Source organism: Anolis carolinensis, chromosome 6, assembly GCF_035594765.1.
Source record: "Anolis carolinensis isolate JA03-04 chromosome 6, rAnoCar3.1.pri, whole genome shotgun sequence".
NCBI classification, from domain to species: domain Eukaryota; kingdom Metazoa; phylum Chordata; class Lepidosauria; order Squamata; family Dactyloidae; genus Anolis; species Anolis carolinensis.
The window spans coordinates 14,275,462-14,496,308 of record NC_085846.1 but is presented as its reverse complement, the minus strand read 5'-3'; the positions used below and the strand labels follow the sequence as shown (position 1 = coordinate 14,496,308).

The following is a 220,847-nucleotide window of genomic DNA, read 5'->3' as shown; positions in this document are numbered from 1 at the left end:
AGGAAATGGAGATGGCACTGCTCGCCGTAAGTCAGAAACAATTTACAGGCATGTAGCAACAACAATCACTTCATATATCAGAGGGCAAAGCGTTAGACCAAGCAGCAACTTGAGAAAGAGTGGGGCCATGGGTGACAACTCTCATGCTTCAAAAGTAATTTAATGCTGGAGCCATGCTGTTATCCCCCGATCAAAATGCTGAGGGTGATATTAAGCTGCAGGATGAATCAGGGTTGTCCACGGGAGAAAGGTGTTGTAATAATAGGGGATGGGACCCACCCTCGCATCGACAAGGTATATAAGGCATGTTACAATCATTACGGAGCTCACATAAAGGGCTAATCTAGAATACATGGTCCCAGTGCTGTCCAAAGGGCAGTAATGGAATCCTAAATGTTGTTGTCAGAGGTTGCAAAGCAAGATGTAGGTGTTCTTGTTGAACCAAGTAGAAACAGTCACCTCCAATGTGCTCAGATTTAATGTACATTTTGAGGGGGGAAAGGTGAGAGAACCTGACATGATCACATTGGAAAGGAAGAATGGGTAGAAGTGAAGCTGGAATGGGACATTAAGGAGGTCTGCACTCTCCAAGCTGCTGAACTTGTAACCAAAAGGTCAGCAGTTTGAATCTGGGGAGCGAGGTGAGCTCTTGCTGTTAGACCCAGCTTCTGCCAACCTAGCAGTTCGAAAACATACAAATGTGAGTAGATCAATAAGTACCACTCCATCAGGAAGGTAACGATGGTCCATGCAGTCATGCCGGCCACATGATCTTGGTGGTGTCTACGGACAACGCCGGCTCTTCGGCTTAGAAATGGAGATGATCACCAACCCCCAAAGGCAGATACGACTAAATGTCAGGGAAACTTTTACCTACTACTTTAAACTTTCCAAAATGTAGGCAGGTTACTCAATATCAAAAATAAGATGCTGCCTTGGAATGTTTACTGCTGGTCAGGAAGTACAGGATGAAGTTCAATAGACTGTATTTCATGACTTTCTTAATCTGTAGGTATGTTGTGGGAATGCAACAAATCCCTATTACTGAATGCTCACCTAGAATCATAGTATCATAGAGTTGGAAGAGACCTCGTGAGCCATCCAGTCCAACCTCCTGCCAAGAAGCAGGAAAACCACATTCAAAGCACCCCTGACAGATGGCCATCCAGCCTCTGCCTAAAAGCCTCCAAAGAAAGAGCCTCCACCACATTCCCAGTACAGAGAGTTCCACTGCTGAACAGCTCTCTCAGTTAGAAAGTTCTTCCTAATGTTCAGGTGGAATCTCCTTTCCTGTAGTTTGAAGCCATTGTTCCGTATCCTAGTCTCTTGGGCTGCAGAAAACAAGCTTGATCCCTCCTCCCTAAGACTTCCCCTCACATATTTATTCATGGCCTTCTGATCTGCATTGGGCATTCCTGTTGTGCTCTGATATTACCAACTCGGTGTCCACATGAACACAAGGGAGTACTCAAATGCCCATCAGTACCCACTGTATATCAGACCATAATGCATCATTCACCCCATTGCCTACCTTTGAGCAATGAACGGCCATATACCGTGTATGTCATAGTAACCCTTTGGCGAATACTCAGTTTAGTTCTGTGCACATATAAGGCTATGTGTGAAAATGCAAAACCCAACCAGAAATCCCCACTGACATCCTCAGCATGGTTAAGAAGAAACACCCATTTAGGTGTAATAGAAGATAAGGAACCCTCGTCCTTGGGGAACTGGAGCTGTTTCCAAACAAGGAAAAGAAAAATAAACGCAAAGGATAATGCAAAAAGAGGGTGTGAGGGTTTGTTTTTAAAGAAAAGGACTTTAGAAGTATGCTGTGAATATCAAGAGCAACAATAAAGCATTCTTTATGTACATCATAAGAAAGGAAATAACCATGTATCACAATGGAGTAAAAGAAGGAAAGTGTGCAGCAAGTAAACATATTATCTTATTTTGTGTAAACCTCTTGCTGTGCTACAGCTTCAAAAACGTTACTTGTTGGCTTACCAGAAACCTCCAGCCCATGGGGCCATGTGGACAGGGCGACTCTGGGAGTTATAATCAAAAAGGTAACCTTTCTCTCCTTTGGGCATCTATTATAATCTCATTTCAAGCTTTAGCACAGCAGGTTAAACCACTATAGAATCACAGAATCATAGAGTTGGAAGAGAACTCATGGGCCATCCAGTCCAACCTCCTGCCAAGAAGCAGGAAAATCGCATTCAAAGCACCCCTGACAGATGGCCATCCAGTCTCTGCTTAAAAGCCTCCAAAGAAGGAGCCTCCACCACATTCCCAGTGCAGAGAGTTCCACTCTCTCACAGTGAGGAAGTTCTTCCTCATGTTCAGGTGGAATCTCCTTTCCTGTAGTTTGAAGCCATTGTTCCACATCCTAGTCTCCAGGGCAGCAGAAAACAAGCTTACTCCCTCCTCCCTATGACTTCCCCTCACATATTTATACATGGCCCTCATCATGTCTCCTCTCTTGCAGGCTAAATATGCCCAGTGCTTTAAGCCACTCCTCATAGGGCCAGTTCTCCAGGCCCTTGATCATTTTAGTCTCCCTCCTCTGGACACATTCCAGCTTGTCAACATCTTCCCTAAATAGCAGTGCCCAGAACTGGACACAGAATTCCAGGTGTGGTCTGACCAAGGCAGAATACAGCGATAGCATGACTTCCCTGGATCTAGACACTAGACCCCTATTTATGCAGACCAAAATCCCATTGGCTTTTTCAGCTGTCGCATCACATTGTTGACTCATACTTAACTTGTTGTCCACAAGGACTTCAAGATCTTTTTTACATGTACTGCTATCGAGCCAGGCATCTCCCATTCAGCATCTTTGTATTTCATTTTTTCTGCCTAAGTGAACTACCTTGCATTTGTCCCTGTTGAACTTCATTTTGTTAGTTTTGGCCCATCTCTCTAATCTGTTAAGATCATTTTGAATTCTGCTCCTGTCTTCGTGGGTATTAGCTATCCCTCCCAATTTAGTGGCATCTGCAAACTTGATGATCATGCCTTCTAACCCTTCATCTAAGCCATTAATAAAGATGCTTAAGTGGTTGAGGGGGGAAAGGAAGGGGCCCGAGGCTGTTAGGAATTGTGGGAGTTGAAGTCCAAAACACCTGGAGGGCTGACATTTGCCCATGCTTGTCTTAGATGTTCTCCAGCATGACTATGGATGAGGAAGAATATACCAAGCTGGGAGATAATACAACATACTGGGATGGGAAATATTTGGTCTCCTCTTCACCTTTCCCATGGCCAGCTGAGTCAGTTGAATGCAAACTACTATTGCATTTTGAGTTTGCAACAACTGAAGTAAGCTATGGACAAAGGAGGAAAGTTGGAAAGCAGCTGGCAAAATGGGATAACAGAGGATTCAATAGCCAAATGGAGATAGTTGGGGATAATATCTGTTTTTGACCCATCCCCTCGACCCTATCCCGAAGTTCCCCCCTTGGCTGGTGGCATTTTGGTATTCAAGCACTGGAAAAGTCCACAGTAGCTGCTAGCCAGCATTACAAAGAGGCAGCACATACAGATTTGAGATCTCCGGGACAGAAATAGATGGTCAGAGTGACCTTATCAAACACAGCTCCCTTGGGGATAGCCTTTCCCAGTACAAAAGCCTGGAACACAGAAACTGGGGCATCAGAAATAATTATAAAGTGCAAAGTTGTTACCATGTAGACGTAATTACCTGCAAAGGGGAAGGAGGGAGCAGGAAGTGTGAATAGACTTCGCATTCAGCCCAGCAGGTGCCGAAGCAAAAGAGGTCCAACTGCCCCCTGGCGGAAACCTTCCTTTAACTGGGCCTCAATAATTGAATCCAGCTCCGGCAGCAGGAGGCAAAGATGCTCAGTGGAGGGAGGGAGGAAGGAGGAGAAGGCAAATGTTACTCAGCCCCATTTTCATGGGAAGGGCTTCTCTTGCGGAGAATGGGTCCTGCCGTTCTGAAGCTGATCCATACCTCCCAAGGCCACAGCGCTTCAACAGGATTATTCACTCATTCCCCATTCACTCCCTCGTCTCTTTCTGCTTCAGTGTGGAAGCTGGAAACTTATGGAGGACTACAACTCACAGTACCCTCTATTTTAAGTCGGGGGTTTTGGGAGCTGTAACTTTTCTGAGCGCTTCCAGTCACCAAATCAAAGTATACAGGAATCCAATCCAGCAGATTATGGAGCATTTGATTCTCCCACAATCCCTTATCATCACACCACCTAACATTTCAGACGAAAAAAACAGGATATATGCATTAGTCTTGTGCATTTGTATAGAATTGCTATCTATTTCTGTTTGTTTCATTTGTAAGGTCCCGTTTTAGTTTTCGAGCACCGCTCCTGAAAATGGATGCCTTTCCAAATGAGCCTTTTCATTCCGCATTTGAAAATACAAATATTTTTGTCCTATTGGCGGCAATGGGCGGGCTTCCCAGGCTCCCCTTCCCAGCGTGCGCTTTAAGGAGGCTTTTTATCGGGGTTTGCCTCACCTTCATCTGGGGAGTCAAAGGGCTCCCTGGCTGGGACTGAAGACACCTCCAAGACAGAGATAGAAGAGAGAAGAGGGATGGCACTCAGGGTGAAAAACTAGCCAGCTCTGCTGCCATTTCTCACTCCCATTTCCCCCCTTCAATCGCGAAACCTACCTTGCGCCACTGCTGAGGTCTCTTCATCGGAGCTACAGGCGGACCCACAGCCTGCCAGGGCCTGCAGCCGAGCGCCTAAAACAAGGTGACCCAATGGCTACCATTCCCACTTTCCTTTCATTTCACTATTATTTTTGTAGTGGAAAGGGTTTACCATATTATGCCATCTGAACGAAACAAACTATATGAAAACATGAATTAAACGGGGGGAAAGGGTACCATGCACATGACTAGTATGCATCCATTAATACCAGAGTGTGGTCAAGACAGCAAAAGATAAAAAAGAAAAAAGAAAGAACACAGCTGCAGCAGTATTTTTGCCTGAACCTATTGGGAAAGGCAAGATTTGATTTAGATATGTGATATAATTGTATACATATGTGAGGCATTGAATTTTGCCATTTATTATGGTGTAAACCGCTTTGAGTCCCCCCAGGGGTGAGAAAAGTAATATAGAAATGCAGTTAATAAATTAATTAATTAATAAATTTGACTCCCTCCCCTCCTTTTTTGAGTTGAGTACAAACTAATTTTGCATTGTGAACTCAGTTTGCAGCAACTGAAGTAGTCAGAGGAAATAACAGGAGGAAAGAAAAACCAGGACAATTTAATAGCAGCTGAAAAAGTGGGATAACAGTGGATTGACCAGAAGTGTCGCTGCCAAATTGAAACAGTTGGAGGCTATGCCAGAAGCAATTCTACCTGGGGTTTTTGGGATTGAAGTCCAAATCAGCCTTGGTTCACAAGCCCCATGTCCTCCCACCTCCTGTGCCATAGGAATGGTTTCCTGTCGGGCAGAACCAATAGACATGCCCATTTACTTCAGTGTTGTTCAGTATTGGCATCATGGCAATGAGAAAAAAGAAATGATTTTCACTGAATTCAGGGGGAACAGGAACTAGGTTCACTAAAAGAGCTAGCTTCAAACATTAATGGAATAACGAGAGTTACTCCAATATCAATTTATATATTTGTAAAGCACTGAATAATTTGTTAGTATTAATGTTTATTACATTTACACCCCATCTCTCTTCTTGTCATAGAACTGCAGATGACAGCAGAAGACTGCAGTCTTCTGTCCAGATACTGGCCACATATAGGCTGCTGAAACAATGTCTGAGACCTTTACGGCTTCAGAGCTATAGTTCCGACACCTTTGGAATTCAACACACCATTCCAAGCCAGGACCCCTGGTCTCCTGTTCTTCTACCCATGCTTCTCCCAAGGCTGGCTCCTTCCTCACTCAGCCCAGATGTTCCCTCTAATCTACAAGGTGTTTTACTAGACAATTAGTATCACGATGAATCATTAATCACAAAGGAAAGGAATCAGTACAGAGAAAGACAGCTTCATTCTTTGTCCCATGGAAATGTAACGCTTAAGTCTTGCAAACGCTCCTGATAGATCCGGTCAAAACATTCACTCTGAACAGGGGTGAGATGGTTCTTCCAGTCCCCAGAGATCCCTGGAAATCAATGGGAAAAATAATAGCCCATTAGATGTGGGACAGATGTGGTGGAAGACTTTTTATGACCAACAGCCATATTGGCAAGAAAACTTGAATATTATTGGGATTTTAACTGTAAAATATGACCCCTATATCCATAGGGCTGGTATTCGCAGTTTCATTTATCCACATCTAATAAAATAAGTCCTGGGTTGCTGTGAGTTTCCCAGCTGTATGGCTATGTTCCAGAGGCATTCTCTCCTGATGTTTCACCCAGATCTATGACATGCATCCTCAGAGGTTGTGAGGTCTGTTGGAAACTAGACGAGTGGGGTTTATATATCTGTGGAATGTTCAGGGTGGGAGAAAGAACTCTTGTCTGCCTGAGCAAGTGTGGATGTGCAATTGGCCAGCTTGATTAGCATTGAATAGCCTTGTAGCTTTGAAGCCTGACTGCTTCCTAAAATCAAGACAGTAAATAAAGATCAACATTCAGAAAACAGGGGAATTCCAGACAAGAAACAATCAGGGCCAGTGAACACCTCCCAATAAAGGATTTCCCCAGGCAGGAAGCAGCCAGGCTTTGAAACTGCAAGGCCATTCAATGCTAATCAAGCTGGCCAGTCTACCTCAGGCAGACAAGTCTTTTCTCCCACCCTGAACATTCCACAGATCTATAAACCCCACTTGCCTAGTTTCCAACAGACCTCACAACCTCTGAGGATGCCTGCCATAGATGTGGAAGAAATGTCAGGAGAGAATGCTTCTAGGACATGGTCATACAGCTCGGAAAATTCACAGCAACCCAATAATTCCGGCCATGAAAGTCTTCAACAACACAAAGTAAGTCCTATTTAGGCATTTTCTGGGTCCTCCAGTATGACTTTTGGGCCATTTTGTGTATTGACACGAAGTCAGGGAATGCATGCTAAGGTTGTTGTGAGTCAAAGCAACAACAATGTGTCTGCCTATCAGATGCTGGAGGAAATAAGGTTGGATTTCTTGTTAAGAACCCTTAAGAACAATTTTCTTGGTTGGCTATAATGTAGGATTTCAGGGAAGTTCAGTCTGGCTGTGCATGCATTATTACCATGCATTGCAAGCCACCCTGAGGATCATTTGTTTGAAACATAAGATACAGATGTTATAAACAATTAATAAACCAATTTATCTCTAGCACGGAGAGAAAGCAATGCATGTTCTTGCCAGAGCCTATTGCTAAGAGCATAAATCTCCCCACTCCTCTCTTTTCTTTTTTGGCTGAGTCAATGAAGTGTAAACTATTTTTGTAGGTCGGTTTGCAGCAAGTGACGTACACTGAGGACCAAAGGAGAAGTGAAATAAAGAGGACAAAGAGAATCTTTTAAAGCCTCTGAAATCTGGGATGACAGAGGATTAATCCATGGCAAATCAGGACAAACAGAAGGGTAGGATAGTATTGAAAGCACAAATGGGATGTTGGACATACAAGCTCTGAGCATTGAGACCCAGAGAAGATTCCTCCCTCCCTGCTCTTCTCCACATTCACCTTTGCGGAGGAAAGCACTTTTCTTCTGGTTCATGAGGAAGCGGGGCGAGAGTGAGAAGTTTGACATCTTATTGCTTTTCATGGCCTCGAAGGAGGCATTTGCCACTACGGAGTCAATGGCAGCATCGTCTAAGTCCTTGCCAAGGAACTGGCAAATGCGGGCGACGCTCCCCCGCAGGTCCTGGGAGAAGAGAAGGTGATGAAACAGAGAGGATGTGTAAGTGGACACACAGCTTAAGAGGAATGCTCTCAGGCACCTTTATGCTTCAAACAGAAACCACTTCAAATCTAGTTTAGCAGACATGGCTCTTCCGAAGTAACATATATTCCCAGATCGCTTTCTGGCACAGTAGTTCCAGGCAGACATGGCATTCCCAATCAAATGAAAATCTGTAGCTATTCTGTCTTTCTATCCTTAACAAATTATTTTGCAATGTTGTTGAAAATTTTGATGGCAGGCAGTGAGACACTGTATACTTCACCCATAAGAGTTTGCAGATGAGGAAGGCACATTAAAAGCCTCACCCCTGCTTTCCTTTGGTTTTTTGCCACAATTATAATTTCCAAATAGGAACCATGTTCAGTGTTCCTTTTTGAGAAGAGTATCATGGCACTTTAAGTGATTTAGAACTTGGTTGGATTTGTGTTGTTCCCTTACACCTCCATATTTTCCTTCCATTTAAAGTAAACCTTGAGTTTTTAGTTGGCTGTAATTTAGAACTAATGCAGTTTGTCGCCAACTACCAAAGAGTGCTGCTGCCTCACCAAATTACTAACCCCATGATTGTTGGTGCTTAGTGAGTCCCTAGTATCATTTCTTCCCATTAGACCAGTGGTTCCCAACCTTTGGGCCTTCAGGTGTTTTGGACTGCAACTCCCAGAAATCCCAGCCAGCTTACCAGCTGCTAGGAACTGTGGGAGCTGAAGTCCAAAACACCTGGAAGCCCACAGGTTGGGAACCACTGCATTAGAAACTAGAGTCAGGAGATCCAAACTACAGCTTTATTTCTGATCAGAGCAAAACTGAGGGTGATCAGCAAAGAAACATTTGTGCCATGAGGCTGAGATGCAACTCGGGCCAACTTAGTGAGCATGTGCAAAGTTAAGTGAACTTTTCCCTTCCTTTCGCTCTCTCTTATCAGCAGGAACAAGGATTTTTCAGCAGCTTGCATTCCTTCTCAGTAGCTTACATTCCCCTTCTAAGATGGGCAGTTAATAGTTTTCTAAGATCTACAGAAGTACTTGTAGGAACACCTCAGCAAGCAAGAGTCCAAAGGTGGCAGTCTAAAACCCGGAACCTCAATCAGTGGCTGACGCCAGATGAGAAACTCCCTTCTGGGCGACTTGGAAGGCGCTGAACAGTCTATGTTCTGGCACCATGAGATGCAGGTCCAACCTTAAGAAATGGGGCTACAAAGTGGAGTCCACGACATGCGAGTGATTATGGAAAAGCGCAAACCACAGACCACCTACTACAATACAGCCTGAGTGCTGCCACATGCACAATGGAGGAACTTCTTGTAGCAACACCAGAGGCACTCCACATGGTTAGCTACTGGTAAAAGGACATTTAGTATAATGTCAAGGTTTGTTAAAACTTTGTGTTTTCAAATACATTACAACTTGTACTCTTGGTTCTCTTCTGACACGATAAATAAATTCCCCTTCTCTCTCCCCCTTCCTACATAACTCTCAGTTTTCAGCCAGTATTTTTCCCTCCAAGGCCCTCATCCTTTTAGGTCAACAGATCCTCCTACCAGCTGTTAGGAATTGTAGGAGTTGAAGTCCAAAACACCTGGAGGGCCGAAGTTTGCCCATGCCTGATCTAATCTCTTCGGGGAAAATCTTGGGTTCCGGTCCTTTGTTCCTCCCACCACCTTGATTTGGGCAAGACTATTCCTCTCAATTGAAATCCACCATTAACAGCTTTTGGTGAAGCTAAATAATTAGAGATTGTAAATAATTTCATTGAAAATCACACTAAATGTGAAGTAAAGAAGTATTGGTATCGTCACGGCAGACTATACTTTCCAGATTACCCCATTCATATCAGTTGGTGGATTCTGGCAATTGTTATCCGATGGGTAACATTCCCAAGCTCTGAATACAAGCGCAGGAAGAAAATGATGTCTCTGTGTACAGAGAGACAATTACTAGAAAAATCTTTAAACTGATATACCAGTAATTATGTTTGCTTGAAAGAAAGGAATGTCTAACTCATAAGCAGAGCTAGAAAACAGCAAGTTAGACCATTTGTAAAAGAGAGAAAGAGACAGAAAGAGCGAGACAAAAGGTATTTGAAGTTCATATTTACCACATTTGAACCTTGGAGGCAAAAAAATGTGCCAGACTAAAATACAAATATGAAACCGCAACAACGACGCATCCTGCATGCCATAGAAAGGAATAGTGAGAAAATTCCCACGTTTTTAATGACCTTCAGGCTGTTTGTGCCAGAAAACATAGATACATTCTGCTTCCATATCCCTCCTTGCAAAACGCAAACGCTGTGTTAACTAGCAAAATAACATAATAACCACCTCTTGCAGCTCCTCGTATGTGATGAAGAAGATATTTTCCTTGTCCTTCAGGTTCATCCAGCCTTTAACGTGGTCAAACCAGGATCCAAAAGGCACTGCAACCACAAGTAGCATTAGGCAAAAAAAAAAAAAAAAGAGGCTCATAGAAAATATGGTGTAGGGAGGAAAGGAGAAGGAATGGCCCTCTGTCCCAAAGAACATGACTTATTTTCCGATGCATTTACTTACCATCTCCCTTTAGAAAGACATCGAGAAACTGGTCCAAGGTGCCAGGGTCTTTATAGGGGCGAAACATGGAGGCAAAATGATAGAGGGATACCAGGACATCTTTGGGGTTCCTCACTGTGTAGATGATCTGGGGACAGAAGGAAGAAGGACGTTTGTGGAAAATGGGGCCCAATGTCAGAGAATGGCAGGAGGAACAACCCTTCCTATGACAGCATGCCTGTTATTTGAGACTTGCCAGGAAGGGCCTTCTCATTACATTGAGTTATCCTCATATAGGAGCCCCCCAATGGCACCGCTGAGCTGCTGAGCTTGCTGACCAAAAGGCTGGCGGTTCGAATACGGGGAGTGGAGTGAGCTCCCGCTATTAGCCTCAGCTTCTGCCAACCTGGCAATTCAAAAACATGCAATGTGAATAGATCAATAGGTACCGCTTCTGTGGGAAGGTAACGGTGCTCCATGCAGTCATGCTGGCCACATGACCTAGGTGGTGTCTATAGGCAATTCTGGCTCTTCAGCTTAGAAATAGAGATGAGCACTAACCCCCAGAGTTGGACATGATTAGACTTGATGGCAGGGGAAACCTTTACCTAGGAAGCCAGAGAAGGGACTTCTTTATTGTGGCACCATATTTATGGAGCATGGAGATGTGGCTAGCACAAACTTTCAATCAGATTAGGACATTTCAGTTTGCTCATATATTTTAAGCTGCTATTCTACCTTATAATTTCTTGAAAATTGTCTTTTATTGATTTCATTCTAGTTTGTGGTTATATGGTTTCTTTGCTATTACTGTTATTATGATCTGGATTGCAGCGAGTTTTCTAGGCTGTATGGCTATGTTCCAGAAGTATTCTCTCCTGACGTTTCACCCACATCTATGGCAGAAATCCTCAGAGGTTGTGAGGTCTCTTTCAGAATGCATGCCATAGATGTAGGCGAAACGTCAGGAGAGAATGCTGCTGGGACATGGCCATACAGCAACCCAGCTATTCCGGCCATAAATGCCTTCAACAATAAATTATTATTGTTGCTACATTTACTGTTCTCTGTCTGACATCTTTGGGTTCAGCAATTTATAAACTGGCTGGTTAATTGATGGATTGTCTGATTGTGCAATCAATGATTGATTATTCAGTGGCATTCTCCCTTCCCTACATCCTTTTCCATCATCCTCAGAACTGCATAGATAATACTGCTCATGTTCTGCAGTGGTTTGAGCTCTGGACTATGACTCTGAAGATCACAGTTCAAATTCTTACTTTATTGTTAAACCCACTGAGTGACCTTAGGCAAGTCACACTCTCTCAGCCTCTGAGGAAGTCAAAAGCAACCCCCTTCTGAGCAAATTCTGCCATGAAAACTCCATGGTAGAGTTGTCTTAAGGTCACCACAACTCAGTAATGTATTGAAGTTATATTTCGACAACAAAACCTTTAAACGCAATTGTGCTACAATCCTGAATTTCAACTAAGATCTTCTTGGGTTCTGCCCAAGCTGGATCCTGGCATTGAAATCGATTTCTAAGACTAATCAGGCCTTGGCAGAATTTAGGGGAGACTGCAAAACCAAAGAATTACATTTATCCGGAAGAAAATGCAACATTGAAACAAAGCAATAATAACAATTGCAAAATAAGCCCAGTAAGGGATAATGTTACTTTCTAATATTCTGATAAAAAACATCAGTTTTTGCATAACAAATCATTAGTCTATCATGGTGTATGTGTTGGAAATAGCAACCTTCTTCAAACCTCCACTAGTGATTTGTTTGTATATGATCCTGTATGCTTACTGTATTGTATATGTATGTTTTGATATGCAGCTTTCCCTTTACTCTATGTTTCTTGAGGTTGTGGGAGGGCCTGCAGACCACATGATCCGATCTGGGACTGCTCTAAACTGAGACTCTATTTTAGAGCAGAGATGCCTTTACACTTCAGACTCTATGAGGTGCCGTGAAATTTTGGACTGTTAAGATTATAAGGAAGATGCCCTGTGTTATCTGCACAGAGAAACTACTTCAAATCTATATGTAACCAGATTGACAAGTTATGTACTTGAATACATGAAGGTTGTGAGTAAACCAGATATGTTACTCTTAACGAAGTCTACTTTATTTTGTGTCTTGAGAGCATGATATAGAAACAAGATGTTTTATGAGAGAGTAGATGTTTTGGGGCACTGAAAAGAACACTTCTGAAACTCTGCTGATTTTGTGCATTTGCATAATCTCTGTTTCTAACAGATCAGAAACAACCAGGTTATCAGTCTAACAACTGAAAACCAAATTGCCTTGCATACATACATGTGGATATATACCACTGAAGAGAAGATTTTACTCAAACGAGTTTGTGATTTTTAAATGGTTGTGAATGCCGTTTTCTCCATAAGGTTATGGAGATTCTGATTTTCCCAAAAGTTACGATCTCTAAAAGGTCATGCCTTTCCAAAAGTATGTTACATAACTTTTTCTATACTTAACTATACAGCAGAGGGGATAAGAAAGCCTGTTAATGAATTGGAAGATGTGTAAAAGGATACTGACAAGAGTAAATCATTGTGTATCAAGCTCTATCGATGCACATTGGCACTCTCTAACCAGTGTCCCAAAATGCAAAATGTGTCTGATTACACAGCAAGATGGATACACAACAGGACCAAGATCCAGTGAGACAAAGGGCACTGGTTACTTTGTCCAGTAACTTACATAACAACGTCACAGCGGCCTTATATTAGATATGGACTGAACTGCCCACTTCTAATTTATGGATACATAAGTCCACTTATGAAGATGTAACTCCTATACAGAACTCCAGATGATGTTTCATAATTACTGTATTTCATTGATTCTAAGATGTACTTTTCCCCCATATAAACGTCTCTAAAAATAGGATGTATCTTAGAATTGAGAGTGTTTATATATCTATATCTATCTCTATCTCTCTCTATGTATATAATATATATACATACTTTTTCCTATTGTTGGTACAGAAATTATGGTGTGTCTTAGGATCAAAGAAATACGTCATTGCCAATTTGACTGATTCAAAAATAATGCATTAATAACATATGTTATTCCCAATTTAAACTCCTCATTTTAAAAGCTACCGTCGGCAGTGATGTATTATTAATGCACCGTGTTACTTGCAATTGAAACTTGTCACTTCAAAATGACAACCTTGACAGCAACATATGAATAACCCTGTTATATTACTCACACATATAGAAATGAATGACAAACAAGTAACACATTACTTTTTCAAGTACTCTCTCCAAGGCCTGATAGCACACACCACATAAAATACCACTGAATAACAAGAATAATACGCAGAGATGAAAATCTAATGAACTGAATGTGTTCCAACCCTACGGCTATAATTCAACAGTAAGGAGACTCTCCGGTAGATATGTAGGACACGGTGTACGTAATTAGTACAGATTCTGCTTGCAGCCAGATTTCAGTGTTGTTCTGCAAAGCCCTTCACTTTAGGATGAAATGGTGAATTTGGGAGGAACACAGTGACATTTGGCCCGGAGGCATAAAGCATCCAGAGCTGCTCTTCCCTGGAAGATCAAGCACCCCACTTCTTCCCCAAAGGTTCTTGCAGCATCTAAATCAGGAACCCCGTGTAAAATTATGGGATGGCCTGGTAGAAAAGGTTGCCTACAGCAGTCTGTAAAAAGAGGTGACATTTCAGAAGGTGGAGCTTGTCGAACTGGCTACACCTGGCGAAATGGCCTTTCCTTGCAAATATTAAAAGTGCAGAAAGGCTGATCTGTTCTATATCGAGCTATTTTAAACATAGCCAGAATACAGACAGTCCCTGAGTTACAAATATCTGACTTACAAACAACTCATAGTTAAGACCAGGGGTGAGACAACAGGGAGAGAGAGAAATCTACCCATCGGAAGGGAAATTCACTCACGAAAGAGTTTTCATGGGGAAAAGGTGCCTCAACTCAAGCTTTCTCAGCAATCCTTATTTCCACAACAAGCCAAATATTTCAAAATTCAATTATCACAGGGACAGAAAGGGGTGGATCATCTGAACAGGGCACACATCAAAACAAATACCACAGGAGTGTTAACTCTTCCTTATGCTATGCAATTTATAGAGCAAATGAATATGCCTATTATATATATATTCGTTTGCTCTATAAATTAATATGATTTTGCTCAATTGCTAGATCCTATTTGATAAAACTAAACAAACCCATAGCTGAATGCTAAACCACGGCTGTATAAATTCCATCGATTCCATAGGGGTATTCTCCTCAGGGCCAGCAATTGGATCAAGGCATTTTAAAGTCATTTTTTCACTGCTGTGTAATTTAGGCTTCACTCCAGGAAAGCAGATATCGATCCTGCCTAGGTTCACTGTTAGAAAGGAGGATGACGAAAGCCACATTAAGGAGAGGTGTATCTCAGCAACAGCGTCTCTTACCTTGGCTTTTGATTTGGAAAAGGACTTTGCAAAGAGCTGCACTGGAAGGTGAGAGCTAATAATACGTGGTGACTTGTTGGTCTGAGCTATCCGGTATCCCAGCACCGTCTCAAACCAGGGCCCCCGGTCCCAGTTGGGGACTGTTCGGCACCAGTTGGGGTCACCGTTGTTTCGGATCAGACTTAAAATCTCCAGCATCCACACAGTACCTAAAGAAGAGGGCACAAAGCCATCCCAGAAAGCAGAATTAAGTTTACATATACAGTATATATATACACACACACACTCACGTACATACAAGGAATATTTGCATCCTTCATCAAACCCACTAAAGAAAAGAAGCACAGCTTCAATATTTTGGCACATCAGAACGTTGCTCTGGGGAACTGATGTGTACAAAAAGACACATGCTTTTTCTGTGCAGAAAATTTATTTATTTACCCTGCTCTATCTCACCCCTAAGGGGACTCAGATCAGCTTCCAATTTTGGCAAGTATTCAATGCCACAGTCATACAATAATTAAACAATACATAACACAATAACCATTAAATAGAAACATTTAAATTACAACTTCAATTAAAACATGAAAAATATAGCACTAATCCTGAAATTGTCATCCATTTTGCTTCTAATGTTGGTTCCATGAAGATCTATTGCACTTTAATTTCTACTCACCAAACGTCCACTTCCACAGCCAGGATTTCACTTTTTTACAGAAGACTGGGAGGGAGAAGGCCAATCTGATGTCACTGGGGAAGGAGTTCCACCACCGAGAAGGCCCTGTCTCTCGTCCCCACCAACCGCGCTTGTGAAGGGGGTGGGACCAAGAGCAGGGCCTCCCCGGCAGATCTTAATGCTCAAACTGGTTCATAGAGTTCAGACAGGTAAGCTGGGCTGGAGCCATGCATGATTTTATAGGCTAAAGCCAGCACTTTGAATTGTGCTTGGTAGCAAACTGGCAGCTAGTGGAGTTGATGCAACAAGGGAGTTGTTTTTTATAATACAAATATAATATGCAAAATCCACTAATGTGCAAAATCATTATTTTTGTGCAGGAAACATGACTTCTCTGCAGTAATTGGTGTATTTAAGCAGTATGTACATTTTATGCCTTTTGAACAAAGACACCAATTCCTTTGCAAAATCAGGAATCCAGAAATAATTGTACAAAATAGTCTGTGTTCTATACCCTCTAACTGCCCTGATTTGGCAGATTTTTTTTCTGTGTCAGGAGCGACTTGAGAAACAGCAAATCGCTTCTGGTGTGAGAGAATTGGCCGTCTGCAAGGACATTGCCCAGGGGATACTGGATAGGGTTTTTTTTTTTTTTGGATGTTTTACCATCCTTGTGGGAGGCTTCTCTGATGTCTCCGCATGGGGAGCTGGAGCTGACAGAGGGACCTCATCCGCACTCTCCCCAGATTTGAACAGGCAACTTTCAGGTCAGCAACCAAACCTTCAAGTCAGCAGTCCTGCCAGCACAAGAGTTTAACCCATTGCACCACCAGGGTCTCTGGGCAGGTGCAATCACAATTAATCCTCCGGCCCCATATTTTTAAATGAATTTATAATGGGATGAAACTTAAAATAGGGGGAAAGTAGAAACTGAGGGTGAAATAGATTTTCAGAAAATAGGCATACCCAAAGAGTGATCAATTTCCCATCCAACAAAATAATTTCCTCAGATATGAATCCTAGAGCAATCAAACTTGCAAATTAAACCTCTTTATTTATCTTCTAATAATGACTAATCACAAAACAAAGAGCACAAAATGCAAAGCAGGGGAAAGCATGAACTATGGCTAACAGACATCTTTCACTATTGTTATAAGAATTGACTATAGTCTGAGCCCAAGGGAAACCAGAACTAACAGGTTTGTTATGTACAATCTACCCAAGAAATCTGAATTTATTTTAATCTACCCAACCCATGCAGCTTCAGGAATCATCTACCTGATTTCTGGTAGGTAACATTGAAAATATCATCATCTCGGACTTGAAAATTGTTTTCCACCATCTGCAGCACCTGTTCAGAGTAGATTATTTGAGGGAAGCTGATGCCCTTATATTGGAAATATTCCTTGAACATCCTGGAAACCAGCAGGTAATGGGAAGGGCATTAACTGACGGTTGAAAAGTTGGACCCAAATAAATGCCTTCTGTGTTGGGGAAATGCGAACGGATCCTCTGAAAAGCAGAAAAGATTAAGCAAATGATTAAATGTGACTGTAAGAAAATACACCACTCTGGGGCTGTAATGGATTTAGACTGCATAAATGAGGATTAGAATCCTAATCATACAGATTACATTCACTTACCTACTACAACACATTTGGTTTTCTATTTCTCCTTTGTATAAACCTTGTCAAGGAAAACCCTACAATTTGTGTATCTTTATGTCAGGATCAGCGTAAAGGCCCTTAACAAGAGTAACAAACACTATTTTGCTGAATTTTGAACCACAAGGAAGGAGCCAGCGTTTTAGAAATTGTAAAATTAACGACAATTGAAGGTTTTTAAGATCAAGTGCTGTGGTTTTTAGTTTTAGTTTTTATGGATTTTAACTGATTTTTACATACCAATGAGATTTAATTATGTTTTAATGTTTGTATATTTATAGATTTTACATTGTATTGAAATGCTTTCACTGTAAGTCGCTTTGAGTTTCCTTGTGGAGAAAAAATGCAAGGTATAAATAAATAAATATCGTAATCTATATATATAAAAGAGTGATGGCATCACGGCGACCCACAAAACAACAAAACTACAGGCCCCCCAACCTCGAAATTTGACAAGACAACCCATCATCCACGCCTCTAGGTTGATACAACAAAAAGAAAAGAAAAATAAAGTCCTAATTAGAGAGAGAGGAATAATTGCTTTTATCCAATTGCTGCCGGTTAGAAGGCTAAGCTCCTCCAATTTGGTCTCCTAGCAACCCAATAAAAAATAATAAAAAACACTAAAAAATAATTAAAAACACTAAAAAATTAATAAAATAAAATACTATAATAACAGAAAATAACTAAAAATAATACAAGAAAATAATAAAATATAATAAATAAAAATATAACTTACAATAAAATTAATTTAAAAAATACAAATAACGTCAAATAAAAATTACACAACACTTTTTAACCAATACCACCACCACTTTGCCACAGCAACGCGTGGCCGGGCACAGCTAGTAATATATATTTTAAAAATGGATTCAGAAATTTAACTGTAAATACAGTCGGTTTACCGGATCCATTAATCCATTAATTGCCATTTTATATAAAGTAGGGGCTGCGGTGAATACAAAGGGTTAAACTGCCGGCTACAGAAAGTCTTGCTGACCAAAAGGTCAGCAGTTCAAGCTGTGGGTCGGGGTGAGCTCTTGCCATCAGCCCCAGCTTTTGCTTAACTGGCAGTTCGAAAACAGCAATGTGAGTAGATAAATAGATACCGCTTTGGCGGGGAGGCAAAAAAACACCTTGAAGGCATGATCAGGAAGGCATCTATGGACAACAGGCTCCTCGGTGTGGAAAAATGGAACAGCAGCACCTCCCCATGGCTGAGTCGAGCACAGCCTCCAGATGCCGGAGATGGAAAAAGAGGAAAGCCTTGCCTCTGTCTATGTACTTGCTGTCTTTGTTGTTAATTGTATAATGGTATATGTATTCTGTAATCCACTCTGAGTCCCCTCGGGGAGACAGAGTGGAATATAAATAAAGTATATTATTATTATTATTATTATTATTATTATTATTATTAATTACACCAGTGCATATAATGGGACTTGCGCGTCCATGGATTTTGGTATCCACAGAGGGTCCTAGGTTGGATCTATACTGCCATATAATCCATTTTAGAAATCCAGATTATCTGCTTTGAACTGGGTGATGAGTCTACACTGCCAGTTCAAAGCAGATAATCTGGATTCAAGAACTGGATTATATGGCAGTGTAAATGGGGCCCTAAAACCAAATCCCAGTGGATACCAAAGGCCAACTGTAATTGCATTTCGCTCTGCTCTTAGCAAGGAAAACTGTTATTGGTAATATCCCATCACCCAAGAGAAGCCAGCAATGCCATCGGACCTGACCAGACACCTCCTCTTACACACCGACACAAACAATACATCAGAATATTGAATGCCACTGTATTATACATCAGCATTTCCTGGGATGCCAAGGAAAGCCAGCATGCCCAGATAAAACTCTTCATACACTACAATAAATCATTCCATCAATGAATCCAAAAGCAGCTATCACAGAAGAGTAAAGCCTACTGTGTCCCGGTATTATGTATTGATTTGACCTGGTTAGTTTCTGCTGCTGGTGTATGTGTATATTCATGCACACCTGCGCTTTTCCTATATTTCCTGTATTTATGCAATTATAGGATTAATTCCAAAGATTGGGGAAGGTACCTTTTTGGAACTTGAGAATCTATAAAAGGGGCATAACTGTCAGATTTATTTCCATTGAGCTCTTCATAAAACAAAACTCTGGGAGCCATACAATTTTCTGTCCCTTCATCAAATCCCATTAAATTCTCAGAACAACCCTATAAAGTGGTTTAAGCTTAGTAAGTGAGAGTTTAGGCTGTAGGTAATTTCTCTCATTTGGAGAACTGAAAGAGGGGGACTCAGGAGCATTTAACACAAATTAGTTGCTGTTTTGCAACCAGAACTAACCAAAAGGATTTCACAAAGGTCATCCAGTCCAACCCACTGTCAACCTGCCATCACAGCCGGATTGCATTTGTGCATTGGTTTTCCACACGCCAGTAAAAGTAATTGCCCTTGTCTATTTCTCTTGGCCTCAACAACCATGAGATGTCCTCAAATTAGCAGTACAACGCTCACCATAACAAGGGAATAACATTACCACTTGCTTTCCTTTGCAGCACTAAGTTACTGATTAAAAATAGAGCTAACTGCATTGAACTGCATGATACGAATCTACACTGACCATATAATGCAGTTTTAAACTGCATTATATGATAGTGTAGATGGGGCCCCAGGCTGGATCTACACTGCCATATAACCCAGATTCCAGATGTTTTCAAGCATGAACTTGGGAAGCCCTGGCAAAGCAGAGACCGGCCAGAACCAAAAAAAAGGATTCGGGAATCCTGGTAAGAGAGCAAACACCCAATGGAATTTGTCTGTAATCTTTCCAAATAAAAATCTCACCAGGTTGAAAGAAAACCACCGAGATGTTTATTTCATTCCAGCTGGAACAGATGACAACCGCAATTATTTTCCCAGGAGCCGACATAACTCAATGGGCGAAGAAACACAATATTTATAGGAAAATACAGAGCTGTCAAATTCAAATTTCCCCCATGACAGCTTTGCGCTGATTGATGGAAGGCATCAGCTGTGGGCGGTAGTGCTCTGTCCAATCAGAGTGCTTGCCTCGCTTTGGCTCCTCAGCCAATGGGAAGGGAGGAGGCGGGCCAGGCGGGAAACAATGAATGGAATGTAACGATGATAAGGTTAACGTGACCAATGTTTGCCCAAAGATTCAATGATAGCTTAGGCTCTCAAGCTGAATCTAAGTTATTGTCTTAGTCTTTTGAATCAGCATCTTTGTCTAGCCCCGAGGCTAGGTCCTTTTGTTTGTCTTGCTATAATATGGAGTTCATTGTTGGGAGTAGGAGCTTGGTTTCGGATCAGGATGTGACACAGCAGGGAGGCGATGGCAAAGTCCCTGGTTCCTCGCAGATAGAGAATTGCCCTTTGTGTTGAGTGATCCAAAATATCCATAGGCCCTATCATTCCAGATGGCCTGGCTTTCAGCCCTCCGAGGTCTGGTCTGATAAGAGCCATTTACAGTAGAGTTCCAGTTATCCGACTTCTGGTTATCCGATGCTCCGTGTTATCCAAGGTGCCAGGCCAGGCCACGTGGTCCACGGTGCTTGCTGTAGGGACGAGATGCGGCTGGTGCAGACTTTCCCTCCCGGCAAGCACCCAGCACCCAGCACCCAGCACTTTAGAGAAGCCTCAGTGCATGTTGCTAAGCAGCACACACCGGGGCTTCTCTAAACCGGATCTCCCAATTATCCGACAGTTCCAGTTATCCGACATTCGGCCTGTCCGTTTAAGTTGGATAACTGGAATTCTACTGTACTTATTGTCCATGCAAATGGGCTTGGTGAAATCCTTTGTTAGGGAATTATTGGCTCAGGAAGTTTGGAAACTCCAAGAGCCATGAGTTGTTGGCTTTTATGAAACAGGCTGCTTTCCTTCATATTTTTCATATAGGCATATATAAACATAGGCAATAAGGAATGGGACAGGGGAGCATACACAGAGTTCATAGGAAGAGGGGGAATCATGCAGTGTCTAAGGGGAAGTCACGTCAGTTTCCCCCCCCCCCCCCCCAAAAAAGTCCATAAAAGTTCATAAAGTTTGGCAAGAGTTTATAAAAGTTCCTATAAAGTTCATGAAAGTTCATGGAAAGTCCATAAAAGTTCATCAGTGTTCATGTGGGTGCATAAAAGACCCTAGGAGCACTGAGTAGCTGGAGTACATTCATAAAACAGGAGTTTCATTTAAAAAAGGAATCCAATTAATAAATCCTTGGCAAAACTATGAATTCCCTGATTTTGAACTATCAGGGAGGGGGCGATCACCTCCGATCGAACAGATTACCTGGTTTGAACAGGATTATATGAGTCTATGTTGCCATATAATCCAGTTCAAAACAGGAAATCTGAATTTTATATGGCAGTGTTGATGGGGCCTCCGTTAAGCAGCTTTTTTCATGTCTGTGGTGACTTGAAAAACTGCAAGTCACTTCTGGTGTGAGAGAATTTGCTGTCTGCAAGGACGTTGCCCAGCTCAAAAGTTGGCAGCCTTACTAGCATGAGCCTTTCAATGGGATTTCCAAATGTGAGCCCTTCCCCAACAGGAAGTGCTTACTGCATGACTGGTATCCTGAGATTTCAACCCATGACTATGCAAGCAAGCCACCACTCATTCCATGTGTGATTGTTAGTTTTAATCTCACATGCTTTGTATATGAAAAACAAACACACACATTAAAATAGCATTAGCCAAAGTAAACAATTGTACAAACACAATTTATGTTACCAAAACATGACTCTAGCACAGGCATGGGCAAACTTTGGCCCCTGTTTTGGACTTCAACTCCCATAATTCTTAACAGCCTCAGGTCCTTTCCTTTTCCATTAAAGACAAGTAATTCTGTTGCCAAGGCACCGATTGGGAACAAGTTAACTTGGCCACATCCCCAATGGGAAAATTATCCCTAGAGGAATTTTCCACATCTTCAGCTAAACATACTGGGATCACACCTGGAATCTACCAAAGCTGTTACCTTGACCCCATCCATTGAGCCTGGGAACAAAACCTCCCGTGACAATACCGGCATATGTGTCCCTCTTGTCCACATGGAATTCATAACATGGAATTACAGTACTAGCTTCCCCCTCCTGGTTATTCTGGGTCCCTGGAACATGTATTGGAGTCCCATGCAATCCACAGCCTTTTTCCAGCATCTAGTTGGGATAAGGTGGATAATCGTTGTTCTTTCACACCTCTTGTTGACCTTTTGTTGACTGTCTCCTTGTGTCTTTAGCACAGCTGATTATTCACCAGCTGCAATAAATCTTATCAATCAAAAGGTTGGCAGTTCGAAGCCTGGGACGGGGTGAGTGTCCGACCTTCCAGCCCAGTGCACTGCCCACCCAGCAGTTTAAAAACTGCTTTGAGTAGATAAATTAGGTACTGCTTAAATGGGGAGGTATTTTATGGCATCATAAAAAGGAAATATCAGAAAATGACAGTGATCAAAGGAAAGGAGGAAGTCTGTGATCAGGACTCTTCGACATGGAGGATGGAGCGACAGCACCTCCCTGTGGCCGGAATCAATCCAAACCTCCAGGACGCCAAAGATGGGAAAATGCCTGTATATATACCTCTATCTGTTGTATGTCCTGTCTGTATAATGGCATTGCATGTTTGCCGTATATGTGCTCTGTGATCCGCCCTGAGTTACCTCCGAGATGAGAAGGGTGGAATGTAAATGCTGTAAAATAATAATAATAATGTCTGTTTGCCGTCAGGATGCATCAGGCTGATGGTGTTGGCTCTCAGCTTCTTCTGCCCCAACAAAAGCTTCAATCAACCCCACCGTGGCCTCCAGTGTCTCTGACTCATGAGATCTTATCCAACAGTCAGCTTCCAAAGATAAAATGTTTATATATTTTTCCAGCATTATTTGTCCAGCCACCTGCACGGCATTCCTAACAGCTGGCTTCAGCCATCTCAGTCCATTCGCTTTCAATTTCCGAGCCACAACCCCTGAATGCATGCCTAGCTGATATGGTACTTCCCTAAAACATCAATGATATGTCTCATTCGACACATTCATGGTGCTCAAAATTCCTTCCTTCACCTTCCCATATTAATCAGCAGCCTCAGTTAGTGTCAAAGATCTGAACAGTTTCCTGAGGTCCAACTAAACAGGGAGTTAATATAAGCATCCCTTGTGAATATGGCTACAGTGGCCACACTTTCAAAGGTATTTATAAAAGCCTCAGGATCATCATCCTTACTCACCCTATTTAGTTTAATTGGGGGAGGAGTGTGGAACAAAGGCTTCTCAACTTGGTGACTTCTACTGGGATACATAGCTGCCAGCTGCTGCATCAATTAACATGAGACCCATGCTGAGCCCTTATTATAGCAATCTGGGTTGCTGCATTCCTAATAGGTGCAAGAGCTCTTTTGCTGCTCTGCCAGCCACAAAAACACCTGCTGTGTAGGGTTTTGACCCCTTGTAACAGCCCCACATTGGGGCTTTTTTCCCTCTTCCCTTGACAGAGTCACAGCAAAAGCTTGAGAATGCCTGTTTCAAGAAGCTTTGCATCTATCGTAAACACAAGATAAGGGCTGGCAAGCTGATAAGGTACTCACAAGAATCCTTTATTCGCTTCACACAATAGTCACATCTTCTGTTCCGAAGCACTCTTTTAGCCAACATCTCCTTTCCCTCCTACTTTAAAGGAACAGACTCCTTCCAATGCCTTCACACTCTCCATCTTACAAACAACTAAGGGGAAAAATCAATACTCGTGGGTGTTTGGAAGTGACGGAGCATTTGACAATGCTCAGGATGTCTTAATCCATCTTTGGGAAAACACACGCCTATTTAAATTATAGAAGTTAGATGTAAATTTGCATTCTATGTACAGCCCTGTGTCATTAGTGGAGTGAATGAAGTGACTGGCCTCAGGCAGCAGCTGCTGGGGGGTGGCAGAAACAGCCTCCTGAACCTCTTGGCTGTTCACTTCTGTCTGAGGACACAGCTGTGTGTTTTATGTGACTTGCCCTATGCCCCCTAGGCTAACACCTTCTCCAGAGCTTGGAAACGTTACTTTCTTGACTTATAATTCAGAGAATCTCACAGGTTTTCCATAATTACTGCTAGTGTTATATTTAGATCCAACAGTCAAGTCTAGCAAGATTCTGGAATGGGGAGGGAGAACACCTTTTATGTTTGCCTTAGGCAGCAAAATATATTTAGCTTTTTAAAAAATTGTGTCAGAAGCAACTTCAGAACATAACATTGTGGTGGTGCAGGGTTAAACCCTTGTGCCAGCTGGACTGCTGATCTGAAGGTTGGGTTGCTGACCTGAGGGTTGCCAGTTAGAATCCACTAGATGGGGTGAGATCCCATCTGTCAGCTCTAGCTTGCGGGGACATGAGAGAAGTCTCCCAATAGGATGGTAACATATCCGGACGTCCCCTGGGCAATATCTCTGTAGACAGCCAATTCTCTCACACCAGAGGTAATATATTTAGCTAATACTGTTTGTTTGGAGTAAGGAGTAAGTGTGGTGTACTGCAGAGATTTCCAAATTTTTCATGCTTGTTAGACATGCAACCTTTAACACAGTGGTTCTCAAGCTGGAAGGTCCCCAAGTGTTTTGGCCTACAACTCCCAGAAATCCCATCCAGTTTACCAGCTGTTAGGATTTCTGGGAGTTGAAAACAAAAAAATATGGGAACCCACAGGTTAAGAACCACTGTTTTAACAATGTTTTACTAGCAAACCAGGGGTTAAACCAAGCCTTATAAGAATTTCCTACAATTATAAATTATGTATTACAGTATATATATATGTTTCATATTTTCTTTACTGTATAAACAAGGTTTGGAATTCTTTCCTTTACAGTTTTTATGTACTACACTTTTTTTTAATATGTTTTTTATTGTAGATACCAGCGAAACAACAACAAAATCCATCAACATAGACATCCAATCACATATTCTCGGTAACATTACACTTGTTAGTTCCACTTTTATCTCCCATTTATGTCCAGTAGTTTTTCGCCCCTCCCCCCTCCCCCTCCCCCCCTCCCCCTCCCTCTGGGAACAGTACCTTCTTCCATTCAGATATTATTTTAATTGATCAATCGTAAGTAGAGAATGATTCAATTCTTTATATTTTCTTTGTCCTTTGACTTTATCTATCAATCTTCCCCAATTTTTATGTACTACACTTGATTCTTATTTCATTTCCTCTATAGCTGCTTCATGTAGTACATTGCAAACATCGTTGTCAACCGATTTTATTTTCTTGATTATAAACTTATCCTTTTTCTTGGTAATTACTAAAACTCTTTTACAAGAGAAAAAGCAGCATAAAAATATGCTGCGGCAGGAAGCAGACAGGTTTAGAAGCTACATGGCTATTCAATGATAATCAAGCTGGCCAATTGCAACATTCACGCTTGCCTCAGGCAGACAAGAGTCCTTTCTCCCACCCTGGACATTATTCCACAAATATATAAACCCCACTTGACTAGTTTCCAACAGACCTCAAAACCTCTGAAAATGCCTGCCATAGATGTGGGTGAGGGATAGCTAACACTCCAGAAGACAGGAGCAGAATTCAAAACGATCTTGACAGACTAGAGAGATGGGCCAAAACTAACAAAATGAAGTTCAACAGGGACAAATGCAAGATACTTCACTTCGGCAGAAAAAATGGAAATCAAAGATACAGAATGGGGGACGCCTGGCTTGACAGCAGTGTGTGCGAAAAAGACCTTGGAGTCCTCGTGGACAACAAGTTAAACATGAGCCAACAATGTGATGCGGCTGCTAAAAAAGCCAATGGGATTCTGGCCTGCATCAATAGGGGAATAGCGTCTAGATCCAGGGAAGTTATGCTCCCCCTCTATTCTGCCTTGGTCAGACCACACCTGGAATACTGTGTCCAATTTTGGGCACCACAGTTGAAGGGAGATGTTGACAAGCTGGAAAGCGTCCAGAGGAGGGCGACTAAAATGATTAAGGGTCTGGAGAACAAGCCCTATGAGGAGCGGCTTAAAGAGCTGGGCATGTTTAGCCTGCAGAAGAGAAGGCTGAGAGGAGACATGATAGCCATGTACAAATATGTGAAGGGAAGTCATAGGGAAGAGGGAGCAAGCTTGTTTTCTGCTGCCCTGCAGACTAGGACACGGAACAATGGCTTCAAACTACAGGAAAGGAGATTCCACCTGAACATCAGGAAGAACTTCCTCACTGTGAGAGCTGTTCGACAGTGGAACTCTCTCCCCGGGGCCGTGGTGGAGGCTCCTTCCTTGGAGGCTTTTAAGCAGAGGCTGGATGGCCATCTGTCGGGGGTGCTTTGAATGCGATTTCCTGCTTCTTAGCAGGGGGTTGGACTAGATGGCCCATGTGGTCTCTTCCAACTCTACTATTCTATGATTCTATGATTCTATGATTCTATGAAACGGCAGGAGAGAATGCTTCTGGAACATGGCCAGACAGCCCGGAAAACTTACAGCAACCCAGCATAAAAATAAATACACTATCACCCTCATTATAATAATCACCATCTAATTTTGACCAAGATCTTACACACTTCGAATCTAGCCTAAATATACACTGGTATTGTTACACTATATTCCACAGGTGTGCAATGAGTGCTAAAACAGGATTAGCAAAAAGATGGACAGATTTCTGTATCAGCAACCTATCAAAATATACTTATATAAGTAACCTCTCCTGGCCTGCTTCCTTAATCCTAATGGAAATGTCATTCATCCATATTCTTATCATCGGAAGAACTGACACTCGACTCCTCCATGCATCCGTTGCCTGGTAAAGCAAGTTGGGGTAGAGTTACAATAATGGCAATAGTGTCAAAATCATGCCTAAGTAGTGATCACAAATACAAAACAGTTGTACTAAATTGAGGTAACTGTTTTGTATTCATAATCACTTTGCTACGTACAGTATCTTCAAGTCATTTCTGATTTATGGCCTGTGTGCATCTACACTGTGAAATTAATGCAGTTTGATACCACTTTAACAGCTGTGACTCAATACTATGGAATCAAGGGAGCTGTAGTTTTACAAGGTCCTTAGCCTTCTCTGCCAATGAGCACTAGGACCTTACCAAACTCCAAATCCCATGATTCCATAGCATTGATGCATGACATTTTGAGTGGTGTCAAACTGCATTAATTCTACCATGTAGACCAGGCATGGGCAAACTTGGGCCATCCAGGTGTTTTGGACTACAACTCCCACAATTCCTAATAGCCTACCAGCTGTTAGGAATTGTGAGAGTTGTAGTCCAAACACCTGGAGGGCCGAAGTTTGCCCATGCCTGATGTAGATGCATCCCTTCTTTGGGGGGTAGGGGAGTTCCTTTGCCTTCCCCTGAGGCTGAAAGAGTGTGACTTGCCCAGTGTTACCCTGTAGCTATCCATGGCTGAACAGGGATTCGAATCCTGGTCTCCAGAGTTGTAGCCCGACACTCAAACCACTATAGCACATTGACAATTTTGACACAATTGCCTTGACCACGAGAAATTACTTGCCATGGTTAAATAAACTTTACTACGTAGCCAACACATAATTGCTTCACACTACTGATCTCTATATAACACTCATTTAAGTAGCTCTAGTATACAAGATGTTATAATTGCTACCTGACATATTCCTCACCTTTGTTGTATTTAAATAACAACAATTACATGGAGTATTTAGCAATATTTAATGATAGCAATGCAAACAGGAGCAGAAATATTCGCTCTGAAAAAGAGGGCATGTCTGGGAAAAGGAGGACACACGATAACTCTAGATAAGGTCATGAGGTCACCACTTGTGCAACCATCAAAGCGTTTCCCAATAACCCTGTCAAATGTGGACAACACATCATAAACACAATGAGTTGCAGTAAGCATTGTGGGTACCTCTGGGAAATTGCAACCACTTGCCCAATGGCTTCTGCCATTGATCCAGTGTGAATTAGGACTTCTGGACTGGGAATGTCTTATGTCTGCACCTGTATCCCAGGAACAGCATCAAGACAACAGGAGTAGCCTATTGAGATCCATCTATTAGTATATACAAAGATGTTGTGGTTATTATTATCAGCCCTGCAAAATCCGTGGAGTTAGCGTCACAAGTGAGAGAAAACACACACACACAAAAAGAAATTGCTACTTTTTAGCAAAAGAGAATAGTTGTCCAGGAATTTCTGGATCTTCCAGTATGATCAACTTTTGCTGGAAGATGACCACAGAATCACACCGTGAGACCGAGATATTCCAAGAGAGGTGATCGCTCTAAAAGCCTCTGGGTCCTCCTGCATGACTGGAGGAAGGTGACTCTAGAGCCTAACTGGGGGAAATAGCACCCCTTCTACACTGCCATATAATCCAGTTTATCAAAGCAGATCATCCTATCTGCTTTGAACTGGATTATATGGGTCTACACTGCTATATAATCCAAGTGAAAGCAGATAATCTGAATTTTATATGGCAGCGTAGATGGGACCCTAGACACTACTAAAATGTTTTAACTCAAATCCATGGGTTTGTGCCTCTGAGGGCACATACATTCATGTCTGTGTACCTTTTCAACTGAAAGGAGATGTGCCCATCATTATTGTTGTTGTTGCTGTTGTTGATGTTAGATACACAACAAGATTAGTACACAGCAAACAACATCACTATGCTGGCTGTTGTATTGGAGCACACATCTGACACTTCCCAAGTCTAGGACTGTGTGATGTACTGGCAATTATTATTATTATTAGTAGTAGTAGTAGTAGTAGTAGTAGTATATTAAATCTTTTTTAAAATAAGAAACCACAATTGGTTATTGTATTCTTTTTACAATGTAATCTAAACCAGATTAAATGGCACAGCCTCATTATCACATGTAAGCTCCTCCATACCATACCTTTTGTTTTCACAGAATGTTCACAAACATTCAACAGGGAAGGATCAATCATGGAAATGGAGAAGTGCTATAGGAAGGCAACTCAAAGGAGTTGTGTTAGGAAACACCTTGTTAGAACTTTGTGGTTGTTATGTGCATTCAAGTTGTTTCTGATTTATGGTGACTCCATCACAAGGTTTTTCTGAGGCTGAGAGGACGTGAGTTTCCCAAGACTGAGCAGGGAATCAAACCCTGGTTGCCAAAGTCATTCAAACCAATACAACACACTGGTTCTCTGATGAGAACTACCAACATTGAAAATGGGATAGGAATCTATGCATCAGAGCTTGGAAACATTGCTTCTTTGGACTTCAGCGCTCCCTTAGCAAGCATGGTCATTGGCACTGGTGGGATTCTGCAAGCTGTACCTCTCAAGAAGTAACTTTTTATATCTCACACATAAGCATGCAATGGGCCGACTCTAAACAAGCTGTATTAATTCTACAGTGTGGATGCACCTATCATCATCTTCTTAATTTCACAATCTACCGGATGTTCACTGACTGGAGTTTTGGATTATCAGCATTCAGAATCTGCATAAGAATCTAGGGATTAGTGAAGGGTCATCAGATAAAGCTGCACATTGTTAGTAGTGTCAGTTGTAATAATGGTGCTATTGGAATCCTCCTTATGAGAATGTAATTGACTTGTTTTGTAGTCTATTTAGAATTGTGCCCAGAGTATCTCTGACCCTTGGAACTTCACCTCTCTCCAACATCCGTTGCACTTATTCGCCATTTCATATAATGCAGTGGTTCTCATCCAGTGGGTCCCCAGATGTTTTGACCTTCAACTCCCTGAAATCCTAACAGCTGGTAAACTGGCTGGGATTTCTGGAAGTTGTAGGCCAAAACACCTGGGGACTCACAGGTTGAGAATCATTGATAATGGATGTCATTATATTACGCCATTATATACAGATTTTGATATCCATCGTGGGTCCTGGAACCAAACCAAGCCCCAGTAGACCAACTCCAAATAGATCAGAAATTAATGTAGATATATAAAATGATAGCCACAATATTCTATTTCAACTACGCAGTAAAATGGAGAATACTGGCCATAATTTATACACATATATTAATTTCTGTTCTATTTGCATGAATATTTCCCAGTAATATACATTAGAATTTTATAATGTTGATTGGTCTGTGCATGCCCTTGATGAAGGTGAGATTTCTTTTACTATGGACTTAGGGATTTACAGAAATCTCCTCTTTGGGGAAAAGGAAGGTTTCTCAAGACAAAGTCATTGCCTTCTCCAATTATAAAGTGCAGCACAGCTAAAGCAACCAGGCAACTTGCCCTCTTGCTGCTGCTGCTACTATTCCCTGGAGAAATTAGGAGCTAACCTACAGTAGTCAAAATAAACACACCACACACCACCGGCTCTATTTTTATCTTTGCAGCTCCCGAGCACACAAATGTTTGCTAACATCTGCCTAACTTACTCGCTTGACGAAAAAGACACTTCCACCTGTGCAGGCAGCCGGGTGCCACGGTTTGCTTCAAAGGGAGTAATACAGTTACAAAAGCAGATGAATACCAACACACCAACAATAATGACTTTTGTTAAAGTAGGTCCCTATTCCGCATCACCCAAATAGGAAAACAGGGACTCAGAGAGAGACAACATACCAAAAAGATTGCACATAGGATGTTGTGGAAGACAACCTGTTGTGGTTGATGCTCCACCCAATAATGACGGCAGTCAGCAAACCCAAGCTCACAACTCAGACGCACTATCTATAGGTAGCTGGGTTTAAACAAGGCTCCTGATTAATGATTTAGAGCAGAGATGAGCCAGGTATCATTCTGGGTCCTCATGCAAACACCAAGTTTGTTTCTGAAGCTCCTGACTGCCCTGATTTCCACAAACTTAAAAAAATCACACAAAAAAGAGTTGGGCTGCCTCTCCTGGAGATGTCTTTTACCTTTTTGGTGTAAGCCTGTTCAAAGATGTTTACAAAATAGTTCAAAAGCACAAGTGGGCTTCTATCCAGTCCTGTCACGGTAAACTGTGAACCCCCTAAACACCCCCAAGACAAATAAATTGACCCCTAAACCAATCACTGAACAAGATGTTAAGTGGCAGTAGTAGCATGCAAAGCTTTGAGGGAGGGAATACTTCTTGGGACTATAACTTAATTCCCTGAGATGACTTTTCAAATCTCTCTCACCCCTCTTCCTCCATTAACTGAGGTAGAAGTTATCTATGAACAGAATTTGGATATATTCATTTTTCAGAATCTGAGATTTTCCCAACCAGAATGGACAGTGGTCAAACCGGCTGGTGGAAATTAAACTCCCAAAAAAATACACACACACCTCAAGTCCTACAAACTAACTATGTGTTGTTGAAGGCTTTCATGGCCGGAATCACTGGGTTGCTATAAGTTTTCCGGGCTGTATGGCCATGTTCCAGAAGCATTCTCTCCTGACTTTTTACCCACATCTATGGCAGGCATCCCCAGTGGTTGTGAGGTCTGTTGGAAACTAGGCAAATAAGGTTTATATATCTGTGGAAAAGTCCAGGTTGAGAGAAAGAACTCTTCTCTGCTTAAAGCAAGTGTGAATGTTGCAACTGGCCACCTTGATTAGCACTGAATGACCTTTCGGCTTCAAAGCCTGGCTGCTTCCTGCCTGGGGAAATCCTTAGTTAGGAGGTGTTAGCTGGCCCTGCTTGTTTCATGCCTGCAATTCCCGTCTCCTGAGTGTTATTCTTTATTTACTGTCCTGATTTTAGAGTTTTTTAAATACTTGTAGCCAGATTTTATTCATTTTTATGGTTTCTTCCTTTCTGTTAAAATTGTCCACATGCTTGTGGATTTCAATGGCTTCTTTGTGTAGTTTGACATGATGGTGGTTGGAGTGGTCCAGCACTCAGAAGACAGGGGAATTTCAGGCGTGAATCAATCATATCTGTGGCCATCCTACAGATATATAAACCCTGTTGGCCTAGTTTCCAACAGAGCTCACAACCTCTGAGGAGGCCTGTCATAAATGTGGGTGAAATGTCACGAGAGAATGCTTCTAGAACATGGCCATGCAGCCCAGAAAACTCACAACAACCCAAACTATGGTTTCTCTCTATTTCACTCTTTAAACCCTCCTCCTCTTTCCCCACCTTTCCCCTGGAGTGAGTATGGCATAGTAGTTTGAGAGTTCAGCTAAGACCCTGAAGATCATGGTTTGAATTTTGCTTGAACCAAATAGCAAAACAACAAGTTGTCAACTGTTATACACAATAGTGTTATACAGTACTTAGACATATGAGTCAATTTAACCAAGAAATGAGTAGCTGAACAAAGATATATAACGGTACAATACCCAATAATGCAGGGGTTTTTTCTAGCAGAGATTTCTCATATGATCAGAGTTTTTGTATTCACTCGTACGTGTAGTACAGTATTTTGAATATAAATCCCGTTGCTAATTTGTATACTCCTTGTGGAGGTAGTTCAAACTGTCAGAGTTATATCTTCACTCTTCCGTATTGTCTATTAATTGGTTGATAAACAATGAAAAAGAAAGTTTTTTGAAAAGTCTCTGTGGTAATGAGTAAGCCACTTCAGATGTTCTTGGGAAAGTATCAGCAAAGGTCCCTGAGTTTGTAAATCCTTGTTTCGGGGAACTCCCTTCTTCAGGATTCTACGGTATCTTCATGAGTGTTATTTAACTCAATAAATTCCTAAATAAGTGATAACAGACGACGTAATAGATATGCCAGAGGCTAGTTTTAACCTTTCCTGCCTAGAAATCACGCATCAGCTGTATTCTGCAACAAGCCCGAGCCATAAATACTTTCCTTTTTAAGATTAGTTTGCTCACTTCTGAATGTTTACTATATCTGTAGAGCCATTCCTCATTAGAGACGTGTAAGTAATAACATGCATGCAACCCTGTCTGTTGAAATATGTATAATTACTTTATTGTCATTTTGTGTTATCGGGTGCCACTGGCATTACTATTATGTTGTCTGCTATCATTTATTTAGGAATTTATTGAGTCAAATAACACTCATGAAGATACCGTAGAATCCTGAAGAAGGGAGTTCCCCGAAACAAGGATTTACAAACCCAGGGATCTTTGCTGATACTTTCCCAAGGATATCTCAAGTGTTTTACTCATTACTACAGAAACTTTTCAAAAATCTCATTTTCATTGTTTATCAACCAATTAATAGACAATACGGAAGAGTGAAGATATAACTCTGACAGTTTGAGCTACCTCCACAAGGAGTATACAAATTACCAACGGGACTTACTGTATATACTCGAGTATAAGCCTAGTTTTTCAGCCCTTTTTTTAAGACTGAAAAAGCCTCCCTCGGCTTATACTCGGGTGAGGGTCCTGGTTGGCTTATATTTGGGTCAGCTTATACTCGAGAATATATGGTACATTTATTATTTTTCTCTATTATTATTGGTATTATTACATTTATTATTTTTCTCTATTATTGCTACTATTACATTTATTTTACCCTATTTTTTATTATTATTAATACATTTACTCAATTTATTATTACTTGTATTATTTTCCTGTATTTATTATTATTATTATTATTATTATTATTATTATTACATGTATTATTTTACTCAATTATTATTAAAAGGATACATAAGCACATTTACATTGAAAATGAGAATAATGATTTGATCAGAGTTGGACAGTCTTATCTTAAATTTGAACTTTATGTAAATATTCAAAAACATTTAACCAACTGATGCCTCAATTAATGTAATTTTATTGGTATCTATTTTTATTTCTGAAATTTAGCGCCCTCGGTTTATACTGGAGTCAATGTTTTCCCAGGTTTTTTGGGGGGGGGGGGGGGGTTTGTGGTAAAATTAGGTGCCTCGGCTTATATTCGGATCGGCTTATACTCGAGTATATATGATATATTCAAAATACTACACATACGAGTGAATACAAAAACTCTGATCATATGAGTAATCTCTGCTAGAAAAACACTGCATTATTGAGTATTGTACCATTGTATATCTTTGTTCAGCTACTAATTTCTTGATTAAATTGACTCATATGTCTAAGTACTATATAACACTATTGTGTATAATGGTTTGACAAGTTGTTTTGCTATTTGGTATTTGTTATAGATATCTGTGTTTCTTGGATATTGAATTCTGCTTGGCCATAGAAACTCATTGGACGATCATGGATAAGTGAGCCTTAGAAAACCCAGGCTTTTGGTCACCATAAGTCAGAGACAACTTGGAGGCACACAACATCATCATCATCATCATCATCATCATCATCATCATCATCATCATCATCATCATCCTTTCTCTTAACTTCATTTTCTCAACTTTCTTTTCCCTCCCCTTCCTTCTTCTTGCTCTGTACCCTCTTTTCTATTTTCTATTTTAAATTGACCAGCGAGAGAGAGGGGGGGGGGGAATGAGATAAAAGCTGGATCTATACTACCATATGGCTCTAGTTTAGAAATAAGTGACTGACTTATACAAGTTGGTTCAGGAGACTTGGTAAGGAAGCATGCTGATGGTGGTACTTCTGCCCAATGTTGCTTCTCCTCCTCCTTTGACCCCCATCCACACTGCCGTATAATCCCAGTTATCTGCTTTGAACTGGATCCCAGTTATCTGCTTTGAACTGGATTATATGAGTCTACACTGCCAATTTGCACAACTCGTGCATTTATTTCTAAACCAGACCCTGGATGCTGCATAGCCCATACCCATATATCCCATCTATCCATCGCTTGCCAAATCGTACCTTTGCAAGATCCAGCCTTTTGCCCCTTCCTACAGATATGCACCGGTTGCTCTGTTCTGTATGTCTTCCTAAGAAACACAGGGCTTTCTCTCTTTGTATTCTTCTGAGGCGCTGGCAAACTTGTCTTTCCCCATCACAGGCATATACACACAGAAGCACACCTGGGTATCTCTTACCTGGATTTCTCACAACTGTTCCTCCAGCTGATCTCTAGAGTTATCACAGTCCAAGGATTTTCCCCTAAAGTGATGCAGTCGGATGACTCACCCGAGAGGGTGTTGCACTACAAGGCGGATGCAGGGTTGGGCATCTTAGCATCTTGGGACAGAGATCAGAACGCCACTTCCCACGTCAGGCGACACACCGGCTGAGAAGACACACAAAGGCACTCTGAGCCGCATCCCACACTCCTGAATCCAGCTCCAGGGAAATTGGAGTGGCTATGGATAACTTTTTAAAAAACATTAAAATAAATTAACCTCCCATTGTTAGTGAAATTAAGAGGAACAATTTTTTCCACAGGGAATCATTCTGGATGGCTTGTAATTACATTACATGTAAGTCAAATAATACTATACCTTGAAAAAGCTTGGCTCCCAGCCTTTTCCATTCGGATAAAACTGGAGCAACAGTTGACTGAAATGTGTTACCTTCCAATCTCCAAACTGTTTTGGGGGATTAATAAGATCCTCATTTCAAATCACCTCAACACCACTATATTTATTATTAGCTTGGACGCCTGGCGTTGCCTGGGTCATTTTTTATTTTACATAAAGTTGTGGATGTACTACAACTCACATCATGACAGATTAGCCCCCTGAAACTCTATCTTAAAGTTTGTCATGTTGGTCAAATGCCCTCTAGATGCATCATCGGTAGGGTTCAGTGTGCTCTCCAACTGCAGGATGAATTACAACTCCCAACACAGTGGATTAGTCCCGTCAAATTCCTTCAGTACATTCAGTTGGTCATGGGAATTCTGTCTGCCAAGTTAGGTCCAGGTCCATCATTGGTGGGGTTCAAAGTACTCTTTGACTGCAGGTGAACTATAAATCCCAGTACCTACAACTAACAAATGTCAAGGCCAAATCCATCCCATATCCACCAGTATTCAAATTTTGGCATATTGGGTTTTTGATTTCATACTCATTGCGATCCTTAGTTATTAAAGACAGTGTATTTAATACATCAAGTTGCAAGACAATTGACAGAAAGCCAAATGACTGTAGAAATATAGCCTACAACTGCCCTCATTTGGCAAGGACTCTCGCAATTAATCCTTAGCCCCTTCTACACTGTCTTATATCCCAAGATCTGATCCCAGGTTATCTGCTTTGAACTGGATTATATGAGGACCCTTTCACACAGCTGTATAAAATCCCACATTTTCTGCTTTGAACTGGGTTATATGGCAGTGTAGACTCAGATAACCCAGTTCAAAATTGATATTATGGATTATCTGCTTTGATGTGGTCCGCCCTTGTTTTTCATTGTTTCCTTGATTTATTTTGTAATGGATATTATTATTTATTGTATTGCTTATTGTGTTGTGATGTGTTGTTCTTTTATATGCTGTTTATATTGTATTGTTTTGGGCATGGCCCCATGTAAGCCACCCCGAGTCCCCGTTGGGGAGATGGTGGCGGGGTATAAATAAAGTATTATTATTATTATTATTATTATTATTATTATTATTATTATTATTATGTTCTGGTTTATTGTTCTTGTTCTTCCTGAGACCGTGGTGGAGGTCCTTGGGGCTGTGAGGGCAACCACGTCGGCTCTGGACCCTTGCCCCTCTTGGCTAATTAAATCGGCCAGGGAGGGGCTGGTTGATTGGTTTGTGTTGATCATTAATGCATCGTTGGAGCAGGGGGGTTTTCCATCTTACCTGAAACAAGCTGTGGTTCGTCCACTCCTTAAAAAGGTTTCCCTTGACTCCACGGTGCTGAACAATTTCAGACCAATCTCCAACCTCCCTTTCTTGGGTAAGGTGCTGGAGGAGGTGGTTGCCTCCCAGCTCCAGGGCTTTCTAGATGACATCAACTACCTAGATCAGTCACAGTCTGGTTTCAGGCCTGGTCACGGCACCGAGACAGCCTTGGTCGCCTTGGTGGATGACCTCCGTAGAGAGCTGGACAGGGGGAGTGTGACCCTGTTGGTTCTCTTGGACATCTCAGCGGCTTTTGATACCATCGATCATGGTATCCTTCTGGGACGACTCTCTGGGATGGGTCTTGGGGGCACGGTTTTGTCGTGGCTCCGATCCTTCCTGGAGGGTCGATCGCAGATGGTGAAGCTGGGAGACGCCTGCTCGGACCCCTGGCCTTTGAGCTGTGGGGTCCCGCAAGGCTCTACTCTGTCTCCCATGCTCTTTAACATCTACATGAAACCGCTGGAAGAGGTCATCCGGAGTTTTGGAGTTGGGTGTCACCTCTATGCAGATGACGCACAACTCTACTACTCTTTTCCACCTAATTCCAAGGAGGCCTCTCGGGTGCTGGACGAGTGCCTGGCCGCTGTGTCTATCTGGATGAGGAGGAACAAGCTGAAGATCAATCCCGACAAGACAGAGGTCCTCCTGGTCGATCGTAAACCTGACCGGGGTATAGGGTGGCAACCTGTGCTGGACGGGGTTACACTCCCCCTGAAGCCACAGGTTCGCAGTCTGGGAGTCCTCTTGGATTCATCGCTTACGCTCGAAGCTCAGGCGTCGGCGGTATCTGGGAGGGCCTTCGCACAATTGAGACTCGTGTGCCAACTGCGACCGTACCTCGCGAAGGCTGATCTGGCCAGGGTGGTCAATGCCTTGGTCACCTCCAGACCGGACTACTGTAATGCGCTCTACGTGGGGCTGCCCTTGAAAACGGCTCGGAAGTTCCAACTGGTCCAACGATCGGCAGCCAGGATGTTAACTGGGGCCCCTTACAGAGGGAGGTCAACCCTCCTGTTCAAGGAGCTCCACTGGCTGCCATTTATTTTCCGAGCCCAATTTAAGGTGCAGGTGCTTACCTACAAAGCCCTGAACGGTTTGGGACCATCCTACCTCCGTGACCGCATCTCCGTCTACGAACCCACACGTTCACTTCGGTCATCTGGAGAGGCCCTGCTCGTGATCCCGCCTGCGTCGCAAGCACGATTGGTGGGGACACAAGACAGGGCCTTCTCTGTGGTGGCCCCCCGACTCTGGAACACCCTCCCCAAGGATCTCAGACAGGCCCCTACATTGGCAGTCTTCAGAAAGAACTTGAAGACCTGGCTGTTCCAATGTGCCTTCCCAGATTAATAGGAAATCTCCAATACCAAGTCCCATAAGCACTTTATTAGAATTAAGATCGCATATCACACTCTGCACTTGCCCTATAAGCCTTATATATCACCTGTCACATCAGCACTTTTAATCTTGTACCCATTACTCTGGCCCGGCCCAGTTCTATTGTGTTTTAGCGTATTGTTATTGCTTGTTGTTTATACTGTTTTAATTGTTTTTAATTTGCTTTTTGTTTTGTATTGTTATATTGTGTATTGAGGCCTTGGCCTTTGTAAGCCGCATCGAGTCCTTCGGGAGATGTTAGCGGGGTACAAATAAAGTTTAATAATAATAATAATAATAATAATAATAATAATAATAATAATATATGGCTGTGTGGAAGGGCCCCGAGTGAATACTGCCATATAATCTAGGATAAGAAGATAATCTGGGATCATATCCTGGGATATAAGGATAGTGTGGCACAGGTATGGGCAAACTTTGGCCCTCCGGGTGTTTTGGACTTCAACTCCCACAATTCCTAACAGCCTACCGCCTGTTAGGAATTGTGGGAGTTGAAGTCCAAAATACCCGGAGGGCCAAAGTTTGCCCATGCCTGGTATAAAAGGAGCCTCAATTATCTCATAGTTAGTTTGCATTCAATTAACACAATAGGAAAGGCAGTAGGCTCCTGCAAAAGCAAACTTCTGCAACTTTTCCTGCTTGTGTGTTGTTCTAATTACTGTAATACTTTTTTTGCTATCATCACATTCTTTCGGTATGCCATTGTCACCATGGCAGAGTGTTGCTTTTGCAAAGCTCTCAAAGATCTCAGAAGAGTGTTTGTGAATGACACATTTAGCATTGTGTCTACTTTGACCCTGTTATGAGATTCCACTCCATGGAGGAAGCATGTCCTACAAACTGCAGGCACATAACCAAAACAACAACAAATTCTGAGTGAGACAGCAAAAGCAAAGGAATAAAGCTGGATCTACACTGATTTATATTGCAAGATCTGATCCCAGATTATCTGCTTTGAACTGAATTATAATGAGTCTCCACTGTCAAATAATCTGGGATAAGGAGAAAATCTGGGGTCAGATCCTGGTATATATGGCAGTTTAGATCCAAGCGGAGAGGGGTAAGGAAACTAAGGCCCCTTCTACATTGTATTGTAAAATCTAGATTATCTGCTTTGAACTTGGTTATATAGCAGTGTAGACTCACACAATCCATCAAATAATCTGGATTATCTGTTTTGATAATTGGATTATATGGAAGTGTAGAAGGGGCCTGAGGGACTGCATGTTCAAAGGCTCCTCTTCTTCAAAGATAATGTAATTTTGCAGTGCTAAATATCTTTAGACACATGCAAATAAATCAGGGAAGAAATATATGGATCTAGGGACAACTGTGGCCCCATTTACACTGCCATATAAAATCCTGATTATTTTATTTGAACCGGATTATATGGCAGTACAGACTCATATCATCCAGGAAGGCCACTACTAGGGGAAAAATGATCTTCAGTCCAGTTCACAAATAGGAACGAGCACAGCACACCTAACACTTCTAAATGCTAGCTTTTGTAAGGAATCCCCATTAATTTCTGATCTCAGATCTATTTGTGGTGATACCTGGTATAATACTACAATCCTGCTTTATCTCTCAGTTGAGTCAATCTGGATGACAGGCAGACAAAACCCAACTCCATAATGGCTTCAGTTATTACCTGCATCCCCCATAATATTCACTTTCATCCACTTTGAACATGGATGGTTGAAGCCGGAATTGTCATAAGGTTAGTATACTGTGAAATTAAGTCTTCTTTAAAATTGCCCAATTGTATAAAAGACTCACCTTTAGTTCAGACCATAATGCGCACAGCCTTTTATCACCATTTTCCCAAAGTATCTTGGCTCAAACCTCTTCATAAAAATACAGACCAGTTGAAAGTCAGGGATGGCTGAAAACGCTCGAACCTGCGTGGAAAGGCACCCAAAATCCTTGAGCCTTCATAAAACACAATTGCTACCGCTCTTTGCAGAACGACCAGGCCAGTCTCTCAGCAAAACCGTGCAAATGAGCACAAATGGCAACATTCAGAAACGTTTCAGTCTCCAAGGACATTCTCTTACGGAGGTGAAAGTTGCCATTATTCCAGGAAGAATGCTGAAAGAGATTCCAAGGTGAAATTGCTGAACAATAATGTATACTGTGGTTTGGCGTCATTCATTTAGGACCAAACTGAGGCCCCATCTACATTGACATATAAAATCCAGATACAATAGAGTCTCACTTATCCAACCTTCGCTCATTCAACGTTCTGTATTATCCAACGCAGTCTGCCTTTTAGTAATCAATGTTTTCAATAAACTGCAATGTTTTGGTGCTAAATTTGTAAATACAGTAATTGCTACATAACATTACCGTGTATTGAACTGCTTTTCTGTTGTATAACATGATGTTTTGGTGCTTAATTTGTAAAGTCATAACGTAATCTGACGTCTAATAGGCTTTTCCTCAATCCCTCCTTATTATCCAACATTTTCACTTATCCAACATTCTGCCGGCCCGTTTATGTTGGATAAGCGAGACTCTATTGTAATTTGAATTGAATTATATGGCAGTGTAGACTTGTATAATCCAGTTCAAAGAAGATAACATGTCGTGTATTATCTCCTTTGATAATCTGGATTATATGGCAGTGTAGAAGGGTCCTGAGGCCCCATCTATGCTATCATATAATCCAGTTTGAGAATGCAGATTAACTGCATTGAACCAGGTTATATGGCCATGTGGACACTGGCTGGATCTACACTACCATATAATCCAGATTATCAAAGTAGATAATTCAAGTAGTGTTGACTCATATAATCAAGTTCAATGCAGGCCCCACCTACATTGCTATATAATCCGGTTCAATGCAGGCCCCACCTACATTGCTATATAATCCGGTTCAATGTGGGCCCCATCTACATTGCCATAGAATCCGGTTCAATGAAGGTCCCATTTACATAGCTATATAATCCAGTTCAATGCAGGCCCAATCTACATAGCTATATAATCCAGTTCAATGCAGGCCCCATCTACATAGCTATATAATCCAGTTCAATGCAGGCCCCATCTACATAGCTATATAATCCAGTTCAATGCAGGCCCAATCTACAGAGCTATATAATCCAGTTCAATGCAGGCCCCATCTACATAGCTATATAATCAAGTTCAATGCAGGCCCCATGTACATTGCTATATAATCCTGTTAATTGCAGGCCCCATCTACATAGCTACATAATCCAGTTCAATACAGGCCTCATAGTAAAGGTAAAAGTTTTCCCCTGATGTTAAGTCCAGTCGTGTCCGACTCTGGGGGTTGGTGCTCATCTCCATTTCTAAGCCGAAGAGTCGGCGTTGTCCTTAGACACCTCCAAGGTCATGTGGCCGGCATGACTGCATGGAGCGCCGTTACCTTCCCGCCAGAGCGGTATGAAATGTAAGGGGCCTAGAGGTGTCCCTTCGCTGCTCCTGCATTCATTGGCGCTTTGGCGAGTGAATAGAAAGAGTTCCGGTAAAGTGAAAAATACAAGCCTTTATTTTTGCCAGGCAAAAAAGTGAGCAGTCTCAAATCTGCGATCTGCCACCCCCTGCCCTAAGCGGACCACCTTTTTATACACTTGAACAAACAAGTTATACAGGTTACACGTCATAAGAAAAGAGTAAAAAAAAAGTTCTAGCAGTGAAAAGCTCAACAACGATTAGGCAACCTGGCTCTTCCCTCTCGCTGTACCAGTTACCTGCCTGTCTCCTTATCTTGTCTATACCCAGCTTGTGCTAGAAACTTCTAGTTAGATCACATTTAGTCCAGCAGTGGGGGTTATACTGAGTTAAGCAGTTGAGCAATGCCACATAGCTTTTATTCACCTATTCACCACCTGAGTTATCTAGGAGAGGTACCTATAAATTCCATTTTAAAATTCCGTTCCCATTAACTATTGATCAACGCATATTTGCATATTTTTGAACTGCTATGTTGGCAGAAGCTGGGGCTAACAGCGGGAACTCACCCCGCTCCCTGGATCCGAACCACCGACCTTTCGGTTAGCAAGTTCAGCAGCTCATTGGTTTAACCCACTGTGCCAATGAAAGAAGGCAATGGCAAACCTCCTCCAAACAGGTTCACCATAAGTCATAATGAGCTTCAAGTTGCATGACAGCAACATAAAAAGGTACCATGTACTTACATACTCATAACAATAAGCAGTATAAATTTGTTCCAGCAAAACAACTTTTGTCAATCTGGGTATAAGACAAATCTAGAGGAAAAAGTGTTTGGCACTCCAAAATATATATATAAAAATAAGAGCTTTCCATTCTTCAAGAATCATTGGATCTTCTCAGGATATGCTTTTCAAAACTGTAATCGTATCACCATCAGGATGCTCCAAATAAATTACAAAGCATCTTAGGTAATTGCTCTTGCCACTCAAGAGGCCTGAAAGGAATTTGCTAGTCTTCCAAAAGTGCAAACCAAGCCTTGAATATTTAGTATTAAAATAAATTTGAGGAGGCTTTGGAGTTTGATCAACTTTTCTTTTTGTTGCTTGGGGAATTGACACACAGATAATAAGAGTATTTTTGTAAGATTATTTGCAAAGCATCTGGACTTTTTGGCAGTGAAAGTGTGTTTTTGGAAAGGCTATCTTAAGAATACCCCCCCCAAAAAAAACATACGCATAAAATATCAAGGTTGCAGTGCTTCTTTTATAAGGGGCAAAATATCATAAAAGAATAAGAAAAAATACAAAAAAATAATAAAATTGATAGGAGACACACATGGGATTCACTCTGGGGGAGGAACACGAGATCCAGCATCCCCATGTGTGGGGAGACAGACGCAGTCAGTCCCATGAGGCATTCAAAGGGCTTCGATCTCCTTTGCGTTTCTCATAGGGGAAAAATAAGAGGGAATCCCAGAGGTTCTCCATTAGCCCAGGCAGGAAAAAGGGCTTTTCGGGGTTCCCCTGGAACTAGGAAATGGCGCAAAGATTACACAGGGTTCATGCAGGAAAAGGGGTCCCTGATGCTTGGCTAACTCAGATGGAAAAAGACAAATAACTTTTGTGACATGGTTTCCAGTAGTAAGTTGGCTACCTTCTGCTATAAATATTTGAAATATAGGACATAAAACCTTGATTAAATGTACACACTTTCTAACATGGGAAAGGTCCTTGTTGTTGTTGTTAGTGTCTTTGCAAATTGATCAAGACTTAATTCTTATTATCCAGCCTGATGTCCTTGTCCTTAACAAAACTATAAGTTACTATATAGTTTTATTTGGGGGGGGGGGGGGTCACCTTCGACTTCATGCCCTCACTGTGGAAGAACATGCAGGTCAAGAATAGGACTCTGAAATTACCTACATACCCACCGCCAAGATACTACACTTGGAGGGCCATCATACTCAGACAACAAAGGATCACCTAAATACAGTAAATACATGGGCATCACCAGAAGGGACTCGGGTGGCTTTAGAATAGTAGAAAGGAACAGACAGAGATTTTTTTTAAGCTATCTGAATGATCCGCTCACCTCTGCGGGAGCCTACCATATACCATGCAGCTGTGAACAAGTCTACATAAGGACCACCAAATGCAGTGTTGCCCAAACACGAATCAAGGAACATGAAAGGCACTGCAGACTAATTCAACCAGAGAGGTCAGCCATAAGCAGAACACTTGATGAACCAACCTGGACACAGTATATTATTGGAGAACACAGAAATGCTGCATCACTCTCACAACCACCATGTCAGACTACACAGAGAAGCTGTTGAAATCCACAGGCATGTGGACAATTTCAGCAGAAAGAAGGAGGAAACCATGAAAATGAACAATATTCTAAAATCAGGACAGTAAATAAAAAACAACACTCAGAAAACAGGAATTCCAGACAAGAAACAATCAGGGCCAGCTAACACCTCCCAACAAAGGATCCCTCCAGGCAAGAAGCAGCCAGGCTTTGAAGCTGCAAGGCCATTCAATGTTAATCAAGGTGGCCAGTTGCAACATTCACACTTGCCTCCAACAGACAAGTGTTCTTTCTCCCACCCTGAACATTTCACAGATAGATGAACCCCACTTGTTTAGTTTACAACAGACCTCACAACCTCTGAGGATGCCTGCCATAGATGTGGGCGAAACGTCAGGAGAGAATGCTTCTGGAACATGCCGATACAGCCCGGAAAACTCACAGCAACCCAGTGATTCTGGCCATGAAAGCCTTTGACAACATATGTGAATGATGTTGGCTGTTATACATCTGGGAACAGCCAGTGCAACCAGGTAATGGTTGTATGTTAAATGTTTTGAAATAAGAAAATAATAATAAAAGATGGGAAAATGAGGGAAATCAAACAATTAGTACTTCACGAAAAGAGAGTTCACAAAAAGATTGGCCCTTTTCCTGATGGTCTAGTTTTCAGGATAACATATAGGGTGCAACTACATCAGGCATGGGCAAACTTCAGCCCTACAGGTGTTTTGGACTTCAACTCCCATAATTCCTAACAGCTGGTCGAAGTTTGCCCATGACTGATCTACATTATTGAATTAATGCAGTTTGTTATCTCTTTTAACTGCTTAATGCTCTGGAATTATGAGAGTTGTAATGTTACAAGATCTTTAGCCTTCTCAATGAAAGAGTGCTGGTACACCACCAAACTACAACTCCCAGGATTCCATGGCATTGAGCCATGGCAGTTAAAGTGATGTCAAACTGTATTAATTATATAGTGTGGAGATACAAGTTACATTAGTGTAACTGAAAATAAAAAAGAAGTAACATTAGTGTAAGTAGGTACAGATTTGAGTATCTCTTACCTCCTAAAATTGGGGCCAGAATTGTTCTGTGTTTTGAATTTTTCCGATTTTGCAATACTTGCCTATATAGGATGAGATATCTTGGAGATGGGACCCAACTCTAAACATAACATTTATCTGATTTTCACACATAGTGTGTGTACTGGCAATAGGTAAAAAAAATACATCCTGGAAGCTTTACCGGATTCTTCACCAGACAAAGATGTTAAAAAATCACACAGGGCAGATTGCTTTTTGGATTTTTTAAATATATATATTTTCAAACTAGATGGTTGAATCCATGGATGCAGAATACGTAGATAGGGTGGGCCGAATGTGCTAAGCGAATTTAGTTTACGCAGCAGCAAGGACCCAACTTCTGGCAGAAATGCACTCTTTGCCTCCCACCCGGGCTGCATTGAAAGCTACGGTCCTGCCATCTTGGTTGAGGGCAGACTGCCGCTGGCTCTCATTCAGCCGTGTTTATAGCGAGAGATAGGGCAGATTCAAAGCGGCGGCCATATTGGATTGGGGACGAGGCTGTAATGGAGAGCAATGGCTGTTCCTGGCAGGTAATGAGCTTTGGCAGGAAGGGCTGAGCCAACCTGCCCTAGATACCGATTATTATCTCTCTGTATATCTAGTCCGCCTTAATCATTATCTCCTCCCAATTTGGACAGCAGGTCATCCTGGCCCAAATAATAGTCATACCATATAATATATGTGTGTGTGAGTGTGTGTATACATATACAGTAGAGTCTCACTTATCCAAGCCTCTGGATTATCCAAGCCATTTTTGTAGTCAAAGTTTTCAATATATCGTGATATTTTGGTGCTAAATTTGTAAATACAGTAATAACAACATAACATTACCGTGTATTGAATTACTTTTTCTGTCAAATTTGTTGTATAACATGATGTTTTGGTGCTTAATTTGTAAAATCATAACCTATTTTGATGTTTAATAGGCGTTTCCTTAATCCCTCCTTATTATCCAAGATATTCACTTATCCAAGCTTCTGCCAGCCCGTTTAGCTTGGATAAGTGAGACTCTACTGTGTGACACACACACACACTTTTAAGTCTGTATACATTTTGGGACAACATATATATATGAATGAGATATATAATATAACATACATATACATATACATATATATATATATATATATATATATATATATATATATATATGGAAGTTATATTATATATCTCATTCATATATGTGTGTGTGTTGTCCCAAAAATGCATACAGGCTTAAAAATTATAATTATGGATTATTATTATTATTTATGTGTTTAAAAATAAAAATGTTTATAGTCTATAATTCTGGATTTTTTTCTCATTTAAAAAATAATAATATACCTTTAAAGCAGGCATGGGCAAACTTGGGCTTGGGAACAGCCTGAAGCTGTTAGGAATGGTGGGAGTTGAAGTCCAAAACACCCGGAGGGCCAAAGTTTGCCCATGCCTGCTTTACAGTGTGTACCCAAAACTACATATATACTCTTTGACAGACTCAAAAGACTCAAGTTCCAGCTTGACTTTGTAGAAGTTTAGGAGTCGGTGCCTGTAAATTGTTTCTTCCAGTATTAAGTTCACGGTGTGCAATCTGCCGTATTAATCAATCTCTAATCCTACCAGGAATCACCCTGATGGTTCCTTTCCTTTATCAGCCTCCATGAAATGGTGCCACCTAAGAACAGCAGATTTCACACCGAGATTCTCCTCTTCGACAGTGAGAAAACATGTGGATTTGCTGCCCACTACTGTCTGCTAAGAAGAAAGGAGGAAAACACTTGCTTGCTAACACAATAATCACCTGCTTGCTGATATAGGTGGAGTATCTCTTATCTGAAATGTTTGGGTTCAGAAGTATATGGATTTTTTTTAGATTTTGGAATACCTGTATCTGCTTATACATATATAATTATATTTTGAAGATGGGACCCAAACCTAAATATGAAATTCATTTCATCTATATCTTATATACAGAGCTTGAAGGTAATTGCGCTTTGGTTGTAGCATATCAAACAAACTTTGTATATGTTGTCAAAGGCTTTCATGGCCGGAATCACTGTTTTGCTGTGAGCTTTCCGGGCTGTACGGCCATGTTCCAGAAGCATTCACTCCTGACGTTTCGCCCACATCTTTGTCAGACATCCTCCGAGGTTGTGAGGTGTTGGAAACTAAAGTGGGGTTTACATATCTGTAGAATGTTCAGGGTGGGAGAAATTACTCTTGTCTGCCTGAGGCCTGTGTAAATGTTGCAACTGGCCAGTTTGATTCGCACTGAATAGCCTGGCAGCTTAAAAGCCTAACTGTTTCCTGCCTGGGGGAACTTTGTATGCACCGAACCATCATAGAATCGTAGAGTTGGAAGAGGCCCCATGGGCTTTCTAGTCCGACCTCATTCTGCCATGTAGGAACACACAATCAAAGCACTCCTGGCAGCTTCTGTTTGAAAACTTCCAGAGGCCCCACCATACTTTGAGGCAGCATATTCCACTGCAAACAGGTCTTGCTATCAAGAAGTTCTTCTTAATGTTGGTGGAATATATTTCCTGCAATTTTAATCCATTGCTCTGCCAAAATCAGAAATTAAAGGTGTCACTATCTCAGCCATCTATGTTGACATTTTTATATTGCAGAATATTTTAGATTTCCCCATAAGGCAGTGGTTAGGGTCCCTAGATGCTTTGACCTTCAACTCCCAGAAATCCTAACAGCTGTATCTGCCTTTCTGACACCTCCACGAGGACTAGTGACACACATTTATTTTACATTCAGGCTCCCATTTTGGCCCTAGATTGAATAAGGTTTCTAAGATTAATTCAGCACTCTAACGATGCAGCTGAAACACCTAGGCTTCTCTCTCTGCAGTAGAAAGCACAATTGCTCTGGGTGACCTGGTCTTGGTGATTCCCAAATGGCTGTTCTACATGATCACAATGCGTATTGTATACCCGAGGAACCAGCCGCACTGAAGGTTCTTGTCACAGATCTGAAAGACACTGTACACCACCAGAGTTAGCTTCTCCATAAACTACAGGGAGGAAAAAAAGCCAGGCAGAAAGAACGTCAGAAACTACAGGTGAGGGGTAAACACAGATGGCATGGAGAGGGGCTTGGGATGGAGATATAACCCATGCAAACGTCAGTTTTCCTTCTCACACAGGAAAAGGCAGATGAGAAAAACTGGGCCCTTCTCTCTGAACTCAGAGAACGCATCTCACAGCTTGAGGCAGAGAACTGTAACCTGCACTTTGAGAAGAACCAGCTGGAGTCCACAAGCCAACGCTTTCGAAAGGAGTTGGATGCCCATGGTGTCACTGTTCTGTCGCTGAGCAGGCAATTGAGAGGGCAGCAGGAGGCTGAGGCCCACCATGGGGCCTTCTCTCTCGAAAGCGTCAAGGGCAGTGCCAAGTGACTGAGGTTCTACATGGGTTGCGATGGGTACCCCCGCCTCATAGCCTTTATGGACTTCCTTCTCGATAGTGAAGGGGAGCAGGCCAGCCAAGACAATAGCCTCCGCAGTGCCCTCAGCCCTGAAAATCAGCTGTTCTTGGTCCTTGTCCGCTTACGCCTGGGACTACTTCTCCAGGACCTGGCCTTCCGTTTCCACATCTCTGAATCCACAGCCTCCCGCTATTGGCTCAGCTGGATAGAGATCATGGAGAAGAGGATGAGACAGGTAAGTAGTCAGTGATTCTTTTATTTTTTACATACCGTTCCTTTAAGCATAGCTGGTGAACCCTTGTCTTACGATTCATATTTGTGAAGCATCCAGAGACATAAGGTACATTAGGTCACCTTAAGTCAGAAACTGCATGAAGACACAGCTACAGTGTCACAGTCATCCAGTCAGTGGCACTGGACTTCAGATATTAACCGATCCACATCTTTTGAAGGAAAAGCACAATTGTTTTCCACAACATCTTGGAAGTTACTGTGTCAAGGTTTGGGAAATAGCTCTCTGGATGATGGGAGGATTGTTAACCCCAGCTAATGAGGATCAACATTGAAGTCCAAGAACTGGAGAGCTACATAGCCCCATGTAAGACTTAATAGGCAGTTTGGGCCTCAACTCCCAGAAATCCTAGCCAGCTTGTTCAGTCAGAAATTCTGGGAGTTGGATGCCCAGACAGCTGGAGGGCTGGTGTTTGAGGATGCCTGGAATATATTGGCTCCGCATATCAAGTCTTGCATGGGGCTATGTTGAGGATACCCAGATTATTCTGTGCCGTCCTGGCCTCCTGTTGTATCGTGTGCCTTTTCATTTTTGCCCCTGAAGAGCATCAACAGATTTGCAATCTGGCAGTATAGTCTGCTCACCTCTACAAGGTTTGACCAGGAAGGTGTCTCTGTTCACAATATCAAGTAGAATATAGCACTCCATCTCTTCTTGTTTTTTAGTCATTTGATCAAGCAGTGCTTTAACATCTCTTTCTGTGAAGGCTCAAACTGACCTTTGGTGGATCAGGGCTTAGTGTACAATTAATAGTACACACTCCACTTTGGACAGAAAAAGACCTTTGGTGAGAGTACATGTGTTGCTCCTGCTCTTTTTTATTTGATTGCTCCTTTACTGAGACACAGTGGCAAGTACCTTACTCTGAAATGAGATTCAGCCCTCCTCATTCTTTGTCATCAGCCAAGGCAAATTCTAAAGCAAATTAATATTTCTCTCACACTTACAGATTCCAATTGCCTACAGCCAGCATTACGTAGACACTTTGAAGCCACAGCGGATACTCAGCAATCAAGACATGCCCTTGGTGGCTCTGGATTGTGCAGAGCTCCTTTTTGAAGCCCAAGGAAGAAAACAAGGCGAAAGTTATGGTCCCCGGGGTCCTAGGATCCGCTACTCTGTATGTGGGTATGCTCTGGCTGCTCCCAGTGGCTTTCTAACCTTTGGTGCTGGAGCAGGTGAGGGGCTACCCACCTTGCCTCCATTCCTGCAGGCAAGACCTGTGGAGCTGACAGCCCAGCAGGAGACGGCCAAGAGACAAGTCCTGAGCTTACGCAGCCTAACAGACAAGGCATTCAGCTTCCGTGTTCTAAGTGTTATCCATCCGCAGAATATGGAGGAACAAATGTGTAAGGCATGGACCATTTCCTGTTACCTGGCTTGCCTCATCCATGAACCCATGGGGCTTAGCTAAGAAACAGTTCTAACCCTCTCATGGTTTTCTATTAAATTCTATACTTTTATTAACGCTGCTACCCCAGTTCTGCTACAATGCAATTTTATCACTGGGATGTTGAGTTCTCCAAATTTAAATTAATATACCTTCAAAATCATACACTTTTTTGGCCTGGATACAAGATGAACCACCTGCATGAAATTCAGACCACACTACCAAACATTTAGCAAATAAATCACAAAAAGTTCACTGATTCTGGCAAGTGGGTAATCCATATACCATCAGCAAAGCCGTTTCTGAAAGATCTTAGGGCATCTCTCTTCATCATCTCTGCCCTTTTTAAGGCAGATAGTTTTAACAAGACATTTCTACTACCAGGTTAGTACCTTACACATTTTAACATTGGCAGCTTTGCAGTAAAATTGACTAACATATTGGAGGCTGACAGAAGATATTTGGCCCTCTGTATCCATGGATTCTGTACCCACAGATTCAACCATCCAGAGCTTGATTCTTATTTTTAAAAAATCAAAATGGCCTTGCCATTTTATATAAGAGGTGCCATTTTATTGTGCCACTATATATAATGGGACTTGAGCATCCAGATTTTTGTATCCACGTGGATAGTAGTGTACTGGAACCAAACCCTAGCAGATATCAAGGACCACTGTGCTGTGCAGTACAAAAATGTCCCATTCTTTCACGCACAACTCCAAAAGCATGTTTATATGCAGTTTCAGCTAATCAATGACTACCAGGTTAGTACGTAACTAAAAGATTAAGTTACCAGTTCCTGATAAAAACCTTCCATCAAGCTGTTAAATCATTTGAAATTTAAACCTTTCAGATGGTACAATTCCCTCTGGAAATAGAAAAAAAATCCCCAAATATTTTACATTTCTAGCTATCACTTCTTTTCCAAATTAACATATTCGACCTTTGCTTTCATTTCCCCAACCCTTTAGGTTTAAAGCACTATTCCAAATGTGCCTGTTAAAAATTTAGCTTCCAATTGTAATAAGTACATCCTCACACTAATCTGAGCTGTTTCTCTGCCTGACGCTACCTTGTGCTCGGAAAAGTACTACAATTTCCAAAATCCTTTCCCTAGTGTGAAAGACAGAAACCATATCTCGGAAGGAAGTTATCTGAGCAAACATGCATTGTTGGTAAACAGCAGGCCTTTATACAGCCTTCCCACCACTGGATTGCTGAGCAAATAACAGTGTCATGGTGTTTATTTATATTCAGAATGGTAACTTTAATCTCATACATCTGAGCTCTCAAATATTTTGTAACCAATCTAGTTTTTGTAGCCTCGACTGGCACGGCGACCTCGAGCCCGTTCAAACTTACGGCCCTTGGATCGGACGTATGGCCTAGAAAGTGAAAAATGGAAGAGCTGTCAGTGGGATAAACAGAAGTATATTAATACACAGACAGACCATTGTGGGAAAGAGATATATACCCAACAGCCCTGGAATGCAAAAGAGATACTGAACCCAAGGATGGTGTACCTCCCAATCTCTTTCTTCAACCTACTATCTGTATAGGTCCAAACTAATTGCTTCTCTAACTCTAGCTCCTTCCACACAGCCATATAACCCAGAATATCAAGACAAATAATCTACAATATCTGCTTTGATCTGGGTTATCTGAGTTCACACTGCCATATAACCCGGTTCAATGTTGATTTTATACAGCTGTGTGGAAAAGGGCCTCAGATATTCCAGTGCAAAGCAAATATTGTGGGATATTCTGCCTTGATATTCTGGGTTATGTGGCTGTATGGAAGGGCCCTCTGGCGTTTTACCATTTCTCTAATTGAAACTCAGGGGTGAGAAATGCCATAGCAAACACTTTCCACATTCCCACCTCATACCACCTTGGAAGTTTTGGAAGCACAGAATAAAATTTGGAAAATACCCAATACATGCTTCTAAGCCAAAATTCAGCTCCCTGTTCCTAGAACTCAGAAGATGCAAATTGTGTCAATGACCAGGATTTTATACTATTCAAATTCTTCCTGCAGCAGAGTTTGCAAAACCTCTGCTCCATATGCTATGTAAGATTATGTTTAACCCTTTCACAATTAATGTTAACCAATTCAACGCCTTTCTAATATAAACAAATGAAATAGTTGTGGAAAAAGTGCCACAGGGTTAAATTTCAACTTTCCAAAGGAGATGAAAGAATTCACTTTGGAAGAACTTAGAAATAAATGATTAAGAGATGCTGTATATAAAAACCAAGAGGAAATGCACACAAGCATACTGAGCTGCCTTATATCAAGTTCAGACACTGGTCAATCTGGTTTAGCACTAATCAGTAGCTGCTCTATGAGATTAAATAAACATAATAAATATTTCAGGCAGGAATCTTGAGGTCTTTTATTGAATCTTGGACTCTTTTCAGATTGTGCTAAGTGAAGTATTTCCTCCAAGCCTAATCCTATAAATACTTACTCAGAAATCTTAAAGAGTTCAAGCTTACTCCCAGGGAAATGGAAGAAGCAGTACTTGGACCTTTTTCAAGCATCAAAAAAGGTTCCTGGTTTCTATTTCAAGAGCAAGTAACTGCATGCCAAAATTTGTTGAAGAACAGCACTGTAAATGTGTAGTGCTTTCAAGATGTTTAGGTCTCAATTAAGAAAATCTGCATGACATTCAAGTCCTTTGGAATAAACTTCAGCACCTGCACCAAAGACTCCTTATCTCCTATACAAAGGCTCTAATTGGTCCCAGCTTTCCACTTCACCATTTAAGGAGTGGAAATGCTCATCAATAACAAGCATTATTCTATAGAGAAGTATTTGAATGTAAAATCACTAACTCTTTCTCTCAGTAGTAGCTCTGAGTATCCCCAAAGGATCCAGGATGGCATAACAACAGATGCAAGTTTCTATGTTCCCTGTCCCCCTGAGCAGAGAGAATTGTCTAGAATGCCCTTTTCAAATGCCATCTTTTTCCAGGGGCCTTTAAAGTGCTGTTTGCTGAGCAAGGGAGGTTTATATATCTGTGCAAGGAACCTTCCACAGATATATAAACCTCCCTTGCTTAGTTTTTCCAATATACCTCACAACCTCTGAGGATGCCTGCCACAGATATGGGTGAAACGTCAGGAGAGAATGCTTCTGGAACGTGGCCATACAGCCCAGAAAACTCATAACAACCCCGTGATTCCAGCCATGAAAACCTTCGACAACACAAAGGCTGGGTAACCATCTGTCTCAGATGCTCTGGTTGTGTATTTCCTGCATGGCAGAATGGGGTCGGACTGGATGGCCCTTGTGGTCTCTTTCAAGCTACTCTTTTAAGTAGCCACAACTCTATGAATGTTTTTGACTTACAACTGCCAACAGCCCTAGCCAGCATAGCCAACAGAGGATTATGGGAGCTGAAATCAAAAAGCAATTTGCTCCACAGATATAAACTCCTAGATTCACCAAATATTAATGAAAGCAAAACAAGAAAGAAAGGAGAAAGAAGATACTCACTTAGTATGGCTGTGTGGGGTGCCAGGAGCCTTGCCAAAATGCCGGTAGACTTCCCGGGCTTTCCTGGGTCCTGTAGAAGGGAAAGCCAGGAGACACACTTTAGGCACACTGAAATATTGGGAGCGGATGAAGATCAATGAAAGCACCACTGGTTTGAAAGTAACATAGTTCTTTTGACTCACCAGAAAGCAATACCGTTCCCTGGCCTTTAGGGGCAGCCATAGCTAACTGGTCAAATGTCATGATCTGGCCTCCAGATTTCAGGATTCGGGTGCGAGCTCCCTTTGTCACTCTAAGGGCGCAAATCTTGGGAGGCAAAAGAAAACAGGTTTCAGGTCATGAATTCCCAAAAAAACTGTCAGTCAGTAAGTCAGTATTTTTAAAAATCAGTATTATTTGCATTTAACCTATAATTATTATGTGTCGTATGTAACAATTGATTAACTGGTTCAACCAAAATTATAATGAATAAAGGTAACTCATGATCAATCAGGTAGCACATATTTGAAACAAACTGATAGTATTATAGACACAAAACAATGAAAGAGGAAATGTGTCTTCAAATATATTTTTGGATAACATAATCTAAAACAACCGAGCTTCTTTCCCTTTCAGAAAGTGTCAAGTGCAATTTATGTCAGCTTCCTAAATGCTATAGTTTAAAAAAAAACCAAACAGGTGCCATTCCTATTTGTAATCTGTGATTAAGTGCCCACATAAATGCCACCCACTGTGCAGTTGATTACTGCTTAATATTTATTAATTAAATGTATTATACACAATCCAACTGGCATACAAATACCAGTTGCCACGCACTCACATGCAACCTGTCATGCATTCCTGAACTTTTCAGACTGGCACTAATTACAAATCCCTAATAGCCACCTCCTTGCTCTCTGCCTGTTGACCTTCAACCCCTCCCATCTGGATAACTTTGCTAAAAGCAGCTGAACTACCTTCAGTTTGGGGATCTCCTGGATGCGGACATCATCTGTGACTGTACCCACCACAACAGCAGTTTTGTTTTCCCGCCCTGGAAGCTTCATCTTCCGGATCTGGAAAGGGAGGAAGAGGAATCTGAATGATTGTGCTTGAAGTAATCATAAAATAATCATTTACCTTTTTATTATTAAAGGCAAGCACCTTTTTTGCATGCCAACTGGGTGTCTGTGGACTGGACCAAAAGCAGTGTGGATATGTTGTCCCTATCCATTTCCACAATGTCACATGGAAGTTCTGTGTCTCACTAGGTTCACAGATTCTATATTACTAGAACCATCTACTGCTTTTAGAAAAAGGTGAATTACCACTGCTTGTTCTCTTGGGGAAGAATATGAGTCATAGAGGCAGAAAGTCCTATTCCTTTCCTTCCACATCATGCCTTGCCACACTGCCAGCAAAGTCAGATCAGGGTGGATTTGTTCAGTCCATCATTTCGGACAAGAGAGGTTATGTAATGATGTAGCTTAAGACCATTTGCCACCTGAGGCTCAGGATGATAATTAATATAGATGGACATTTGTGGTACTGGGGAGGAATCGAGAAAGGGAGTGTGGAGACAATCTCCACTTACCAAGCGGGACACCGACAGTGGAGGCCGGTTGGTGCGGCTCATGAACAGTCGCTTGAGTATCACCTTGTTGAACTTGGCATTGGTCCGACGAGCAAGAAATCTGTAGAGCTGAGGAGATAGTGAATGGGTTTAGAGGATATTCCCAACTCCTATTAGTTCTTTCATTCCTCATTAAAGCCACTAAACTGCCGCTACCCCAAGGTTGACACCACAAACCAACTTCCATTATAATAACCACCTCTAAGTACAATCCATTCATATTTCCCCCTCAAAATAGACCGTCTCTGATTCATTAGAATCAAAGAACATCTGAGCCTGAAGAGGCGCCGAAGGTCTTCTTAATGAAGAAATATTCAAATTTTAAGATCCCTGTAGTCTTCCAGATGTTTGGGAGCTGCAACTTCCACAAACTCACTTCAGTCTACATTAAAGCAGCGACCACCATTTCCTAATGCAGTTTCTCTCACTGTCAAACAGAGGTTTCAACCAGTGTTCAGCTAAAACGATCTCTTGTGATTCACGGCCACTACCTCTAGAACTACCTTCTGGGGGGGAAAACAAAATGTTTTTGGGTTCACCTTCCAGATCATAGTCTTTTATCAACATTTCAAGAAAACATGTCCCCATTTCTCCAGGCTGGACCCAGCCAGCTCCCTATACCACTCTCAAAGTTATCCTTTGTGTCATTCTGTTTTCCCTTCTTCACACATGCTTGTTTGTAAATGTCATTACAAAAACACTGAGTACAGAACCAGATGTTGGTTGAGATCCTATACACTTTTAGTACACTAAATATATGTTGACATAGTTACGTTGTATCCCACAATTATGCAAAAAGACAATCACCTTGAGTTCACCAGGTGTAAAACAATCAATTTGCTCCCTTCCTACCAACCCTAAAATGAGAGTTCAGTGTGTGTATGCCTTAGGAATGAATGGCTTCCCTAGTGACTGCATTTAAGTAACTTCTGAGAAGCACAGTTCATTGCCTGAGGATTGTTATGCTGATTCTGACCTTCGTATTCCAGATGTGGCCTTGCTAGTACATGATAATTAGAAACTATTAGTTGTTATGGTCTTTGCATCTCCACATCATGGGCATGATACGCCATTACATTTCCAAAAACACACAGAGAACCACAGATACGAGTGCAAATTCAGCTTGCCATTGTGCATTTTCTCCACACACAGTTGGCAAGTCAGACTTCCCTCTAGGTAGATAAATATGACTTTGTCTTTATTGTAAGTTACAATGGATTCCAGAATCCCATCACACAACTAAATTCAGCAGATGGCAGGGGAAGGTTTCCACCAAATATTCTGGCTCTTAACCATCCCTGGAAACTACAGACCCCACTTCTCACCTTGACCAGGAGACGAAGGTAAATATCTTGGCTCTTGGGCTCCTTACGCCGAACCTTCCGGTCTTTGTTGTGACGAATGTCGACTCCCTGGCAACAAAAAAATGAGAAGGGTTTAAATTCATGGGAATATATCAGGCAAGTATGAATTGTATGCTAAATAATGGACTTTCTCGCTTGTTTTTATATATCTAGGCAACACAAGCATTGCATTTGCATGAAGGCCTCATGCCAGTTAAGAAGCCTTTGGAAAAAGGAAAGGGGCAGCATTTTGGGAGGCTATTTTTAAACACAGAAAGATCAATTTGTATAGAATACAAGAGTATTGACTGGAAATGGGCACTACTGTCAGACAACAACCATGTATCACCTCCACTGGTTTCCAATCTGCTTCCAGATTAATATCAAGATTGCAACCATGTATCACCTCCACTGGTTTCCAATCTGCTTTCAGAATAACATCAAAGTGATGGCTATGATCTATGAAGCCTCCCCTGGTTTGAGACTACAATTATTTAAGGCCACTTCTTTCTATGTATGTGTACTTTTCTCCTGCATTCTGAGCATCAAAAGTCGCTGTGTGTTTTTATAGACTAATTATATTCTATATTTTATATAAGATGTGCTACATTTTTAAAAAAATGATCAGAATTATGAAACCAGCAACTTTTCCATACTCAGGTCTTTCCCAAGACACGCAAACAAGGCTACAGGCTGCAAACTTCCCAAAAAAAACCCTTACAAATAAAATGCACTAAACGTTTTCACCTCAATTTTACTCACAGACACATTTCTTAGAAAATGGGCCAAATAATGACTTCTCCCATAGAAGGATTGGGAAAACAATAAAAGATGATGCACGTTGTATAACAGTTATGCCATTATAAACCAATTGAAAAATATGCCAAATGCAGGAAAACATTATATATATAGTGTAGTCGGATACAAGGAATAGTCTGACTTTGAAAACAGGCTATTTATCATCTTGTTGCATAACATGCTTTCTACTGTACTTCATGTTACTGGGGAGGTGCTGTCTGCCATTCAATTAAGAGTATCCAAATCCACACATTCTATTTCAAGCTCCCAGTCTTTGCCCACAAGTGCACTGCATCCCAGTTATACTTTCCAAACAGCACATGCCAATCACTTTACTGCTCAAAACACAACCATTTTGGCCTGAATCAATCTTCAAATGGATCTTATAGAATCTGAGACTGAAGCCCCATCTACATGTAATCTGCCATATAATCCAGTTTTTGAATCCAATAATAATAATAATAATAATAATAAAAATTTTTATTTCTAACCCACCCTCTCTCCTGGGAGGGACTCAGGGCGGGTTACACTTACAAAAGGCAAATATTCAATGCCATATACAATAATAAAAACAGAAGAAAATATACATCAAAACATAACACGATAAAATACAGATCATAATTAAAAGTGCATATAAAATAAGCTGTATGGGAGTCAGTGTAGACTCATCCATTCAAAGCAAATAATCTAGATTCATAAACTGATATATGGGAGTGTAGATACAGCCTGAGAGAGAACTTTGTAGAAAACTTAGTATGCTCTACACCAGGGGTCCTCAAACTTTTAAAGCAGAGGGCCGATCCACAATCCTTCAGACTGTGGAGGGGCCAAATTATCATTTGGAAAAAAAAAAACGAACAAATTCCTATGCACGCTGTACATGTCTTATTTGTAGTGCAAAACAACAACAACAATGAAAGAACAATACAATATTTAAAAATGAAAACAACTGTAACCAGCATAAACCTATCAGGATTTCAATGGGAAGTGTGGGCCTGCTTCTGGCCAATGAGATAGTCAAGTTAATTAGGATTGTTGTTGTTGTGTGCCTTCAAGTCATTTCAGACTTTGGGCGAGCCTAAGTCTAAAATTATTTATTTATTCATTTACTACATTTATTTATTACATTTATATCCCGCCCTTCTCACCCTGAAGGGGACTCAGAGCAGCTGTATGTACATACAATATATTATATTATTAGCATAGCACAATATTAGCATTATATATTTCTATATTGAACTATACCACTATACTGTAATATTATATGTAATATATAACATATAATTAATATTATTATATGGTATTATTATCAATATTATATGTATATACAATATATTATATTATTAAAATGATATAAAAATATTATATTATAAAACTGAGGGCGGAGGCCAGGTAAATGACCTTGGAGGGCCACATCGGGCCCCCGGGCCTTAGTTTGGGGACCCCTGCTCTACACAATGTACTTAATACAGTTTGATACCACTGCCATGGCTCAATGCTATGGATTCATGGGAACCGTAGTTTTAAAAGACCTGTAGCCTTCAGTACCGAAGAATAATGGGGCCTCACCAAATCAAGTCCTAGGATTTCTTCCACAGCACCAAGCCATGGTTAAAATTTGTCTCAAATTGTATTAATTCTACAATGTAAATGCATCCTTTGCCCTCCCAGTCGACTGTCTAGCCCACCTTCCTATACACAGCACATAAAGTCCAAAGTTTCTCAGAGTAAAACAGTAGCTGTGGTTTTTTTTCTTTACTTCATCATTGAGAACTTCTGCTCTCTTGTCTTCCTACATGGTTTGAATTAAATCCTGATGTTGCTTGAGCCACGTGTCACTAGGTTTTCATCTATGAGATGCTGGAGTGTATATAGTTAATGCTCATAGAAATTAGAACTGAGGAATTAATAATTTAAAAAAAACTTTATACCCCACCACCATCTCCCAGAGGGACTCGGGGCAGCTTACAAAACACTGAAAGGTGCAAACACACAAAATACAAAAATTACAGACACAATAACATAAAACAATACCCAACATAAATATCTCACTGGTTAAAATCAGTAAAATACAGCAATAGCTGCAGGTATAAAACAACAATAATCAATCTCAGTCACGTAAGTTGCTTAGTGAATCTATGGGTCCTTAATAAAATTACATTTTATTAAAATATGCTTAATTAATGTTCTGTGAAGTGCAGCATTTTGGCACCTCTATGGCAATAATACAATGAAAGCAGTTCTGGGTGCATCTACACTGTACAATTAATGCAGTTTGACATCACTTTCACTGCTATGGTCAATGCTTCGAAATCACTCATGCTGTAGTTTAACAAGGCCTTTAGCCTTCTCTGACAAATGTTACTTGGAAACTTCAGGTGCATCTACACTGTGGATTTTATGCAGTCTGAATTCACTTTAACTTCCATGGCTTACAGACGTGGGCAAACTTGGGCCCTCCAGGTGTTTTAGACTCCAACTCCCACAATTCCTAACAGCCAGGAATTGTGGGAGTTGGAGTCCAAAACACCCGGAGGGCTCAAGTTTGCCCATGCCTAGTAATCCTACGAAATGATGTTGTCCAAAGAATGCTTGTACCTCACCGAACTACAACTCCCAGGATTCCATAGAATTGAGCCATAACATTTGAACCGCATTAATTCTACAGTGTAGCTACACCCTATTTGGATCCTAGCGTGATTTCGGATGAAGCCACAATTAGAAGCCTTAATCTGGCTTTGCTCGTTGCCAACTAGTAAAACCATGGCGATGAGAAGAAAAAGGACCCTTTCCATCCCATGTTGCGTGAAAAGGTGTCCACACGGGCACAGGCTTCGTTCCTGTCCCACTACGAGCTCCTCCAACGCTTTCTCTCTCCTAGGCCTAAACTACTGTCATGCCAACGCTTCCACGACGGCCCACTCATGCCTCCCGAACCTCGGTATAAACCGCCAATACTAAGCCCCCCGGAAGCTCTGGGCCCTTCCCCACGCAGTCGCCACACTAAACGGTGTGTCCGAGGCCTCTCCGCGGAGGATGGGATACGATTCATAAACCCCTTCCTCTCAGTCTCCGGACTCACCATGGCGGCGTCGGCGGCGCCCCGAAAAGAAAGGAAGTGGCCGCGGCCGTGCGAAGAACGATGGGAAGGAGGCGGCGGAAGAGGCGTGGCCTTGAGGATTCTGAAGTCGAAGGAGGACCGGAATTGTTTGCAGAATGGTTTTTCTCTTTGTCCTGGTTATTTTCATTGTAGAATGAATGCAGTTTGACACCTCTTTCATTCGGCCATGGTTCCGTACTGTGGAGTTGCAGTATGTGCTCTTTTGACAGAGAAGACTATAAAGGTCTTGTAAAACTACAATAATACATGGCTGTTAAAGTTATTGCAAACTGCATTAAGTCCACAGTGTTGATACAACACAAGGTTCGAAGTACAGTAGTCTCACTTATCCAACGTAAACGGGCCGGCAGAACGTTGGATAAGCTAATATGTTGGATAATAAGGAGGGATTAAGGAAAAGCTTATTAAACATCAAATTAGGTTATGATTTTACAAATTATGCATCAAAACATCATGTTATACAACAAATGTGACAGAAATAGTAGTTCAATACGCAGTAATGTTATGTTGTAATTACTGTATTTACGAATTTAGCACCAAAATATCATGATATATTGAAAACATTGACTACAAAAAGGAGTTGGATAAACCAGAATGTTGGATAAGCGAGTGTTGAATAAGTGAGACTCTACTTAACACTAGATCATATTCTATATAGAATTAATGCAATCTGGCAGGACTTTAATAGCCATAGGTCAAGGCTCTGGAACCTTGGAAACTGTAGTTTAGTCAGTCACCAACATTCTTTGGCAGAGAAGGGTAAAGACCTTGTGAAACTACAAATCCCATTGTTCCATAGCATTGAACGATGGCAATTAATGTGGCATCAGATGCACTTGTAAAAAGCAATGGAGAAGCCGAAGAAGGCCTGATGATGGGTCGCTGTGAGTTTTCCAGGCTGTATGGCCATGTTCCAGAAGCATTATCTCCTGACGTTTCACCCACATCCTCAGAGGTTGTGAGGTCTGTTGGAAACTAGGCAAGTGGGGTTTATATATCTCTGGAATGTCCAGGGTGGCAGAAAGAACTCTTGTCTGTTTGAGGCAAGTGTGAATGTTGCAATTGGCCACCTTGATTAGCATTGAAAAGCCTTGCAGCTTCAAAGCCTGGCTGCTTCCTGCCTGGGGGAATCCTTTGTTGGGAGGTGTTAAACAGCCCTGATTGTTTCCTGTCTGGAATTCCCCAGTTTTCTGAGTGTTGTTCTTTATTTACTGGACATTTACTTTCTCTCACCCTGGACATTCCACAGATATATAAACCTCCCTTGCTTAGTTTCCAACAGACCTCACAACCTCTGGGGATGCCTTGCATAGATGCAAGCAAAAAGTCACGCAAGAATGCTTCTAGACAATGGCCATACAGCTCGGAAAACTCACAATAACCAAGTGATTCTGGCCATGAAAGCCTTTAACAACACAAGTCCTAATGATAAATGTTTCAGAGGGGCATCATGTGATTATTTTCACTCTTATCACCAAGCCAACAAATGTGAAAACAAAGATGCATCTTCTCGGTAGAGTTAATGCAGTTTGACACCACCTTTACTGCCATGGCTCAATCCTATGCAATCATGGAAGCTGTAGTTTTACCAGGTGTCTAGGGGCTCTTCCACACAGCCCTATATCCCAGAATACAGTAGAGTCTCGCTTATCCAACACTCACTTATCCAACGTTCTGGATTATCCAACACATTTTTGTAGTCAATGTTTTCAATACATAGTGATATTTTGGTGCTACATTCATAAATACAGTAATTACTGCAAAGCATTACTGAGTATTGAACTACTTTTTCTGTCAAATTTGTTGTATAACATGATGTTTTGGTGCTTAATTTGTAAAATCTTAACCTAATTTGATTTTTAATAGGCTTTTCATTAATCTCTCCTTATTATCCAACATATTCACTTATCCAACGTTCAGCCGGCCCATTTACGTTGGATAAGTGAGACTCTACTGTATTAAGGCAGAAAATCCCACATTATCTGAGGGTGGGCCAGTTCAAAGCAGATATTGTGGGATTTTCTACCTTGATATTCTGGGATATAGGGCCGTGTGGAAGGGCCCTAGGCTTCTCTGCCAAAGTGCTGGCACCTCACCAAACTACAACTCCCAGGGTCCCTTAGCACTGAGCCATGGCAGTTAAAGCCGTGTAAAGCTGCATTAATTTAAGAGAGTTAGTGCACCCCAAGATAGATTTGCATAACATTTCCTGCTATGTGTAGAGGAATTTGAATTATCTGGGAATTTATCTTGTCCCTTTACAGCAGGTAGGGGCAAACTTGGACCCTCCTGGTGTTTTGGACTTCAACTCCCACCATTCCTAACAGCCTCAGGCCCCTTCCTTTTCCCCCTCAGCCGCTTAAGCGGCTGAGGGGGAAAAGGAAAGGGCCTGAGGCTGTTAGGAATGGTGGGAGTTGAAGTCCAAAACACCGGGAGGGCCCAAATTTGCCCACACTTGCTTTACAGTGTGTACCCAAAATACATATATACTCTTTGACAGCTGATAGCCTAATACGTTTTGAATAATACATTTTACAATAATGATATAGTCACTTACAAATGTTATTTCACATTGCAAATTCGTTTCAGGAGGTCAAACCGTTGCTACTTGTACTGTGCATCATCAGATATAAATACCCTCAAGGCACTGGATGCAGTCTAATTTTGGCAGCTAAGCAGGGCCAGCCCTGGCTAGTCCTTGGATGGGAGACTACCAATGGAAACCAGGTGGTGTTGGCTACATTTCAGAGCTACCTCTGAGGCTCCTTCTACACTGCCACATAATCCAGATTATCAAAGCAAATAATCAACTTTATCTGCTTTGAACTTGATTATGTGTGTCTACACTGCCATATAATCCAGTTCAAAGCAGATCGTCTGGATTTTGTATGGCAGTGTAGATGGGGCCTGGATTTCCCCTGCCATAATAATCCAGTTTCTGAATCCAGATTATCTGCGTTGAACTTGGTTATGTGTCTACACTGCCATATAATCCAGCTCAAAGCAGATATCCTGGATTCAGAAACTGGCAGTGTAGATGGGGCCTTGCCTAAGGAAACTTTTTACAATTCATGGGTCGCCTTAAATATGTGATGTGATTTTGAGCAAGTCACACTGTCTCAGTCTCAGAGGAAGGCCAAGCCCCTCTGAACAAAACTTGCCAAGAAACCCCGTGTAAGATTTTAATTAGCTTGTCCATTAATGACTTGGAAGCAAACAACAAGAGAACAATAAAGAGAAAACAAGCTGTGCTTCCTCCTCGTGCAGGGCCCTTTCGGTTGCCATGGCAACAACCGCGGCCCCATAACAAAGATGGCTGCCAGCTTTAGGCAAACTGGGCTCAATTTCCACGCCTTCCCCATACTCAAAATGACTCCAAATGCACACGGCCTACCGAGGTTTCCCGTTTCCCTCACTTAAGATGGCCGCCCAAGCAATTGGGTGAAGGGAATAGAAAGTCTTAACAATGTCGCCCGAGTCCAAAATGGCGGCTGCGCCTTCATTCCTCCGTTCGTTCTGACAGGATTCATAGTCCTTTCACTGACTAAATATGGTTGACTCTCCTCAGGGAGGGAGCATGAAGTCTTTCTCTCGTTTGACCTTGCCCTCACTTCACATCCTTTAACCTTCCCAAAAGTAGAGACACTGCAAAAGCTAACTTATTAAAAAAAAGAAATGTGTTGCATCAGAATAGACTTAGTTAAGGCTATAATAATATTGTTAAAATCAGTGGGGAAGCTTTCGCCTTCTTGTGCCCTTAAATAAAATGGCCGCATAGCTTGCTCCTCCTCATCTTTGCCCTCACCAAACATGGTCGTCTTTGCCGCCAATGCCCAGCCTTTGTCTCTGTGGTGGGAAGGGAAGGACATTGCTGATTGGCAGAGCCTTGAAGTTTGCCGCTGTCCGATTGGCTAAGAGGGACCTGACCCCGCCCCTTTTGATTCCTTCACTTTCCTCCCCAGGTAGAAAAATAGAACACTTCCTGGATTAGCTTGAGAGAGGGACAGGGAGATTGTGGAGCTGGGATAGAAGAGAAAAGCAACGGGAGGGAAGGAGGAGCGAAGGCATGGGGTAGAAAAGGAAGGAGAGATGCAAGAGATTGCCGGGTTTCCAAGTGTGGAGATGTCATAGAGAGTCATAGGACCTGCGAATTCTTTTTTACCTCTCTCCTTTTCCATCTCAGAGATTGTAAGCAGTTCTATGAGGTTTCCTGCTATTTGGATGAATGTGCCTGATTTTGGGGAGGGTTTGTGTGTGTTAAGTTGGGTCCTTTCTTTTTGCGGGCATTGCTTCTGATCACTCTGAAATTGCATTACATTTTAGAATAATTTTAAAAGTCCTCCCCATCTTTACCTATTTTAAGGGGTGTGAGGTCATTTCTTTTGGAGGGGATTTAGCCCTCACTAAAAAAATATGAATTAAATATTAACATAATTCCGAAAAGCCTTCTCAATTCCTCTAAATTTCTTTTATGAGCCTGATATGAACATTATTTAAGAATACTTACCCTATCCTTTAAAGAAATAGTGATGTTTTGTATGCTGATGAGAAATTGGGACGAAACCTAAAACCCTAAATGCATTTGAAGCCTGGCAGTAATGTTGAATGAAGCTGCCAGAGTATGTTAGAATTTGGTTTATTTGGATGACTGGTGTATAGGATCTGTGTCCTCGATGCGTGCCAGATCCCAAATAATAGTTCCACACTTTCACCAGCATCACCTCCTTCCTCCGCATTTTTGTCCCCTTGGTGAACTTGTTTGTTTTTGTTTCCCTGACTCCTACATTTCAGGACAAAAAAAATGCCTAGAAAAGGTGGGAGGGATTACTTCTTCTGTGAGTCATCTGTTCTGATGGAAAACATATAATCCGTACAACTTCCTTGGTAAATGTCTAAACTCCTTGCCCGAAGGTGAGATTATGCTGATTAAAATACCAGATTATCGAGCTCTGCATCTCAGGAAGCGCCGGTTTGTGAGGCATTTTCAACATATTTGATCTGTGTTGGCTTTTATCTCCCCTCCTTTCCTTTCTCTTGTTCCTAATCTGTATAGTCTCGCTCAGACAGGTCAGTGTTCATTCCTTTGGCCTGATCTTGATAGATACTGTACTGTTCTTTTTTTTGTGAAAAAGGAAAGGTGCAGGTGGGGGGAAAGCTGTGTATTTTTGCATTTGAACCTAGCAATACAGAGATTCGTGTTCGATGAAGGGAGACTCTGGGAAACAGTTGAGAACTTTGTGCTTTGGAAGAAGTTCTCTCGGTTAAAGTGACCTGCCGGCCTTTCAGAAGATTAAGAAAACTATGTGGAAGTGAAAAGATCTTAAATCCTGTTCTTCAAATCCGGTGTTCTGGGGGAAGAGGGTGAAAGGGGAAACAGTTAGGTTTTAGAAACCGGCTCTTTGCCAGGCTTTGTAAGCAAGTGGAAAGCAAACCGCAAAGCTGGGGCTCCGAGGCGAGATGAACTTACTTCTGGGGGCATGTGGGGAAGGCTCCGAGACACTCCTCCACGGGGAATTTGGGGCCTATCCTCCCAAAGGGACGCGTTATGCCCTGAGCCTCACACGGACGGAGTTGCACATCCAGCGCCTGGTGCCCAAGCCAGACACAGACCACCGGACTGTGGTGCGACTGGTAGATGTGGTGGGATGCCACACCATGCGCAGCCACACCGTGGCAAACAGCTCGGCCTTCTTCTGTGTCTACTCTTATCCCCTGAAGAAAAAGAAGGTGGCGGTGGGCTCTGGCCGGGCCCGGCAACGCGTGGCGAAGACCTTTCAGGTGGACAGCTCTGACCGCTATGAGGATAACCTCCACATCGCGGAGAAATGGGCAGCTGCAATCAAGTGCCTGGTGCTGGGGATTTCTGTCTCAAGTGAAACAGGTAAGAGGGGTGCTTCCTGGATAACTCTTTGTTAGGTCCCATCTACACTGACCATTTGATGCAGTTCAAAGCTAGCTTCCAACCACAACGGCCAGACAACAAATGCTCACAAAAGCATGCGAAGGGAATCCCTTAATAGGCATCAGTGCTCTGTAGTTTTGTGTCATCACCAGCCAGACCTCAAAACTGGTTCCAGAATTTCACCTTCACAGTGAAACCACTTTTTTTCAATACTGATTTGAAACTGCATTAAATGGGCAGGGTAGAATTGCTCTGAAACCCCGTGAGCCCTGACTGTTTAGGGACAGCGAAGCATTCCTAAAGTCTGTTGCTCCAGGGCTTCATGACATTAATAAAAACTATGCTTGTGGACAGTTAGAACTTCAGGGAAAGAGTTTAAAGTCAGCCCTTTTCCTGATGGTATAACATGTAAGGTGCATCCATACTGAAGAGTTGATGCAATTTGATATCACTTTACTTGCCATAGTTTAATTTAATGGAATCCTGGGATCTGTAGTTGGGTAGGGCCCCAGCACTCTTTCGCAGAGGAGGCCAAAGACTTAGTAAAACTACATCTCTCAGGATTTAATTGCATGGAACCATGGCAGTTGAAGTGGTGTCTAATTGCATTAATTCTATACTGTAGATATACCCATAGGGAGACTATTTAAACAAGATACTGTATGTGTGTGTGTGTGTGTGTGTATATATATAAAGTTCTCTGCTTTGTGATTTTGCGAAGCAGCCGCCTACTGTGCCCTGTTGCATGCTGCCTTCCAATCTTTTTTTTTTTTAATGACAAATCTCATTTATCTCTTTGGCCCTTAACCCAATCTCTTGCCCCAACTGATCTCTGTTATCTCTCTAAAGCATATTGCCTTCTGGCATTCTCTTGCCTAACCCAGTATGTCCTACTACACCCTGGGTAGACTTTGTTGGAGTGCTGGTTTTATGAGAATGCCTTTCTACGAACTCATTAAATAAGATATTTAGGAAATGATCCAGCTTATCGTGCATTTTCAAGGACAAAATATTATTTTTTTCAGCACAAAGGTAGAAGAATGATGGTGCTGAACTCATAAATGGTTAAGGTGGCAGTTTCCTAATACTCTTTGTGTCCTGGTTCAGCTGCCACTATTGGCTTTAAAGTACTGATGTGTCAGGTGTCCCTAAGACCATTTGGTACAGGCCTGCTCTGAAATAAGCTCCTTAGCGTCCCTTTGAAGGAACTATTTGTGTCCCTAGATCAATATTTCTCAAACTGTGCTCCTCCAGATGTTTTGGACTTCAGCTTCCAGAAATCCCAGCCAGTTTACCAGCTGTTAGGAATTGTGAGAGATGAAGTCCAAAACATCTGGTGGAGCACAGTTTGAGAGAAACTGCTCTAGATCATTGATGGGGAATTCTACACCAGGGTGGGAATTGTGTCCCCCACATGTAGCTGTACTGCAGTTTCCAGCATTCCTCAACATTAACTGTGCCTTCTAGGGCTACGGAAATTGAAGCCCAACATCATCTAGAAACGTATTTACTGTAATTCTTGTCCATGTTCTCCCCATTTGGATAGAGTTGATCCCATAGAGATTATTTATTTTGATGTCCAAAAGCTTTTGATAAAGGTCTACATCAGAACAGTTTTGTGAAAAGTCCCCATGAAGATAAAGGTTAAAGAACAGGAATTAGATAATAAAAATAAACAGACAGCCCTTACAATGGAAGGATGTGAGCAATAGAACCCTACATGGATCTGTAATGAGATCCAAGCTTTTTAACTTCTTCATGTAGTAATGCCTACCACATTGGGGGATTTTAGAAAGGAACTGGATATGTTTGTGGAAGATGAGGCTATCAAATTTTATTAGACAGGGTGGTTGTAAATCATCTCCAATTTCAGGGAAAGTATCAGCAAAGGATATCGAATGCTGGGGAACATAGGAATAAATGTGCTGTGCTCTTGTTAGTCATGAACTGCTGAAAGGCCATCCATTCTGTGGGTGCACTTGGGGACATCACTGTGGATGATAGAGAGTAGGACACCAGTATGAAGAATGGGGATGATGTAGGCCTCTTCCACACAGCTGTATAAAATCCACATTGATCTGTATTATATGGCAGTCTGGACTCAGATAATCCAGTTCAAAGCAGATATTGTGGATTATCTGCCTTGATATTCTAGGTTATATGGCTGTGTGAAAGGGTCCCTAAAGCATAGAACTTGGTCTCCCTTCCTAGGTTTTGTCAAACATAAGCCTTTAGAAAATGTATAAAGATATCAAAACAGTACCTTATTTTCTCATCCTGTGTAGATTTGAAATCATTACCTGGATTTATTCATTTTATATACACTGTGTGCTTGTATATTTGCCCTGGGTGTTCATTACATGTACGTATTTGACTTGGAGTGCGTCTACATTGTAGAATTAGTGCAGTTTGACACCACTTTAACTGCCATGGCTCAGTACTGTAGACTCATGAAAGCTGTAGTTTGACAAGATATTTAGTCTTCTCTGCAAAAGAGTGCTAGTACCTTACCAAACTATGACTCCCAAAGCATAGCACTGAGACATGGCAATTAAATTATTGTTGTATTATTATTATTATTATTATTTCCCTCCTGAAGGGGACTCAAAACAGCTTAACAGAAAAGCATTAATACACAATTTAAAATATACAAATATACAAACATTAAAACAGAATTAAATATAAGCAGTATTAAAATTCACATTTAGAAACAATTCAGCATATTCTATGTGTATTCAAGTTAAAACCACAGCACCTCCTGACTTGATCTTAAAAACCTTCATCTTTAAAAACCTGCCTGACTAAAAAGGTTTTAGCCTGCCGCCGAAAGGACAACAGGGAGGGGGCCATTCTGGCTTCCCTGGGCAGGGAGCTCCAAAGTTCCAGTATGTGAAACTATAATGCTTTAGTGCTGACATTCTATAAGGAAATTTAAAGCTGAAAGACAGTGCCAACTTAGCTGACCTGTACTTGTTCAAAGCGGTTTGCCTCTTAGCAATTTCCAGTGCCCTATAAACATGCCTTCAGGGACCTTTGGACTTAAGAAAAGCAGGTTTTTCTTCACTTCCTTGTATTGCACATTGTTTTCTAATGTCTAAATGCCTAGCTGATTGATTGCCCCCTGTGAAACGTTTTACTAAGACCTGAGTGTGCATTCCTTAGAAAAGTTCCCCTTTAATTAAAGTGTATGGGTGGAGAGGGAAACTGAGTTCTAGTCCTCATAACACTTGCCCGCTAATTTCTCTCCATTTATTCTGAACAATTGACATGTTGATGTGGGAAATTAGTCTTCACATACCCACAAGCTCTCAATACATGGAAGTGGAAGCCATGATCTTCCAGCTGTTGTTGGATTTCAACTCCCATTCATCCCTAAATGTGACTCATGGGAGATGGAGTGCAGTGGCTTTGTAAAAGCCAAATATTTTACTATGCTTTTGTATTTAATATGATTTGAGTATCTTTCTATGGTTTTCACTACTTATGTGGAGTCCTGGAACCAAGCCACAGCTGATACTTGAGAACCCACTGTTTATATAACCTTGCCCTTGTTTATTCCTTCTAGTTATGTGGGATAATAATGTAACCATTACAATTAAAAAGATATAGGAATGAGTCAGATCTGGATCTTCATACAGATGTGTGGGGTGAGTCTTGGTAGATTGGCACAGATTTCTGACACAGTTATTTCAGAGTAGGACCAACCCAGTTGCGTCAGTGCTACTTTGATCTTAAATTATACCAGGGACATGAAGCCCATATCGAGCAACTTTTAAAGGAAAATATTTTTGTATGGGATGGTATATATATATTTATTAAATTCATACCTTGCCCTCTTCAAGGAGATGAATCCGTTTTAGAGTAAAAGCTGATGCCATTGAAAACAGTTGTAGTACAGTAAGTAGAGAGTTAAGGTTTGATGTATGCCTTGCCTTGTGTTTTCTGACTCTAGTGAAAATTCCAGTCTTCCTCTAGAGTGGAGCTAATCTACTGGTAATGAATACAAACCATTTCCACATTTCTGCATCATGGTTTTCAAGTGATAGAACCTGGGACATCTTTGGGTGCATCTACACTGTCGAATTAATGCAGTTTGACTCCACTGTAACTGCCATGGCTCAATACTATGGCGCCATGTGAGTTATAGTTTGGTGAAGGCAAAAGAGTTCGTTAGCCTACAACTCCATTGGCATAGCAATTAAAGTGGAGTCAAAATGCATTAATTCAACAGTGCAGATTTCACCCTTTTGTCTGGGGCAAGAAATCCAAAATTAGAATGTTAGCTAAGACATGTTCTTTGTCCCTAATGGATGGAATTCATCTGTGTTCTAAAACACATTTACATGTGGCAAGTGACTAAAAATTAAGGGGATTTTAAATAATTCTTTGGGGTCAATCTTGTAGAATTAATTGTAGATCTAGCTCTGTGTGGATTGTACCAACAAAAAATTGAATCTGAAGAATCTAGTACATGAGGAATAGTTCTCTTATATTTCATTTTTGCATCAGGCTTTTGTTAGGTGATCTTCCTAACAAAACATAATAGATTACGGATAACTGTCCCTGGTTTAGCTCTACTTTGACAGGTATTTTTTAAAGAGCAGGTCTGTTCAAACATTCCATTCCCCAGCCCTTTTATATGGGATTGCACAATATATATGCATGAGTTGCAAAATATTTAGATCATAGATGGAGAATCTGAGCCCCCTTTTACACTGCCATATAATCCAGATTATCAAAGCAGATAATCTAGATTTTATATGGCAGTAAAGAAGTGGCCTTAGTCCCACAGGCGCTTTGGAGATGTGCCCCCCGCGCCCAGTTTCTTGCCTTGTTGGTTTGGACTGATGAGAATTTTAGGCTGGAAATTCATTTGAAGGACCAAAGGTAGAATGTATTGGGCTTTTGTGTTTGAAACTGCTGTCACATCTAAATTTCTCTATAACTACATAACTCCTACTTTTCCCCAAACATGTGTGCAAGGAAACTGATATTCACTTCCATGCTGAGTCATATATTATACACAGATCATTCTGCTTTCATCCGCTCCATTGAAAAGACTTCTAAAGAGCCTGCAAATTTCCTTAGAAGCACTGGTGTAGTGCAACTATTTTTTCATAAGACTGAAACCAGGGGACTTTTTGATAAATGGAGGTGATGATGTTATCAGCCACTACCACCCTCTTTGACTGCCCTATTCTCTCAGGGTTTAGCTGAAATTCCTACAATGGCTTCTAAAGGGAATGGATTTTCCCCAAAATACTGCATTATATTGAGGTACCCATGCTGTGATACTAAACATTTGGGGTGGATTGGTTTTAAGTGAGAAGGACCCATTAGTTTTGCAAAAGACCCTGTTTCTGGTAGATATGAAATCAGAACAGATACATTTTAAAGTGTTACTCCAACCAAAAATAGATATTTTTGCTTTGGCTAGCATAGGGAAGGGTTAATACCCCATGTGGTGTTTGTTTTGCTGACTATGCCCCTGTTCAGAAGATTTCACCTCATTTTATGTCCCTGTGATCATGGGATTTTGAAAGAACTGCATGTTGTGGAAACAAGGTTTGGTGATAAATCTTCAGTGGAAACACCTTTTGCCCATGATAACCCTTCCAGAAGTGAATTTCCCTTCCTAGGGATAGATTTGTCACTTGTTGTCTTACCCTGTTCTTAACTATGAGTCGCTTGTAAATCAGATGTTTATAACTCGGGGGCTGCCTATATCGATAAATGAATCAGAATACATGCCTGCGGTTGTGGACTCTCCAAGTGGATGTTGCTATAGAGACTGGACTGAAGAAGACCTGCACTTCAAATAGTTCTCTCTGCATCATTACATAACGGGTTAGATGGATCAGGTGTAGAGATTGTAAAAGTTACTTTTTGAAACTTCAGCATCTGAATCCCCAGGTCAGCATGACCTTTAGTTATGGTGGGCCCTTCTTACCCTTTGCTTTGGGTAGGTTAAGAACTTGGAAAGGTTACCCTTTACACTACAATTCCCAGAATCCCTTGGCCTGCATGAGGTAGAAAAGATACATTTCTCAAACTGTGGTTCAAGGCCAGCAACTTTTTCTACCATCTTTCTACCATTATTTAGGAGCAGATTTCTCAAGGCCCAAGAAAGGGAGGCTGAGATGGACAAGGCATCTATTTAGGCTCTAGGCACATGTCAAACTCAAGGCTCACCATGTCATTTTATGTGGCCATTCAGATGCTGGACTACAGCTCCTGTATTCGTCATCATTAGACAGTGTGATACAGTAACATCTGGAAGGCTGCAGTTCTTTTATGTTTAGTCAGGACAGTGGGGTTTTAATTTAGATACAAAGCTTGTGGCATATGATGTCTGACTTTAAAACGTCTTTTAGCCTTTGCCACAAATACTGTTGGGTTGCAATTTCCATTATTCCCATTCGCTTTGGTGGATACTAAAAAGTGATGGGAATTGTCACCCTGGGGACCCAAACTGGGTAAAAACTAAAAATCCATGGATTCAACAGCTCTTTGAAGGCAACCCTAAAACTGATGTGGCCCTCAATTAAAATGAGTTTGGCACCCCTGGCATAGGGCAAGAAAAGAAGGAAGATGAAGGAGGGGCAGTCAATCCTGGTGAGATACTATCAAACCCAGTAGCAGCGTAAGTGTGGGCCACAGGCTATATACATTCCCCAGGCCCACACTATGAAGATTCAGTACATATATGCAAGCCAGATACAAGTGGGCTTACTTATTTATTGGATATCAAAATAACTTGGGTCCTACACAGTTTGAAAATGTTATTTTTCACCCTGCTTTCCAAACAGGATGCCCAGTGGCATTCTTGGAAACCGTAGAACTAATTTGCTTTTTTACAAACTACTTGTCCTATATATTGTGACATGGGCAGGACAGTTTTCTGCCTTGCTTCAGTCTTGGCTGGCAGCCCTAGAGACATCAACGCATAGTTTGCCTTCAAACCCTTAATTAGGGTGCAATTAACCTGGCCTGGATTTTACCTCTGCCCTGCATGATAACAACCCCAGGAGTGATATGCTTACTGTAGCTTCTTTCAGCAGTGTCCCAGATTGCAATGCAGACCATTCTGATTCAAGAGGAGACATGGAGAAGATGGAACCAGATCTGCATAATCCTAGATAGTTGCCCAGATTTACCCCGGATGGGATTTCTTCAGTGTAACTTTCAGAGCCAAAGGAGTGAATATTGTAGCATCGATGTGTGTCTTGTTGGCATTCCTGTCCCATTTGGTTTGTAAAGTTGGCTGCTTTGTATGTGCTTTTTTCTGATTCTTAAAAACCGCACAAGGAAAGACACGTCTCTAAGTTACACCATTTTGTTTTGCTTTGAGCAGTGTTTGGCTCACTTCTGGTGCTGGAATCAGGTTGTGAGGAAAGGTACCATAAGCCAGCCTTTGCTGATAGCTGTGCTGCTGGGGAGGATGGGAAATATAATCCAACATAGGTTCTGGAAGCCTGATGGAAAGTGACAGACACGGAAGGTGATTTTGTATCCCCTTTCTCATTTCATCTGGTTGCTCCACAGTAATTACAGCACTTTATTCCACTTGAATTCTACTTGTAATCCTGGGATTTGTAGTTTAGAGAAAGGTACTGTATTTACAATTCTAATCCAGACAGCTCTAATGCTGGAATTGTTTTTAAAAACCATGATTCCATGAAATATGGCCATGGCAGTTAAAGTGGAATCACGCTGTTATAACTGCACAATTGGAAAGGGATCCAGGGATGATTGGTGGACAGTCTCCATCAACTTGAGCCCAGAAAGCTTTTGTGTGGATCAGGGCTCTGTTGTACAGCCTTGGAAGCTGTTGCATTGGGGCTTCCTCCTGAGTAGGCGCACACAAATTTCAGCTGCACTTTGGTAGGAGAATGGCCAAGGTAAAAATTATGTGGCCTTTCAACATGCTTCTCAAATTAGAATTTGTCCTCTGGGCTGAAAAGGTTCACTCACCTATGGGGTAAAGAACAGACTTCTCCAATTTTGCTTTACTGTACATATATGAGGACATTGTGTAGGAGAGCCAAGCAGTGGAGCATCTCTTCTTGCCTTGGGGTCTTCAGATTTGTGTCCTGTTGTGTTATTGTTTCACCACCTGCTGAATAATTATTTGTTTAGGCAGGCATTTTATTTTGGCTAGATGCTTAATGGCTATATTATTTGAAGTGTTTCCTCCTCCTTGTACATTATTTTTATTGGCAACTGTTTTAACAGACTGTTGTGTTAGCTTTATGCAGTATTCATGGGTCTGCAAATTAAAAAACCAATAACTGCCTTCAGCAATTTATAGTGGAAAGCCAGGACACTAACCCTTTTTGTTTTGAAAGTTTGAAAGTTTTGTTTTGAAAGTTCCTTTTTGAAGATTCCTATATTTCCTCCACTCACATGTTCATGGATAGTAGGGACTCTGGGGGTTCTTCTAATTCCCGAAATTGATATGTATATTTTTCTGAATATTCACCGCTATGGGGGAAGGGAATAATCCACCTCTGTCAGACCACAGAAAACTATTTCTCTATCAAGCTGCTTTACTACATGCAGAGATCATAAGCGAAGAAGGTATATGTAAAAGATGATATGCCCCATCTGCTGTGGTAATCACTAATTCTTCCACAAATCTGTTTTTATTACAACAACAAGCCTTTGCTTGGACTTTTCCCTTTGGTAAGGACCTCAACATATAATAGCAGTCTTGCAATCCTTACAATCTCAACCGGCACAACTGTGAGACACTGCCATATAATTCAGATTATCAAAGCAGATAATCCACATTATCTGCTTTGAACTGGATTAGATGAGTCTAAACTGCCATATAATCCAGTTCAAAACACATAATTTGGATTTTATATGGCTATGTAGAAGGGGCCAGAGCTTTGCTACCTCCACGATCTATAGGATGGTGATCATACTATAACTTTGGAAAGACAAAACAGAGGACGTTTTGGCAAGAGGCAGTCAGATGTAATGAAGTCATGTACAGTTGTCCAAGTTCCGTGAGTCTAAAGTAAACATTGGATGGTACAGTGAGTGCCTCAGTAATTAGTCACACAATTACGCCCATCGGTTAATTATAGTTTAGTATGAGAAATGTCTAGGATTGTGACCATACTACGATTTTGGAAACAGAACCTGAGAAAAAAAGGATTAGTAAGGAGAGGTCAGATGTAATTAAATAATGAACACTGTATATTTTCCAAGTTAAATGAGTCTAAACTAGCGGTTCCCAAACTTTTTGGTTCAGAAGACTGTCTCATCCCCGTGGAATCCTAACTCTGTCCCTGATTTTCCCAAGGAACCCACAAAGTTCTTTCTTCTTTCATCTACTCCTAATGCCTGAGTGTTTTGTATAATGTAGTAGGTTTGGAAATAAAGCGAAAACATTTTAAATAAAACCACAAACCTTTATTTTTGTACAACAACATGCCAGTTTCATGCCTAAAGCGATAAATGAAATCGTTCAATTTTTGTACTTAAAATAGTTTTGAAATTACCCAGCAGCTGAATCTGGGGCAGCATCCAACTTCCTCCTAAATTGTTTTTGGTGTAAGCAGAAACTAAAAAAGCCTGATTTCCATCAATAGATGGACATGAAAGGGAGTATTGTTCTGATAGCCTTTCAGGCTACTGACAGGTATATGTCTATCAGTCCTCCTAATAGTCATTCAGTGGCACAGGTTCAAATTTTGTTTTTAAAGTAGAGGTACATTGAATTTCAATAAGATCTTCATACTCGGGCACAAACTTAAAAAAAGATTTTAAGGATTTTTCATGGAACTGTAGAGTTCTACAGAACACAGTTTAGGAACCGCTGGTCTAAACCTTGGATGGTAGTGCCCCAATAATTGGTGCATGCTATTACACCCTTCCGTTAATTACAATTTAATATGAGGGGTATCCATAATTGTGATCATACCACAATTAGGAAACAGAACCTGAGAAAAAAGAGGAAGCTTTGGCAAGAGGAGGTTAGATATAATTAAATAATACACCATGTATGTTTTCCAAGTTACACAAGCCTAAGTATCAGATGATACAATAAATACCTCACTAATTGGTGTTTCTATTAATTACAATTAAGAGAGTTCGGTCCTAAACATGAATGGCAAGTTTCTAGCTCCCATAAAAACCAGCTGGTACATATTGCATTAAACTATGCACAGTTCTGCTCAACATGCAGTTTCTGTCTGAATTACAATAGAAATCCAAAGCAGGGAGCACTACACCACCCATTCTTGCATGAAGTTTGTGTTTGTTTATAAATGAGTGATTATATCCCAGCCTCTTCTGCGTGGGTGTGTCTTTAATGGTACTTCATGACAACTGTAATGGGTTAGAGTGAAAAAAAAGCACAAAAGTAATGAAACAAAAGTAAGTAAATAAATGAAATGCTAGGGATGGTGCCACTCCTAGCATCATTCCCTAGTAACCTTTGTTCTCATTCTCAAGCAAAGATTTGTCAAATAGATACTTCAGATTGTTCATTATCAAAGATGTATCAAAGGCTTTGCATTGCCTATTTTAGTGAGGCTAGAAATAGTCAAAACTGGCTGGGGTGGGGGGATAAATAATTGATCAGTAAGGATTTGATTAAACAAAATATAGGTGGTAGCCCTATCAGCAAACGTATCAGATAAGAGAAGCAAAAGAAGACATAAAAGAAGACTAATTTGATATTACATGGAAACTGTTCATCAGTTATATGAGTCAAAACAATGGAAAATTTAAACCTCCAAGTGTTCAAGCAAAAATTTGGATCGCGAAAAAGATACTCAAAGAGATTTGAGATTGTATTTTTAAAGTGTATTGTGAATTGGGGAGGGATGAGAGTTGGGATGAAGGAGGCAAGAAATAATTATTCCCCTGTAGCCCATCCAATCATGTTCTCAATGGTAAAACTATTTAATTAAAGTATCTAGGGCTAGTATTGTTGAAGGTGCTGCCCTAAAGAGCTTTCAGGACTCTTTGAATCGTGAGCAAAGCCATTTAAAGTCCCAGGGCATATGTGAATTCAGATGAACTAAGAATGAGTTGTTGTTTATAACACAAGCCATCCGTTATTGGGAGCCTCTTGCTGTGGCCTCTTTGCTTGATACTGACTATTCCTTCCTTCTTTGCGGAGGATGTGCTGAGCATCTTTTTATCATTCCTATGAAATGCCAGCAGCAGGAAGCTTGTGGCATGGAAATTCTCAGTCATCGCCCTGTGGTGCAACCTGTCCCTGTTTTGGGATGACTTTGCAAGGGGGTGACTTTTGGGAACGTTTATCTCCAGGGTTCAGGGTTCAGGAACCTGAGGCCTTATAGATACTGATGGATTCTAACTCCCATTTATTTTCGTCCTCATGGTTATAGGGGATAATATTACTCCCAACAGTACGTGAAAGGCTACAGACCCCCTGCTTCTGCAATAGTTAGTATGATCTAAACTTGGAAATGTTACCCCCGATACCTGAATCCAGCATCTAGTAAAATACACATACTGTATTTCATAGAATCATGGTATCATAGAGTTGGAAGAGACCACAAGGGCTATCCAGTCCAACCCCCTGCCATGCAGGAAAGCATAATCAAATCACCCCTGACAGATGGCCATTCAGCCTTTGCTTAAAAACATCCAGAGGAGGAGACTCCACTGAACAATTCTTACCATCAAGATGTTCTCCCTCATGTTTACGTGAAATATTTTTTCCTGCCACTTGAATCTCTGCTCCATGTCCTTGTCTCCAGGACAGCAAAAAACAAGCTTGTCCCCTCCTCAATAAGACATTCTTTTAAATATTTAAATATGGCTATCATCTTTCCTCTCAGCTTTTCATGCACCTCCCCCCAAATATAAACATCCCTTAAAACAGGGTGCATCAGAAGCTTTTTTTTCTGTTGGTGGAACTGAAATTGTGTCTTATACAGTATATATAATTTCCCTATATTCTGGGTAAGAAGTTGAAGCATCTATACAAAGATGGAAAGGGGTGATACTTCCTCCCATTCCTATTTATGCTATTCACCCACGTTTTATATAATGTATCATTTCTTTATGTTGTCTCATTTATTTATGTTTTGGTTGAGAGCTTGCTCCCTCCCCCTTTCTTATTTAAAGTGCTGTAAGGGCTTTCGGGGAGCCCCGGTGGTGAAGTGTGTTAAAGCACCGAGCTGCTGAACTTGTGGACCGAAAAGTCCCAGGTTCAAGCCCTGGGAGCGGCGGAAGCGGCCGCTGTTAGCTCCAGCTCCTGCCAACCTAGCAGTTCGAAAACATGCCAATGTGAGTAGATCAATAGGTACCGCTCCGGCGGGAAGGTAACGGTGCTCCATGCAGTCATGCCGGCCACATGACCTTGGAGGTGTCTACGGACAACGCCGGCTCTTTGGCTTAGAAATGGAGATGAGCACCAACCCCCAGAGTCAGACATGACTGGACTTAACGTCAGGGTAAACCTTTACCTTTACCTTAAGGGCTCTCAACTCATTTTCACAACCCACAACAGAAGGAGTTCAATGTGTTGTCAAAGGCTTTCATGGCCAGAATCACTGGGTTGCTGTGAGTCTTCTGGGCTGTATGGCCATGTTCCAGAAGCATTATCTCCTGATGTTTCGCCCACATCTATGGCAGGCCTATGAGGATGCCTGACATTGACGTAGGTGAAATGTCAGGAAGGAATGTTTCTGGAACATGGCTATACAGCCGGAAAACTCACAGCAATGACAGGAGTGTCTACCACAAGTTACAGCTATCAGTTGTAACTTCATTAACTCTCACAATGGCTTGCATGTCTTTCTTTCTGGGATCAGGTGCCTCTTTAAGCTGCATAAGGAATCTCTTCAGAAATGGACCCTTTGTGTGTGTCATGATGAGGAGGATTTGCCAAATCTTTTGGTGCAAATCTGTAACACGGGACACATATCAATGGGGACCTCAGAAAATTGAGTTAAAAGTGTCTCCAACATATTACTCATGGACTATAAATCCCAGGGTTCTGGAAATTGTCATGCAAAAAGAAGTAATGTTTTCAAGCTTTGCTGTGCAAGTAATTCAGTTTTGCACCAAGCTGGAGATCCAGCTACTGACTGCTCCAGAGATTTCAGCCTTCTTTGCTCACTTCTTTACTTCCTTTGCTTCTTTTCCCCACCTGACAGAGATCAGCAGAAGCCTCCTGCCCCGTCCTCGTCGCTTGCTCCTTCTGCTAAACCCCTTTGGCGGCAAAGGCAATGCCCTCCAGTGGTGCCAGAATCACATCCTGCCCATGATTACAGAGGCCGATGTCAGCTTCAACTTGATCCAAACAGGTAAGACTGTGACAGAAGGAAGGTGGCCTTAAGTGGGCATCACTGGAGTATGTCTTGGGCATTGAATTATCCATGGCTTTGTTTGTAAATGAAGAACTGCAGTGAAGATGACTAATCTAACCATGGCTTCACTTCTCAATTCCTGGGTTGTTTCTCCTCTGCTCCTTTTGTTAGGTCCTGTTTTAACACAGGCAGGACAAAAACAGTCTGGGAAAAGCCATAGTTCTGGATATAGATGTAGCAGCAACCTGTTTTAAACCAACCAGAATTGTTAAGCCAATAAAATGCATGGGTTCAGATTATGACTTACACTAACAGAGGCAAGCTTGCCTCTCAAAACAAGCCAGACTTTAACAAACCACATCCTAGTTTGTCAGGAATTAAGAAATTGGTTTTAGTGGGTTGCTTTCGTGTTTTTATTCTGGGACTTCCTGAATGGACTTCCTTAATTGTTGTTGGCTCTTTGACCACATTGGTCTTTGGAACAACTAAGCTATTCTCAGTTTTTCGGTGAAACCCAAACAGAAAATGTAGCCATAATATTTGAGAACAGGAACTGCCAAACAATGTGCCAAACGATGTGGAGGTTATAACAAAATCTAGCATCCTGCAGTCCCATGTGTATTGAAGTTTCCAGACATACTGAGACAAAAGTAGCTTTCTCTCAACTTCAGTCTTTCTACCTCATGATCTGAGGAATGAGGATAATGATGGCAGTTGTAAGAATTTCATGAAATGATGTTCAAGAAGTATTGCATTGCTGTTCAACTGCATTGAATTTTCTTTGTTTTTTCTCTACCCCAGAGAGGCAGAACCATGCCCGGGAGCTGGTACAGAGCATCAGTTTAGCTGAATGGGATGGCATTGTAGCCATTTCAGGAGATGGACTTCTTTATGAGGTACTGGTTAAGAAATTCAGTCAACAATGGTCCCATACACTTCCAGATGCCACTGGTTAACTTCCTCTGGCCTGGTCTCTTAGAACTAGAGCATGCAAGACTCATGCCCCTCTCAGAATCATGGCTCCAGCTGAACCTTTGTGTGTCACATGGGATTCAAAAATGTGTGTGTGTGGGGGGGGGGTTCAAATGAGGGCTTGCCCAAGATAGTTGAGTAGGTGGTAGCATCCTATGCTTGCAAAAGACAAGGTACATAGTAGGTAAAGCAGGAGTGAGGAGTGTTCATTCTATGGACTGCATGCAGCTCCTGAACCCCACCTTTGAAATCCTTCAGAAGAACCTTGGCAACTCTCCACAGTCCCCTGAATCCACTACCTGAAATTTTATTTTATTTCATTTCGCCCATGTTTAAACATATTTTCCTCCTGAAAATGTTATAATACTTGCCTGTAAATGTGATGCCTTGGCCTTTCCACTCTCCCAACACATGTATTGGGCTGGAAACTAACCGAAAATGGCAACTGGAAGTACCCTGACATCACTTCTTGTGTGTCACTACCTATGGGAAACAATCCCTCCATAGTTGCCCATCTCTGAACAAAACAAAACAAAATGAATAGAGCAGAAAATCCCACAAATATTTGGCTCTTCCCCACTCCCCACACCAATTTTGGTATTTTAAAGAAAAAATACAGAGATAATGAATTGTATAACTGGCAATCTCTTGTTGGAAGTGGTTGCCTCAATCTGTCTAACAAGAGGGCAAACCTTGGCACATGATCATCGAATCCATGTTGGAAAGGCTTGGAGTGAGTTACTACACACCAACTAAAACTTGATCTATAATGGAAGTTTTTAAAAGTAATTTGTCACATTTTCAGTCTTTTGGGGGATAAATTCAGGGTTCAGTTTTAAAAATAATACTAATTTTTACACCCTGCTCCTTCAACCTCCCTTTGCTTCACCAGCGCTTGAAAACCTTACTATTTGGACTGCCACAAACAAAATCTGCCAACCAGCATGGCCATGCTAGTTGGCACGTTCTGGGACTCACAACCCCAAAATGTGGCTTTTCCAAGTTTAGATAAGTGTCTACAAGTATTGAACATTTACCTGTTTCTTCTTTCCTTCCAGGTCATTAATGGTTTGATGGAGCGTCCAGACTGGGAAGAAGCCATAAAAATGCCCCTTGGGATTCTCCCCTGTGGGTCTGGAAATGCAGTCGCTGCCGCAATTAACTTTAATGCTGGGTAATACTGTATTAAAAAGCTTGATATCTCTTTTTCTCTGGGAAGTGAGAGTGTGGTATCCCATGTGGCAATCCCAAGGCATAAGGAGGATCAATAATCTATTCTGTTAAGGCTTGCACCATTACTATATGGAGCTCTGGTACACAATGGTAGTTTAGAGCTTGCATAGCGTTACTCCTTAACAATGATGGCTAGTACGCACATATCCAGAATTCATTGTTTCCAAGGCTAAAGTGTGTGTCTTCAAAGTAGACTGCCTGTTTGCCTGTACAATAGCCATATTCTCCTGAACAACTTTGTTTTGGTCCACTGCATATGGTAAGATAACTATCATACATCATCATTAAGATAATTTATTAAATAGGTATCCTGCCATTTCACCCCACCTTTGTAAAAATCCTGTGAAACGGGTTAGAGTTCAGTGAGTTTTATGGTCAGGCGAGCACCATTGCGAATCCAGCAGCCTGACCAATGCACCACATTATCATGCATCATCCATCTTGTTTTGCAGTAACCATGGGTTTATGTGTCAGAGCTTAGAAGACTTATTTTTTAAATTATATTTTCCAGAATCCCCCTGGAAAGCAGGGAAAAACAGAAGTATCTGGCTGTGCCCCATACTCACACATCATGTTAGTTGATGATGTAATTATTTCATGTCTGGTTACAAGGACATAGTCAGATGTCTCTCTGATGTCTCCTAATTTTCCACTAGATGTGGAATAGAGCAAGTGGTTGCAGACTTAATGTCCTAGAATGTGTGTTCTCTCTGCTTGGCTGGCTCTGCAGCGCTCTATGCCCTCTAGGAGGGACAGAGTAGTAGTAATAATAATAATACAAAATCCATCATATATATCTCGTTTGCTGTGTAATACTATGTCTTTGTGTCAATAAAACAACAACAACAACTTTATTCTTGTATCCCGCCACCATCTCCCTGAAGGGACTTGGGGCAGCTTACACATGGCATTAAATGCCTAAAAACAGAACATAAAATAAAACACAATTGAAAATACAATTGAATAAAACATATTGGGATATAAAACAATTTAAAACTCAATTAAAACAGTGCTCATCAACCAATGGCGGTAAGCTGTGAACATGGCCAGGCTGTAAACAATCGGACAGGGAATGGGATAAGTGGAAAGCTGTAACCATAGGAAGAGGACATGGGATGAAGTGCTAGGCTGCATAACAATTGCGTAGCTCAACTAAGGACTAGGCATTCTCAAAAGCTTGTTTGAACAGCCAGTTATGAGCTTCCACAACCCTGATGCCTTTCTTTTATCTCTCGGGCAGGTTTGATCAGACCTTGGGCCAGGAACTGTTGACGAATTGCACCCTCCTGCTTTGCCACGGGGCAGTATCCCCCCTGGACCTGGTCTCCATCACCACCTCCTCAGGCTCCCGCTCCTTCTCCTTCCTCAGCGTGGCCTGGGGCTTCATCTCCGACGTGGACATTGAGAGTGAGAAGTACCGCCACATGGGGTCGGCCCGCTTCACCTTGGGGACCATGGTCCGTCTGGCCTCCCTGAACACCTACCGGGGGCGCCTCTCGTACCTTCCCGCCCCAGACTCCACAGGCCACCGTCCTATTTTGCGCAGCATCACAATGGCAGCCAACGGGAGCCTCCCCTTCCAGAGGATGCCTCTCCACCGCACCGTTTCTGACATGGGTCTCTGTGAGGAGCGCCGCACCTTCTGCTACCGGGGGCTGGAGTCTGCTGATGAGCCTGCCCCTTCGCCTAATTCTCCACCTCCTTCTTCCGGCTTCCCTACCTCCGCCTTCAGCTTTGAGACCCTGTCGGAGCAGCTGGTAGCCGACGGCCTGGGAGCCCAGGAGGTGGCAGCCCCCACCTCCTTGCCCTCTTCCACCCGGCAAATGCGTGGCCCCCCAGACAACTTCTTGGCTCCCCTTGACCAGCCAGTGCCCAAATCTTGGGTGACGGTAGAGGATGATTTTGTGCTGGTGTTGGCCATCTACCAGACTCACCTGGGGGCTGACCTGTTTGCGGCTCCCTTTGCCTGCTTCAATGACGGCCTCATTCACCTGGCCTACGTCAAGGCAGGCATTTCCCGGGCAGCCCTGATCCGCCTCTTCTTGGCCATGGAGAAAGGCACTCACTTCGAGCAAGGCTGCCCCCACGTCACCAACATCCCCGTTCGGGCCTTCCGCATCGAACCCCTCACCCACAAGGGCATCATCACTGTGGATGGTGAGAGGGTGGAGTACGGCCCCATCCAGGGACAAATCCACCATGGGGTGGCCAACCTCATCACAGGGATCAGCCCAGTGAAGATTACGAAGTTCTGAGCCAGTTCCAGGCCCACCTCCCCTTGCAGGAACATGTAGCAGATCTGGTGTGACATGCATTCACTCTTCTCCGACCTTGTTTCAAGAAAGGGTATAAAATGACAGAGGAATGGGAGTATGGGGAGAGGAAAAATGGTTTCTAAAATGCAGTGGCCTCCTCCAATCTTAGTGGGCAATCTGCTGGAAACCTATTGCAACATCATAAATCCCCTCTGTGAGCCAACATCAATGGCCACTCCCCTGTGATCCTCTGCTGCTATCTTAGTTATGCAAAGGTTTGAAGGGTGACTTTTCCCCCACCCCATTGGCCTAATTTTTCAGGTCTGGTCTACATTTCCCATCAAAAATAAGCAATTTGACCCTAGGGCTCCCTTTTTTGTTAATTTGATGGATAGAAAGGTGATATTCCTCCATACACTACCTTTTTCTGACAAGGAATAGCACTTCTGGCCATCCCACTGACCTAGTTTCTTGGAAATGCTGCTTAGAAGTTCTTTTTAATCCACTTTTCCAACTTCTCCATGGCTCTTGCTCCAGGGACTGCCAGCAGCTTAGCTCCAGCCCTTATAGAATCTATGGGACAAACTAAAAGAGTTTCTAAGCTGACATTCCCAGCCTGGTGCCCTCCAGACACATTGGACTGTTCCCCAGATCATTTCCAGGCAGAATGGGCACTTCTCAAACCTGCCACCTATCCAGATACAACTCCCATCACCCCCTGCCAGCCTACTGACGCACATCCAGATAGGTGACAGATTTGGGGGACATTCCCCTAATGTCATTCTTGTTTCAAAACTTGGTGGTGAATGGTCATATGGACCTGTTTGCACATGAGCAGCACTGACCTTTCCTGGGCCTTTCAGTCCATGGGGCTAATTTTAATTGCCCTTGTCCCTTCAGTGATGATCTTTTCCCCCTTCCCATTGTTCCCTAGTTACCTTCTCTTATGCCTTCAAGCTGAGCCAGACACCCCTTTTGTGTGAATAGAAATCTTTTGGTCCACTTCCTTGGAAGACCAAGCCAACACCCTCACATTTTGCCACATTTGGCAAAGACAAAAGGATGGGAACCACAAGGCTTCATTTGCTGATCCTTGCCAGTCCAATTATTTACTCAGAAGTGTATGCTTCTGTGTACACCTATAAAACTGGGTGCGCCTCCCTAAGATGTTGCTGAGCTGCAACTTCTGTCCTCCTTGATGAGAGTTGGAGTACAGTAACATTTCAAAGTTTATCCGTTCTTCAAACTGACATAAATAATAGAAAGTCTCTGAAGTTCAGAACTGGACATATGAAGTAGCTTCTGAAACACTACCACTCTCTCTCTTTCCCCCTCCCTTTTAAGCCCCTAAAATAATCGATGTTGCGCATTTTCCACCTTCCTGTTTGACCTATATTTGGTCCTGCCTTCTCTTCTATAGAGTGGTGACCAGTGACTTTTTAGGGAAGGAAGGAAACATTCTGTCTTGATCCTGTTCTGGCTTCGTTTTAGCCAGCTGGAGATGCATTAAAAAAAAGGTGGGATCAACCTTCTTTCTCTGTCACATCAATGACCTCTAATCTGGCTTTCTAGAAACACACTGGATGAATGTAACTGGATTTTTTTTTCTTTTGGGAGGGGTTTGATTTTGGGGGATATCTTTATTTTTTTCCTCCCCACCATGTGGGGGCTAACAAAGCAATTAAAATGATCTAATACTGTAATAGAACATGTGTCTCTATATGAAATGATGTTTACTCTATACATACTGTCTGTCTCTCTTTAACAGATGCTAAACCAGCAGATCAATTTGGTAAATGTCCCACTTTGCAGAACTTTCCACACCTCTTTTATGAAACAGATCTTGGAAAAGTTACTTGGGCAATGAAAACCCAGAATTCCCCCAGCCAGCTTAGCCACTATCCAAAAAGCAATATTATAAAAGTCCAGATTATAAAGTGACGTATCTGGTGAATTGGCTAGTCTAGATGTGTCACACAGTTTCTTGGGGAGGGGGGGGGTGTTATTTTGTTTCTTCTGAAAAATTAAAATAATAATGGTAGATCAGACCAACATAGTCGAGTACCTACCAGTCAACAGTGGCCAGCTGACTTCCTCTAGAACAGCAATGCCCAAATGTTGATCTTCCCATGTGTTTTGAAGACCAGCTCCTAAAAGTCCTAGTTGACCTGGCCAAGACCTGGGCGCTGAAATCTAAAACATTTGGATACCATCATTTGGAAACCACTGCTTTAGAACAAAGGTGGCTCTTCAGGTGTCCTTACGAGCATTGGATTTTAAAGGCTATTTTGAGACGTGGGCCTTTTGGTGCCTTTGAGATGTAGGTTGAGTTGCCCCAATGGCTTGCTGGCTGGGTCATGATGGGAATTATAGTCAAAACATATCTCAATAACAAGATGTTGGGACACCTGGAGTTGGGCAGAGCTTAGTATGACACTGATGGCACAACTAAGGAATGTGTGGCCTCTCAGATACTGTTGAATTCTAATTCCCTTCAGCCCTGGTTGCCTTGTCATAGTTGGCAGATCATAGGGGATGGAGTCAAACAATATGTAGAAAACTACAGCTATCTCTCCATGTTGCTCTGGGGTTGGGTGTTCAGGATTCCCATGAAAATGGGAAAACTATGAAGGTCCTCCATTGTGATTCAGTGGTTGACATCTGTAGGAAGTTGACCACAGAGTTCTTCTGGAACACATAGAGATTGCTAGAGAGATTTTCTTTCTAAGAATCTCTAGGTCCTCCAGAACAACACTGTGGTCAATCTCCAGCAGAAGTTGAGCATACAGTCGCATTAGAGGACCTAGAGATTCCAAAAGGGACCCTATTAAATAAATCCATAAAAAAGCAAATCCGCAAAGGTAAATCCTGCAAATGTGGAAGTCTTAACTGTAAGCATTCCTCTTTCTAAGGACTAGAGAAATAAATATAGCAAGGATCTGGGATGCACTGGATTTCCATGGGAGGGTTTATGCTGCTGCCATTTGAGAAGGTAAATGTGGAGTAACAAGGCCCTTAGTTTGGGGTCATTCTCTTCACTATTTATGTTTGCTTTATCTACAAAGAGCGAAGGATCCTGCTTCCATCCTTTCCTTTACCCAGAGGTCGGCTCAAGCAAGAGAGGTTAGCAAATGCAGCCATAAGGATTGCTGGTCTCTCTGGCTTCTGGGAATAGTGTGAAAAAAAGGATGGCAGGTGTTTGGGCTGATAGCAGTAGAAGGCATAGATCCAGACAGAGCTTGGAAAACAACTGACTTTTAATAGGATTGCCAGAGTGGAAACTGGAGGGAGTTGTCATACCTTGAATGATTGTATAGGATTTCACCCAGGTAGCAAGGAACACTTGTTGAAATTCCTACATCTATAAAGACACATCTATAAAGTGTAGGAGCATTTTCCAGTTTTCACTTTGATAACCCTACGCTTGAACTATTGCTCCCAGAATCTCCCATGCAGTGTAAGAGACTGGGAATTATAGTCCAAAAGAAAATGCAGACTCCAATCTGTGGGAGAGAAAGGATATCTCTTCAGTATATTACACTGTCTAAAACCAGAGCTTGGAAGTAACACAGCTGAAGCTCTTTCTTATAATACAATATTTTACATGTCATGAGTCTACAACAGCATTCCTTTTGAAAAAGAAGTTTTCTTGGGATATCTGAGGGAGTTTGAATTCTAGATTATTTCCCAACTTTCATAAATTGTTTTTTCCCCTCAAGAAGCAGCTAGTAACAGATTGTCCTCGTTGCTCATTTTTTTCAGGGATAGAGTCCACAAAGTAGGGTGTGTGGGTTGAAATCTTCCTAAAGAATCATATTCTGAATTTATTTTTAAAAAATAACAAGTTCTGGTATTGACCTAGGTTGGAAGAATCATAAATTGTATAATTCTGCTAATGCTGGCCTTTCCAGATACTGTTTTGCCACCTCTTTGGGTTTGTAGAAGGTGGAAATCATGCCCCAGCCCCAAGTATCTCTCATTCCTTTCACTTTAATATATATCTATATATTTGTGGCTTACCTCATGGGCAGTGTGTTAGAAAATATCGCTGCTCTTACGTTTGCTTCTTGTTGCACTTTGAAAAACCAACAACAGATATTTCAAACAGCGCTATGCAGCCTAAACCTTTGTGGTCTGTAGCTTTAATGCTCGTTCTTCTGTCGCCAAGTAAACTAGGTTTAGAATACTGTCAGGGATATCCAGTCAACTCTTGCTCAAAATGACAGCCCTGATCCAGGAGAGAACAGGACATTCCCCTTTCCCAACAAGGGACCAAAGAGCCGTCAAGACGAGAGCATCAATAGCATGACTTTTGTTTACAATCCCTTTGTAACCTTGCCTGTCCTCTTTTCTTCAAATGCCTAAGCTGTATTTCTGAATGCTCAGATGAAATTAGAAATGTGTGGATTGAAGGAAAATTTAATGAGGAGGAAGCAGAATTCTTCCTCCACAAACTATACCTCGGTTCTGTTCTTTTTGGAATATTTTCTGCCTTGGCAGGACAGAATACCAGCAAGAGGGGAAGCAGGGTTTACTTTTCTGGATCAGAGCTTTTACTTGCAATTCTTTGATGAACAGTATTAAATAGTTGCCCTCACTCTCCTAAAAGACCCTTAAATGACATTTTAATTAAAAACACACACACAATTCTACCACAATACTAGATGTCGCCTCGCCTAACAGTTAACATGTGCAGCTTGGGTTTTTGTATATGCAGGGAGGGAGATATATGCATAATGCACACGCAGGCAGTTACTGGGCTGTGTACTGCTCTTAATTTATTCTGGAGCCTGTAGAGCTGCTGCTTTAATTTGTTCCTAATACATATGCAAGAAATCTGCTTGTATACTGATGACTTGCCCTGACCTACTAATGAATGTTGCTGAGATGTTGAAGGTGGAGAAAATATGCCTTTCCCTCCCTTCCTTCTTCCCTTCCTTCATCTCTTTCTCCTCTCATTCCTTTTCCCACCCTCTCAGTCTCATTGTCTCCGCTGCTAATGATCATCCTTGCTGTGTACAAATGCTGAGGTCAGAATGAAGGAGACAGACTCACAGGGCTGGATGTCTTAACCCGGAACCTGGTGCATGTTTTGGCTTGCTGAGAATTCCAGGTTGCATTTTTTAAAAAGCCATGTCTTTTTTTAACCATGAGGGATTTGTTGGCTTTGGGGGCCAATGAGGCATGAGGGTCTGAGGCCAATGTTGAATGGGATCTGAATAATAAATGTTGAGAACCTGACACCCTTTTCCTTTCTTCTCTATCCTCACCTCCAGTCAGTGGCGATATTGGCTGGGTGATTCTGGGAGTTGTCATATTTTTAAAAATTGTAAGCTCTAAACCATGGAGAACTTGCTTTGTGGTTGGCAATTGGCCATTTGGTCCTGGAAATCATACCCACCTGGGTTTGTGAATGTTTGGACCTCAGTTGGTTCATGCATTACATCTTCTTAAGAAATGTTGTGGTACTTCTTGTTTTGGAGGAAGCAGTGGTGAGGTCACTTTTGAAGAAAACATGTGTTGTCGTCCCCCTTAGCAATTATTGTGCATATATGTGCCTTCAAGTCTACCAACATATTACTTTCTAATTTGCCATTCCCAAAAAAAGTCAGTATTATTTGTGGTGACTTCTTGACTTCAGACAGTTCTAGATGAAATGCTTGGCATTGAGATGGAAATGGGTTTGGTTGTCCTGGGATGACATAGGCTGCGTGATGCTGGGAGGAAAAACTGGGTTTTGTTCAGAGCTCAGAAAAGTTATTCTCTAGGACAGGCATGGGAAGGCATGGGCAAACCTAGGCCCTCCAGATGTTTTGGACTTCAATTCCCACAATTCCTAACAGCCTAACAGCTGTTAGGAATTTTGGGAATTGAAGTCCAAAACACCTGGAGGCCAAAGTTTGCCCATGCCTGCCCTTGGGCTATAAAACTCCACAAATTTCCCCGCCAGGACAAGTAGCCAGGTTCTGATCCTCTCGCAACTCTAAATGATTTTTAATATTGTTGCCTCCAGAAATTGGAAAAGAGTTGTTCTTGGATTACTGCCCGTAAAGTCTCGAATTCCGGAGGGTTTTAGGAGTGGTAGTTCTGCCTTGACCATGGTTGCCATCTGGATTGCTTGTTTCATTTGGGCATCATTGGTCCAATGTTGCACTGGTTTCAGACCTTCCTGGAAGTGCAGGCTGAGATGGTGGTTTAACCACATATCCATGGGCTGGAGGACATTTTCTTCCAGCTTTTTTTCGACTACATTCCCATCATAGAGATTGGGGATTGCATCTGGAGTGGCACCAGTATAAAATGGCTGTGTCTTGTTTTCATCTATACCTCATAGAGAAGTAGAAATTGAGCAGGTTTCTAAAGGCATTTTGAGGCAGACAACAATAAAGAAATTTTATCTTAACAGGATAGAGGTAGTATAGACAAAGAAATAACTTGCTGTAGATGGAGGTTTACATCAGTCCTCTGAAATCTGAAAAATGCAATTTCGCCTTCCTTTCAGGAAGCCCTCTCATTATACATTTTTGGGAACAGGCTCATATATTCTGCGTGGCTTTCTTATAAAAAAGAGACATTATTGGGCTTCTGTTTATTGCTTTATCTTTGTTTACTGGCTTTAGCATTTGTTGGGAACATGTAGATTAAAATGGCCTTTAGCACTGTTTTTTATTAGTATTTCATGGAATTGCATTTTTTGGTTATTTTCTAAAGCCAGGAAGCAAGCAGATACAAAACCTATCCCGGCAGAGTAGAAACAAAAAGTGCATGTCCTCTAACCTTTGCTAGATGAAAAGTGGAACATATACAGCCAAGCAGTGGCAGACTGTTTTCAAGCGGGCAAAATGTATGAATGAGCAAGTATACATAAGCTAGAAGAGACTGCAGCTGGTTGCTTTTGCCTGGCTTTTTTGGGAAGGGAAAGACACTGCCTGCTTTCTTCATCACTAAGTTTCCGGAGTACAAACTACTTTCATACTTTGAACTCAGTTTGCATCAATTAAGGACAATGGGGGAAAGTGAGAGGAAGAGAGAGATAGGGACATTTTGAAAAAGCAATAAAAAAAAGGGATAATAGGATTATATGTCCCAACTTCATGCATCCCTATAATCTGTTCCCCTTTCTTCTCTGTTTCTTGTCCTCAATTTATGACATTCTCCATAAATTATTATTTACTTTGCTGTGTAGAACTGGGCTTTCTAATCTGTTCTGGAAAAATGATTTTTTTTTTGGTCTTCAACTCCCAGAACATTCCCTCCCCATTTCAATTCAAAACAGCCTCCTTTTCCATCTCTGTCAAGAAGACTGCCAGCCTTGTGTATGAAGTCTATTTATTCTGGTGTCAGCTCTCCTTCTCTGCCTCCCATTTGATTCTCCGAATGTATCCGTTCCATGTTCCTTTTGCTTTCTCTCCACTTGCCACGTTCTGTGGGGAATGGGACCTGCAGCTCTGGACCCCTTTTCCTTGCCATATTACGACTGGAATTGAATGCAGGCCTTGTTCAGGCTGTCTCTTTATGTCTGTCTGAAACGCTGTACTGGTTAACCTTCTTTTGTCTGCCTCCTGTTGTGCTGCCTATCAACACGATAGCATTTAAACTTTTTTAAAAATCAAAAACTCCAAAAAACTATGCAATAAAAGCAATAGCATGGAATCCAAATGTTGTCTTTGATTTTCCTGCACTGGGGGATAAATAGGAGCAGGGATGCGGTTGTGTCACATTCAGTGAAAGGTGGGAAAAAAACAACTGAGGGTTTTTCTTGATCCAATTTGTAACTTCAGAATGTGATAAGCAATTATTGCCCTGCAATGTAAGGTAAAGATAAAGGTAAAGGTTGTCTCCTGACATTAAGTCTAGTTGTGTCCGACTCTGGGAGTTGGTGCTCATCTCCATCTCTAAGCCAAAGAGCCGGCATTGTCCATAGACACCTCCAAGGTCATGTGACTGCATGGAGCACTGTTAGCTTCCTGCCGGAGCGGTACCTATTGATCTACTCACACTTGCATGTTTTCAAACTGCTAGGTTGGCAGAAGCTAGGGCTAACAGCAGGAGCTCACCCCGCTCCCTGGATTCAAACCGCTGACCTTTCGGTCAGCAAGCTCAGCAGCTCAGTGATTTAATCCACTGCGCCACTGGGGGCTCCTGCCCTGCAATGTACTGTTAATGAAATGGGATTGTGGAAACTGCACTCCAAAATGTAGATATGTCTTACAGATGCTATCGAATTTCATTGCCCTTCCAGATCTGATAAACCTTTAGATTCCATCTCCAACTTATGAAGACCCTGTCCCAGGGTTTTCTTTGTTCAGGGTTTGTTTAGGTTTCCTTGAGCCTGAATACAACTTGCCAAAGGTCACGCAGCAGGACATTCTCCTTTTTTTACTGCCTTCGACTTTTTTCAGCCTTATAATCTTTTCTGGTGAGTCATGTCATCTCACAATACACACAAAGTTTGGTAATTTTGTCTTCCAAGGAGAGTATGGTATGTTTTTTGTAGTTGTGTGCCTTCAAATTATTTCCAATATACGGCAAGCATAAGGCAAAGCTGCCATAGGTTTTTCTTGGTGAGATTTATTCAGAGGGATTTGTCCTTGCCTTCATTTGAGGCAGAGAAAGTGAGAATTGTCCCAGGTCACCTCATGTGTTATCATGGCTTAGTGGGATCTTAGATCCTGTCTACAGAGTCTATTAAACTTCTAAAGCTCTCTTTGAAACCCAAATTCTTCAGCTGTTCCTCATAGGACTTTTTCTCCAAGTCCTCAACATCTTTTATCACTCTCCTCTGGACATATTCTAGCATGTTGACATCTTTTTTGAAATCACAGAGCCCCAAAAGGGACACGACACTGTAATTAGTGAGGTCAGACTAATGGAGAAAACAATGGTGCCGTAGTACATTTTGTGATCTGAACTCATCCATTGAGGAAACTTGGAACTGGGTTGCTGTGAGTTTTCCGGACTGTATGGCCATGTTCCAGAAGCATTCTCTCCTGATGTTTCACCCACATCTATGGCTGGCATCCTCACAACCTCTGAGGATGCCTGCCATAGATGTGGGTGAAATGTCAAGAGAGAATGTTTTCTGGGCTGTATGGCCATGTTCTAGAAGTATTCTCTCCTGACGTTTTGCCCCCATCTATGGCAGGCATCCTCAGAGGTTGTGAGGCCATACAGCCTAGAACATGGCCATACAGCCCGGAAAACATACAACAATCCTGTGATCCTGGCCATGAAAGCCTTCGACAACTCAAGAGAGAATGCTTCTCGATCATGGCCATACAGCCTGGAAAATTCATAGCAACCCAGTGATTCTGGCCATGAAAGCCTTTGACAACACAACTTGGAACAGTTTGCAGATTTTCATTCTCAAAACTCACTAATGGCTCATATTTTGTTTGCTGCCTATTAAAACTTTTTTTTGAGGAGCAGGGAACCTTTGGTCAACCTGTCTGATGTCTTGGACTAGTCTATTCTCAGTTAAACACAGCATGAAACCAAACACTCTTTTAAGATAATTTTGTTTTTTTTCAACCGTGGTACATTCGTCCAGAAGAAAAGAAGGCAATCTCCTAGATGTCCAGTTTGGGAGTAGGATGGGTCCTTGTTAGTTTACAACTTCCTGTTTTGTCCCAAATGTTTTAAAGAAGTCTGGTGGCTTGGGGGGAAAAATATTATATGTGCAATACCTGACTTTGGACACGAGGTGGCAGTCATCGAACGAGGATGAGTCCCTTTAAGAGACCCAAAGGAGTGCTCTAGGAATGGAGTGTGAGCTTTTGCAGGAATTCTGGATGTACTGCAAGGGAGGGGGGGGCTGTGTGTATGTGTGCACGTGCGTACCGACACGTGCAACTAAGACCAAAAAAAAGAGAGGCTTGCCTATTTTTACTCCCAACAAGAATCCTATGTACCCTGCTCTCTTTCTGCAGTTGTAGTTCAGGGAAGGTGCAGGGGTGACCATTCTGAATAGGTTGAAATGTGACTAGATTTGTGTGAACAACAGAGTCAACCTTGGAAACCTATAGACATCCCCATCACTGCATAAAAAGCTCTCTTTTTTGGACTAACGCCCCATCCCGCATGACTGTAGGCCATGCTAGATGGGGAGGCTGGGAGCCATAGTTCAGGAAAGTAACAAATGTGAATTCCTCATTACAGACCTCCCAGCTGTACCTTCTTGCAGATATATATATGTGTTCTCATTCTAGGCTGCATCCCAGCCATCCTAGCTACTCCTTATCTCAGTTCTCAACCTTCCTGATGCCATGACCCCTTAATACAGATCCTCATGTCATGGTGACTCCCAACCATAAAATTATTTTCATTGCCACTTCATAACTGTAATTTTGCTACTGTTGTGTATCGTAATGTCAATATCGGATATGCAGGATGTATTTTCATTCACTGGACCACATTTGGCACAAATACCGGATATGCCCAAATTTGAATACTGGTGGCATTAAGGGGGGATTGGTTTTGTCATTTGGGAGTTGTAGTTGCTGGGATTGATCATAAACCTACAATCAAAGAACATTCTGAACACCACCAAGGATGGAATTGAACCAAACTTGTCACACACAATTCCCATGACCAACACAAAATACTGGAACAGTTTGGTGGGCACTGACCATGAGTTTTGGAGTTGTAGTTCACCTACATCCAGAGAGTACTGCAGACAATTATGGATCTTGACCAAACTTGGCACCAATACACAATATGCCCAAATGTGAACACTAGTGGAGTTTGGGGAAAATAGACCTTGACATTTGTGAGTTGTAGTTGAACCCTACCAACGACAGAATTGGGCAAATTGAGCTTTTGGTGGGAGGATTTGCCATCTCTTTCCAAAAAGGAAGAGGACAGGCAGATATTCAGCTTTCTCTGCCAAAGGGGTTCCTAAGACCATCAGAAACATGTTTAAGCGGCTGAGGGGAAAAAGGAAAGGGGCCGAGGCTGTTAGGGATGGTGGGAGTTGAAGTCCAAAACACCTGGAGGGCCCAAGTTTGCCCAGGCCTGATCTAGAGTTTCTGGGACTTGTAATCCAACATCTGGATGGCTGCATGTTATAGAAAAAGTCACCTTTTGGCTCAGGATAAATTATGTAAATTAGGCTAGAATGGATCAAATTGGTACATGTTGCTCAAGAGAGATAAAGAATCTGTAGTTCTTCAGATCCAGGAATTCTGATTGTGAAGTGAATTAACCCCCCAATTTGTCGCTCTCCAGTTATGCCAGACTACAACTACCATCACCCACAACTAGTTCAAGACTGGGTCGGGGTGGGCCCCTGGCCTTTAGCCCAACTTCTGCCCACCTAGCAGTTCGAAAGAAAAACATTAGTGGATAAATAGGTACTGCTTTAAAAAGCGGGGAGGTATTAAGGCACCCATAAGGAAATGCCAGAAAAATGCCGGCGATTCAGTCAAGGAGGAAGTTTATGAACAAAGCTCTCTGGCAGGGAGATGGAGTGACAGCACCCCCCCCCCCTCCCATGGCCAGAACCAAGCACAAGCCTCCAAGATGCTGAAAATGGGAAAAGCCTATATCTATGTACAATTGTCTGTCTTGTCAATGTATAAACGGCATTGACTGTTTGCTGTGTGTTCTGTGATCCACCCCAAGTCCCCTTCGAAGTGAGAAGGGCAGAATATAAATACTGTAAATAAATCAATAAATGTTATTTTTTTCAACTGCAGTAAAAGATCGCAAAGTAACAGGGAAATTGGCATAATTCATAATCAGGCATGGATCAGAAATAAGTCCAAATCCAAGGAAGTGTCAAGGTATAAATAAAGCAATTGATCGGACCTACAAACCCATTTGCTCAATAAGGACATGGCAAGTCAATCATGTGCATTTCTTTGTTTCAATGTTTATCCAGCCCAAGAATTAAATTCCAAAGTATATCAACACAGGCACACAAGTACAAAAATACAAGAGGATCTTTTGTTTAAATCCTGTCTTTCTTTATTCCTCATTGTATACAATTGTAAACATCCTTTTGAAAAAAATCTCCCATCGAGCCCATTGTCCATTTTTTCTCAAAAGTTCGCAGCAATACTTATTACATGGAAAATTAAAAAGACCAGGAACCTCTCCAAAAGAGATAACGATAATTTTCTCCCATTCCCTTTCTGTACGAAAGAACCATTCTTTCCCCTATAGAAGAACAAAGTTTAATCTCTCAAAGTCTCTCCTGGAGCCTCTCTCTCTATATATAGTTTTGTTTTTTACCAAAAAGAGAAGAAAAATCATATATATTTATATATATTTCTGTTCATATTTATGGAGGGTCACCAATGAGGTTTTGTGTTCTGAGTTTCTGTACATATGATGACATCAGACAGTGCGGGAGACAAAACACGAGGAAGGCAAGGAAAACAGAAACCATCACTTGCGTTTGAACTCTTTTTTAAAAAAACAAACAGGTATCATAGTAAGAAAACTGGAATAGTCAAACTAATAGCCCCCTAACACCTGCCTTCTGACACAAAGCCCATTTCATCCAATTGTGGGGAAAAAATATACGTGTGCAACCCGTTTGGTGTTATAAATTTTGGCATTTCGTAGGCAGAAGAGATTGGATGGCATCAAAAGGAGCGGCTCCTCCTGTCCTCCAATCCAGGGTGCCAGGACTCCTGGGTTCTCTGGTAAAGGGCATTGCGGAACGTCATGGTTCAACGGGGTGAGACCGGAACCCAGAACACCGGGTCCCAAAATCCACGTTGGGTAGACTGCAAACCCCAAATCCTCAAGTGCCGTCGCCTCTCTCAAGGAGTTAAGGGGGGGGGGGGGAAGGAGGAAGGGATGGGTCAGTTGTGTGCAAACATCTGCTGTAAAAAAAAGGATGCACCAGCTGTCAAAGAGGCAGCAAGAAAGAGAACGAACCCAGCCGTCCTGACACGCCAGACACTTCGCGGAGCCCAAATGCCACGTACGACAGAAGCGAACGGATGTGGAAGTCTGCAGTGGAATTCTGCCCTTTCGGATCAAAAAGTCTGCCAACAAGCCAAACGCTAGTATGTGTGTGTATGTGTGTTAGTGTGCATGTGTGTATGTGTGTGTGCAAGACATCTTCCAGCGTGCTACAGAGCCCTTGTGTTGTTGTTGTTGGTTCTTTTTATATTTTTTTGCGGTGTGTTTTCCGTGTGCCTACGATGCCCAAGTTCAACGTCTCGAAGTCACTGCCCTCGTCTTGGCAAAGGGTCAGCGCATGCCAACCCTACGAAGTCTTATCCCTTCTGTCCTGCACCCGGACCACGGTAGTCCCCGCACGGGGGAATGCCCCCGCTTCGGACCGTTTCCCCCTCGTTCCAAACATCTGTTGTTTGATTATTTGTTTGCCCGGTTCGGGAAGACGGGGGTCAGGGTTGAAAAACCAGGGTGGCCCCACCACCTCCTCAATGGTGGGACGGTAGAGAAAATCAGCAGCATCCTCGCCATGGGTTTTACAAGGTGCCGTGCTGGGATTCATACTTGGAGAGGATGCTGCGGTAGCGGGTCAGTTCCTGGCGGATATTGGCCACTTCCTGGCGCAAGACGGCGTTCTCCTTCTCCAGGAAGGCCGCCCGCACCGTGATCTGGTTCTCTTTCAGGCGGCGGGCGTCTCGGGAGCGTTTCGCCGCCTCGTTGTTCTTGTACCGCCGGTTCCAGTATTTTTCATCCTGGACAGAAGAAAAAAGGAGACAAAAAAGGGGAGATTGTGAGGGGAGGGTGTCAGCAGAATACATACGGCATACATTACAATATGTCACATCTCATTTCTTTGGACATGAGCCATACACCACAACTCTGAAACACTTGTGAACAGAACGGTTTAGAAGCCAAGGCCTATGAGAAGCGGTTGAGGGAGCTAGGTATGCTTAGTTTTGACTGTGTGTTCCAGCACAGCAGAAGGTTGAACTGGATGGCCCTTGTGGCATCTTCCAGGTCTATGATTCTATGAGAACTCCACTATGAAAATGCTGATGTACCATAAAAGACTGTTTCAGTACAATCATCCTTCAACTAGAGCTGCATTGGCGCAATGGGTTAAACCCTTGTGCCAGCTGTAATGCTGACCTGAAGGTTGGGTTGCTGACATGAAGGTTGGTGGTTAGAATCCATGAGATGGGGTGAGCTCCTGTCTGTCAGCTCTAGCTTGTAGGGACATGAGAGAAGCCTTCCAGCAGGATGGTAACACATCCGGGAGTCCCCTGGGCAACATCTCTGTAGACGGCCAATTTGCTCACACCAGAAGCCACTTGCAGTATGTTTTAAAGTTGCTTCTGACACGATTAAAAAGAAATAATTCAACTGAGGCATTTTTAAACTCATGACAAATGAGCACAGGACATTGAGAGTTGGAAGGGATTACATGGCCATCTAGTCCAAGCCCCTGCCATATAGGCATTCACAAATAAAAGTTCTTCTGAGATATAGTCACCCAACCTTAAAGACCTCCAAGAAAAGGAACCATAAAATCACAGAGTTGGAAGAGATCTCATGGGTAATTGGGTCCAGCCCTATTTAATGTAGGATCTCCAGCAAAAACACTCCACCTCTGTGTCTGAGACATGCCCATCCAATTTGCTGAAAAGACATTCAAGAAAGAGGACCATAATATCACTGAGTTGGAAGGGGTCTCATGGGTTATTGGGCCCAGACCAGGCATGGGCAAACCTGGGCCCTCCAGGTGTTTTGGACTTCAAGTCCCACAATTTCTAACAGCTGGTTGAAGTCCAAAACACCTGAAGGACCGAAGTTTGCACATGCCTGCTGTAGAGCCTCAATAGTTTGGGTTGAGTGAAATCAGGCTAAATGGTCACAGAAACCCGGTACAATATTGGCATCCCTATGTTGTCAAGGTTTTTTTTAACAGAGTTTTGGGGGAAAGTTACTACTTTGGACTATTAATTCAGAGGATCTTATAGCTGGCCTAGCCTGAGGACCTTTTTCCAAAGTTCAAGGTTTTAAACAGTCCTGTCTCTTGAAAACCATGAAGTTGATTCATGTATGTTGCATTCATTTATTTTGCACTTGCTTATTTAAGCTGCAGATATTTATTTATTAGGCTATAATTGGGTTATCTTTTAAAATGTATTCTAATTTATTGCTGTTGATGGATTTCTGTTGTATTAAATATCCATACACAGTTGTCAACAAAATACAATTTTGCCATTTAGGATATTGTCTTTTTAGTTAGTCTTACTGACACTGAATCAATGGGAAAGTGGCAGAAAAACGAGAAATAAACTAATCATCAGTTCAATTCCCAAAGGGATCAATTAAAATTTCTCAGCCTTTTGAGACCAATTGGTTTTTGGATGTCAAAGCACTGTTCTGAGACAGTTGGGGTTCTGAAATTGTTAAGCTCGCAGGGATGCATCTACACTGTGAAATTAATGCAGTTTGATAACACTTTAGCTGCCATGGCTGAATGCTACAGAATCTTGGGATGCGTGGTTTGGTTGAGGCACCAGCCCTCTTTGGCAGAGAAAGCTAAGGACGTATTTTACAATGTCTTTAGCTTTCTCTGTCAAAGAGAGAACTGGCTGTCTATAGAGATGTTGCCCAGGGGACACCCAGATGTGTTACCATCCTGTGGGAGGCTTCTCTCATGCTCTGTAAGATGTGGATAAAGTTTAGGGAGAAATTGATAACCACATGCCTGAGTTTTTTGGAAGAAAAGTGGGGGATACATAGGGTTTTTTTCCATGTCAGGAGTGACTTGAGAAACTGCAAGTCATTTCTGGTTTGAGATAATTGGAGTCTGCAAGAACATTGCCCAGGGGATGCCCTGATGTCTGATGTTTTACCATCCTGTGGGAGGCTTCTCTCATATCCTCGCATAGGAAAGCTGGAGCTGACAGACGAGAGCTCACCCTGCTCACCAGATACAAACCGCCAACCTTTTGGTCAGCAGTCCTGCTGGTACAAGTGTTTAACCCATTGCGCCACTAGGGACCACACTGATATATAGGTAAACATAACATATTTTTAATTGAGCGTTTGTTTTAATATTTTAATGGAATAATTTTTTTTAATACGATAAAAGGATATAAAAGCTGAAATGAAATAAACCCATACCTGAACTACTTGCATTACAATTTGCAGAAGCAGCCAAACAGTGGTTGGGGGATTCATTGAACCACAATAATTTTGTCAAATTTGCCACCAATGCTCTGGCTGCAACTTTTGAATCAAAGGTACTGACAACAACCCTGCAGTGGGGGGCTGGGAGCATTGGGATTGTACAGTTCTCTTGTTCTCACCTTCTGCTCATCCGGAACCTGTATTTTCCGCGCTTTTTTCATGATGGGCTGCGGTTTCAGCTCTTCTTCGGAGAACCGATGTTTCCGTGGGTCGAAGGTCTCGTGTCCTGGGATGCTGGACAGCGCCAGGTCCGCGGGGTCTGGATCAAAGTTCATGAGGACCTCCACGGCTTCGGGGTCCACCGGGCTGGGCGTGCTTCGGGACACAGGTGTGATGGGACCTGAGGCAGGTGAGAGAAATCCAGGTGAGCAGAAGAGCCACCAGAGGGCAGCAACAGGGCTTCAGGTGTGTTTATCTGCAGTGCAGCAGGACGGGTCTGCTCTGTCCTAAAACTCTTTTTGAGTGTGACCCTGAGTCCTTTGCAAGCACATCGTCCCGTTAAAAGGCGGAGGGAGGACGCTGCGGATGTGTGTCTTGACAACTAGGACATGGGAATTGGGAACACACACACTGCTTTGCACTACCCAGCCATGCACACATCACAAGGATTAAAGGCACACACAGAACGGGGGTGGCAAATTTCGGAGGATTAAACAGCATCGTGGAATCTGTTTTGGGAATGGCACCGCCCTGTAGGCAGTGTCCAGCTGGCCGGCCACGTGGGCCAAAAGGATCCGTTCAATACTGAACAGATGGGGGGGCATTTGCGTTTTCGAAGGCCTCTGTTTGCCCTATGTGGGAGCCGCTTAAGAGAGCGGACTTATCACGTGAACAGAGTATGTGCAGCAGGGGTCGCTCAAGTTCTATTTTGGGGAACTACAGCTCCCAGAAACCAAGATCATCCCATTGCAAAGCACTCGGGGATGGCGAGAAAAGGATCCCAGAGTGGGAAGAGACCACAAGGATCATCCAGTCCAATCCTCTCATAGGATGGAACACACAATCAAAGTACTCCCAACAGATGGCCATCCTGCCTCTGATGTAAAAACTTCAGCGACTGAGAATCCATTGCCCTTCAAGACCGCATACACCACTGCCGAACAGCTCTGACCACAATTTTTCCTAATGATTAGGTGGAATATCTTTTCCTACCATTGGAATCCATTGCCATGTCCTCTCAACGTGACATCCTTTCAAATATTTAAACATGTTAGTTTTTCGGGCTGTATGGCTATGTTCCAGAAGCATTCTTTCCTGACATTTCGCCTGCATCTATGGCAGGCATCCTTAAAAGTTGTGAGGTTTGTTGGAAACTAGGCAAGTGGGGTTTACATATAATGTCCCTTCTTGGCCTTCTATTCTTCAAGCTAAACATACTGGGATGCAAGCCGTGTGATCCTACAAGTATAGTGAATTAAGTAAGGACACACACATACTGCTTTATGGTATTCAGCCAGCTGGTTAGGGGATTCTGGGTGTTGCAGTCCACCCAAGAAAGAGAAAAGCTGACCACACTCTTTTTAGTATATACTGTAGAATTAGTCCAGTTTGACATCACTTTAATGGCCACTGCACAATGGCCTTCTAATCATGGGATCTGTAGTCTGTGAGGCACCACATCAGCATTCTTTGGCAACAGAGGCTAAAGACTTTGCAAACCTGCAACTCCCATGATTCCACAACATTGAGCCATAGCAGTTAAAGTGATGTCAAACTGCATTCATTCTACAGTGTAGCTGCACCATAACTAATTAAGTAAGGCTGGCAACTCTTACAAGAAATATCCCTGATGTTTTAACCCAGGCATGGGCAAACTTGGACCCTCTGGGTGTTTTGGACTTCAACTCCCACAATTCCTAACAGCCGGTAGGCTGTTAGGAATTGTGGGAGTTGAAGTCCAAAACACCCGGAGGGCCCGAGTTTGCCCATACCTGTTTTAACCTCCTTTCCTCCCCAAATAGCCAGAAACAGGACTCAATATCTAATTTTTATTCTTGGGTTGCCATCACTCAGCTCTGCCTTCCAGATAACTCAATGACTGTGGAGCTTGTAGTTTAAAAACGGATTTCCCCCCTCAAGTTTTGCAGGGAATTCATAATCTAGCCAGCTTTCCTTCAACTGGATCCCTCACAGACCCCAAGGATCTCGTTCTACATATATTGCAAAACTAGATCAGCCCCTTTTTCAACTAGCCTTCCCCTGCTATGGCCCCACACAAGAGTGTCCTGCTGGAAATCCCTTTGTGTCACATTCCCATTTAATGCTTTTCCCATTGCATGAAATAATGCCCACTCACACACAAACATTACTAGGCTCTTTCCCCTTTTGAAACCCTGCACAATCCGGGTCTTCCTCAACTCTTTCCACCAATGATGCAAACAACAACAGACCTCACAACCTCTGAGGATGCCTGCTATAGATGTGGGTGAAACGTCAGGAAAGAATGCTTCTGGAACATGGCCATACAGCCCGGAAAACTCACAACAACCCAGTGATTCCAGCCATGAAAGCCTTTGACAAAACAACGATACAATTTCTTACAGCATATTACTGTTGTGGATTACAATTGATGGTGTATTATTATAAATTGGGTGTCACAACTTAGAAAAGTTACTTTTCGTATGAAAAAAAGAATACCCATCTGACAAGACTATGGGCATGTTGGCCAGGAATTTAGAGAATAGTACTGGTTGAATATCTCTTATCCAAAATGCTTGGGATCAGAAATGTTTTGGAGTTTGGAATGCCTGTATTTGCATATATGTACATAATGAGTGATCTTTTTTCATGCCTCCTCCCACAAGGATTGTAAAAACATCAAAACATCTGGCATGCCCTGGGCAACGTCCTTGCAGATGGCCAATTCTCTCACACCAGAAGTGACTTGCAGTTTCTCAAGTTGCTCCTGTCATGGAAAAAAATGAGTGATCCTATAGATGGGACGCAAGTCTAAACACAAATTGTTTTATATGCACCTTATGCACATAGCCTTAAGGTCACTTTATATACAATCATTTAATTAATTTTGTGCATAAGATGTTTGGGTTGCTGCGAGTTCTCCAGGCTGTATGGCCATGTTCCAGAAGCATTCTCTCCTTACGTTTTGCCTAGATCTATGGCAGAGGTTGTGAGGTCTGTTGGAAACTAGGCAAGTGGGGTTTATATATTTGTGGAAGGCCAGGGTGGGAGAAAGAACTCTTGTCTGTTGAGGGAAAGTATGAACGTTGCAATTAATCACCTTGATTAACATTGAATAGCCTTGTAGCTTCAAAGCCTTGCTTTTTCCTGCCTGGGGGAATCCTCTGATGGGAGGTGTCAGGTGGCCCTGACTGTTTTGTGTCTGAAATTCCTCTCTTTTCTTAGTGTTCTTTATTTACTGCCCTGATTTTAGAGGTTTTTTAAAATACAGAAAACAGAAGAATTCCAGACATGAAACAATCAGGACAAGTTAACCCCTCGCAACGAAGGATTCCCCTAGGTAGGTAGCAGCCAGGCTCTGAAGCTGTGAGGCCATTCAATGCTAATCAAGCTGGCCAATTGCAACATTCACACTTGCCTCAAACAGACAAGAGTTCTTTCTTCCACCCTGGAAATTTCAGATACAGCAGAATCTCACTTATCCAAGCCTCGCTTATCCAAGTTTCTGGATTATCCAAGACATTTTTGTAGTCAATGTTCGAAATATATCGTGATATTTTGGTGCTAAATTCATAAATACAGTAATTACAACATAACATTACTGCATATTGAACTACTTTTTCTGTCAAATTTGTTGTATAACATGATGTTTTGGTGCATAATTTGTAAAATCATAACCTAATTTGATGATTAATAGGCTTTTCCTTAATCCCTCCTTATTATCCAAGATATTCGCTTATCCAAGCTTCTGCCGGCCCGTTTAGCTTGGATAAGTGAGACTCTACTGTATATAAACCCCACTTGACTAGTTCCCAACACCTCACAACCTCCGTTGAATCCTGCCATAGATGTGGGCGAAACATCAGGAGAGAATGCTTCTGAAAACATGGCTATACAGCCTGGAAAACTCACCGCCTTCTTGGGCGTCTTGATACATTTCTACAGCACCAGTGCGATTAAACTTGGGCTCTCCGGGTGTTTTGGACTCCAACTCCCGCCATTCCTAACCGCCTCAGGCCCCTTCCTTTTCCCCCTCAGCCGCTTAAGCGGCTGAGGGGGAAAAGGAAGGGGCCTGAGGCGGTTAGGAATGGCGGGAGTTGGAGTCCAAAACACTTGGGAGGGCCCAACTTGGCCCCAAACCTGATATAGATGCCATTTTCCTTGCCTAAGAATGCCTCTTTCTGTCTTCTTCTTCTCCTCCTGGTGATCCCAGGCGTCCGGGCAGCCCAACCTGCTGCAAGGGAAGGCAAGCAGGAAGGTAGCAAAGCAGGCCTGGGAGGAGGAGGAGGAGGAGGAAAGCCATGCGCGCGGGCACGCGGGGGGAAAGCCCGGGGCTCACACCGCCTCCCCACGTGCGCCTGCCTCTCTCCATCTCCCCGCCCCGCGCCCGGCCCAGGATCCGCCTGCCTGCCAGCTGCCGAGGCCCCGCGACATGTGCGCCACGAAGCAGGGCCAGGCACGTGAGAGGAGGAGAGAGAGAGGGAGAGAACGCGAGCGAGCCAGGGAGGCTCCGTGCGCAGACACGAGACCCGGCCGGCGCCTCCCCAAAGCGGGCCCCACACAGCAAGGGAGAAAGAGAGAGAGCAAAAGCGCCCGCCCGAGCGGGGTTTCCGCGCCCCGCCGGGCAACGACAACCACAACAACAAGAGGATTGCCAAAAAGAACACAGAGAGAAGGTTCTGTGCAAAGCAGGGGGGAAAAAGGGGGGGAGGTTGTTAACCACGGGGATGCCCTCTTACTGTTGTTATTGTTGTTGGGTTTCTCCTTGGAGGGTGCATCTACACTGCAGAATTGATGCGCTTTGACACCACTTGGGGTCCACCAGACCCTTGCCATACAATGCACTTTAAAACTGCATTATGTTCTCATGATGATGAAACTGTATTATATGCGCACAATAATGATAATAATAATAGATTTTTCTTGTTGTTGGGTTCCTCCTTGGAGGGTGCATCTACACTGCAGAATTGATGCGCTTTGACACTGCTTGGGGTCCACCAGACCCTTGCCATCCATTGCACTTATATTATTATTACATTATTATATGATAATAATAATAATAATAGTTTTCTTGTTGTAGGTCCACCAGATCCTTGCCATACATTGCACTTTGAAACTGCATTATATGCTCATAATAATAGAGTTCTCTTGTTGTTAGAGGTCCACCAGACCCTTGCCAAACATTGCACTTTGAAACTGCATTATATGCTAATAATAATACTAATAATAATAATAGTTTTCTTCTCGTTGGAGATCCACCAGACCCTTGCCATACAATGCACTTTGAAACTGCATTAGATGCTCATAATAATGATAATAATAATAGATTTTTCTTGTTGTTGGGTTTCTCCTTGGAGGGTGCATCTACACTGCAGAATTGATGCGCTTTGACACCACTTGGGGTCCACCAGACCCTTGCCATACAATGCACTTTGAAACTGCATTATATTCTCATAATAATAATAATAATGAAACTATTATATGCTCATAATAATGATAATAATGATAAAAGCAGGATATAAATGTAGTAAATGTAGTAATAATAATAATAATAGAGTTTTCTTGTTGTTGGGTTCCTCCTTGGAGGGTGCATCTACACTGCAGAATTGATGCGCTTTGATGCTGTTTGGGGCCCATCAGACCCTTGCCATACATTGCACTTTGAAACTGCATTATATTCTCATCATCATCATAATAAGAGTTTTCTTGTTGTTAGAGGTCCACCAGATCCTTACCGTACATTGCACTTTGAAACTGCATTATATGCTGCTAATAATAATAATAATAATAATAATAATAATAATAATAATAATAAGAGTTTTCTTGTTGTTGCAGGTCCACCAGACCTTTACCATACATTGCACTTTGAAACTGCATTATATGCTCATGATAATGATAGATTTTTCTTCTTGTTGTTGGGTTCCTTCTTTGAGAGTGCATCTACACTGCAAAAGTGACGCGCTTTGACACCACTTGGGGCTATTCAGACCCTTGCCATACAATGCACTTTGAAACTGCATTATATTCTCATAATAATGATGATGATGATGAAACTGTAATATATGCTCATAATAATGATAATAATAATAATAGATTTTTCTCGTTGTTGTTGGGTTCCTCCTTGGAGGGTGCATCTACACTGCAGAACTGATGCGATTCTTTTGGACACCACTTGGGGTCCAGCAGACCCTTGCTATACATTGCACTTTGAAACTGCATTATATGCTCATAATAATAATACATTTATTATAATATATAATAATAATAATATATACATATAATATATATAATAATGTAATATAATATAATATAATACCAATAATACTATGTAAAGGTAAAGGTTTTCCCTTGACATTAAGTCTAATTCAGTCTGACGGGGCGGTTGGCGCTCATCTCCATTTCTAAGATGAAAAGCTGCTGTTGACACCTAGGTCATGTGGCCGGCATGATTGCACAGAGCACTGCTACCTTCCCGCTGGAGCGGTACCTATTGATATACTCACATTTGCATGTTTTTAAACTGCAAGGTTGGCAGAAGCTGGGGCTAAGAGCGGAAGCATACCCTGCTCCCCGGATTTGAACCACTGACCCTTTGGACAGCAAGTTCAGCGGAGGCTCCACATAATATATAATACTAATATTGTTCTATGCTAATAATATAATATATATACATATAATATTGATAATAATATTATAATGTAATACAATATAATACTAATAATACAATATAATTGTATAAAATAATTATATATAATAATATTGTGCTATGTGAATAATATAATACATATTATATACAGTACATATAATATTGATAAAATCTAATGTAATATAATATTAGTAATACAATATAATAAACTATAATATTTTAATATAATAATACTAATATATTAAATATAAAACTTCTGATAATATATAATATGTAATGATATACTGTTTTGTTATTGTATATTGTAATGTTTTTGATTGTGAACTGCTTTGAGTCTACGTATGGAGAGATAAAGCGGGGTATAAATAAATAAATAAATAATATTATTGTTATTACACTACCCATATAATGCAGTTTTTTATTACACTGCTCATATAATGCAGTTTCATGTACAGAACATCACAGCACACATGCATATTAGGTCCAAGTGTTGGATTTGTCTCCCAAAGGCCTAGAATATTAGAGGTATTTTCGTAGAATGTGCACAGTTCCCAGAAGTGTTTCATCATCATCATCATCATTATTATTATAATTATTTGTTACCCACCAGCAAGGGGCAGGATTCAACAAAGTCAAAATATATGAAGTTTCAAACTGCATTGGTAGGCTGTTAGGAATTGTGGGAGTTGAAGTCCAAAACATCTGGAGGGACAAAGTTTGCCCATACTTTATCTATACCTTTAAAAGTAATGCATTTTGATGCCACTTTATCAACCATGGCACAATGGTATAGAGAATCATTGGGATTGATGTTTTACAAGGTCCTTAGCTTTGTCTGGCCAGTGAGTGTTGGTGCCTCACCAAACTACAACTCCCATGATTCTAATAGCATTGAACCATAGTAGTTCAAGTGGTGACAAAACTACAACTAGCTCTTTAATAATTGTGCAGTGGAAGGTAATGGCAAGTAATGCCTTTTCTGCACATCTGTCTTGATTTTCACCTGGCAACCCGAGTCTAATCCTGGTAGTGTATGCGTGTTGGTACAGGTTGAGCATCCCTTATCTGGAATTCCAAAAAAGAGACCCAAAGTGGCTAACCATGAAAACAATACGATATATAATTCAAGATTCCTGAATTCCTGTTCTCTCTGGGCCCTCTTAAACTACAGAGTTACATTGATATGACCCATTTTGACCACCATGGCTGCAGAAGGAACCCTGGGATTTGTAGTTTTGTGGAGCACTAGACCTCTCTGGCTGAGAATTCTTAATATTTCACAATACTACGAATCCCAGGATTCTGTATGATAGGATGGATCTACACTGCCATATAATCCATTTCAAAGCAGATGATCTGGATTCAGAAACTGGATTATAGGCTAGTGTAGTTGGGGCCTTAATGCCAGAAATAACAAAAGGGGGGATTCTCTGTATAAATCAGGGATGGAAATCATGCATCCACCCAAATGCAGTGTTGATAATCAGGAGTTCCAAAAAAATATGAAGGAAAGGGGGCTATTTATATTGAAAATTCTTGTTATCTTGAGACAGAAGTGGATTCGTGACTAGTGATTTAGAGATAAAGCAGTTGATTGTCTTGTTTTCATCCTACAGAATCATGAGATTTGTAGCTGGAGAGCCATAATATCTGCCTGCCTACATAAAATCCCTATACTAAAAATCCAAGCATTCCAAAGGATGGAACCATGTCAATTAGAGTGGTGTGAAACTGATACAGTTTGTATACTGCAGACACACCCGGACTATAATTCTCAAGGGTCTCACAGGATGCATCTATACTGTAAAATTAATGCAATTTGACACCACTTTGACTGCCCTGGCTCAAGGCTATTGAACCCTGGAAGTTGGCCAGAAGGTTGAAGACCCTGCAAAACTACAACTCCCACAATTACATAGCATTGAGCCATGTTGGTTAAAGTGCTACCAAACTGCATTATTTCTAGACGCACTCTCAGTTGCAACGGATGGGAAGTTGACAAGTCAGGAGCCAAATGAGGTCGAGTAGAAGCTATGATAGAGGGGGAGAAAGAACAATGTCTGAGAGAACTATGGCAGGCATGGGCAAACTTGGACCCTCCAGGTGTTTTGGACTTCAACTCTCACAATTCCTAACAGCCGGTAGGCTGTTAGGAATTGTGAGAGTTGAAGTCCAAAACACCTGGAGGGTCCAAGTTTGCCCCTGCCTCAACTATAGGGTCAAGTAGTTTCACATACTGCCAAGCTTTGTGGTTTAAGAACTACCCCCTCCCAGAATTTACCAAATGTGGATGATATAATTCCTTCCAAAATTACATCACCTTTTCAGTTTACATCACTTTATGACATCACCGGCTACTACTGGTGTGACAGGTTGTCATTGCGACTGAACTAGGAGTCAACTCAGAGGGCTGAGATCTTTGAGACATTTCCTGAAGACATGAATCCCATGGATCCCAATGGAATTAATTAAATTTCCCTGTTTTTTTCCTCTCTCTCCATAACCACACGCAATAGATTTTCAACACTGCATTTCAAACAAAACCTCCAATATCTCATGGGACTCAACCACCCTTACCCACCAAAACAGGTGAAAGTAAAAAGGGGGACATTTCAGAATCAAGTTCCAAAAGGTAACATGCATTTGATATTATCAACCCAAAGCTCCAAAAGCCTGGAAAAAATCCATCAAAATATATGCATTTACAGCTTGTATCCTCCCACACTACGACTTGACAAGAAGAAAAATCAGAACATGAAGACAACCCAAACAGACATATATGTTTAGTTTCAACATTACTACAGCACCCGTTACTCCTGGCCCAATCTCCTGGGATTCCTTCTCCTTGACTCCCAATACTGTCAATGTAGTGGAAATATTACTGAAATTCTAAATACAGACAGTTCTCCACATTCACTGGGCTTAGAGGCAAGGGACCCCCATGAAAGTGGGGAAACTATGAATTAAAAATCACGCCTTTTTACTTGAGAGAACACCTTTCCAGGGTTATCTAGATTCTCCAGCTTTATGGTCAATTTGTGATGGACGTTGACCATACACCTGGACCCTACAAAAGCCTAGAGAAGTGTTCACTGTAGGAATCTCTCAGTCTTCCAATGCAACTCTATGCCAAAATTTATCATAACATTGGTGCTGGAGGACTTCATAGAGAGAACATATTAATTAAATCTATAAATAATCGAATCTGCAAAGGTGAAGCCCAGAAATGTGGAGGGCCAACTCTACCTGGGTAGGTATCAAGAAGCCTATTTCCACAAACCAGGAAGGGATGAAAAAACCCTCTATTTTCCTTCCACAGTCAACAAGATCAACATGTCCTTTCTTTTGTTCAAAGGTGAACGGTGTATACCTGGTACAAATATGCAATTATTTCAACAGCAAGAACACAAATAGAAACCAGGGTGGTGACTTTCAGGCACAATCTTTCTGATAGTCAAAAGAAGGCTACTATTATCCCTGCAACCTGAAGTTGGGATTGAAACCACCAATTCTCTCTGCAATCAAGTAGGTGGCACAAAAACACAGCCCGAGTTCCTTGTAACCAGAGAGAAAAGTCCTCTTTCCTTGTATCCTGGGTGGTGATGTCAAACCAGTTTCCTAGATTTGACACTTTGGAGTAAACAATGGATAGTCTGCATAATTTGATCTGAGGTTTTTATTTTTATTCAAAATCTGAAATTTTGACAAGGAACAAACAACGAGCCAAGGAAAGTAGATATACAGCCATCAGCGCTTTCAGCAACTAGAGGAGTATATTTAACCCTTTCCGTTCTCACTACGCCGTTTTTCTTCCCATGCATTGCTAACATTGCAAGAAAAAGGCCCCCAAGGAAGGACAATTTGGAGTACAAAAAGGATTTGGAACACACAAATGGCCCTGCATGAAAAATGTCAAACCATCTTTTCACTCCTAGTACCCTTACACTCAAAAACTGCAACCTCCCAAATCTGTTTTGTGTGTGTGTAAAAACAAGAACTACAAGTGCTAAGAGAGTGGTGAGCAATATATGGTTATACAGACAACCCTGAATTGCGAGTCCAAAAACAACTCGAGAGCTACACGTTGTTCACCCACTCCTGAACTAAGGAGTTAGACCTTTCTCCTTGCAATTTATTATTGTTACAGATATTACACAGAGACAAATCAAGTGGGCCCACGTCAGAGGCTGAAGCTTCTTAAAGTCCCAGTCTTTGCAGGGTGAATAGTTACTCTCATATATCCGCAATGCATCCATCTTTTTAGGAGCATATTTAGCACATGTTGCACAGATATCTGAGAAACATAATGGGAAAAAGCTCAAAGAAAACAGACCTTTGAAGAACCACTTCCACCAAGCAAGAAAACCACTTTTCCCATTGATTCCATGCCACCCTCCTGTTCAAGATCTGGCGGAGCTCACCTGTTTTGCTGCAGTGGTTGTCGTAATCGCTCCCCACTAGACCTTCTCCAGAGGAAGAGCAGACAGAAGACGACGACGCGCAAGAAGCAGGGCGGCTAAGGTCCACCACAACTCCGCTGGAAGGCGAGGCTGTAGGCTGGCTCCCCGGTGAAAAGGGTTGGTGGGCCGGGCTTGGGGGCAAACCATTTTCCAGTAAAAATTCGTCCAAGTCAACATATTCAATCTCGTTGTAGGGCAGAGTGCGCTCCCAAAGGAGGGAGCCCAGGTACGCACAGTGCCCCGGCCGCGAAATGCTGAGGTCATCTTCCATTTTGCGTTCCTTGTCTTTGATAACACCTGCAATGTGGCATAAAAGGGGGAGAGTTGTCTTTAGAAACAAGACTGGAAATGGGGAAAATTTAAGCATGTGACTGAATAGAAACACCACAAAGAAGTTTGACGGAAAATGAGAATCTAGGGACTGGGGTGTAATTATTTGATGAAGTATGGGAAATGTATAATTTGTTGGCTATGGAAATGGTATAGCAGTTGGAAGCCATCTTCAAAACCGCTGATTTAAATCTGTTTCTCCAGTAGGAAAGAGGGATTCCATGTTTAATGTGCTCTTCACATGAATGTTTGTCACTGAAGACCAGAATTGCTATTATTAAATAATAATACAATATATTGTATGGAATAAAACAGTACTACCTAAAACCAGTGTATATGAAGCATAACTGAGATGTATGCAACTGTTTGCAGTCAGACATGAGAAAGACAACAGCTCAAAGAATGAAGAGGAAAAAGCAAGCAATGAACACAGACAAATCCAGCTACAAACAATTCATTATAATTTGGAAGCAGAACTGAAAGTTTAAGCCAGAGGAGATTTCATTTGCACATCTGAAGAAAAATATGTTTATGGAGATCTGGATATGATTTCACAACTGATAAATAGGTTTCCTTTAATCTGGAAATTATCTTTCCAAAAGTGGAACTATTAACTCCAACACACATGACTCTTGCTGTTTCTGCAGACAGCCCCTCATCCCACCTTTGTTTACATGTATACATCCATGTAGAAAGAAATGCACAATGGTGTTTTTCCTGACAGGGTTTTTCTTGCCACTAGTCACCTCAAGTCTTGCTAAGAGTGTAGTTGCAGGAATCCATGGAGAGATGCCAGTGGTATGTAAAAGCATGTGCCAGTTAGCACTGTTCCACTAAGACTTGCAAGAGGCCATTGTTATGCGTCACTTCCATGCTAACTGAATAAAAGAGATTATTCAGAGTACCCGGTGAGACAGATGCACAGATTACTTGATAGATAGCTAAAGCCTTGAGAAGATTGTAGAATCTTTCCAGGGCTGCATTAAATCGCACATCTGGGCAGCAAGGGGCTTTGATCCCCAAAAAGCAATGGACACCTCCCCTTCTTCCAGGAAAAGAAGAAAAAGATTTAGGAATCAATGACTGGCATATTGTTAAAACTTGACATTGTAAAGATTTTTTGCACTTATTTTGGTTTTGAGAATGTCAGCTTTCTGAACCTCAGGTAAAAAGGCCACCTGAAAATAATCATGCAAACCAAGATTGGTCTTTGGTTGTGTCTGATTTTCTTGGCTGCTAACTGCAAATTAAAAAACACAAACCATGATAGATCATTGTGTTGTCAAAGGCTTTCATGGCCAGAATCACTGGGTTGCTGTGAGTTTTCTGGGCTGTATGGCCATGTTCCAGAAGCATTTTCTCTTGACGTTTCGCCCACATCTATAGCAGGCATAAATCATGTTATGCCATCCTCTGGACACAGACCTAACCCCAGATAAGTTAACCTCAGATAACGAAGGAAGAAGGGGATTCCCACCTATCCTTCAATATCAGCAGGCATAATAACCAAAGCCAACATTTGCGATATGGAGCCTCCGATGGCCTAGGGGATAAAAGCCTTGTGACTTGAAGGTTGGGTTGCTGACCTGAAAGCTGCCAAGTTTGAATCCCACCCGGGGAGAGTGCGGATGAGCTCCCTCTATCAGCTCCAGCTCCATGCGGGGTCATGAGAGAAGCCTTGGTAAAACATCCAAGCGTCCCCTGGGCAACGTCCTTGCAGACGGCCAATTCTCTCACTCCAGAAGCAACTCCGGTTGCTCCTGACACGAAAAAAAAATATTAGCGGTTTCCTTTGCCCATTTCCTTGGGCTCTGATGCATATTTATTTCACTGTTTATTTACATTCTTGAAGCTGAAGGGCTCAAAAACAGACAATGCTCTCTGACTAAAAGACAAAGTCATTGTTCCGCACGGCACCTGCCTATTGAACCATGCATCCCGTGTGTGTTGTTGAGGCGTGGATAGATAAAAGGATGAGCACATGATAAAAGGCACGGATGGATTATACAGATATATGGTGTGGTGGCGGAAAGCTCCAAAATTCAGACAGCCAAGGCCCATGAGAGACGGAGATGCTGCTGCCAAAACCTGCTAGGGCCCCATCCCTATCTCCCCAGCCCTAGCCGGCTGCGTGCCGCTCACCAGCAAAACGTGAGTGCCGGCCTCACCTCGGATGACCCCTGTGCCAGGCCACACTTCATTGGGCTTTGGGACTCTCCCTCTCCCTTGGAGCTCTTTCAGTCCATCTGCCTGCCTGAATTTGAATCCCTTTAACCCCCCCTCACTCCTTGGTCCTGGTGGGACAGCGGCCACAGAGTGACCCTGCTGTGTGTGTGTGTGTCAGATTGGAGGAGGGAATGAGAGTGAGCGTGCACACATGACCCTTCAGTGCTGTTCAGATCCAATCCTCATCTCTCCTGTGATAGAATTTAAAGGATGTTTAGCATGCAAAGCCCTCGCACAGGAACGCGTTGGAACAACAAGGAGAAAACAAAAGACTCCGCTCTTCGTACTCATATTCTCATAGTCTGTCCTCCAAACCAGAACTGGAAAAAGTTTATAACACTGGGCTTCCATGTCCACGGATTCAACCACCCACACCTTGAAAATATCATTTAAAAATTCCAGAAAGCAAACCTTGATTTCACAATTTTATGTATGGGACATCACTTTGCTATGCCATTATATATAATAGAACCTCAGTATCATGGATTTGGGGATGGGAGGACCTGGAGCAAAACCTTTATGGGTACCAAGGACCAACTGTGGTCCAACAAACTTCATTCTACAGTCTACCAAACATGAAGGAGTGACTTGCGTATTTCATGAACCTGCCTCTCTCTGGGCATCTTTCTCCCACCATTCCAGCACTCCTTGTTTGCACACACACAGCTCCTACAACCCTACAACAACCCAGGAAGCCTCACTTTCTTCCTGATGTGCCCGAGGCTGCCAGCCTCACCACCTAACACCTAGCTTTAGTGGTAGTGATGTTATTTACAGGGCAAGAGACTACCGGAGGTGCCCAACCCTCTGCACGAGGCTCAGGCGGCCCTGGGAGTGGCACGCCATACCTGAGCCCTGACTCTGCCTGGACACGTGGGAGAGAAGTCCAGGCCCAGCTGACAGTCTCTGGCAACACCAGCCTGGCGCCCCGAAACTAGGCGGGTCACCTGCAACACCCCATGGATTGCCTAGGTTTGACCTTCACCCAACTCCCGATCCTGGGCAACTGTCTCACTCTGATTTATCCCAGGACATTCTCTCTCCTCCCTTTTTTTCCAGAGCACTTCCCTTATCATCTGCCATGAAAATGTCAGAGAGGATTGGGAGAACAGAGTGCTAAGTAGTGGCAGTTCCTGATTCCATCCTCAGAGGGGCAGCCATGGGGAAGTTCTTAGGCCTCAGTTTTGCCCATCTGTAAAATGTGAACAATATAAAACACAGCTTAGATCTAATTTGAGAGTATATATGATGAGATACATTACTTAACAAGGGAGGGTAGCTATTTATGAGTATAAACAATTGAAATAACCACAGCACATAGCAAATAATGTTGAAGTTATGAGAAGTATGTAGAGCAACACAGTTCATAAATGAAATGATAAGCATTCTGTCAACACTCTCAACCTTGCCTCTTAGTATCAACTCTGTACCACACCAACACTTTGCAAATCAAATCCAACTTACCCCTTAACCCCGGTCTCGTCAATCTTTGCAACTCAAAGTCAAAGGCCAACTTCAGCCAAATGTCCTTCACAGCCAATGTCATCCAAATAAATCTGAAATCAGGGACAAAGCTTCTGATTTTGTCCTCACTAGAGGCCTACTAAAGAATCTGCACCTCAAGCCTCAGTTTCCCTCTTTCATGAAATGGGAATAGCAAACACAGCAACTGAGTTTGTGAAGAGTGCCAATGCATTGAAAGCCATCTTCCTGAAACAGCAGAAAACTCTAGGAATAATAGAACAAAACTTTAGCCGTTCAGCCTGCAATCCCATGGATGCTTACTTAAGAGAACACTCCACTGGATGTGGTGGGACTTACTTCCAAGGGAACATACTTAGGATGCACATCACATTGGAGACTGACCAAAAACAAGGGGGGGGGGGGAACCTAAACAGAAAAACAAACCAGGTTCTCAGTGGCCGGAATTGTTATGAATAGATATACCTGCATTTCCTCTCTGCCCCCCCCCCCCTTTGTTTACTTTCTCTTTGACAGAAGAATGGCTGCTGCTCCTTGCTGTAAGAATTATCTGAATGGCACAGTGAGCTGTCCCCTGCCTCACCATCAAGACAAATTCAGTGTTATGTATATATGTGCTCACATTCATGCTTATATATGCTTCTCTCCTGTATTTGCAGCTGAAGAGGGCAAAACAGAAGCCTCAATGTGTACCATCTGACAGGCATGTCATGAACAACTGAGAATAAAAATATTAAAAATTCAAAAAAGCTGATCTCCACATACAGTCGAGCTCCCGCAGTCCCAGATGGCCAAATATATATAATATTTGAAAAGTTGACCTCCCCATGGAGTTGCTCTAGCAATCTCAAATGGCTAAAAAATGTGAAAATTTGACCTCCACATACTGTCTAGCTCAGGCATGGGCAAACTTTGGCCCTCCAGGTGTTTTGGACTTCAACTCCTACAATTCCAAATAGCTGTTAGAAATTGTGGAAGTTGGAGTTCAAAACAACTGGAAGACTGAGGGTTACCCATGCCTGGTCTAGCTGCTGAAGTCCCAAATGACTAAAAACATGGCAAATTTGGAAAGTTGGCCTCCACAGACAGACTAGTTCCAAATTGCCAACATTTTGGACAACCTGGTCTCCACATATAGTCATCGCCAATATGGTTGGAGATGATGGGAGTTGTGGGCCATTACCACTTGCCTGAGGTGCTAGCTCTAACAATCCCAGATGGCCAAAATAATGGAAAAACTGACCTCTCCCGGCTGTCCCAAATGGCCCAAAACACAGAAAATTTGAAAAGTTGGTCTCCTCATACAGTCTAGTTCCAGCAATTGTAAATGGCCAAAAACATTGAAAATTTGCAAAGTTGACTTAACCATACAGTCAAGCTCCAGGAGTCCCAAATGGCCCAAAATAAGGAAAATTTGAAAAGTTGACCTTCCCATACAGTCCAGATTCAGCAATCCCAAATGGCCAATGGATAGATAGATAGATAGATAGATAGATAGATAGATAGATAGATGATTGATAGATAGATAGATAGATAGATAGATAGATAGATAGATAGATAGATAGATAGATAGATATAAAATGGACTTCCACAGACAGGTCTAGCTCCAGCAGATCCAAATGGCACAAAACATCGAAAAGTTGACTTCCACATAGGGTCTAGCTCCAAAAGTCCCAAACAATCAAGCTCCAGGACTCCCAAATGGCAAAAAAACCCACATTGGAAATGTTAAAGCCTGACCTCCCCATATAGTCTAGCTCAGGCATGGGCAAACTTGGTCCCTCCAGGTGTTTTGGATTTCAACTCCCACCATTCCTAACAGCCTCAGGCCCCTTCCTTTCCCTCCTCAGCCGCTTAAGCGGTCCCAGGTGGCCAATAGTGTCATTTGGTTGCCCTCTCCCCCCGTCCCCCGTCCCCCCAAAAAGTGCCCCCAAATACCCACCATCCGCGTCGGTGTGTCCTCCTCCCATCCTGTGTGCCAGCCGGAGCTTCAGTGCCAGCTTGTGGATGGGAACTAAGTGCGCCTCTCTCTGCCCGATCTCAATCTCTCTGTGTTTTGGTGGGGCGTTGACCCCGGGTGGCACCCGAGATGAGTGGGTGGGTGGGACCGGCGAGAGGCTCCTTCTTCTCCTTCTTCTCCTCCCGACCCTCCTTGCCCTTCGATGCCCGCTCGTTTGCTCGCTCGCTCGTGCGCGAAAGACTTGCGCGAGTGTTTCCTGGGGCGAAGCGCTCCCGAGCTCAAGCGCCGCACGTTTCCCTCCCTCCTGCTGCGTCCCGTGGCCAGGCTGTGTGCAGCTTTAAGGGATTTACTGCTGCCTGCCAGCCAGCCAGCCAGCAGATGTAAGAGTGTGTGTGTGTGTGAGTGAGTGAGTGAGTGTGCGCGTACGCGTGCATGTACAGAAAATGCCGCGCGGTGGTGGATCACCCTGGAAAACCCTGATGAGCTGGCACCTCTCCAGCAGCCAGGATCCCTAGTGCCCAAACCTCCCTCCCCACTCCCTCCTATAGATCCCAGCTCTGTCAACCTATCCCCACCGGGGGCTCCTTGTTTCAAAATACTGTACTATTTATTTATTTACTGTATTTATATATCTCTTTTCTCACCCCAGGGCAGATGCAAAGCAGTTAGAATAATAGAATCAGAGTTGGAAGAGTCCTTGTGGGCTATCCAGTCCAACCTCCTGCCAAGAAGCAGGAAAATCACATTCAAAGCACCCCCTACGGATGGCTATCCAGTCTCTGTTTAAAAGCCTCCAGAGAAGGAGCCTCCACCACACACCGGGGCAGAGAGTTCCACTGCTTAACAGCTCTCACAATTAGGAAGTGCTTCCTAATGTTTAGATGGAATCTCCTTTCCTGTAGTTTGAAGCCACTGTTCTACATCCTACCAGTCTCCAGGGCAGCAGAAAACAAGCTTCCTCCCTCCTCCCTATGACTTCCCCTCACATATTGATACATGGCCCTCATCATGTCTCCTCTCAGCCTTCTCTTCTGCAGGCTAAACATGCCCAGCTCTTTCGGCCACTCCTCATAGAGCTTGTTCTCCAGACCCTTGATCATTTTCGTCGCCCTCCTCTGGACACATTCCAGCTTGTCAACATCCCCCTTCAATTGCGGTGTCCAAAATTGGACACAGTATTCCAGGTGTGGTCTGACCAAGGCAGAATATACAGGTAGCAACAAAAGGTTTACGACATAATAATGGCAAAATTCAATGCCTATCATACATATAAAACCAAATAATAAAATCTAAACAAAAAAAACATATAACTATGCATTAAATCAATAAGACCATTAAACATAAGATATAAACAACATTTAGACATGAAGACATAGAATTAAAAACACCTAATATAAACATTAAAATCACATGATCCAAAATACAGACGGGGCCATTCTAACTGTTAATTGCACATATTCCCTGTTTATTTCTTGCACTGCATTACTTTACTAGCCAAAACATGGTCCCACAGCCATGTCTTTGTTTTCTTTCTGAAAGCCAAGAGGGAGGGTGCTGATTTAATCTCACTGGGGAGGGAGTTCCAGAGCCAAGGAGCCACCACTGAGAAGGCCCCATCTCTCATCCCCACCAGCCGCGTTTGCAAAGCAAGCGGGACCAAGAGCAGAGCTTCCTCGGAAAATCTTTACCTCCGTGATGGTTCATAGAGGGAGATACTTTCAGATAGGTAAGCTGGGCCAGAATCGTTTAGGCCATTATAGGCTAAAACAGCACTTTGAATTGTGCTGATGTAACAGGGGGGTTGTGTGTTCTCCTATCTATATTTATTGGGAAGCCAGAGTTCTAGGCAACACTTTTCCCTGCCAAACAATCCACGGCAGACATTTATCTTGAACTGAAAAAAAATCTGACCCTCTCAATGCTCATCATCATCATCATCATCATCATCATTTAGTAAGTCTGTATGGTACAGTGGTTTGAGTGCTGGATTAGGATTCTGAAGACCAGAGTTCAAATCCCCCCATTCCGCCAAGGAAACCTACTAAGTGGCCTTGGGCAAATCACATTGTCTCAGCCTCAGAGGGTGGCATAGGCAAACCCTGCCCGCTAACAAATATTGCCAATAATAATAATAATAATAATAATAATAATAATAATAATAATAATAATAAACAATGCTTGGGAAGTGCTTGACTTGTGATTTTGTGATACAAGATCCAGCATATATATGTATCTCGTTCTCTGTCTTTGTGTCAATAATAATAATAATAATAATAATAATAATAATAATAATAATAATAATAATAATTCTTTAGTTATATCCTGCTTTTCTCCTTCATGGGACCCAAAGCGGCTTACAACATATTACAATCATATAAACAACAATCCAAATACACCAATAATAAGCAAACTATCATAAAATAAACAGTTTAAAACAACAATAGTATACATTCACATTCTTGTGGCATCATGTCAGATTATATTGCACTTTGTTCCAGTCCATAAACATTATGGTGTTTCTTATCACTCCAGCTTAGTTTCCTTCACTAAAGGCCTGTCTAAACAGGAAAGTTTTTAATTGGCCCCCTGATAGGGTTGGAAAGTTGGAAATGACTTGAAGGCACAACAACAAGGAGCGAAGCCCTATCCCAAGCACTTATCCATGGACATGTTCAAGGACACACCATCCAAACTGGGATTTCAAAATAAACAACAGCAGAGCAGTCCTGCTCTGCAGTATCCAGCATTTTGAAAGTTTTGTGAAAGATGCAGAAAGCTGGTATTTGCCACTTTCCCAGATTTTCAGGACTCCTAGCTCCAATACTTATCCTAAAGCTTTCCCTAACGCAGTGCCTCAGGCAAGAAGTGATGGGCCACAACTCCCATCATTTCTATGCATGTTCAAGATTAGTGTTATGGTCCAAAGCATTCAGGACTTCTATTCCACTGAAGGTCTTGGCTAGATTTCCCACCTCCTTGTTCGAATCTTTCAGTGAGGCCCCATCCAGAAGAGAACAAGGATTTGTGCATCATAGACATACAGATTAGTAGTGTAAGATCAGGGGCAGAGTTCAGAAAAGTTATTCAGGGGCTTCAATGCCCCACCATCCAACATTGCCACTGGGGACTCTGGGAGCTGTAGTTCAAAAAGGGAACACTTGCCTATGATTTTTCTTTTTGCTTTTGCAAAGAAATCTTTGAAGTTTTCCAGCTAAGCAAAATGTGGAAAGGGAGGAGAGAGGAGGAGGGGATTGGCGAGGAAGTGGTGGGGCTGGAGACAGAACGAAAGAGGAAACTAATTTCAGGAGTCCAGTTGAAACGGGGACACTGCGTGGGAAGCAACGCTCCCTTTAAGCTCCCCACCCCGCCACCCACGTGCCACCTCCAGTCCCAAAACCCAGATGGAAGGAGGCAGAAGTGAAAGCAAGGCTGAATGATCAGTTTCTGTGTAGGCCATCTGGATAGAATTGGAAGTGCGATAGGATGGGAGTACAGAAATATTGAGAGTGCATCTCATTAGCAGGCAGGCCTCAATCTCCATAATGCTCCCAAAGTAGGCCTTTTGATGTGGATTATTATTATCATCATCATCATCATCATCATCATCATCATCATCATCATCATTTTAAAAAGCAAGTTATTCACTGTGGAATCATAATGCCATTTGATATCACTTGAACTGCTGTGGCTCAATGCTATGGAGTCCTGGGACTTGCAGTTTGGTGAAACTACAATTTCCATGAGTTCTGTGTTGTCGAAGGCTTTCATGGCCGGAATCACTGGGTTGCTGTGAGTTTTCTGGGCTGTATGACCATGTTCCAGAAGCATTCTCTCCTGATGTTTCACCCACATCTTTGGCAGGCATCCTCAAAGGTTGTGAGGATGCCCACCATAGATGTGGGCAAAACGTCAGGAGAGAATGCTTCTGGAATATGGCCATACAGCCCGGAAAACTCACAGCAACCCTGCCATGATTGGCATAGAGCCATGGCAGTTAAAAAGTATGTCAAACTGCTTTAATTCTACAGTGTAGATGTACTCAAAGAAACAGGGGATAAGTTAAACAGAGAAATGGACAAATGGCTTAACAAATACAGGCCAGATGGCGTAGTTATGACAGGTAAGTGGCGATCAAAAAAGATGAGACTGGAAATAGAAGTATTAATGCAGAGCTTGAGAAAGTTATACTTTTGGAACTGCAGTTCCCCAAATTCCCTTGCTAGAATCCTACCCACCATGATGGCTGGGGAATTCTAGGAGTTGAATTCTCTGCATGTATGCACATCATGTATTTTGCTGTCTGGATAAATTCACTGGGGTCCCAAAAGCTGCCACTAGGTTATAACTGTTTTTGAAAGTACCACAATGTTCTTTGCTGATTGAAACTATGGATTAGCAAGGCAAAGATATTCAGGCAGGAAAGAGAGGCTTGACAATCGGGAATGAAAAGTGTGGGGGGAAGGGAGAGGTGAAGTTTGGACCCAAAGTGATAGAGAACTACATCAGATATAAATTTCAAAAGACAGGCTGGATGGGTGGACCTGGGTTCAAATTCTACTTTGTGCACAACACAATAGTACTGCTGACCTGAGCAAACCCATCCCACATTTCCCTAACTATAACATGGGATTAAAATGACTCTGTTATTTCAAGGGCAAACACGACAATTGGGGGTACGTGATAGACAGAGGCTGCATCTACACTGGTAGAGTTAGTGTAGTTTGACCCCACTTGAACTGCTTGCAATCCTGGGAGTTGTGTTTGGATGAGGCACCAGCACTCTTTGGCAGAGAAGGCTGAGGACCTTGCAAAACTGCAACTCCCATGACTTTATAACATTGAGCAAGGGCAGTTAAAGTGATACCAAACTGCATTCATTCTACATGGTGGAGGTACCCACACAGATAGATCTACAGTACTTCAAAATTAAAGGTCGAAATGGATCATGTCTACTCAGAGATACATTTGATACATACACATAGGCAAGTGTGGAAGCAGTGATAGGGAGAAAGGCATGGTGTGGCGTAGAATAAGACAGCATAGGATGGCATGAGATGGAATGGCATGGTATAGGATGGCATTGGGATGGGACGGCTTAGAATAGTGTGGGTCAGGATGGCATAGAAGGGTATGGGATCGAATGGCTTAGGATGGCATGAGCTGGGATGGCATTGGATGATCTGGGATGGGAGAGCAGAGTCTGGCATGGGTCAAGATGGCATGAGATGGCGTGGCAGGACAGGATGGGACGACACGAGATGGTATGAAGGGACAGCATTGGTCAGAGTGGCACAGAATGGCATGAGTTGGGATAGTATTGGATGGCATAGGAAGGCATGGGTTGAGATGGCACGGGCCAGGATGGCAGGACAGCATAGGTCAGGGTGGCATAGAAAAGCATGAGATAACATAGCATAGAACAGGATGGCATAAGAAGGGGATAGAATAGGATGCCATGGGCTGGGGTGGCATAGAATGGCGTGGGACAGCATAGAGGGTGGCATTTCAATGGAATGGCATAGGCTGGCTTGGGATTGGATTGCAGATGGTGGCACAGGACAGGAAGATATAGGATGGCATAGGAATAGGATGGCATAGGATGTGATGGCATACAGGGTGACATATCAATGGGGTGGCATAGGCTGGCATGGGACGGGAGGATATAGGATGGCATTGGAATGGGGTGGCATAGAATGGGATGGCATAGCCATAGATTGTGGCATTTCAATGGGGTGGCATAGGCTGGCATGGGACGGGAGGATATAGGATGGCATTGGAATGGGGTGGCATAGAATGGGATGGCATAGCCATAGATTGTGGCATTTCAGTTGGATGGCATAGGCTGGCATGGGACTGGCTCACAGAATTTGGCACGGGATAGGAGGCTATAAGATGGCATTGAAATGGGATGGCATAGGCTGGCATGGGATGATATAGGATAGGATCAGATGGGTTGGCATAGGCTGGCTTGGGGCAAGCGGATATAGGGTGGCTTTGGAATGGGATGGCATGGGATGTGATGCATAGAGGGTGGCATTTCAATGGGATAGCATAGCTGGCACGGGACAAGAGGCTATAAGATGGCATTGGAATGGGATGGCATAGGCTGGCATGGGACGAGAGGATCTAGAGTGGCATCAGATGGGATGGCATTGGCTGGCATGGCACAGGAGGACATAGGATGGCATTGGAATGGGTTGGCATAAGCTGGCATGGGACGGGAGGACATAGAATGGCATTGGATGGATTGGCATAGGCTGTCATGGGATGGAAAGACATAGGATGGCATTGGAATGGGTTGGCATAGGCTGGCATGGGACGGGAGGATCTAGGGTGGCATCAGATGGGATGGCATAGGCTGGCATGGGACAGGAGGACATAGGATGGCATTGGATGGGATGGCATAGACTGGCATGGGACGGGAGGATCTAGGATGGCATTGGAATGGGAAGGCATAGGCTGGCATGGGACAGGCTGGCATTGTACTCACAGGATCCCGTGTCCTTGTTCCCGCGCCGCTCGGGGCTCTTGGCGGGCCCTTGCAGGAGGTTCTTGAGGCTGACCATGGCGGAGCTGGGGCTGGCGATGCCCAGGGGGGGCGAGGCGAGCATGGGGCTGGGAGAGGGGCTGCTCTGCGCTGCAGGGCGGGCCATGACCGGTGGGTGCCAAATCCAGGTGCCCACCGAGGAAAATATCTCAGGACTTTTTTCCTTCCCTTCTTCGAGGAGCTCCGACTGAGATGTATATAATAAATTCTATATATTCAATCAACAAAGCTAAGGGGAAAAGAAGCGGCAATTGCAGCGTCTGCCGTTGAGCCCGGTCGGAAAAGGAAGGGATCCGCTGGGTTCGGGGCGGCTCTTCGCAGGAGTGGATCCTTCGCGGCTTCCTCCTCTGCGAGATCGATCCCTCTCCTTCCAGCACCAGCTTGGAAATAATCTCCAAGGGGCAGGCGGTAGCCCCCGCCTCGCCCGCCTCGCTCCAAATTTAGCAGCCAACCGGCTCCGAGAAGGACCTTCCCCAAAAGGTGGGTGAGAAAGCTTTCCTTGCGGGGACTCGGAAAACTGCAAGTGCATCGGTGTGCCAGGGAATCAAAAAGGAACGGGGGGGGGGGGGGGGGGCGACGACGACAACAACAACATCAACAGGCAGATCTCATTGAACTGAAAGAGATTCCCGCAGACGGAGGGAGAGAGGAAAGTGTTGCCCCTGAAATGAATAAATCAGCAACAGTGGAGGGGCATCCACACTCTACTAATGCAATTTCACTGCTATGGAATCCTGGGGTTTGTAGTGTGGCCAGAGAAGGACCTTGTGAAACTACAACTCCCATGACTTCATCGTCTTGGGTCATGGGAGTTAAATTGCATTCATTCTATAGTGTCAATGGATCCTAGGAGATCTCCGTCCCAAAACTTCAAGAAATTGAATCTTGGGGTTTGTAGTTTGGTCAGAGGAGGACCTTGTGAAACTACAACTCCCATGACTTCATCGTCTTGGGTCATGGGAGTTAAACTGCATTAATTCTCTAGTGTAAATAGATCCTAGGAAATCTCCATCCCAAAACATCAGGAAATTGAATCTTGAGGTTTGTAGTTTGGTCAGAGAAGGGCCTTGTGAAACTACAACTCCTATAATAACTTCATCGCCTTGAGTCATGGCAGTTAAACTGCATTCATTCTCTAGTGTAAATGGATCCTAAGAGACCTCCATCCCAAAACTTTAGGAAAAAAAAGAGGTCTAATGCAGTTTCACTGCTGTGGAATCCTGGGGTTTGTAGTTTGGCCAGAGAAGGACCTTGTGAAACTACAACTCCCATAATAACTTCATCGCCTTGAGTCATGGCAGCTAAACTGCATTAATTCTGTAAATAGATCCATGGAGATCTCCATCCCAAAACTTCAGGAAATAGAGATCAGGCAGTAGATCACAATAGATCGAGCTTGTATCTGTTTCATCCAATAATCTCTCAGTTCTATGGCCGGAAAGGGGTGATTTGGGGATCTTTTTTCTAACTAAAGTCTTAAACGAGTTGGAAAAGTCAATTTTTGGGGCTTTTAATCCTGCACTTTCATCATCATCATCATGACAATATATTGCACGCCCTGAAGCTTTATTTATTTTCCAATATTTCTGGACAAGGGGAGCTTGCAATCAAAGTGTCCCAATTGTTTATATTTTACCAATACCTTTTAACTAAGGAAAACTACACTTTCAACTTTGCCTCTGCCTCCAAACTTCCCCCTCCTTTTGCAACCTTGGAAGTGGGAGGAGCCGGGAGGCCAGGGTGGGCGGAGCCCCGCCTGCCCCTCTCCGCCAATCGGCAGCGTCAGAGCATGAGATTTGCAAACACGGTTCTCCTTCTGTCATGTGCGCTTGCCATGGGGCAGGTGGGGCTCTGACCTAGTTTTGGCCAATGGCAGCGCAGAGGGTGGGAGGAGCCTGACCCAGTTTTGGCCAATGAGAAGGCGGCGGGAGAGGGAGCACGGGAGGCTGTTCAGGGTTGCGAGCACGTGGGCAGGCACGTGTTGCTGGTGTTGTGATGAGGGCGCAGAACAGGGGAAAGTTGGGTCTTAAAGGGGCAGTGCGGCATAAATGGAGTTTGGAGAGGTCGTTTTGGGGACGAGGCTCCCATCCTATAAAGGGACATAGTCATTCTGTTGGGCCAGGGAACTACTTATTTTCTTCTCTAATTCTTATATATATACACACATACACATATGTATACTTTATATATGTATACGCACACACAAACACATATATACATACACACATGTATACTTTATATTTACACACACACATATACACAGACATGTATACTATATATATATATATACATACATACATACATACACACAGATATATACATACACATGTATACTTTATACACACATATACGCATATGTATACTTTGTATATATACACATACACATATATACATACATGTATACTTTATATACAGACACACATATATACACATGTATAATAATTTATATATATATATATATATATATATATATATACACACACACACACACACACACACACACATACACACATATACATATACATACACACACTATATTGTATATATGGTGATCCTTTCTTACCAGGTAATTGTATATAAGCATAGGTTTTATATATATCTCCACACTGCAGAATTAATGCAGTCTGACATTACTTTGACTGCCATGGCTCAATGCTATGCAATCATGGGAGTTGTGGTTTTACAAGATTTTTAGCCTTCTCTACCAAACTATTGGTGCCTTCCATAACGCCACAGTATGGAGCCAGGGCTATTAAAGTGTTGTCAAACTGCATTAATTCCACAGTGTAAGTGCCTCCTATGCCACAGGAGGAGCTATGGAGGTTGTGTTAAACCAATTTGTTTAAAATCAGGTACATCTTGTCCTGCCTCATCGCTGGGGAGGCAGGAATGCTTGTGGAATTTACTTCTGTTCAGTGTTTTTTGAAAAAAAAAACCCAGAGATTGCAAAAATTGTACATGATAATCCTAGTCTTAAACAGTGGCAGGGAAAAGAATCTAATACTGGATCTCACAATGCAACTGAATAGCTGCTAACTAATGGAAACAACAAGCAACCTGGGGTGCATCGACACCAGGCTTGGGCAAACATTGGCCCTCCAGGTTTTTTGGACTTCAACTGACAATTCCTACCAGCTGTTAGGAATTGTGGGAGTTGAAGTCCAAAACACCTGGAGGGCCGAAGTTTGCCCATGTCTGATATACACTGTAGAATTAATACAGTTTGACTGTAACTGCAATGATTCAATGATATGGAATTCTGGATTTTATTTTTTTGGGGGGGGGGGGGGGAGAAACAACCCTCTTTGGAGAAAAATGCGAATGACTTTGTAAAACTACAATTCTTTGGAACCCAGTGCCTTCAATATGTGCAAAACATCCACATCATTCCAAATTCAAGGTGTTGTCTCTAAGGAGAACAATCAAAATACAAAATGCAATAAATATGTATGTGCAAATGTTTATTTCAACATCTTTTGCTCTGTTTACAAATGATGGAATTTTCCCAGTTGCAGAATCATATTTTTTAATAAATGCAAGAATTAAAAACCTTTTCATACAGATTGCGTAGTAAAGTCTCTTTCAACGTATATTCTTATGATGCTTTGATTCCACTTTAACTGCCAAGGTTGCATCCTATGGAATTCTGTTTAGTGAGGGACAGAGCCTAGTGCTCCAAACTACAAATCCCAGGATTTCATAGGTTGAAGCCATGGCAATTAAAACATAATCATAGCACAAGTAGGTATGAGAGGGCATAAACATGTATAGTCATGATATCTTTTGGACAAGACTCCTCTTCCGCCGAGAAATCCTTCCTTCTCTCCACCAGCTTGGAAAAATTACATTTTTTTACTACAACACTAAAATCTGGAATGGCCTGGGAGTTGTAATTCATAATAGTTACTTTTTCAAGATGTCTCTCCACACCCAGAAAAGTGAGAAATACTACTTTTGAACCCAGTGCTTTCAATACATGCAAAAGAAGTGTTCCTTTCACCCCAATGACTAACCTTAAAAAGCCTTCAAAGTGTGGATTTACACACTTACAACCTTATAGTTGTCTTGCTTAAAAATTCAAATGGCCGGTCTTCATTCTGTTTCTTCTATCCAAAGCGCAGCAGCAATCAAACGTATTGGCTGGAGATATTTTGATGAAGAAGGATGATGCTTTATTGAACAGCAATGGAGCTAGCTGAAAAGGGGGTTTGATCTTGTTAGGAGGGGAAGTAGCCCACTGTCTGGAGCAGGTTCCTTAATAAGCTTCTGGATCTGAAAAAGACATTGAATTGTAAAGTTGGAAGAGACCACAAGAGTCATCTAGTCCAACCCCCTGTCATGCAGGAACCCACAATCAGAGCATTCCTGACAGATGGCCATCCAGGTTCTGCTTAAAAACCTCTAGAGAAGGAGACTCCTCAATCCTCCAAGGCTGCATATTACCATGTCAGAAATATTAAAAATTAACTAGGTATTTTTAATTACAAAAAATGTGAGTCAAGCACTGAAAGGGTTAAATGGATACAATGACTCAGCAAAAGCTGCTGTTCAATATAAGCAGGTGTGCCTGTAGCTTAGTAGGCCTCATTGCTAGTCAGCTTCTGTGAGAGAAGGCCCAGTGAGAGAAGCCTCAGTGTTAGAAGGCCTAGTATGAGACGCTTCGGTGAGAAAGCCCCAGGTTGAAGGCCTCGTGTGTAAAGCTCCAGTGTGAAGGCTGCTGTGTTTAAAACTGCTGTGTGTGAAAAGACATTGTGTGAAGCTCCAGTGCGAAGGCTGCTGTGTATAAAAGCTACTGGGTGAAGCTCCTGTGTAAGTCTGATGTGAGAGAAGGCTCCGTGAGAGCGAAGCTGTTTATATGCATGAGAAAGAAGCCCAGCATGGAAGCAAAAAAGGAAGTATACAGAACTTTATTTGTGTTATGGAAACCTTATTTTTGTAAATAGTGCAACCATATTATTTTGCTATGAAAAAAAGCCTCCTAAGGAAGAGATAACATCAGTCTGTGTGATTTTGTTCTTTTTATCACTTTTGGCTACTGGTGCTGGGTTGTGTTAAACAGCTCTGGTTGCCAGGAAGTTCTTCCTAATATTTAGGTGGAATCTCTTTTCCTGCAATTTGAGTCCATTGCTCTTTATCCCAGTCTCTGGACAGCAGAATCCAAGCCTATCTCCTCCTCAATGTGACATCCTTTCAGATATTTAAATATGGCCATCGTATCCCTCTTAACCTTCTTTTCTTCAAGCTAAACCTATCCAGTTCTCTAAGATGCTTCTCATAGAGCTTGTCTTCAAATTCTTGATAGACCACATTCTGTCCATTCATCTCCTAATAATTATTTTTTAAATCTTTTTACCTTTTAGAAATCTCCAGTCAACGTGATGGAGAATGTGGGACCCTCCAGAATGTGGGACAACAACTTCCTGGCCAGCATAATCAAGGATGATGGTATTGCAATCCAACAACATCTGAACAGTCATAAATTCCTCAAATTTGGAAATCTGCAGACTTACCTTAACCTTCGAAAAGCCACTTATTATTTCAAAAATAATCCTTGGGGCAGCTTAAAAGGGGCAAAACAAAACCAAAATACCTGTTCTATGGCACAAGTATCATGAACGAGCGTCTGCCACATCAACTGGATCAACTGTTATCTTTATTTGCCAACAGTATTTATATATTGTTATCTCTCTCATGTGAACGTGGACACGTGAGTGCCAAGGGGAAAAAAGGTAAACAGGTTATGGTTGTGGCAAATAGCTTATTTGTCATGTCTATGCAAAGATCAAGGGCAGAGAATGGAAAAGGGTAGGGGGACTACTGCGCCCAAAATCCCTCAAACACCAGTCAAGGGATTCTGGGAGTTGTGGCCTGTCATCCCTAGACATTTGCCGTTATGATTTTTTGCAGATTTGATCAAACAGGTCTCTATGAATATCTAGGTCTTCCAGTGCAATTCTATGGTCAACTTCCAGTGAAGTCAACCATAGACTCATACTAGAAGACCTTGAAACACCTAGATCTTTACTAGATCTTTCAGCTAGTAAAAAACCCCCGAATTATTTATTTGCATTTTTTCACTTTTGTGCCCCTAACGTCAGTGAATGTGGAGGGCTGGCTGTAATTCTCCTATGCTCTGGCTATCACACAGGAGGGAGGACAAAGCTGTGGCAGGGTGGAGGAAACAGGACTGAGGAATTACCTCTCGGAAACAGGGATGGGCAGCATCCCTGACAAGCTGGAGGATAAGTCCCTCACTGGTGGTAAGGAAGGCCCCGCTTTGACGTAACCGGGACAGTGCGATGATCCTGTCCACCTGACTGAGAGAAGGAGAAGAATGTGGGAAAGAAGATAGGTACACAAAAACACAGGTCATAGCGAACCCTACTGAAATAGCCATTTCTGGAGAAAATATATCATAAAGTTGGAGAAGCTAGCAAATATTGAAAGAAGAGACCTCTCTTAAGAATTGCTAGGTCCTACAGTACAAATCTATGGTCAACTTCCAGAGGCAGCATGATACAGAACCACCTGGAGAACCTAGAAAATGCCTAGATAATCTATTTTGTCAAGTGCGGGTGAATGAAAACACCAGTACCAATGGGTATAGGAGTCTATTATTTCTCTATTATCTTCCACCCTCAACTTCTGAGGATGCCTGCCATAGATGTGGGCAAAACATTAGGAGAAAATGCTTTTAGAACATGGCCATACAGCCTGGAAAACTCACAACAACCCAGTGATTCTGGCCATGAAAGCCTTCAACGACACATCTTCCTCTATTGTTACCAGTAAGAAGATAGGCCACTCACCTCCGAGAAGAGCAGGCATCTGCCACGACATGGACATCCAGGCCTCGCTCCATGAGATCCAGGGCTGTGCTCTGCACCCAAAGAAGAATATATACTATGTTGAGGTCAAACATGGCAATCCAGTGTGGCATAATCCCCAATTGTCTGTAGGTTGATCAGGGATGATGGGTGGTTTAGTTCTCTAGATGTGGAGAAGGCCAAAGTGGGACAGTCCATTCTGAAATGGAGGCTGTTCCCATGATAACAGGGTATAAGAACTGGAGGCGCAAAACATCCAGACGACCAAATGTTAGTCTTCAAGGCAGTCAGAATGCATTTATTTTAATCTTCCTCCTTCATTCTTTCATGTCATAGAGTGAAGTGTGAGGTAGAAAGAAATGTCTTGTTTTCTAGGATCCTTATATGTATTGTAATCTAAATAGGAGTAATCTAAATAGGAGCCTCTGTTGATTTGCATTAAGCAAGACCCTGGTTGAACCTAGAGATTCATATACCATGGCCTCTTGGGCCCTACCAGTCTATAAAATCCACAACAGTACAACACAAACATCTGATGCCATACCATGATGCAAGCCTGTGTCTCAATTCCACATAAAAGCACAGATTTCAGATCAGGAACAGCCGCCATCTCTTTTTCCACTTCTGGGATGAACATGCTGAAGCAGGTCTTGGGGTATTTCGGGAGGTCTTCAGCACCCAGCTCTGGCACTGTCGGGCCCAAGCCTTGCGGATATTGTTCAGTTACCACTGTGCGGATTTCTAGTGCTTTGGCAACCTGCCAGGGGGTAGAAAAGAGGTTGGAATGAGCAGGATTGCTGGGTTCTTGGGAGAGTTTGCACAATTTGCTTTACTATAGCTCCCAGAATCCCCAAGTCAGCAAGCCCTCTGGCCATATTTGCCTAGGGCTTCTGGCAGCTGTAAACCTAGTAAGTCAGTGTTCCAGGGCTGGCAATTTAGGCCCCTTGTACGCTGCCATATATAATCCAGATTATCTGTTTTGAACAAGATTATATGGCAGTGTAGACTCATTTAATCCAGTTCAATGCAGACAATATGGAATATTTGATTTGATAATCTGGATTATAGGGCAGTGGAGAAGGGGCCTTAGAAAGGAAGTGCATATCCTTGAATATCGTTATTTCTAGAATCTGATATAACACTGACCCCATGTGCCCATCTATGTAATTACAATGAGGTAGTTTCAAGTGCAGTTACTGGAGAGAGGAATCAAAGGCTATGTAGCAGAAGATGTAATCTTCTGTTTGGCGCTGAGACACACCAAACTACAGTTCCCAGGATTCACAGCATTGAGCCATGGTAGTTAAAGTGGTATCAAAGTGCATTAATTCGAGTGGATGTACCTATTAAGACAGTACACATACCAAGCTGAACATTCCCTTCTGCAAAACTGTCTGGAGCAAATTCCTAAATCAGTACCTTAAAGAGGTGCATAACCCACATCATCTCCAGCCACGCTGTCTGGGGAAGATGGGAGTTGTCATCCACCACATCAAGAAAGTGCCACCTTGGGGAAACACCAACTTGCACGTCCCTCCTTTTACTTTATAATAACCAACAAACACTATGTAATGGAATTCATTCCTTGGCTCCTCCATCTCCATCATCTGTTTCTCTCAGTACAACTTTTATTTATGCTTTATTTTATAGTTGGCTTTATTGTTGTATGTATGGTTGATTTGTATTGTTATTTTTAAAAATGTTGCGAGCTGCTTTGAGTCCTATTTAGGGAGAAAAGCAGGATATAAATAAAGATTTATTATTATTATTATTTTCAAAAATATCACCACTTTGCTCATCTTTTACCTTTAACATCCGAGCTGCCACAGACACAATCTGAGGGAAGTAGCTGATGTTGGGACGAAATTTCTCTTGCATGTCACACAGGAATAGGATGCTTGTTTTGGGAGCCACTTTCCCAAGCCGTGCCACTGACATTGCCAGGCTGAGAGCAGACAGAAACAACAAAGTGAGAGACGTCCTACAGGTTTCCTTCTTGGTGTTTCTAATTTTTAAAATATAAAGAGCTACAAGTGTACCCTAGTCTCATGACCAAGAGGCTCTTTTTTTAAAATGCCCCTTCTCCTCCTAATCCTCTAGCTAGCTAGAATGATTTCAGCAGCCTCAGCATTGGGAGGATGGGGAAGGAGGGCTGGAGAAACACAGACTTTCAGTGAAGGATCAAAGCAGGACGTATGCAGTAAATAATGCAATCAAAGCTTGTATTGGAAAGTAATCGAATTCTATTTTAGGTGATCCCATTTGTGTGTGCCTGCCTATAAGAGGCAAGTTAAACAGCAGCTGCCTTCAAAATCCCTTATTGAGTGTACAAGAACTGCAAAACGAAGAAAAAAAAAGAACAGCAAATGAGCCAATCTCACTAGCTACCCCGATGGCATGTCAACAATGCAAAGATCTCAAAGTCTGGCCACCAAAATGGGAATCATAAGAAAAGTGGGGCGTTTCTTAAGAAAGAAAAGAAGACAAGTGGATGCATATTGTAAGAAGCCTTCAAGGGTTCAACATGATTTTATTTACCCATACCAGGCTTACCTGTCCTAGTTGCTTCATTTCAAATGTGCATGATATTAGTCCTGAATAAATAGGTTTGCTGAAACATGTTGAACTGCTCTTCTGTTTTGTGGTATAGAAATTCATCCCAATTATTTTCCACGTTATTTCTGCCTCTGGTATCAAGTTTATGCCCAGAAACATATCTACTTTGTTAACTGAAGTACACCTGTATTGCCCTTTAGGTTGGGTCCAATAGGAAGTAAACAATCGCCACTGAAATATGAAACTTTCAAAAGGAACTTTGGTTTAGAGGAATTCCTACTCTCCAGCTATAGCTATAACTATAAAAAAGCACACAAAATAAAACTATTCAAACAATCAGTAAAAACAAATTGAACAATGAAATCAATAACATAAGTAAACATCAAAACAGTTTCACAAGTTTGAAGAAATACTGGTACTTTTCTCAAAACAGCACAAGTGGGCATTTATTGTGCCTCCAGTTCTTTGGCTATAGCTCTGGACTTAAGGTGATGGATACTTCCTTCTTGTAAAGAGAGAACAGATAGATTTACAGTATTTATGGAGGAAAAACAGTAAGTTTGCATAAATAGTTGTGGCAGATTTATGTCCTGCGGTGCAATGAATCCTACCAAGAAAATCCTATGATAACATGCCATCCAACATTCCTGATTTGGCAGGGAGAGTCTCGATTAATCTTTCGTTGTCACACTTTTTAGCTGCTTTTAAAACGTCCTGGTTTCTCTCCCTTTCCCCCTTTGTCCTCAGCATACTTCAACTGCTGCAGAGTGCAAAAATAGTTGCGATTTGACTCAGAGGAGAGGGAAGGTCCTATCTTTCCTGGTAAGTCAATGCAAAAGCAATTGCTGTTTCTTCTCCTAATTTGTCTGTTTTTCCTCATGAATTATTTTTGCTAAGTTGAATACATTTTGATGCTGTTTGGTCGCACATACCCATTTTCATATATATAAAAATATCGGCAGGTATTTGATAAGGCTGCCATAATTACAAACAATATAAAAGCCCATAAGAATAGGGATCATATATCCCTTCAGATACAGCTGGACTGCAGTTCCCATCATTCCTTTCCTTATTTCATCTGAGTAGGGTTAGTTACAGCTGCAATAACAGCTGGAGGGTCTTCTTCTAGACTTTGGACAGCATCACCTCTAGTTGGGTGGATTCTGGGATTTGTAGTTTTCAAAAGTTAACATTTCAAGGTGCTGGGTATCTGATAAAAAGCAGGATGTCCTCCCTCAAAAAAAAACCTTCCAAAATTAGCATTTTGGCAAGTGTTTTCCTTGCAGCTGTATATGCGGATTTGAGCACAGAGCATGAAAACTTCCCCATCAGCAAAGCTTCTCCCTTCTTCCCCTCTGCAACTGATAAAAGCACAGTTGGATCTGGACGTTCTGTTTTATCCAAAAGAGAGCGCACACGTGACAGTGTTAAAAAGCGATTATTATTCTAAATTACTTTACATGCTAAATGTTCGGATTAGACTTCTGTTTATACCCTTTTCATTTCATCTTCCGCACAACCCGGAAATGTAATTTAAGGCTGGGAGAAAGTAGGTCACCGAAGGCCAGCCAAACTGCTTCATAAATTAGCCATGTCCACAATCCCAGCCCTGTAATTTTTCATCTTGTCAGGCGGCAGCTAAAGCAGGCGGGCTCCCTCTGCTGCCAATGAAGGAACAACACAAACCCATTTCTACCAGGTGAAGCTTTTACACCTGGTCCCCTGTATCCACCGATTCTGTACCCACTGACTCAAGCACCCACAGCTTGAGAATATATATATATTTAAAAACCTTATAAGCATAATAAAATCCTATAAAATCTCATTTTATACAAGGGACACTATTTTAACATGGCATTATATACAGGGTGTTCAAAAAAGAATTAAATTAAATGGTGAATAGGGAGTTCTTTTTCAAACGCCCTGTATAATGGGACTTACACTTCCTGATTTTGGGATCGAGCGGCAGTCCTGTTGTTGTCTCACAGGGAAATTCAATGCATGAATGTGGCTAAAGGTGGGCAGAATTAAAGTCTAAAGAGGTGAAACCACAGTACTGCACAATTCAGCAATACTGGGGCACATCAGGCTACTGGACTACGTGTCCCACCAGAATAGTCAATGCGAAGATGGAAGTCAGTCCAACAACATGCATAATCTCCATAATCAAAGCCTGGCAGGAAGCACCCAGGCTTTGAAGCTGAAAGGCCATTCAATGCTAATCAAGTTGTCCTCCCTGGTTGCTTCCAGCCAGGCTTTGAAATTGAAAAGCCATTCAATGCTAATCAAGGTGGCCAATTGCGACATTCATAATTGCCTCAAACAGGCAAGAATTCATTCTCCCAACCTGGACATTCCACAGATATATAAACCCCACTTGCCTGGTTTACAACAGACCTCACAACCTCTGAGGATGCCTGCCATAGATGTGGGTGAAATGTCAGGAGAGAATGCTTCTAGAACATGACCATACAGACCAGAAAACTCACAGCAATCCAATAATCCGCATTCAGACTCTTCCTTTTTGTCTTGCCCCAACTATTTTTTTAACTCTTGCACATTAACACAAAATGCAAAAGGGAATGAGTGGGACAGACATTAAATGCATATTGGCTGGGGATGATAGAAGTTGTAGTACAATGCATCAGGTAGTTGCCAGTTTGGGAAAGTTGCTTTTCAGAGAGAGCCAGTCATTCTACATTCCTGCATGAGCCAGGATCAGATACTGCAGTCCATCCTTCTCTATAGGGTTGAAGCAGCTTTAACAACCACGGTTAATGTGCCAACTGGAATGTTTTTTTGGAGGAAAAAAATGTCCTGGCCATGGAGATAAACTGTGCTAGCAACTTCTGAGATGTCCTAGTTTAAACATAATCTGTATTGGTTTACTGACAAGTTCAAAAACTTGAGTTCTGTGAGCAAGGCATCAAAGGAAAGCCCTTTCATGCATATCAGCCAGTGTTGTTATGTGTCTCTCTGACCTGTGGTGACCCTCTCATGTTTTTCTTTGTAAGATTTATTTTTTCAGAAGTTTGGCATTGTCTTTTCAGAGAGGGTGTGATTCCATCTACACTGTAGAATTAATGTATTGTTGAAGGCTTTCCTGGTCGGGATCACTGGGCTGCTGTGAGTTTTCCGGGCTGTATGGCCATGTTCCAGAAGCATTCTCTCCTGGCATTTCACCCACATCTATGGCAGGCATCCTCAGAGGTTGTGAGGTCTGTTGGAAACTAGGCAAGTGGGTTTATGTATCTGTAGAAAGTCCAGGGTGGGAGAAAAAGCTCTTGTCCAATTGAGGCGAGTGTGAATACCCTTTCACTGGCTTGGCTCAGTGTTATGGAATCCTGGGAGTTATAGTTTGGCATGGCACCAATACTCTTGGGTGCAGAAAGCTAAAGGCCTTGTAGAGCTACAATTCCCATAATTTACCCTCTTGCTAAACGTGCCCCTGACTGCAGTCACTGGGGAAACAATGGGTGCAGCTACACTGTAGAACTGACTCAGTTTGACGCCGCTTTAATCGCCATGGCCCAGTTCTATAGGATTCTGGGATTTCTAGTGTGGCGAGGCATCAGAACTCTTTGGTAGACAGAGAAGGCTAAAGCTACCCACCATGTAAAACTACAGCTTCTATGATTCCATAGCATTGAGCCATGGCAGGTAAAGTGATTTCAAAACGCATTACTTCTACAGTGTAGACAGATAAACCCCCGGGTGGTGGTAGCAGCTAACCATTCTGGCCGTTCAGAAGGTGAAATGGTATATAGACCCACCTCGACCTCCACGTAGCGTTCACACGAACAAAATGGCGAATCCAAACCGCCTTACACTTTAGCAATCCCAGCCCTGCTATGGAAATTCTCCCCCCTCCCGCTCCTTAGAACGCTCCAGACAGACAGCCAATCAAAAGCGGGATCTCGAAGCACGCAGAGCCACGCCCACTTCACAACCAATGGCCAATGAGCTGACGCTTGATATGAAGTTTGGACGAGACAGAATGCTTCCTTTCTCTCCAGCCAATGGCAGCGCTCCTTCTCTTATTTGTGCAGAGCCGGCGTTCCAAAGTGTCTCTACATTGTAGAATGAATGCAGTTTGACATCGTTTTAACTGCCATGGCTCAGTGTTATAGAAACATGGGGGTTGTCGTTTTGAAACGTTTTTAGTCTTCTCTGTCAGAGTTCTGGTGCCTCAACTATATTACAAATCCCAGGATTTCGAAGCATTCAGCCATGGCAGCTAAAATGGTGTCAAACTGCATGAATTCTACAATGTAGACATGCACCCTTTAGAGCTGTATCTGGTGGCAGTGTGATTTTTTTTTGGGGGGGGAGGATGATTATAGGAATAAGTTGTTGGGTGTTGATCTGCCCTCAATCTGAGCCATCACCCCACTCCCAAGGTAGGAACTCTGCACATGCTCAGATGCACGTTGCCCATGTGATACAGGTATTGGGTGAGGCCAAATTCTCGGATAAGGTCAGGGCCAACACTTTTTGTTTTATGAAGTGCTCAAGTTGCCTTTCTTTTTGCTATTACTCCATACTTTCCAATTGTCTCCATTTAGTAAACATGGGTAGTCTTCTGCCACAGCACTTTATAAGATGTTTTTAAAATGTCCCCATTTCTCCCCCCCTTTTTTTCCTTCTCTTTTGGCCTCCACGCATTGGTCATACCTGCAGACTTGAGTTCAAAACAGAGAGGTCTTTTGCATCCAGTGAACCCAGCAAAGGAGAAGAGCCTTGCACATCCCATAAAGCTCAAGCAAAAGCACAGTGGCAGCTTTGTTGGATATAGCAACCTTCTCAGGTTTCCTCTATTTAATGTTTTGCCTGTTTTATAATGTGTCGGTGTATTTCCTGAAGTGTATGTCTTCGGTTTGCAGTTTTCTTAGCTCTATGGACTTGAAGCAGTGGGAGGCTTGTGACTAGTCCAGTGACTGTTTAAAATGCCTTTTAAAATAATGGCACAATGGGTTAAACCCTTGTGAACTGCTGACCTGAAGGTTGCAGGTTCAAATCCATGAGACGGGGTGAGCTTCCATCTGTCAGCTCTAGCTTGCGGGGACATGAGAGAAGTCTCCCAGTAACACATCTCGGCATCCCCATGGGCAATATCTCTGTAGACAGCCAATTCTCTCACACCAGAAGCAACTTGCAGCATATTCTCAAGTTGCTTCTGACATGATAAAAAAATTGAGGAATGACAGTTGAGGCTTGAGTCGTTTGAGTCAGAAGCTAGTGTTAGGAGTTAAAAGACAGTTGAGGCTTGAGTGCCTTGGAAGTAGATTTTTATGAAACAGAGCTGTACAGAGCAATATAGTTATTTGAACAAACTGTTAAAGACTATAAAGATACAAACTGAAACGTTTTAAAGTTTAACCTGACAAGAAATGTACCTGTACATTATGAATAAAACACATTATTTTAAAGAAGTCTACTTGAATCTTTGCCTGCTGAAAGCACCAAATAGAAACAAAATATCTACGTGCCCATTGATCTTCCATTATCCAATAAACTAAACACCTTTGCAATTGCTACCTAATAAGTTATGATCCTAACAGGTCATAATACCCATTAGGTTGTGATCATAACAGGTCATAATCCAATAGTCCAATAAGCTTCTCCTTGTGTGATCTTCCTTATTAACTTTTGCCATCTTGACAACACTGTTTCCTGGTTATGTGTCCCTCAGTGGGCAGGTCACACTCTCTCGACCTGAGGCAAAAGCAACTCCCTTCTTGCCACGAAAACCCCAAGATAGGGTCGTCTTAGGTCAAAAACACAGCAACAAGATATTTCCATGACTAGACAAATGGCCTAAGAGATGTTCTTCTCCAGGAATCAGCGGGAGAAATGGTGATGTATGAATGAGGATGAATGAATGTGTATGCATAATGTGAATGCTGAGCACAAATTTAATTCCCCTTTCTTTGTTTGTTAGTCAATGTAACTGTAGATTGTTTGTGGATTCAATGTAATTACATAGAGTCTGTGTAACTGAAATTGCAGTAAAAATAATCTTTGTTTAAAAATATTCATGACATTCTTAGACTACAGCTCCCCAAATTTCTCAACCAGTATTGCCACTAGCCATGCCAGCTGGGAGATACTGGGATATATAGTCCAAAAGTAATACTTCCAGGCTCAGATATATGCTTGTGGCCAAATTATCAGTGATTAACATGTCCAAAGTGTCATGTAAATAAATCAGTAACGATGACTCCAATAAATTTGCACACAGCAGACCAGTAATCTGAGATGAGCTTTTAATAGAAGACATACTTTTTCTTAAAAAGTATTCTCTTTTTTTTTCTTTGTTTCTTTTCATTTTTTTAACAAAAAAGGAGCAGGATAATTGCTATGGCCCTTTACATCAAGATAAGAATTTCCAAACAGATCCAAGCAGCAAGGTAGAGGGGTGGGTTGGCGCAGGAAGGAAGAGACAAAAAGATATATATATATATATTTTAAAAAATGCAAACCCCCTGGGTTTGAGGAAAAGAAAACACAAATCAAGTCATTCAGAAGAAAATACTTTTGTTAGAAACAAAATACAAATAATAATAATAATAGTATGACAGAATAAAAACAAATTAAGACAAGAAACCACCATGCAAAACATAAAAATCGTATTTATATATAGAGAGAAGGCAAGGCCCACCCCGAGCCGGTTCCTGAATTGAGAAGAGCAGACACTTCTGGATGTTTTTGACTAGGCGTCCAAGCTAGGATTTGCAAACTCTTCACACTTGAACTCTTTTTTTTAAGTGCAGGGTTTGGACAGACTTCTTTTGCCCATCTACTGCTGGCTTACAAAAGGTGCACGCAGTTAGATCCAAAGTTTATACTGAGATAATGAATGCAAAACACTCTGAAACACTAAAGTGCTATATAAGTGCTGGATATTATTGGATCTGAAATCCTACCTGCCTTCATCCAAGAGGAAGCTCCTTTGACAGCCAAGGGTCTGGTTTCTGAGTAAACATGCAAAGAACTAGACTGCAAATACCCAAACTTTGGGCACACAGGTCAAAGGCATGGTATTGTCCTATAGCCTCGCACGAAGTGGAAGTGAATGCCAACGTGTGGACACCGTTAATGAGGAATTCAGATCAATGTCAAAGTGAGGAAAGGGAGGATTCCATAGCCTCTGGATAAGTAGAGGCTCTTACACTGCCAATAAGGGCCACTTTATATATATATTTTCCTATAAGGAAGCAGCAGCAGCTTCCACATATGTGCAATTTCAATGAAAGACATTTCTATCATTTCTTTTGACATGATAGTATATGTATATCACCTCCACATGCTAGTTACCTACATGCTGGGGATAAAAGTAGCAAGTGAAGCAGGGTGAGCAGAGCAAAGGCATTGTTCCTAAGACAGGGGAAGGCGGGCAGGTTAGAGTTTGTAACAATCTGGAACCTGCTTAGCTCCTAGTTGTCCATTCCCCCAAATTTATTAAGGAGGTTTACATCTAACCAGAGATTAAAAGCTCTCCTGGAAAATGGAATAAAACCAAAAGAAGGCTAGAAACAGCTGCAGAGGTCTCTCAGAATTCTTCACATGAAAAGAGCATCCACTGAAACATTAGGAAGAACTTAGTGATGGCAAGAGCTGTTTGGCAGTTGAATACACTGCCCAACGCATGGTGGAGTCTCCTTCTCTGAAGGTTTTTAAGCAGAGGCTAGATGGCCATCTATCAGGAATGCTTTGATTGTGTGTTCCCCATGGCAGGGGGTTGGACTGGATGACCCTTGGGGTCTCTTCCAACTCTATGATTCTATATTTTTACTAACCTCACAGGTTTGGCTCCAACAGCAAATGCCAACAAGAGTGGGACCCCCTGAATCAACAGAAACTGCCTAAATGTTAATTTGCCGTTTTGCGTACACAGGTTCAACTCTGGTTGGGATTAGCAATTGGATTCGGGCCACAGCACGGCAAGTTAAGTGTCGAAAAAAATCCTGTTTGTTAGATAAATCACCATGATTCCTTGAGATACACTTATTTTGCATCATTTGCTTCACTGCCCACTTTATTCTAAAGTCTAGCATTTGATTTCTAATTTAATTGAATCTCTGTCCTTTTCTCCCAGGACAATTACACTTTCATTTTGGTAAGTAGGCAAGAATAACAGTGGCAAAAGTCAAGGGCCCCAAAGCAAAGGGTGAGTAGCTATAGAGATGCAGCAGTTAAGAGCTTCAAAACAGGATATTTCTAAAGTTATAGCCTAAGAGAATTAAAAACTAACTTTCAGGAGGAAAAATGAAGTTCATTGGGTTGCTGTGAGTCTCAAAAAAAAAAAACGTGGGGAATTCTAGACAGGAAACAATCAGGGCCAGCTAACACCTCTCAACAAAGGATTCCCACAGGCAGGAAACAGTCAGGTTTGAAGCTGCAAGGCTCTTCAATGCTAATCAAGGTGGCCAATTGCAAAATTCACCCTTTTTCTCCCATCCTGGGCATTCCACAGATATATAAATGTCACTTGCCTAATTTCCAACAGATCTCACAACCTCTGAGAATGCCTGCCATAGATGTGAGCAAAACGTTAGGAGAGAATGCTTCTGGAACATGGCTATACTCCCCGGAAAACTCACAGCAACCCAGTGATTCTGTCCATGAAAGCCTTCAACAACACAATGAATTTAATTGTTAGAAAACCAAAATTCTTTGTTAGTTACTATACATGTGCAATCAGTCAAGATGGAACAGGTTTAAGATATGGTATACCATCTCGCCTGGTTTTGCTGTTGAATCTATGCAGTTTGCAAATCCTAACTTCTTCACTGTAAGTTTTTTTTTTTAAAGAAATTACCACCACAGCAAGTTCAGGGTTGGGGTTAGGGTGGGTCAGGGAGAAATCAAAGTGCTCTTGGCTGCTGGCAACGATATGCAGAGATGATGGAACCCAGGTCCTGATCCAAAACTGGAGAAGGCTGGCTGAGATGAACAGGCTTCCAGTTAATTCCTCGTGATTTTACAGGCGCAAGAGGCCGGCAGAGGGTCCAAATAACCTCCACCAAGCTGAGGTGTGTGAGTGTGCTGCAAGGAGCAGCCTTTCAGAGATGATAGAAAATTCCTTATAGCCTTCGTGTGAAGGAAATCTGAGGGGCTTCGGAAGCACCAGCCCCCCCTTCGAGGAAAAGAAAAGGAGAGATGAAAAGGAGACCTTTGCAGTGGCATGACATGAGAAGCAAGGAAACAGGAGGCCCCCCCGAGTACCGTTCCTTCTCAGAGCTGGGTGAAGGGGAAACCAAATGGCAAACCCGTGCTAGAGCTGGCTGCATTTCAGGGCAAGGCAAAAGGCTTGTGGAATCCAGGCTTGCAAAAATTAGCTTTTGAAGGACTACAATTCTGGGAGTTGCAGTCTCTCAAAAGTAGTTTCCCTGACTCTAGTCTAAACCACAACTTGTACTCAAAAAAGCAGCTGCAGTGCTGGATGGGTCCAGCCAAGCCCCAACCCAGCCCTGTGTCTACTGACCAGTTTCAATATTATTTAGTTATTTGAAAATGGTGGGCTAGGAATTCGTTATATATATATCTATATCTTTATTTAAACTAGAGTTGGGCAGGGAAGAGGAGGAAAAAGAGGGAGAAGTTGCAAGAAAAAATGGCTTTCTCAATTCTGATTATTTTTTTCTCCTGTTCAATCTATTAAAAACTTCAACCGTAGCTCACCTCAGAATTTCCCTCCTCCTCAACATTCACCCCTCAGGGGTGGTCGATATTAAAGTGCAGGCTGATACAAGGAGGAGTTGCCCTCAAAGAGCGGGGAGAGGCTCTTGGAAGAGGAGTTGCGGTTGGCCATGGGATCCGGGGATGATAATGTGTTGTTATTGTTTTGTGTTATGTGTCAGAAGGTGTGCAAGATAAGGGCCCCCTGTCGTCCACTCTTCCTCCGCCCCTTCCCTGCAAATCCAACCCACCCACCTAGGGTCTGGCTCCCCCTCCTCAGTCAGTCTGGGCTGGCTCTTCAGTAGGGGTCGCTGGCTGCGGCGGCCCTTGGGAAGGTGTCAGAGGCTTGTGGTTGGTGGAGGGAGAGTCGCTCTCCGGGTCTTCGGTCTCCTCATCAGAGACGCCGTCAAGACGGAAGACCTGCCGCACAGTTCGGGTGGTGAAGCTCAGCGGTGTGCGTCTGTGACAGGAGAGAAGGGAGAAAGAGAAATGGCATTGATACCACAGCATCCAATCTTAGCTACCTCCCCTCCTTACAGTTAGAAGTACACACCCCAAACACTGTAAAAAAGCTAACTTGATTTCAGGGGTGAGAAAAATATGGCCCGCCAAAGCTAATGCTATGGCCTTCAGGTCAGACTGCTCTTTTCTTCCTTAGTTCAAAAGATGGGATTATGCTTAATTGTCTTCAAGAGCTGCAGTTCACATTTTAGCATGGTGCAGAAACCTCTCTGCACAGTTTTATTTTAAAAAACACTCAGTTTTTCAAACTGAGGAATTTATTTCCAGTGAATGCTGAGCTTTTTCCAACTGACTCTAGACTCACTGCAGTTGCTCAACCTTGCTCTAATGGCTTCTAATCCACTTGGTAAAGTGAGATTGGAGAGGGTTGAACACAAAACCACTTTAAAAACATTTTTAAAAGTGTTAGTTGAAAGCTATATATTAACAACAGCGTCACAAACGAATTGGGAGACTAGGAACATTCCTACAAGCTGCAAGGTGATGTCTCACTCTTTGTGTTTTGAAATACATTAACTTTGTGTTTTGAAATACATTACAACTGTACCCTCAGTTCGCTTCTGACACGATAAATAAATACCTGGAACAGAGTATTGCTCCCAGATGCTTTTTGGTTTGGGTAATGGCTTTGATTTTTTGGGGAAAAATGAGCATGAGGCTAAGGCTACAGATAGATTTCACTGGTGTCAATGTGAGAAGCATAAATCCTTTATCCCATTATTGTCTGGAGAACACCTCTTTCTCTTTTGCATCCCCAGCTGAGTCTGGATTACTTATTTGACTGAGAAAAGCCTCTAGCATAGTCACATGTGCACTGCATCTACAAGGAGATAACAGCCAGGAATGGGAAGCAAAAGCTTAACTTTAAAAAACCTCTCTCCACTACTAGGAGAGGTGTAGTTCAAAGCTTGCATCAACAGCAAGTGCCCCCACAGCACAAGCATTCCCCACCCTCTCGCTATCAAAGTATTTATTTCCCTGACTAGGGAAGTCAAAGTTGCCAAAAATACCAAGCAAGCGCTCCTGCTCTTTGCTCTTTTAGGGCCAAAACAGACACAACAGGGAGAGGTGGACAGTCTAATCCTTCCTCTCCTTCCTCGTCATTTCTTCAATTTATAAACTACTTCCATCCCCTGCTATTGAGTTAAAAGACAGATGTAATAACAATTGTGTAGTGAATGAAGCTGATCTTTGGGATCCTAGATCTAGATCGCACATTTGAGATGCTAAAACCAATGTGGTGGGAAATGATCAAGCTATTCAACTAAGTTCCCAAAGATCAGCCTCATCTACTACACAGTTGTTAAACTGAGTAAAATGGAGTGGCAAGGGAATATATTCTGAAGAAAACTTGCCAAGAAAATCCTAGGGCAGGTTTACTTTAGGGTCTCCATATGATGGAAATAACTTGAAGGCACACAACAACAACACAAACAAACAACTTTTGTAATATGCTTTTTTCAGAAAAAAACATTTTAAATTGTGTAAGCCATCTTGACTTCCCTGGCAGGAGAAAAATGTGATATAATTTGAATCCATCAATAAATAAGACCACAAAGTGACTTTTAAATTTAAAACATTTGCAAGGGAGGAGGATCAGACTGTGGACCTCCTATGTCCAGTATGTTTCAGCCCTAACTGGGAATCATGAAGCTGGGTGTTTCTGCACTGCAGCTGCACACGCATTCATGCACACACAGCCTCCCTCACAATCCCATCCTGCCCCAAAACTATACTGCACACAGCACACGCATGCAGGACACGGGAATGAGAACGTACTTCCGCTGCCGGCGTTCTACCTTGCTGTTGAGTTGAGAAAAAGATGGAATGTCACACAGAGAAAGAAAAGACGGGATTGGGGCAACAAAGGGGAGAAAGAGATGCAAACATGAAAAAATGATTTGGAAATAAGTTGATACTAAAAGAGGAAGAAGTCAGCATGTTTGTTACCTAAACTACCCATCCCTGATTTTGAACTGAAATATAAACCCCACATCAATTCCAGACAATGGTGATACTGTCTGGGAATGATTGTGGTCTAAAATTTAGTCTATCAAGAGCTTAGTGGAGTAAGCACTTTGAAACAGAATAGCTAAAACCACAGAGCAGAGAGTCATAGCTGGAAATGGTAACAGCAATTGCAAGAATGCCATTTGCATCACCCCTCTGCTTTGAAGATGGCTACCATATTGCTTCTCACTGCTCTCTTCTCCAGGCTAAACATACTCCGCTCTCTCAACTGTTCCTCACAGAGAACTGATCTCTAAGCCCTCACCATTTTTACCGTCTTTCCCTGGAAAAACTTCTAGACTGCTGAGATAATTCTTAAATTTCACACAGTACTCCAAATGACATCTAATCATCCAGTCCATTATAAGAAGCTGGATTAAATTAACCTTTGGTCCCCCAGGGCTGCTCTTGAAAGTCTTTCACTGATTTGGGGATGGGGTAATTAAAATGGTTGTAATTGTTTTAATATATTTGAGTTGTAAAAAGGTTGTAACTATGCAGGGTGAGAGCTCAAATTAAGCAGAGCATACTGCTACCAAGAGTGCATGATCTCTGGTATGAAAAGGTAAGAGACAACTCTAGGCCTTGTTCTGGTCATGGAAGTGGAAAAACAAACACTACATGTACAGCCATCACAATCCACTATGGCATCGCTGCTTTAAAACTAAATGGGCTTTTTCTCATAACTTCCATCACAAAGCCAAAAAAGGGATACAATGATACCACATCACATCCACAAAGAATCACAACAGACAACAGACTTTACAGCTTTTAAATAATGTTCAAGGTTGTGTGCTAGACTTTCTATCTTTGGCCCTGTCTGGCTAATATTTTCCCTAGAACAATATTCTAAAAAGTATAGCATCATGCTTAATCTCCAGCTCTCAGGTTTACAGAAATATGAGAATAGCAAAAACAGAAGAAAAAAGACAAGGAGTGTTTAAGGCAACCTTCCCCTACTTAGTAATCTCCCAATCTGTTGGACTACAACTCCCAAAATATCCCAGGAACAGCTCCCTTGGAAATTTTAGGAGTTGCATTCCAACACATCTGTAGAATACTTGTATGGCCATGTAGGAATGGGAAGACACAGGGGAGGCACAGGGGAGGATCAATACTCTCTGTATTAGGATCTTGTTCTGTATTCAAATTGAAATAGCCCTGCCCAGAAAGCAATACCCACCTGAGGCGATTTCGCAGGCTGGTGACCTCGCGGTTCATGGACTCAGCTGACTCGGTGACATCCTCAAGTTCACGCTGCATGCGGCGGCGGCTTGCGTTCGCCCGCGATGCTTCTTCCTCAGCTTCCTCCAGCTGTCGCTTGAGCTGCTTCAGCCGCAAGTGGCCCTTTTCAACCTGCCAGAAAGAGCAAGAGAAGGGCTCTAGGAGGCAGGCCTAACAGGAGAACATCTAACAGGAGATGAGGTGTGTCTTTGTCCTACCTGATCCTTGTACTGGTCTGCGTTCCTCCGCTCTTCATCGACTTGGAGGATCACCTCCTTAAGCTTTTTCTCTGCACGACGCACAAGTTTCCCTGACAGGATCCGTTCCCTTAGAAACAGAAAATTTAAGAAGAGTCATGATTAATGTGGAGGAGATATTAGATTGGATCTGGAGTAGACCCACTGAAGTCTACAGGACTTGTGCATGAATTAACACCTTAAATCTTAATTTGTCCATTCCAATTCCAATCTCACTTATTGCATTCACCTATAAGCATGGATCTATAGTTTGCTGCTGCCTGCATTTTGGCACACAACATATTTAAGCTTCAGCAAAACCATGCAAACAAATAAAGCCAGATTAAAGATGTTTGAGAGTTCAAGGTACACAGATTTCTTGGCCACAACTGTATGCTTTACAACAATGCAACAGTCTAGGTGACTAAGCAACACTGGTAAACTCAGGGAAACCCAATAAACTTTGTGACTGAATTGAGATTTGAACCTGGGATTTGGTTTATGGGCAAAATTATGTGACATCAGATGTGTACTCATATCCTAAATGGCCTTGGAGGAGTGGTGCAGGCAAAGGGGCATTTAACTCTTTCCCATCATGCTAGCATGTTTTTCCTCCTAACCCCCAAAACTTCTATTCATTCTATGGGTTTTTCATCTAGCTTTGTCCCAGTTTCAATGGCTGGACTCAGATGCTGGACTCCAACATGGGTTCCAGCCAGCACAATCACTTCACAGGGATAATGGGAGCTGTAATTCACTATCTGGAGGGCTACAGTTTTTCCACATGTGTTCAACCACTATACCACACCGAGGGTAGGCACAGTGGGCTTTCTGTACCTGGACTCTTGCTCCAACTGTTCTTCTAGCTGTGCCACCTTAGACTCCAGAGTTGCAATTGCCATTTTGTATTTAGACTTGACAGATGAGTCCATCTCGCCCAACTTGGCCCTCAGGTCTTTGTTCTGGCGCTCGAGCTGCTGCCGAGCGTTCTCTGTTTTCTGTGAGAAGCTGCGCTCAGCTCCCAATTCTGTGGTGAGCGTCTCAACCTGGAGAGATCAGCAAGAGGTTACAGGTCAAGCTTGGAAATCCTGACGTGTTTTTGGATTACAGCTGCCACAATCCCCTGCAACAGGGTTATGCTGGCTCAGGATTCTGCCAGCTGTAGTCAAAAGACAAACTATAGTACAATCCCAGTACCTGTGGGACTGGTAACTGCTGTTGCACCCATCTGCGTCCAAGAAAATATATTCTCTAGGAATTTTCTAGTTTTTCTATTCAATTCTATGTTATGCTTCTTCCAAACAATATCACAGACTCACCTTGGATGACCTAACAAATACCTCTCTAGGAATGTTCTTAGACAGGCCCTTAAACCTACAGTTCTCCAGAGGTTTTGGACTTCAGCTCCCAGAATGCCTGACCATTGAACAAGCTGGATAGGGCTTCTGGGAGTTGGAGGTCCAAAAACCTAGAGGGCCACAGGTTGAAGAGGTCTATTCTAGGTCCTCCAGGGAGTCTTCCAGTGGAGAACATTCATTTCAATGGGGATCACTATGATTCATTGTTTCCTATTTCCACAATACATTTAAGAATATATCCTGAGTGGGTATGGGTGCTGTACTCTAATGTTTCCAAGCTTTGATTCCAGAAGAAGAGTGAGGAATTAGTGTTTCAAAAGAGGAACTCACCTGCATGCTGAGCTTACGGTACCGGTCATTGAGGAGTTCCATGTTGCTTTGCTCTTCATCCAACTCTTCCTCCAACTGACCAATTCTTGCCTCCAAGTGGCGCTTTTCATCCAGAAGAGCTGACCTGAAGACACAGGCGGAAGAAATGTGTAAGGGAGAGGGATCTGATGAAAGGCAGCTACTCAAAGGGAGGGGGTTGGGGTTGGAAGAGAACTAAGAAAACACCCTCAGGAAGGCCACTTAGGTTGCTCCCATATTAAAACCCTTTAAGGCACGGGAAGGCAATTTCATGTAGGCTGCATGAAGTTCCTGGGATGCCTAGGTACAGCCCATGAATCGTACCTTTAAAAGCTCAGATCTTACTCAAACTTTTAAAAACATTTGATCTGATTCCAGGTGATATTTCTTTTGTCCAAAGTCTCTGATATTAGCCTCAAGTGCTGTAGCTTACTTCCTGCAATCCCCAGAGCCCTGAATTTTTTTGAAAAATTAACCATACGGTGATCAGAAATGACATGATGCCAATTGCGGAAAACACTGAAATATGTCATTGCAACCGACAGAAATTTCACCATGTTCCCTCCACAGTTGACTATTCCTGCTTTAGGGAGTTCTCACAATAAAATGTATTCAAATTTTAAATTGAGATTCTGTGTGGCATTTATCTATGTCCATCCAGGGGCTGAGATTTGGAGGGAGGGTATTGAACAGCAGAATGAGCTGCACCTGCATGTTCAAGATACACCGTAAGTAATGCAACACTCCTAGTTACCATTTGGGCAATATTGTCAGTTGTCAAAACAATTGAGAACAGACTGGGAAGTCCAGGGAGTGGGCTAGCTAGATTGCCAGATTTTTGTACCAGGTAGTCCAAAATCAGTTTGGAAAAAAGAGTGAAAAATCTGAGGGGGAGGGGCTCAGTTTGTTCAAAAGTGGAGTCTGGGAATCACATGCAGCATATAGAATGAACCATCTCTAATATTTATTACAGTAGTAGGCTGTTTGACACCATGCGTCAAAGTCAACTTGTTGTCCAAGTCAACTTGACATATGAGGTCACCGTATGTTGAAATCATCTTGATGGCAGTTAACAATAACAAGTCAAAGGTATACTTCAAAATAATATCATCCAAATCAAAAGGCGCAGCATGGGTTTTAAAGGAGACAAGGATTATGTATCAGTGCACTTACTTGCCACTGTTCCCATTCGCCAGCTCATCTGCGAGATCGTCCCGCTCCTGTTGCGCCTGCCTTTTGGCTCGTTCTGATGCTGCCAGGTCCTGAAAAGGCAGGAAAGCATGGATTGAACATGGAGAGAAGAGGGCAACACTTCATGGTGATAGATCCACTAGCAGCATTAATGTCACATTAAGCCTGGGAGACAAATGCCTCTCTAATCTGGATGGAACATCCTGCTGGCTAGGGTCCATTCACACTGCACAAGAGTAGCACTATGACTGTACTTTACGTGCCATAACAACTTCAATATGAAATACTGTTGTTTGCAGTTTAGGGAGGAATATTGAAAATGCCCAGCCAGAAAATTCTAATGGCTGCTTAAACCATATATCCCAGGATTAAACAGGATGCATTCAAGACATCTAAAGTGGAATAAAAGTGCAAAAGAGGCATCAGAGAGTCACCCTTACCTCTTGCAGTTGCAGCAGCTCTGCTTCCAAGTTCTTCAGCTTCTTCTCACTCTCACGAGACTGGATGAAAATTTCCTCCCGGGCTGCCCGGGCCTCCTCTACTTCACGCCAGAGCTCCTTCATCTGGGCCTGAAAATAGAAAGGAGATATGTCAAAGTAGTCCAAACATGCTTCCATCTCACTTTCAAGGGTACTCAAGGGCATTATTTTACCCACAACATTGGTATCCCATTTTGCTCCCCAAGAATTGTATGGTAATGCCACAGGCCCATGCCCTATTGTGACTAAGTTGGAATACAGGAGACTGAAGTACTTGCAGATTCTTTTCCTTTAATCTTTACTTTCTCTTCGCTCCTTTCCCTAGCTGTCTCTTTTCAAGTGCATGTGATGAGTCCAAGGTCAGGGTCAGTTGCTTTATATTATTAGACCATCTATATTATTAGTTCATCTATTATTGAGAACAGGAGCAGTTATGAGGCTGAAGACAAGGGTCTTTCCCAGCCTGGTGCTTGGCTACTTGAGTCATTTTATACATTTATTGATCCACCGTTAATCCATAAAGTATACCTACCACCACTACCTGCGTTCAGACATACATAAACACATACCTGCAACTTGCGCAGCTGTTTCCCTGCTTCGTCCCGTCCCTTGTTGGCGGCATCCAGCTGTGCCATTGCCTCTTGGAGATCAAGCTCCAGCTTCTTCCGGCCAGCCAGTGCTTGTGCCCGTTGTTTTCTCTCAGCATCCAGCTCAGCCTCCAACTCTCGCACCTAAAAAGAGCAGCAGAAGAGAGGGAGACTCAAGACCTAGAACCTCATTTCGCTAAAGGATAGCTCTAATGCATGATTCTGAGGCTTAGAAGAAATATTCCAATGGGAATCCTAGTTCCAAACATTTTTGGCAGAAAAATACTCAAAATATTTTTGAAAGGGAGGGAGCGTTTAGGGCTATAAGTGGGATTCAGAGTTGCATGAGCCCATGGGTAGCATTCCCCACCCTGGTCTTTAATGGCTACTTTGCTTACGCCAGGACTTTTATGGGTTGGGAACACACTCCTGTCCAGCCTCACCTGCTTGCTTAGGAGTTTCTTCTTGTCATCGTTGGCATCGTCGCGGTTCTGCAGCTCCCTCTCATGCTGTGCCTTTAGGGCCTGCATGTTGACCTCTAGGCGTAGCTTCCCATCCTCTGTGGCCTGAAGCTCATCTTCTAGCTCCTCCATCTGGGCTCGCATCTCTTGCACTTGCTGTTCCAAGGCCCGCTTGAAACGCTCCAGTTCATGCACCTAATTCAAAAGAAGGACAAAATTAGAACAATATAATCAATAACATTCTAGAAAGCTATTACCATTCAATTTTTATAGTAGGGAGCATTATTAGCAGGTCTAATCTCATTGTCATTCTATGGTCAACTTCCACTGATTAAAAAAATAGCGTTCACAATTTTTACTTATATTTGCAGTTTTCTCAGTTTCGTTGGCACCCTATGCTCCTAAGCCCCATGAAGGTGAAGCGTCTATTGTACTGTATTTAATCAGATGGCAGCATTATTATTATTATTATTATTATTATTATTATTATTATTATTATTATTATTATTATTATTATTCAGCCTTTTCCTTCTAAAAAAAGAGACTCAAATAGGCTTAGATTAAAACCAGTACAATACAATTTAAAAGCCAAAAATTATACAAACATTAAAATAGAATTAAATATTAACGGTATTAAAATATAAACAGTATAAATATATAAAGCTCTAAATATAAACCGATGATAGCTGCCTCCATGCTGCTAATGGTGTAGAATGTTTTAATATGTGTATTTCATAATAATGTGCTTTAATAAAAGTATTTTATTGTATGTATTTTATATTGACGTGTCTTGACTATGTTGCGTTGTGTCCCGCCTCGAGCCAAGAAGGGAGGCAGGTAACAAACAACAACAACAACAACAACAACAGAATAATTACAAAAATATACAAACATTAAAAAATATATATATATACATACACACACACACTAGCTGTGCCCAGCCACGCGTTGCTGTGGTGAAGTATGGTGGTATGGGAAATAAAGTATTGAGGAATTGGTGGTAGTTAAGGTAAAGGGTAAACGTTTTCCCCTGTAGAGTAAAATCTCACTTATCCAACATTCGCTTATCCAATGTTCTGGATTATCCAACGCAGTCTGCCTTTTAGTATTCAATGTTTTTGTAGTCAATGTTTTAAATTCATTGTGATATTTTGGTGCTAAATTGGTAAATACAGTAATTACTACATAGCATTACTGCACATGGAACTACTTTTTCTGTCATATTTGTTGTATAACATGATGTTTTGGTGCTTAATTTGTATAATGATGACCTAATTTGATGTTTAATAAGCTTTTCCTGAATCCCTTCTTATTATCCAACATATTCACTTATCCAACGTTCTGCCGGCCTGTTTATGTTGGATAAGTGAGACTCTACTGTATATTTATAATCTTATATTATCTGCTTAGAACTGGATTCTATGAGGCCCCTTGTACACAGCTGGATAAAATGCACACTGAAGTGGATTATATGGCAGTGTAGAATCAAGATAATCCAGTTCAAAGCAGATAATATAAGATTATAAATGGGTAATATAGCTGTGTGGAAGGGCCTTGAGTCTATACTGCCATATAATCCAGTTCAAATTTGGTAATCTGTAGTTTATAGGCAGTGGTGAAGTGGCTTAAGTGAGGCCTAACTCTGCCTGTCCCCTGGGCTGAGTGGGTTGCTAGGAGACCAAGTGGGCAGAGCTTAGCCTTCTAACTGGCAGCAATTGGATAAAAACAATTATTCCTCTCCCTCTAATTAGGACTTTATTTTTCTTTTCTTTTTGTTGTATGAACGCAGAGGCATGGATGAGGGGTTGTGCTGCCAAGTTTAGTGTTTCTGGGATGTGTAGTTTTGTTGTTTTGTCCTAGGCCGAAATTTCATTACCCTTTTATATATATAGATATATAATTATTTTATATTTTACAATTACATAAAATAATTAAATATTAATGGTTAAAATATAAATAGTTAAAACCGATGAAAAACCTATTCACAGCTAAAACCACAGCACCCCCAACTTGATCGTAAAAATTTCCTTCTTTAAAAACATTTACTGTCTTTTTCTCTGGTTGGGGATAAGTATCTGAAAGGACAATAAACAGGTCCTGATTTCTCAGCAGTGTTTTACATTCCATCTCTATGTCACTCTCTCTGTTTCTAGTAAGGCCACCCAATGTGCCTGGGATCACTTACATTCTTGCCAACGTCATCCTTGGAGCTGACCAGGTCGTCCATCTCTGCCCGGAGCTGCTTGTTCTGCCTCTCCATCTCCTCCCGTGTCTCCAGCGCTTCTTCCAGGGCCCGGCTCAGCGACAGCACCTTGGTCTCTTTCTCACGGGCATCAGCTTCAGCCCGGTCTCTCTCCTCGGCATAACGGGCCGAGATCAGCTTCTCTTCAGCCAACATCTGTTAGAAAACAAACACAAACCTCAGCAAGAATCAAAGGTGGACAATCCCCATGACAGCCCTTGGAGCAGGATTTTAACCAAAGAGTTTCAAAATCAAGTATTTTCACCAGACCGACCCCAGTTTTTAAATGTTAGGTATGTCAGATTCAGCTGATCAAAGAGGAATAATCATGGCCTACAAGCTTCCTGCAACTCCCAAAGCCTGTTGGGCTTCCTCTTTGCCACTGTTGCAACCTCATTATATTCGAACACACACGCGTGCCAGTGGATGGAGTAGTTATAGTATCTGTCAACATGCTCCTAATGGCACAGAACACTTTTGTGGCCCCACCCTCAAAACCGCTCATTAAAAAAATCATGGTGTCATTTTTTAGCAATTTATGCACCCCAGTCAAACAAAAGGCTCCGCAAACACAAGAAAATGCACAAAAATACAATGCCACAAACATTGCAGAACTTCACACGATCCCCAAATATCACTACCATCTCTATTAAATGGCAACAGGAAGTGATGGGGCATCACTTCCTTTCACCACTTTTTTAGTGCTACAGAGGAAAATATTTATTTATTTAATTATTTTATTGCAGTATTTTTGCCCCACCCTTCTCAACCAATAAGGGGACTCAGGGTGGCTTACAAATATGAAACACACATATAAAAATTACAGTAACATTTCAATTCAATTTAAAATTAATTACATTAAAACATTCATAAAATACACATATATACATTTTGGCACGTTGTGAGTCCAAATCAGGTCTGTCATTATATCCTGAGACGTATAGTTGTTGTTTATGCTGCTACTATTGTTCAAAGGCCTAGTCCCACAGCCAAATCTTAACTCTTTTACAGAAGGATAGGAGAGAGGGAGCCTGTCTGATTTCACTTGGGAGGACGTTCCATAGGTGGGAGCCGCCACTGTAAAGGCCCTGTCTCTCGTCCTTGCCAGACGCACCAGTGATATTTTGGAAGATATTTTGGTGTGCAAATAAAATTAAAAAATGGCTCCTGGCTCCCATGTAGTTGCCAACCCTGATGTAGAATGATCAGGTTGGATTTGTAGGAGTAAGAACTAATCTTCACCTCCAGCAACAGGACCCAAAACAACCTCTGTGTTTTTATCCAGATAATATTTTTTGTTTTCCTTTGTTATGATTTTTACCATGCTTCACACAGTTAGCAGCTAGGTTTTATCACATTTCTAGCTGATACCTGAAGTACATATGATTTCTGGCTGACAAGCTGAGGCCTGATGAGGCCATAAGGTCTAAGAAATATGTGGACCCTGCCTTTAAGGAGGCCATTTTGGGGGAAACTACCCAAAATAAGAACTGTTTCACAGTGGAATATGTTGCCTCGGAGTGGAGTGGAGTCTCCTTCTCTGGAGTTTTTAAACAGAGGCTGGATCACGATCTGTTGGGAGTGCTTTGATTGTGTGTTCCTGCATGGTAGAATAGTGTAGGATTGGATGGCCCTTGGGGTCTTCCAACCCTATGATTCAACAATTCATCTGTTGTTGGGGAGATGATTCCAATGTACAAGTGGGAAATGGTGTCACTGGAATGGCTTTCTTGGGACAAGAAAGGGCAGAGGAAAGCTTTGAGATACCTCCTTTCATCTCGAGGTAGTCAGAGCCATATGTGAAGCGGATTTCAGGACAAATGAGGAGAAGGTGACATCAATTATCCTCAGATGTGGTGGTGAAGAAGTGCAGGGCAAAGCCTGGGAAAGTTACTTATTTAGGAATTCATGTCTCAGAGCCGCTGAGCCAGCATGGCCACGGAAGTGAGAAATGTAGCCTGGGTTGGCAGAAAGAGACCATAGGGAAATGCAGCAGGACCCACCTGATCAAATTTCTTCTGTTTCTTCTCCAGGGCTGAGACCACTTGGCGCTGCTGGTCAAGGGCCACAGTGACGTCGTCCAGCTCCTGCTGCAGCCGGGTCCTCCCTTTCTCCAGCTTGTCGCAGGCCTGGACCCGTTCCTCATAGCGCACAGACAGGCTCTCTAAGTCCTTGGCTGCCCGCCGCCGAGCTTCCTCTATGGCTTCGGCCACTCCAGCATCTTCCTCCAGTTTCTTCTTAGTCTCCATGACCTGGGGAAATTGGCACATAGAACGAAGTCACACAGTGCCCTGTACACATGCACACACAAAACTAAAGAAATAGGAAGACTGAAAGACAGATTTGTGGGAGTTTTCTTATAGAAAGAAGATATTCAGCTCCTCAGCCACTGTGACCTGACTTTGCTCTCGTTCGTTCCCTCATACGTGCAAGAACCACTCAAGAAAAACACGATTAGCATGTGTTTACCCAGATATCATCTTTTGTTTTCTTTTGTTATAATTTTTACCATGCTTCCAACAAATGCCTGAATGGGAAAAAAATACATCACCAAACAGTGATGTGTTTTTGACACACTGAATCTCAGCTGATGCGCTTCTGATTTTTAAAGACTTATAATCATTTTTCCAAGCCTTGGTGCCAGGAAGGAGATGGGCAGCCAAAACCCCCCCCAAAAAACCCCTACTTTTCCTTTGTGTTGGGCTTCAGAAAAAGATGTCTGGCAAAACTAGCCAGAAATCTAGTTTTGTAAACACTACCAGTGTTTACATTTTTAGAGCCAAATCACTGGGAAGAGAGAAGAGTAAACTTCTCTCAAAGTTTTAGTTTTCCTTTCAGTACACAAAAAAGCAATTTATCTGAGATAATAAAGAAATTGGTGCAAGATTAAATACCATGTTTGGAATATGGAAACACTACTTTTTGATTTTAAAAATTCCAGAATTTTATTTACTGGCCAGATGTTTATTTGGGGGGGGGGTCTTCTTCAGGAAAGCTCTGTGTAGTTGTTGCAATGAAGTCATCCCTCACTAGACCATGATTTATTTTTCATGCAAGCAGGATTAAATTTGAGATTAATGTGCCATCTTTCTGCTCCTTCTTGCCGTCTCACCTGCTGCTGCAAGCTTTGCATTTGGCGGCTGAAGTTGGCCTTGGCAGCCTCCTCTTCCTCCAGCTGTTCCAGCATGGCCGCTTTTTCCTCTTCCAGTTGCCGGACCCGAGAGCTCAGATTCAGTTTTTGCCGTGTTTCTTCTTGGAGAAGTTCCTGGAATTGGGAAGAAAGTGGGGAAGAGAAGGAGAGAAAAACAAAAAGTGTGTGTGTGTATATGATTCAATGGTTTTGCCAGAGGAAACCAAATCTGTCATTCTTGGCTCATGATGGCCAGATCAATTTGCCTTCCTTTGAATGTATTTTTTGATCTACAGTTTCCAGACTCCCCTAGACTAACATGGTTACTGGATTGTGGGAGTTATTATTCAAAGCAATCTGTGGAGTTATTTTTCAAATTAACCAAGTTCTGATCAGGAGGTCAGACACAAAACAGACCTTGAGCCTAGCAGAACAATTCCTTTTGAAGAAAAAAGTAAGGATGTTTTATGGCTAGGTGTATTTGGTGCTACATCTATTGCTTGTGATTGTCTGTTTACTGAAACTCGCTACTTAATGACATCTAATAATTTCACTTATTGGCAAGCAGCCGAACATATAGGCAAGACATAACTATTTTAGATCATTTGAAACTATGTATGTACTGCAGTAATGCTTTATAGATTAATCCTGTTTATCACTGCAGTGTAGGAAATAGGTTGCATTTATTTCCATTTTAAAGACACAAAAAACAGAGGCCAAAAAGAGCTGGTGGCTCAGACTCACTCTGCACCTACATTTGAATATAAATTAATATTTAAGGGCCCAAAAACAACATTTAATCCATTGCATTTCTCACCATCCTTTGATTTCAATCCCTCAGGAAATCCACAATTTTTATCCTCAGAGACAAAAGCTAATACTAATCCCTTCCTCTACAGAGTGCATAGCTTTCTACAGTGTTCCACTTTCTCTGCTTCCCACTTTCATGTTTGTCACATACCTGAGTATCTTGCAAGTGGGATTCCACAGTGGCGAGGTCTTTGGCAAGCTTTATTGTCTTGGACTCTGTGCTTCCCAGGGTGCCAGAGACTCCATCAAGCTCATTCTGTTTCCAGCAGATAGCCAAAGACAAAGCAAAGATGGAGTCAAAATGCATCAGAGGAAATTGAGACACTAAGCTCTCTTAAATGGAAAGTTAGAGTTACAATCATAATGGTAGCTCATGCAATCAGAATTCATGAAAAGACCTCTGGTGACATCCAAAAAAGCTTAATTTTCTGAGCAGTTAAAACTCAACACACACAGTGATAATTTGCATGGTGCTCAGAAGAGCTTGAAAACTATGAAGGTGATCACTGGAAAAAGATCAGGTCATTGAGCACAGTTTCTGGCAGATTTGCTGTAAAACTGTTTCAATCACATCTAACTTCTCTGTAACATCCCCTACTCTTGTACCCTTATATGCCTCCAATAATTTAAAGGAATTAAATCAGTTCCAAGACAAGTTGTGTAGCAGAAGAAACTATATGTGATGTCAAATAATAACAGCCAGTTAGCAGTCAATGCTGATCTGCCACCTGAACTCAATGGTGGAGTCCGACCTGCACATCTTGATGCTCGTTTCCTACTTTGCCATCTGTCATCCCAGCAGATACTTGGCATCATCCCATTATCTCAAAAATCAGAGTTTTTGCAGCATTATGCAGATATTTTAAAGAAAATGTCAGTGTGATGAACACTTTGAGCAAACTATAAAGATTTCTAAGCTGCCTTAGAGCACAGAGAACATTTATAGATATACATGGATTCAAAGCAAGGCTGACAAGGTTTACATAAAACCTCTCCCAATCCACCACACTGACCTGCAGCTTCACCAGCCTCTCCACAAGCTCAGCCTTGGCTCTTTCACCTTCACCAGCTCGGAGCTGCAGCTCCTGGACCTGGCCCTCGAGTTTCTTGCGCCGCTGCTCTGACTCCAGCTTGGCTGCTTGCAGGAGCTTCACCTCCTTTTGCATCTCAGCATTCTCCCCTTCCAGAGCCTGCTTGGTCTTCTCCAAATTAATTTTGAACTGGCAACAAAAGAGAAATGGAAATAAGAATCCACAATGCTCTCATGATACGGGCTGCCTATCTACTTAAGCCCATAAAAGATATGATTCGAAATGCAGGTAACTTATGAATGAGTCCCACTGAAATTCAAGATGTCTTCGTTCAGAGCAAACCTACTCAGGATTATGGTGTGGGAATCACTTTGCTCATTTAAGTACTTTTAACTCTGGTTTCCAATCAAAGAAAATCAAAGCACGCTTGCAAAAATTACTACCGTAATTAAGTCTCTGAACTCAAGCTTAGAACTGAACATTGAAGCTCAAACTACAGGCAGACTTTCGCACAATTTGAACCTTCAGATTTCACTACAAGTTGAGCATCCCATATCCATAATTCAAAATCTGAAATATTCCAAAATTGTCCACATGTGGATGAGATAGTGCCGCCTTTTATTCTGATAGTTTAATGTATACAAAATTGTGTTTCATGCACAAAATTATTTTAAAATATTGTGGATAATATATACAGTAGAGTCTCACTTATCCAACACTCACTTATCCAATGTTCTGGATTATCCAATGCATTTTTGTAGTCAATGTTTTCAAAACATCGTGATATTTTGGTGCTAAATTCGTAAATACAGTAATTACTACATAGCATTACTGCATATTGAACTACTTTTTCTGTCAAATTTGTTGTATAACATGATGTTTTGGTGCTTAATTTGTAAAATCATAACCTAATTTGATGTTTAATAGGCTTTTCCTTAATCCCTCATTATCCAACATATTCACTTATCCAACGTTCTGCCGGCCCGTTTATGTTGGATAAGTTAGACTCTACTGTATATATGAACATAACTGAATTTCTGTTTAGACTCAAGTCCTATCTCCAAATTATCGCATTATGTATGTACATATATACAAATACAGATATTTCAAAATCCAAAAAAATGCAAAATCCAAAACACGTCTTTCCCAAGCATTTCAGATAAGGGAGACTCTACCTATAACGAATCCCTGCCCTCCAAAACCCAGCAGTCCTTGTGTATGGAGAAGGACAGGAGAATCTCTGGCCAAAGGGAACAGGGGAAGTGGTCGCTCAAAACATTTGGAGGCCCAAAGATACCTGGCCTCTCCTTTAATCCAAGAGGGCTTTTAGTTCCAAGAAATCTTCCCTATCCAAGGTACCATTCCCTCCCATTTCATCTTGAGTTCCCACAGTCCAGCTGCTCACCCGTCGTGACTGCTCCAGCTGCTCCGACAGCTCCTCTAGGGCACTCGTGTGGCGCTGGCGCATGTCCAGCACTTGCGCTTCATGCACCTTGACCTCTTCCTCGATGGTCTTTTTGAGTTCAGTCACTTCCTGCTCCCGTTTTGACCTGTGAGGAGGGAGAAAGGACAAGACTAGCATTGGAACTAGAGGGCTGTGTGAATGGTATCCGCTCAGACAGAGGGGACTCTACCAATACAGATAAACAACAATTAGATTAATAGAGACTCCAAGGGACATCCAGTCCAACCCTTGCCATGCAGTAAAAGCACAATCAAAGCACTCCTGAGAGATAGCCACCCAGTCTCTGTTTAAAACTCTCCAGTGTAGGAGACTACACCACACTTCAAGGCAGCGTATTACACCGTTGAATAGCTCTTACTATCAAGAAGTTCTTCCTAATGTTTAGGTGGAATCTCTTTTCCTGCAACTTGAATCAATTGATTCTTGGGGAGGGTTACTTCTCCAGATCTCATAACCCAAGAGGTAGGAACCATTGGTTGAGGTCGCCACAGACCACAGTTCTTTACCGTAATTCTTGCTGGGCTGCTGTCGAATCCAGCGTGTCCTCAAGCTCTGTCTTCAGGGCCTCCAGTTCCTCGCCCAGATCACGCCGCTGCTTCTCGGCCTTGGCCCGCGCCAACTTCTCAGACTCCATGTCCTCCTGCAGTTCAGCCAGTTGGGCCTGCAGCTCTCGCAGGGACTTCAGCACCGCATTCTTCTGTGCTGCTTCATCCTCCACTCTGCAAGGTGGACCAAAAAGGTCAGAAGAAAGACAGGGCCAGAGTGAAGGGAGATCGAGGCCAAGCCCAAGGAAAAGGGGCGAGGGAAGTAAGTGGCATACAGCATCCAGAAGAGGGAAAGAGAGCAAAAAGTCTTTGGAAGAGGCCATAACAGGCACAGAGGAAATGTGTCCTCTGAATCTCACCCAAGATTATCAATTGCTACAAATGTAAAACTCTCATGGCTTCTTTCTAGGGAGGGAATGTGCATTGGGGCCTCCAATACCTGCAATTTATTTTAAGAAAGGCATTCATGCAACTGATTCCATGAATACCTTTGTATCTAGTTCACTTCCAGCACATCATCTCCTGGTCTTTATCCAGAGTTTTGATAGATTACTTCTGAGGATAACAATTCCCAGGATCTTTGAGCTGTGAAGTGATTGTGGGTGTTGTATTACAAAAAAGTAACCTTTCCAACCTCTGATTTGAAAAAACTATCATGGTCAACAGTAAAGATTCTGTGGACTTGAAGATCAAAACATCTGGAAGAACCAAGTCTCCCTATTTTAGAGGTTATAGGGGAGTCACTTGAGGCATCACTCCCTTCCTGGAACCTCTTACAAAGACAGAAATGGGACCCATCCTGCTGCCACGTGGTCCCACGAGGCTGGCCCATGTACCTGGCCAAGGCTGCCTGCAGCTCAGCCTCCTTCCTTGCCAGTGCTTGGCGAAGCTCCTCCAGCTGTTGCTGCAACTCTGCCACCTGCTCCTGCAGGTCACCCGCCTCCCCATCCAGTTTGCGCTTCAGCTTTTCCAGCTCCTGACGTCCCTTTTCTTCCTTCTTTAGCCGATCTGGAGGGTGGATGGGTGAGGAACAAACAGGAAAGCCAAGCTAAGGAACAGAACACATCCTACCCAGCCTTGAGAAGAACTTCCAATGACCACATGTAGAAACACATGGAGCACACAACTCATTAACCTGTCCTGTTTGGATCTGACCATTCATCCTTCTAAGCTGTTCTATTCTAGAAGCTGGGCCTTTCTCAATGATGCCAAACTCTCATTCCTCATCAGCTCAAACCAATTCGGACAATGGTGAGGCATAATAGAGTAGTTGTTCATCAATCATCTAAAGGGCCAATGGTTCCCTGCATGATCTATGCCAGAGAACAACTGTGCTTCAGGATCTCCACCAAGGACCCTTGTTTTCTTATTGGAGATCCTTTGAATAGGGAAACACATAACTGAAGGCCTTTTTCTATACCATACACACGTCCCATCACTAAGCATGTGATGACCTGTAGGACACAGCTTGGAAATGTTACTGCCTGGAAAATTCTGGGAGCTGCAAATGCATGAAAAGTAACCTTCCCAAGCCCCAGTTTTGGTTCCACCCAGTTGATCCCTCAGCCCGTTCTTCATAGTGTGCTGGGAAAATGAGAACAGTAGTGGGGGGAAAACAGCAAAGGTCTCCCCAACAGTGGCAGTTTTTTACTGAAGAGCATGAGATTTCTGCCACAAGAGAAAGTGAACTATCTGATGTCAGAACTAACAGGAGAAACAGCCCCATTTTTCTTAGCGCACCTTCCATGTCAGCCATGACAGCTTCGTATTTATTGCGTAACTTGGAGAGGCTCTTCACTTTTTCCTCCTCCTCTGCCATGTGAGATGTGAACTCTGAGAGACGTTCCTCCATCAGCTTCCTTTCCTGGTGGACGCAGCAGACAGAGAGAGAAATGAGGATCATCAATACTCTATAGGCACCAGATCCCATCTGATCTTGGAAGCTAAGCAACATCAACCGTGGTTAGTACTTGAATGGGAGGCTACCAATGAACAATAGGTGCAGCAGGCTGTATTTCAGAGGAAGGAACTGGCAAACACTCTGAGTATTCCTTGCCTATGAAAACCCCATTCATGGGGTTCCCGTAAGTTGACTGGCAATTTGAGGAAAATACACATAGAAGATTGCAAACAGGAGGGCCAGTTCTTAATAAGTATAGTCAGCTCTCCACATTTTCTGCACATGAACCTTATGAAACTGGAAAACATGAATAAAAAACTGCTATTTTTATATAAGTGAACAGCTCTCTAGGAATAGCTATATCCTCCAACATGCCTCTATGATCAACTTGGGACAGAAACTGACTATATAGTCGCAATGGAGGATCCAGAGAAAAAAATCTTCCAGTCCCCCCACATCAGATTGCCTGGGAAGTACTGGTTTAATGACCAAAGTCTTATACATGAGCTCCCCTTCCAAGCATGCACTCCCTGCTTGGCCCTATGTTTTGGAGATGGTCAGACACGGCAAGATGTATACTCACTTTGTGCAGCTTCGAGTTTTGGTCTTCAAGCACCAACAGGTCCTCCTCCATTTTTTTTAGCTTGGCTTCCGTGCTCACTTTCTCCAGCTGAAGCTTCTGCCGGGCAGCCTCCTCCTCTTCCAGTTGCTCTTCAAGATCCTAGAAGGGAAAACAGAAAAATGCAAAGTCTTGAAGATTCCCCAAAGCCTGGTACTTTTAAGTCCAATACATCCAGAGGTTTGAGGATATGTTTTACAGTGGGGGTGTCAGTCTTACCAATCCCTCTACGGCAGGCATGGACAAACTTCGGTCCTCCTTTGTGGACTTCAATTCCCACAATTTCTAACAGTCTACCGGCTGTTAGGAATTGTGGGAGTTGACATCCAAAACACCTGGAATGCCAAAGTTTGGCATGCCTGCTCAACCCACCAATGCACACTCATGTCACCCTCAAGAAAAGCTCAAACTTACAAAGCCAGGCAAAGCCCTCTCTTTCCCATCCCTCCATCTCTCCCACCCAACTTCGCACCTGGACGTGCTGCTGCATCTTCTTCTTGTCTCCCTGCAGCTGCTGGCATCGCTCCTCCTCCTCCTCCACCCGAGACTCCAGTTCATGCAGGATGTCCTCCAGCTCTTGCTTTCGGGCTGCCAGCCGTGCCCGCATCTCCTCGGCCTCCGCAAAGAGCTCAGTCTCTGCCTGCAGCTGCTCAGCCAGGATGGTCTTCTCTTCCGAAAGCTGCCAGGGAAGAGGGATGGACATGAGTATCGTAATTTAACAAGTTTCCCCCTTGCACTGCCCTATCTACTCTGATACACAGAAATCAAAGACTAATATATTCTATATGTTAATTTAATATATATCTCTCCTTTTTTCTGACATGAGATCCAATGCATCTTATGCTAAAGCAAGATAGAACTAAAAACCTGATGATTAAACTGTTTTGCCAGAGCTTTGTGGGAGTGGGGGGAGATTACCTTGTGGATCTGAATACCAAGAATCATATTCTCCATTTTGTGATATTGTTGGGAGTCCAGGCACTAGTCTTTTCTCAGGTTTTGTTTCTCAAGAACCTTTGAAAATGGTGGCATTGGGGTTTGAACCTGTGACCACCTGCAGCAAACTAGTTGTTCTTCCAGTGAGTCACAGGATTCTCTCATAAAATTAATAGATTAGTAAGAGCCCAGGTTAGTTAAGATGGTCCATGCCATCACATTCCCTATCTATGTAAGGGTGTGAAAGCTGGTCAGCGAAGAAAGCTTATAGGAAGAAAAGCCATTCATTTGAAATATGGTGCTGGAGGAGAGTTCTGTGGATGCCGTGGACTGCTAAAAGGACAAATACAGTATGACCCACGTTGGGCGAGTGGGCCCATAAACATATGACAGAGTAACTTATTAGCAGCAGTGTTGACTCAGCACCAGTAGCCAAAAGTGATAAAAAGTACAAATTCACAAAGACCAATATTATCTCTTCCATAGGAGGCTTTACTTTATAGCAAAATAATATGGTTACACTATTTACAAGAACAAGGTTTTCATAACACAAATGAACTTTTTTATATTTCCTTTTTTGCTTCCATGCTGAGCTTTTTTCTCATGCAGATAAACAGCTTCGCTCACACAGAGCCTTCTCTCACACTGAACCTACACAGGAGCATCACACAGCTTTTTACACACAGCAGCCTTCACACTAGAGCTTCACAAATGAGGCCTTCAACCTGGGGCTTTTCTCACCAAAGCTCACTAACACCAGGCCTACTTGCTCTCCTCAGAATGACACTAGCTTTGGCCCACTAACTCTAACTGGCTTCGGCCTACTTATATTGAACTGCAACTTTTGATGAGTCATTGCATCAATTTAACCCTTTCAGTGCTTGACTCACCTTTTTCTAATTAAAAATACCTAATTAATTTTCAATATTTCTGATAACCCAGGCATCCAGAGAACTGATATATATGGTTTCACTTATCCATGGTTTCACTCATTCACTCAGCATCTTTTATGCAAGCTGCACCCTGTTCTCAGTACCTCCGTCGTTTGTCCCATTGCTATTACACATGGTTTCATGTATCCACATGAAGTCTGGTAATGTATCCCAGGGATATTCAGGGGATAAATGGGTCATAGAATAAATCAAGGCTGAACCTCTCTAGAAGCCAATATGACTAAAACAAGACTGTTGAACTTTGATCATATCATGAGAAGACAACGGTGCTTGGTATGAAAAGAGGAAGACAACATCCCAGGAAGATAGATTCAATCAAGGAAGCCACAGCCCTGAGCCTGCAAGACCTGAGCAGGGCTGTTGATGACAAGGCGAATTTAAGTTCTCTCATTCATGGGGTTGATGTAAGTTGAAGTCAGCTAATATAGGTATGAAGACAGGCACTCCAGTCAAAACAAAAAGACATTTAACAGGGTGGATTAGAAGCTTAATGCAGAATATAACAGAATATAACAAAAGACATTCCGAGTTTTCAAGAAAAAACGAGAAAATGTGCTCCTAGCAAACAAGAAAAAGGCATCAGCAGACTTGTATGAGTTGATTTGAAGGAGAAACAAAAGGAAAAGTTAGCAACAACAATTCATTGTGTTGAGATGAAAGGTAGCAAGAAATGCTTACAGTTTCAACTGGAAATAAAGAAGACCCACATGCAGAAGTTGGGGCAATAAGAGGTTAAGAAACATATAGTATTAAAGAACAAAATTACTCTTTGGGTTCTGCTGGCTGGGAGATCGTGGTAAAAAAAAAAGCCTTTTCTGCCTCCGCTTTGCCTACTCACCTGCTGATATTTGTTTTCCAGTTCCTTGAGGTCCATTTGGGTTTTTGTGTGTTTTTCTTGCACCTTTTGCAGCTCCACAGCCTTTGCCTGCATCACCTCATCCTGGCGAGTCACCTGTAGTAGAGGCTTCACCTGAGGAAGGAGAAGAAAAGAGGGTGTTAGCAGATAGACACTAAGGCCTCTTCTACACTGCCAGATAATCCAGGTTGTCAAAGCAGAAAATCCACATGATCTGATTTGAACTGAATTATCTTAATCTACACGGTCATATAATCTAGTTCAAAGCAGAGAATGTGGATTTTATACAGTTGTGTAGAAGGGGACTATGAAGAAGCTAGGAATCAGGCTTTGAACCTAAGGATAAGAGAAGCAACAAGAAATTAGAAATAGGCAGGGAGCTATGCCATACTGTACCCTGGACACTGGGCTCTTCACTAGGCACTGTGTTTGACTCACAGTCATGAGGACTTGATACTTGAATCATTTAAATAGTGCAGGATTAGGGGATTCACAGAATAGCTTGCATCATTGCCTTTCCTGGCCAAAACAATACTAAGCTCTTCTGCCATAGCAAAGGGGAGACCAATGTCTTCTCATCTATTGGCTTGAGAAGGAGCAGTTTAAGGGAATTTGCTCCTTACCATAATGAACACAGTAACTAAAAAACAGTCCCTAAGCTTGCCGTTTCCTTCCTCCCATCCAACTGCTTCTTCCTCTTCTGCTACTAGATCTGCCACATTGAAAGCTTGAAGGCAAAAGATTATTTTACTGTTATCTTTGCCTACTGCTCTAGAGCTGAAAAACTGTGGCAAAAATGTGGTCTAGATCAATAATAATCAGGAACAGAATTGAGCAGCACAACGCAGGCCTTTGCTTTTTGGGTCTCTGTGCTCTTTGACAATATTTCAGCACAACAATTGAGAGCAATCAGGCTTGGGAAAATTATATGTCACACTACAACTCCCATAGCAGTGGCCATACTGGTTGGGGAGTTCTAGGAGTTTATGATATCAAAAAATGACATTTCCAAGAAAGGGGGGGGGGGGAACAGATCAGAGTCCTCTTTCACGCAATATACTACAGCAGGCATGGGCAAACTTTGGCCCTCCGGTGTTTGGACTTCAACTCCCACAATTCCTATTAGCCTACCGGCTGAAAGATCTCTGTAACCGAAAAGTTTGGACTCACCTTGGTGAAGAGACGCCACCACTGCCAGTGGCGCAACTTGAGGTAGGCAGCACAGTTGCGTTGCATGACTTTGAGGGCACTCATCTGCTGCTGCTTTTTCATGAAAGCCCTGAAAAGGGGGGGGGGGGGAGAAAAACCCACAAAATTAGTGCCATATGGGTACCTGAGGTTAAGAAATTTAGCTCTAGTTCTGCATACATTATTTTATATTACTCTTTTGTGGGGTTCTTGCTATTTCTTGGCTTCTTTAGTGGTCATTCAACAACATCCTGAAGGGTTCATGACTCCTATCCCTGTTTTAAACTATGTGCTGGCAATTCAATTCACCCCCATCCAGAGTTCAGCACTTACTTGCGGGCCAAGTATCCACGAGCAGCTGCCTGGAAAGACACTATGATATCTGTAATCTTCAGGTCCCGTTCCTCTTCCAGGTGAGCCAAAACGCCAGCCCGGAAGAAGATCTTACTCTGGCCAATGCGGAAGAGATTAGGATCCAGCTCCAAGGCCTTGATCTGTGAGGACAACATAAAAATGCAGGGGGGGGGAGGGAGAGCATTAATCACTAGTTTTCTTCAGCTTTCTGAGAGTGGTCTTGTCTGGGCCACGCTGCCGTCTTCTACCATCCCTACAACTGAGTCAAACATACCATTCGTTCGCAGGCCTGTTTCCCATCCATGAACCCTTTGGGAATGGCATTTGGTGTCAGGATCTCATATCTGTCAAGAAAACATCAAGAAATCAAAAAGTTACCATTATGCACGAACTGGATATTGTACTAACTTGCTGGTATGTGAGAAGAATCAGTTAGAAGGAACAAGGAATGTTACTTGGAATGGATCTGACTCCAGAGAATGGAGAAGCATAGCCAGGACCCCCAAATGCACATCACCACCATCCCCTAGCAAGGTCAAGCCCATCCCATCCATTGAATACCTCTGCCGAAATTCCTGAAAGATGATGCGGTTGGGGAACCCTTGGCGGCAAATGCGAATTCCTTCCAAGACTCCATTGCAGCGTAGTTGGTCCAATACAAGGTGCGGTTCCAGTTTTCCAGCCTGTTACGGAAGCCAGGAGAAACAAAGCCTATTAATGGACAGTTTAGAACAGCTTATCCTGCTTGTTCTGGGGGTAGGTGATCTCAACTGTCCAAGCCAAGCATTAACCATATCTTTCCATTTTCTCTCTTTCTGTTATCTGCTATCTATCCTTGAAGGGGCACAAAGGAGTATCTGTTCGGGGGTTACTCCTCATTTCATATTCACAAAAACACAGAGAGCGTGAATACTGGTCTAAATGTCCAAAGGAAGTCATGACTGAGTGATGATTTTAAAAATCTATATATGCATTAATTTTTTCCTGCAATATATTTATCATTACATCATTTGTAAAGTCAATTATTTCCCAAAACATGACTTGTACTACATACAAAAGTGTTAAAATGAACTTCCCCCACCCTCACTAAAAACAATAATCATAGAATACAAAACAATAAAGTTAAAATGGGCTTCCCACTTCCCACCTAACTCCGTATCTTAAACAACTTCTTTATTCTACCTTACTATCATAATATTTTACTTAATCTTCAAAACCTGCAAGCATGTTTAATTTTTTCTTTATCAAGAATATAAATGGATCCCATTCTTTGAACTCAAGTCTCCCAGTCAAAGGCCTCTTCCACAAAGCTGAATAAAATCCCACATTATCTGCTTTGAACAGGACTCAGATAACCCAGTTCAAAACAGATATTGTGGGATTTTCTGCCTTGATATTCTAGGTAATATGACTGTGTGGAAAGGCCCAATTTCCAACCCTCTTTTCATTACATTGTTTCACCCGTTTTACTTCTTTCAGGAGCCACATAGCACTTACACCTAGAGCCATACCTTTCTACCTAAGACTTATTTGCCCCATCTTGTCCATGAAGGTCCCAAAGCACTCATGAAATAAACCACTCACTCTTTTCTCATGGTTGGGTATGATACAGCGCACAAAATTGGGGTTGGTGTTGCGTAGCGTCGACATGAGTTTCGAGAGAGACTCCTTATACAGCTGCCCCACCGTCCGGAACATTCCCTTCTTGGTCTTGTACGAGGCGCCAAAGGCAAGGTCGCCCATCCCGCTCACTTGGTCCAGGCCGACAATCCGATCCACTAGGGAGCAGGAAAAGGGATGGTAAACAAACAATCTTCACAAGTACGAGGATATATGTCCCTTCCCAAACCCAATCCCAGAATAGTTGATAATTCTCAGATCAGTAATGAGATATTTAAAAAACTCCATGGTTTGAAGAGATGATGGACATCCATAGGTCGTTTAAGGTTTCGGTTTAGCCCAGACATGGGCGAACTTGGGCCCTCCAGGTGTTTTGGACTTCAACTCCCACAATTCCTAACAGCCGGTAGGCTGTTAGGAATTGTGGGAGTTGAAGTCCAAAACACCTGGAGGGCCCAAGTTCGCCCATGCTTGATTCAGCCCCTGTCCATTCCTCCCAATTTTTAATCTCTAGAATTCAACCACAGGCAGAAAGCAGGTGAAAGCAAGGTTACATATATACTAAGAAGCTGCGTTTATCTAGCACCAAGTAGCTGATTTGCTTTAATCTGTCAGAGGGCTTTCAAAAGCAGAGCCATCATAGACCTTGAGACTGCCATTAGTTCAGAGGCCTTGAGAGGCAAAAGAGCATTGGACTCGAAAGCTGGGTACGAAGAAGACAAGAGTGAAGGTTGAAAATTGCCTTTAGGGGATGTTCGAGAAACAGTTACACCCCATTCCTTAAAGCACACTGACTGGGAAGCAAACCTTATTCAAAACATGAGGTGCACTTCAGAAGAAATGTGCACAGGGTTGTATTGTTAAATAGAACATTATTTTAAATAAATAAGGCATTGCTTCACAGTTGACTTGGTATTTTTTTAAAAATACAGACAGCCCCAAATCTCCTACAGTAATTCTCTCCACCAAAAACATCTGAAGTAGCTGATAGAACTCCATATCTATGGAGGGTAGGATCCTGGATAGACCTCTTGTTACATGAAATTACAGATACAACCGAATGGCATTAAATTGCCATACTTCTGGTCCCATCATAATACAGAGTTAAATTGGAGGATCCAGAGATGTCTAGCAAGGGGTCCTTTCTAGGAACTTGATAGGTCCTCTAACACAACTCAATCGTAAATTCCAGGAGAATTACTGTCTAGAAAATTCCTAGAGAATAAAACCACAGAAATGGGTTCTGCAATTACAGGGGTCTTATTGTACTAATTATGCTACAGTATTTTTTGATGCTACTGTTAGTTATTATTATGCCACTTTCAAAAATTAACCCTGCTACCTCTGAAAACTATCATACTAAATATGATGCCCTTACTTGCAACATTATGTTCAGAAAATACATGTATACTTCCCCCCTTTGTCAATCTCCTATGTATAAATACACACTTCTCTCATTCCATATGGGCAAAGTGTATTTCTGTGTATGGGCGAAACGTACTTTCTACTGGACCCTGAGGTGCCACGGCATAGCTGTCAAAGAAATAGACCTTCTGTATATTCTGGATCTCTGGAGACAGGGCAGGAGGAGAGAGGCAGGGACCGAGGGGGGGAAATGAGGTTTCACAAAGCCATCCATTATGGGACAGAAGACACAGGTCAAGGAGAGAAGACAGAAAGAGCAAATAGCAAAGTGGTTAGTACCAACAGCGACAGAGAAGTTTCAAGCAACACTCCAAAGTTATGAAAAGAAGCATTAAAATCTACAAGCCACTCTGTTATCAATCAACAATTGTTATTCCAAACTATAAGCTCAAAGGAAGGCAAAAGCGTCTCTCTCACCAGTCTTTGTAAACACCCTACCATCTTTCCAAAGTTCTGCTGTGAACTTGTCGGCACTCTGGTGGAGGAGGGTAGCCACATTGTCATTGAGAGGGTCCATGTTCTTCATGAGCCACTCGTCTGCTTTGTAATCCACCTTTCAAAGAAAAAAGAGTGGGAACAATAATAATAATAATAATAATAATAATAATAATAATACTTTATTCTTATATCCCGCCCCATCTCCCCAAGGCGACTCGGGGCGGCTTACAAAGGGACCATGCTCAAACAATATAAAAATACAGCAGTAAAAACAAATCCAAACACAGCAATAAATACATCAAGAAAAAGCATACACAACAACAACAATTTAAAAACAATTAAAACATGTTCAATGCCCTGGAGCGGTATAGTTGATACTTCAATCTTCAGACTAAGGGTGAGGAATAAGGTTAACAAGGTGCAATTCATTATAACTTCTAGTGGAATGGTATAGCGATAAGGTGCAAAGTGTTGGAAAAAAGAGGAAGATGAAAAAGGGATCTGAACATCAAGAGATACAATGAAATGCAGCCTTGTACAGAGACAGGGAAGGTTATTCTTTGGGCCTGCAGAGAATTCCAGAATTCTCAGCTGGCACACACCCTGGTAAAATTAGATATGGTTGTATCTAAAAGTTGGTAAACTGGCTGGGATTTCTGGGAGTTGTATGCCAAAACACCTGGGGACCCACAGGTTGAGAACCACTGCCTTAAGGTTACCATAAGTTGGGAACAACTTCAAATCATAGAACAACATTGGCTATCATCCTGTTGAGAATTCTGGGAGCTGCAACAACAACAACAAATAATTTTTTCACCCAATATGTGGAAAAGTCAATCACTAGAAACATCATTTCCCCAAGTCCCTGTTGAGTGGATGGGACAACTAATTGTTATTATTGTTGTTGTTGTCTATTTATAACCTGCTTTATCTCTTCCGAAGGAGACTGAAATCGGCTTACATTAAAAGTAAGATCACATAATTTAAAATATACAAATATGCTAAGATTAAAACAGAATTAAACAAAACAGTATTAAAAATTCACAGTTAAAATCCTTTAAAATATATTCAAAGCTAAAAACCACCACAGCTAAAGCAGCTCTATGGTTCTTAGTGCTTATAGAGCAAAATCTTTTATCATTCATGAACGCAATTTTCTGCTTTTTGGTAGGGGGTTGGACTGGATGGCCCATGAGGTCTCTTCCAACTCTACTATTCTATGATTCCTTCTATCTATTCTCCATTTGGATATTGTCTTAGCTACTTAAACCGCAGTTTCTCAACCTTAGTTTTCCAAATGCTATTGGACTATAACTTCCATCATTTTTGGCCACCAGGCATGTTTGCTGGGGATGATAGAAGTCACAGTCCAAAGTCTGAAGTCAACATTCTAGATATTTGCATTCTTTTGGCTGCCAAAAGACCTAGAATGAAATGCTGACACCTTTCTGCTTAGCAACAGGAGGCACAGGTGGCAGTAGAGCCCAGATGGAGCCAGGAAAAGGGCCTAAAGAGCCCAAAAATGGGTGCAACTCACCTTGCCAGCGTAATGAATGATGCAGAAGTCAGCTTTGTCCCGCAGCTGTCGGGGCTTCTGGAATTTGGGGTGAGTTCCCTGCTCCTGACTGACCTTCTCCACAAAGCTCTTGTCAGTGGCTTTGGGGAACCAGCATTCCTCATCTAGCAACGCCAGCACTCCTGGGGGATTGGCCTGGGAATCAATAAGGCAGAACACTTTATAAGAATGTCTGATGGGGGCCGGGCTGTGGCGCAGCTGTTGAGCAGCTGCCTTAAATCACTCTGACCATGAGGTCATGAGTTCGAGGCCAGCCCGTGGCGGGATGAGCACCCATCAATTAAAAATAAAAAATAGCCCCTGCTCGTTGCTGACCTAGCAACCCGAAAGATAGTTGCATCTATCAAGTAGGAGATAAGGTACCACTTATAAAGTGGGGAGGCAAGATTAACTAATTTACGACCTGGAATGAGTAAGTGCCGTCAGTGTGGATGATGAAGCAGCTGCTCCCCCCTGTGGCCAGAATCGAACATCCCCCTCAGAAGAACGTTAACTTGCCTCTGCGTGTGTCTGTCTCGGTCTCTGTTTGATGTGTTTATGGGCATTGAATGTTTGCCCTATGTGTGTTATAATGTGATCCGCCCTGAGTCCCCTTCGGGGTGAGAAGGGCGGAATATAAATACTGTAAATAAATAAATAAATAGAATCTAAAAAGACATTGTTTGGAAGGGCCAGTAGTGCAGAAAGGCTGAGTCCATGGAAAAGCAGATCCTGTAGTCCTGGTGTGGGCAATTGTCAGGAGTTACAATATCACATTAGCTTAGGAAGCTTGGCTACTGGGGTTCCAGGTAAATAGTGGAGAAAAGGCTTCTCCAGGACCTAAAGCAGCCAGAGAGCTGAAACTGCTGCATAACATTGTCTTGCAGGCACCACTTGGGGGTCCTCGAGCAAAAATCCCAATTTTGGGCGTAGGCTGTGTGACCTGCAGGCCATGAGTTTACACAACTCTGGTCAAAACAAAGGATAGGACTGCAATAGAAGGCCTTCTCCTGCTTCCAAACAAAAATCAGGCTAAAGTAATCTTCAAGTGTAAGATCATCACTCAGGCGATAATAAATGTTTTAATGATTTTGGTATACAAACATGGTCAGACCCAGTCAGTACTTGGGAGACTGCTAATGAATTCAAGGTGATGCAACTATATTTTGGAGGAAGGAACTGGCAAAACCACCTCCGAATATACCTTGCCTAAGAAAACCCTATGAAATTTATGAGGTTGACAAAATTCTATAGGTGACTTGAAGGCACATAAACACACATACACAAGTAGATATGTTGAAGTATCCTGCAGGCATCACTTAATACATCCTGACATACAGCGGTAAAAAACAAATGGTAAGAGAATGAAAAATTCTCAAAATCCAATAGCAGGCTGGGACACTTCAGGTTGCCATGGGGAAAGGCTTTACTGATTGGTTAAAAAAGGAACAAGTTAAACTCTTCCTTTGCAAAAAAAGAAAAAAGAGGGGCTTTTTTCATGTTAGGGAGAGAGATTCTTACCCAGCTTGCTTGTATTGTGTCCAACTTCCAAGATTAAAAACAAAGCAGGCAAGAAATGCAATTTCCTGGCCTGCGGTCTGAAATAATACATTCCATTCTACCATCTCACTGTGTCTTTTGTGTGGATCAGGGCAAAACGTTAGAGATTATGGCATTCTTAAAGCTGATCAGGTTTCTGGATTCTAGTCCTGTGGGGTGGGGTTGGGTGGAATCTCTCAGGACCTTGCGGGAGAAAGCCATCTTCCCATAAGCAAAAGAGGAACCTTAATGGGTCTTTCCTCGATTAATTCAGGCACACCGTTTCTCCCTCCTTTGAGCCCCAAAGTGCTTACAGGTCTTTCAATGAGGTCAATGCAGGGCTGGAGGTCCAGGCCAAAGTCAATAAAGTTCCATTCGATGCCTTCTCGCTGGTACTCCTCTTGCTCCAGTACAAACATGGTGTGGTTGAAAAGCTGCTGGAGCTTTTCGTTGGTGTAGTTGATACAGAGCTGTTCAAAGGAATTCAGCTGCAGGGAGGGAGAGGAGAAGAGAGGAATGAATGTTATGCTAGAGATTAAAACCTTGCAAGGGGAATGTGCCGCACTGAATCCTCTCCAATACAAATGTCTTTCTGTGTCCCAATCAGTCAGATTCTTAACAAAAAGATACCCAAAACCGATAGTCTAACAGCAAAACCTTCTCTGTGATGGCCCCACAATTGATGAATCTCTTTAAAGCTCCTTCCTCCTTGAATAGCAGTGATAATACATTGTTTATGAGAGATTGCAACATATTTGTAATTATACGTATGCATTTGCTTTATTTTCAGCATAAATCATAAATAACACCTACATAAACATCTTCCCCCTGAAGTCTTCTGTCCTAGAAAACAATGAAGTCTCTTTGCCTGGTTAAGACTAAGACATTTTGCAGCACCGGAAAAAAATATTCAATAGAACTTTCCACTCAAAGGATTTACTCTCTAATCTGATATTGTATGGAATCAATCTGGCTGTCCTTCCAAACCGTAAATGCCATCAAAGTTGAAAGGGGCCACAAATATTGTAAATTATTTTATAAATATTTTATTATTTTATAAATTATTTTATAAATATTGTAAATTAAGCCGCTCTGAGTCCCCTCGGGGAGAAGGGCGGAGTATAAATGCATGTAATAAATAAATGTAATAAATAAATTATTTTCCTCCGGATGTGTAATCTGCTTGTCAGGGCAAATTGTATGCCTTTGGGAAGCACACAAGCAGGACTTGAGTATCATGAAAAACTGGACCTCATAGAAAGAATCCCACAGTTCAGATTCCAACACAGATATAAAACAAGCTCTATTTCCAGTAGCAATGTTGCATCACTGACGGGAGACAGGAAGCAGCAGCATGTCAAATAAAATTGCACTTGTTGAATTTCAGCCTTTTATGCATGCACTGAACACACAGAACCTCTGTTAGTAAGAATCATAAGAATGACTTTGCTTTCCAGAGGAACAACATGCACACAATTAAGGAAAAGGATAAACTGATGGACAGAAGGGAGAGTGTAAAGATAGACCGATGGCATCCATGATAACAAAAACATGGGCAGATTTGAAGGCATGAAATGGCAGGCAATTAGTTAGCCTGTAGATCTTTCTTCACCTGAAAGATTTCAAAGCCTGCAATGTCCAGAATGCCGATGAAGGAAGCTCCTTGGCGCTTAGTACGGTCCAGTGCCCTGTTGATCCGATGCACCAGCCAGCGGAAGAGTCGCTCATATGTGGCTTTGGCCAATGCTTCAACTGCAAAGTCAGCCTGGGAAGGAATGAAGAGGCATGAATGGAGTTGGACTCAGCTTGCCTTGCTCCATCAAACCTCCAATATGTTTGCCCTTCCGGCATCAGATATTCTTATGCCCCCAACATCTCAGTCACTGTCATTATCAGCACCCACCTGCTCCTTTGTCTGCGCCTTCTGTACATAGTCCCGGCCAACTTTTATGCGTGGGGTAAGGATGGCACGTGTAAACTCAGTGACATTCATGCCCAGGAGGTGGCAGAGTTTTTGAGCAGCTGAAAAAGAAACAGAACGACCCAATGAAAGTTTTTGGTTATCTATCCTTCAACTGGTAATCTATTTAAGAATTTAAGACCCAACTGAAGACCTATCTCTTCCAGCAGCACTAACCAGGCAATTTTAACTTCTGAATTTTAACCTGCATTTTTTGGCTGAATTTTAACCTCCATTTTACCTATACTAAAGCTATCAAATATTAAATAATGTTTATCTCTCTCTTTTAACCATGTTATAACCTGCCTCGAGCTGACCCAATGAAAGTTTTTGGTTATCTGTCCCTCAACTGGTAACTCCCTCTTTCCTATTTAAGAATTTAAGACCCAACTGAAGACCTATCTCTTCCAGCAGCACTAACCAGGCAATTTTAACTTCTGAATTTTAACCTGCATTTTTTGGCTGAATTTTAACCTCCATTTTACCTATACTAAAGCTATCAAATATTAAATAATGTTTATCTCTCTCTTTTAACCATGTTATAACCTGCCTCGAGCTGAAAGGAGGGTAATAAAATTATGGTTACAATTATTATACCCTTCCGATAAAGTTTACATGTGAAAGCTCTGGTGAGAAAATAAATTCCTATGCTGTACAGGATGGTGTCAGTCCAAAATATTGCACTAGTTGCTTATTTTATAGCTCAAATAGGAGGCTGAGATCAACATTTGTTTCTCAGTTCAAGAAGTGACCAAACACTTGGCAAACTGCTATACCGCAGACAAGAGAAGCTGCCACTTTAATATGATCCGTCAGAATTCAAGACCTTCCTTTCTTGATTTGATAATTCTCTACACTTCATAACGCTTATACTGGAGCAGTAGTGCTACTTAAGTGTTGGCTATTCTTAGCTTTCTGGTCTCCACCCTTTTGGCTAGTTCCTTGACAGTGGCAACCACTTTGACCTTGTTATGATATTATATCTATTTTTCTAAAAACATTCAAGCCAATTTCCATATGTTTTACTAGTTTACATACAGCATCCTGCAATTTCAAGGTCAAAATTACAGTCAACAGAGAATCCACTTTGAAAAATGACACAACGTCATTTTACAAATCAAAAGGAGAGCCATGCTATCACTTTAAAAAGATTAGCTTATCATGGCATTTGCACATCACAACAAGCTGTTGTTCTGGCTTGCTGTGACATACAAGCCTGCCTCTACTAACAATCCATGGTTTGCTCATGAGCTAGAAACCATAGAATGAACCCACCATAGAATGAACCCACAGTTTATTAATCGCTTGTTAATTCTGGTCTGTTTAAGCCACCGCTTGTTGGGACATTCAAACTGGACCTATGGCTTATTTCCTCTCATGCTCACCCTGAAACAAGAGCTGAGCATAAGGATAGGACAAAGCTGAAACAGTAATGGGGAAGTTAAACATAAATTTGTTTGGTCATCTGCTGTGGCTAAGCTGAGACACCCAACCAAGAAAACAAACAGAAATGCTGACTATAGCAAAGGCCAGACTCTATTTCTACATCCACGAGTGACCACACACACACATACACTGCAATACCTGTGTTATCAGGCATGGATGCCTGATCTGTGTTTCTCTCTTTTCGGAAGACAATGTTCCCAAACTGCAGCACAGCTGAGACCATCCGCAGCATACCTGGCGGGGCAGACAACAGGCACATCCTTTAGAACCAATCAAAAACCCCACAACCATATCCCCTCTTTGCAAATACAAACATTCGAAGTCATTCACTGGAAGCTTAAACATTGGGTTCAGGTAGAATACAAGGATACAAGACAAAGATATAAGACTTCATCATACAGCCTGATGACCCATGAAACTCACTGTTATGAGTAATATTTATATGTGTAGCCTTTACAGAATAAGATAATGCAGCAACTCTGGAAGTATTACTATCACTGTATGATAAGCAGCTAAGGAGAAAACAAATGCCCAAAGCCATTGCGTGTTTTCATCCCAAAGTCTTAATTTGCACAAGAAATTTCCTGGTTCCTTACAGAGGTAGTCTCCACACAAAGAGCATTTCCTGATTGAAGGTTTTTAAGGCTACCCATCTGAAGACACTGTGCACCTTTTGAGTTTTCTTTTTTTTCCCCCAGCAGCAGAAAAAGAAACCGCAAAGAAGCAGCCGGATTAAGTTATTCAGATCCTTTGTTACGGAGCCCCAATGTGAAAGCTGTCTTATCTGTGCTACATCAACTTTTTATTGCTCATCAAAATCATTTTCTCTCTCCCCCCCCCTCTCCTTCCACTTTTGGTAGCACATTTCCCCCCCAAAGACACAGATACACAGAAGAGCAGTGCTGGTGAAGGTCACCTTAATACTACAGCCACTACTTTTCCCATAACACTTACAACTCTATTTCCTCTCCACTGGAAACATTATATGCTGCACAAAGATGGAGGAATGATAAGGAAACTGGAACACTGCCACGTTTGTAATGCTCTGTATGATGCACAGTAGAAGAGTGAGAATTTCCATGCTTGAAAATATTAGTTTATGGACTCCAATTCCTATTTGGCAAGAGATTCTGAGAGGTTTTATCCTTAAAAAGTAACATTTACAAGCACCGGAAATCTCCCCAACCTTCTTAAATCCTGTTCCCCACAGATGTTCCCACCACAGACAAATTTTGTTGCTGTGTACTTTCAAGTAATTTCTGACTAATGGTGACCATAATACAGGGGTTTCTTGGCAAGAGTTGTTCAGAGGAATTTGCCTTTGGGTTGCTGTAAGATTTTCCGGCTGTCGGGCCATGTTCCAGAAGCATTCTCTCCTGACGTTTCGCCCACACCTATGGCAGGCATCATCAGAGGTTGTGAGGTCTGTTGGAAACTAGACAAGTGAAATGTCCAGGGTGGGACAAAGAACTTTTGTCTGTTTGAGGCAAGTATGAATGTTGCAATTGGCCAACTTGATTAGCACTGAATGGCCTTTCAGCTTCAAAGCCTGGCTGCTTCCTGCCTGGGGGAATCCTTTGTTGGGATTGATTGTTTCTGCCTGGAATTCCTGTTTTCTGAATGTTCTTTATTTACTGTCATGATTTTGGAGCTTTTAAAAACTGGTAGCTAGATTTTGTTCATTTTCATTGCTTCCTCCTTACTGTTGAAATTGTCCACATTCTTGTGGATTTCAGTGGCTTCTCTGTAGTCTGACATGGTGGTTGTTGTAATGGTCCAGCAGTTCCTGTAACGCCAGGAGAGAATGCTTCTGGAACATGGCCATACAGCCCAGAAAACTCACAGCAACCCAGTGATTCTGGCCATGAAAGCCTTCAGCAACAAATTTGCCTTTGTGGCTGAAACGCAGTTTGCTCAATATCAATTAGTATGTTTCCACAAATGAGCAAGGATTTGAACCAAGGCCTCCAGATTCATTTCCCAATGCTCTAACCACTACACTAAAGCCAGATATGGCCTCCCCTATTTTCCCCTTCACTGTATGGACGTGTATTGAATGTGATGAATATAAAATGGAATAGGCATGGCAGTTCAGAACTATCAGTTTCATTCTGTTTGACAGGTTAAAACAGAAAAGTGATCATCTCCGTATTCTTACGGAGCCGCAATGTGAAAGCTAAATCAACTGAAGGACAAAGAGGTCATGGATGTCATGATCACATGCACTGCTTCCAGACTTCTGGAAGAGATATCAACATTCTTGCTTGACATCGAAAAATTCTGGCATCTTCATAGAGCCATACTCACAGTGTATCTCCTCGTGGGAAAATCCCATGATGCGCATGGACTCCATGGTCTCGTGGAAGATCTCCTTGTCCTGCTGGCCGGGGATGGGGAGGTATCCGTTGGACAGGAAGCGATACTGATTGAATGGCTCCAGCAACAGCTCTCCTGTCATTTCCCAGAAGAAAAGCACCACTGAGGCAAGAGCTCTCTTTTGCAGGTTAATCTGCAATCCTAAGGAATTTTCCCTCTGCACTGCAGCATATGCCATCTCAACATCAACTGAAACCTCTATGCGTTGTTCGTTTTCCTTTTATCATTACCACCGCCCGCCAGCCAAACCTTCAGCCATGTCTATGAGGTGAGGTCAAAAGGGTCAAGGTCCAACCATGTCCCTAAATATTACTTCCAGGTTTATTTATTGTTCCCTTCTAAATACTGACAAAACCAAACATATAAAAGAACCAAAAATGAATTACATCACAAAAAGATGATTTCACTCACATGTGAATGCAAAACTGGCATTTATTTATTATTTATTATTTACTACATTTATACCCCACCCTCTCTCACTCTGAAGGGGACTTAGAGCGGCTTACAAGTTATATGTACATACAACATATTATATCATTAGCATAGCATAATATTAGCATTATATATTACTATATAATTACTATATAGTATACCACTATACTGTAATATTATTCGTAATATTACTTTTAATATATAATATATAATTAATATTATTATATTGTATCATTATTAGTATTATATTGCATTACATTTACCTTTCATATGCTCGCCAGCTCCCACTAAGAGCTGGTAGAAGATGTGGAAGGTGCGCTCATCCTTGGCTTGACGAATGGCTCGCGATTTCTCCAGAAGATCTGGGACACTCAGCATTAAGGAACACAGAAATGAATCTAGACAAAACCTTTTCTCACCATAAACCTTGCTCTCCTAAGAGGATGAAAACCTAGACTCCCAGCATTCCTGTTCCTCCCTCCAAAACCCATCCGGAAATCCCAGAACCAGAATCCCCTTTTCCTTCATATCTCTTAGGAAACCCTGCAACTGGAATCTACTCCCTTCCTTCAATCCCTTGTTCCCTCTAATCTGTCAAGATCCCCTCAAATGGGATCCAATACTCTTCCCAACTCACCAGGAAACATGTTTTCTCTGATCTGGGCCCTTAAGTGGGAAAAGGTACTTGTGGTACTTGTACGTCACTTTTGAGTCCCATTCGTGGGGAAAAAGTAAATAATAGTAATAATAATCTTAAATAAATAAATAAATAAATAAAATATGCCAGAGATTCTCACAATTAGGACCATAGGTTCCCTCCAACCCATCAAGAGCCTCCTTGTTTCCTCTTATTTGTCAGGACTAGTAGCAACTGGCATCTCGTGTCCCACAATCTATCTAGTATCCCTACATTTCATTTCTATTCTAACACTTTTCCAATTCTATTCCTACCCAGGAAATTCAAGAACATCTTAGCTCTAAATCCCATTACTAGTCCCAAGAGTTCACACAACTATTGGAATTTACTCATATGTTGACTCATCATTCAACAGTTAATTCAATGGTTTGACTCTAATGAGAAATAAATAATAATATTCATGCTCTATCTTCTAAAATCTCCTGTTCCAACCCCTCATACTCTTCCACAAGTAGGATACATGTTTCTATATTGGCTCCGACAATGTAGCCAGCTACATCAAAGTTAATTCGAATAAATTTACCCTGGGGAAGAATGAGAGAGAAAATAGTATTAATTGATGGTTTAGTTGGTCATAATATTCAGATGGACCAAGGGGAGAAAATGTGCACAAAAGGTTTAAAATTGAATGCGTTGTCAAAGGCTTTCCTGGTCGGAATCACTGGGTTGCTGTGAGTTTTCCAGGCTGTATGGCCATGGTCCAGAAGCATGTGAGGAGATAATGCTTCTGAAACATGGTCATACAGCTTGGAAAACACAGCAACCCAATTTAAAATTTACTTTAAGTTATGATCCCAAGAGAAAAATAAAATAAAATGGTGCAAGATTGTTTAAGACGTATGGAAATGTAACCAACAAGATAGAATTTTTATCATATATAGTGCATATTAATGCAGAATTGGATCCAAATATATCACTTGATGGAGAAAATTTTGAAATTAAAAATCTCATTGAAACCTAAAATGTTCTTATTGGGACTGATAGATAGCGAGTTGGAGAAGAAGCATGGAAGAATCACTCAGTATATAACTATAGCTGCGAGGCTGCTGTATGACCAGAGGAGGAAGGATGCAGCAATTCTGCCAGAAGAAGATTGGCTGATGAAATTATATGACAGTGTAGAGATGGATAAATTAACAACTTTAATTAGAAATAAGTCATTAAACAGTTTTAACACAAATTGGGAACTAGTAATTGTTTTCTTAAGGGAATACCAAGGAGAATAACAGTGTTAAGCTTTGTAATGTTAAGTTTTACGACATAATGATAAGATTTACAATTAGAGGAAGTATGATAATTGAATAATTAGCACCATTAGATTTAGAGCTGGAAGTCATTGTCTTCCCCCTTTTGTTCTTTTTTTCCCTTTTGCACTGTCAAACTTGTTAGTTTAGTTTTATTGTATAAGATAGCATAGCTTTATTAAGTGCATATGTAGTAAGATTTTAGGTTCATTGTGTTTTGTATCCTGTCGTTTCCACCCTGTATGTTTTTATACATTTGTGGTTTATCATTTTATAAATGGTATTTTGTGGAGGACCATCTAAAGGTAAAGGTAAAGGTTTCCCCTGACGTTAAGTCTAGTCGTGTCTGACTCTGGGGGTTGGTGCTCATCTCAATTTCTAAGCCGAAGAGCTGGCGTTGTCTGTAGAAGCCTCCAAGGTAACATGGCTGGCATGACTGCATGGAGCGCTTTACCTTCCCCCCAGAGTGGTACCTATTGACCTACTCACATTTGCATGTTTTCGAACAGCTAGGCTGGCAGAAGCTGGAGCTAACAGCAGGAGTTCACCCCGCTCCCCAGATTCAAACCACCAACCTTTCGTCAGCAAATTCAGCAGCCCAGCAGTTTAATCCACTGTGCCACCAGGGGCTCCTTATTGAGAACATCTATTTCCTTTATATACACATAGTCTAGGGAAAGGACAACTTGCATACCTACAACACTGTGTTTTTCTTAAAAGTACTCTGACTAGAAAATACAGTATGTCTTAATATTTGGGGTTTGGTTGTTGTTGTTTTATACTCAACCAAGTTACAGAGGTTTGAAGCAACTATTCCTGGGTTAACCTTCCTTAAGCAGGAAAAGCAGGAAGTCATTTCTGCATAAAGAAGTAGAACCAATGTGTCTATATTCCTGTTGCAAGAGCTATCGATATGAGGGTAGTAAAGCATATGAGGGAGTACCACACTACTTTATCATGCTGCAGTATCATATGTGCTGCACTGATCTGGCCTCCGTTTTCAGCAATAATGTCTATAAGAAGAATGATTTTGCATATGTACAGGTGCCTCTATGAGATTCAGAAACTAATGGTGCAAGGTTTCAAATCACACAGAAGTCTCCTACATAAAGCCTTCTTCTCCTTTCCCAAAGGCATCCACAATGTACACACTGATACTTAAGGGAAGGCACATGCACAACACCTAGAACACAGTGACATGGTGCAACTCTGCCCTTGTTGTTTCCTCCTTACAGATACCAACATACAGCTATTGTGGAATGCAGCACTGACGTCTCTTCTTACAGTAAAGAAATATACACAAATCTTTATATTTCCTCCTCTTTTAAGGTGGAGTTAAACATGACATTTCACCACAGAAACAAAGAGTATCTGAAACCAGATCTTCAGTAAGGAGGGGAAGGAACTGTTTTTCTTTCCAAATGAGGAGAAGCTTTGTTAGCATAGGTCAACAAAGCAGAGAAGGTTTTGCAAATGGTATTACTGCATTCCGGTCTTTCTGCGAAAGGGTCAAGAGAAAGCTTGGATGAAATCAAAGGCTGTGTCGAAAGGTTTGTAATCAACATGACAGGTAGGCAGGTAGATGTGCTGCAACCAAGAAACACAAAATCTATAGTGTAAACGATTTAAAATTTTATCTATAAGTTTTCAGCAACATTACCTTTCCCTCGGGTTTTGGTAGAGTACAGAATATCAATAAAAATTTGTTTTACATCACAATTTCAACACACAGAATCGAAGATGTAGTGTCAGTCACTGAGAGGATGCTATGCAAATACAATAATATTATGACATAAATATGGTACTGCTCTTTGGCATTAGGAAAAAATGTGCCAGTCTACCACATCAGATTACTTAAGAAACACTGTCATCATGACTTTTCCAGAGTTGAAGTAGATGCCTTCTCCCGCAATGTACAGATGAAATCTACAGAAACTCTGGGGTTTAATTTCTTTTAAAGAGCTGAATTCTGCTGCACACATTTCCAAAACAGAACAAGGGATTCAGTCCCATTTTCAATCAACTTACGAATCGCGAAGAGTTGTCATTTTTTACAGTCTTCGCATTGCCAAAGGCCTCCAGAATAGGGTTGGCTTGTAGCAACTGACGCTCCAGTTCACCCTAAAGCCAAAGAAAAAGGAGAGGAAGAGGGAAGAAAGAGTTACCAAACCCTAGAAGCAGCACAAGGCTGGCTTTCAAACCTAGTAAGGCTACCAGGCATAAGATAGACTTCTGACAAATTCCAGTCATAATCTTGTCAAATGAATGGTGCCACTTTGGGGAAATGAGCTCCAGCAATTGGCCAGCACTGGTCCCTGTTTTGAACTGTGGAAGAACAACAACCCTGCAAGCAGGTACACAATACCCACCCGGATTCCCCCCTTCCCCTCCAAAAAACACAACAGAAAATTACTCACGTAGGAAGCAGGGTTGGAGGTCTATGGAGGACGGGGTGGGGTTGACATCACAAAACATAAAATGGGGTGGGGCGGAAGGAGGGGAGAGGGCACGGAGCAAGACAAGGAAACAAACAGAACCAAAGGATTAAAATCAGAACATGAACAAAACAAAACCCGACGACAATGACAACAACAAACAATGCAGTGACATGAACTGGGAACGGAGGAGGGGGTATGGGAAGACCAGCACCCTGGCTCCCTTTCCCAACCCCCCCCCCCCTTGAATCTTGTTCCTTTTTCAGAGAACCCAGCATCCTGGCTCTGATGAGGGAAGAGAGTCAAGGGGAAATCTTCCAAATACACACGCACGGGGGAAAAACTTGTGATGTTTAAAAACCAACAATCAAAGCTTTTAAGCCAGAGTTAGAGCCCCCAAAAGGAGGCAAGAGCAGCAGCCAATGTAAGTGACCAGCAGTCAGCCCTGGAGGATGGACGGGGAGGAGGAGGATGGGGCTGTGCAGGGATAGGGGGGGATTGGCATTGTGGCAACATGCAAGTGCTCTCTCTTGCCTGTTTGGCTTCGGTCGGGTACTCCGGCTGGGGCAGTAAGACAACAGAGGGGGGGATTAATACCAGCTCCCCTCGACGACCCAGGAGAACACCCTCCCACACACAAACACTGTCAGAGACAAGACCCCAAAACCATTTTGTTTGGACACAAAAATTCAAATAATATCTTCCAACAAGCAGTGTGGTCTCGGTGTGACCCAGATTGCAGAAAAGAAGCACTGCAGAGAACTGTGCTTTGATGGAGAGGGCCCAAGGCTCAGGGGTGAAACACAAACTTTGCCAAGGAAACTGCATGAGTGGCTTTGGCAGAGCTTGGAGAAATGGTTACTTCTTTGGACGATGTCTTCCAGAATTCCTATGCCAGTGGTTCTCAACCTGTGGGCCCCCAGATGTTTTGGCCTTCAACTCCCAGAAATCCGAATAGCTGGTAAACTGGCTGGGATTTTTGGGAGTTGTAGGACAAAAACATCTGGGGACCCACAGATTGAGAACCACTGTACTACGCCATTGTAGCCACTGGTATTAATTACCTAGAGAATTAAGAGGGCTGCAGTCCAGAAAAGTAGGTTTGGGGCACTGGGGCTCAGACTCAGTTTCTCAAAAATCAGAACAACCAAGTGCCTGAATCTGAAGCCCCATCTACACTGCCATATACTGTAATTTAAAACTGCATTGTATAGCAGTGTATGTAAATGGGGGGTCTCAGTTTTCACTGAGTGCTCAAACACATCACAACCAAACAGAGAGAATCCTTGCTTTGCATTTCCCTCCCACAGACAGAGGTTTTGGCCTCTGTTGTTCTGGGAGGAGTCCTGAATGGTGATGTGACCATAGTATAATTATTATTATTGCTAAGCTTAATGATAGCAATTCATTAACTATAGCAGCTTGTAATAGGCAATGGAAGAACATATCAGATCTAGAATGGAGAACAGTTCAACTACTGTAGTTTCCAGCGGCCTCTTTCCCCTTCACCAACTGGCTCTGTTGCTGGCTCAAAAATGACAGAAGTGATAGCCTAACTAATACATCTAGGAGACATTGTTCAGAGAAGTCTGCTCAAGGTCTTTAGGTTTGACAAAATAAATTTTATACAGATACAAACCTGGTGGTCTGCATTTTTGGATGTTTGGGAATTAACCTCTATTCTGCACACCTTCCAACTAAGACATGGCCAACATGAAGGGGAGGTGGTAGGGTTGGTAAATTTCATAACTTTTGGATAAAGAGAAGAGTTTTCTCCTGACACAACTAGCCACAGCTCACACTGCATTAGAAGGATTGCAGCTACCTGAATCCCCTATCATCAGAGCCTGGAAAGATGACTTTTTTTACTATGACTCCCCAAATCCCCCAACCAGAAGACAATAATCTCCAGCGATTGGCAATTTGATTACTTGGGCTCCACTCCTGGTAGCTGGGAAATTGTGAAAACCGTATTCTTTATATCAGGTCTTTCTTAGGGTGTATGGGATACTATCCTTTCTTTGGAGGTATAGGATAATGTGCTGCTTTCGTAATAATGAGGGTCCTTTCACACAACATAATTACAGCACTATGATTCCACTTTAACAACAAAATAGCTGCATTTCCAGGATTGTGGTTTGGCAAGACAACCGAGTTCTTTGCCTGAAAATCACAGAATCTGATTGAGGGGATCACAAGGGCCATCACAATATGCCATGCTGGGATATAAATTAAGCATTCCTGAAAGATTTCCATCCAATGTGTTTACAGACCCTGAAAAATATGGGATCCACCATGATCTGAGAAGTGGCAGTAAAAGTGAAACGGTTACGCTATAACTAAACAATGTAATGTGAAAGGGCCTTGAGAAGCATTTGGAAAGCAACCTGTAAAGGTGCTACAACAGAACTATAATGACTGTGAGGGAGGCAAACACAAAAAAGAATACAGAGACCAAGAGGCACACGGGGAAGATGGGAAGAACAGAGTGAACAGTGGCATACAAGTGTGGGGGAGTGACTAGTATGGGCAAAAAGGTAATTGGATACGGGGGAAGTATGCTGGCACTCCTTCCTACTTAGATGCCACCCACCAGAAATGTGGCATCCAAATTCCAAAGAAGCACAGACTGGGTGTGGAAAGCGACTGAGGAAGGAAAAGCACTCTGCAAGTGCTTAAGCAGCACTTCCCTTTATCGCTACTTCAACACATTCCAAAGCTGAGCATTTGCATTTAGGACACCTTCCAGGTAAACCCTGACTCAAAACTGAACCGTGGATGTTGGGAAGCTGCTGTGCTCCAATGGGATCTCACTTCATTGGCATGATGTGGATGAGAGAGAGGGAGGGGGAGAGCTCCTATTCAGAAATATGAAAACATAGGATTGGAGACTGGCTGGTCCATTTGAAATTAAAAATTATGTGCTTTCAAGACTTCTGTTCTGCTCATGTGAGTAGGCATTGTAGTGGGAGAGATTACTTTCATGATGACAACTCCCATAACACTCCCAGACAGCATGAGTGATGGCTGGGAGATTATGGGAGTTTTAAATTAACTTTACCAACTTCTTGAAAGATTTGATGAGTCACTCACCGGTATGTTGTGGTCTTTGCGGGCTTTATGTGACGAAGCCACATGCGCCAAATACTGGATTACTTTCTTAGTGTTCTCAGTCTTGCCGGCACCTGATTCACCCCTGTGAAGATACCCAAACATTGGGAGTGAGGAAAAAGGGGGGAACTAGATCCTGAATGGTTCATACTTGTCTCCTTTTGATAAAAAAGGCTTAGCTGTGTGGTCTCCTTAAAGAAAGAACGAATACAACAACTCTGTTTTTCTCCTTTTTGGGCCTATATATCACAATTAAACCTATGCAGTTTAATAGCAGAGTGTGAGAGAAGAGTCAAAGCCTGGGATTCTGATCTCAACACACTCATGAATGAACTGGACATTATAATAATATTCTGGCAATAACAATAATACTATAGTTATAGATTGGTGTACAATGAAGAGACCTGAGTGAAACTATTACTGAGTTGCTGTGAGTTTTGTGGGCTGTACAGCCATGTTCCAGAACATTCTCTTCTGACATTTCACCCACATCCTTGGCAGGCACCCTCAGAGGTTGTGAGGTCTGCTGGAAACTAGGCAAGTGGGGTCTATATATCTGTGGAAGGTCCAGGATGGGAGAAATAACTCTTGTCTGCTTGAGGCAAGTGTGAATGTTGCAATTTGCCACTTTGATTAGCACTGAATGGCCTTGCAGCTTCAAAGCTTGGCTGCTTCCTGCCTGGGGTGATCCTTTGTAGGCAGGTGGACAAGCATGTGGACCATTTCAATGGAAAGGAGGAAACCATGAAAATGAACAAAATCTGGCTCCCAGTATTAAAAAAAACTCTAAACATTTTAAATAAATAAAGACTGTAAATAAAGAACAACACTCAGAAAACAGAGGAATTTCAGATATGAATCAATCAGGGCCAGCTAACACTTCCCAACAAAGGATCTGCCCAGGCAGGAACCAGCCAGGCTTTGAAACTGCAAGGCCATTCAATGCTAATCAAGGTGGTCAATTGCAACATTCACATTTGCCTCCAGCTGACAAGAGTTCTTTCTCCCACCCTGGACCTTCCACAGATATATAAACCTTCCTTGCTTAGTTTTTTCCAATATACCTCACAACCTCTGAGGATGCCTGCCATAGATGGGGGCAAAACATCAGGAGAGAATGTTTCTGGAACATGGCCATACAGCCTGGAAAACGCACAACAATTCAATATAAACCCCACTTTCCTAGTTTCCAACAGACCTCACAACCTCTGAGGGTGCCTGCCATAGATGTAGGCTAAAAGTCAGGAGAAAATGCTTCTGGAACATGGCCACACAGCACAGAAAACTCATAGCAACCCAGTGATTCCAGCCATGAAAGCCTTCAACAACACATTGGAACTAGCCCCATTTGGCTACAACAGAAGTAAACAAGATGAGAGCCAAGGCCATATCTCTAATCCTGTTGAAAGGCAACTTGGGAATTTCCCTGCTTTTTTCTCCCCATCTTTCCCCCCCTTTTTGCATGGTGTCATTTTACCATGTGGGCAAGAACTGGCTTTTTCACTGGTTACATGTTAGCTGCTCCAAGAGCCTTTTGAGCTGAAGAACAGGATAAAACATGTCTTACGTAAATAGGTAAACAAACTCTACTCAACAAAGCTTACTGGGAGAAGCCTTGAGCTCTTTGCTATGAATTTAGCTCAACCTGCATTAGAAAATGATTGTGAGGATAATCTGGCTGTTTGATGAGAGATCGTGTACAGCTTCTTTTTAAGATAAAACTGTTAATGATTAACAATAATCTTCCACCTTGCAAACCAGGCCACTGGGCTCACTGGGATAGCATGGACAATGCTTTCAGGGCCCTGAAATATCCTCCCCAATGACTCCCAGATGTGTTAGACTACAATGCCCATCATCCCCAACCCTCAAGGTGGTGGGGCCACAGTTCAATACAACTGGACATCACTAGGATGTGTCATACTCGTGATAGAAAAATACTAAATGTTATGTATCAGCATTGTACTATTAACTTTATTTATATCCCACCTTTCCTCCAAGACTGGGCCTCAAAGTGCTTACTAATGATATCATTGAAAACATACAAAAAAGTCGTATTTACTTCCCTCTTACTTGACATATAAAGCTGCATCATTTCAGCCCCAGATTAGCCAGAATTATCACAGTGGGGGAGATGACTTCACTCTCTGATCTGGCTGGCATCTGAACATACAACTATACTGTAGAATTAATGCAATTTGACACCACTTTAACTGACATGGTTCAGTGCTATAGAATCCTAAGATATATAGTTTGATAGAGAAGGGCTGAGAAGTTTTCTTTGGCAGAGAAGTGCTGGTGCCTTGGGTAAAGACCTTGCAAAACTACCACTGCCATGATTCCATAGCGTTGCAGTTTGAGATCGCTTTAATTGAGCCATGGCAATTAAAGCAATCTCAAACTGCATTAATTCTACAGTGTGGATGCAATATGAATGAAACAAGGCAAAAAGGTGAATGAAGCAAATGTTCAAGATAGGTGTTTGTAAGGCTGGCTCTCAGCATGATTAATAGCAGGAGCAGGTTTCAGAAAAGCAGACTTTCTCACTTGATGCCATTTTCTACCACATTTAATGCTACCAGTTCTAATCCTGAACTTGGCATTCTTTGAGCTGTCAAAGCCGCTAGAGCCTCCAGCAATACTACAGCATTGGGCCTACTGATGTACCTGCTAGTGATAGCCCTGCCCCAGTAAGCAAACCATCCCAGTTCTGTCAGAAATATTGAACATTAAATAGGTTTTTTTAATTAAAAATATGAATCAAGCACTGAAAGGGCTAAATAAACTAGTGTCACCCTGAGGAGAGTGAGTAGGCTGAAGCCTGTTAGAGTTAGTGGGCCAAAGCTAGTGTCATCCTGAGGAGTGTTAGAACGCCTCAGTGTTAGCCAGCCTCTGTGAGAGAAGGCCATTATGTCAGAAGGCCTCAGTATGAAGTAGGCCTCACTGTGAGAGAAAGCCTGGTGTGAGAAGCTTCGGTGAGAGAAGCTCCAGCGTGAAGGCTGCTGTGTGCAAAGCTAATGTGTGAAGCTCCTGTGTAAGTTCGGTGTGAGAGGAGGCTCTGTGAGAGCAAAACTGATTATCTGCATGAGAAAGAAGCCCAGCGTGGAAGCAAAGAAGGAAGTATAAAGAACTTTATATGTGTTGTGGAAACCTTGTTCATGTAAATAGTGCAACGATATTATTCTGCTATAAAGAAAAGTAGGAGTTGAAGGGCTATGGAAGATATAACATTGATATGTGTATTTTTTTTAAAGGAGCCCCTGGTGGCGCAGTGTGTTAAAGCACTGAGCTGCTGAATTTGCAGACCGAAAGGTCACAGGTTCGAATCCGGGAAGCGGAGTGAGCGCAAGCTGTTAGCTCCAGCTTCTGCAAACCTAGCAGTTTGAAAACATGCAAATGTGAGTAGATCAATAGGTACCGCGCCGGTGGGAAGGTAATGGAGCTCCATGCAGTCATGCCAGCCACATGACTTTGGAGGTGTCTACGGACAATGCCGGCTCTCTGGCTTAGAAATGGAGATGAGCACCAACACCCAGAGTCGGACACAACTGGACTTAACGTCAGGGTAAACCTTTACCTTTACATGTGTATTTTGTCCTTTTTTTCACTTTTGGCTACTGGTGGTGGGTCATGCTGCTGCTAATAAGTTACTCTGTTATCCGTTTATGGAGAGGGTCTTTTGTTAATAAGCCCACTCGCCCAACAAGTTCCAGCATCACTTACGTGCACAAGATAGACTGGTCCTCTCGATCTGCAGAAAGAAAGAAAAAGAAACGCTTTCAGACCCAAGTTACTTCGACATACAGAACCAGGGACATTGGCTTCCACCAGAGGGCAATGGGGAGACACATTCAGTTGCTCAACCCCCCCCTCCCCTCCCCGAAACTTCACTGACCACAACATTTTAGGACTTCAATGACACATCCACACGTTGGGCACACACCCCAAAACTCTGCATTCTCTTCCTCCTCTGATGCAGTTTGGAATGGAGAATTCATTGAACTATCTCACCCTGCCCCACTGTTAAAGTGGTTCCCTCTAGAGCAGGCACGGGCAAAGTTTGGTCCTGCAGGTGTTTTGGACTCCAACTCCCACACTTCCTAACAGCCTCAGGCCCTTTCCTTTTCCCCCTCAGCCGCTTAAGCGGCTGAGGGGGAAAAGGAAAGGGCCTGAGGCTGTTAGGAAGTGTGGGAGTTGGAGTCCAAAACATCTGCAAGACCAAACTTTGCCCATGCCCGTTCTAAATGCATCAGACTAAAACACCCCTCATCCCCAGGTACCTGGTGCTGAGGGCAAATTAGCCTACAGGATCTAATCCTCCAAGGTCTCACAATGCCCTGGATCCTTCCCATTCCCAGCACTCCCAATTCCTACCCTGGAGCATGCTGCGATAGGCCGCCTCAGAGATGGCATAGATGTGAGGGGGCATCTCGTGACGTTTCTTGCCCCGGTACATTTCCACAATCTGCTCTGTGTAGATGGGCAGGTTCTTGTAAGGGTTGATGACCACGCAGAAAAGCCCTGAATATGTCTGTGGTTTCAAAAGAAAGGAGAGAAAAGGGCACGTTACAAGAGTTCCCTGCCCCATGTCAGAAAACTCACACACCAACCACAAAGTTAATTATGCTTGTGGACAAACAGTTCTCAATTCGTTGTCAAAGGCTTTCATGGCCAGAAAGATTGAGTTGCGGTGAGTTTTCCGGGCTGTCTGGCCATGTTCCAGAAGCATTCTCTCCTGATGGTTCACCCACATCTATGGCAGAAACCCTCAGAGGTTGTGGGGTCTGTTGGAAAGGAGGCAAGTGGCGTTTATAAATCTGTGGAATGTCTAGGGTGGGAGAAAGAACTCTTGTCTGTCTGAGGCAAGCGTGAATATTGCAATTGGATAGCTTGATTAGCATTGAAGAGCTTGGCAGCTTCAAAATCTGGCTGCTTCCTGCCTGGCGAAATCCTCTGTCAATAAAGAAATCATTTGTAAACAAAGAAATCCTTTGTAAATAAAGAAATAAAGAACAACACTCAGAAGACAGGGGAATTTCAGACAAGACACGATCAGGGCTAGTTAACACATCCTAACAAAGAATTCCCCCGGGAAGGAAGCAGCCAGGCTTTGAAGCTGCAAGACTATTCAATGCTAATCAAGCTGGCCAAATGCAACATTCACACTTGCCTCTGGCAGACAAGAGTTCTTTCTTCCATCCTGGATATTCCACAGATATATAAACCCCACTTGCCTAGTTTCCAACAGATCTCACAACTTCTGAGGATGCCTGTCATAGATGTGGGTGAAACGCCAGGAGAGAATGCTTCTGGAATGTGGCCATACAGCCCAGAAAACTCACAGAAACCCAGTTTTCAATTTGCATGCCTTAATCTAATGAGCACAACTTCTGGCTTAAGGCAAAGTGAAGTAGAAAGAAAGGAGAGGGAGATCTGTGTCCACTGAACTCAAAACTATTGGTCTCATGCAACAGAAGAGAGGCGCAACGTGGGTTTTGGAACTGCTGGACTTCCCATCAGCTTAAAGCCAGAAGAACTGCTGCTGAAGGATGATGGGATTTGCAGTTGAACATCACCTGGAGGGCCACACATTCTCCATCCCAGGCTTTGTGTGAAGATCTGAGAGGCATGTTGTACATCCATGCTTCTCAAACTGTGGGTCTCCAGATGTTTTGGCCTTCAAGTCCCAGAAATCCTAACAGCTGGTAAACTGGCTGAGATTTCTGGGAGTTGTAGGCCAAAACACCTGGGGACCCACAGGTTGGGAACCACTGGTGTACACAATGCCTAATTCCTGATCCATCTGAGCAGCAATAGAAAGAAAGTATCTCTGGGGGTCGGAAAAGCAGCTATTCCAGACTGTAAGGTTTCTATCATGGTTAGAAGTCAAAGGGATACTTTCTAATTTTGGACAAGAGCCACTTTCATTATTTTAATGGCATGGAAAGAGGGAGACAAAGAAATGGCATCTGCCTCTCATATCTACTACCTGAAACATCTGCCTTGTTTGGCTTGTAAGGCCACCCAAAAACTTGGGAAAGTTACTCTTTTGAACTACAGCTCTTAAAATTTACATATTAGTATATAGCTGGAACCGTTGTCACCAAAAGGAACTACTCCAAGCTCTGGCACTGTCAATTAAAAAAATCAAGGTATCATTAGGTAAACTGAATTTTGAAAGATGATTCAAGAAGGGCTGATTTCAGCAAGCATCTTATGTCTTGGCCGCTGTGCTTTCCAGTCAGCTGTATCAGAAAACTGGTTGCCTAAGCGAGTCTTAAAATCTGGCACCAGCGGTCAATTTTCAAGCTGTTTTTCGGCAGCATGTGTGTCTCAAATTCTTCCACTGGCATTTCAGTCACGGGTCCTGTTCCCGATAGGGCAACAAGACTGGAAGATCCAACATCCAAACTGAAAATCTGAGCTCATAAGGATTTGAAAGGTTTAGCAGAATCAGCAGAGCATGAAGCCACAGGTTGGAATTCCTGCAAGGCAGGTGCAGGCTGAACCAGAGGGAAAAGCCAGTACTTGGAAGTGTTCCTTTTTTTGGACTTAAAACTCCCAAAACCCCTCATCTAGAAGGGCAGGTTGCGATATCCTCTTCAATGTAACATTTTATTTTGTGCTAAAAGATGTTTCCTGCTGGAGAGCTTTACCGTTTGACTCAAAAGAGGACATATAAGTTGATTCATGGCTGAGCCTTTCATTGCTAAGGTTTAAACAGTGTGCCTACGAATGTGCCCCGAGGAGAACGGGTTTCACACCCTCGCCGTCTCCATGCTCCTGTTCTAGCTAAACAGGTCTAGGCCGTTCCCCGCCTCGATACCCAGCCACATGGGTGGAGATTGGGGGAGGAAGGGCGCTGGGCTGTCCGCAAGTCAGCAATGACGTGCGGCTGAGAGAATGCCTTGGCCCCGCGCCTCTTCGGGCAGCCTTTTGTGCCCACTCGGGTGCCACAGAAACCAAAGCTCCACGGTGCCAGCAGGACAGAAGGAGAAAAAGATGCCTTTCCTCCGATGCCTTCCCTTTGTTGCTGGCTGTGCATCACCAGAGTGGAGAAGACACCGCTCCCCGTTCCTGGCGTCATTGCATGCACACTCCATAAGCTCAGAACAAAAGCCCCTCCTGCCCCTCTCCACCCCCAAAACCAGCTCTTCAGTCTCGCTGGCATCACTGCCCCGCTAAGGCTGAACAGCTCAGCATCTAAACAACACCTCGCCCTGCTCAAAAATGGGAAACGAGCCCCACAGGACCGGCTCAGTGACTCCAGGAGACGTTTCCCGGTAGGGGGCACAATGGATTCAGTTTTGCTTGCGTCAGCAAATGAGGGAGCCTCCCCCGCCCCCAAAAGAACCTCAGAAGCCCTCCAAGGCACCTCCCTCCATGCTCCTGCCAGCACTCTCAATTTTAGACAATTTTAGATTTTAATCTGGACTTTACCCCTTTTCCACTCGGACTTCCACAAATAGCAGGTCCTAAAAGTGGCACTTTTTTGCACTTCTAGGGAAGGGTAGTGAGTAGCGATTTCCAGAGGAAGTTCGAGATGTGAACTTGCTAGCTCTGTGGTGAATATAAGGATATGAGGTGGAACATTAAGACTACACAGCAAGGAAGTATTTTTTTTGATGGATGAGAGAAAGTACCACATATATTCATGTATAAGTCAACTTCATGTATAAATTAAGGGCAGGTTTTGAAGCCAAAATTATCTGACTTGCGGATAAGTCGATGGTCATTCTACACAGAGAGGAATGCTGCCCTGGGGGATCAGCATTCCTTGCCATCACCATTTGCCCAACCAGGTGTTTGAAAAGGGCAGAAGTGGTGCCATGGCAAGGAAAGTAGAGGGGTTCAGTGCTTTTTTAAGGTTCTCCCAGGATAGAGTATGCTTTTGCTTTTTGCCACTCTACTCAGAAAAGGTTCCTTTTTATGTGTGCGTGTATACACACATGAACGTATATGAGCTAAGGTACAGTACTCACACTGACCTGTGGATAAGCTGATCCCAAGGTTTTTTGGGTTGAGTTCTTGACTAAAATTTCTAGCCTTATACAGGAAGTCTCCGAGTTACAAACATCCAACTTACAAACAGCTCATAGTTAATCATAGAATCATAGAGTTAGAAGAGACCTCGTGGGCCATCCAGTCCATCCCACTGCCAAGAAGCAGGAAAATCTCATTCAAAGCACCTCCAACAGATGGCCACCCATCCACTGCTTAAAAGCCTCCAAAGAAGGAGCCTCCACCACACTCCGGGACAGAGAGTTCCACTGCTGAACAACTCTCACAGTTAGGAAGTTCAAGTGGAATTTCCTTTCATGTAGTTTGAAGCCGTTGTTCTGCATCCTATTTTCCAAGACAGCAGAAAACAAGCTTGCTCCCTCCTCCCTATGAACCCCCCTCACATATTTAAGAACAGGGAGACAACAGGAAGTGAGTGAAATCTACCCCTAGGAAGGGAAATTCACTCTTGGAAGAGTTAGTATAATGGGGAAAAGGTGTCTCCAATGAAGCTTTCTCACCAATCTTTGTTTCCATATCAAGCCAATTTTTTCAAAATCCAATTATCACAGAGACAGAAAGTGAGGTAAAATCGTCTAAACAGTGGCACAGACAGCAAAACAAACACCATAGGGTGTTAACCTTTCCCTATGCTATCCAAAACTAAAACAACACATAATTTTGGCTGGAATTACACTTTAAAAAGTACCTGTTTTAACTTATATACAAATTAAGCTTAAGAATAAACTTATATAACCTATCTTATTCATAACTTGGCGACTGCCTGTACAGGGTAGATAGTGGGAGATAGAAACTCCTGGCTCCTCTTAGAAAGATGAGGCTAATCTCCGACCCTCCAGGTATTTGGGCCTAACTTGGGTCCAAACTATCTACATGAGCCTGCCTGGATTTTAAGATTTTCAGACGAAGGTTTTATTTTGGTCACGCTTCCATATCTACAGAGACTGTTGGTGACCTCACAGTAATGGCTCCCAAGCTATGTAACTGCCATCCACGGGATGCCAAGTTTATGCTCTCTCTCTGGTCATCTTCCACCAACCTTTTCATTTAGACAGACTTTTGGCTGATAACTGGTGGAAAAGTCTCTTAATTGTTGGGTTGTTGAAACTTTCCCCATATTTCACGTGATGTTTGTAAACTGTTTTGATTCTAAGCTTGGTTTTAGTACAACTGCTCATTTAAGGTTTTGCGTTGTTGTTTTGTGCTACAACAGGGTGGTTTTTAATCTGTATTTCTTACGAATTCATATGTAAAACACCTTAGATCAGGTATGGGCAAACTTGGGCTCTCCAGGTGTTTTGGACTTCAACTCCCACCATTCCTAACAGACTCAGGCCCCTATCTTTTCCCCCTCAGCCGCTTAAGCGGCTGAGGGGGGAAAGGAAGGGGCCTGAGGCTGTTAGGAATGGTGGGAGTTGAAGTCCAAAACACCCGGAGAACCCAAATTTGCCCATGCCTGACTTAGATCCGGCATTGGGAGAAATTCAGTGCTGCTGCCAACTCACGTAGATGAGGCCCGAGTAGTAGCGATCCTTGAGGTTGTGCAGCACCGAGGCTTCGTTGAGGCAGGTCAGCTCCGCCATGTCCTCCACCTTGGTGAACTTGGGGGGATTCATTTTCTGGATGTCGTCCTTGGCGACCAGCACCTGACGCCCGTTTTCGGCCAGTTCCACCATCACCTCGTCGCCCCGCTCTTCGCGCAGCCCGGCCGCCTCGAAGCCGTGACGCTCCGAAGGGACCCATACGAGCCGCTTGGCCGTCCAGTCGGCTTGCGAAGCTGGGTTGCCCACCTGGTTCCGGTCCACAAACAGGTATCTCTCGGCGCTGGCATCGCCTCGCTGTGTAGGGGCCCGGACGGCCATGGCTGGGAAAGAAACGGAAAGGAAAAGTTTAGACAGGTTATCATTCTTGGGACTGAGTTCTACAACGGTCCTACACCTACACTCTGCCATAGGGTTAAACCGCTAGCTGCAGGAAATCTGCTGGTTGGCAGTTTGAAGCCGCAAGTCGGGGTGAGCTCCTGACTGTAAGCCCTAGCTTCTGCCAACCTAGCAGTTCGAAGACATGCAATGCAAGTAGATCAATATTGCTGTGTTTTGATATTTGATTGTTTTATCGGGCAAGGCCCCATGTAAGCCGCCCCGAGTCCCTTCGGGGAGATGGGGCGGGGTATAAAAATAAAGTTATTATTATTATTATTATTATCAATAGGGATCGCCTCGGCGGAAGGTAAAAGGGCAGACATGCCGGCAAAACACAATTGGAGATGTCTACGGACAACAGGCTCCTCAGCATGGAAAATGGAACAAGAGCACCTCTCCATGGTTGGAGTTGAGCATCACCTCCAGACACAGGAGATGAAAGGCAAAGGTCTTTACCTTTGTTTGTGTACATGTATTGCATGTCATTGTTGTGTAAAAGGTACTGAATGTTTGCCTTTTATGTGTACTGTAATTCGCTCTGAGTCCCTTCGGGAAAATAAAGCGGAATATAAATAAATATTATTATTATTATCAACACAACGACGTTGTATGGCACAGCAAACAAGATAGATATGCTGGATTTCGTTTCGCAAAACCACAAGTCGAACACTTCCCAAGTGTCTAGGACTGTGTGATGTATTTTCTGATGATGTGTGCAGATCCCAGTAGGGTGGCCTTTTGCAGTTGGCAGATGGTGATTTTGTCAATGTCTATTGTTTCCAAATGCCGGCTGAGATCTTTTGGCACAGCACCCAGTGTGCCCATCACCACCGGGACCACCTGTACTGGTTTCTGCCAGAGTCTTTGAAGTTCAATCTTGAGGTCCTGATAGCGGCTGAGTTTTTCCTGTTGTTTTTCATCTATGCGACTGTCACCTGGGATGGCAACATCAATGATCCAAGCCTTGTTCTTTTCCACAACTGTGATGTCTGGTGTGTTGTGTTCCAGAACTTTGTCAGTCTGGATTCGGAAGTATTATATTATTATTATTATTATTATTATTATTATTATTATTATTATTATTATTACTACTACTATTATTCCACACAATCACACCCCCCAAAATCCAATATCCCACTCCTGTGGCTGCCATTCCCAGCAACAACCTGTTCCTAGGCAATACCTCTTTGGGGTAATTTTTTTTATGGCACATGAACTTGGCCATTTCTTGAAGTCTTCGGGAGATGTTTTTTTCTCTGTTCCACTGATAGATACATCTGGTGGAAACACAGGAGGGGACCTTTTTGGAAGCAGCTCCGAGGCTCTGGAACTCCCTTTACTAGAAAGGTTAGACTGTCAACCCTTTGCTATCCTTTCATACGTAGGTGATAATTTGTTTTGTTTAAGCAGGGCTTTGATGGCTGACTTCTCTGAGGGAAAGGACGTTTCAGAATCTGCTATACAGTAGGCTTTCTGTATCCATGGATTCAACTATCCATGGCTTGTAAATACTCCAAAAAACAAATCTTGAATACTGGTTATACATAATGGATACAATTTTTTGACTATATAAGATAGGACTTGAGCATCAATGGATTTTGGATTCTACTGTCAGTTTAATTATATATTTTTTAATCTTTGTATGATAAGGAGGGGTTTTTTTAGCTGTATCTGGTTTAACCTTTGTTAGCTACTTTGAGTCCCAGACTGGGAAAAGGGCAGGATATTGATATTAGCAACAAGAACACATAACCAGAGTTTGAGAATGTTTTTCTGGACAAAGATTCTGCCAAAAGCATCCAAAAAATAAAAAAGTAACATTCTCAAACTCTACAGGACTGGAAAAGCTCCAGACAAACACATTCTGAATTAGACTGTTAAAAAAACAATTCCACTGTTTTCTCCCACTTCTCTTCCCTCGGTCCAAACTGTGGCATGGCATGCCTGGAAAAATTGGGGACACAAAACTTGACTGACCCTTTCCCCTTTTTCCTCCCCTCCTCCAAAAAAAATATCACATTTTTTTCAGAAGTGGATGGGGAGTGGAAATATTTGTAGCATTCAGTTGACTATCAAAACACAAAACTTAACACAAACCTTTAGACTCAGAAGAGTCTTGTGCAAACATTGTAGTGCCAATAGAAAGAGAATCTTGTGTTTACAGAACAATCATTGGGAAATAAAACCGAGCGAAAGAACTCTCTGCTATGGAAGCAAAGGCTGGCTGGAGCCAAGATGATAATCCCCAGATAGGGGACGGTGGTTTTGATGGGATGAGGAGGACAATCTAGATGAGGGGATACATAGCTCAGGGTGGAAAGAGTATACATGGGTCTGCTGGTAGACCTGCGGTGATTTAGAATGAATTAAGGAGGATTTCTCACTCTCAAGTCTTTAACAACAGAAGCAGCAATAAAGTGACTCCTCTTCTCATAAACAATACTTCTGAAATTAAGAAAGCTTGAAATAAACCATTTTTGTGTGTGGAAGGACTGTAAGCATTATCCAAGTCTAGTACTCAGAATTCTTTTATACCACACTCTAAGCGATGGATCACTGTTTACTGTAAACATTTTAAATTTTAATCTACTGCGCTTGGAAGCCACCTTGAATCCTGCTGCAGGGGTGCATTTACGCTGTAGAATTAATGCATGATAACTGTCATAGCTAAATAATATGGATGAATGGGAGCTATAGTTTTATAATGTCTTCTAGACTTCTCTGCCAGAGTGCTGGTGCATCAACAAACTGTAACACTCAGGATTCCATAGCATTGGCCATAGTAGTTAAAAGGGTATCAAACTGCATTATTTCCACAGTGTAGATGCACCCCAGAAGAAAGGTGTCATACAAATCAAATAACTAATACATTCCTCTTTTTAAAAAATGAGATTCCACAAGTTTGAAGAACCAACTTTTATATAAAGTATGTGAGCAGAAAAGATTACCATCATTACCATTTCTTCATAATTCAGAGATTACAGTATTTCCATTTTCCCTTCCCATGTTTTCAGTTTCCGATCCAGATTGGGATAACAAAATAAACCATTTAAAGAGGGTTCCCCCCTCTGCATTCGCCTCTCTCCATCACGAGACTGGAAGGAGAAGCGACACAGATCATAGGCAGCCATTTCAATTTGTGCATGACACTGGCAAGGACCCAGGAAAATGCCCACCCATCCAAGCTTATATGATATTAAAGGATAAAGCAGCCCAATAAACTAAGCTGGTGTGGGAGGGAATGATGGGCCAGTATTTGACCACAAGTAATAAATCATAACTAGCGACAGATGAATCAACAAAATACAGGAAGGAAAGGTGAAGCAAAATATTTACTCGTTTTGAAAACCAGAGCTTTTCAAAAGCTATCATGATGCGCAATTTCTCTCTCATACAAAAATAAAAAAATTTAATATGAGGTTATTACAACTGCAAAAATGTATCTCCAATTGTAATAACCTCATCGGTTACTGGCATTTGTAAAACAGGCATCTCCAACTGTAATAACCTCATTATATTTGAACCAGTGGCGCAATGGGTTAGGGTTGTGCCAGCAGGACTGCCGATGGATAGATCGGCAGTTTGAATCCGGAGAGCAGGGTGAGCTCCCGTCTGTCAGCTCTATCTCCCCATACAGGGATATAAGAGAAGCCTCCCGCTGGATGGTAAAACGTCAAACATGCGGGCATCCCCTGGGCAACGTTCTTGCAGATGGCTATTTCTCTCACACCAGAAGTGACTTGCAGTTTCTTAAGTCGCTCCTGACATTATATATATATATATATATATATATATATATATATATATATATATGTATGTATGTATGTAAGCTGTTGGGGTATTCCTCTGTTAATGTAAAAACAAGCAAAGTACATAATATGCTAGATATAAGGTGGAAGAAAAAATGTTGAACTACAGAGAAACTGACAAAAGGGAAGTAGGAAATCCTCTTTTAAAGCTAATTTATGCATTATATTTGTATTTTAGAGTCAGATATAATTAGAGTAGAGCTGTATGTTGTTGTTATTATTAACATACTCTTGTCTTTCTCCCCATAGGAACTGTTAGCAAGAGAAAATGTGTATTTAATCATGTGTATGTATGTATGTACATATAAGTATCATTGTTTTCTATATTTGCATTCTTTTTCTGTTATAAAAATGAATTAACAATAGAAAAAAGGAAAATCACAGAAACTTAAGTTCTAGACATAATGAGTGCAATGGTTTGAACAAGGACGTTTGGGAAAAGATAGGAAGAGCCAAGGCAAGGAGGGCAGATCCAAGCACGGCTGGAAAATCCATTCATGTCATAGATATGTCAAGGATCCCCCCCCCCCCCCAAAAAAATGTGTTGTGCTCACTTCTTCCTGCCTCAACGTCCCCCTTTTAAAAGACCCTAGTAGAGTAATATCTCCTCTAAGAAAACACAGGCTTCCCTCCTCTCATCCAGGCCCAGTGCCCCCAGCCAGCCGTCTGGCTGATGAGCAAGATTTTCCAATTCTCCATCTCACTTCCATTCGCCCCCTCTGGACCCCCGCTGGGTTGGCTGGCGTAAGCGGCCGCTTCGCCTGTTTGAGCTGCTAGACCCAGACACTCGCGCCCTTGTTCCAGACGTCCGTGGGGGTCTCCCCTAGGATAAGAGGCTTGGCTTCCTCTTTGCATGAACAGAACTGCGGAGAAAGAGGACCGCTCAACCGTCGCTGCGATTTTCAAATAATACTTTATGTCCTTCGCACACTCTGCGTGATCCTTTTTTTCCCGTCTTGGCCTTTGCAGCTTTCTCTCCGATCCCTTACTCAGTTTCTAAAAAAAGAACGGCTGGAGTCCCAAAGGAAGCATGATGTCAAGCCATTCAGACCTGCAAGGTACACCGAGACTCCAGGCCCCAGATGTGTGGGAACTTGCTAAACTGCAGCAATGAGAAAGCACTCTGCCTAGGCTCAAAGCCATTCTCATATAATGGCTCCTGTCCTAACAAAACATCGAGGTCATCAAAATGAGTACTTAGGGTGCCTCTACACCAAGCATGGGCAAACTTTGGCCCTCCAGGTGTTTTGGACTCCAACTCCCACAATTCCTAACAGCCGATAGGCTGTTAGGAATTCTGGGAGTTGGAGTCCAAAACACCTGGAGGGCCAAAGTTTGCCCATGCCTGCTCTACACTGTCAAACTACTACAGCCAATGCACATCTTCAGAGTTCTAGTCTGTGAATCAAAGCAAAGCAGAAATGCAATAAAGCCCAACATGGCTTGGGTCCAGATTAACTGAAGGACCTCATCTCCTTTTGTGAGCCTACTAGAGCTCCAAGATAGTCTAGAGGTGTCCTTCCCTCCACCCCACCTTCCAAGCTTTGTTAAGTGGTAACAACGGAGACAGGCTTTGGAATTCTCTCCCTAAAGAGGCCATGATGGCCCCGTCCTTGCTCTCCTTTGTTGGGAGGTCAAAGCACTTTTGTGCTGTCAAGCTTTTATAAATTGACTAACTGGGCTTTTAAGTTTGTATAATGACTACAAGGTGACGTAGACTACATTTCGGGGGAAGGAACCACCTCTGAGGATACTTTGACCAAGAAACCCTTAGGAAATTCAGGCTTTAGCACAGCAGGTTAAACCACCAGCTGTAGTACATCAAAAGTTTAAAGCCCGGGTCAGGGTGAGCACCTGGCCTTTAGCCCAGCTTCTGCCTACCTGGTGGTTCAAAAACTAAATGTACGTAGATGAATAGGTATTTTAAAGGCATCCATAAGGAAATGCTAGAAAAAAAATGCTGATTTGATCAAAAAGCAAGTTTACGAACAATGCTCTTTGGCAGGGAGATAGAGCGACAGCACCGCCCCGCCCCCCCAAAGTGGCTAGATCTGAGCACAAGCTTCCAAGATGCCGAAGATTGGAAAAGCTTATATATACCTCTATCTATGTACAATAGTCTGTCTTGTCAGTATAAACAGCAATGAATGTTTGCCGCCTATGTATGTTCTGTGATCCGCCCTGAGTCCCCTTCAGAGTGAAAAAGGCAAAATGTAAATACTGTAAATAAATAAATACATTCACGGGGGCGTCGTAAGTCAACAGATAACTTGGAGAGGTACACACAGTCTTTTATTATATTTTAATATGTTAATGCTTAATGTCTTAACTTTGTGAGTTGTTTAACGATTATTAAAATGTAACATTTATACTTTTGTAATTGCTTTTGATTGTATTGGTTTAAATGTGTCGTTCGCCACCCTGAGTCCCTTTAATGGGCGAAAACTAGGATATACTCGTAAATATTCATATTTAAAAACACACAAAGGATCCTTTTGATCCCACTTCCTTTTGACCTATCAATAGTCAAAAACACATCAGGGAGGGGAATGAGATGTCTGCCCACCTGAATAAGTATGCAGGGTGTGCACTGATGGATACATTTTCTAATCTAGATAGTTCCAGGATAAAAAAGCAGCAAGAGGGTGAGGGGGGGGATACATGTGGTTCTAATAAAGCGGAGGAAGCAAATGGCTCCAGTTCTTCCTTCAAAGACCAAAGGGTGGTTGGTGACGCCCTTTGGCTGCCAACCAAGGCAGGTGCAACCCGCTGAATGTACCTTTGCCTGGCAACCACCTGCCCAAGCTGACACACCTTTCTCAGAGAACGGAAGAGCTCCTATCCTGGCTCTTGAGTGCACAGGGCCCTTATCTGGAGAACCCTCACAATCAGGTTTATACTCAGTCCTACTCCCAACATGTTTAAATTGAGATCCAGGATGATGTAGTGGTGTGAGCTTTGGACTACCACTCTGGAGACCAGGGTTTGAATCCCTGCTCAGCCATGAAACCCACTGTGCAACCTTAGGCATGTCACACTCTCTTAGAGGAAGGCAAAGGCTTTGAACACATCTTGCAAAGAAAATGCCATGACAGATCATGTTAGGATTGCCATAAGTAGAAAACCCCAAAATCTTACCTCATTATCGCTCATGCCTAGCTCTAACAATTTGGTACTACCATCATGTCTGTTTACTTTGGATTAATCAAAAACAACTAAATACCTTTCCTGTTGTGCCAGGAGGGGCAAGCTCCTGGGGATGCTGGGAGCCAGATTTTGAGGGCTATCAAACAGTTAAAATTTTAACTGTTTTTAATTATATTTTAAGTTTTTGCACCTGTGGGAATTGTGGGAGTTGTAGTCCAAACACCTGGAGGGCGAAGTTTGCACATACCTGATATATACAGAGGCAGACACACAGCATACCATAGCTGAAGCTTGGAAAGTTTGCTTCTATGGACTACAATTATCAGAAACCCTCAATTTTTACTATTTTTAATCATTCAAATATTTAATTTTATTTTACTATATATAATTTATAGGCTCTAAAACTATATAGGGTAAGATTTTGGGTTGTTTTGGGTCCCACTCCCGGGAGAAAAGTGGGGTACAAATCATCATCATCATCACCTCCTCAAATCACTATCACTATCATCTCCTCACCCACTTTTCAAGAGTTCAGGGCAACTATCAGGTCTACATTTTAATAAGAACCCAATTAAAATCACAAGCTACAAATGTCCAAAATCCCAACCCTAAAATCAAAGATTATGCCACTCTAAAGTTACAAATATCTAAAAATCAATTTAAAACATTTGCTAAACTTCAACAAAAGTAATGTGAATAGACTGAGTGGTAAGCATTTGTTATTCTCTATTCCTATGTACTTTTCCGCCTTCACATGCCATCCCCTGTTCAGGGAATGCAGTTTCCCCCAAACAGTCTAGACTCTAGACTTGTGGCTCCATTACATTCTTTTTAATGATCCCAGGGAAACTCAGAGCCACAAAACAGTAATACTTCCATAGGTTTGTTTATCATTGAGGCATGCAAAGTTTATCGTCACAAAACACAGGGCTTCGGTACCGCACCTAGCATTTAGAGGAAAAACAACCACCCACAAAAGCATTTGGCCCAATTATGCACCCAAAGAACTCCCATTAGTGCAAATTATCAGGTCCTAATGTACATCTATACTGTAGAATTAATGTAATTTGACACCACTTGAACTGCCATGGCTCAATGCTATGGAGTCCTGAGATTTGCAGTCTGATGAGGCACCATTACTGTACAAAGAAATAAAACGACAACACCCATGATTCTATAGGTTTGAGCCATGGTAGTTGAAGTGGAGCAGAATTGCATTCATTCTACAGTGTAGATGCACCTCTGGTCCTTGCTTCAAGAACATATGAGTCTTGGCTTTAGCTTTCTCCTACCATGACCATATTTTAATTTTAAAATAATTTTCCATCCAGCACATTCCACGCTGTCTCCCAGTGGGCCCCGCTCCTTTCCCCACCTGCAAGGATTGGACAATGCCCAACTGAGTGAGTCGGAGGCTAGACCAACGCCAAGAAACTCCGAGTCCTGCCAAACCGTGCCCGGCCAAGTGGCACTAACTCACCAGCTGCGCCCTCTTTGGCTAATTAATTTGCTGAGCAATCCCAGGGTGAAGCCGTTCGGGAGGTGGCAAACAATGGCCGCAGGCCCCTTGAAGCCTTAGCCAAGCAGAATCCCTCAAACAGTGTTCCTTTCCCCAAAAATCCCCGATTGGCTCCAACTTCAACCAAAAGAAAAAGCAGGTCACTGAGGTGTTAGTGGGTTAACCAGAAGGAAATTTGGGACTTTATAGCACTTCCTGCTCAAGCTGCGTAATGCCGAAACGTGCCAGGTTGGCGTCCTCTCGGCAATGCTTTTGCGCCTCCAGAAAACTGCACTTATTCAGAAAGCAAACAGCCACATTCTTCTAGAACATGAGGGTGCAATCCTTCTGAAGTTCAGGCAATTGCTTCACTTCTAAAGGCAAAGAATCCTGGCCAAAGAAAATGTGGCAGCAATCATAATGTGGCTGACAATTAGAACAAGGGAATAATAAAGGGACTAGAGGTGCCAAAGGGCCAGGATTTTTTAAAAGAAAGAGCATGACAAGAACAACTAACTCTTCTCTTACCCCCTTAGGAGAAGTATATTATGCATTATTGGGCAGCATCAAGACAGAAATACTTACAGTACTCATTTATACCAATCTGATTGCTGATGATAGGAGGACAAGAAGCTTGTGGCCTTTCAGATGTTGTTGGACTACAACTCCCATCAGTCTTATTAGTACAACTAATGACTGGAGTGATGGAAGTTGTCTACAAAGCCGGACAAGGACTGTACATCCTTCATTTCTTGCTAAACTTACTTTTGGATTACAGCTCCCACACTCCTCCAGCTAGTTACTAGTCATACTAAAGGATACTGGAATTGGTAGTCCAAAAAGTAAGATTTCCACACTAAAACTTGAATATGCACTTAATTTTTCAGTTGGCCGCTCTGCTGGGAATGCCTATGAAATTTCAGAAAACTGGATCCTGAAATGCCTTGGGAAGGAAAGGAGGTCTACTAGATTTAAAAAAGTTGGAGTTCTGCTATTACTCCCATGCATGGATGCTCGAGGAACCAGGCTTAGTAACATCACAAGATTCTTTTTAAATAGGTGATGAATCATTCATTCATTTCACATTATGCCTCCATGGATTGCTGAAACCCATGCATGTGGACACACATGTAACTGAACTAATGGACACCCTTCTCAAGAAAGGAGAAGGCGGTACAATGACGGAGATGTTATCAGAGGATGTATTTCTGGTCTCTCCGGATGCAAACTTGCAAAGGATGGAAGAGAAAAAAGTTCTAACTGGGATTGCAAATTGCAAAAAATTACAAATAAAAAGCAGTGGGTTAAAGAAAGCAGATGCCAATACAACAGTTTTTGTATATATATTAAAAGAGGGATGCAAATCCTTTCTCTATCCTGCTCCACAGAGACTGCCCTGCCAATGCCCCTTTGCGCTCGGCTGATGGTTTGAAACTGGCAGCGCCCGCAATGGAATCACAAGAATGCCCTTGAAAACCCACAGCCTGATTGGCATCAGCAAGTACGGCAACCTGGACATCACGGGTGCTTCAAGCCATTGCCGTGCAAAAATAAACGTAGATGGCCAGTTCTGGAGGTAGAAAGAAGAATACATTTCGGGGGTAATATGGATCGGTCACATTACTTTCAGGTCATCCTAGGCTGTGGGTTTGATCTGGCCCGGATATTCGGAAAGGAAGCCACAAGGTGTGGCACCGTGCCCGGGGGTAATTGGTTCCAAATGCGTCTCCCTCTGGGGTGCGGCATGGGTAAAGAGGCAGAAAAACGCAGATCTCTGTCGAGGTGCCAGTCGAGCTATCTCATCTTCAAAGCTGGTTGAGGATGGGAACCAAGAAGGGTGTGGTGCCCAGCTTTCCAACAGGGAGAGGCTTGGAGCCAGGATTTCTGAATTTTCGGTCCCGGGATGGGATCACATCAGAAGGACAGAGAAGCGAGATGAGAAGGGAACAGGCGTCATGGGGTTAAGAGCGGGAACCGACATCCCACGGGTTGAAGCCTTCCCATAATTGTTAGTTATGATAACCAGCAGAGTTTGTTTTGTTTGGGATGACTGAAAAATTTCTGGAGCACTGCCTCCCCGATTTCAGAGGCCAGTTAAAACCCAAGAAGGCGGTGCCCTCCTCACACGCTCGGCTTGTTCCTCGGCTGCCTGCTCAAGCCTACTTCCTTTAAGAGTCATCCTTAAGAGTCATCCTTGCTGCTGTTCACCTGTCAAAAGATCTTGTTCCAACAGCAACAAAAATGTGAATGCAAATACAGAAACGCCAACAAAAGCCACTTTGCACCGTGCACCCCAATGAACTTCAGACAACTGCCAGCCGCTCCCTGAATCAGCACAGAAGGCCTCCCAGCTCCCAGAAAGCCAGGGACTCCTGTTTTCTGTCACCAGGGTGGACTGGAAATCTCTCCAGTCCTAGACTTTTTCATCATCTGACAAATGTTGAACAGGTCTTACTTGTTTTGCTGTCAGCTCAAAGGACTGATCAGAGTTTGGCAGTTCAGCAAGCCAAGCTGAGTGATGTCTTTTCCATAAGGAATAATGGCAAAACCCAGCCAATGGACCTTCGGAAATATAATTTTGTGGCACTGTACCACTCTCCTGCACACCTAGGACGAAGACCAACCATCTTTGGGGAAGCAGACACCAGTTGTAAATGCAAACAATGTTCCCTCATTCTGCCCCTGTAATTCTAGCTTTTTAGAACTACAACATGGAGAAAGATGGAGGTTAAGCACATGACTTTTGAGGACTATACCGACTGGAATCCATCAGTCAATATGACCAGTGGGAAACTAAGAAATATAGTCACAGAATAAATGTTCCCAAGTTCTAGACAAAGCAATATCAATATGCAGAAAACTGCCTCACTAATCCTGTAGTGTTTCCTTTGCAATGCTGTCGGTCCTCTTGTCAAAAGGAAAAATCAAGATAACAGCTTGGATATTTGCATTACAGGATAGCTAAGGTCAAAATAGAAGGGAAGCCACGTGGGCAAATCATTATTGTCCACGTCTAGGGCCTAGCACAGCTTCTCAGCACATCATCTTTTCCTCTATGACAGCTTTCTCAATCTGGGGTACTTTCACACTGCATAGTTATAGCACCATGATTCCACATCAACTGCCACGGCTGCATCCTATGGAATCCTGGGGTTTGTAGTTTGCTGAGTTACCTGGCTGAGATGCCTAACTGCAACCCCCAAAATAGCACAGAATGGAAATGTGGGATATTATGCTATAACTGCATAGTACCAAAGGTGCCCCAGTTCAACCCATCTGGAGGTCCCCAGGTTGGAGAAGCTGCCTCTGGAAGACCAGTTCCCCGTGTTGTTTCTCATCACTTGAACATCAAGGACCACCACCTGTACTCCTTGCATTTCGCTTAACTCATGGAGACCGCAAGGGAGATGAGAGAGCATATACAATTCTGCATCTTCATGGCACGCTACGGTGGCCACGCTTCTAAGCTCTCCGCTACCCTTGAGGGTTTAAGGCTGACAGAACGAGTTGCAAAAGCAGCCGCCTTGCCATTTCTGTAGCATGGAGCTCTGGCAGCTGCCTCTCGTGAGAAGGGGAAAGGGGACAGCTGATATAAGGAGGAAGAGAGAGGACCACCCACTCAATTCATAGCTGCAAATCTGACATACCAATTTTCAAATATACATTTACCTACATCTCACAGAGCATATATATCTTATTGGTTTATTAGTTTTATTGTTTTGTTTTTATTGTTCTGTTCGGGCTTGGCCTCATGTAAGCTGCCCCGAGTCCCTTCGGGGAGATGGGGCGGGGTATAAAAATAAAATTATTATTATTATTATATCTCCACATTGAGATGTTCATGGCATATTACTCGCTAAAACTGAAGGACTTTAAAGTCGAAGAAAAGCAGAAGGACTCAGTGTAGAAAACCTGTGGCCCTGCTGAAATTGAGTATCCCTTATACAGAATCCTTTGGATCATAAATATTATGGATTTTGAAATAGTTGTATCTACATATGCATACATAATGAGGTATCATGGAGATGGGATCCAAGCCTTCACATGAATTGCATTTATGTTTCATATACCTCTTATACACATAAGCTGACAATTGTATATATTATTTTTAATAATTTAATACATGAAGCAAAGTTTGTTTATACAGAACCATCAGAAAGCAAAGGCATCGTGATCTTAGCCACTTATATGGATATTTCTAAACTTTGGAGTACTTGAATGCAGGAATTTCATATAAGAGATGCTCAATTTTTAGCAATCATTTTGGCTGCGGGTTTTGGAAGTTGAGGATAAATTATCCATCCAGTCCTGAATTTAACAACTGGTGATATCCACTATCTACTATGAAATAAACATTTTAAAAATCTGTTTCTTTTTGCAATAATATAAATGCCGCAGTTATTAAATCAGAACAAATTGGAAAACTAACATCACTCTACATGTGGGCACGCCTTATGATATTCCATGTTCTCCATCTTGAGACACTTGAGATGTCTACACCCTACACTACAGGAGAAATTATACCATTTAGCCAGTATTGCACTATCTGAAATCCACCAGTAGCAGCCAGTAATGAAAGGACCATGGCATTGACATCTCCAGCCTATCCTCTGTTCAGATATCAACCAGCATGCCAATATCTTAAATCAAGAAATAGCTTCCTAAGATCTACAGAGATAATCGCAGGAACACCTCAGCAAGTGAGAGTCCAAAGTGGCAGGTTAAAACCCAGAACCTCAATCAGTGACTAAGGCTGGATGAGAAACTCATTCCTGGACATTCAGAAGACTGGGCCACTTGGAAGGCGGTGAGCAGACTGAGCTCTGCTACCACGAGATGCAGAGCTAACCTTAAAAAATGAGGCTAAACATAGTGGGGTCCACGATATGCGAGTGTGGAGAAAAGCAAACCACAGACCACTTACTACAATGCAGTCTGAGCCCTGCCATATGCACAACAGAGGACCTCCTTACAGCGACACCAGCCTGAGGCTATTTTATCATCACGACCTACAGACTGTTAGGAATTATGGGAGTTGAAGTCCAAAACACCTAGAGGGCCAAAGTTTGCCTATGCCTGGTCTATGAGATTATTTGGGGTGTGGTCAGGGGACAAACTACTGAATTCCCCAAGAAAAGGGTTAAAGAATGAGCTATGAAAATAAAATGAATTTTTATTTTAAAACCTAATTTTGTTTGGTAGCAGAAGAGCCAGAATTCTTCTGGGAATCTTCTGGTAGTTCCCCAAATTATGTGTCCAGGCTCTGTGTTTTGAACTGGAGAGTCCTTGGTTATTTAGCAGGAAAGTCACAAGCAATGCATTAAAGCGAAAGAAGGACAGAAGAGAAAGGGCTCCCAGATTCATCTGGAAACAGGATGGAGGGCCGCGTGTGTCCCAGCCAAGTGGCGGGGAGCCAGGACTCCCAAGTACTCCAGGCCTCTCTGGGACAACAGCCACTATCTTTGTAACTCTCCTAGTCACAGACTGAAAAAACAAACCTGACTTGAATGTGTGTCACTCCATGGGTGCCTTGTGCTTGTGTCAAGTTTATATATCGGCGAGTGTGCAACACTTCGGCATCTGCCCTCTGAGTCTTGGCTCCCTCCCCTTTCTCCGGAGCTGACGACATGCCTGCTAATTGTTTTGCCGGCCGGCTCATATAACTCCCAACGTCCCCAGACCCTTCTGCCAGAAATCCCTGTTCCAAGTTTAGGAATGAGGCAGGAGGGCTGGGAGATGGGGGGCAGGGAGCAGCCCGCTTGCATGCCCATCGCTGCTATAAATACCAGCTGTGGAGAACACATCTCTTTAGTCCTCTGGCCCAGACACAGCATTTAGGAAACCCAGAAAAGCAATAAGAATGAACTTCTCTCAATTATGGTTGCATTAAGACAAACTATGTGTGCAGCTACACTGTAGAATTCATGCAGGTTAATATCACTTTTAATCACCAGGACTAAATGCTATGGAATGCTGGGAGTTGTAGTTTGATGAGGCACCAGGACTCCAGCAGAAGAGGTTAAGGAGCTTGTAAAACCACAACTCTCTTTTTTTCATATCAGGAATAACTTGAGACACTGCAAGTCACTTTTGAAGTGAGAGAATTGGCCATCTGCAAGGATTTTGCACAGGGGACACCCGGATGTTTTGATGTTTTACCATCCTTGTGGGAGGCTTCTCTCATGCCCCTGTATGGGGAGCTGGATCTTACAGAGGAAGCTTATCCGCGCGCTCTCCGGATTCAAACCGGCAACTTTCAGGTCAGCAACCCAACCTTCAAGTCAGCAGTCCTGCTGGCACAAGTGTTTAACCCATTGTGCCACCAAGTATTGTCAAACTGTATTAATTCTACAATGTAGACTCACCCATAGTCTGACTTAAAGCTAGCAGAATTGAAATACATTCATTCTTTTTTTCTTTCTGGAATCTAAGGTCCTTTCCACACAACTGTATAAAATCCACATTGAACTGGATTATATGGCAGTGTGGACTCAGATAACCCAGTTCAAAGCAGATATTATAGATTATCCCCTTTGATATTCTGGGTTATATGGCTGTGTGGAAGGGCCCTAAGTCTCCTTCTCTTTTTACGTCCCTCTCTGATTTGTATGCCTTAAATATGTTTTAGGTTTCAATCCATACATTGTTATGATTTTTAATGTTAGTTCTTCTGAGTTTCCTTTGGCAGAGAAAAAGTGGGTATAAATACTACTACAGTAGAGTCTCACTTATCCAACATTCACTTATCCAACATTCTGGATTATCCAACACAGTCTGCCTTTTAGTAGTCAATATTTTTGTAGTCATTATTTTCAATACATTGTGATGTTTTGGTGCTAAATTCGTAAATACAGTAATTACTACATTACGTTACCATGCATTGAACTACTTTTTATGTCAAATTTGTTGTAAAACATGTTTTGGTGCTTAATTTGTAAAATAATAATCTAATTTGATGTTTAATAGGCTTTTCCTTAATTCCTCCTTATTATCCAACATATTCACTTATCCAACGTTCTGCCAGCCCATTTAGGTTGGATAACTGAGACTCTACTGTACTAATAATGATATAATAACACAACTCTGTAGGGTTCTCCGTTCAGCAATTTGGAATTGAATGCTCCAATTTAGCCCATAGCTAAATAAATGAGCACAAATTAGCACATGCCTCCATAAATTACCAGCATTAATCATCTTTCCTATAAAATGCATACCAGAAACTCTTAACAAGAGTTCACAAATGTATAGGAAACATATGCAATATCAAAGATGAATAAATAAATCCATAATCAAAATCCACTTCTGGCAAAATATAGTATGATCTTGCTATCTACAAAGGGATACATTTTCAGGCTTTGCTCAAAAAACTACTGATAACAGTAAAACTTATTGAAATGAAGAATCCATTCCAATAATATAGTCATATTGGAGGGCCTAGAACAGGCATGGGCAAACTTCGGCCCTCCAGGTGTTTTGGACTCCAACTCCCACAATCCCTAACAGCCCGGCTGTTAGGAATTGTGGGAGTTGAAGACCAAAACACCTGAAGGGCTGAAGTTTGCCCATGCCTGACCTAGAAGATACTTAAAGAGGTCATATTTTGTCAGGATATGATAAATGAAGCCAATTCCACAGATACAGGATCATACTGTACTAACTTGTTTCCAGGTGAGAAAATCAGGCAGACAATCTTTAGACCCAAAGAGCTTCCAATTGCCAAAACAAAACAACAAAAACACAACCCAAATGCGTTTTGAACAACCATATTCATACATGAAAAAAATATAGATCAAAAAATAGTGATTATATTCAAATTGCTGATTTAAGAAACACCTCAAATTTTCAAACAGTGAAATTACTGGATGGGAAATAGATTTAGCCCTACATGAAATAAATCAACTGAAATCACAGAAAATAATCCAAGTCCTATTGTTATCAACATATCGAAACAAAAGATGACTAGTTCTATATTTGAGCTATCTCTGAGGATGCCTGCCTGCCTGCCATAGATGTGGGTGAAACGTCAGGAGAGAATGCTTCTGGAACATGGTCATAAAGCGTGGAAAACTCACAGCAAGCCATGAAAGCCTTCAACAACACATCTATTTCTTTAATTTCACAAACTTAAAAATTCAACATGTGTATATAGAGTGGGGGCTTATAGTCAGTCATACAACTTTGAAACCAAATGCCTGCAAAATTCAACCTTTTAGATCACGCTCATCTTTGCTCCCTACAAACACAGAGTACAATGTAAGATTTCCATTGTTTTTTTCCACATATTTGACAAAGCAGGCCCTAGTTGATGGAAAGTTACACAAGAATATATATGTGTGTCTGTGTGTGCATGAAGTCTTGCCCACAGGACTCTTGTTTTCACTGCATCAGATCAACACAGCCACCCTCCTCTGGAATTCAGGATTCTGTTGACACAGCAAGTTCCAAATGCTAAGCATTCCCCGGATTTGCGGATCAGATCCGTGCATTTTGTTGGGACTTTTAGATAAAACTCCTAATTGGTTTGAATACATTTGGATGGTTCTTTTCAGCTGCCTTGAATTAGAGGGTGAGAGGCACAAGCAATGCTCCCCCTGCCCTGAGCCAAATGACAAATACCTCCCTTTTCACCAAGAAAACATACAACCGCATTCCTGAAATACTTGGTATTATTTTGGGCATCACAGTGAGAAATTCCTGCACTTCTGCTCCAAAATGCCATGGATGCATGCATCCAATCTTTCTCTCTCTCGGCTCAGTGATTCCACTGCGGTGGCCAACAGATAACTGCACTTATGCACGACAAAAACACACACACACATATATAAATGCACACAGATGTTTCGTGCAACCACATTATCTTTGAGAATTTGGCTTTAGGAACAATAGCACGAATTCAGGACAGTAAGAAGCCTATACATGAGGCATGGGCAAACTTGGGCCCTCTGGGTGTTTTGGACTTCAACTCCCACAATTCCTAACTGCTGGTAGGCTGTTACCGTGTTTCCCCAAAAATAAGACAGTGTCTTATATTAATTTTTGCTCCCAAAGATGTGCTAGGTCTTATTTTCAGGGGATGACTTATTTTTCCATGAAGAAGAATTCACATTTATTGTTGAACAAAAAATAAACATTTATTATACACTGTACAGTAGTTGTCATCACAAACCATCATAACCAGACAAACTGTGAATCCTATCAATAATTTCTTGTTACTACCATTATTTACTTATTTATTTACAGCATTTATATTCCACCCTTCTCACCCCGAAGGGGACTCAGGGCGGATCACATTACACATATAGGCAAACATTCAATGCCTTTTAACATAGAACTAAGACAAACAAACATAGGCTCCGAGCAGGCCTCGAACTCATGACCTCCTGGTCAGAGTGATTCATTGCAGTGATTCATTGCAGCTGCTCTCCAGCCTGCGCTACAGCCCGAGCCCATTATTTCCATGTACAACAATCTATGGTACATACATTTATTGATCCTGCATGCTCTGGTATTGTGTTTGGCAGGTGTGTTTCCAAACACAAACTTTGCTAGGTCTTACTTTTGGGGGAGGCCTTATATTTAGCAATTCAGCAAAACCTGTACTAGGTCTTATTTTTCGGGGGTCTTATTTTCGGGGAAACAGGGTAGGAATTGTGGCAGTTGAAGTCCAAAGCACCTGTAGGGCTGAAGTTTGCCCATGCCTGCTATACATGCAAGTTACTATGAGTCCAAACATGGCCTGCTCTGATCCAGTATATCTAGGGGTACAGCTACACTATAGAAATAATGCAGTTTGACACCACTTTAACTACCATGACTCAAAGCTGTGGAATCATGGGAGCTGTAGTATGGCGAGGCCAGCACTGTTCATCAGAGAAAGCTAAAGACCTTGTAAAACTACAACTCCCATATGTCCATAGCATTGAATCATGGCGGTTAAAATGGCTTCAAACTGTATGAAATCTACAGTGTAATTGACAAATGGGTGTTATATCAGAAACCTTAATTATCATATATCCTCATGTAATATCCTCCCTTGTCATTCCTCTGTTTACAAATGAAATCAGCACTACAACCAGTCCTTTTTGTTTTTACAGTAATAGCTTTCTGTCTTCTAAATATATTTTACATAGGTTTTGATTATTCATGTTTAGAGAGTTCTGCATTTAATTCTAGTTAAGTTCTAAATGGTACATTTAATTTTTACCACTGTTCAACACTTTTGAATCTAAGAGAGAATAAAGTGGTATATAAATAATAATAATAATAATAATAATAATTGGGTGCCGTGCCAAAAGATCTCAGCCGGCATTGAAAACAATAGAGATTGACAAAATCACGATCTGCCAACTGCAAAAGGCCACCCTACTGGGATCTGCACGCATCATCCAAAAATACATCACAGAGTCCTAGACACTTGGGAAGTGTTCGACTTGTGATTTTGTGATACGAAATCCAGCATATCTATTTTGTTTGCTGTGTCATAATAAAGTAATAATAATAATGTGTTGTTGAAGGCTTTCATGGCGGGAATCACCGTGTTGCTATGAGTTTTCCGGGCTGTATGGCCATGTTCCAGAAGCATTCTTTTCTGACATTTCTCCCACATCTATGGCAGGCATCCTCAGAGGTTGTGAAGTATATTGGAAACTAGGCAAGGGAGGTTTATATATCTGTGGAAGGTCCAGGGTGGGAGAAAAAATTCGTCTGTTAGAGGCAAGTGTGAATGTTGCAATTAATCACCTTGATTATTATTACCATACTTGTATCCTGCCTTTCTCTACCACGAAGGGGACTCAAGGCGGCCTTACAAAGGCAACAATTCAATGCTGCATCTATACATACATCAATGAATAAACAAAACATTAAAACCAACCAATTAAAAGATAACATTAAAACAAGAATTAAAATCACATGATCCAAATCATATTCCAAGACCAATCCAGTCCGAGTCATCATTGAATTAGTTTATAGTCTATTATTGCACTGCTCCCATTATTTAACAAAAGCCTGACCCCAAAGCCATGTTTTTAGTCATTTTCTGAAGGCCAGGAGGGTGGGGAGCGATCTAATTTCATTAGGGGAATCCAGAGAAGCCACTGAAATCCACAAGCATGGAGGACACAATGAAAGTCAACAAAATCTGGCTACCAGTATTAAAAAAAACCTCTAAAATCAGGACAGCAAAGAACAACACTCAGAAAACAGGGGAATTCCAGACATGAAACAATCAGGGCCAGCTAACACCTCCCAACGAAAGATTCCTCAAGCAGGAATCAGCCAGGCTTTGAAACTGCAAAGCTTTTCAATGCTAATCAAGGTGATTAAATGCAACATTCACACTTGCCTCCAACAGACATGAGTACCTTCTCCCACTCTGGACTTTCTACAGATATATAAACCTCTCTTATCTAGTTTTCAATATACCTCACAACCTCTGAGGATGCCTGCCATGGATGTGAGCGAAACGTCAGGAGAGAATGCTTCTGGAACATGGACATACAGCCCGGAAAACTCTCAGCAACCCAGTGATTCTGGCCATGAAAGCCTTCGACAACACATCATCATCATCATCATTATTATTATTTGTATACCAATTTATTCTCTCTTAGATTCAAAAGTGTTGAATAGTGGTAAAAATTCAATGTATCACATAAAACTTAACTAGAATAAATGTGGGCAAAACATCTGGAAGATGGCCATGCAGCCTGGAAAACTCACAGCAACCCAATAATAATAATTATAATGCTTTACAATGTTAAGAAAGAAGGGGAGCAAATCCACCCATCACATACATGCCCCCAACAAAAAGCCTTTGAGGTTCTGTAGTTCTTTTTCCTACCTCTAAATTAGCAGTAATGTGTGCCTTTAAAAATATATATTTTCTTTATTTGAATGACAAAACAAGCTTGGAAAGGACCGCAGATCTGTACCTGAGCAAAGCCCCAAATGGAGTGTAGGCGGGGATGGGGGAAAGGGAAAAAAATAAAGCACCAGGAGGAAAGAAAAACCCTGCAGAAATCCAGCAGCTGACATTCTCTGGCTGGTCACCAATAAAGGCTAGAGATAGATGGAGGAATGGACACCCAAAGTCAAGGATAAGGTAATGAAATGGCTACAAAAGGGGTGGATTGTAGAGCACAGCTTGCTGAATCAATGAATGACATCCAGTATAGAGAAAAGATAAAAAAGGCAGGTGACTATAGAGAAAACATCCAAAAGGGGGGGGGGGGTAATAAGACAGGTAGGTGAGAGCAAGGAATGGCTGGAAAATGTCAAAGCAATGCAGATTTATAATAACAAAAATATATATAATATAGTCACAAAAATAAAATAATATAATCACAAAATCAACAATATAATAACAAAAATAAAATAATATTCTGTGCCATTTCCATCCCAAACCCAACCCACAACCATGCAAGGCTAAATCACAGCTTCCCTGCCATTTTTTTCCTTTGCAGATCCTAAGCCAGACCCTCCCAATGACAAGGAAAGGATCACACCTCTTCTTAAGCTCATCAACTATTTCAAGCCATGGCACTTATAAATAAAAATTACATAAGGGCACAAAGTCTGTGTCCTATAAGGAAAGGATCCTTATAGGACACGGCAAAAGAAAAGAAGGAAAAACAACCAGACAGGGCCCTAAGCAAGGTCTATATACTGTACCTCCGGAGACAGAGATCCTCTCTCCTCCAAGGCCCAACCGCAACTGAACTGCCACTGCCTCGGGGGAGGAGTCCGGGCCCTTTAGCCACGCCCACTACGACCAATCAGGTGCATAAAGGGGTGGGGTCGAATCGTGAGGAGAGGATAGGCTGAAGGAGGCCGCCGCGCACACCCTTTTGGATGAATGACAGGCGAGTCGGCCAACCAAAAGGAGCCGGACCCTTTTGGAAGCTGAATGGGCCTCTTTGTGTGTGAGCAGATCGTGAGAGGATGGCGAAGGCGGGCGGGGGAGGATGAATGAGGCCTATTGTCTGCTGGGAGGGGGTTGGGGTGACGTCAGAGGCTGGACCCCCCACAAGTTTCTTCCCCAAAGCCATGCATTTCCTTCCTTCCCCTCTCAGATCATGCATGGATCTAAAAGATCCACAAGATCCCCAAACTTTGGAAGGCCATGCTGCCAAAGAATTATATGCCATACCCTTCCTATTGCATTAATCCCCCTATCATCCCACTTTAATTCCCTGTCGTCCCACTTTTTTCAGATTTTTCACATTGTCCACACTGTAGACTTAACGCAGTTTGATACCACTTTAATGCCTATGGCTTGATGCTATGGAATGAGATATATATATATATATATATATATATATATATATATATATGCCATACCATTCCTATTTCATTAATCCCCTATCATCCCACTTTAATTCCCTGTCGTCCCACTTTTTTCAGATGTTTTCACATTGTCCACACTGTAGACTTAACACAGTTTGATACCACTTTAATTGCTATGGCTCAATGCTATGGAATCCTGGAGATTGTGATTCGGAACTCTTTGGCAGAGAGGGCTAAAGGCCTTGTCAAGCTACAACTCCACTGAGTCATGGCAGTTAGAAGTGGTATCAAACCGCAATAGGTCTATAGTGTAGATGCATCTCCAGTTTCTCTCTCCATCTTTTTTTTTTTTTTAGTTTAATCACTGCTAACTGAGGCCCCTTCCACACAGCTGTATAAAATCCACATTAAACTGGATTACATGGCAGTGTAAAGTCAGATAATCAATTTCAAAGCAGACATTGTGGATTATCTGCCTTGATATTCTGGGTTATATGGCTGCATGGAAGGGTGTTGAGGTCAAACTGCAAAAGTTTTCATTCGGTTAATTCATTAATGGCTGGCATATCTCTACTTAATTAATTGATGTACATATACATATACATGATATGCATATAAATGAATGATATGAGGATACATGGCCAATTAGGCCCCTTCTACATTACCAGATTATCTGCTTTGAACTGGATTGTATGGCAGTGTGGACTCAGATTATCCACTTCAAAGCAGATAATGTGAATTATTTGCCTTGATATTCTGGAGGCCCCATCTATAACTGCCATGTAATACAGTTTCAGAATGCAGATTAATTGTATTGAACTGGATTATATGCGTTTACACTTCCATATAATCCAGTTCAATGCAGTTAATCTGCATTCTGAAACTGTATTATATGGCCGTGGCGGCCCCTTCTACATAGCCATATAAAATCCAGATTATCTGCTTTGAACTGGATTATATAGCGGTGTAGACTAAGGGCTCTTCCACACAGCCATATAACCCAGAATATAAAGGCAGAAAATCCCACAATATCTGCTTTAAACTGGGATATGTGAGTCCACACTGCCATATATTCCAGTTCAAAGCAGATAATGTGGGATTTTATTCACCTGTGTGGAAGGGGCCTAATATAAGCAAGTTCAAAGCAGATAATGTGGATGATCTGCTTTGATAATCTGGATTATATGACAGTGTAGAAGTAGCCGTGGATACGGGGGAAAAGCGACTTCTGCATTCTTTCCTTGCTTATTAATATTGACATTTTGATCACCTTCTTATATTCCTTGGGCCACACATC

The 220,847-nt window shown here is 42.3% G+C and overlaps 7 protein-coding genes and 2 long non-coding RNA genes across 34 annotated transcripts; 4 read left to right on the top strand and 5 right to left on the bottom strand.

Moving 5' to 3' along the window:
* Positions 1-5,244: 5,244 nt before the first annotated feature.
* Positions 5,245-45,143, bottom strand: sult2b1 (sulfotransferase family 2B member 1). 7 transcript variants are annotated; one of them, XM_062958132.1, is made up of 9 exons: positions 44,997-45,143; positions 39,979-40,290; positions 35,133-35,232; positions 16,799-17,032; positions 14,845-15,053; positions 10,401-10,527; positions 10,173-10,267; positions 7,633-7,813; positions 5,245-6,122 (listed from the first exon to the last, which is right to left on the bottom strand). In XM_062958132.1, exons 4-9 carry the CDS (start codon positions 16,932-16,934, stop codon positions 6,007-6,009), a joined length of 864 nt encoding a protein of 287 aa, XP_062814202.1. In that variant the 5' UTR covers positions 16,935-17,032; positions 35,133-35,232; positions 39,979-40,290; positions 44,997-45,143; the 3' UTR covers positions 5,245-6,006. The 7 variants fall into 7 exon arrangements, with proteins under 7 accessions (XP_062814202.1, XP_008115406.1, XP_062814199.1 ...); XM_008117199.3 differs by having other exon boundaries at positions 35,042-35,232; positions 39,979-40,100; XM_062958129.1 differs by having other exon boundaries at positions 35,042-35,232; positions 44,997-45,142.
* Positions 45,144-45,398: 255 nt separating this feature from the next.
* LOC100560528 (uncharacterized) lies at positions 45,399-50,193 on the top strand. 6 transcript variants are annotated; one of them, XM_062958135.1, is made up of 5 exons: positions 45,399-45,547; positions 46,652-46,813; positions 47,859-48,069; positions 48,154-48,669; positions 49,676-50,193. In XM_062958135.1, exons 4-5 carry the CDS (start codon positions 48,418-48,420, stop codon positions 50,138-50,140), a joined length of 717 nt encoding a protein of 238 aa, XP_062814205.1. In that variant the 5' UTR covers positions 45,399-45,547; positions 46,652-46,813; positions 47,859-48,069; positions 48,154-48,417; the 3' UTR covers positions 50,141-50,193. The 6 variants fall into 6 exon arrangements, with proteins under 6 accessions (XP_062814205.1, XP_062814206.1, XP_062814204.1 ...); XM_062958136.1 differs by having other exon boundaries at positions 46,620-46,813; positions 47,862-48,069; XM_062958134.1 differs by having other exon boundaries at positions 46,620-46,813.
* Positions 50,194-51,342: 1,149 nt separating this feature from the next.
* On the bottom strand, positions 51,343-60,603 carry rpl18 (ribosomal protein L18). The gene is made up of 7 exons (XM_003225052.4): positions 60,454-60,603; positions 56,556-56,642; positions 55,192-55,299; positions 54,575-54,673; positions 53,801-53,924; positions 53,619-53,688; positions 51,343-51,501 (listed from the first exon to the last, which is right to left on the bottom strand). Exons 1-7 carry the CDS (start codon positions 60,454-60,456, stop codon positions 51,426-51,428), a joined length of 567 nt encoding a protein of 188 aa, XP_003225100.1. The 5' UTR covers positions 60,457-60,603; the 3' UTR covers positions 51,343-51,425.
* Positions 60,604-64,378: 3,775 nt separating this feature from the next.
* Positions 64,379-91,811, top strand: sphk2 (sphingosine kinase 2). The gene is made up of 5 exons (XM_008117195.3): positions 64,379-66,373; positions 79,546-79,695; positions 80,500-80,594; positions 81,729-81,844; positions 83,144-91,811. Exons 1-5 carry the CDS (start codon positions 65,950-65,952, stop codon positions 84,156-84,158), a joined length of 1,800 nt encoding a protein of 599 aa, XP_008115402.1. The 5' UTR covers positions 64,379-65,949; the 3' UTR covers positions 84,159-91,811.
* Positions 91,812-96,100: 4,289 nt separating this feature from the next.
* On the bottom strand, positions 96,101-124,187 carry dbp (D-box binding PAR bZIP transcription factor). Of its 2 annotated transcripts, none has more exons than XM_062958127.1 (4): positions 124,025-124,187; positions 111,498-111,833; positions 100,412-100,632; positions 96,101-97,822 (listed from the first exon to the last, which is right to left on the bottom strand). In XM_062958127.1, the coding sequence occupies exons 1-4, from the start codon at positions 124,185-124,187 to the stop codon at positions 97,607-97,609; spliced, it is 936 nt and encodes a 311-aa protein (XP_062814197.1). In that variant the 3' UTR covers positions 96,101-97,606. The 2 variants fall into 2 exon arrangements, with proteins under 2 accessions (XP_062814197.1, XP_008115400.1); XM_008117193.3 differs by lacking the exon at positions 124,025-124,187 and adding an exon at positions 117,517-119,453.
* LOC134292622 (uncharacterized) lies at positions 104,427-113,135 on the top strand. Its single transcript, XR_009999874.1, has 2 exons — positions 104,427-105,106; positions 110,432-113,135. It is a non-coding gene; the product is annotated as an uncharacterized LOC134292622 (long non-coding RNA).
* A 247-nt stretch (positions 124,188-124,434) lies between the features above and the next one.
* LOC134292621 (uncharacterized) lies at positions 124,435-129,721 on the top strand. Its single transcript, XR_009999873.1, has 2 exons — positions 124,435-124,561; positions 129,442-129,721. It is a non-coding gene; the product is annotated as an uncharacterized LOC134292621 (long non-coding RNA).
* On the bottom strand, positions 127,528-137,379 carry isoc2 (isochorismatase domain containing 2). Of its 2 annotated transcripts, XM_008117192.3 has the most exons (6): positions 137,238-137,379; positions 132,715-132,853; positions 131,453-131,665; positions 130,891-130,961; positions 130,281-130,398; positions 127,528-128,353 (listed from the first exon to the last, which is right to left on the bottom strand). In XM_008117192.3, the coding sequence occupies exons 2-6, from the start codon at positions 132,844-132,846 to the stop codon at positions 128,273-128,275; spliced, it is 615 nt and encodes a 204-aa protein (XP_008115399.1). In that variant the 5' UTR covers positions 132,847-132,853; positions 137,238-137,379; the 3' UTR covers positions 127,528-128,272. The 2 variants fall into 2 exon arrangements, with proteins under 2 accessions (XP_008115399.1, XP_062814198.1); XM_062958128.1 differs by lacking the exon at positions 137,238-137,379 and having other exon boundaries at positions 130,281-130,394.
* Positions 137,380-139,713: 2,334 nt separating this feature from the next.
* Positions 139,714-219,000, bottom strand: LOC100553074 (myosin-10). 13 transcript variants are annotated; one of them, XM_008117179.3, is made up of 44 exons: positions 218,936-219,000; positions 197,396-197,754; positions 192,243-192,399; positions 191,592-191,619; positions 187,851-187,953; positions 185,292-185,318; positions 184,351-184,443; positions 181,539-181,602; positions 180,645-180,743; positions 179,881-180,024; positions 177,712-177,807; positions 176,071-176,189; positions 175,780-175,932; positions 174,482-174,655; positions 172,611-172,784; positions 171,053-171,188; positions 170,712-170,780; positions 169,175-169,368; positions 168,152-168,273; positions 167,865-167,934; positions 167,570-167,730; positions 167,219-167,327; positions 166,031-166,162; positions 163,776-163,982; positions 163,268-163,405; positions 162,525-162,648; positions 161,621-161,792; positions 160,746-160,958; positions 160,180-160,324; positions 158,757-158,963; positions 157,895-157,999; positions 156,916-157,068; positions 155,807-156,055; positions 153,747-153,959; positions 151,544-151,756; positions 151,083-151,244; positions 150,475-150,603; positions 150,017-150,105; positions 148,826-148,949; positions 147,975-148,183; positions 147,120-147,228; positions 146,861-147,033; positions 145,447-145,470; positions 139,714-143,605 (listed from the first exon to the last, which is right to left on the bottom strand). In XM_008117179.3, exons 2-44 carry the CDS (start codon positions 197,750-197,752, stop codon positions 143,422-143,424), a joined length of 6,123 nt encoding a protein of 2,040 aa, XP_008115386.2. In that variant the 5' UTR covers positions 197,753-197,754; positions 218,936-219,000; the 3' UTR covers positions 139,714-143,421. The 13 variants fall into 13 exon arrangements, with proteins under 13 accessions (XP_008115386.2, XP_016851550.2, XP_008115389.2 ...); XM_016996061.2 differs by having other exon boundaries at positions 171,074-171,188; XM_008117182.3 differs by lacking the exon at positions 185,292-185,318 and adding an exon at positions 184,740-184,760.
* Between the last annotated feature and the right edge of the window lie 1,847 nt (positions 219,001-220,847).

Coding starts and splice junctions, on each gene's coding strand:
- sult2b1 (XM_062958132.1), bottom strand. CDS start 16,934: ATGTTCAAGGAATATTTCCAATATAAGGGCATCAGCTTCCCTCAAATA. Junction 10,528..14,844: donor TTTCCAAATCAAAAGCCAAG/GTAAGAGACGCT, acceptor TTCTGTCCCCAG/ATCATCTACACAGTGAGGAA. Junction 6,123..7,632: donor AAGTGCTTTCCTCCGCAAAG/GTGAATGTGGAG, acceptor ATTGATTTCCAG/GGATCTCTGGGGACTGGAAG.
- LOC100560528 (XM_062958135.1), top strand. CDS start 48,418: ATGGGTTGCGATGGGTACCCCCGCCTCATAGCCTTTATGGACTTCCTT. Junction 48,670..49,675: donor TGGAGAAGAGGATGAGACAG/GTAAGTAGTCAG, acceptor TCACACTTACAG/ATTCCAATTGCCTACAGCCA.
- rpl18 (XM_003225052.4), bottom strand. Junction 53,925..54,574: donor AGGAGATCCCCAAACTGAAG/GTAGTTCAGCTG, acceptor TTGCCTCCCAAG/ATTTGCGCCCTTAGAGTGAC. Junction 53,689..53,800: donor GGGAACGGTATTGCTTTCTG/GTGAGTCAAAAG, acceptor TCCCTTCTACAG/GACCCAGGAAAGCCCGGGAA.
- sphk2 (XM_008117195.3), top strand. CDS start 65,950: ATGAACTTACTTCTGGGGGCATGTGGGGAAGGCTCCGAGACACTCCTC. Junction 66,374..79,545: donor TTCTGTCTCAAGTGAAACAG/GTAAGAGGGGTG, acceptor CCCACCTGACAG/AGATCAGCAGAAGCCTCCTG. Junction 79,696..80,499: donor CTTCAACTTGATCCAAACAG/GTAAGACTGTGA, acceptor TCTCTACCCCAG/AGAGGCAGAACCATGCCCGG.
- dbp (XM_062958127.1), bottom strand. CDS start 124,187: ATGGCCCGCCCTGCAGCGCAGAGCAGCCCCTCTCCCAGCCCCATGCTC. Junction 111,834..124,024: donor GAACAAGGACACGGGATCCT/GTGAGTACAATG, acceptor GCCACATTGCAG/GTGTTATCAAAGACAAGGAA. Junction 100,633..111,497: donor CAACCACTGCAGCAAAACAG/GTGAGCTCCGCC, acceptor CACCTGCCTCAG/GTCCCATCACACCTGTGTCC.
- isoc2 (XM_008117192.3), bottom strand. CDS start 132,846: ATGTCAGTGGCACGGCTTGGGAAAGTGGCTCCCAAAACAAGCATCCTA. Junction 130,962..131,452: donor AGACACAGGCTTGCATCATG/GTATGGCATCAG, acceptor CTTTGGGTGCAG/AGCACAGCCCTGGATCTCAT. Junction 130,399..130,890: donor GATGCCTGCTCTTCTCGGAG/GTGAGTGGCCTA, acceptor TCCTTCTCTCAG/TCAGGTGGACAGGATCATCG.
- LOC100553074 (XM_008117179.3), bottom strand. CDS start 197,752: ATGGCCGTCCGGGCCCCTACACAGCGAGGCGATGCCAGCGCCGAGAGA. Junction 162,649..163,267: donor AAAACTCGAAGCTGCACAAA/GTGAGTATACAT, acceptor TGCGTCCACCAG/GAAAGGAAGCTGATGGAGGA. Junction 148,950..150,016: donor GCGAATGGGAACAGTGGCAA/GTAAGTGCACTG, acceptor CTGTGTCTTCAG/GTCAGCTCTTCTGGATGAAA.